The sequence below is a fragment of the Phyllostomus hastatus genome, unplaced genomic scaffold, assembly GCF_019186645.2.
Source record: "Phyllostomus hastatus isolate PE091 unplaced genomic scaffold, TTU_PhHast_1.1 phas_scaffold_501, whole genome shotgun sequence".
In the NCBI taxonomy this organism is placed as follows: Eukaryota; Metazoa; Chordata; class Mammalia; order Chiroptera; family Phyllostomidae; genus Phyllostomus; species Phyllostomus hastatus.
The window spans coordinates 41,002,048-41,220,217 of record NW_025334033.1 but is presented as its reverse complement, the minus strand read 5'-3'; the positions used below and the strand labels follow the sequence as shown (position 1 = coordinate 41,220,217).

At 44.8% G+C, this 218,170-nt stretch overlaps 1 protein-coding gene and 2 pseudogenes across 1 annotated transcript; 2 read left to right on the top strand and 1 right to left on the bottom strand.

Annotated features, from left to right (window-relative positions):
* Window positions 1-10,805: 10,805 nt before the first annotated feature.
* Window positions 10,806-216,049, bottom strand: PRKCH (protein kinase C eta). Its single transcript, XM_045823062.1, has 14 exons — window positions 214,860-216,049; window positions 154,356-154,419; window positions 105,905-106,055; window positions 104,090-104,124; window positions 100,478-100,566; window positions 98,735-98,864; window positions 96,452-96,579; window positions 93,201-93,344; window positions 92,851-93,024; window positions 72,010-72,164; window positions 31,789-31,927; window positions 30,955-31,143; window positions 13,537-13,680; window positions 10,806-12,082 (listed from the first exon to the last, which is right to left on the bottom strand). Exons 1-14 carry the CDS (start codon window positions 215,220-215,222, stop codon window positions 11,936-11,938), a joined length of 2,052 nt encoding a protein of 683 aa, XP_045679018.1. The 5' UTR covers window positions 215,223-216,049; the 3' UTR covers window positions 10,806-11,935.
* Window positions 163,001-163,538, top strand: LOC123808344 (annotated as a pseudogene).
* Window positions 210,085-210,650, top strand: LOC123808418 (annotated as a pseudogene).
* Window positions 216,050-218,170: the final 2,121 nt, after the last annotated feature.

Genomic DNA, 218,170 nt, shown 5'->3' with positions numbered 1-218,170 from the left:
GATTGCATTGATTGTGTAGCTTACTTTGAGTAGTATGGACACTTACACAATATAATTTCTTCCAATTCATGAGCATGGAATATCTTTCCATTCATTTGTGTCATGTTCAATTTCTTCCACCAGTGTCTTAATAGTTTTCACTGTACAGGTCTTTTACCTCCTTGGTTAAATTTATTCCTAGGCATCTTCTTCTTTCTGGTGCATTTGTAAATGGGATTGTTTTCTTCATTTCTCTACCAGATAGTTTGTTATTCATGTACAGAAATGCAATGGACTTTTTTAAAATATTGATTTTGTATCCAGCAAGTTTACTGAATTCACTGATTAGTTCTAAAAGCTTTTGGTGGAATCTTTAGGGTTTTCCATATATAATGTCATGTCATCTGCAATACTGACAGTTTTACTTCCTTTTTAATTTGGATGCCTTTTACTACTTTCTTTTAACTAACTAATCTGGCTGGGACTTCCAATACCATGTTGAATAAAAGTTGCAAGAGTGGACATCCTTGTCTAGTTCCTGATTTTAGGGGAAAACCTTTCAGTTTTTCACCACTGAGTATGAGGCCGACTGTGGCCTTGTCATATATAACCTTTGTTATGTTGAGATGTGTTCCCTCCAAACCCACATTTTTGAGAGTTTTTATAATGAATGAATGTTAAATTTTGTCAAATGTTTTTCTGCATCCATTGAAATCATCATATTACTTTAATCTTTTGTTAATATGATGTATCAGGTTGATTAATTCTTGTTTCTTAATGTAGAAGCTTATCCCTTAGACTATCTCTCTTAAAACTGCTTTTGCTATATCCCATAAATTTTGGTATGTTGTATTTCCATTTTCACTTGTCTCAATGTTTTTTAATTTATTTTTTCTCCTTTGACCCATTGGTTGTTCAGCTGCATGTTGTTTAATCTCCACATATTGTGAATTTTCCAGTTTTCTTCTTAGAATTGATTTTAGTTTCATACCATTGGGGTTGAAATATTAACCATATTTTCCAGTCTTCTTAAATTCATTATGACTTGTTTTGTGGCTTCATTTATGACTTATCCTGGAGACTGTTATATGCATGCTTGAGAAAATGTTTATTTTGTTGCTTTTCAGTGGAATTTTTTGTATCTGTTAAATTCATCTGGTCTAATGTGTAATTTACTGTCAATGTTTTCTTAGTGGTTTTCTGTCTGGAAGAGCTACCCATTGATAAAAGTAGGGCATGGAAGTCTCCTACTATTACACAGTGCTGTCTACCTCTTCCTTTAGGCCTTGTTAATATTAGCTTTATATATTTAGATGCACGTATGTAGGGTGCATAAATATCTACAAATGTTATATCCTCTTGTTGGATTGGCCCCTTTATCATTATATACTGCCCTTCTTTGTTTCTTATTATAGTCTTTGTCTTAAAGTTTATATTGTTTGATATAAGTATATCTACCCCAGCTTTCTTCGGTTTCTATTTGCATGAATATCTTTTACAATTCCTTCACTTTCAGTCTGCGTGTGTCCAAAGCTGAAGTGAACCTCTTGTAGGCAACAAGTTGGGTCTTGTTTTGTTTTTAATCCATTCAGCTACTACCCAGAGAAATTAGTCCACTTATATTTAAAGTAGTTATTGATAGGCATGGACTTATTACTATTTTGTTTGTTGTTTACAGGCTATTTTGTAATTTCTTTGTCCTTTTCTTGCTTCCTTTGTGACTTGACGATTTTCTGAAGTGGTATTCCATTCTATGTTTTCACTGCACAATAATATAGTCATGTCATTGGCTTTAGGTATAGTCATGTTATGCCAAACTGGCCAGTGGGGTATGAGGATGTGAGGCTGGCAAGCTTCTGAGAAGTTTACGCACATTTTTTTAAAGTCATGTTATTTAGGGGTGTTCTTTTTTGTCTCTGGATGTTGTTGTCTGCCTGTGACTCAATTGTTCTGAAAGAGCTTTGTTCAGTTTAGTAATTGCTTTGTTCAGTTTAGTAATTGATCTGTGGACATAGTCTCATTTAATCCTCTTATCCCTTCTGAGGTGGTTTGATTTTCACTATCTCCATTGCAGGGACAAGGAAACTAAAGCTCACAGAAGTTTTAACACTTTCCCTCCAAGGACAATAACTAGCAGGAGCAGAGCCAGAATGACCCCAGCTCAGCCCGGCTCCGAAGACCATGGTTTTCTCGCTATTCCCAGCAGATAAGCCATCAAATAAGTAAGTAATGAAATTTAAAAATAAAAACACCTTGATTTGTAGCAATTTCCATGGTGTAACTGTTCTTACCATGGCCAATTCTAAGCTATCACAGTGAGCTCACTGCACATGGACTTGGGGAGAGATGTGTATGTTTGGTTCTCATGAGCCAGTGTGAGGCAGTTCCAACAAACCACTAGAAACGGGTCAAGGGCTCAAACTCAGCCTTTGGTGCTAAGAACTATGTTTCTCTACATGCTGCCAAACAGAGCTTTCTCTCAACGCATATCCCCAGAGCGTATCTTTACATTGGAGTTCTGTCTTGTTAGGGAGGATGCTTAGCTCTTGTTCCTAGAAGGCAGATAAGCATGGTGAAGAACAAACCAACAGGGGTGAACTTCACAGGTTTCCTACTACCTCCAGGATGCTACTGATGCAGACAGGCATCCCAGAGGACTGTTTATCATTCTGCATGATGGTGGGTCAAGAGAACCTTTCGCATTTGCTGTATCTCTTTGCCATCTGAGCTGCTGCGCATTCTGAGTACACTCGCTGAGCCCCCTGGCAGAGCTGGGCACAGATTCATGACTGTGTGTCACAGTGAGAGCCACAGGGGCCTGGGCTCATGGCCAATGGAAACATCGTGGTGAGCCAACTCCGGGACTGCCCCAGTGGGCCAGGGGAAGCGGCACAGTTACAGTGTGCTTGCTGAGCCCATTCCGGACTGTGGCGTGATATTCTCTCAGGGTTGGAAGGGACCATCTGTGATGATCCAGTCTGACTTCCGTCTGTCTTCCCACCGAGGGCTGTAGACCATTTGAAGATGTCCAGTGATGGCGAACTCCTTCCCTCCCAAGGAAGTTGATTCCACATGAGTACCTTTGTGAAAAAGTTCATTTTCATGCTAAAACAAATTGTGCACACTGCTGCTGCCTGACATCACGCTAGTTCTAACCCCGGCAGCCATATATGACCACGCCGGTCCCTCTCCCTATGGCAGGCACAGGATCACCTGCAGTAACGAGCAGCTGCTATGACCTCAGCAGTGTTAAATAACAGTAACACAAATGATAATTATTTCCTGTTCATGTAAACGTCTATCAAGGGTTGGCTGAGCATATGGCTCATATTAATAACTCAGGAACCCAGGCTGAGAGAGCCCAGTTCGATCTCTCAACATGGCCGTTCCCGGGAGGGAAGAGAATCCCTCCGCAGCTTGCACGAATGGCACAGAATTCTGCTCCTAGCTCATTGGCTAGGACTATTCGAGTGGCCTCAGCCGTACTTAAAAGGACCACGACGAGGCTCAGACTGCACATCCAGAGACCAGAGAGCTGGAAATACGTGGAGTGCAGTCTTAAAGACCATCCCAATAGCTCTTCACTTATTTGAAGGTAGTGAGAATGTTACCCTGACTTTTCTTGTCAGTTCACCGCCTCACTTGCTGTGTTACAGGTTTTCACTCCCCTCATCATGCAGCTCACTCTCGTCTGAGCGTGACGGAGCGTGTTCTCTCTGTGGCGGCGTCTAGAGCTGAGTGCTGTTTTCTGGGCACAGTCTCATTACGGCTCAGTGGGAGGTCGTCATTCCCCGCATCCGAGGCACCAGGGACAGAACTCTGGAGCCTCAGACTGCAATTTAATTTTTATTTTTTTGGCATTCACAGCACCCTGCTGTTATGTATTCATTCACTGGACCCTAGGATTCAGGATGATTGTCTCGTTCCTCATAGTGTCCCTGTCATTTGCAAAAAGTTCTGCTAAAACCTAAGGTTTGTTGGATAGATACATATGTCGAATTTACTCTTTGCCACTGCCTGCTCTTGTTACTCATGCTGTTAAGTCTTGTCACCTGTACCTTGTCCTGACATGATGAGCTTTTTCAGACTTGAGTACAGGTTATATTTATTTCTTAAATTTGTTCCAGCATAGAGCTGTGAAAGAATACTGTTTTTGGAGTCAAAAAGTGTATATTTGACACACCACTTTGACTATATCATTCAATAGCACACATTTCTTAAGCACTTACAATGTGCCAGGTGCTATGGATACAATTATGGGGAAGCAAGACCACGAGGCCACCTGACTCTTGAGTGGGTCAATTTGGGCAAAAAAAATATAACCTCTCTGGATTAGAACATGCATTCCACGAATGCAGGGATCTTTGGGTGTTTTTTTCACTCTAGTGTCCCCAGCAGCAAGAACATGCCTGGTGTCTAGTCAGTGCTCAGCAAATGCTAGTTTAATGAGTGAATGGATCTCTAAGCTACAGTTTGGTTTTTTTCTATCACAGTCTCCTGGGACAGCATGCATAGTTTGAAAACATAGTAGCACTTTTTCCCCATTGTCTCATTTTTAGGTTTAATCATGATGTTGATTGTTTGAAATCTAAAATAAAATTAAAGGCAGGCATGAGATTTGTCTGTTAATTCCAGGGGAGCAGGGATCGCCCGAAGCTGCAGAATGCTATACCAGACGGACACTAATGTATTGGTCACCATACTTTGGTGCCATTGTTCACGGAACCAGCTAGGCCACAAGGAAATGAGACTTTGTCGTGTATGTTGCTGAAACTCAGCTATGGGAAACCTGTCACATCTCCCTGATTCACGACCAGTCTAGTAACCATCTACAAAGAAAACATAGTCAGACTTTCCAGACTTATTTTTATAAATCCCTGCACAGTCCTAACGATCAATCCCCCTTCTGGGGCTCTTAAGTTACTGCTCAGGTAATTCTGTGTTGAAGTTTTGCCCGTATTTACCTGCATGCTTTCTATAATCTATCTAGCATGGGCTAGACCATTCACTGAAACCTTTTGGTCTTGAAAAATCTCTTTCTTTGAGGAAAACCAAAACTGGGAGCAGAGTTTGTTGAGGAATACTGCTTTCTCCTTCATTCACAAGTACTCAATCACAAGTACTGATCACAAGTGATCAGCCGCTAAAAGGGGCTTAGCTCGTGTTCATGATCTTGTGCTGATCCTAACTTTAGAAAGCATTTCTCCTTCCATGTACGCACAGGCCTGGGAAGTACGAAAGGCAGCCAGGTATGAGATTTTAGACAAATGAGTGTGAGCCCACGCAGCATTTGGGATTCAGCGAGCACGCAGAACGGGTGAGTGGGTGTGCTCATGTGTGAAGGACGCACGGAGATGGACAGGGAGGCGATCCGGGTGAGGGAGGTCTTGTGTGCGGCAAGAGTGACAGGGGGTCTGCTGGTGGAGGCTGAAAACCATACCCCTCCACTCCCCTTCAGCCAGGAGAGCACAGGCTGGGAGAACCGGGGCAATTGTCCGGGTTATTCCTGACACTGCCAGACCAAATGACCCCTGGTTTCTAACTTGAAATGTCTCCAGAGAAGATTCCTGTCTTAACCTCTGCAACCCACATGGACATTTGACTACATAATCTTCACTTTGTCTAGCTAAAACTTTTCTGGCTTGGCCCGAGCCCTCAGAAGAATGAAATGCTTGTGAGGTAAGAACTTCCCTGGTGGTAGGAGAGAGATGGCACTGGGTGGTCCGGACGGCTAGTGCGTGAGCACAGGGGTGCTGTGGCCCAGTTTCTGGTAATACTCAGGACTACAGGGGTTCTTGCTTCACCAGAAACCTGCTTCACCTACGTATCTTCATCTGGGAAGAAAGGGCCCTTGGTTCTATTATTGGCTTCAAACCCTTAGGCATGCCAGGACTGGGAGAACCTCTCTTTTCTGAACTGGCCCACAGGCGTGTTGCGTGTCTTACATGGGGGTGTCCAACCTGCACACGTGGGGGCTGTGTGCAGCCCACAATGGCTGTGAATGCAGCCCAATGTAAAACTGTAAATTTACTTAAAACATTATGAGATTTTTTTTGTGATTACATGTCGCAATGTATTTAATGCGTGGCCCAGGACAACTCCTCTTTTCCTGGCGTGGCCCAGAGATGCCTAAGGGCTGGACACCCCATAAGCCACTTAGGAGACAAAGCACCCGCTCCAGGTATTGGTGTTAGATTGTGGTCTCTGTGTCATTTGGTCAGAAGTGAGTTAAATGTACCTTCAAGTCGAGTCTGGCAGGACTAAAGTGTTCCTGAGAGGCTTGAGAGAAGAGCCATTTTAGGGACAACCGTGGGTATTTTTTTTTTTTTAAGGTGAGCAGCACAGTTTTAATACTCCATACAAATTTTGCATTTCAGTCAGGTCAGGATGGGTTCAAAACTTCCTAGAAGTTTCGAAAAGAGTCTCCTGAGCAATCTCTGCAGCCAACCAGTTAGAAAAGAAAGAACCCCTCCAGCTGGAGCTGGCGCTGCATCCCCATCAGGTGAGACAGACAGCTTGAGGGCCAGCGCACTTGGCCCATTTTCTGCTGCTTTCACGTGCAACTTGCCCTTGGTTCTCTGGATAGCTGACAGTAGTGGTCGTTTGTTGGGAACCGCCCTGTCTGGTTTCAGAAACTGTAACCCCTCCTGGCTAAGGCTGGATAAAAAGACCTTGGGACCATAAGCCACTTAGGAGACAAAGCTTATCTTCCTTGTGGGGGCACCACCTCTGCTCCTTTTACTTCACCCTGCCTGGCCCCCAGTGCTTGATTGGTTAGCCAATGACAGGTAAGATTAGTCAAGGGAGGGATGACCTAAGACAGGCATGGCCACAAAGGGGCCCTCATGGAAGAACTTGGGGGTTACAGAAAAAGGGGGTGACGGACCCTCGCCCCTCAGCTTTGACATAACCTGAGTCCTCATTCTGTCTCCAAGTCTCCTAATCTCTTGGCTGCCTTACTTCCCCTGCCTGACTTAAGCCTGAAACAATGCCTTAAGTCTGAAACAATGCTGGAGGTGGGTGCGGCCCTGTTCTGGAAAGGGTAGGTTCCCTGGGGCAATCAGGCCTAAGAAAGAATGTATAAAATCCTATGAAACCTACTTTGCTAATACCCCCAATTTAAATGACAAGGGTCCAAGCATGAAATGAATTTGTTCCCCAAAGTTTTATGGCCATTAAACTAACTGACCCTGACTCAGAATAAGCCCTCAGAGTTCTTTGAATGTTATCTATTGTTTAATCATTTCTGCCTGACAATGATCAATGAGCTTTACATATACACCCTGTATTCCTGTACAAATTGAACCCAATAAAAGCTTGTCAAGGCAAGGGTCGGGGCGCTCTCCTCTTGAGAGAGTGGCTGTGCCATCCCTTTTCCTCCACAGGACTCGGGAGTCCGTGTGAATTTGTCTGCGGGCTGGTGTCTGCATCAGTCGTTGACAGTGACTGAGCATTTTCTACATCCCGGCCCTGGGGAGGTACCTGACCTAGATTATCACAGGTAATGCCTGCCGTAATAACACGGGGTGCACAGGTGCTATCCTCACTTCCATTTCATAGATGAGAATGGTGAGATCTGGGGAAAAGGCTGCCTTTCCCCAAGAACATACAGTAAGTGGCAGACTCAGCACATGGGTCTGTGTCCTACTGAAGTCTGTGCTCTTCACCCTGTGACCTCTTGCCTCCCAGAGCCACGGTGGCCGGGGTCAGCAGGGTTGCTGTGACAGGCAGTCAATGCCAGGCCAAGAGCTGTCACAGGGTGATGCTGAAAGTGCAGGAATACATCAGATAAATACATGGTGGCCGCCCTATCTGGACCCTAGAAGAGACTATAAAATAAATATGCAAATCAGGATTTTGTGTCATCTTGGTGGTTGGAAAACTGGCTCATCTGACAGGTTGAGCTCTGAAAATTAAATAGTAGGGGAAGGGAGAGAGTACAGGGCTGACTTGTGCTAGGAAATAAGGAGTGAGGTCGGGGGAAGAGAGAGAACTGACACGGGAGTGGAGGTGGCGGAAGCAGCTGGGACAGGGTGAAGCTGAGGGGGGCACTCCCAGCTGGTTCTGTGTCGACACGGGAATGAGAGACCACCAAGCTCCATTTATAGCTGTGCCCTGGCTCGCTCTGTTCACACCACAACGCTGTTCCGGAAAGCCTGTGACCACAGGGCTTGTTTCCCCTGCAAATGTCTCAGGCTGTATCTGAGTCTTATCCCCAGATGACGTAAAATTAGAAGTGATAGGACCCAATGTGACTCACAGCCAGGGGCCATCACAGCGGGCTGTCTAGTCATTTTAAAGTCAACACAGCCAGATTAGACAATCAGCACGACCAAACCTGGAAGTAAAGAAGACATAATGCTTATGGCGTTGGCCCGGGATATGGTCAAGGCCAACTTTGTGGCTGGAATATGTTCAAGGCAGCCTGTACCCGATTAAGATCAGTGAATGGTAAATGGGGTGTTTTATTTTTGTACTTTGTTACCAAGTTACATCAGCTCTGTAGTTGTAAACACACAGCTGCCCAGTTAGGCCCCAGGCTACATGTCTTCATCCTGTGACGGTGCCCTTGGAGCCAGCAGGGTGGGTGTTGAGTTAGTAAAACGGGAAGAGGCTCGCTTCTCTAGGAGGGGCGAGGAAAGAACTAGAAACCCCGCTAAAGCTTGGTGGTTACCCAAGGGTTCAGAAGGGTTTACAGGATAAAGCATGACCCAGACTATTTCCTTTTCCTCAGGGAGGCCTGAGTCCCAGCTGAATCACTCCGGCCTGCCCCAGTTCCTTTCATGGGGGTTACTAGTGCCAGGCCTTTGACAGGCAAATCCTATAATCTCACTGCTGATAAATGGTCGCAAAGACAAGATGACTAGTACTGTCCTGCCCAGTTGGCAGTTTACTTAGTGCTCCCTGCCAATCCTGGTGTTCACGGTTTTTATTCTTAAAACCCCCCAAAAGTGGGGGTAGTAGAATTGTCCTTAATGCAAGAACCTCACCAAATTGGGCTATAAAAGTAGGAACTCTGGAGTTAAATCGCCTAGTTGAAATCCTAATTAATGCTTTAGTTGTGTGACGTTGGACACATTGCTTAATCTTGCTGTACCTCAGTTTCCCCATCTGTACAGTGAAAATGAGGGTACCCACCTCTTGGGGTGTTGAACAAGTAAATGCATTTAAAGGGTTTGGGACAGATAGTAAACATGCACTAAATGTTAGTTATTATTATTAAGTGAAAACATCATTTGCAGTCAAAAGCTGATCATCTCAAGTCAAATGCTTTGTAGTTATTTTCCTTCCAAATACTGAGCCTGCATGTCTAGTGCTGTGTGGAATAATTTGGGAGGGTAGGGATGAGAAGTAGCTGGGGAGGACACAGGGTGATAAGACCTGAGGATCTCTAAATATCCCTTATCCAAGAGGAAGGGGAGGGTCAGTGTGAACTCTTGACCTCATGCTGCCAACTGAGCTGGAGGAAGCCAGCAGTTCCAGCAGCAGACTCAGCACCTGCTGATCAGATGGCTTGTGGCCAATCTGCCCAGGAAGTGCAGGCGGGCCGCCAGCCTTGTGATCCTCGGAAGGGATGCAAGGTTTAGGAGAACTGATGAAAGATGTGAAGCCGAGCTCTAACCCTGGAGCAAGAGACTCTGAGTTTTCAGTAAATATCCTGTACCTCTGCTCACACATAAAAGAGAAACGAGGAAGAAGCAACGGAAGTCCTGTCATAGCAAAATGATTGCCTGATAGGTCTGGAATTATCTCAAAAGAATGACAACCCAAACTGAGCAAGTAATGTAGTGGGTTTGAGAATAGATTGTGAAGAGGGAAGCTGCTCAGTGATTACAGGCTCATCAAAGAGGAATGTGGGTCCTTTGCAAGGGCTGAGATAATGGATTCTGTAAACACACAGGAGGCATGCTTTATTCTTCGTGGTTCTTTACCAGCACAGGATAAACCACAGCAGGTTAATCAGCCCCACAGAGCAGCAGAAGACCCTGAACTGCAAAGTAACTATGAGGGCCAAAAAGTCCCTAGGTCAGAACAATCCCTCCCTTTTCAGAAGTCTTTTGGATTAGTACTTCAGAGATTTAGACTCTAGACTAAATTCGCTCCTTACCAAGTCTGAAATCTTTGAGCCTCTCTTTTCCTCTCATCTGTAAAATGCACCATGGTACTTACACTGGAAATAGTGATAGAATGGCCTGCCTTACCTTGCAGAGATATCATGAGGATCTGGTGAAATTCTGTAGGTGAGGGTGCCTAGGAATGGCTAGTGCTGAACAAAAAAGTAACAGGGAGGCTTCCTAGCTATTCTGCTCATTCAAAAGTCACTTTTCACCTTGGAATGAGGCCGTTACTACTAGCCAGACAGCCCTTGCTGCTCTGTAACTCCCCATCCTTTTCATAGTCTGGGGGAGGCCACGTTCTGGCCAATCCAATGTAAGTGAGGTGATGTATGTCCCTTCTCAGAGCACCTCCTCCATCCTTCTCTTCTTTGCCATGACAACCTTGGAAGCTACATTTCAAATGGCACGGTTACAAGACAGGAGAGGGCCACTGAACTTGCACTGAACTTTATGTGAGAAATAAATATTATACCTACTATGGAGAGTTCAAGGGTTAGTCTGTTACAGCCATGCTTAGCAGCCATCACTGTGATTCAGAAGGAGAGTGTGGTCAGCATGGGACAGGCCTTGTTCATTTAAAGGTCACACAGAATCCTCTCAGATTCACTTAAAGTCAAAAATTCTATCCATTCTGCTCCAAGTTATTATTTTCATTGGGTATCTACTCTCCTAGTAGACAAACCCTTCTAGACAATAAATTTTTTTCCCTTTTTGCTACAAAATGCTTTTATTTCAATCCAGACAATGTTCTGCAACTCAGTAGGTTGGGTACATATTATAAGGTCCTTCTTTAATAAATGTCCTGTTTACAAGCACTGTTTCTAATTATTAAAATGCTTATGGAACAAACATCGCTGCCTCTTAAAATGTAATTTAAATAAACTGCTAATGAGTAAGCCATAAGTCCGGTCACTGACGTGAGTGGCGTGCGATTCTTCACTGAGGAGTCCAGAGCAATAATGACACGTTGCCCCACGATGAGATTTCACGAGTCAGCAGGCAGCACCTCTAGTTCACCTGCTGCTCCTGTGGACAGTTGCTTTGGTGGCAGCAAGCCTTGTTTGAGAAAGAATTAAGTGCAGACAACGAAGTGTGACATATACAATGTGGAAAGGCATTTCACAATGCAAACACCATTCGGGTAAACTAACGAACAGTACAGTGAAAGCTTGGTGAATGCAAATCTGTTTACACAATGCCACAGGGCACTCAAGCTCGAGGCACCATCTCTCTGGGCACTCAATAAATATCAGGGTACGGGTAAGAGAATAAGCTGGAATGTTGTCTTGGTGCCCAACATCTGCTTTCAAGATTGGGCTTTAGGTTATACATTTTTTGCATACCGCTTTCTGTTTGGAAAGCCATTCATTTCCTTATCCTTAGATTCTTCATTAGCATTTGGCAACCTCTTGCCGGCATTAGGAGCTCATTGGCTTAAAGAAGAGCACAGACAGGTCCCTACAAAGTCTTGGTTTGTCTCTTGAAGCAAAAAGCTTGTTTACCCCAGAATATTTTCTAGGGTCTAGTTTATTCTTCACACCAACTGTCCTTTTGGTTCCTCTTAATATCCCAAGCCCGAAATAGCCAGGGAAACTCATGGTTCAACAGTACATTTCTTCATGAAATCTCACGTCAGTGGCGGCTCTGTCCATGGCTCCCTCAGGACTGGAAACAGCTGTCTTGAAGTTCCGTCTTCAGAGTTCACCTCCTGCTCCCTGACGTTCATGTTCTTGTTCTAAGGCCTAAGGCTGATGCTGGGGAGCTCCCCGCAAGGACAATCCCTGGAAAATCTGGATCCCCTTGTGATTCTCATGCCGTCCCTCTTGTTCCCCATCAGGCTAAGGTTGTAATTCCGGAGACACAAAGGAAAAGTTTCTAAACTCATCCTGGTTAATCATAGGAAGATGTCCCTCATCAATTGGCGTTAAAACGGGTTCTTCTTTTATGAAGTCGGGGTCAAAATTACTGACGTCTTCTCGGGATTTCTGTCAAAAGGAAACAAGGGTCAGACTATGCGCTTGAGACTCACTCACCTTCCACGGGGCTGAGCCCAGTGCGGTCAGAGAAGTGCTCTGCCACTCACTCTGTAGCATTATTTACAGTTATAACAATTATGATTAAACAGCATTTTATAGTGAACCTACTGCATCGTGTATTATTATGGCATTTGGTAACCACCAATTCACTAACCCCATGAAAATCCTGCTGAGTAAGGCCAGCCTGGGGCTGGGAGGCTAAGGAATTAATCTGGCCACCCGAACCAGCGACTCGCTCACCCTTTGCTCTCCGTTTCACCGAGGCGCCACTTCTCAGCAGGCCTTACTGAGAGGCATACAAGCTCGCATTTGTCAACAGAGGCTGAGTTCACACTTGCCCCCCTTACTGTTTGTACCTAGGTCTACACACTTGAAGAGACTGTTCTTAAAAGACTTCTCGAAAACGCTGAATTTAGGGAACAAACTGCCTCTCACCTACTCACCTGTGAGATTCATTATGCCCAGCTGGCAAAGCTTCGCATGTCCCAGAGAAGCTGGCAGGTGGATGCCCATTAGAAGCAGTGGGTTTGCCTTTGGGTGCCTGGTGTCCACCCTAGCAGGCTATTGTAGATTAAGCTAGTGTGTGTTTGGAAATGTTAGCATCTTACATCTTCATAAGCTATGCTGGAAGATCATTTCTACCACTGCTGGACCTCACGTTTCTTACCTGAGTCCCTGATCCTTTTCTCTCCACCTGAGGGCATGCTCCTCAGCCCCCTAACTCTTGATCTACTGCTCACCGAGTATTGCTGCCCTCCCCAATGTGGAGCTCTTGACCCACAGCTAAAGAAGAGCTTACTTCTCACACCAAGAGCTGGACCACCCTCAGGAAGCCCTCCCCACTCAGCGTGGGGAGACACCTCTCTGGTGCTCCCAGGATTTCTCCGGTCAGAAGGGACTTGGGCTGTCCTGGCTTGAGCTCTTTGCTGTAATAGCTGCTACACACCCAGGCTCTCCAAGCCGAGGAGCGAGGCTTAGAGAGGTGAGTAGCATTTCACACCATCTGTACTTCCCTGGAGACTTGGGGATGATGTCCTGACTAAGGAACATAAAGACATTGGCTTAAAAATGATGACTTTATGAGTTAGCCAAACTCTTTTGGAGCAACCTGGAAAGTTTCAGTCTCCTTAGGCACCAGGAAACTGTAACTTAGGTTAAGCGAGAATGTGGCCAAGGCGAGCAAGTGGAAACTTCGTGAAAAGTAACCTGGGCACGCGGAGCGGTGTTGCCTCGGGCGCGAGGAGCCCAGCCTCCTCCGAGGTGAGGCTGCCCTGCTGAGTGTCAGGCTGGACTTCTGGTTTGGTTATTCCGCGGGGAACCATCCAGTTGCTCGACAGACTGTGGCAGAACACTATGACATTTAAGAAAGAGGAAAGTCTACTGTGATGGTCTTAGATACTTACAATTCGGGGTCTGAAAGGTGGCTCAAGTTGGCGATGGTTCAGCTGGGCCCAGTCTATTTCCTTAAAGAAAGGATGTCTTAAGATGGCATGCTCACCGCCCTGAGTCAGGCTGCCCAAGCGCATGGTAGGGTTCTTGGTCATGAACTGAGCAAGAGGGGGAGAAAGGGTGTCAATCATTCGGTCATATACGACAAGTACATCACAGGGTGGTATGCGTCAGCGCTGGCGGAGGGGCCTGTGGGAGGCTTCAACAGCTGCTCAACTAGCTGAACGCTCCATCACGGGCAGCACAGCCAACAGGAATCACCCCTTACAGCGCCGCTGCCTATGTTTTTATGGCCTCCTCACCTCCATTGCAGATGTGGCCACTAAAATGAAGCTGAAGGGTCCAGTTTTATTTTCTGTAAATACCACGTCTTTTTCTTTCCTTTTTGAAGAAAGGAAACTCTTTATAAAATAGTGAGCCTTTCTCCAGCTCAGCACTTGTAGACAGACTACATCTCATGAATGGGGCTACTTTTAGGAACAGCTGTGCCGTTTTTCTGGGAGACCCAGCGAGCTGGCCGGCCGGCCGGCAGTCCCACTCTCTGACAAGACCGTGGGGAGAAGAATGGGAGCCGTTGTCTGGGAGATCTCTGTGAAGAAGCCGCAAGGGTGAAAAATGTCCTGTGTTCTGGCTCTAGGGTAAACAAAGTCGGCCACTTTTCTTCATGCAACAAAGATATCATAGTTTTAAGTGAAAGGTTGTTGTTTTTTCCCCCCAAGATGCTCCCTTCTGCCCTGTCCTTCCATTCTGAAATGTTTAATGGCGGAGAATCTTGCTACATGGACCAAAAACTGAAACAAGCATTGCAACACATTCAAGCAACGTGTGTGTGTAACTCTTCTGTATTTATATCAGCTGGGAAATTTCCTTGGGGTGGTGCTCCTATCAAGATGTTTTGGGTTAAATCTACTTCCACAAAATGGCCAATAAAAGGTGTTTTGATCATGTCCTGACCAAGGACTCTATGGCCTAATTCACTTTTCCTGGCCAGAATGTGATTTTAGATTTCAAAAACACTGAAGCTAATTTAATTTCCCATTTTTCAAAGAAAACTGCCTTGGATAATATGTTTTGTTTTCGTTTTTAAAGTTAAATCAAGTTATCTTTGAACAACTTCATGACAACTCATGACAGCACCCGAGCACCCCTTCCGAAGTTTGATTTATGACTACAGGACAGAAGTAATTCTGTGTTCACGGAAGTTGCTCTGGAGAGCAGTTTCTAGAGTCAGCAAAAAGGCAAGCCTGTGGAAGGCACAGACATGAAAAGGTGGTGTCCAAGGTGGCTCTCACGCCACGCCAGACGCCCACAGCTACGAAGCCTCCAGCGTCACCTCAGCTGAAAATGATCATGCGGAGGAAGGATGCGGCAGCAGAAGTCCCATGCAAATCTGACAGGCTGGGCCTCATCACAGCTGAAAAAGCTTCAGCGGGAACCAATGACAAAAATGAAGACACGGATGGGGTTTAATGCCTCCCCCCCACTCCGAGTGACAAGCATGGAAGGCCACGGGTGGTGCTGCACTGGAAGCGGAACTCCGAGGTCCAGTCTGAGCGCCGAACCTGCCAGGCACGTCCAGGGGTCAGTGGGGGTTTAGGAAACATGCATCTCATAGCTAACTCAGTCCTGTGAGAGCTGTGAGTTCATGCTACTAGTGCTCTTCCTGGACACGGGGAGCATTAATATTACCAACCCAGAAAGGAAAGGGAAAATACATACGCAGAAGAAATAGGAAGATTCTCTCCTTAGGAAAGTCAGTGGGATACAATCCCTAATGGAAGATCAGTGTCTATTCTAAGAGCTAATTACCATATTCTGCCATGGATAATGTGCACTTTTTGCCTAAATTTTTGGGGGGAAAAATAAGGATGCACATTATACATGGGTATAATGATTGCACACCATGGGTATAATAATTCATGTGTATAATGCACACAAAACTTGGGTGCCCATTATACATGGCAAAATATGGTAACAAAGTACTGTGCTTCAAAAAACTCAAGATACAAGGATGGGAGAACAGATCCAGGTGGGTTGTGGGAAATTCCCAGGCCTGCCAGTGATGCTAGCAGAGGATAGCTTGTGAATGTGTGGGTACGACCTGTTCTGGGCAAGGGGAACAGTGCACAGCTCTCGATGCCAGGGTGGCAGAAATGCCGGTGTCCGAGAGACTTGGCCCATTCTTCCCTGGCCCAGCACAGATGCCAAGCTTCCCCGGGGCACTGGGGAAAGGTATTGCCGAAGGAAAAGTAGGCCAGATCCTGGCTGCTCCTCCTCTAAAAACGGCATCCCTATAAATGGAGACAGGAGAGTAACCCTTTCACTAGCTCGAAACTTGCTCTTCTGGTTTTGATAAATCCTTTTGAGTAAGAAAGCACTACTGTTTTGACTTTTAATATCTTGTTGTAAGCCCTTAGATACAGCCATCCTCCACTTAAAATTTAATTTGGTTCAACCTACAGAAGTTTACAAATGTTCACTGTAGGCAGGGCAGTGCATGAGGCCTCGTGTAGACAGAGATGACAAGGGCAGTGGGGGGTGGCACAAGGATGGAGTTGATCAAGAGAAGGAGCAGAGGCAGGCACACTTTGTCCCCAACACCCAGCTGGATGAAAGGGGGAGAGCAAGGTACTGGGTGAGCTTTGAAGAGGGACTTGGCGAACAGCACTGGTGCTGAGAAGGCAAGCAGTGGCCTCACGGGAGGGGTGGCACCGGACCGAGATGAGGCGGGTGAGCAGAACGAACACAGGCACCACTGCCTTCCTCCTTCATGCCTAACACAGCGCAGGTGCACAGGTGGCTGCAGAAGCCTGCTGTGCTGGCGGAGAAGCGTGCAGCCTGGTGTGGTCGGCACACGGGGATGGTTGAGGAACCAGGGGGCTCATCAAAAGTGTATGAAGAGGTGACTGTGATTAGGAAATGACTCTTGCCCAGGGTGATGAATACGGCCCGAGTGGAAAGGTCGGGCATTGGTGGGGGGTGAACGGCTGAGGAGGTTGAGACAAAATCTGAGAAGACAGAATGGCTTCTGGAACTGGAAGTGTCTGGTTCGTGGGAAGGAAAAGTTGGGAGCAAGGCCTCCAGGGCCCATGGAAGAAGAATAAACACAATCCACATGGCAGGGAGCTGGGGGAAAGAGGGAGTTCAAGGTCACAGGGGCTGTCCTTATGGGCTAGCTGACAGAGCGGTGGTGTTGGGTAGCAGAAATAGGTAACGAGAGGAGCAACAGATTAACTACGGTGGGTAGTATTAATATTAATGGAGGTGGTAGCAGTAGTAACAGTATTTTGTCAGAGAAACAAAACAAAGACATCTCACATGTCTTAAGACCTATGGGGTGCAGATTTGGGAGTCTGATGAGCTCAGCTTTGGATTTCAGGGGCACATACATCCACATGGAGATGACTGGCTGTGCAAATCTGGGGTGCGGCCCAGGGTTGGAGCTCTAACTCTGAGATGTCAACATCTGACGAGACAGCAAGAAGAGCTAAAACTGGAAGGGCAGGCAAGATTACAGAGAGGGAGAGGGAGTCTAAAACTGAGACCGGCCTGAAGCCTCAGACGTAGTGTTTGGCCTATAGAGTGTGTTTTAAAATACTTTTAATTACTTGCCAAACATTTAAAAACTAGGAAATGTCTCATCACATAAAAGTCAAGTTTTCCAATTTCTCTTGGAAAAGGGGATATTCTGGAACACTGAGACCTCTATTTCTTCTTGATAAAAATGGCCTGGAACTGAAGAGAGGTGTCCTCTTTGGAGGGGACACTCAAGCCCTGGTCGGCCACATGTCCCACCGCAGCCGGCTGGCCTTACTCACTGACTGTGTGTGGCTCCTGAGCCCTGGCACGGAGAGACAGGAAAGCCAGGGTGGCAGCGGGAGGGGCTCCTGAAGAAGCAAGAGGAGACCCAGGACCCTGAAACAGACACCAGGACAGGGACCGTGTCGAGGAGGGGGTTGTAGCCCTGCTCTGACTGTCCCCCTTCCAAAGATGCACAGGTAGGGACTTCAGAGGATGGGCACCATGAGTCCCCCGAAGTCTTCCTCGGGACACAGTGCAGGGTTGGGGAGCGAGGAGCCCGCCGCCCCGGGGCCAGGCCCAGGACTCTGCCTCAACACCCGTTCCTGCCGCCGCCGCCGTGAAGGGTGATGACATACACCTTTTACAGAAAACTTTATTTGCTTGTGTCCCTGATGGGACCTAAATGCCAAGCAAGTTAACAATGTTTGAGCAACCACTTGTCTGTGTCTAAGGTCACGCTTAAAATTTGCCTCACCTCAGCTGACCTTCCTGACTGTGGTCCAAAGGAGAAAGTCAGCCAAGGAGGAAAATAAAGTGACCTCATGAAAGATTCTGGTCACATTTACTGAAGGAGGCAGAATGTTTTCTAGGGTCAGTGAGCATTTTACAAGCTGCAAAGAGTGAGGAGGACAGGGTGGAAAATGTGATTCCACCGGGAGTGTAAGTCTTAAACTGCCTGCGGAGCAGAGGGAGGAGAGGGATTAAGAATGCGGGGACCCATTTCACATTCCCCCTCTGGGGGCGGCCCCTCGGCCCTCCTCCTTCAGGTGGAATTTAACCAGAGGCTACAGCAGGAATCAGAGGCACACCCAGCCCGAGAATGAGGAACCTGACAGCAACTCCAGCCACGGGCCTTCCCGAAGGAAGTTCTACAGTGCAATGTGGGCTTTAGGGCAGGTTTATACAAGAATGTCCTGGGAAGCCTACTGTAAACTAGGAAAGATAGGTAAAAGATAAGAGCCCCTCGATTGGGAGGGCGCCGAGGTCAGCGGGTGAGGCTCTGCAGTCCCACCATCTGTGTCTCTGTTCCCCTTCTGTTGCAGATGAACTGTGTGACCTTGTATAAATTTCTTAACTTCTCTGGGCCCCAGACTCCCCAACTATAAAAAGGAGACTTTTCTGTACTTCAGAAGGTTGCTGTGACAAGAAAATGAGATAACCAGTGTAAAACGCCTATCCCACAAGAAGCCCTTGTTAGATGTTCATATCTATAGGCATCTTATTAAGTCCATCCTGTTCTACCCAAAGTCAGGAGCAGGGCCTGAGAGACTGAAACCTGAGGTTGGCCTTGACCCTAGGCTCACCTGGCTCTCCACTGTGCAGCCAGTAGAGACAGAACAAGGCCTGTTTCTGCTTTCACAGCCCTGGGCTCTAACGGCCAGGTGGTAGTCATGGTCTCTGGAAAACCATTTTTCTGAAAGTACAGGTTTCTAAAGACAATCTTAAAACAAGGAGATGAATAGGTGTCAATGTGCAGTTGTATCCACTTTAACGACATAAAGGAGGTCACGAATGTGGGAGGAAGCGTGCAGGGCAGCAGCATCTTTGCAAATCGGGTGCCAAGCGCAGCATGCCCGTGTCTCGGGGGCTCTGCTGCCTGTGACGAGGCTCTGGTTTGGAGTTGTTGGATGTCCCACAGGACAGAGTGTAAACTAACCCTGTGCAATATAATGTATGGAGGTAACAGATCCAAGTCTGCTTTGAAACTCTCTAAAATGTAGGCAATGGCTAAAAGTGTTTTTTCCTCTTTCAAAATCTGTTTGATTGCAGAGGAAGAGGACTAGTTATGTAAATACAGCAATCAGTCTAATAAGATTTTCTTCCAGGATGGAGAACACACTGTATTTTCTATCTAATTGTTGGGCTTGGCTGTTGGGCAAACAAAATGACCTTCTCCTTTCATTCAATTTCAGACAAAAGAGCAGAGAGAGTTAGCGAGCCAGGAGGGAAGGGAACTGTGCCACAGGACATTCCCATCAATATTCCCGGGGACGCTCCGAAACGGGAAGAAGGCACTGTGTGGCTCTGCAGAGAGTCCTGGGGAAGGACAGCCGAGAAAGGGCACAGGACACAGAGCAGAGTACCGTTCGCGGCTGTGATGGCCAGCCTCAACATTGGCGTGCAACACAAGGCTGACCAAGCGCGTGCTTGTGTGTGCATGTTGCAGCCACGCGTGTCTGTCTTTTGCCACCGTCGCAGGTAGTCTGACCTAGTTAGGAAGATCGATCACCAAACTTTTCCTTTCATCCCCCTTCATGCACAGACACAAGAATGACCCGTGCCAGCAGCACCACCAGTCTGGAGCTGTGGTAAGAGGGACAAGGGTAGGAATGTGAGTTAGCTGATAGCATGGGAGGAGACACACCAGGGCTTTGGCTTGGTGCTGGTAAGTCACTTTTCCACAGGGGAAGGCAGAGACACGCGTGTCAACCTAAGGTGAGGCTGACGGTAACCCCTGGGGGCGGGATAGAGCGTGGGGAGGGAGGGACACATAATGGATTTTTAAAATAGCTCTGAGGAAAGAGACTAATCTTCCCAAGGACAGGTTAGTACACAGAACAGTGTTGCTGTGGACTAGTAGAGGAGCAAGAGCAGGAGCGTTGCTCCAGCTTGTTCAGACGGGGTCTGAGTGGTACACCCTCGGCCGACAGCTATGGCAGAGTGCCCTACTGCTCTCGGAGCGCGCAGGGCCCAGATGCGGTTGGTCTGGGCAGGGAGCCGCTGTTGGAGTAGGAAAAGGAATGGTGGTGTTTTTATTTACTTTTTATTTTTCAATTGTGGCTGGCATACAATAAATACTATCAGTTTCAGGTATCCAACATTGCAACTGGACATTTATACGTCCTTACAAAGCGATCGTCCGACGAGTCTAGTGTCTGCCTGACACTGTGCACAGCGGCTGCAGTGCAGGGCCGGGCACAGGAAGGCTGAGAGTCGGGAGCACACAAAACAGTTTATCCTTGTGCTATTATTTATTCGTTATTGTAATATTTCCCATACAGATAACTGTAAGCCTATGTTTGCCTACCCATATTATTCACCATATTCCCTATGCCATACTCTACATCCCCATGACTATTTTGTAGCTGACAACTTGTACTTCTTAATCCCTTCACCTTTTTCATCCAGCCCCCAATGTACCTCCCATCTGTTAACCATCAATTTCTTCTGAGTTTATTACTGTTTTATAAGTTCCACATACAAGTGAAATCATATGGTATCTGTCTTTCTCTAACATATTTCACTTAGCATAATACCCTCTAGGTCCATCCATGTTGTCACAAATGGCAAGATTTCATTCTTTTTTATGGCTGAGTGACATTCCATTGCATGTATGTAATGTATCTTCTTTATCCATTTGTCTTTTGATTGGAACATTTAATCTATTTACATTTAAAGGAATTATTTATAGGTATGTAGCTATTGCTATTATTTTGATTTGTTTTTGTGTTCTCTGTTCATTTCTTATTATCTTGCTCTTGTCTCTTGATGACTTTCTGTACTATTGTGTCTGGATTCCCTCCTCTTTATTTCTTGTATAAATTCTTATAGATTTTTGGTTTGTGGTTACCGTGTGCTTCATATATATCAAACTGTTTATAGCAGTCTATTTTAAGCTGACGGTTGCCTAACTTTGAACATATTGTAAAATCACTTCCATTTCTACTTACCCCCCGATTTATGTTGTCATTTTGTACTTTTGCATGTGTGTTTGTGTGCATCCCTTAATTTACTCTTGTGTTCACACATTATCTTCCTACCATTGCCTTTTAATCTTTGCACTAGCTCTACAGTTGGCCGATCCACTGCTTTCGTTAAGTAATTGCTTTTGTCAGTGAGCATCTCCCCCATAATTTCTTACTCATATTTTTAATCTTTTCTATGTAAAGAAGTCCCTTTAACATGTCTTGTCATACTGGTTTAATGGTGATGAATTCCTTTAGCTTTTTCTTGTCTTGGAAGTTCTTTATCTCTCCTTATATTCTACATGATAGCCTTGCTGGGCAGATTAACCTTGGCTGCAGGTCTTTGCTTTTCATCACTTTGAATATTTCACGCTACTCCTCTCTGGCCTTTACAGTTTCTGTTGAAAAGTCAGCCAACAGTCTTACTTAAGGGACTTCCCTTGTAGGTAACTGCTTTTTTTTTTCTTGCTACTTTTAAGTTTTGCTCTGTCTTTAACTCTCGGTCTTTTAATTATGTTGTGTTTGGGTGTGCACCTTTTCAGGTTCATCTTGTTTGGGACTCTCTGTACTTTCTGAACTTATATGTCATTGCTTTAACCAGGTGAAGGAAGTTTTCAGTTATTTCTTAAATAGGTTTTCAATCCCTTGCTCTCTCTCCTCCTGGTATCCCCAGAATGTGAGTGTTGCTATGCTTGATGTTATCCCAGAGGTCCCTTAAACTATCTTTTTTTTTCTTTTTTCTGTTTGCTGTTCTGATTGGGTGTTTTCCACCACCGTGTCTCCCAGGTTGCTGATTCCACCCTCTGCTTCATCTAATCTGTGTTGATTTCCTGTAATGTTGTCCGTATTTCAGTTACTGTAGTCTTCATTTCTAACTGGTTCTATTTTATGGTTTCTATCTTTTTGCTGAGGTTCTCAATGAGTTTATCTGTTATTCCCTTAAATTCATTGCTCATCCTTATAACCTGTGCTTTGAACTCTGTAACTGGTAGATGGCTTGTCTCCATTTTATTTAGTTCACTTTCTGGAATTTTTGTCCCGTTCTTTCATTTGGGACATGTTTGTCTCATTTCGGCTGACTCCCTGTGTTTGTTTCTGTATATTAGATCTGCTACATCTCCTTAACAGTGTGGCCTTATGTAGTAGGTGTCCTGTGAGGTTCAGTGCCACAGTCTCCCAGGTGACCTGAGCTGGGTGTCCTTTGTGTGGGTTGGTGTGCCCAGCTGCTGTGTTGAGCCTTGACTGCTGTTTGATGTTAGTGGGAAGGATTGACCCTCAGGCTGACTGGCTGTGAGGACTGGCCATGACTCCAACAGTCAGTTGTTGTGCGGGGGCTAACCCCACGGTGCAGGAATCACTTTAGCAGGGCTCTGGCACCAGATAAGTCTGCCCTTCAGGGGTGTCATTTGTGGAACTGTTTGAATGGTACTCTGGTGTGGTTTGAAGCTGGCCACCAGGTATGTTGGTTCTAGAACCTCTTAGAAAAGGTTCCAGGGTAGGTCAAGGTCAGCCACTGTTTGTGCCTGGCTTAAGGCCACCTGATAGGAGGTACATAGTGATATGTGGTTTGTTTCTGTTTGTCCTGGGCTTAAAGGTGCTTGCGGGAGCCTCTGTTGTGAATTGAGGCTGGCTACTACTAGTGCCAGGCTTGGGACCCTTCGGGGGGTACCACCATGTGAGCTGAGTCCAACCATTATTTGTGCCAGGCTCGTGGCCACTTTGTTGAAGTTGATTTTCCAAGCCAACACTGGCCACAGCTTATGGAAGGTTTGGGGCTACCTAGTAGGAGTTATGAGTGGGTACTAGTCTCAGTTTGCATTGTACCAGGCTTGGGGCTTCTTAGCAAGAGATACAAGGCACACTGAGGCCAGCTACTGCTTGTCTGGGGTTTGAGAGATTTTAGGAAAGTCTGCAGCGTGAACTGGGGCAGCCTGCCTGTGAGGAAAAGCCACTGGAGATGGCTTAGGCAGATGTGTGAGTTGTGTGGGGGAGGGTCTCAGGGAATCAGTGTGGTGAACTCATTAGCCAGGTTAATGGAGATCAGAGATTTGGCAACCAACTGCGCCTGCTGTACGAGTGGGGGAGGACTCAGCAAAGAAACAACAGTGCCTGCCAGGGTTTCCATCCTGGGAGAGAGCTGTCCTGGCACTAGTCAGTTCCGTTTCTCCCTCTGTGTCTCTGGCACTTTTTGATCTGCTGCTCCTGGGCTGGAGTTCAGGGCAAGTATTGGATTGGCCAAAAAGTCCATTCAGTTTTTTCTTAAAATGAAAGACGTTTTTCATTTTTACCAATAACTTTATTGATTTGGATATTTTGAGTATGTTGGCTATCTCCTGCTTTTGGCTTCTAGTGGGGAGAGGCCAGGGGTGCTGCTAAACATCTTCCAGTGCATAACACAGCCCCACAGCAAAGAATTATTTGGCCAAAATGCCAATAGTACCAAGAAACTTTGCAAACAACTTTTGACACATTTGATCAGTCACAGAACCTTCTCCATACACCGCACAAAACTTTTTTGTTGTCGTTGCAGTTGAATTTTTACCTTTCTTGAAATAATAAAGCACAGTACTCAGAAAATGTTGCATACCTTCTTCCATTTTCCATATTAAATGGCTACATACAAATTCACCAATTTTGATAAGGTTTTTTAAAAAATGCATGCTGATACGACAGCTGTCACAATATAATCTAACAAAATTATTTTGAATGAAGTTAAAGACAACTAAGCACTACTAGAGCCACCGTACAGAAACAAATTAAATGAACTTTTTGGACAACCCAATAACTTGGTGAATAAGTCCCTCAGAAGGAATGCCTAGGTCCTGGTTGGTGTGGCTCAGTGGACTGAGCACCTGCCTGTGAGCTGAAAGGCCACTGGTTTGATTCCCAGTCAGGACACATGCCTGGGGTGTGGGCCAGGTCCCCAGCTGGGGGCTTGCAAGAGGCCACTGATTGTTTCTCTTGTACATCGATGTTTCCCTCTCTTTCTCCCTCCCTTCCCCTCTTTCTAAAAATAAATAGATAAAATCTTAAAAAAAATAAAAATGTTATCATCATCGGCCCAATAAATGTTTATTTAAAAAAACAAAAAGGAATGCCTGGAACTCCAGAAGCCTCTGTCTCACTCGGACACAATCCCCACTGGTTTCTATAGCCGGATGTTATGTGGAGTCCTCTTCCCACCACTGTTGCCCCAGGCTGGGGAGACTGGCGTGGCGCTGGGACCCCTCGCTCCTCAGGGGGGACCTCCACAGCCTAGATAACCCTCCCAGTTCTTGACTGCCACACCGGGAGTATGGGGCCTGCCTGCCCTGCATCTCTGTTCCTCCTGCCAGTTGCACTGTCGCTTCTTCTTTATATTCTTAGTTCTAGGACTTCTGTTCAGCTAGTCTTCGGGTGCCTCTTTGTGATGTGTGTTCTATAACTTAATTGTAATTTTGATGTGGTTGTGGGAAGAGGTAAGCACAGCCTTTACCTACTCTGCCATCTTGACCAGAAGTCCAATATTACACCACCCCTCTTGTTTAAGGATCTTACAGTAACTTTCTTTCGGATTCTCCCCAAAACAGTGTTTGAAAAGTCAGCTCTAATGGTCCACAGTTGGATTCTATGCACTACTCCAGTCCCAGTTTTTCCTCCACTTCCTCCACCTCCTCCTGGCTGACTACTGTGGTTGCTCCCTTGAGCATTCCAGCCTCTACCAGGAGGGGAGCAGGAAATAGAGGGGCTCAAACTCAATGCTGCTCTGATCAACTGCCTGGTGACAGGTGTAGGACAGCTGTGGCAAAAAGATCTTTGGGGTTCCCTCTGTGTTCACAGAGGCAAACAGAACTCCTGTAGACAATGCACAGATGATGAAATCTGGTATGTGTAATGACAGATAAACCCACACACGTACACACACACTTTAATTTCTATAAAGCTTAGGAACAAAAGCACTCTATAATCTCCTTCTGATGCTAAGTTTACAATGCCTGCCGAACTGACAAAGGTGACTCAGGAGAACATACCAAACTCCTTTCACCAACCTGGCCACCTGTGTGAGCTCAGAAGCAAGGGCATTAGCTTCACCTGAGTCAGCGCTGAGCCTCATGATTTTTTCCAGGAGATGATTTAGCAAAAAGGAACACTTACCTCGGTGGCCCTCGCCCTCCTAAGCTCGCTATAGGCAAAACTCAGTGCAACCACAGAAGCTCTAAGAAAACTATACATTTTCTTCTGTCATGATCATTAGTACTTTGGGATGATTTGGTGCCAGTTTAGGAAACTCAGTCAATAGGAATCATTTATTCCAAAACCAAGTAAAACACCATAAAAATATCATCTTTAAGGTCAGAAATCTGGGAAGCCTATATCTGTTCTTTACACAGTGTATATACCTTTTCTGTGTTAATTTCTGTGGGTGTTGTGGGCCTTTATAATCTATTCTGTAAGGGGGCGTGGGAACTGTTTGCTTTTAGAGCATGCACACATGAGCATTTAACATGTATTGTATGTTTAAAGGAAAGATGAGAAATGAGAGACAAAAGGGTAAGCAAGGAAAGTAGTCTATTGCATTTTTGGGAACACATACTGTCATTATGTTTAGTTGTAAGGCTCACTGATTAATGAGTTGAGGAATTTTTCAAGTAGAAGTCCTGGGCTGAAAACTGTGTGGACTGCTCCTCCTGCCTCTATGTCCCCCGGAGTGTGGTCTCAGAGGCAAGTGCCTGCCCCTTGTCCATGTCTGGATGAAATGTTTGGACACCCGTGCCCAAAGAACTCAAAAGTCCACTGTTGCGGGGTGGCAGCAGAGCTGATGGTGGGCAGGGCCAGGGTAAGGAAGTCATATTGGGTTAGGAGTCACGCTGGACAAGACACTCATGCCCCTCCTGCCCCACCACTCTCTGTGGAATGCTGGGCAAGAGCACCCCTCACCCTGAATTCATGGCACTCACTGACACTGTCATACCCTAAACAGCCCTGAAGCCTTTATATCTCTATGGTGTGTTATTTACTATAAATGGTTATCCAAATAGTTCCTACAGATATGGAATGATACTTTCCATTTAAAAAGGTAGGGAGGAATTCAGAAAGCATTGTTTTTTTTTAAGGAAAAATATAAAAGGCCATGCAAAATACTCAGCAGACACCAATTTCAGCCCTGACCTCATGTTCCAAAGAAAAGATCAGGAAATTTCAGGAAGCCAATCAGGGGTGACCCGTCACAGAGAGGTGGCGGTGAGAGCGGACAGGGAGGGCAGGCCGGGAAACCTCGGCGCTCCTGCCTCTCAGTGGGGAAGGCAGACCGAGCCCAGCAGAGAGAAATCACACAGGGTTGCCAGAGCAGCAGCTTGCGGCCGAGTGCACCGGTGAGAGCTCTCCTTCTCTGTTCCCATTTATTCGTTAACAATCCTTCTTTGGGGTACCCTTAGGTACTCAACTTGGGGGCTAAAGGGACACTTCTTGAGAAGGTATGGAGACTGTTTGTTCATGGGTGGTAAAAAAATAAGTATGCTGAAAGCACTGATTAATTTTGTCTGCAGCATAAAAATGACCAGGGTGACAGAGACACCCAGGCCAGGGCCTGGAGACTCTCTCTGGGAATCAAAGATGTAGCCGGACCCATTGTTACTGAAATACTTCACAATAAACTCAAAATGAAACTTAAAAAATGATGTAGCTAGACTTGTGGCTCACATCATTTTTCCTCTTTGTACAGATTTGCATTGTTAAACCATCTCATTTCATTCATGAAGGCGAAGTTCGTGGTCCTACACAGTCTACACACGTGCACGTGTACGCACACTTTGATTCCTATGCTCATTTTAAAAAATTCACCATTTATGGACACTTTCAAATACACGTTAGTACGTGCCCATCACCCAGCCTTGACAATTACCGACACATGCCCAGTCATGTTTAATCTGTTCCTCCCTGCCACCTCTGGACTATTTCGGAAAAATCCCAGGTATTTCATCTGTGACTGCTTCAGTCTATTGGATCCAGAGTGGCCTTTGAACTATGAAAGAATAGTTTAGTCACTCATGCTTCCTTGCAATCTCTCAATGACGGATGTTGGCACATCAGGTAAAGGCCACACTCCTTCACATGGTCTCTGGTGTCCTTTGAGTCCTCATGTCCCACCCTCACCATTCATTGCCCCACATGTGTGCTGGTTACAGGTCAGCCACAGACTTACTCAGAAGGCCTTCTCCTTCCTCAAGACCGCCGCACACCTGTACACCCGACTAACTCCTCTGCAGCCTCTGTTCTCAGCTGAAAGGTCATCTCCCCAGCATGGCCTTCTGTGACGGCCTAGAGGGGTCTGCCTGTCACTTACTCTCAAAGCAACTGGGACTCTTTTCTCATTGCATTGTAAGTATATATGTAGTTATTTGTAGAATTTCTTTTTTAAACATGTCTTCCCACCCCAACTGGACTGTAAATTCCATGAGGACAGGGATGATGTCTGTCTTGCTCATCTCTGCGCCCCCAGACCCTCACACAGCACGTGAGCACAGCCAACCTGGGCTGCTATGCATTGATAGGTTTCTGTTCGATGAACAGGAGGATCAATACCTATTTGAGTACACACCACATGAGTGTCTTTGGTTTAGATAGAGAGCTCCCAGGAAAACACAAATCCAGTTCTCTCCAGGATAAAAATCTACCCCAGCCTCGTGTACAATTTAGCACTTAATGATCTTGATGATGTTGGCGAATTCTTCAAGGAGAGGAGGAAGATAATGACACCTCTCAGCACGTTGTGAATTCACTAGTCGTGACTCAGCAACATTAGTGACTTACTCCTGCACGGTGCGGGCCACTCCGAAAATGCTTTCATGTGCACCACCCGACTGGAAGTGGGCCCTGCAGGCGCCATCCTCCCGCCTCGCAGAGGGAGAGACCGGGACGCAGTGGCGGGAGCAGAGTGAGGCCTCTCGACTCTCACGTCAGTGTGCTCTCCATGCTGCCACGTGCCCCTGGTTCACTCTCCAGGCCTCAGCTTCACCCACCACCTAGGGGTGTGGACCCGATGTTTTAAGACTCTGCTGTCTCTGAAATTCTGTGTTTGTGTTTCTAATAGTCACTGAGTTCAATGAAATTAAGGGTAAAGGCGAGTGATTACAATCCAAAACTTAGCAACATGACCTCCTGACAGTTTTTAGGACTATGCAAGACACCACTGAATGGAGTCAACTTTCAACTTTAGAAACTCTGGAAGTCACCAAGCTCACGGAATCCCAGAAAAAAGCCCGAGGACTGTATTTTTTAAAGAAAGTGGTGTGCCTTCCTCGATCTAGAACTGTACAACAAAATGAAATCTTGTTCAGAGTCCTTAACTCACCTGATCCCCAGCACAGACAGAGCGTGCAAGCCCTTAGTGGCCTGGCCTGAGACCCCTCGGTCCTAGCCAGCGCTACTCAAGAGTCACTGCAGGCGTCAGTGCAGGGGTCGGTCATGCTGCAAAATCATCGGCCTGTTTCACCAGAAGTAAACTGTGGACACACTGCAGGTGTGGATGTTCACACAACCGGAAGCCAGTCCTTCCTAACCTTCTCACTGAACCCTCTTCCATTGCCTCCCCTTAAACACTGGTGTGTCCTGGGCCCCATCCTCTGTCCCCTCATTCTCATGCCCTCTCCTCCAGGCAATATCTGCTCCCATATTCTCACTACACGCTAGAGTGATCAGCTCCAGCCTCTCCTGAGTTCCAGACCCATGTGATCAATGGCAAGGAGTATACAGTTCCTGTATATCTCCCAGGGCCCTCAGAGTTCACATGTCCTACGCCCCTCTCTCACTGCCCCCTCCCTGCACCTAACACTCCAGGGGTACGGAGCTTGTCACTGCCCATCTGTGACCATGCACACTACTTCCTGCCTCTGGGGCCTTGTACCCTATTGAACCCTTGTTTGTTCCCCAACACCCAGCCTAAGTGCTACTTCCTCTGTCTTGTCCTTGTGTCACCCCTTGGGTTACCTTCCCTGTCTCTGCCTCCAGGGACAGCTCTGATTATTTTTCCTTGGCGGTGAGCTAAGTATTTATTTACACTCTCCCCTTCCTACTGGACTGTGGGCAACATCAGAGGCCACGTCTCTTCACCTTTGGCGTTCCCAGCACAAAGCACAGGCCAAGCCAAGGGAAGGCATCTGATGAGTATTTGCTGAATTGAATTAAACAGGGATCCTAGTTTACTAATATACCACTTTCTTCTTCCAGGGTCACAGACTCATTTCAGGTCAATAGAATAATAATTATTTCTGGTATTACCACATTATTCAAATGCAGAATCTTTAAATAATGCTGTAACATTATTATTATAAACATTATATCCGACCTTTTTGAAAATTAAATAGGTGACAGATGGATGCTATGTGGGTAGTAAGTACACAGCATCCTAGCAGCTTCCTCCAGTGGCTTATGTTTCTGGTGTAACTGGAAAGAATCACACCAGGGAGTGATTTAGGTGCTAAAAACACAGGGCTCTGAGGTTAAAAGATGCCTACTGATGGGAAATAGAATAAAAATAGAGAATGGCCAGATGTAGTCTAGCTTAGAACACTGGACTGGCATCAGGAAAGTCTGGATTCTGATCCCAGGCTTTTTAAAAATTTTTGAATGCCCTGGCTGGCATAGCTCAGTGGATTGAGCGCGGGCTGGGAACCAAAGTGTCCCAGGTTCAATTCCCAGCCAGGGTACATTCCTGGGTTGCAGGCCATAACCCCTAGCAACCGCACACTGATGTTTGTCTCTCTCTCTCTCTCTCTCTCCCCCTGCCTCCCTCCCTTCCCTCTCTAAAAATAAATAAATAAATAAAATCTTAAAAAAATTTTTTTTTAAATTTCTAAAGGACGAACATATGATTCCACTGACACGAGGTGCTGTGCATGGAACAGAAAAATCCATACAGACTAAAAGTGAAATGGTGGTCACCAGGGACTGGGGGGAGGTCGTGTGTAAGGGGTATGAAGTTTCAGTTTTGGAAGATGAAAAAAGTTCTGGAAATGGATGGTGGTGATGGTTGTACAACCATATGAATGTACTTAATGCTACTGAACTGTACATTTAAAAAGTGTGAAGACAGTAAATTTCATTCCAGGACTGGAGTTCCTACACGAGAAAATGTAGCTGCTCCACAGGCCTCTTAACCAAAACTCCCAGCACCATCAACACCTTTTAGAAATGAACCAGCTATCTTCATCTTTACTCTCCTAAGCACACAGTAGGTGGTAATACATGGTTTTTGAACTCAATATTATAGAACAGAGCCAAACTACAATGTGCTTTCTTATTTTCAATGTAAAGGCATCAATCCATGTTTCTTCCTCACTTAAAATAAGGCTTCCAGTATAATGCTTTAAATGCATGCAAAAAAAAGACTTTTTCAACATGGTGCATTACCTCACTGCACCTGAATCCTGGGCCTGGCACCTGGCTTGCGTTAAAGTACCATGGAAGCAAAACAGAACTGCAGAGGTTGGGAAACCTTCCTCCTCGCCTCCCAGCACTAAGGGAAAGGGCCTTTGGTCCTGCTCCTTGGACATCACCGGCAGAAACACAATCAATAGTGCAACACACTGGGAATGGTGGTCATGTGACCCACCACCGTGGTATGTCCTGACTGAAGGGAGCATCACACTAAAGCCACAAGTGTTAGAAATACTGGATAGTTGGCAAGCGACACTGTCAACTGCTATCATAGTTGGCTCAGAAATAACTATTGCATAAGAGAGGAAAACAGCCTGAGAGAACTCTGGTTCTTTGATTCTACAGATGAAATCACATATTTCAGTTAAAGCTCGTAGCTTACTGGCAGGAGGTATTAAAGAGAGACACAAGAATCACATCAGGCAAGCTGGTTTGCTGTAGGTTGAAAACGGCTAGGTAAGCCAAACTTACAGATTTCAGGATCCCTGTGGCATCTTCATGGAGCCAAGTAGGGTAGACCACTTCGTCGTTCAGTATGGCCTCAAAGAGGTCATCTTCATTCTCTGCCTCGAAGGGCGCGTGACCACAGAGCATCTCATAGAGCAACACACCCATTGCCCACCAATCTACTGCGGGCCCATAGAGCATTTCCTGGAGGATCTGTGCAGAGAGGTAGGGCAATGTGAGAAGGGCTTCGCATATCTGATTGACAAATGCATCCTTAACAACTAGAGAAAACAATAGATTAGGAAATATCAAAGTAAAAAAATTGAGTTTCCTGTGTTGACATTCATGTTTCATTCCATCTCTGGAGAGTGGCCAGTTTTCCCTGTGGTCAGCTCAAAGGCCAGCTTCTCATCCAGGCGATCAAACATTTGTGGTCTGCTTAGGCCAACATAATGACATGCATAGATCCAAAACAGAGAGGGTTTGGGACTACACCTATATGAGAGGAAGAGGAGTGGGCTCGCTCACTTGTATGGAAAAGGTTTGAGAGCTTTTCTTTAGTTCTGCTAATGGGTCTGCTAATGGGTCTGGGAGATAAGGAAGAAAGCAAAGATTTGTGAGTCCCCATTCAGGGCTAAAGCCTGAAGCAACCGCAAAGTTGACAAAAACCATTTTTGACTCAAATTCTTATTTAGAGGAACTGAGGACATTTTCAGCCATCATCCAGCCAAGCAAGTACAAAGGAGTGTGGAGGCATCAGCTTTCAACACTGCCCACAAAGCCACAGCGCACAAAAGCAAGCCGGGGCATCATCTCTCATCGGGGTTACTGTAGAGCTCGGATTTCCACAGCACTCACCTCGGGAGCAATGTAGTCGGGCGTGCCACAGAAGGTCGCCGTGGTGACTCCGTTACAGATCCCCTCCTTGCACATTCCGAAGTCTGCCAGCTTACAGTGGCCCTCGTGGTCCAACAGCACATTGTCCAGTTTCAGATCTCTGAAAAAACAAGGGGCAGCAGGTGTTAGGGCCGCCAGGCCCCCAACTGCCCACCTGGGCGAGCTGGCTCATGGGACCGGTGATCAGACCAGAGTCAGGCACGCATGTTTAGAAAAGAACAAACTTTTTGGGGTTATCTAGAGAAAACATTTAGATCAACTCACAAAATTGGCCTCAGGGTTCCCTAGATGATTGTTCCACATGGATGGGCTGACCACATATAGAACGTTGGCTGCCCTTTAGAAAGTGAGGGCAGGATGTGATTTTCCCAGACTTCCCATGTACCTTGTACCCATAGACACCCACCCACCCTGTCCCTCCACTCTGGTATCTATCTCTGCCCACTGGGGTTCACTTAGTGACCATTCATGGAGCAAGTGGCCACTGTGTGCCAGGGACTGTAATAGACAGTCATCAAGAGGACAGATGATCTTTATCCCCAGGGAACTCAGAGTTTGAGGACGAGACCAATATTTACTGAAGTATAAGTCTGTGATGCATGCTTCCAGTTGATTTGGCTCACTACTGTGCCTAGCATAGTGCACGCAGTAAAAACTTGTTCAATATACATGTATGTAAGTGTTTTGTATATTACACATATGACGGGGGAGAAGGAGAGAGGGAGAACAACTATTGCACAATACAAGAGGCATGATGGAAGTATGAGCCAAGCACCGTGAGAGAAACACAAGAGCGAGGACTCCCCAGAAGGGGTGGTCTTCCAGACAGGGAAGGGGTGATGGAAGGTCAGTGTGGGCAGATGGATGGGGCTGGGGCAGCGAGGCAGGCACGGAGCTGTGAGGTGTGGTGAGGCTCAGGAGCTTCATGCGGTACAGTGAGGCTGGAGAGACAGCAAGGGATGCTGAAGCCTTCAAGTCCGGGGCTGGAGAGGAAAGTTAGGTCTGCATGATGGAGGGCCCTGAATGCCACGCTAAGGAATTTTGATATTTAGCCATTAGACAAAAGGGATCCATTGAAGCTCTTTGACTAAGGAAGTAACACGTTCCCAGCTGAATCAGTTCAGGGAAGAGATGTTAAGACCTGAGCTAGGACAGTGACAAATGGATTGGAAAGTGAGGGGTCAGCCAGCAGCGCTTTGGGGAAACCACGGTTAGTAATAAGGCCTGACAACCCCTTGGAGATAGAGGGGGAGGGGACGCAGAAATGAGGACTCCTTGCTTCTCTCTCAGATTCAGGGGGTTAGTGGGCATGTTCCTAAGCAGGAGAAGGAAAAGCAGGAGTAAGAACAGGGTATGTGTGGTTGTACCCCAGGTACACAGGAGCCTCAAGAGGCCTAGTAAATTATGGGGAACCCAGGACAAAGGCACTTTCACCCTTCCTCCAACCTGTAGGAGCCGAGTCCACTTGAGGAAGTCAGTTTCCAGCGGCAGCACTGTTTGGTGAAGGGCCCCACTGGACAGGAGCACGGCTGGGTGCCGAGAAGACTCTGTGCACATAAAAGCCAGCACGGTCCTAAACCAGCCCTGCCCCAGCACGGCTCCCAGCACCAGGCACGTTCTGAGGGAGGGAGGCCCGTCACCCAGGCAGGCTGGAAGGGAGTCCTACGCACTCACACAATTGCCACCCTCCTGGCTCACCTGGGCCAGGACAAGAGAAGCAGCCTGGCCAACTAAGAGACGCCTTTATGCTTTGCTTTTTAAGAACTGAAGCATTTGGAGGCAAACCACATGGGCTTAGCAGTGAAGAGGTGGCTGCGCAGCCAGGAGGGATGCTAGGCGATGTCCCTGACCTGGAGATTTGCAGTCAGCAGCCAGCATGGGGGGCGGCCATGGCCCGACCCCGTGGGGCACTGATGGGGCTCCCTCACTGGCGTGTCTGTAGTAGCCACAGCTGACTGCTGTTCTGTTCCATGGCCACAGCGGGCACTCATGGCTCTGTCCTCCTGTCCCTGCTCTGCTGGCGTGCTTGGCCCAAGGGACGAGGCTGGTGTCTGTCCATCCAGCCTTGGATCACGTTTCAGCTGGAGGAGGTAGGTGACGACAGAACTGGTGGGACTGGTTTCCACAGTGACCTGGGAGTTTGACCACGCAGGCCTTACAATGAGAGGTCACTGTAGACACCTGGGCATGAAAACAAAGCCCTGTTTTCCAGGAACCCTGATAAGGGAGGTTAAAGCAGCAGAGTTTCCTTGGCACAGATCAGCGGGCACACACACCAGACTCCTCTCTGCTCCTGGCCGTGGTCCCCTGGGTGTGAGGGGTGTGAGGGGTGTGAGGGGCGTGAGGTAAAGGTGTGCCAAGCACCTGTGCCTCCACTTCAGAGAGCAAGCCTTCCCCGCCTCAAAACCACACCCAGCGTCCGCCTCCAAAGTTGCCGCCTGCGCCCTTCTGCACGGGTGACTGTTTTCAGTGGGCTGTGACCTGCGGGAAGTCTTTCCTCCCCCACTGTCCCCCACCCCTCAGTAGGAGCAAGACTTATTTAAGCCATATGAAGGTGGGATCACAAGATCCCAGGGTGTGGGGTGCAGGAGGCTGCCACCAGGAGAGCCGTCTCAGTTCTTCACAAGTGGTCTTAGACTCACGGCTCTAGTAGGGCCTGGTTGTCTGGCTCCTCCAGGGCTGAGCACACACGTTACAGGGGCGGGACAAGGGTAGAGATCATATACAGTTCTCGGCCCCAGGACAGAGCAAGGCTGTGGGGGAGCTGAGCCCTGGGCTGGTGTTAGCAGCCACGGACCAGCCCTGTGGTCCAGGCCTGCGTGGACCTGTGCCCAGAGCATTCTGACTCTCTCGCATTGCCAAACTAGGTTACTGAGTTTCTGACTTTGCCCGAAGCCGTTATGCCTGCTAAGAGCCCGTAAAGCCTATGTTCAGGTAACAGAAACAAGTGCTAACAGAAACCCACAATAGCCTAAAAAGCTGACCTGTGATTGCTCAAGAGAGCTTGTGACTAAGCCCAGGTAAGAGGTTCGACTGCTTATTACTCAGCTGCTGTCATGGGTAGCAAGGATTGCTCAGGGAGAGAAAGTGCTTCGCAATCAGTTTTGTCCGGCGCCCTCTGCACAGGCTCGCTGCTCAGGAGACGGAACTGAGCAGGGCAGGGGCCCCAACTCACCCTGGGCCCAGGGTACCCGAGGGCACAGACACGCCTCGACCCTGACTTCTCAGTCTCATCTTAGGCATTCTCAGAACTGCCCGAGCCCCAAGGAAATGCCAGTGCTGGTTTCACACTGGCTACAATCTAACAGGGCAGAATCTTCAAAACGGATTCTAAGGGGGTTTGGTTAAGAACTTGATACAATCCCAGGCTGTATCCTCAGCCCAGATATCTCACATCTCTACTGTGACATCTGTCCTGGTGTCCCCAGACACTGGGCTCCACCCCTGGAGTGCCCAGTTCCTATCTGTGTGACAGCACCCTCTGCACTGTATTCTAGAAGGCTCTGTCTGAGCACCTGCCTTCCCACTTAGCTGGGGCTACACCTTATTCTCCCCTTGTTCCAGCTCGGTCCTGGCTGAAGGTGCTGACCAGAGAGAGAGAGACGCAGTACTTCTGTGAGCTGCCCTGGTCAACTGAGAGCCTGCCTTATTTTTAGGGAAAGGCAAGAAATTCTACAAACCCACTGAGGGCTTTGCTCCAAATTATTGTGCTTAAACTTCTGGAAAGCCATGTGCTTTGCCCCTTACAGATGAGTTTCAGAGGGAAAAGAAGAATTCTGAAATCTAGGTTCAAATTTTTTTGCTTTAGTGAAGCTGCTCTGGGAGAGGCAATGAGAGAGGGGAGCCCAGTACCTGCCCCGGCTTGCATGCAGATGGGAAAGAAGAATGCTGAGAGGATTAGTCAAACGGGCCCAGAGTTTACAGAGCCATGTATGGCCATGGTCAGTGTCCACATGAAGGATAAATGATCTTCATTAAAAAAAAAAAAAAGCAAAAATCACGTCGACACTCATGACTTTTAAATACTCAGAGGTCAGTTTTTTGGCTTTCAGATTCTTCTGCCTCCTATGCCAACACGTAACTCAGCAGCCAAACTTAACAGGGCCACACAATGAAGATTACAAGTTCCACAGGGCAGAGGCTCAGATCCCAAAATGCCTAATACGCGGTTATAGGCTCATTATTCATTAGGTCATTGGGCACCGGTATTTAATAGCTGCTATGCCTTTTGTCATGCGAGTACAGAAGGGCAGAAAGAGTTATTCTATCCTCCTGGCTGCCTGAAAGGCTCATTGTTGTGGCTGGGTAATCAGCGTTACTTCAGATGCCCACAACGGTTTCAGAGAGGGTTCCCAAGTGGCTGAAGACAAAGGAAGTGCAGCAACTGTATTTATTTTGTTTCCACTCTGAGCTGCTCCAGGAGTCACGACACAGAGTGACATGAGTCTCACCGCTCAGCTCACTGGCATCAGTGACTCTTCCAAAAGAAATAAAGGAAACTAAGCTGAGAGCTGGCTCCTTCAACAAACATGAATCTATGAGGCTATTCAGTAACTATTTTTAATGTATTTGTAAACATTTTATAATGGAAAAGTTTACATATACAAAAGCACAGACCCTCATTGTGGTCACACGGCCTGGGCAGCTCTCAGGGCACGCCTGACCTTGTTTCACCTGCACAGTTACTGCCCTCCTGAGCCACTTTTTCCACATTTGGAAGCAAATTCAAGATATAAAATCATCTCATCTGTAAATGTGTCAATATCTGAATCTAAAAGACAACAATGCTTTATTTGTTTTTTTAACAATGCTTTAGTAAAGTATAATTTTCACATTAGTTACATACAGTTAATATACTACGATAAGTATATTGTTTTTGTCTCTGCTCATTTGTGTGTGTGTGTGTGTGTGTGTGTGTGTGTATCCGAGAACTGAGAAAAGCTTCTGTGAATAATAGTGTCATTATTACTACCAAATGCTGATGGCCTTATCCAAATTCTTTTATCCTCAGAACAACCCTATGAAGTAGGATCTATGCCTACATTACTTAGTCAAAGTAAAATGCAGGATTTGAACTCAGTTCTGCTCAATTCTGCTGAGGCCTGGGCTCATAACCTACGACAGCAGGCACACTCTCTCCTGCGCAGTGGTGGTGTGTCGGTGGCTAATCCTCTGAGCAGACTGTTTCCTGAGAGGACCTCACCAGTTGAAACAAAGAACCATCTGAGAATCCACGAATAATCTCAAGAGTGAACGGTGACAAAGGGAACACTTTTGTTCCCATTACTATGAAATGCATAATTAAAATTCTGCAAAAAAAATTTTTTTTCTTGCTTTTGTGCATGGAGAAGAAATTCAACGGATTGTATGTACCCTCAAAGGTACAGGAATGGGTAGTGTTTAGCAGATTTCTCTCTGGTGGTTGTATATTCAGGAGAGAATTCTCTGCCCTCATCTAAGGAGTGGAGGCTGCCACGTAGGCAGATGTTAAGATGCTGCATTTGCTGAGAGAGTGACTTTGAATTATAATCTAAATTTCAAAGCAAAACCATTCAGGGCTGGCTTGTGTTTTGAGAACACCTGAATTTATACAAACGTGAAATTTTTTCAAAGCAAAGATTATCAAACTGGTAAATGGATTTTTAAAAATCACAAAATAGCAAAAGCTTAAAATCTGGTTTTAGCATGTTAGGTGGCAGTGCCAGTCATGTATTACCTACCACAAGGCATTCACCCCTTCACCCACCCAGCAAAGCTCTGAGCAGCATCCGTGAGCCAGGCAGTGTGCAAGGGGCCCAGAACACTGAAGGAGACGGGACAGACGGCAGGAGCCTGGGAACGCATGGGCAGCGAGGATGTCAGTCTTGAGCCCAAGAGGAAAGAGCAACCATGGGAAAATCGTACACGGGAGAGGATGGTGCTAATTTGTGAGTTTATGAGCCTCCAGCTATAACAGGAATAACAGATCAGAGGGGCTCAGATAAGATTCCAGCTGAGAAGCTCTTGGAGCACTCAGAAAAGAAATGATGGTAGCCTGAGCTAGGGTGGGTAAGGTGAAGAACACTGGATGGTTCAGGAACTATTATGGGACAAAAGTAATGGGATTTAGCAACGGAAGGAAATAGGGGGTACAGGGAAGAAGGTATGATGAACTTTTTCTGGCTCACAGAATTGATTTTGGACATACTGAGCTACTTGTTAGACCTCCAAGAGGAGATGTTTAAGAGGCAGCTGGATATACGTGGCTGGAGCTCAGAGGAAAGACTGGACGGAAGATGTACACGTTTAGGAGTCATTAGTGGGCGTGGACGAGCTCACTGGGGAGAGGGGGTAGACGGTGTAGAAAAGGCCTGGAGAGTACCCTGAGGGTAAGACCCCAAGTCTTTTTCGCGCCAAGACCACAGACCCTAGTGGTACATTGCACCCTGAATGGAGAACATAGCCGAGTGCCGGGGGACACAGGGACCCAACTGTTTCACCTCCAGGTGGGCCAGCCACAGTCTTGGAAAGGCTTAAAAGGATCATAAAACGTCAACCTTTTGCATTCAAACTTGTCAAATGGATTGTTTCTAGGTTAAACTCAGAACCTCTGCCACAGGACATGATGCTCTTGCGATTGTCCATCTTAAGTTATTTTATTTTACAAAGATGTTTGTTGCTGCATCACACATGACAGCACAATTTGGAAACAAGCTAAATTATTTATTAATAGGGGAATGGCTAATTAAATTATGGAAAATCCATGGCAGAATTTTATGAAAGCTGCTAAAATTTTAGGGACTAAAGTATAGAAAAATAGTTACAATAGAATTTTTATCTTTTGAAAATTATTTCTCTTCTGATTATAAAAGCTATATTTTTATTGTGTCAAGTTCAATTATTCCTGAAAAAATTATGGAGAAAACAATGACAAGTTCATAGTCCTCCAAACTTTTCAATGGTACATGATATTATGAAGTAACTTGCTTTTATCACTTAACAAATATTTTGGATACATTTCTACATCTTACAGATTTGTTTCATTCTCTGTAATGATTACATAAAATTCCATTATAAAGCTGTACCACAATTTAGGTTGTTCCCAATATTTTGCAACTTCAAACAATGGAGTAGTGAAAATTATTTATACACTTGTAATAGTGTTTTTTTAGGATAAATTTTTAGAAGTGGAAATGCTGTGTCAAAAGGTAGGAATGTTTAAAACTTAAATAGATATTGAACAATTGCCCTCTAAAGAGTTTGTACCAATTTACACTCCCACCAATAGTGTATGAGAGTGTGCTATTTGGTTTTCTTATTCAGGTTAGACAAAATCATCCTTATGTCCCTGCCAATCGGCTAGGGAAAAGTGATCACAGTGCTTTAATTTCATTTCTTGATTATTAATGAAATTAAGCTTTAAAAATATATGTTTAAAGGCCATTTGTATTTGTTCTGTTATCTATTCACATTTTACCCATTTTAAAATGTACCTAAAAAATAAAATCTGAGTTATCTTTTTGATTATTTTTAAGAAGCTCATTACATATTTTTTTTTATTCCTTACATATTATGGATAGTAGAAATTTGTTATATTGGTTGAGAATAGTATTGCCCAGTTTGTTTCAAAGTTTTGCTTATGGTGAGACTTTCATATAATCAATATATTGTTCACCTGGGGAGACTTTCTGAATAGTCAAATCTATCAATCTTTTGGTTTCATGACATTTTTGTTGACTGAGACAATTCTAAGTGAAAAAGCAGGATATGAAGTTGTATTTTCAATATCCTCTTAATTATGTTACAGTTAGGGGCAGAGGAAAGGAAGAGAGATGGGAAGCAAAAGGGACAGGTGGGAAAAAAGAAAAGAAAAATATCAAAAGTCTATTTCTAGGTGGTAGGTTTATGAATGACTTTTCCTTTATTGTATTCCTGTAAATAACTAGGCATCAGAGAAACGCAAATCCAAACCACAATGAGATACCACCGTGCACATGCCAGAATGGCTATCATCAACAAATCAACAAACAAGTGCTGGTGAGGTCGTGGAGAAGAGGGAATCCATGTGCGCTGTTGGTGGGAATGCAGATTGAGGCAACCACTGTGGACAGCGGTAAGGAGTTTCCTCAAAAAATTAAAAATGGAACTGCCTTAGAACCTACTAATTCCACTTCTGGGATTGTATCGGAAAAAACCTGAAACTCTGCTAAAAAAGAGTATGTGTACCCCAATGTTCATTGCAGCGTTATTCACAATAGCCAAGATATAGAAGCAATTCAAATGCCCATCCATAAATGAGTGGATAAAAAAGCTGTGGTACATACACACCATGGAATATTACTCAGCCACAAAAAAGAATGAAATCTTACCATTTGTGACAGCATGGATGGACCTAGAAGATATTATGCTAAGCAAAATAAGTCAGACAGAGAAGGAAAAATACCATATGAATTCGCTTGTATATGGAGTCTAAAGAACAAACTAAAACAAAATAAAAACAGACTCATAGACATGGAGGACAGACTGACAGCTGACAGAGGGCAGGGGAGTTGGGGGACTGGGTGAGAAAGGCGAAGGGATTGAGAAGTGCGGGTTGGTAGTTACAGAACAGGCACAGAGACGTCAAGAATGGCACACAGGGAATGCAGTAAATAATATCCCAGCAAAAATGTGTAGGGCCTGGTGGGTACCTGAAACATCGGAGGACTGCTCTGTAATGATTTTATAACCACTATGCTGTAAATCTGAAACTAATGCAAAATAATATTGAATAGAAGCTGTAATTTAAAAAGAAAAAAAAAAAGAAAGTGAGGTCCCCGCTGAAAGAAGCAACATTCCTAATTATTAAACGAGGTTCCCACGCCATTTCTCTCCATAAAGTGACATTTTATCTGGTGTTTGCTAGGCTGATCTATTGAAACATCTGCTTAAGAACTAATATATGAAACATGAATGTTTATCGTTATGAAGTTGAATGCAAATTAATTCACTTCCTAATCAATGGAGAAATTAAATAAAATAATTTCCAACCCAGGAAGGACTACCAAGCTCTCCTGAGGCTTTCCCCCACCCTTTCATGTTTCTTCCCAACAGCTACTTGAGAGGGAAAAAGGACTGTAAACATGACTGTGTGAGTCTGGCTATTATACCCCCTTTACAATGAGGCCAGGTGCTGCTCTGCACCCAGTCCCGGTGCTGGGTGCCCTGGGAGAGCAGGTAGCATGTTTCCCCTTCACCGCTGGGGACACACAGGACCGACCTAGCTTGAGCAAAGGGAACGAGAGAGCTCCCCTTGCCTTGCCTTACAGCAGGAAAAAAACGTCCAAAGAAAACATCCATTCACTCTCTGAACAAATGCAGGATGCAATGAATATGATTCAGGTCCTCAGTGTGCAGATCATACCTCTCCTAGGACCATCAAATGAATGAGCCATCAGACCAACAGTTGAGCCTTTTATACATATTTTTTCATCCCACTCCCCACTGCTCCCACAGGAGGGGTGAAATTCCCTAGCTGAAGTGGCACAGGTTTATTTAGCAGCTCCTTACAGTACTTTTATTTTGTGGTTGCCAAGAAAACCTCTCTCTCTGACTCTCCTTGCCAGAATGCTTCCTGCCTCATACCTGGCAGCGTTCGGCGTGCAGATGCACTGAGAGAGAGAAATCAAGAGGCGGGATGGAGGGCCTCAGACCAGGACAAGGAGATGACAGATTGTGGTGGCTAGGGGCCTCCTGACCATTGGGCCCGGCTCCAATGGAAGGATGCTGGGGCCAACAGCACACTTCAACTTGATAGTCCAGAGGGGATAAGGTGGTCGACAAGCTAAATCCTGCTTAACTCCTCAGGCTCCCCCAGTGCAGGCAGGAAAACCACCTGCCGGGCCAGCTTTGCTTCTTGGCTGCAGGAATCCAACAAGGAAATGGAGGATCTCCTACAGCAAGACCACAAATAGGATCAGAGAGTCACTGGGGATTCTAAGAGCCTGCAAGCCTGGGACAGGACCGATGTGGAGGAGGTCCTTCACTGGCTGGCTGCTTGCAGGGTATTTGCATGAAGATGAAGGAAGGAAAGATATCCCAGGAGGAAGAATCAGAACATGGTTCCCTCTCAAGCAACACGAGTGCAGTGACAACTGGGGCAGCTGTGGAGTGGGGATGGGCAAGGGCAGATGGATCCCATACCAGGTTTGTATTGGACACACTGCACCAATGACAGGTTCGTCGAGTTGAACTGGGGCTAAACGCTAGCCAGACTGTCCCTGTTAGCGTTGTAGGTAGATAAATGCTGTGGCTCTTGTCCTCAGACAGGTAAGCCAGATGATTGAGTTTATCAATGCAAACAGACCAACATGTGAAGGGACAATGAGACATCTCGCCCTGTCTAGCTACACTGGTTCCCCCCAAGGAGGGCCAGGGACCTTCTGACTCTAGAAGCACTAGACCCCGTTGTCTCTCAGGCTGGTTCCTGGAAGACATTCCATCGGGGGAAATAGCAATGTCCTCATTTTGCCAGGGTCAGAACTTCTCTTGGGCTTGGAGAAAACAAGCAGCAAAAGTTGTTGCAGCCATTAGCCGTCCAAGCGGGCAGCCTTGCATAACATGTGAAAGGGGATGTAGGTACTGCTGGGAAGAGGTGATGAGGAACGACTTACGACAGGAAGAAGTAGAGTTCATAGCATCAACTTCAGGAAGAGATAAGCAGGCTGTTTTTGGCAAATAGCTAAGCACAAACGTTTGCCAGCATTAGTAATGCCTTACACAATATTGGAGGGGAGAGGAGAGGGAAGCAGAGGGAGCCTTCTGACTTGAACCAGAATTTTTGGCCACATCAGCAGGTCTCACCTGGTTACCTGCTATGCCATCGGAGATTACACTGGAACCATGTAAACAAAAGTGTGGAAAACCCAGGAGGACACCTGTACTTCAGAACCACTCCCAGACCTTTGGAATCACCTGCCTCACATTTTAGTTCTGTTTTATACTGGGTGTTGTTTTGTTCTCTGCTTTGCTTCAAAAGGATTGCTTTCCCCAGACAGACTACAAACTCCAAGGACAGGCCTGGCATATTTAGCAGGTCACTTCCAGAGCACCAATCACAGGCTGGACAGAATACAGTGACAAACATCCGAATCTCCTTCCAAGGAACTTAATGCATTTTCTCCTATTGCCGAGCATATCATGGCAAAAAGGGCAAATGCCATAGAATTCTCCCTAAGAATTCCCTTCGGGAGAACTCACTGCCACTTCCTAAGCCCCCACCCACCCTGTCCCTGGCGCTTAGTCTTGCAACCGAAGCGCCCAGGTTTCCTTGTAGCCGTCTAGTCGTTCACTTTTAAAATATTTGAGTAGTTGCATGTGGAGACATTGTCTAAAGACTTTCCAATTCTATGCAGTAGTACTCTTATTAACAAGGGCAATCTGGTAAATGTGTAAGGAAGAGTCATCATAACTTCCTAAGATCTTTAAAAGTCAACAGAATTCTTCACAAATCAGGGGGGAAATCATTTTGTAGCTTAAGTGTCTTATTTTGTGTTTAGAAAGTATCACCACACTTGCAAGCAAGAGTAGCAGATGAACACACCTTTTGGGAGGAGACTAATGTTCTTCTTGCATTAAATGCTATAAAAGCTGTATTATTTCCTCAACAAAAAACTGATAATATCACATGGCCAAGTGCTTAAGATTTTTAGACGAATCAAACCAATAGAAAACACACACAAGCTCTGTAAAGCCTAAATAACTAGTGTAAGCTTTTGAGTTTGGGGTGGGTAGGTCTATTGTTGGGTTGACCAAAAGGTTTGTTTAGTTTATAAACTGCTCTGTGGGAAACAAGGCGAGGAGCCTGAGGGGGTGTGGTCATACAGGGCCACAACCAGCATTGAGCAGAATGTCCCCAGAACTGCGTAAACTCCATCAGTCACAACGTCTTTGTCTCCTCCACTTATTTTTGCTAAGACCAAATTCTGAAGCCTGAAGATATAGGAACTAAAATCTCTACCGACAGCCCTGTTCAGTATAGTGAGAAAAGGTAGGTTTAAGTTGTGGTTCAGGCAGTTCCACCCCGGTCTGTCCAACCCAATGCCAGGCAGTTTATCAGTAACTTATTCTTTCAAGCAGAATAAACTGAATAAGGACAAGAAAAGTCACGAGAAGTTGCTGCTATCGACCCAACACTGTGTTTGGAGAAATTTATTTCTGTTCTGGAGAACTGAAATTCTCCAGAAATGAAACACAGAATTCCCAGGAAGTGGCACGGTAACTGTACTGCCCAACACACTCAAATAAAGTTCAACGGAAACCACCAGTCCTCACTATCTACCCGCTGCTGCCTAATTACTTATTATAAGTACTATAAACCCAGGAGCGAATATCAGTTGTAAACATTCAGTGATGTGATAAAATCCAGATCCTGTAAGCCACTTTTGGGAGGTGTTTCTAATTTTTCCACCATTAAAAAAAATACTATGATAGATGGAGAAGTCTTTTCAATGTGTCCAAACCTATTAATATTGTTTTAATCATGTGTTTTCACAAATGAACAGTCACCTCCAAGTCCATGCTTACATTTAAGAATTTCTATCAATGCCCCCCACACTGGAGTTCGCCCTCCTTTATCACAGGAAGCCAACAAAGGTCGTTAGTATTCAAAGGGAGGGCAGACCCAGAATGTAATTTCCAAACTTTTGGCTCAGGCTGCTGTTACTTTGTGATTCTTATTTTTTCATCTAACAGGTGATCTCCATGAGGAGAGGTGCTTCATTGTTTTCATTTTTATATCTTTATATTTTTGATTTACCTGTGGTGCCGATCACAGTGCATTACACATAGCAGGACCCTAATAAATGTCTGTTAATCCGAACAGCAGGTGTCCCCTGCCATCTGGTGTAGGTCTGGTTCTGACACCCCAGTGAGGTTGGGTTAGGGAAGGCCTGGGGGGTTTCTGACTTGTGCTGGGACCCTGGCACCCACCTGGGACCTCTGGCGCCAACACGAAGCTGGCACTGCCTGCTGTCTTGGGGATGACCTAACATCAAAATGGCTCCCAAGGAAACTGTGGCTGTGAACAAACTCTCGAGTCCACCCCACTTCAGCCACTAGTCCTTCAAGACCAGTCTAGAACCAAACTGATTCCAAGAGATGCCGGAAAGGAAAATTTTTGCCCTGTTTGCTGACTGCCTCTTCATGTTTGGCTAGGGAGTGAGAACAACCTTTGTCCCCATAAAAGGATATGAAAAATTATGTCAACTGCCTAGACAGGATTTACATGAGCTTAACTGGCTATTACAAGACGCCGTGAACCTTGGAGTGGCTTCTGTCATTAAGACAGTGACTGGGAGCAGATGGCACAGGGGGCAGGCAGGCTGGCTGAGTGCAGCTAGGTAGTGTGTGTGGTGGGGTGACAGACTGTGGCATGCAGGCTGGCACCTGGAACCTTCTGATGGACACACATCCTTCCCTCTCTGCAGACGCAGCACAGGGGTCAGGTGGACAAGCTGGAATATTGCTTTTTATCTGGGGCACGGCCTGGTGGGTTAGTCACGGGGCAAGAATACTTGTCCCGAGCCAGAAAGCAGAGCTTCCAGCCTCAGCTCTGCTACCTTGTTTGGCCTCAGTTTTCTCATCTGTAAAAGGATGGGACTGATTGATACCCCTTCCCCACTTTTCACATCTATTCAATGCTGATGACTACTTCTGCTGGTTGAGCTTAAAGCCAGACAACATCTCTCCACCACACTGCTGCAGCCTCCGTTCATCCCCATCGAATCCCACCCGAATCACTGCAATTCCTAACTTGTCGCTCTACCTTTTCACTCTCCATGCTGGACCAGTTGTTTTTTTCTGAAAATTTCAACTCTTGAATGTTTGAACCTTGAAAAGACTCCCTTCTGGCTTCTGCACCTGTAACACTCCACCATGGGGTCTCTGCCTGCCCCTCCAGCCTTATTTCCTTCCCCACTGCTCTCCACCTGCTTCAGGTCCCCCAGTGAGCATCGTGCGTGCGCATGTGCCTCTCTGCCCACACGTATATCCTCCTGTGTCCAGCGCAGTGCTACTCCAAGTGTGGTCCTCAGACTGGCACTTCCCTGCGAACTACTACTGATGTGCCATGAGTAAGTAGAAATAAAGTAAGTAGAAAAGGAATGAATGAACGAAAATGAAGCAAGCAGCAATGAAGTAGAAAAACTGAGAGCAAGAGTTTAGAAACTTTTATAACTACTTCATAGTAATTTTATGTCTGTCGAATCTAATAAAATTTGGGCTTTTATTTTATGTCTTTTTAAAATTTCATTTTTCTAGTAACTCACTTTTATAACATCTTATAAAAGCATGGGTCCTAGGTGGATTGAAAAAGGAGAGAACCCACTGGTTCACCACCATGTACAGTGGGAGGAGCTCTGGCCGGAGCCGTCCTTCCTTCCCCTCTCCTGGGCTGCCAATTTTGGCCTCACTGAAGTCTCTGTCTCAGAAGCCTTCTGCATCCCTTCCTAGGACATGCCTGATATCTCTCCTCTGTGTTCTGATGGCGTCTGGTGCATATTTCTATGTACAACTGTGACTGTTGGTTTCTCTGTAGGTGTTTTCCATGCTTACGTCTGCTCTCCTGACCTCAAACAAGGTGCCCGCCACAGGTCTCCGTGTGCAATTAAGCACTGATTGAACTGAAGAAGTCCCCTCCGGTTTCTTACCTTAAACTCGGGTCATATTTATCTATATACCCCCACAAGTGTAGAATCCTTCTGGCCTGTGCATCTCCTTGGTGTTCTGTACAGAACAGGCATGGAGGAAATGAGGAAGAAATGATAAGAACTGCCTTCTGACCAGGTGGTGAATTCTTTCTGTCACCCATCCAGCTGCACTGTTCCTCTCTAGCCTTCAGTCTGGTCCCAGAGTTAATGTGTAAGAAAGTCAGACTTGTAGGTCCAATGACCAGTGACTAAGGCGAGTGCCCGGTGACCAAGCACCCTTACAGCAGTGTGGGAGTGTAACCAGACGAGGCAAATCACCCCTGTGCAGCTTGCATAAAAATGAAAGGTCAGTCCAGGAAGCAGAGAAATGAGATTCCTAAAGTTTTTGATCAAGTTGAAAAGTTCATTTGATTAAAAACAAAAAAGGCATTTCGTGGAAAACTCCACAGCCAGAAGAGATAGAATATTATATAAGAAACAACTTAAAAGCCCAGAAAATCCTTTAAGCACAAATTAAGAACATGATTCCCATCACACGGAACTAATTTCTCTTTGGAAGTCAGTAAGTCAGACGTTTCACTGGGAAGTGGTTGGTCGGCTCCCTGCATCATCCAGAGAAGGTGGCGCGGGGACACGTTTCCGGAATCGCAGGCCCTTGGGTTCTGATCTTAGAGTTTTCCCTCTGAAGCCGTGGAAAAATCCTGTCTCTTCCTCTCTGCCTTAGAGTCCTTTCTTCACAAAGGGGCCATGTGACCACCTGCCCCCATGCAGGCACAGGGCTTGACATCATCCCAGGGCCTTCTGACGCGCGGAGCGAGGGAGCCTCGGCCGACTTGGAAAAACAAGCCAGCCCCAGAGACAGGACAAGTGATGCCCCCCCACTGGAAAAGAGACTCTACTCCTCATTCAAATTAGGAAGCAGAGAATTAGCTGATGAAAAAAAATAACCAAAATTTAAGATCTAGAAAAAGTGAATTATTTTGAAAACAGAACATGCTGACCGACTGATCTGTACAATGTACAAGCGACTGAGTTCCCCACACTGACACAGACCCCATCTTTCCTCTGAGATTTGGGGCTGCTTCAAACAGCTGTTTGTAGAGGGGCTGGATCCTATTGACAAAGACGAGAACTTGAAATTTTTCCTCTGGGTTACGTGACACATTCTGGGGCAGGAAGGCGGTGTCCTCTGCTCCTGGAGATTTCCACAGAGGCAAACAAAGTTACCAGTGCCAGGAGGCATTGGTGACAGGTCTGTGTGGGCAGAGAATTATGGACGAAGGCAGGGCACATGCTTCCTTTTCTGTGAGCAACATTTATACCATCCTGTTGGCGCACGTCGGGGGAGGCTGTGAGCTTTGTAGTTTGCGCCACAAAGGAGCCGAGACAGCCTCCAAGCCATTGTTTTGGGGACGCCCTTTCTTTCTTGAGCACCTCAGGAGGCAAGACGCTTCCTCTGCCCTGCCAGGCCCTCAAGAGAGCACGACTCAGAGCCATCCGAGAGGTTCTGCCTGTTCTGGGATGAGAACTGCCCCAGCAACTCCTGGCTGGCTGGAGCCAAATGTGGCAGGAGTGAGTGGCCTGAGGGAGTACCCTTTCCTGAGAGAGTGCACGTGGCCTGCCATCCTAGGAACACACAGGGTGGGCTCCGCAGTGGGCCTTTTGGAGGAGGCAGCTACCTGCCCAGGATGCAGGTTCACCTGCCTGGCATTGGCTTTCAGGAACAGAGCTGCAGGTTTGATAATTCTACTTCCTGACCAAAGGGAGACAGCTAAGTATCCCAACTGCTGGGATCAAGAAGAACCCACTGGAAATGTGAAAAGGGAGAGCTGGTAGTTATTATTAGCAGTGGCTCTGAGCCATTAAACCAAAGCTAAGATGAGAGTTCACCGGGTGGCAATGATGATGTCTGCAGGTAAACTCCACGACAACTAAGAACAGTTCTTCTCAAGACTCTCACGACTGCCGGTGTCTCCTTCGTACGCCCACCCTCAAAGGGTAGGCGTGTCCTTAGGCTGTGCTCTTGGCCCTTGCTGAGGCTCATTTCTAGCAGTTCAGGATTTGGCACCACTAAACCATATGGCACCTTTGTGCAAATTAGAAAAAGACACCCCCTCGCAAGACAGCTGCTAGAAGAATTCCTAGTCTTTATGGGAATCTTCAGTGGCCACGATGCAGTGGCACCCTCTCGAGTTGTTCAGTGCTACCTGCCCAGTTGTGAGTTGCTCTGCTTGACTCTCTACCTGCGCAGTTAAATTCCATGGATTCGAATATCACCCTACACAGATGGCTCCCAAATCTAAATCTCTACCCAGACAGCCCTGTCCAGAGATCCAGACCTGCACAGGAAGGCAGGAATGAACTGCTTTGGGGTCATAGCTACTAGGGGTGTTTCAACCCTTCACACACGAGGGATGTAAACTGGACTTGATCCAACTGCCATCTGCCCTCAGTTACAAGCTTTAGCATTCTCCATCCGAAATCGTGGAATCATCGTTAAGGTCCTCTCCTTGGTCTCCACAGGCAATTCATCACAGAGGCCTCTCAGCTTCTCCCCCACCTTATCACTCCTGTTCCTCTTCTTTGTCTTCCCTCCACCCCCCAGCCCCGCCACTGGCTTGCTTCAAGCTCTGACTCTTCCTTGCTTGATTTATTAATATTTGAAGGCCTCCTACCTGAACTGCAGGCTTCGCTGCTTGCTCCTGTGCACTCTGTTTAACACATTACATTTATTTCCTGTTAGTCTCTTTCTCAAAAACCTGTGATGGCTTCTATTGACAGGCAAACAAAGCCAGATGTCCTAGCCCTGCATTTAAAACCATCCACGTTCTCACTCCACCTACCTTAACTGCCACTCCCCTGCCCCCCGCCCAGGTCACACGGAGTCCTCAGGATTCCTAGGCATGGACACTGTCTTGCCTCCCTGCCTCTGTGCCTATTGTTCCATCTACCTGGCCTGTAACTTCCTATTTTGCTATGAACTGAAAACCTGTGGCTCAAACGCCATCTCTTCTTCAAAGCCCCCCTGACCCTCTGCATCAGAATTAAGAACTTCCTTTTCTGTACTCTCTTTGCACTGTTTATATCTGACTTTGGGCATTTATGGTGCCCATCTTAAGTTGATAATTTATGGATGTGTTTGGAGCCCCCAATAGACTAAATCCTCAAGGGCAAGGATCTGAATTATATACATAAATCTTTTTGGTCTTCTGAGCCAAACCCAGCAAGTGCTGGGGACATACTGAATGAGTGACTGGATGGTAGAGAAGTCCCCTCACGGTCAAAGCAAGCCTGTAGACAACTTAACAATGGTCTACTCTGAGCCGGCATGGTTCACAGCACCGGCCACACAAGGGCAAATGAGTGCACTGCAGTATGTCAGGCGGGGGTGAAGGACACTTTCCAAACCAAAAAGTCCACTTAAAACAAAGACACATTTATGCCATAACTCACAAACCACATCAAATGCAATTCCTGGAAACCGTGAGCTCTGGCAGGGGGCCTGGCACTGTGGAGGAGGGTTGGCAGGATTTGGGGCCTCTTTCTGGAGTCCCCTTCTACCCCCTGAGCAGCTCTCCAGACCCTGGACTAGCCCAGCTCCACCAGCCAGGCTGATAATACAGGAATCGAACATTCCTTAGAATAACGTTTACCTTGGGAAGGCAAGAACCTGGGTGGGACTAAAGTGATGACAAAGGAGATGCTTACAAATCTAGTTAGTAGCACTGTCTTGAGAAAATCACAAACTTGCCTGCAAGTTCTGACTGAGTGGAACAGTGCCTTCAATTCTACTCTTGAAGATATATTTACAGAGATGAGAAATCCAGCAAATACTGAGCCTCATTTGCAACACAGCTCAACCGCTTGACCTGCATGTTTCATCTTTGGCTCCATGTAATACCGGGTTATCCAAACCCACACTTATCTGAGACTGGATTCCCCAGTTTCTGGGAAAGAAATGACCAGAAGCACACATCTTCCAAGATGGAAACTAGGAGGGTAGGATGACTTTGCTCTTCTGACACAGTGGAAAATGTGGTTGTCTGCATACACCGCTGTTCTTTGTGTGTCCGCCTCCCTCAGAAGCCCAACTGGCACGTGAGAAAGGGAAGAGCTCTCACGTCCAGCGGATCAGAAGTTTTCCCGACCATCCATGCTTCTGTTTGCCTTCCACTGTCACACGGACGGCCTTAGTACCGTTAACCCAGCCACCCCCCATCATCATGCCAACAGAGGAGAAACAGTCCTCTGCTGCTGCCCGGAGGAGAATGAACCTCCACCCCCCGCACTGCCTTGATCCTCAGAGCTGTGTCTGCTCCCTCCGTCTAACGCTTCTTCTCTCTAAGGCAGGTTCCTTAAAACTGTGGCAAAAATAAATAAATAAATAAATAAAACACACCTTGCCAACTGCCACTACTCTCATTTTCATCAAATCAGAGCTCATTGACACTTTGGGATAAGTGGTTTCTTGGGAATCAAGGAAATACGGTAGTTATTAGTATGCGTTCCCTTTGTCGATTGCTGCGCTACAGGTTGTGGACTGAATACAACAGGGAAATTGAGGGCTTATGCATACAGACTCACCTTCAAAGAAGGGAGAGTCTACGTCATCCCATCTGAAGACACCAATGTCTTATAAGCCGTTTTGTGGAAGGCCGCTCACTACCTGCAGGAACCCTAGTCTATTGGGACCGGACTGTTTCATTAAACGTCTGTTCAGGAAGAGTCACTGTGTGACCAAAGGGAAGAATAGGCCGTCAGGTTCCCCTTTCTACAGGTTTCCCCCTTTCTTTGTCAGCCTGAGGCCAAGGCAGGTGACTGACAGCCTTGCCCATCCTTCACGGATCTCTGGGTAAGGATAGCATCTGGTTCTCCAGAAGACTCACTCTTGGCACTGAAGAGAAACTCTCTGGGAGAGTGGCAGGATGGGCCTTGGCTAAAGAACAAAGGACGAGGGCCTTGTCTGGGTGGCTTCATTGTTTGGAATACTGTTCTGGACACCAAAAGGTTGCAGGTTTGATTCCCAGTCAGCACACAACGCTAGGTTGCAGGTTCAGTCCCCTTCTGTACATACCAAATGCACAGAAGGCAACTGATTGATGTTTCTATCTCCCATTGATGCATTTTTCTTCCTCCCTCCTCTAAAATCGGTTTCCAGAAAGACCTCATCCAAGAACCCAGGGAGTCTGAACTCGGCTTGAAAGGGTCAGTGCTGCACACTGGAAGGAGCCTGCCTCCCGGGCTGGTGTGGTCGCTAACACCGCTGCCCCCTCACCCCAGCGAGCTGAGGCTGGGACAGGCCACAGGCCTGCTGATCCGAGGCCTGAGGCCACAGCGTGGTGAAATTCCTCCTGCTGACTCACAGGCGCACCACAGCAGTGCGGAGGAATTCCACGATGAAAGATGATATTCCTGACATTTCTCCGAGCACTCAGATTTTCCAGGCGGTTTCCTTGAGCACAGTCTTTCTGTGGTCCCAATTGCAGAGGGATGGCTCAATATTTCCAAAGTGAGGTGGAAAGGCTCGTCACGGTTATAAAATTCCAACGCTGTCCTCCTTTTCTCTGAGAGACCCGCGTGGGGAACCTGTGGAAACGGAAGACTGACCAGGCCTGGTGGGCACTGACCTGGAGCAGACAGACACCTGGAGGCCTGGGAGGGAGTGCATTAGTGGTCAGGGCCAAACGGAGCGTGGACACTTCCTGCTGGCCTGGCCTCGGGCTCCCTGATTTTCTTTTTTAACCAACGCCAGCTGGAGAGACACAGGAGTTCTATCTGGTTAAAACTATTGTGACGGGAATGTCTCCGTGGGTCCTCATTCTGAAGGTATTCAAGTTGAGACCTCAGGTAAAATACTTAAGTCATTCAACAATGAAAGTAGATCTCTCTCTCCCCCTCTGTCCCTTATCTTCCCTTTCTTTAGGTCGATAGAGTAAAACTAAAAAATAAAAACCTCTCACACACAAAGATCCCTCACTTACTTCCTTCCAGGTAATTTTCACGACCAGTGATAACTTTTACTTCTTTATATGTTTATACTAAGACACACACTTCCTGCAGGCAGTGTCCTGGCCCCTCGTGGTCGCTATGACACACTCAGGCACAAGGTAGGTCTCAGTGGATATTTGTTGAATGAATAAATAAATGACTAAGTGAACACATGGTTAAATAGATGAATGTGCACCCATAAAGTTGTATCTCATGTAAATATATTAACATATCATGCAAAAAAATAGAACATGGAATGCAAGGAAAAGGTAATTTTCCCCAACATGTCTTTGAAACTATGATAGAGACTCATGCTGAAGAAAAATATTTAAAAAATGGTTAGTGACTAAATTTCCAATTCATGGGCTAAGGGAGAAAAGTCCATGAAAGGAACACGCTTTGAGACTTTCCCTCCTACACCAGGGGACCACTCTCAATTTGTAAAAACATCCTCTTTCCTTTGGCTCTGCCATCTCACAGGAAAAAAACATCGTAGGATGCAGGCACCTCTTCATAGGGTAACTGTGCAAAGCAGCGTTCAACATGGGGCTCCGGGAGCGAGAGGGGGCACTAGTGACGGGAGTCACAGGAGCAAACCGGGACTGCTCGGGGAAGGCTAAGATGCTGGCCCTCTAAGCCTACCCAAACCTTAAGCAATTTCTTGGATTTCTTCTTTGTTGAAAGAGCATGTACTTCACTGAATCCTTCTCATCTGGAATGCTGTGGTGAGTTTTTATCTTGAGAATTAATTCTTAGAAAGTACAGTGTCCTGAGCTGCTCCGGGAGTCGTCCGTTCTAGAGTTAACTCTTTAAACACAAAGTGTGACTGGGCCACACTTCCTGGGTTATGCCTTAAGCGAGACGTTGTGGAAGGGTTCTGCAAGGTGAGTGCTCGACTCTTTTGGTGAAAACAGAATATAAAATATACGCTGGCTGCAGCAAGTCGAACAAAGCACAGCAGCCCCTCCGACGGACTTCAGAGGGCAAGCGCTTTTTAACATATTCGCTTCCTGGGGTGGTGTGTCCACAGCACAGAATCAAACTCAGCTCGCCTGGCTGCAAAAGCTTCAGTTTTCCCATTCTTGCTGCCAAAGCTGAAATGCCAACAAATGCTGGGAACTGCGATTACACACACTTCATATTTTACATTCTGAAACCCCCAAGGAGTAAGCTCCAGAGAACAGAGTCCTATTTCTTCAATGGCAGCTGAACAGATACCGCACTCAAGCTGTGCTGAGCGTGGCTGAGCACTGGCATGGGGAGAGCCAGACAAAGACCTCACAGATCCTGCCGGTCTGTGTGTACCCTCCTGGCATCTGTGGCCGGCCGCGGCCAACTTTTCTCATTCATTTCCTCTTTTTTAACTTTCTGAGTTACTCAACCAGATTCTTACGGGAAAAAAAAAAAGCAAAACCCACCACCACCACCACACATATAACTCAGTCATAAGGAAACGCAGTCACCGCCTCTGACAGGTTGGAACCTGCCTGTCTCAGGCGAGGAAACAAAACCCCAGTGTTCTTCAGGCTGACACTGTCCCCTGCCCCCGTGTGCCAGTCAGGCGGCCAGGCTGACTGCATTCAGATGACAGGTTTGCTTTGCCAGAATTTTCCTCCCCAGCTGTAAATTAAATTGTAAATTCATTTCACTGCCGCGGTGCAGTTTTCTCGGTTCTGTAGGTGTTAAAACGAAAACAAAAAACCCCCAGTCTTCCTTCCTTCCTCCCTCTCTTGCTTCAAGAATTAACACAAGGGTCACGAGGACCTCAGGAAACGCTCACAATGACAGGACCTATGCTCTAAAGGATGACTCTTGTGGCTGTCACCTGCCTTCCTCTACAGGCTCATCATCAAAGGAGTGTTAGAAATCTTCATGAGATGAACTTTGGGAAGGGCAGGCTTCTCATTGCTTGGATTAAATTAAGATTTAATACCCCCTCTTGCATAATTTGCAAGGTTTGGACGCCCACACATGTTCCTCATGTTCTCAGAGGGCAGGAGCTCACTGATGATTTTTCTCCCTTGACAGGGTTGCCTCCTGCGCCTGCAGAGAAGGGGGTTTGAGAAGTGCCCCGGGAACGAGCAAGGCACTTCAGCACGCAGGCCGGCCCCATCCAGCCAGCGTGGACATGTGTGTGATGCCCTGTAATCCAGCTATAAATAATGGCTGATGCAATGCTCTACGTGGAGGGCTGGAAATAAATTCCTCTTTGTAGCTATGTAGCTGCAACAAATTTACAAGCCCTGTTACACCATCTGAACAAATCTACACAGTTTCTCCAACAAGGGCCGGATTCTTGGCTGATTTGCACCCTCGCCCACAAACGCTCTCAGAAAAGAAGGCTCAATTGCTACCTTTTTGTAGGAGCTTAGAGCTGGTCTTTCTAAAGGCTGAGGAAAACCTCTGTTCTACGAGGGCATCCGGTACCCTTTTCAGTGGGAAACACATTCAAACACAGAGCTTGGGTATGCATAAACCATTTCTTGAAGGACAGACAAGAAATGGGTACCTGGTTGCCTTGAGAAAGATTAATTGGGAAGTTGGATTTAGCTTTCACTGCAATATTTTTAGAATAGCTAAACACTTTCCTTTGTATCATAGGGATTGTCATATCATTATGGATCAACTCTTCTCTTTAAATTACATTGACATTGCTCTTTAGTCAATAAACAATACCATGTTCACACCCATCTCTGTACCACTTATCTCTCCCCATGTATTCCCCCGGACACGCACTGGCTCAGTTGCTAGAAATAACACAGGAATGAAGACAAGAATGAGAAATATTGCTCTGCCGTATGCCAGAAATTGAGGAATATAAAATGAAAATGAGTAAGAAACGCAGAGCTCAGGATGACAAGCCCTAATATAGTCCTGACAAATGAGACACAAAGTGTGAGTCTCTGGGCTCTTCATCCTGCACTGCACCCCCCACCCTTGACATTTCTTCCCTCACAACGACTCCCTCTCCCACACCTCCTGACTCCTCCTCCTCTCTGCCCATCCCCCACTCCTTTCCCTTCTTTTTTCAAAATTTGTTCTCAAAAATACAAGAGTATACACTGTTACCACCATCAGTGATACAATACGACACAAAATAAAAAATCAGTGACTGTTTACACCACCCTAAGCTATTTTGTTTTGGCTCTCTCACAACTTTCTCCTTGTACATACCTATGTATGGCTTTTACTACTGTTTTTTTTTTTAAACAGCAACAACAACAACAAAAAATGGGACTAAAGTAAGCATACATACCTCTCTTTAACTTTTTATTTTTTCACTTATTTATCTATCCGGGCAAAAACACCCAGGTCAATAAATGTAGATCTAACTCATTCTTCCTTTGAATGTTTGCATAATATCCCATAGGGGTATGCCATAATTTATTCCACCAGTTCCTTATGGAATCTGTCCACCTTCAAGATGAATTCACTATTCAAGTTTCTTTCCTGGATCACTTTCCTTCTTTATAACTGAAAATGCGTATGGAGCATTAACTGACACCAGACCCCGGGATAAACAAGCCGCATGAATTCAATTTTCACAGTAACCCCACGGGATAGGCAGTACCTACCCCATGTTGTGCATTAGGAAACCAAGACTTAGAGAAATCAAAGAGTTTCTCCAGCATCGCAGAGCTGGTACACTGTGGAGGTAAGTGTTACATCCAAGTTTGATTCCCAAGGCTCTCTTAACTGTAAGCCAATACTGCCCTATTTTCACTGTTGCCATGCAACCAACCCGAGTCTCTGGTCCAAGGTTAGCCAGATACTTACAACTTCAAGACGGATCATTTGACTAGGAGTTCCACAGGTACCTCTAAATGGAGGCGTTCAAGCCTTTACCTCCTCTACCTCCACACCTGTGTTTACCCTGCGCCTCATCATTGGCAAGTCGCCCTGGAGCAAGGCACTGGTTGACTTGAGTGCAAAGCATTCACCTTTCCAGAGAGGACTGTGGTCAGAGATCCCTCGCTCCGGGGTTCACCACCAACGTCTCTATTTTCGTGTGCACACAGAGACTGAAGCTATATTCACAAATGTAAGTAGGGCTTAAGTTTCTCTGAGATCTACACAAAAGGAAACTTTGAATGCCCTGTTTTGAGGTCACACCGATAATTAACTTCTCACCATGCTTGCTACACCTATACTCAGCACCAACCCCTAAATTCAGTGAAAGCTCCAGCCTTATCTGGGAGAGGGAACAGGAGCAACTAACACCACAATTCATACTAGTTGAGTTACTAGCTAAGACAGTTCTAATTTTAAAGAGAAGAAGACTGTAACCAGTCAACTAGAGAAGAATCCAAGAATCTAGAATGAAAAAGTACCCTATGGCTTATGACTGCTCAGAAACCAGTGATTGCAGAAAGACGGCCAGAATGAACAACAGCACGCCGGTAGCATTTCCTTCTTTGATAGGTCAAGTAGATGTCCAGATTGCTTTTAAATATTGGCAAGGCTTTCTTTGTAGTGGATTTGTGTTTTTCAGTCTACTCCTTAAGGGTGTCCAGGACCAGTAAACAGAAGATACTGGGAGACACTGAGTCAGTACAAAGGTGTGATTTCCAATAGTCAGAGGTGCTTCACAGTGGGCATTTTTGCTTGGGGCATTTAAATATGGGGCGAAAATGACCACTCAGCAGCTTGTTAGGTATTCACGCTTTGACTGAAAAGGGTATAAAACTTTGAACTCCCGTCTAACCCTGAGACTCTCGTGGGACAGGTATGTTTTGATGCAATTATCAAACATAGTACAGAGCAGTGATTTTGCACGGCTCAGAACGGGTGGGGATGGGTTTTCTGGAGGGTGGAAGAGCAGTGCCAAGGAAGGAAGGAGGAATGAAAGTCACACTGCCACCTTCCCACGTGTGCACCATGCGCAGACCTCTGGAACCCAACCCCTCAATGACACCACTGTCCAGAATGTGCGGCAGTTTGCCCAGCAGGTTTCGCTCCCTCCTCTTTGCAACCGAACCCAGAAACTCATCCAAGTCTGGTCATTTCTGCCAAACGGTAACAGGGTGTTTGCACCAAGTTATATTTCTCCTTGGGAAGTTCACTGACAAGTAAAATTCGACATTTGTGAGACAGTGGGAAAAAATCCCACCTTCAGGGACATGCTGCAGAGTATGCGTCAAGGGGAAAACTATAGCACCGTGCTCCATGTAGCTGTTTCTCCTCCCACGCTTAAGGACTGGGATCCAGGAGAAGGATTTGGTCTCAGCACCCCTCAAAAACATAGTTCCAAGATTAACATACACGGCCCAGTGAGCTATGAGAATGACGAAGCCCTCATCTAATCCTCAGATATCCTCCCCAGTCAGTCCACTGTGTGTTCGGCTCCAGCAGGTGCCAGTCCCCTTAGAGGTAAAGTCACTTCCAGCTAGACTGTGTACTATAGAGCAAAGTATTATAGTTGCAAAGCACCTTGATGATTGTAAGAGAAAACATTAAAAAACATGTCTTTGAAACATGTTTTCATGTGTCAGATGAATGAGTGTAACAGAATGAATGTTTGCATCCCCCAAATTCTTATGTTAAAGCCCTGACCCCCCACCCCAGGGTGATGGTATTTGGAGAGGGAGCCTTGGGGTTCACATGGGTGGGGCCCCCATGATGGGATTAGTGCTCTTTATTTGAAGAGACACTACAGAGCTTGCTTGTCTCTTTCCAGCCAGCCACGTGAGGACACAGTGAGAAGGCAGCGGCCTGCACGCCAGGAAGGGAGCCCTCACAGAAACTACTTGGCTGGCACCTTGACCTTGGATTCCCAGCCTCCAGAACTGTGAGGGAAAAACTTCTGCTGTTTAAGTCAATCAGTCTATGGCACAGGTGGCAAACACAAGGCCTGAGGGCCAAATCCAGCCCTCCACCTAGTTTCATCCCACCCAGCACCTTGTTATCTGGCCAGGCAACAGTTAACAGCTCGCGTAACAGGTAAGGAGTAGCTACATTTATACAGTCCTCAGATTACATTCGGCCCTTTGAAGGCAACTGCGAGGCTGATGTGGCCCCCAGTGAGAATGAGTTTGACACCCCTGGTCTATGGTATTTGTTAAGCAGCCTGAGCAGACTAACACAATGACTTTAGGACCTCTATAGAACTGGAGTTCACAGATGAGGAGGGATCACAGCCTGAAGGTCAAGGCTTGATAGAATCTAATGGACACAGCAGCAAGTTACCTATTTTTGACATCATTGTGTTGAAAAACTCAATGTGGGGTACTGGGTTATACTTAATATCACGTTTGAGATCCCTTTTGAAAATATTTTAATTATTCGAAAGGCCATATCTGTTCAACAGAGAACATTTAAAAAGGCTTAAAAACATTAACAAGAAAATAAAAGTCACCCACATTACCTCAGACATTCAGACCCTGACCTGCTGGTGTTCACCCTCCTGGAACAAGAGGCAAACCCACTAAGACCACTGGGCCCTCCTCCTGGGTGGTTTCTCCTGACCACGCCCACCACTGTGCGCGTGAGTGGTGCAGTCATCTTAAAGAGCCTCATCCTCTTGACTCATAAGGGTGTCACTGAGAAGCGATTTCACTTTCAGGATGCTAGTGTGGATATGCACATCCTATCATATCCATATAGAATCAGCACTGATTGCCTATGGGGTGGTTAGGGAATAACTGAGAGGAGCACCCGAAATTTCTGTGGGAGGATAGAAATGTTCAATATGGTATTTGAAATGCTGATTATATATTGTCTGCACTTGTCAAAACGCATCAGATCGTACACTTAAGACCTACGGGGGAAAGTGATCTGGAAGGATAATGCCAATACCCATCATTAGAACATGTGCTCTGATGTAGCTTTCCACAGAACGTTCAGAAGGCAAACATCACTGAGCATGCACTCCACAGCGGGCTCCAGGGAAGGGCTTCCCAGGAACCGCTACTCACTTCTGATAACCACCCCCAGGTGTGCATCTCTAGGACCCTCCCTTTATCAGTGAAGAAGATGAGGCTGGGAGGGGTTAAGTAACTGACTCAAAGTTCCACAGCTGGGAAGTGGCGAGCCAAAGCTGGATTCCAAGTCCCTCCGACCCTGGCGGGGGAAAGTTACAACAAACACATGCATGCCTTCTGACTCAGCAGTCATACATCCGGCAATCTGTTCCAGGAAAAGAATAAAAAACTGATCCAAATGGTTGTATACAAGGATATGAACACATCATCATTAAAATAGTAATTCAACTTAAACGTACTATAAATTAAGTAGTTCCATATGATAGACCATTCTGTATCAATTAATATTAGGTGGAAATAGAATGTAAATGACTTTCATGGTAGGGGAACTGGTTTTTTTAAAAAGGTTAAAAATATGTAATACGACCTCAATTCTGTTTTTTAAAAAAACACATTTAAAAACTTCAAGGAGATATATCTGAAGAAAAATTATTATCTTTCAGTGGCAGGGTTATAAGTTATTTCATTTTTACTTTTTATATTTTAAACTGTAACACTTACTGTAGTGTTCCTTTTATAATTAGAGAATAATTTTATTTTAAAAATAAACAAGGGAGGCCCTGGCTGGGTAGCTCAGTTGGTCAGTGTCATCCCAATACATCAAGGTTGTGGGAAGAAGCAACCAATGAATGCGTCAATAGATGGAACAACAAATCTTCCCCCACTCTCAAATTAATAAAAAATAAATAAATATTGGAAATTGCTCTCACTTATGAAAATATACCCAATAAAGACACATTTTTATGAGAATATTTGTGTACAGCCTAGTTTGAAAATGCTGTCCCTGAACAACTTAGGGTGTTAGTGTGATTCAGGAACTTACACGAAACTATAGAAAGTGAAACCTCAGTCACGTGTGCAAATCATACGCAGTAGGTTTGGGGAACTTACAAAGCAATGTCCAGTTTATAAAACGAGCCTGAAGAAGTGACTACCTTAGCTTTTAGCAAAAAGGCATAAAATTGGAATAAAGTACTGTTCAAGTTCTCTGATTATAGCAGATAGATCCAATGTCACTGAGAGGGATCAGCATCACCGTAAGCAAAAATGTACACAACTTAAATTTGCCACAGACACTGTGGAACGACGTTATCCAGAGCAGCGGTGTGGCAGAAGGACTGTGGCTGAGACCACTGTTTCTCAAACCCAAGTACCAGGAGGCTCCTTTTTAGAGAACATTTGAAGAAACATTCACAAGTTGTTTCCTATGAAATGCCTCTCATTGGAGAATTACAATGACAAGAAAGAAAGTGTATCTTTATATTATCAAAATGAAAATCCCAAATTTAAAAATTCCTGAGGAATTAGAACTATCATTTTTTTTAGATTATTTATTTATTTATTTACTTTTTAGAGAGGGAAGGGAGGGAGATAGAGAGAGAGAGAGAGAAACATCAATGTGCGTTTGCTGGGGGTTATGGCCTGCAACCCATGCATGTGCCCTGGCTGGGAATCGAACCTGGGACACTTTGGTTCCCAGCCTGCGCTCAATCCACTGAGCTATGCCAGCCAGGGCTTAGAACTATCATTTGAAAAATATTATGAATGCCCATTTTTTCCCCATAGATTCAGAAAACAATTCTTAAAAGGCTTTCACTGATTTTTTTTTTTTTAAAAAAAGCACTACTTTGAATTTTGAGCCAGTGTGATGCTGGGGCCAGATGGGGGTTACACACGGCCCCTGCCCTCACACAGAGGCCCCAGCTTGGTGAGGACAGGCCAGTACCGGTGCTCTGGAAGACGCGCTACAGGACGCCATGGGAGCAGGGCGGGTGGGCACACCATCTAGATTGAGGCTGGGGGACAGGGGAGTTTAGGATAAGTTCCTCAGAGGAGGTGACGACAAAGCTGAGACAGCACAGATTAGCAGGACTTGGCTTGGCAAAGATGGGGAGAAGTTCCAGGCAAAGAAAAATACAAGTGTGACAACATGTAGGTTGAGGGAGCTTGGCAATCTGCATGCATTCAAAACTGAGGGGGATTGTAGGGATCCCCCACACACTGTGTGATCTTGAACCAGTTGTTTATTTCCCAGAGCTTCAAGATTTTTTATCTGTACAATAAGGATAACAACACTTACCTTGGAGAGCTGTAAAGTAAATAGATAAAAACTCCTCACAGAGGTGTTTATCTATAGAACTTAGATGCTCAGTACGTGTGGCTATTATTCCACATTGCAGAATGAAGGTGAGAGAGCTTGGGTCAGCTCCCTCACGCTGCCCCAGGGCACCTGCTCCAGCCCACTGTTCTCTTTGCCGCACCCTGACCTTGCAGAGCGCGCTCTCCTCCCAAAGGCTTCCTCCCTGCCATTCCCTCTGCAGCCCGGAATTCTGCAGCCAGTTCACCACGTAGGGCCTCTCCCTTACATCCTTAGGTCTCTGCTCATCTGCTCAAATATCCCTCATCAGAGAGGCCTTCCTCAATCCTCTGTGTAAAATATTAAAGCCATTCTCCCCGAACTTTATCTTCCCCTTACACAGCTTTTTCTCCATAGAGTTTATCACTAGGATATTCAGTATATTTACCTTACGTTTGTCTGAATACCTGCAGTAGAACGTAAGCTCCCAGAGGGTAGGGGTCTTGTCTGCCCTATTTCCTGTGTACTTTCCAGAGCTTAGAACAGTGCCTGGCACACAGTAGGTGCTGAGCACACATTTGTTGGAAGGACAAACACACACCCCCAGCTTGAGGGCAGGGCCTTTCTTTACTCCTTCATTCTCTGACAATCTGACACACAGCGTTGCTTTGCATCAAGTAAACATTTCATAAACATTTGTTCAAGCATACAATTAAATTACTTTTTACAAATGGCAGTGTTTATCTGGCACTAAAGCTCAACTGACTGTGTTTTTATTGCCTAGCAAACAAATCCAAGATTGTGTTTAACTATAATGAAGCGATAGGCTGCTTGGTCAATTTGGCGGGGAAAAGAGCAAAACAGGTGGTCTGATTTCATTAGCCAGTGGAATCCATTACCACATTTATCAATTAGTTCCAAATAACCACAGCCCTTGTTGATGCAAAAGGTCAACACTGATGAGATATGCCCAAATCACTCCTCAGATGAATAAGTGAAATAAAGAAAAACAACCCAAGTGTTCCAGAGCTGAAATTTCTTTCTGCCATTAATCTGGGTCCTTTGAGAAATTGCATTGCTGGGACCAAACCACCAGGATATTAACCCTGCCAAATCTGAAAATGCTTCTGACTCTCCCTCAAATGAAAATCAAAAGCTTACTTCAATATCGCAAAAGGTGAACTCAAAATGAGTTTAACCGCTTCCCCCAAACATTCGAGGCACAGCTGAAATGTAAACAAAATGCAAAATACTCTTCAATTCTTACAATCCGTCCCATATGCTGCAAGGCTTTATGGTAATTATATGATAAGTATATTAATTATTTATAATTTCAAGATATTGCTAATAAGCCAAGAAAGTGATTTGATTTGAAAGAAAAGCACCATCAGATTTAGTTTATTACAAACAGATTGGTCTTCAGAGGGGTGGTTTTACAAGCAAGGATTCCAATTTCTGTGAAAGTTTCCTATTCCTGAGGAAGTGTCTTCAGAATAAGTTCAGCTCAAGCCTATGCTGTACAGAAAACCCAAATCAGCTGACAGCATTATGCAAAGAATAGTATCTTATACTGACCTGGCACCATGCACAGGGTTTTCACATTTTCACTTTCCACCAACACCCTGCAGGGAAGCCGTGTCAACAATCTCCCCCATGGACAGATGGACAAACGGGCTCAGAGCATTCCGCAGTCTGCCCACATCCCCACAGCCAGCACGAAGCAGAGCTGCACCTAGCACCCAGGTCAGGGTGTCAGACTCACTTTCACCGGGGGCCACATCAGCCTCGCGGTTGCCTTCAAAGGGCCGAATGTAACTTTAGGACTGTGTAAATGGAACTACTCCTTAACAGTTAAGCGAGAGCTCGGTGCTGCCGCCGGGTAGAAACAAGGAAGGTGCCGGGCTGGATAAAACAAGGTCGAGGGCCAGATTTGGCCAGCAGGCCTTGTGTTTGCCACCTGTGACCTAGGTCTTCTGAAAACCAAGAACAGCATTCTTTTAGTTGAAAGAAAATATAGGCATGGGTGGGCAAAAGTAGATTTACAGTTGTAATACAAATAAATAATACAATAATTAATAAATGATACTATAAGAACAAACTGTTTCACATACTCACAATTGTAAACCTACTTTTGTCCACCCCTGTAGGCTGACTCTCAAACTTAACTTTAAAATGAGCAATCTTTTTCTATTCTTTTATAGCATTATATTTTAAATGGGACTGCACTTTCGGAACACAACTCTCAATGATCCAGTGTAGCAAGTTTTTTTGTATTGTGTTTTTTCTTACCCTGGAGCCAAACGTAGGCAGATTTCTAATGGGCCTGGTTCTTTAGGCTTTTGTCCTTGGTTCGCTGTTCCATTTAATTCACTCTTGTTGGATAATCTCACCCAGTCCCACGATGTGAACCAACAGCTATGTCCTGATGTCTTCCAAATATTTAGTTCCAGCCAATCCTTTTCACTGGGCTTCAGACTCCCTTGTATCCACCTATCCCCGAAGCATCTCCACTGGCATGCATCACAGGTACCTAACACATTACACCTCTGAATCTCATTATATTTCTCTTCTGCCTAGATCTCTTCTTGGGCTCCTAATCTCTATTAGCAAATGGTACTATTATCCACTGAACCCTCTAGCTTAACTCTTGGGAATGATCCCAGGTTTCTTCACTCCCTGGATCCACCCAGTCACCAAGTCCTGTCTGTTCCACTTGCTAGTATCCAGCGTAGGCAAGGTAGCCATTCTCCGTGCTCCTTTAATACACTGGGCATACTTTGAATTTAGAGCCCATCGACCATTACTTACTTATGGGCCATCTCTCCCACCCCACAGAAAGAGCCTCAGAGGGCAGACACCACACCTGCTCATTTTGTGTCCATACCCCCCAACACAAGTGGAAATATGTTCTGAGCTCAATTGCATTTTCTTCATTGAAATGAAGTGAACAGTATCAAACGCCAAATGTCCTAATTAACTCTTCATATCAGTTGAAGATCGAAACAAAATTTTCCAATGCTGATTTTTGTTTTCTGGAGATGGGAAACAAATTTTCAGTGAGCCATCCTAAGAAAACATCCACTCTGAGGAGCAGTTTACTGTCTGGATGTTTCTGACTTGAATTCCCTCATCTGTAGGCAAACTTGACAACAGGTATTCTCAGAGGTCTCATCTGATTCTAATAGTTTATAATTCCATTGTTGAAGATAAATACGCAGAACCGGACACAAGGAACTCATTGTGAACGGATGGCTCCCCCAGTGGTTAGCAATATGACCAACCTTCCCTAACTTTTAAATAAATTATTTACAAGGAGCCTAATAAAACTTGAAACCACCAGATGATAGTGAAAACTCTAGGATAACAAAATGCCAGTCATGGAAAGACAGGACTTCTAGCCTCCAACTACACTAGCCTTCTTTAAAAGCCCTTGTTTTGCCATGCTTCCTCCTGACACTGGGCGCCTGCATTTGCCATTCCTTTTCTTGAATGCTTTTTCCTTCCCTCTTCACAAGTTTCCTCAGCTCAAGAGTCACAGCCAGATCGAATCCCCCTGGTAGAGGCCCTCACCCATTACAATGCATCCCTCCCCTTCACAGGTGGAATTTCCTGTTACTATGTTATTGGATTGACGTCCTTCTCCCTCGCTAGACCATGCTCTCCACAAGGGAGCATTTTTGTTTTTGTTCATCCTCGTATCCATACCCTTTGCTGAGAGTTGATGCTCAATAAATATTTGTAATATATCTCCAAAGGTTGTGTGAGGGAGGAGAAGAGTGGCTAATGAGTTTCATTTGGGGAAAAGGGCTGCTGTTCTAATAGGCTGAAAAGCCTCTGAGCTATTCATCACATTCTTGAAAAAGGATGTTAGGAGTCGAGGATTGAAGTCACCTTCTGGTGACAGTGGAAGAACAGGCACTGAATGAGGCTACCATTTGGCAGAGCAAGCACGACAAGCTAAGAAGAAGGGAGACAGAAATATGACTAAAAATGTTCTGAGTTCCAGGAACAATCTGGGTAAGGGCCCATGGTCAAAATCCAATGTGAAAGTGAGTACGATACTGAGAACCCCATGGCCAGTGCATCATCTGTCAACAAAAATAACAAACGACAACTCGTAGCTGTCTTTGCAGCAAACAACGCAACAAAGAGCAGACCCGCTTCTCAGAGCAGAAGAACTTTGTTCTCAGATGGCAAAGGGAAAACCGAGCTTTTAATCTTGACTTTCGGCTTCATCTAAAAAGAAGACCTTTCTCACTAAAATGAGTAGAATAAATAGAACTGAATTCCAAAGTAGGTGGGGCAACAGTAAGATTCCAAAATTCCAGGTTCAAATGAAAGATGTTTGGGGACTCCGAAAGTCCACTGATAAGAAACAGGAGTAAAAAAGACGCCAGGATAAGGGAATCGAGGAGATGTTGCCAGTGTTCGGGAGGGGAGAGGAACGCGTCAGAGGCAAAGACACAAGCACGTGATACTCATCACTGACCCAACACGCAAACTGTTTTGGAAACAGAAGACTTGTGAATTCTTAGACACCAAAGTGATGCTCACAGAGGCGGCCTCACTGTGGGCTCTCCCAGCAAAGCTGTGCTCAGCTAACTGCAGAACACCAGAGTAACTGGAGTCAGCAGGCACCTGAGGGTCCTGTATGATGCCCAAGAGAAAGAAGAGTCAGATTATATTAGAGATTGGTATATTCATGCAGATCCACCAATTGTGTTCAGAGCCTATCTTAACAGATCTTATCTTGAAGGGATATGGCTAATCTTCCCATATTCTGAATTAAAAAAAAAGTCTAATTAGGTGAAGACTGTTCTCTCGATTTGAGGAGAAATCAAAGGCGATTTTCATTAAAAGTACTGTGCTGCATAAGGACCCAAGTACAAGACAGTGTGTCTGGTCTGGCAGTCAGCCTGTGTGGGCCAGGTTCCACATCTGGAATGTGAGACCCAACTGCCACGGCAAGCACTCGGAGCTTGGGGATGAAAAGGGTCACACGCTAAATCTGACAAGCTCGGGGGGGAGGGGGGGGAGGCTACGTGGCAGGTTGTACGAACTCAGAGACCGAAAGTAAACATAGAGGGTGGACTGAACATGAACATTCCTAATGAAAAGCAGGTCAAGATTACAGTGGGTGTGTACATCCCAGGCCTGTCTGTAGCTTCTTTGACGAAGGTCAATATTTCCCTAAAGCAAGTCTACAATCTTTGTGCATCTAAGATGACATACATTTGTGTTGGAGGCCATCCAACAACCGACCCCTGACACAGTAGGGATGGATGAGATGCGTCTGCACAGCAGAAGCGGCTGAGCCGGGTCTCCTGTCTATCTCTTCCCGTATGCTTGTCCCTATTAGCATCAGGTGGTGAGATTTTTGGACACCTGTGCTTTATAACAAAAAACTCTGCACGATGCCTCTGATTCTGCGTGAAATGACTTGCTGACCACTAACTGGAGACCCCCAGCAACCCTAATGTTGCCTGTTTCCCTCACCTGGGAAGTTAAGGACAAAATTAAATTATGGGCAGACCAACTGCCAGAGTGCTGAAGGAAGCTGTTGCTAGGAATGTTTCGTAGGGAATCACCATTCAAAAGCTCAATATTTATTAGAACCATGGCCTTTCCCATGCCATGGGCAGGAACGGTTATTGATGGGACCAGGTAAACAGAGGAAGAAGAAGTTTTCATTTAAATATAATAATCTCAATACATGGAAATGAATATAAAACATGCCTCCCCCCCAAGGTGTATAAATCAAAAAACCTAGGCAAAGATCCAGTTATCTAATTGAGATAAATTTAATTTCAATGGATAATAGTTGATTTTTATATATCTATAAATCACCCCTTGCATTTTTTAATTTAGACCAATTTCTAGAATTTTAATAGATACCTAGTTATTAATTGGCACCTGAAAGTTTGTGCCTGTATAGCTTCATTGGCTAACTGATTAATGACCCTCTTGGTCAAAATAACCTTTGTTTAATATGGTTGATCTGTGGGACTTCCTGTACTTTTTGGTTATTTCTTTGTTTAATATGATTGAGCTGTAAAATCTGCACTTTTTGAAGTTTTTTCTATGGTAACCGTTTCTGTTTTAATAATCACATTATGCATTCAATGTTGTATAACCTTCCCTATAAAAATAAAGATTGATTTTTCTCGGTGAGTCAGTCAGGTCTAGAGAGCCTGACTGTCCTCCGGCACCTCACCTGGTGTCTCATTTCGCCTGAGCCATTCCTCCTTTAGGGACCCGGAGACCCACCGAGGCTGGACCCTGGCACATTTGGAACGTCAACTCCCTTTCCAGACCCCTCAGTCGACACCCATGCACTACAGCACCAGGCCACAGAGCCCCTCATTGCTACCTCGTTCTCCAAACACCACGTCTGTGTGCTGTCAGTGTTTGTTGCTGACTCTCCTGTGCCCACCAATGTAAAAGAGGTACGTATCTGTCCGTTTTAATCCAATCCCAGAGATTTCCCTGCTTTGCTTTTTCCCGCCTCCCTAGCCCACCAGCAGTGGATTTCAGGTAACTCTCCTTACAATCTTCTCCTTTTATTGTAATGTATACAATAAGCCATACAACTGCCATTTCTGGAGCATTTTCTCAATTCATTGAGATTTTACTTCCCAATAATTGTCAGTTTGGCTCAAATAAACTCATAAAAATTCTCTACAGGTTTTTGGATGTTTGCAAACCTCTGTGTACAAGCTTTAGGACTGAATCTTGACTACTGTGAACCCCAGAACCCAGCATGCAAAGAGCTGCGTGCAGCACAAAGCGGTCACACTTGAGAGTTGAAAACTGTGCTGAAATGCACTGTATTCAAGTATAACGTGGTGAGGAAGAATCAAAACAAACTGTGCGGTTCTATAAATTCTTCTCCACTCCACGTATTTGAGATGCAGCCCACGTTTTGTCAACGATAGCAAATCCAAAGTGTGCTGGCTGGCTTCGGGAGTTTGGGGTTGAAATGTCAGCAGCGGCTGAATCCCCCTGGAGCTCAGCCTGTGGAACATGATAGAGATGGCGCCTGTCATGCCAGGATGGCAGGTAAATGAAATGCATGCTCCTTTGTTTCCCAGATGTGTCTGTAGGGAAACTCTGGAAAAAAGTCAATGCTCCTGTAAAATTATTCATGAGCACTCTCTGTGCTCCCAATCAGCCAACACGCACAGGACAAAGGAAAGAACAGTCTTTTTTTCCCTTAGCAAAATGACTCATTGACTGCTTGCTTCTAGCTTCCTTCAAGTCTCTGGCCCATGGCAGGCTCCAGGCTTTCCAACCAAAGGCAATGGGGCAGGCCCTTCTCCTGTATTTCCCAGGAACTGGGCTTCTGTTTCTTCATGAAATGCAAGTGAAGGCATTGAGAATCAGGGCAGAACACAAGCAGAAAAGCACAGAAATGTGATTGGCCCATCTTTTCTTATGAGAGGCTCAGTGGGCTAAGAGAGGGAAGAAGGTCATGTCAGGGAGAGCTCAAGGTACCACCTTCTAAAGTCCTGTCGGGCAATAGCGTGTGGATGGTAGCATCTTTGTAATTTGCTGGGAAAAAAAATAAAACATCTCCATACAAAACAAAACAAAACCCTCCCAAACAAACAACAACTCTGCTTGGATCGGTTAGAGATCCTCCAGAAAGATCACTGACGCTCTGATGAAGGCCATCCTGGGGCATGAACATCAGTGAGGCTGTCTGATGCTCCCGAGTTTCCCACTGTGCTTTCTGGATCAAGTTCATACCCTCCAAGGCCCAAATGTGCCCTTTACAGAGTGGGAATTCCAAGGACTTGGCTTTCAAAGGCTTATCCTCAAGACTCTGCTCTCAGGCCAGTGCCCTGAGTGGCATGAAACTATCCTGTGAAATGAATCCATGGGATAAAAATAGCACTTGAATCTATCCCAATTAAATATGCTCCCTTCAAAGTCAACCATGGCAGTTAGAACCTGTGCATGGGATTCAAGCCAAGGAGTAAACTAAAATAAATTCTCAGAAATGAACCACAGATACCAAGAACTGAAATAAAACTTCTTAAGATGTGGGCAGACCCTGCTCCACCAGAAACCTCAGCAAGTTAGTGTCCGTCCTTCATCTTTCAAGACACATGAAACAGGCAGACGCAGGGGTGGTCACATCCTGCACAGGAAAGCAGGTTGCTGTCTCACGGCAATGTGACGCGGTGCTCAAGTGAAGCCTCTGCGTATTCAAGAGAATGAATTTAGACCTTTGGGCTTTTCCTTGCTGCTGTGGCCTAAATATGTGTGTCCCTCCAACCCCCGCCCCAAATTTGCATGTTGAAATTCAACCCCCAAAAGATGCTGGTATTAGGCGGTGGGCCTTTGAGAGGCGCTTAGGTCATGAAGGAGGAGCCCTCATAAACAGCATTAGCTCCTTCATAGAAGAGGCCCCAGAGAGATCCCTGGCCCCATTTGCCGTGTGAGGACACAGCAAAAAAGAACCGCTGTCACCAGATACCAAATCAAGGCTGGCACCTCGATCTTAGACTTTCAGCCTCCAGAACTGTGAGAAATAGATTTCTGTTGTTTGTAAGCCACCGGTCTGTGGGTTTTCTTATGGCTGCCCGAACCGGCTAGGATTCCCACTCTGCCCCGTTTTCATGAATGAGAGTTGCCGCAGCAGCGGAGGGATACAAGCAGCCACACTGCAGTGGTGCTCTGAGTACTAAGTCTCTCCCGTGGAGCCCAGTGTTTGAGAACGGGTTTGAGGTCTGGCTTCACCACCCATTCGTGGTCTGGTTACTAAGCCTTTCTCAGACACGGTTACTCATCTCAATGCCACAAATAATGTTATTGTTATACAATAACACTGCTAGGAGGATTCAGGGAGAAAAGCGGGTAAAGTGCTGAGCCTGTAACCAGTGCTCAGTTTAGCTGCTGCTGCCATTGTTATTATTATTTTGATTTACAACAGAAGTCCCTGTCTAGGAGGGAAGTCATTGTTCTTAAAAATTAAATACGGGGAAGGCTCTCTCTGGGGTAAACTGAGCAGAGATGGATGGATAAGCCATGGAGGGGAGAACAGAAAGGAGCTCAGGGCCCAGAGTCTGACACCAGCACCAGGACGGACTCTGGCCTCCCTCCGCCACCAGAGTTTGTGTCAGCAGCCACGTCCAGTGGTGCACTGGGCAGAACGCCGACGCAGGGGAAGTTCCACGGAGATCCTTCGGGAGAACAACGTACCTGGGGAAGGAAGCTCACAGCACAGGCTGGCTCCCCTGGGGCAGCTCCCGGACTTCGGAATGAGCGGAGATTCCTGACTGCCTTCAAGAGGAGGAGGCCCTCTGCCGGTCACACAGCCTGGCGCCAGCGCTGTGCCCCCTTCTCCACCTCCCAGCTGGGCCTGGCCACCTGAGGCTTCAGGGCCCTGCCCTGAGAAAGAACTGGAAGGCATTTCTGCAGAGGGTCTGTTTTCCTCCTCTGCTGTCCCACATCTTTCAGGCATCGTCCGCCAGTCCTCCTCCAGTCTTTACTGGCCTCCTTCCTGTCTTTCTATGTTGACTCTTGGGGTATTTACGAGGATTCACTGCTGTTAAAGCTCCCTTACACTTTGACTATGTCAATTCTGTCATGAGCTCACAAAAGGAATAGCACTTAGCAAGGCTAATAAAGAACAAATTTCGATCAGGACATTCTTTATGTCAACTTTCACACTTCTACTTATAAGAGAGATTTTTTTTCTCAAAGAGCAACAATTGCATCTCAAGAGGAAATAAAGAGTATACACATCAACTAAGTTACAATGTGACTTAAAGAGGAGGAGGAGGGTGTCAACAGGGAAAACGCAAAAATGTAAGAATAACAAATGTTGGACACGCACCATTACGTTTCCCACCTTACCCAGCCTTCTTCTCTCTGACCAGAGTTTCATCTGCTGTTCCTTGGGCTCAAGCCCTCCCAGTGTACGGTGTAATGTGATCAAAGGATTGTGTGCCGTGAAAGGAATAAAATAATATTTGGGAGGAGGCTCCAAATGAGAAATATCATCAAGTCAAGACTGGTGAGCCGCCATTGTATCCAACTGTGATTCTTATTACAGCAATTTAGGGCAACAGTTACTGATACCTGTCTGTTTAGGAATGGGTTTTAAAAATGGAATGAATCATTTCCAACGTTAAAATAGAAAAAACAGGAGAGCAGCAACCATGTGTCCAGCACCTTGCAAGGTTTGGCTATAACAGGCCCTTCGCAAACCCCAGCTGAGCAAACTCACACAGTCTCTTCCCAGCCTCTGAAGCCTACTGTAGATGCCACATCAGGACAAGTTTCATTTGCAGGCAAAGTTGATCACTGCGTTATTCATTCAGTCTCATGGACACTCAAACCTTTGTGAATTAAATTCCCCCAAAGATTTCAATATCATGAGAAACGGAAGGCCGGATTAAGCCAGGAGAACGAGCAGATAGGTTATGAATTATGGGGGGCATTACAAGCAACCAGAACTCACCTGTAGATGATGCCTTTCTCGTGCAGGAACATGAGCGCCGAAATGATTTCTGCAGCATAGAAACGAGCTCGTGCTTCATCAAAACGACGAGACTTCTGAATGTGGAACATCAAGTCGCCCCCATTCACAAACTCCATCACAAAAAACAGACGATCCTGGATACAAGCATAAGAAAGGATCCAATCAACATTGGGTTACCTTGGGCAGTAGCAGGGGAAAGAGGTTGTCAGATGGAGCTACATCCTGACAGGGGGCCTGGGCAAAGCAGGATGGGTCTGGTGGGATGAGATCCCTGGGAGAAGATAGGGAATACGACCTGAATCACCTTTAATTTCTACACTAAGTAAAAAGTAGAGAAGGCACCAGGAGCCTTTGGTTCCAGTTCTAGTTCTGCACCTCAACTGACACATAACCTTGAACTTAAATTCTCTGGCCCTCCAACATTAGTAAAGGGAGGACACTGATGCTATTTCTACACAGGGTTTTATAAGCTAGAAGACAGCAAAATAATTGGAAAGGTGCATGCCTTTTGCCTGGACCACTCAGGTTAATCATAGGAAGTAAGGGACATCTAACAGTGCCTTAGCCATCACACCTGGACAGAGAACAATCATAGAAAAAGGGAGACGCTTTAATCAGCCAAACAGCAGTCTAATGACAGCCTCGGAGTAGCCCCAGAGTTCGAAATCCCATTCGCCCATCGGAAGATTTCCTGAGCCAGGAGTGGGAATGTAAAGGCAAGGAGGTGCCGTCTCTACAGGAAGGATCTTTCAACCTAGCAGATGAAATGGGGTCTTTAAAAAGTGATTGATGCTGCCCTGGCTGGTGTGGCTGTTGGTTGGGCGCTGTCCTGCAAACTGAAAGGTCATCGTTCAGTTCCCAGTCAGGGCACATGCCTTGGTTTTGGGCTCTGTGCTCTGCCCCTGTCGGGGTGCATGCAGAAGGCAGAAGGTAACTGATCAATATTTCTTTCACCCTCTTTCTCCCTCTCTTCCCCTCCCACTAAAATAAAATAAAACAATAGATATGGAAAAACATGTCACTTTAAAAAGTGATTGATAGCCTTGGCTGATGTGGTTCAGTGGACTGAGCGCCAGCCTGAGAATCAAAAGGTCGCTGGTTCGATTCCTAGTAAGGGCACATGCCTGGGTTGCAGGCAAACAAGAGGCAACCAATCAATGTTTCTCTCACACACTGATGTTCCTTTCCCTCTCTTTCTCCCTCCTTTTTCCCCTTGCTGAAAATAAATAAATAAAATCTTTAACAAAAAAAAGGGATTGATACTGTGTACTAAGTTACCGCGCTAGTGATATGAATAAAGTGCTGTGTGAATTAAGACTGCTTGATGAAACAAATGTTCACGCCTCAAGTAAAAAACGATATCCCCAAGACTGACAGTGTCCAATGCTTTGTTTCAATGGTTTGTTCATTCCACTAACATTTATGAGTCCTAGGTTAGCCAGGCATTAAATTAGGTGGTGGGAACCCAGCAGAGTAAAGATGCATACAACGGACACAGCCTCTACCCATACACATAGAGTGTGGTGTGAGAGACACACATTACTTAAAAAAAAACTCATATAAACAAACTACTTTACAAATCCTGGTAAATCCTGTGAAGGACATGTGGAGGAAGCTAGGAGATCCAGCCACCTGCTTGGGGGTCTGGGGTGGTGTCTCCGAGCAAGCGGCCTGTCAGCTAAGGCCTGAAGGATGAGCGGTGACCTGGGCTGGAGGCCGGTCTCTGAGGTAGGAGGGAGGGTGAAATGCTATTTTGTGAAGAAACTGGTACTTTACCCATTCACAGAGGGAGGTACACAAAGAACCCATCTTCATCTGTGGTTTTACGTGCCACTAGCTTTGCTCTGAGTGTTACGGCTGAGCTGTAAACAAAGATTGTGTGTGTTTTTGCTCACAGATCCATCACTAGTTTAATCAGGCCGATTTTGATCAGAAGACACTACAGCTGATCACCTCCCATCCTGATTTTAAGACCGTAATTAGAAAGGGAAAAAAATCCCTTGTACCTAGGAAACGTCTTCCGCTGCTAAGCAGCAGCAAGAATTTAAGAGTGAGAGGGAGTGACAAGATCCACAGCGACAACAAGAAGACCAAACAACACAACAACAACCCTCAAGGTTGGCCAGGCTGGCGGAGCCAATAGACAGCTAAATACAGCAAGCTGTCTGACTAAGCTAACAGCCTTCATTTGGTGTGACAGACAAGAGGGGGAAGCAAAGCAGCGTTGGTGGGACAAGCTTGTATGAGCAATGGTGTTCCATATTTGCTACGAGAAGGACTCAGGTGGACTGAATGGGTGAGCAGTGGGGTGGAGGGTAGGTGTGTGGCTGAGATGGTCGAAGAGCTGCCTCCTCACAGGCATTACACTGATGTTGTGTTCATTTGGAGGGGGCAGTGGGGGCAAGGGTGTGGCTGCAGAGATGACCCAAGCAGTAAAGCCACCCTGAACCACCCCACAGGCAAGGAGGTCGGTCTCACACGTTTTTGTTAACCAGCCTGTTCACTTTCTTCCTGGCTGTGGCTGGCAGTCACGTGAATGCCAATAGTCTGAAATACCTGATTACTGGAATGGGGTCACTAGGTGAGTGGCTATTCTGGGAGTTGGTGGACTTGCTTGGAGTTGCCAAGGCAGTAGGAGTCAAAAAGATGAGGGCATTCCAAGGGAAATTTCATCCACTTCTAGTTCCCCCCAAAATATTGTCCTATCTCAAGTCTGAAAAGCCAGGCCCTGGGCTAAACTCCAGATCTGGAGAGAGAAAACACTGCCTTCTAATCCTGCCCATTCCCCCTGGCCCAGCCCTGGAGGCAGATTCTCAGACAATGGGGAGAGGGCTGTGAGGAGGCACGTGCACCTACGATACCTGGCACAGAGGTCATGTGCTTTAGAACTGAAAATAGGGGAACCTTTTCCTTCAGTCTCAGTTCCAGCCTCCTGTCTAGAGCCACCTAGAACAGTGGGTGTGACTCACAGCCCTCAGGTTACACAGAACAAGCAAGTAGGAAGTAGAAACTAGTCAGCTGAAATATAGTGTTTCACCAAAAGCAATGGTCCATTCTACCAAAGACCTAAAATAATGTCACAAATAAAATAAAAACATGTTTACCACCTAGCCAAATGTTTTCTGCTGTGTGAAAACGCTCTATTTACACACCCTTGTCTTATTGAAAACATCTGCTGCAGAGGTGATTGAACCTGGCAATTCTTCTGACATTTCCTTTGCAGAGGAGATAAATAACAAAGATCTCCCACTTTTTGCAAGGAAGATCCACTCATCATGAGGTGGTGGCAATGGTGTTGAGTGAGGTGAGGGGCCATTATCAGAAACAGAATTTCATTAAACATGTCCACAGGGGAGGCTTCTAGAAAGTGTGTGGTACACAGTAGTGGCTGCTGGTGACTGTGATGAAGAAGATGCATTCAGTTAAAAAAAAAAAAGTCACAAATGTGAATGTTTTCAGTTAAGGCCAAAGATGCAGATATGCGTGGAAAGGACAAAAAGCTACCTAGACAGTGACAGAAGTCAGCTTTCGGTTATGGGATCTGGGATGACATTTATTTCTTCTTTATTCTACCCAGTATCTCTGAAGGTTTGTTTCTAGGCTGAGTATGAATTACTTTTATAATTAGAAATACACCGAAGTCACACAGACTTCCTCCACATTTAAAAAGTTTTCATCTTGAAGATGAAAACAGAGAGTGCAAAGGTACAATTTGAGTATTTTCTAGGCAGGGGACGGAGGGAGGCAGCTCCAGAAAGAGGGGTCTTCACGCCCCTGGCTGCCCACTGTTCAGGGCCGCTGCTAACTGCCTTCTCCCTCAGTGGCCTTTCTGATGCCTGAAGTGACCAGGCCGTCAGGCTTGTTGGAACGGCATCCAGAGTGGGGCTGACTGGCTCTGGCTTGTTCCCAGGGCTCCACTGGGAGCGCAGGGTCTGGGCTCTGGTCTGGGCTCTGGTCTGCGGGCCGGGGCTTTCAGGGAGCTTTTATGCTTCCTCGAAGGTTCTCAACAAGAAGGGACGTTTTCTAAGTCCGCACTGTGCCGGGCCCTGGGTGGGGACCAAGTGTTGTAAAACGAACGGGATCCCACGCCTGCTCCCAGGAAGCTCGCAGACACGTGGACACAGCACGCCACCCGCAGCATGCTAAGTGCACTGGAGGGGCCCAGGGGCTGCCCCGGGGACCCACAGCAGGGGCCTCTGAGCAGCCGGGGAGTGGGATTTGGGGAAGGCTGCAAAGAGGAGCCAAGTGTCCAGCTTGAAGGATGAGGAAGCACAGTCAGGTTGGAGTGGGGACAGAAGGGGGAGGGATCAAGGTGAATGAGCAGGTGAAGTGTCGGGTGTGAGGCAGGCTGTAGTGACTACAAAGGGCGATGTGCCCAAGGGCTGAGGCTGCTGCGTGTGGGGCACCCCTGGAACACAGAATGCTGCTTTCATAACTGAGTGTTGGAAGGAAAAAAGCAGAAGGCAAGTTGGGGTGCTTCCTTTCACCCCACCCCCAGGTCACCCACAAATGAGCACTGCAGGACCCAGTCCTATTAATACACACGGTTGGTCTCTACCATAATTACAGGCCCAGCGCCGGAGCTAAAACAGGTGGCAGCTATGGGGCTTGGCGTGAAAAAGGCTCCAGGAAGTGTTGGAACGTGCCTGCTCACCACATGTAACGAAACAGCATCAGCTACAAAAACAAGTCACTCCAGCTAAGCGTTACTCCTCGGCACGAATTCCATCTACCTGAAGGAAACCTGTCACGTGTGGCGACTGCCCTTTACAGAGCCCAGGCCCGTTTCTGAAGTTGTGAAAGGAGGCAGAAGGCAGCCTCTGCCTTCGGCTGCGCTCTAGGTCCGTGCCTGTTCAAGGCCGGTCTCACCGATTACTTGACAAACACTAGGCCATACTTCACAAGTGCGACTATGAGGCAACCAGAGGAAGCGTTTCCGGGATCCCTGTGTGGAGGGGGCCAGGCAGGATGGATTAAGGTTGCCATGAGCCGCTTCTGGGGCAGGGAAGAGCTTCCAAATCCCACCCTGGGCAGCAATAGCAAAGACGGTCCCTTCTATATCGAAGTCCGTATAGGTAGCTAAGCTTCTGTGGAGAGCCACTCCAGTATTTCTCAAGTCCGATCTCCTAGAACAAGGGTGTGAAACTCATTTTCAAAGGGGCCACATCAGCCTCACAGTTGCCTTCAAAGGCCAAATGTAATTTTAGGACTGTATAAATGTAATTACTCCTTAACTAGGGGCAAGGAGCTCGGCACTGCTGCGGGTAGAAACAAGACGCTGGGCCGGATAAAACAAGGTGGAGGGCCGGAGTCTGCCCACGGGCCTTGTGTTTGCCTCCTAGAATCTGAGCCTGGACATCTGCCCAGCTTTCTCGAGGCCTCTGGTGGCTCCAAGGTCAATTTTGCCCTAACCTGTGTGGTAGAACCAAAGGTCCCAGAGACTGCCTTAACCTTAGTTCTGAAGACAAATGGCCCAGTCCTTTGTCTGTCCCTCCTTCTCTTTTGCCCCCAATTCAACTAACCACAAATGCAAGTCATTCAGACAGGTGAAGAACACCTGGGGGAATAAAAGCAACTCAGACATCCCTTTGTCCCGCACCCTGCTGGTGTGGGTTACAGGAGGCCCGGGAGCTGGTGCCTGGTTAGTGACAGAATTCCTGTCATCACCTACCTGGCTCCACTAACCCTCTGAAGCCTGTGCCAAGTCTGCCCTGGCTGTTATCAGTTCAGGACTGTTACTTTTCCAGGCCAAAGGGGATAAAAATATCCCATGAACAGACAGCATCGGTATAAGCAGTTTACATGCCCCAAAGCCCCTCATAAGGGCTGATGGGTAACTGCATGAAGAAAAGATTCAGGACAGAGCAGTTGGGCTGGTGAAAATGACATGCTAAGATAGTACCTGTGACAAGGTACTATCACAAGGCACATGGAGACCTGTTTCAGGAGGGTGACCGCTGAGCAAGCAGGAGCCAGAGAGGAGTTCCCTTTGGGTCACTGTGGTAGACACCTTGGGAGGTGACTGTTCAGCAACCTGATGCTTTTCTCAGAGAACTGCCCTGGCACAGCCACGTGGACAAGTGCTGGACGTTCTGCAAGCAGCTGGTTAGACCAGGCTGGGCTTCCCACAGTCCCTTTCCCAGAAAACTGAAACTGAGATGATGTTTTAATTTAGGCAGGAAATGAGGAAACACGAGTTAGGGAGCTGAGGCCACCTTTGTGGTGTGAGCATACGAAATGTCTGCATCCATCAGAATGGTGAAATCCTGAGGAACAAATGACCCAACAGACAAGGGAGAAGAATGAAGGAGAAACACAGAGTGAGGCAGAGACCAGAGATCAGGGAGGAGGAGTGAGGCGAGAAGGAGAACCCTCCAGTCAGACCCCTGGAGAGACCCGGCCAGGGCCTGCCCTTGCTGTCCACGAGGCGTCCCCTTTATCTCTGAACCTTCAGTATCACGTCTCCCTCTACTGCGGGACCCTGGTGAAGTTGCTGCCTGTTACTTGCTAGCAGGAGAATGTTAACTGAAACACACGCCAACTTTTAAGGGGCAGGAGGCATCCTTATTTATATTTATAAACCTGGGGCTACAACAGGGATGGTGTGAAGATAAAACCAGAAGTGAAAGTGCCTCACACAGCATGAGACCCAGAAAAGAATCTCAGCAAGCAGGAGCTATTGGTAGCACCACTTCACACAAGGGAACTAAACTAACCCTAGGAGACCTTGCGCCCCCGCGGCTGCGGCCGAGTCCTGGTGTCACCAAGAGGCAGCACAGCCCAGAGGTGAGGGCTCTGGGGCCACTGCCTGAGATGTGAAAGCAGCTCCCACTGTGCTGAGTTTCTTTTCTCTCTCAAAACTCTCATCTGCAAAGTGGGGATAACAAGACACTGAACTGGCAGGTGTGTGAGGAGGGAACGACTCAAGCTGAGAGTTTCACACAGTGCCTGGAACACAGGGAGCACTCAGGAAATGTTAACCATTGTTAACATCACCCTCCTCCTCATCTCCACCTCCGCTGCCACCTGCTCCTGGGGCTCTGGGCCTGTAGCGGCAGCTGCAGCATCCTCAGCGGTGAGCTGCCAGATGTGGAGGCAGAGATGGTGCCTTGTGCAATGGGGCTCTCGGATTGGCCAGTAAAGAGGAACAGAATGACAGCAGAAACAGCAGCTGCAGCAGCCCCGAGACTCAGTGTGAGGCAGGAATCTATAGGGCTCAAAAAGTCAAGAAGACACCTCAGCCAGCAGCTGGGGCAAAGGGGCATTTCCTGATACCACATGATCATGACCTTGACCTGGAGGGCTTTTCTTTCTGAGAAGTGATAACTAAGCAAGGGGTCACAAAACTGGATTTGATAACCAAAATACATTAACCAAAGTTTCAGTTCTGGTAAGTTTGCTGATTTTCTGAGATCAGATGATAATTCATTTCTCTATTTTAGGAGTTTATAATCATACTCATTATGATCACTGCAAAGCAAATGTGCTACCACGGAAGCATGTTATAGCGAGACTTTCTGTAGTAGCTATTCTTCTCTTCTATAAAGCTGACTCATTCTTAACAATAGGATGAGAGATTTTTCTGTTTACACCAAAACTCCACATAGTCCCTACAATCTACACATATAAATTTTGTTTAAAGATGTGAAGATGCAGATTATCTTTTGGAAATAATCCAAAGACTAGAAACAACATTAAAAGTTAATGACTGATTTAAAGATTGCTTCAAAGCAATGTCAAGCTGGGAACCACATCGAGACATATTTACCCAGGTTTTAAGAATTGCTTTGGAACTATTTCTAAATGGATCAACCCTGTACCGAAAGCTGCAGAGTGCTCCTAACTGCTTCGGCCGACTAGGAAAGGGAAACCTCGGGTCACAGCCCCGTGCTGAATTTCTTCTAAGTGCCCCTTGCATTGTGATTTCTTTCCAACAAACTCAGCTGCAGGGTGAAGACAGAGTTCAAATCAACAGGAAACAGTTACTGACGTCAAAGAGGTCACAGTGGAAAAGCACCCTCCTGAGGAAATTTGATTGCGCCATGCCCGAACTAGAAACGACTTGAATTTAACCACATTAAGAACGATTACAAAGGCTTTAAGGGAGAAACAAGGGGAGAGAATGTAATGGCTTCCTTTTATTTTTTTAACGTATTTTGGGCAGCCCAGAAGATAGCAGAAGTTAATCCAATCACCCAGCAGTCCACCCCTGTCGGGACCGTGGGCATGACACATCCTGTCTTAGCTCAGAGCCCCGTCTCCGGGAAGGAGAAACATGTCTCCAATATAATGAGCCCTTAGGAACTTGCATTTCAAACCTGAAGGGACACACAGCCCTCTTTTCAAAGACCAAGTGTTTTCCTTGTACACTACATGCACCATGGCCATCTCTCTTAATGAGACGCGACAAGGGTCCTGGCGTACACACCAGGCGAGGGAAACAACGAGGCAACTTAACTCGCAGTTCAATGCACTGGGAGGCATCTGGGGCAGGATGGTCTCGATGCATAAATAAGCGGTCAGCATATGATCGGGGACACAGCAAAGTTGGAGCGCAAGTCCTCCCTTCCTGGCAGAACCCCTTTGAGATCCCCTGTCCACACACACACACACACCTTCCCCTGTACCACTGGGCAGGGCCAGGCCGGCTTTACATACTTGGTCTTGTTTTCTGTGAAAGACCTGAAAGGGCTGAAGGCAGAGTCAGATGCCAGCAAGCACAGTGCCTAGACCTGGTGAGGGCGAATAAACCCTCTGGATACTAACACAGCAGGGGGCGATTTTTGTTTCCTGATGCAATTTAAACCAGGACATTAGGGCAGCTGGAACACACTACCAGGATGAGTTCTGGCCATGTGCTTTATGTAACCACAGCGCAAATCAGTGAAGCGCCAGGCCTGTGGTTAAAGAGTTTGCGGAAAAGATCAAGAAGAGAGGTGGGTCTGCTTCATGCCACTTCAGTGCCCTTTATGTATGATGCTTTGGGTTTCTTTTTATAAAAGTAATTCTACGTTTATAGTTCAAATGTACTGCTACCAACACATTTTCCTACATTGGCTGAAAAAATGTTTTTTCAAGTTTTGATGATCACAGACAGGCACGCCTGTAAATTCAGGTGGAGATGACGGTTTTTATAACATGCCACTGCTTCAATGCCTTGGGAGTCAATATTAAATGCCCAAACAGGAGAAGCTGCAGTATTTCAGTTGCTATCTTTCAAACATACCCGATTTTACATCTATGTTCCCTGAGCTAACCTTTTGCTTCCTACATGCCCCCCACACCCTCTAATTGTGCCTTGTCACAGCAGGCTTCACGGCCAGAACCCCCTGCAGCCTGCTGACCCTGCTCACATGCCTCGGACCCAGCGCACTTCGGCCGTCACCTCCCTGCCCAGGGCCCCGGTCTCCGCAGGTGCCCCAGCGCCGCAGCACCCACAGCTATTAGGGGCACCCAAACAGGAGCTTTCCCTGTCTACAGCTTGGGGAAAAGACAATGCTTATATTTTATAAGGAAGATCTGACACACTTTGTTTTGGCTTCTAAAGAGTAAAGTGATCTTATAGCCCACTCGATTTCTCATATCTAGGATAGACCACCTGACATTCGTGGAAGGCAGTGATTTTCAACAGGGGAGATTCTTCCACCCAGAGATGCTTCTAACCCTACCGTGCACAGGACAGCCCCCATAGCAAAGGACTATCTCACCCCGAATGTTAGTAGTGAGCAAATGACATCACATGACACAAATGAGTGGTTATTATTATTCTGTGGTTGTTGTTCCTGTTGTTTTTCTAAAAAGGTTGAACATTCACTAGCTATTTGTAGACCTGTTGATGAAGATCAAGGTGGTGGGGATCAAGTTCTGAACCAGGTGGAAGGGAACTTCCTCCTTCAGATCCGTCCTGCAGGCCAAGTAAGGAGGGACAAGCTGATGAACAGGCCTCAATTCCACAGACTTCAGAAGGGAGCCTTAACCGGTCTCTGGGTCAGCTCCCCCTTATCTGCTCCCTACTTTGTTGGCTGTGTCTTATTCAACTGAACCTCCTTTCACCACTGGCCTGGAATGTCTGGGCTCGTTCCCACACCACGTGGAGACCGTGGCTCAGCGTTCCCCCAGAGGGAGGGATGTGGGGGCAAAAGGAAAATCTGGATGCAGATGTGGTCCACAGCACAGAAAGAGAAAACCAGGTGCTAGGGGAGGGGGGAGGGGAGGAGTTTTGCTAGAACAACTTCCCTCTTTTGTTTTGGTTAGGAATTATAGGTGACATCATTTTAATGTTTAAAATATCATATACCATACACCATAAGAATGGAATTAAGAAGCTCTGGGAAGAGCCCCAAGACTCCCTTTTAACATCTAAGCAATAAACCCTTCCAGGCTGTCCAGAAGAAGTTGGGGAAAGTGAGCAGTCTGTGCAGCATGCTGTCATGCTCTACAAATACTCTTAAGAGTCGGACAACTCCATGGAAAGGAGACAGGAGCTCCCTGGGTGGCCCCAGGGGAAGACAGGGCAGGCCGCAGCCCTCCAGCAGAGCGGGGAGGGTCTGTCTGCAAGGTATCAGCTGAGAACAGAGGCAGGAAGAACAGAGTCCATCTTGACTGCACCACAGTTACTGGGAGAGGAGGGTGGAGGGGTGGAGGGAGGTTGCACGGTGCCCTGCAGCCTCGTGCAGGGGCCAGTCAACCCAGCGGGACAAGGAAGGCTGTACAGACAGCGATGGCGAGCAAGGGAAGGAGGCTGGGCTGCTGCTCTTCCCATGACTCCCGCTTTGGGTCCACCAAGCCCAGTGGTGCCAGGGGGCCCGTCCCGGGCAGGGGCAGTGCCAACAGCTTGGGCCTCCTCCCAGTAATCACCATCAGGCTCCAAATTCGCTGTACCCCATGGAAGAGAAAGTGTGCTTCATATGCAAATACAGCCTCAGGACAAGTCCCTTCTAAGCAGATGGCTGCTCTGAGCCTGCCCTAAATAGCAGTCCCCGGACTGCTGTGGTGACCAGCTACACAGCGAGCAGCATGCTCGGGGCCTCGAGGGCCCAGAACACGGGGCCCTCCGGGCAGTGTCTCCACTGTGTCTCATTCCCTGCCGCGTCCCTGAGGGCTCGGACGGAGCCCCACACCTCAAAGGCCCTCACGGCACATCTGCTGATGGGAAGGACAACTTGGGTCCTTACCTATCATGGGTGATTCTCTGTTCTTCCCGGTGGGCTAAGTTGATGGTGCCAGGCACGGCAGATTCCATCGTGAGAGGCCCTGGAAAGTTCCGGGGCCTAGCGGAGATGGACAAAGCTGGGCTTCTACTAGGAATGAAGTAATTATGGAAAACATAAGTATTTCAAAACTAGAATTTACTATGGTCTGTGGTTTCTGCCGGAGCAGTCAGCTTTTTTTAAGGTGCACAATTCTGCTTTCTGGGTCAGGCGGGTGGCCCACTGTGGCCACTTACAGGCGTGGCTTCAGGCCCTATCGGGAAGGTCCCAGTCAGTCAAGGTAGGGATCAACCCGACATCCTAGGGACACACCTCAGGCCACCCCACGATGCTGCCCCAAGCTCAGACGCAAGTTGGTTTGTTAGTCTCATAGCCACTCTCGTTGCACGCCCGATGAAAGACTGGCACATAGGTCAGGCTGTCCCCCAGAGTCCAAGTTCATTTTTGACCACATTCCCTCTTGTACGTGATGACTGCCTCTGCTCTGTGCTGTCTGCTGTCCACTGCTGCTCCGTGCGGAGGAGATGCTCTTCCCAGCTGCACTGAGGGTTAAGAGAACTGTTTCTTTCACCTAGCACTCAGTCAGTGTGATGCTGGCACGATGGACTCCCACTGAACTATTTGGCAGAAAGCCCACTGCATTTTTGTTCCAAGAGCCCGCCCCGGCACTGCAAGCTCAGCGCTTCGATGCAGGGCCCCGTGGAGGCCAGAGTGTCCGTGGTCTGGCAGGCCCCTATCGCAGTCCCAGAAAACCACAGCCAGGATTCCCCACCAGAGAGCTGCGTCAGTCCTGGGAGGCACGGGCCAACCCGGCCCTGGCAAGCCCCAGACATGTCAGCAGAACCCACGGACCTTCTTACCAAACAGGGGTGGCGGGTCCATGCTATCTCTAGGTCATCAGAGATGACAGTGGTGAGTGGCATTGAGGCCAATTACAAGGTAATAACCTCAAAAAGAAGAAACAATGCCAACCTTTCCAAACCCTTTTGTCACATGAGTATCCTGGCAGTCCCACCCAAACTGAGAGCCAAAGGAACAGCACGCACCTCGGCTTCCCTCACTCCTGACTCATTTTCACGGCCCTGTTTGCCCACAGAAAGCTGGAAAGCCTGGGAGCCCGAGAGGACAAGGCAGAGGTCCCAAATAACCCCCTGGAAGCCCAGGGCCTGGAGTTGGCCTGCGTGCATTTCATCCCCAGATGGAACACTATTAATAGTTGGGAACATGCCCAAATGGGAAACACCATGTTCTGGCTCATTTTCTATTTCCATCTGAGCCGCAGGCAAACTGCAGCAGATGACCTGTAAGCGGACCAGCTCGTGTCTGTGGCGGTGACTGCTCAGGGAAAAGAGGACACCTAGTTCCTGACATGCAAGAGAAAACATCCTTAGGGGTTTCATAAAAGGCCCCCCATACACACACTATATATAGTGAAAACCGCCTGATTCCTGCCTAATGTGACTACTGACTATTCTTAGCCGCACGCATGCTGGGGAGAGCACATTTCTATCTGTGGCATGGCAGACATGGCATGGATAATTGAGCCGAATGACCGGTTAAGGGCCCGCGGTCCGACTCTTGCTCGCTGTGTGACCTGGGGCAAGTTATTTGACTCCCCTGGACCTTAGCTCCCAGATCTGTAAAAGGAGGGTAACAGTATCTATACCTCCCTGGATTGTTTTGGGCACTAAGTTAACATTTCATTCAACAGATATTTATGGAATACCATCTTGTGTACCTCTGCAGACATTGGTAATGAACAGAAGCATCGAAAACATACACCAGGGGCTCACAGAACAGCAGCTGCTGTGGTGTCATTCTTCGCCGCCCAGCCACTCCACGCAGCTTGGGCCAGCGAGGCCCCAAGAATCGACCGGCTCTCCGGAGGCCTCGCCCGAGGCCCTGTGGAACCCTCCTCCCCACGAGGGGAAGACTTCTGGCTTTTTCACTGCACTTTGCCTCTCCTCACCAACCCGCCGGCACAGGGCCTCTTCCCCGTACAGGAGATGCCCCCACGACTCCCACAACAAGGGGCACTGCTGCTCCACAGCAGAGTGGGCCTTATCGTCCCCCAGGCCAGGTGCTGGCAGCAGCTCAGCAGACAAAAGGTCTGGCTGCTGCTGCCATACGCTTGCTGGACACTGAGGGAAGAAAAGGAGCTGGAGGGCCGGCCTGCAGGCAGGGCCACACGCAGCCACGCAGGGCTGCAGGGCAGCCTCCCACTCCCCACGTGCACGAAGCCAGCCTGAGGGTCACTTTCTGGAGGTGTTTCTGCCAACAGGTCCCAGCTGGACGAACACTGGATTTAAGAGGAGGCACTTATCTGGGAAAACATCAAAGGCAGGGAGGCTCCCTAAAGACAAGTCAGAATGAGAACCCAGAGCTTGCATACTAAAGGTCACAGTGTAGTCACTGATCTGATAAAATTCTGGAAGGTTCACACCAGGGCCACAGGACTATTTTGCATTTGTTTTGTTTGTCTGTCTGTCCATCTTGCACACACATATACACTCTTTTGCTATGATGTAATATAACAACAAGGGAGAAAATACAGAGAAAAGAATGTTTTTGTAACACAATCGAAGCATGACTTCAGTAGATTGAAATCATTTTGCACACGCAGTGTAAATGGACAGCATTCAGTTCACGGGACTCCTGGGCCTCCGGACCCTCAGAGGCAGGGTTTCTGCTTTGCTGCGTGACACGTGCGCAGTGGATCGGCTTCTTATGGAAAGCAATGCCCCAGGCGCCTCACTTTGTGGACGACCCCTGCAGGCTGACGGCCGATAGACACCTGTTGGTCAGTAGCCCAGGTGTTCTGAGGAAAGAACTAACAGGTAGAGGACCGGGGGCCTGGTCCCTGTGCGGGGAGGGTGGGTGCCCCTGTGGCCACCACCCTGGGCATGCGGTGCATCACAAACATGAGCGTGAGCATCCCCAACGCGGCGAGGGTCCCCCGTGGCTCGCTGTGGGCCCGGCCCCGGCCTGCTGCAGAGAGGCAGTTCTGGGGCGGGCACAGCATGTGGTATATTTTCTAAAGGGAAACCTTTGCTTCAATAAACTGGGTCTCTGAACAAAGACAGAAGCATCTGACCAGTATTTACTCCGCCACTCCCCTTCCTGCCGCAGCCGAGCCTTTGTTCTCCCCTCTGGGCACCAGGCAGAGGGCCGCAGGAGGACAGCCAGAGTGGAAGCCCTGGGGGCTGGGGGTGGGTCGGCCAGATTCCAGATTCCAGGCCCTGAGTGCCAGGGGGCCCAGCCGACACAGCAGTCACTGACTAAGGTGAGAGGAGCGTGAAGGGAGTGCAGCCTGAGAGGGCGGGGAGGGCTGGCATCCGCTAGGCCTGCACCCCTCCCTGATGGGCCCTCCCCAGCTTAATAATGCCTCCCTCCTGCGACCCCCATTGTGAAGGAAATATAACCATGTTATCAAAATTGGTAAATAGAAAACAAACAAAAAATCACCCATAATTTCACTACCTTCTCACAGCCCCTGGTAGATTACTGGCATAATTTCCTTCCAGTCTTCTTTTGGAGAGGGGGCCAGGCCTGGCAGTTCACTGATGCTGACACAGGCCGGTAGTCATCACAAATTCTGCATTATTTCCGGGCTCTAACCTCCTAGTTCCACCCTTCACTGTACTGAATTTTGGGCAACAGCTCAGTGCTTCACCTGACCACTCAGCAGAGTGGAGATGACCACCGTTCCTGTCTCACAGGGCGACGGTGGGAGCTGTGTGCTATAAATTCCGCACATCAGGGGCTTACAGCAGTGGCTGACACGTAACCTTGTAACTGCTTAATATTCAATGGTCTGTTTACTGGCTGAAAAATCTGCATCCAATACTATATGAAGTAAACTTCTATTGCTGAACACTGAAGTTGTTTCTAGTATTTCCCCATTATAAATGATGCCCTGAAAATTAAACTACCTTATGCATAACACTAATTTTATATTCTTCATGCTGTTTTCTTAGGCTAGATTATCAAAAATAAAGTCAACAGATCCAACAGTATAAACATTTTTATGAGTCTTGATTCAGACGATCAAATTACTCACAAACTATTCGGATTAGAAACCTACCAGGGTGCCAGTGAATGATGTACCTGCAAGTAACAAGTATTACTATGCGAAACTCAGAGGCAATAACTTATGGGCTCATGATCCTATGTAGCAAACTCAATAAATAATATATGAAATTTGTTTATTTATTGTTTTTTTTTTTTCCCCAAGAACCAAAGGAGCTCCCGAATTCCTACTTTGGGGGGGTGTTTGCTATCCCCTCCAATGTGGGCTGTGCTGGCCGCTGGGGAAGCCCCAGGTTTTTCTTTGGGGGGGAAGGGGTCACCGCCACCACGCGCCCATGCCCGTTGAAGAGTGTTGCACGCGCACATAGCGGTCTACACCCTGTCCTTTAGTCCTCCCTCCCCACATTCCTCCTCCATTCTAACTAACCGTGAGAGCTGTAAGGCTCAAAGGAATTTAAGGTGGGCTCTAGCCATTTGGACAGAGGAAAACAAAGGTGGAAGACCTCCGGTCTTCTATTGCCAAGGGCAATGTAGCAGGCTGGAGGGCCGCTGGGGCAGACAGGAGGTGCTTAAGCAGATGTTGAAGGAATGACCTAAATGTGGAAAGAGACAGCATGTGACTGACATGTGACCGCTGGGGCTGGGGCCCGAGCGTGCAGTCTGGGCTCCCGAGTCAGCCTGACCCAGAACTGAACTTTGTTTCTGCCACTTGCAGCCTAAGGGAACCTCAGCAAGTTACTTTCCCCCTTTCTCTGGGCCCCACAGGCACTCATTCCACAGGGCTGGATGTGAGATGAGAGCTGTTTCTACAGGGTCTTCATGATGAAATGAGGCTTTGCAGGCAGCTGGGGCGTGACTCCAACACCTCACTTCTAAATTCTTCTGGGTGGCCGGCGGGGACTGTTACTGCTCAGCATTGCACACTGGTTCGCATCTCACGTTAGAGGTCGGGCCTGCTAAACTGGGTAGCTGAAAAGTAATCATCTATCTGCCGTGATTTCTCATAGTAACTAGCATGTTCTGTTCTTTATAGCCGGTTTTTCAACAGCAAATGGGGACAGTCACTGAGGACTTCTGACAGTTGGACAGTCACACAGCAAGCAAATGCCACCTGCATTATGGAGACTGATGCCTTGCACACCTGAGAAGTCACAAACTACAGCGAAATGAAAGTTGTCTGTCTCAGCGTGATAAAGACTCACTTGATTCTTTTCCATTGGTTCCTGCCACTTTATCACCTGGACTTAGGACAGTGGAAAATTCCCTTTATCCTTGCTTTGGAGATCTACTACAAAAGACAAATTCTAAAACCTAGTGTCTTTTTCCCTCTCTGGAGAAATAAAAATCACCTTACAGTAACGACTGCCACCTTGTGGCCACACATGAAACTGCCACCAGGAAAAAGACCGCCAACGCTAATGAAGGCTTAACGTGATGAACACTGGGAATCCCCTGTGGCGACTAATATTTTGGTATATTGTATAATTTATACTCTCCTAAGAAATTCTGCACTATATACATTACTTTCATTGGGCTCCTAATCTGTTCCAAGCCAATTTCTTGTTCTACTTTATCATAACAAAGTCTAACTGTTGGTGACACCTCTGATGGCTTCAGCAGAGCCACGGGGCTCCCTGGAGTTGGGTGTGAGTCCCTCCTTATTTGTTCACTCATGCTGTTCGAACCAACAGCCACTGTGTGACCAGACAAGGTTCACCAAATGCCTGTCCACTGTCTGAGTCAAAGGTCATCACTGATCGAGATCACCCAACCTGGTATCACAGGCAACCGCTGCTCTTTGGCTCAGGCTGTGGGAGGACGACCTGAGTCACAGCCGCCCTGGCATTTGCAGAACCTGGCAGATACCAGGCATCTGCAGAAGGCGTGAGTCGAAATGCAGGCGGCAGCCAGTATCACCCACCCAAAGGTTCCATCCTTCTCCCCAAGGGTGTTTCACACCTGAGCCACCACCCACGAGTCTCAGAGGAAACAGCTGGAGGAGGGGGTGAGGATAGGAAAGGGCTTTATGCAGGCAAAGCGCAAAGCACAGGAACAGGACTTCGAGGACACTCTAGGTGGCAGTGGAGCGTGGCAGAACTGGAATTCCACAGGAACCTTGGACCCCAGGCATAGGGACAGAGCACCAGGGATAAGGCGACAGGGGCAGCCTGGAATCCAGGGCATCTGGAAGAGCCACAGACCATGAGGTGAGGAGGGGGTGGTTTCGAGGAGTCCAGACCATGAGGAGGAAGGAAGGAGTGCAGGGGAAACATGGCCTAAGAAGCTATTAGTGGACACCCCAGCTCCTTCCAATGTTGTTTGCAGAGCATGGGGGTGCACACTGTATACCACCCTTAACATATGCTCCCGGCTCCCGGCTTCCAGTCTTCTCTGTCTCACCTGCTTTCCAGGATGCACCCGTGTCCCTTCCAACAAGGGTTTGAATACAGGTGACCTTTAAACACCTGCTAATGCTCAGCCTCACTCACGGTCAGAGAAATGCAAGTCAGAACTCTGGAGAAGCCATTTTTTAAACCTCTCCCATCACCAAAATGACAGAGAGCAGGCAGCGACAGGAGGGTGGTGTGGGGGTATGAATTCAGAAGTTCGGCAAGCGAGCAGTACAAGCCTGCACTCTGCAGTCTGCCTGCCTGGTAGCAAAACCTGGGCTACTTGGAAGCTACATGCCTTTGTGTCTCAGCTTCCTCACATGTAAAATGGGAGTAATGCTAATAGAAGTTACTTCATAGGGTAACTATAAGCACTAAATGAGATAATACACGTAAAGCACTTAGAACAGTGCCCAGTATACACGTGGTAAAATGTTAGCCATCTTTAACTGCTGTGGGGGAGAAGGCCAATTGGACTCAGGCAGAATTTTAAATGCGTGCATTCTGACCAAAGCGATACAACTTCTCATAGTGTATCATATAGAACTAACAGCACAATATGTGCAGATAAAAGCACACAGAGGCCATTGCAACACCGATTGGAGGAAAAGACAGGGCACGACCTAAATACAGCAATAGGAAACAAGTTAAATAAATTGTGTCGTGGTCTCAAAATGGAATACTATGCAGCCATTAAAAACGAGGCAGCTATGAACATATAAATATGGAACAATCTCTAGGACATATATTATTACATTTTCAACAAAATAAGGTATAGAATGGTGGGCAATGTATACCACCACTTGTGTCTTTTAAAAAATTATGAATGCATATATGTGGTACGCATGTACACTTCCATGTGCAAAACATTCTTTGAAAGGCTACCCATGAAATTAGTAGTAATTGTTTCTTTTAGAGAAAAGACATGAATGTTAGAAGATGCTTACATTACCAATTGCAAAAAATCAGTATTATAGTTGAAACATGCAACGTGATATGTCATAACCTCCGTTTAAACTTCTTCCATATGCTCTTAGGACTAAAATTCATGCTTTTTAATACAGCCCACCAGGCCCTTCACAGCCCAGCTCCGACCCCCTCTGCAGCTTCCACTCTCACCAGGCCCCTCCTCAGCCTCCACACTTGCTCCCCCTGCCTGTACCCATCCCCATGGTCTCTCTCACTCCTACCTCTGTGCAAGTACCGTTACCCTCGGTGGCAGTGATTTTCAACCAGCATGCCATAAGAATTTTTAAAACAGGCAATACCTTATTATTTAGTCAGTGGCACTAACCTCTTTTCACTTAGACTGTCAAATAAAAAAAAACTACAACAGCCAACACAACAATAGCCTTCCAGTGTGAATGCCCTGTCTTGAACCATAAATATATACAGGTCATATAATACAGTTGCATCTTATTGGTCATGTTGCATAATAAGGTTGCATCTGATTGGTTAAATCTTGGTACCAGAAATCTTTATATATAAATATTGGCACCTGATTTTTTAAAAAAGCTTTTGTTTATTTATTTTTAGAGAGGAGGAATTGAGGGAGAGAAATATCAATGTGTAGTTGCCTCTTGCGCGCCCCCCTCTGGGGGTGGAGTGACCTGGCCAGCAACACAGGCATGTGCCCTGACTGGGAATCAAACTGGCAACCCTTCAGTTTGCAGGCCCATGCTCAATCAACTCACTGAGGTGTACCAGGCAGGACGGCACCTGATTTTTGAAAAAGTCACTTTGGAGCAAAAAGGGTAGGATATTACTATTATTTTTTTTTTTTGTAAATCGATCACAATTAAACCTATTTTTTGTTTGGTGTACCACAGAATTTTAGTAATTAGTTTGTGTGTGCCATGAGATAGAAAAGGTCGAAAATCGCTGCTCCCTGGCATAGCTGCCTTCATTCTCTTTTTGTTTAACGAGTTCTAACTCACCCTTTTGGTTCCCTGGAATTGCACCGCACCATCCCTGTATCAGGCGGGATGTCCCTACCCTGCTCCCGCCACCCCCTCTGCTGCCCTGATGGCAGCACAGACAAGGGACATGTCACAATACATGCAGATGAAAGCACATGGGGACTCACTGCAACAGGTTGAAATAAAAGACTGGACACAACCTAAACACAGCAATAGCAAACAGTGCCAGAACGCCTCTGATGACAAAAAGGCTCTGCAATGCCTTGGCAGACCCTCTTGGTGGCTTCTCCAGAGCCATCTCCCCTCCTCATTGACCACCGAAGCCCAGTGCTAACTGGGCAGCACAGTGCCCCGCCCCAGGGAATGAGTCAGGGCTGGCAGGAGTCTATCGTGGGGAACCGGCTTATCCTGGCTACATATTTGCTCCTCCAGCCTCCTTAGCAGCTAAGGGTGAGCAGGCAACTCCAGTCTAGAGAGAATTTCCTCTCACCGGTCAAAGGACAGTGGCCCACGAAGCCCTGCGTCTCTGCCCCTCCATGTCCTCCTCTGGATGCTGCCACCTGAGGTGTGATGTCTAGCACTGTGGCAAATAACTTGAGACCCCAAGGGCAAGAGGTGTCCAATGTCACTGAACAAGTAAGCCAACCCTAACATTGCTGTTACCACGCTTCTCCAGGAAAATTTGTCCTAAAGAACTAAACTCATTCTTCCCATTTATAGTATAAACCACTGTTGTTCAGGTATGCTGTTAACTGCAGCCAAAAGCATTCCTAACTGCACACCATTGGAGGGTAGACAGACTCGAATCCTAGGATCAGTCCACAGAATAAAGGCAAGGGTCCCTGATTGGGACATTACAGACCAAGGTGCCCTCTATGGGCCTACCCTTGCCTGAATGCTTGTTAAGACTTTAGGCATGAAACCAAGGTCAAACTCACCAAGATAAGCAGCCCATGACATTTTCTCTACTGTTAGACTTATGTAACCTTCACTCTGCTAGAGAAGACTTACCTGTAAAGACCTTCACAATCTTAGGACACAACCCTCACAGTGACCCTTCTTCTGGACAGCATGATTGAAGGTGGTTAGTTCAGTTTCCACATTCTCCCACAGGTCGTCGGAAGTCAGTGGGGTACCTCCATATGGCCCTACCCTGGGAGCTTATCCCCCCTGAAACTCCTGAAATTCTACTTGATGAAATCCTCAACATCTGATTGTCTGGACTCTCTAGGAAAGAAGGCCGTGGAGGCGGTGAATGCGGGTGGTACTTACAGGAGTCTGAAAGCAGCAGAACAACTGAGTGAGGAAGGGGTGGTTGCGGGCCAAGGACAGGATCCTTTTCTCCGTCATGGTGCACTCCACGTCGTCATCCTGCAGGATCACGTCCTTCTTCAGCACCTTCACAGCATAGAGGTCTCCCGTTTCTTTTGTTCTTGCAAGCATCACCTGTGGCAAAGAGGGAGGAGGGGGCATGCGCGTGAGAACCCTTGCAGTTCTTAGGGTGCACAGGGCAGAGAAGGCAGGACACATGGGAGATGTGAGTGTGTGTGCATACACACACACCCGAACAACATGCATATAACATGCTCGCTTTAACCCAGACAGTGAAAGCCAAGACGTACCTTCCCAAAGCTCCCCTTCCCCAGCACTCGGATGAACTCAAAGTTGTCGATGCCAAGTCGGTTGGAAGAATTAACCCCGACCCCATTTCCTTCTTTGGTGCTCTCCTTTCCCTGTCGTCTTAGGGTCGATCTGGAAACGAGCTTCTGTAAAGAGGAGAAGGAATGCATCGAGTCAGAACTCACAGTGTGGGCATGAAGCATTTATGGGTGGAGAAGACCTTACTGCAACCTCAGCAACCCAACACATGAGGTAAGATCAATTCAGCTTGACATCAGCTTCTGCTATTCAAAACTACCTTGACATCAGCTCCTGATCTGTGCCTACTATATTTGGGCACAAATCATTTAAAAATATATCGAAGCCACAGAGTTTCAGTTTATGCTTAAGTGGGTGTGTATAGAAACACAGATAGTCTGGTCCCTCTGGTTTCTTGTGGTGGAATTTCTACAGGGTGGTCAGGTTCCAAGAGCGCCACCTGGTGTCCACTTCCTACAAAGAGAGGTGTTTAATATCTGCCCAGGCTCAAGGATGGACTCCATACTGGAACTTGAATGAATGAAGCAAGGCAACATTATTTATACAATATTCTAAATTATGTAAGAGAAAGAAAACCCAATTTAAAAACTTGGACAATGAGCAAAAGTATGAAGGATGAAATTTCAAATACTTATAATCTCATCAACCCCTCAAAAACAATAAAAACAATCACACACACATACACTCATCTTCACTCTTGATTAATTTAAAACTATATAATAAAATCATTTTATAACACATCTTTATTTAACATTTAACATTTTATCTGTAAACATCCTCCAAGAACATAAGTTTTAAGGGCTGTCCAATATTCCACTTTTTGTGGATATATCACAATTTATTTACTAATTCCCCCACCATTAGAAACATGGGCTATCTCCTATTTTCCACTAGTATAACTAATACCACAGTGAACATACTTGCTTTCGAATCTCCAGAGCCAGGTGATTAGGAGTCTAGGCTTTCCAGCAGGCACGGCCTACCTGGGTTCAAACCATAGCTCTGCGACCTAACCCAGCGACCTTGGCAAAGTCACCTACCCTCCTCTCTGTGCCTCAGTTTTCTCTTCCAACAAAGGGGATGTGGCAGCATCTGCTACTTGAGTTATTATAAGGAGCATATGAGTAAATGCTTATAAAGCACTCAGATTGGTGTCTGGCATAGTCAATAAATATAAGTATGGTTGTCACCATCATCATCATCATCATCACCATCAAAATCTGTTTTCTTAAGACAATTTTCTGGCAATGGAATTCTTTAAGCCAAAGTGTTAATTCTGAAGACTTTTGATACACAGTCAGCTTGCCCACTGGTGGGAAAGGCTGCCCACCAGCACCACAAGTGTTCCAGTCTCACCTCACCAAAGCACAGCCATGGCCTCCTTGAGAGGTTCCCCAGACCCCTCCCAGGAGTACAAGCCTGGCTCGGTGAGGGTGCTCCCAAAGTCCAGGCGACTTGCAGACGTCCACCTGGGGACATGTATAATACAAGCTCCCACTAAACGTCAGATCAGAAGTCTAACATCCTGGACTTTTTGACCTATTTAGATTTTTTAAAAAGCTAATCTGGGGCAACTTCTAAACAAGGTTTGCAATCAGCAACTGTGCAATAGCCCAAAACTACAAAGATTTTATCCACTCAACCCACAACACAGTGACAGTAAGATATGAAGTAAATCATCTTAAAAATCCAACTGTTTTAATAGTTTCTCCTCCTGATCTCTGGTCACAAAATTTTCAAAGACCGAAAATTTTTACCAGCTTGAATTTTACCTCCGCCACCTCAATTCTTCCCCTGGTTGGGTTGGCACCGGCAGAAAGCTGTGAGCTGGTGTTTCTCAATCTTTTTTTTTAACCCAATTCTTCTCTTTTTGATAGACTTAAGGTTCTGTCTCTTTTTGATGGTGCCCTGTCAAGTAACAGGTAACTGTGGCTTTCCCGTTATTAAATAGAACATGAAAGACACTTGGTGACATATGACAGGTGTGGCCTTGCCTATTCCTAGAGGTTGTGCCATGTGGCCCACCTTATCCCCCCTGTATCTCAGAAGCCCTGACGTGGGCTGAAATCCGGGAACAGCTGCCTTGTGCATCCTGCCTGTCTATCCACAAGACAGACGGACGTTCCTGGACTTTGCCAATACCTCTCTGAAATATCAAAAAATACAATGCTTAGCAAGTATCCTTTAGTAAAACAGAAATGGGGCAGTTAGCTGACATGTTCTGCATAACCAAGAACCTGACAGTGATGGGACTTCCTTTCCTGAGTACCCAGACACACTCAACAGGTAAGTCTAGAATTTTCCTGAACTGGCTATCATGCTCCACCTTGCAGAAGTCACAGCTTCAGCCTTGGCTGCTTCCCAGCCCTCTGCAGACCCTGGCCAGGAAGACAGCTGCAGGTCATAAGCCTGGAAAGTGGCCGACGCTGTAATAGACAATAGCAGGTGGAGGTCACTCAGGAGGTGGCGAGACAAAGCACATCCAGTGTAACTGACACAACGCCACCCACTGTTGGGAGCTGAGAGGAAGGAACTCCTGCCTGTCACTGAACTAGAGAGATAAATCTGTAACCCGTAATCCTAAACTGTAGAACTGCTGGATCCCAGGGCTGTAGAGAGCACCAGAGCTTCAAGTTCAACCCCTTGAGAGGAGGAAGCTGAGGACTATTGTTACAAGTCAACTGTACTGCCGAGGGCCCAGCCAAGGGCATAACCCGGACTCCTGAAATCCAAGCTTTCTACCAGACCACACTGACAGGAAGCTGATTTTAAAAACAAAAATCTTAGCCTTGGCTGGTGTAGCTCAGTGGATTGAGCATGGGCTGTGAACCAAAATGTCACAGGTTTGATTCCCAGTCAGGCCACATACCTGGGTTGCAGGCCACGGCCCCCAGAAACCACACATTGATGTTTCTCTCTCTCTCTCTTTCTCCCTCCCTTCCCTCCCTAAAAATAAATAAATAAAATATTTAAAAAAATCTTTCCTCTGCTTCTTGATGTATCTGCATGATCACTGTTTTTTTGTCATATAATTTTATATAGACTCTGATTCAAGGAACCAAATGCTCTTTAAAAATGCAATAAAACTGTTTATGGTGTTTGCTGAGATTAGGAACTTTGATGATACCACGTGCACTCATTTGGGCTTACCACATCTAAACAACTTCACCATTACAGCACATGGAAAAAAAAAAAACCCAAAACTGAATCTCACCGAGGTTGGAGAAATGTTTCCAGGTTGGAGGCCCATCCCAGCCAGAGTCTTGGCCAGCTCCGCTGCATTCACCCCACAGTTAGGGGCCACGTTCGCCTGGCACCGAATGTGCACGTTCATTTTGCACACTACAGGGGAGAGAAGGGAATGCACACTCAGAAGGGAGCCGAGTCGACACAGGCGGCAAGAGAGAACTCCAGTAGCCAGCAGGATGATGGCAGGGGGTTGCTCAGGCTGAACAATGCCACCTTCTCATCAAATTGAACTTGCACTCAGAACAACCCCTGACATTTTTATCTGTTTCTGTTCTGTGCAGAAGCAGAAGGCCTGGCAAGAATAATGAATTTCAAATACATTTTTCCCCACTGTGACTTAGAAGACATTCGTCTAAATAAATCATGTGTAACAGTTACTGCCGATTTAACTGTGTGATTCAATGGAGAGATGAAAACATTTGTCAAAGCAAAGGTTCAGTCAATTGAATAACAAGGAATCAGGCCAACTGACTTATGCTTTTCCACCTCTCACTCAAATAAAGGTAGCAGCCTACAGGCCACGTGGGGAAGGCTGTTCAAGCAGGATGGAAATGGTGTTTCTGAGAGAAAAACCTCTAAGTGAAGCTTTCTTTCTGAGTATTGTTGTGGTCGGAGCCTGCACAGCACAGAGCGCGGCATCCTGTGGGGCTGTGGTTCTCGGAGCTTGCAGCCTGTGGTTCTGACTTCTTCATGGGGGGGGCGGGGAGCAAGGTTTCTAAAGGTCACGGCAAATGGCAGTTGGGAGAGGAGAGAGAAGCAAGCCGAACTCCTGTGCACAGGAAACTGACTTGGGACGATGAAGGACCCAAGGTTTAATCAGCAGAAAGTTCTGATGCAGTGTCTTCACAGGGCCTGCCGAGGGGAGGCAGGGCCGAAGCAACAGGAGCAAACTCCTGTTTTTGAGGGCCGTGGGTTGCCACATCTTCAGAAGCATGTATACATTCAGGGTTGGCGGGGCCTGAGTTCGTGTAATTGAGGGTGCCCTCTTTAAGAAAGACAAAGGATCTGCAGTCAAGTGGAATGCTCTGGAAGGTGCCCTGACAAGGGAGAGGCCCTGAGGCTGAAGCATCAATAGCTTCCTGGGAAATGCACTTTTCTCAGGAAAGCTGGTCTGGAGACACACAAGCCTGCAGTGGTGTTTCTAAAGCAGCATGTGACAGTCAAAGCAAAAATGAGAGAAGAGCCAGACCACTGCAGGTGTTCTGCCCTCAGGGCCACCAGGGGCAAAAACGGTGCAGAAGAGCCCCACGCGTGGCTCTGCGTGTCAGCAATGACTGGACGGGAGCAGACTGCGGCTTTCATGATGGAAGTCCACATCCAGGGCAGCCTGCCTCGCTCACGTTCAAGCGGTGCCGCGGCCAAGGTTCTCCAGGGACTGTTCTGACTACGTGGAAAAAGAACTAAGTGGTCTTCTAGACAGAGAAGGGAATTTGCCTCTTTAAAACAAGCAGCTGGCGCCTTTTTGTTGACAGAAGCAGGCTGGTTAAGCCCGGGCAGCCAATGGCAGCTGTGCCAACCCTGCCTCCCCTGGTGACTCAGGCTCCTGGATGAAGTTCATGGGTACTTCAACAGTGCACCCTGTGACAGCCTGTTGCTACAGCAACACCCAGTGGGCGGTGACCGAAGGCCAGGCACTCCCCAACTCCTAACAGGACAGGGGTCAGCCCTCACACCCAGACCCTCGCTGAGGCAAAGTTTCAAACATGGGTTTGGGCACAGTGGGCGGAGCCTCAGTGCACTTCACTGCACCTGCCCTCCGTCTCCGCCACAGTACACATTCCTCAAGCGGACCAGGGCAGCGCGAGGTACCAGTTATGCGTTCACAACTCGGCTCCTGCTCATCTCTGGCGAGGCTGTCGGACCTCCTCTCTGGCCAGTCCTTCCTCACCACCCAAGCGTCTCTTTTGACCACCTCACTTCCCACACTCTTCCATTTTTGACCAAGATCCCTTTTTTCCCCCTCTTTCAAATACCCATTAAAACACACAAGGACAAGTCTACACTCAGCACTAAATGCATGGTGGCCAGCTAGCTAGCTAGAATGCTGAGTTTAATGACTGATTTAATATTCTATGGTTAGGAAAACTGAGAATCAGACGTAGCTCTCTTTGCCCGCCTGACACATAAACAGAGAACTACTAAGATGTTCATTCACGAAGTGTCTAAAACCATCAGTCCGAGGTCAGAGTCTGAACCTACAGAATTCCAAATGCTTGCATCCCAGTGGACTCTTGAAGAAGTGACTCACTTTTACACTGAAGTCCTTGTCGCATTATCCCCCAGAGCAGGGAGCCGCAGTGATCGCAGAACGTTGGCACTTTGTAGTTGTGGATGCTGAATTTGTGCGGGATGTTGATTCCGAACCTCTGTTCAGCGAGCTGTGAAAAAGAAACGGGGAGACCAGAGCTTCAGTTCCACACTGGCATCTTCTGTAAACACCGCAACTGCAGCCCACAACACGCAGAGTGCTGCCAGGTACATTATTGTACCGCGCAGCCCCATTAATTACTTGGGTTTTTTTTTTAATTGTTTATTTATTTTTTAGAGAGAGGGACCCAGGCACATGCCCTGACTGGGAATCGAACCGGCGACCCTTTGGTTCACAGGACAGTGCTCAAGCCACTGAGCCACCCAGCCAGGGCTAATTACTTGGATCTTACTAAGCAGAATAAGCAAACTTTCTAATGAGCAAGACAGGACAGAAAAGTGTGGTGTACATTAGATTGTTCACCATTGGGAGAGATAAATAGAAATGAAAATTTTATTTCAGCTTTTATATCTGAGCTTTATGTCTCTACCAATGCCCTCAAACCCGTATCTATTTCCTAGAACCTTTTAACTTCAGGATTAAACAGGTCTTTTATAGACTATACACTTGCTCTCACCACAAGTCTTCCACAAATTGTGTCACAAGGTATGTGTGTGTTGGGGTGGGACATGGGATGGGGAGAAGGTGGCACCCAGAGGGCGTGGAACCACAGAAGGAATTCATGCCAAAGTGACATTCAAGTGGCTCTCACCCCTTCCAGCCTTTATCTGGCCTTTGCATTCTGACATCTGAGTGCAAAGGTTTAATCTCACACACAAGCACTTCCTGGCTCTTCGGCTGAGATCAAGTGTAATCTCACTGTTTCCAGCAAGTATTGAGACTAGGCATGTGCTCTAAAGCCTACATCACAATTTGAAGCAACAACTACACATTCATACATGACAAAGAATGAGGCAATTATTATTATTCTTGCCATTTTCTGACCTCTTTTTCATGAAAGACAGCACACACACCTCTAGGTGTGCTCTTTAGCCATTCTGTCTGTGGACGGGAATGAGTTCCAGAGTCAGACATTTCAATTCTTCTGTAAATCCACAGCTCTTTGCCAGCAGTAATCCTGCTTTCTACCTCCAGAATTTAGAATAATGCCTACCCCAGCTCAAAGTGATGCAAGTGGCCAGGGTGAGGGCCAAGCACTTATGTACAGATATACATCCTCCCTGAAATGTCTTGAGAGGCTGGTGGAAGCCAACAGTCACTTCAGTTAGGAAGCGCAGTTGACAGTTAACAGCATACGCATCACGTCACTCCATCTGGTTTAACCATTGCAACATTTCAGGGGGGAAGCACTGATCCCATTTTAAGAATGTGGGTGAGAGGGAAGCTAGCTAGCCGGGGATGCTTCTGCATTCAGATCCTCATCCTCTGAGGCCAAATGCAGGGACATTTTCACTCTTCCAAAGCCCTCTCCAAATCAGAACTGCATCCCTATAGCTTATACTCAAGATAGATGATCGCTAACGGGATCATCTCAAGGACCAGCCATGCACAAATGCCATAATATAAAAAGGAAAGACGTTTCAATTCTGACCCCACCATTGGCTTCAAGGAGTGTGGAAAGGGGAGGGAGAAAGAGAGAAAAAGAAAGTGGGAGAGAAAGAAGGAGAGGAACAGGGAGAGAGATCACACAGGCACCTAATTGGCAAACCGCTATCCTCTTACCTTTGCATCCGCTTTGTTAATGTTGTTTTGGCAAGTGCAGGCTGTAACAATGAGATGATGGCAGCGCTTATGGACGACACAGGTGCACACTAGGAAATTAAATCCACAGTTACATATTTATTAGATGCTCTCAGTCCAGCCAGTTACACTAGCGTCAACCAGGGCTCTCCCAAGCCAAGGTGCCTGCCTGGGAAGGCTGGCCCACATGACACATGACAGCAGCCAGTGCTCCCGTCCTATTTTCATCACCACCATTCTAACTCCGGTCTTTTCTCACGCTTAAACTACTCTTATGCAAACCCTGAGCTTCCTTCAACCTCCCTGGCTTTCAGCCTTCCCATACCCCTCCGCAGAGGAATCTCCTGAGAGTACGGTTTAGGTCACCTCACCCCATGAGCGGCACTTTCAATGGTGTCTCACTGTCGATGAACAGAGTTCAAACCTCCCAGCCAGGTTGCAGGCCCTACAGAGCCTACCCCAGGCTTACCTGTCTCCTTTCTTCTGAGCAACTTCTTTGTTCCAATGACAGCTAGACTCTCCCCGAAGCAAGGCTTCACCCTCCCCACCCCACACACTGCCTCTGTCCTTCTCAATCCTATTGTCTCACTAAATCTTAAGTTTATTATTGGACACAATTTAAAAAACCCTCTCTTCCATGAAAATACTACCCCTGGCTACTCTTCTAGACTGAGACCATCTTTGCTTTCTCTGACGTCCTGCCCTGTGCCTGTCCCCCTCATTTCAGATTTCCCAGATAGCCTCTCATGCCCTCAGAACTCCCAGCCAGCATGATGCCCTGAACATGCGTATTCACTAAATATTTGCAGAATGACTCAATCAATTGTTTGAATATTTAGAGCTCTGTGTAACTTTTTCATTTTCATCTAGACCACTGACATAGTGCAGACAAAGTCCAGCTTGCCATTCAAGGATGAACACGTACAATGAAGCAGTATGAAAATATACATCCTTTTTAAGATCTTTCAAGACATGTGGAAGTTTCCAGGATTAAATATATAAAGACAGATGACATGTCAGCAAATAGCACTGTACTTTAAAGCAAACATAGCTTTCATCAGGTTGAATTCTCAGAAGAATCAGAGTAAAAGTTCGTAGGGAACTGATTTTTTTAACATAAGGGGACCTCAAAATCATCATCCACAGAGAAAAGCCTTATATTCTGGGTATTTGAGCTTTTTCTCAGCTAGCTTGGCTAGAGCTTTATTGATTTTATTGACCCATTCAATGAACCAGCTTTTGATTTATAGATTTTTCTGCACTGTTTTACTAATTTGAAATTTACTGATTTCTGCTCTTTTATTTTTTCCCGTTCACTTTAAGCTTAAGTTTCTCTCCTTTTCCTAGTTTCCCATGATGAAACTTACATTATTGATTTATAGCTTTTTCTTCTTTTCTAATGTGAGCATTTGTTACTGTCAATTTTCCTTTAAGCACTGCTTTCACTGAATCCCAAATATTTTGATAAAATGTACAGTTGACCCTTAAATAATCTGGGGGCCAGAGGCACTGACTCCTCATGCAGTTAAAAATCCATGTACAACTTTCAAGTTCCCCCAAACTTAACTTGTTCCTCAGTATCTGTGGGGCATTAGTTTCAGGACTGCCCCCTCCCCTGGTCAACACCAAAACCCATGGCTGCTCAGTCCCCTTTATAACGGGGTGTGAGTCAGTGATTCATTCGGCGTGCCGCATCTGGGTACACCCGACCATGGACAGAAGCAGCCCAGGTGTTTACTGAGAACAATCCGTGTCTCAGGAGACCCATGTGTAAGCGGACCCAATGGTTTTAAAACCATGTTATTTGAGGGTCAACTGTACTTTCATTTCCATTTGGTTCAAAATATTTTTTATTTTCTCTTGAGACTTCTTTTATCCATGTGTTCTTTAGAATGTGTTGTTTAGTCTCCAAATATTTGGGTGATTTCCAGTTACCTTTCTTTTCTTCATTTGTAGTTTAATTCCATTGTGGTTTAAAAAGATACTTTTTATGATTTTTATTCTTTTACATTGATTAAGGTTTGTTTTGTAGTCCCGAATGTGGTCTATGTTGACAAATGTTCCTTGTGAGCTCGAGAAGAACATGTGTTCCACAGTTGTTTTGTGAGAGTGTCCGCACATGTCACTTTGGTGACATCCTCACAGTTAGGGCATCCTCGCTGACTTTCTGCCTGAGCTACTGACGTCTCCGCCTGCAACCGTGGATTTGTCTGCATATCCCTGCACTTTTACCAGTTTTTGCTTCACATGTTTTGATGTCTGTTAGGTGTATATATGTTAAGAATTATGTCTTCTTGAAGAATTGACCTGTTTATTGTTATGTAATGCCTCCCCATATCCCTTATCATTTTCCTTGTTCCTAAGTTTGCTTTGTCTATTTGCTTTTAATTAGTGTAAGCATGGTACACCTTTCTCCAACCAGGTGTTTTTTTTATATCCCTTAGCAAGATACGAGCAAATTTATATCTCCTGACTGATGTTCTTTCCTGGTGTTTTAACAGCAGGTGGCCCACTGAAAATCAGCCCATCAACTACCCTCGCTCTACACATAAGATGGACCAGAGCTGACCGAGGGGCACAGCCCTGGGCTGGAGAAATCCAGGCCAAAAAGTGACATCGACCTGTGACCTATGTTCTTATTTGGGGCTGGGATTAATCACATAAGGTCAATTATTGTTGTGTTGATTATATATTCACTTTTTCTAAATTTCAAAACTCAACAGAATCGTTCATACATATCAGAGTCAAAATTAGATGCAAGAGTATGTCCTATTTCATTTCAAGGGGAAGAATGTTTTACCTGACCTTCTTCACAAGTGAAGATAGGAAGGATTCCTTTGTCTACATGTAGGCTACCGCTCTAGCACACATAGTGCTACTTTACCAGCCAACTGCAGAGTACAGATCACGAGGGCACCATATACGTAAACCACGTGACAATGGACAAGCCAGCAACCAGGGAGGCCCAAGTGAAAGACTAACCCAACCCAGTAGGCCAACTGTCCTGAGTAAGGAGTCTTCCTTCATTTCCCCCTTTTATTTCACTCCAGTTCTGCCCAAACACCAGTAAATTAGATTGATCTTAGAATTGTGAAAATCAAAGTCAATTGAATGAATAATAACAAGAAAGATCATTAATAGCTTAACCTCAGACACTTCTCACATTTTTTAAAAAATCAAAAAAGCCACCGGGACACTAGCCTCTGTTTTTCATCAGGTAAAGAGAAAAAGCACAGTGCCCCTTCTCACCCCTACTGGCAATGGGATTGTGAAAAAAAATTATCTTCAAGATTCAAGGGTACTGCTCACAAAGTGGCATCAGCTTTTAGTGCTTTCATGTTATTGCAGACAAAACTTTCAACAACTAAACTTTATTAAGTATAGTGAATTTAAGAATAAAAACATCCCCTCTACATTGTCTAAAACACATAACCAAAATGTAAATAAAACTAGAGAGCTGTAATTCTACTGGGGTCTCATGTGGCCTGCAAAGAGTTATCACAATATTAATGGAATGCATCCTGTTTCCTCTTGGTATAATCACTTTTTAACATAGGAACAAGATTAAACGCAATTTTCAAAATGTTTTCTTACCTTGGCACTGATAACCCTGTTTCCCAAATACTCCCCTGTTCAAGACAACAGAGACAGAAATTACCATCAGATGAATATTTCAGCAACAATGTTCCTATAATTGCAGTGCGTAAGGAAAACAAATTTTATCCTCTCGTATTTTATGAAAAACACATTTTCAGAGAAGAAGCAAGGATGATGTGCTTTTTGAGCCCTTGTTTGTTACCACAAGACACAGAGGAAACCATCTGAAGGACTAGAAGTCTCCACATGATATAAACAAATGGGTGGGTATTGGCAATTCTCACTCCACCCGCCTCTGCGGCAATCCCCCAGCTCCCCACCAACAATCAACCCTCATTCGTATGTGTGTCTGAGCCGCAGGGGAAGCATCACTCCACCACCTTACAGACGCAAGTACACACATGGACACAAACAGGCAGTGTAGCTGCCTGACCCCAGGCATCCTCCCCTCTCCCTGAGCCTGGTGTCCACGGAAGAGCAGAAGTATGGCCGTGGTGTGCTCGCCATGCCCACAGCTTCCATTCCCATCTCTTCCACTTCGAGGCTCTGGGTGATGGTGATTCTGGGTGAATTCGTATTCCCATTAACAAAGACCACATTTACTGAACCTGTAGGATGTGCTGGCTAAGAGCACAGCCCCTGAAGCCAGATGGCCTGGGTGTGATTTAAAAGCAGGCTGTTGGCTTCTTTGAGCCATAGTTACCTCTATAAAAAGGGGTAATGATCACAGTACCTACTTTATAGTGTTATCATGAAAATAAAAAGAGTTGATAATGTAAAATACTGAGAATAGGGCCTGGCACTTTAAGGGCTATATACAAGTTTATTACATAAACAAAATAAAAGTATTTACTCTATTTTACAAATGAGGAGACATTAATGGGTTATATAACTCATCAGTGTTCACACATCTAGTCGGTGGTGAGACTGAATTTCAGACTTTTAACCGTGTATATGTAGCACACATACCAGTGTGTGTGTGTGTGTGTGTGTGTGTGTGTGTGTGCGTGCGCGAACGTGTGGGCGTGACAGAGACAGAGGGAGACAGAGGGAGAGAGAGTCAAGGGCGAGCAGGGCTGGCTGGGTGGGAGTTAAGGTTTCCTTGGTGGAAAAACTGTAGTGAAATTAACAGATAAGTTTCCATTTAGAACCTGGGTTCAGGTCATAGGTTGTTACCACAAATACCTACAGGGTAGGCGGGTCACATGAAGGAGGGAAGCAGACTGGTGAGACATGAAACAAAGAGCACGGAAGAGTCACCCTCTGGGGCAGGCCAACCGCAGGGGAGGAGGGGCTGCAGCTAACCAGACTGCACGGGCTGCCAGAAAGGAGGGCAGGGGCTCGGAGCTGCACGGCTTCTGACCTTTTCAATAGAACATGCGGTAGGCTGAACAACAATTAAAATAAAATAAAATATTTTAAAAATCCAAAAAAAAGAACATGCAGTAGAAACTTTGTCCTAAAGACTGTGTGTGTGTGTAGAGCTGTGATAGCACATTGGTAGGTTTTCTATCAACACCCAGTTTAGGGCTTTTTAGATAATTTAGACTCTATTCTTGGTTAAAAATGATAGAAACACTAACCCTGGATTCTGACTGCTAAAAGATATAAAATCCCAAGTCATTGCAAAAAGCAAAATACAGAGTAGTTGATCGATATTCAGAAATCACTCTGAACCAGTACCTCTGCCTTAAGCAAAATGACAGAGGTTTGCACAAAAATGTAGATCTCCATTCCTGCTGCAGATACTAAATTGTTCCCTCCGTTTGAGATGGGCACTCTCAGGATGAAAGAAGTCAGGGAACCTCTTACCAGATAAACTCCCTGCAGTGAGAGCAGTAGGTGGGCTGCCTCAGGTAAGTGGCCATGAACTTGTGTCCGTTGATCTGGTGGACTCGCCTTCGCATAGCCCTTTGGCGCTTCCTGGTAAAATGTTTGAAGATTCGGTCTCTCTGGAGAGTAGCTGCACATTAAAAGAAAGTGGGGAAAAGTGTGTAATATATCTACCTGCACCTAATGTTTGAGAAAGTTTGTTAGTTCAAACTACCCCAGCAAATCATCATGCTTTTCTACTGACCTTAAGACTCTTAATTTTTAAGGTTAGACCTACGTGACCCCTGAGGTTCCCACTGCTTGGTTACAATTGGCTTCCTTGGGGTAGTCTTGCTAGCACAGACCAGGGGCTCCCCAAGATTCCCATGCTCCGGTGTGTCAGCAGCAAGGTCTCGCAGCCCCTGTCCAGCTGGTGGGACTCAGGTCCCTGGACTGGTTGCCACTACTAGCTGGTGGAACAGAGTTTCTCATTACTCTGCTTTCATTCTGACGTCCTCACAGACTGAATGAGGGACTTGCCCACAGCTCAGCGAGAGCAGCCCAAAAGCACCAGTCCCAGCGCCACCTCTGTTAACCAGGAACAGGTAGGAAGTAACCTAGAATAGGTGCAAAGTTCCTTCTCTAACATCACATTTTTTCCATGGTGGCTCCTAATCTGAAGACTCTGAACACAATACACCTTCTAAAGACAATAAATGTCTTCCACACAATTATACTAGAACTTTTCCGAAATCTGCAGACTTGTGATCAGTAAAAAGAAAGTGACATCTTCAATACTGCTTTTAAATGAATCACTGAAGAAAATTTAAGGACTCATGTAAGAATAATTTGCTAATAAGTTTTAAAACCTGGAAGAAATAGATTTTCATGAAAATACAAATGACCAAAATTAATTGAAGAAGAGCTAAATAAACCAAATAGACTGACTTTTTTGGAAGAAATTGAGAAAGTTTTCTAAGGACTGCATGTCAAAAACCATCAAGGCCCAGATGGTTCCATGTGTGAATTGTGTTAAGGCTTCAACGACAAGGTAATATTAGTGTTTACACCTGTTTCAGAAAGAAAGAGCCCTGTTTTAAAGGAAACTGGGATACAGTGCTAAGTAGGAATAAAAGATATAACTGATACATTCTAGATATAACAGGAAAAAAAAGCAAATCAGGGTTAATAGTCATTTCTATGTCATGAACCCCCCTATAGAGTCTAGTGTAGCCTATGGATCCCTTAGCAGAATAAAGCTTTCTAATCTAAGAAAATAAGATACATAAGATCACAAAGAAAATCAAGTATCAAAATGTATTGTAAGGGAGATAGAGTAATACATATGCTTCTTCTATAAATTAATTAAATACTTAGCGGCAGACCTAGTCAGTATAATAATTTTGAAGTAGTGATATGCGTAAGTTGCATTTCACAGCATCTGTGAAAAGTGTAACATAATATGAAAAGAATCTGTGATTCCTATTGTTACAACAGAGGTGCTGCTAATACCACTATGGTTTGTTTTTAAATGGAAGAAATTGCTGCATCTACATTATAGGTTACTGAAAATAATGGTGAAAACTTCTTTTCTCATTATTTCTGGACCATCTGAATTCCAATTTTGGACCCCAGGAAAAGTACTCCCGCCTGCTTTTATATCAAGTTCACTCATAAATATTGATGCAGGGGTCTTCAGTACTAAAGTCTGTGTAATTACGCAGTGAATAGGAAAGCAATACAAGAAAATACTGGTGACTATTTTCATGTTATGACGTCTCTGCTTTCCTATTCTTTTACAGAGAGTCGCCAACACAAATACCCCTTTCCACTTAATAACAGCCTCTTTCCCCGGCCATCACGTTGGCTTCTCGGTTTATTGGATGTGGCCGTGTATGTGATGAATGACTTAGTAGGCAATATAAACTAACTGCAAAGTAAAATGAAAAATCTTGCAACATTTGAAGAATTTTCATGCAGTCTAAGAAAAGTGATATTTGAAACTTCACATCCGAAGCCAATGGAAGATAAGGCTCTGGTGGAGTTAGATCAGTTCACAACTGAACAAAAGAAATTTGGTATGAAAATGGCATGATGGTCATTTTAAGGGAGAATGATTTGAACACAACGTATAAGGAAAGACCCGTGAGAAATAGCGCTGCCTCAAGTACTTGTTTAAAATATTGTATTTACAACCCGACTATAGAAAAATCAAAAATAAAATAGTACTCTGAGATAATAAAATTGTCTGAAAAATATCTTGTTCTAAAAATTAGCACCTAGAGAAAAATAACAAAATATGTTCAATATAATATTTTCACAATTTTAGTTTCCTTTTTCGAACTCCTTCTCCCACTTTTTAACTATGAACAAAATGTAGTCCTCATTTTGAAGGGTTCATTTCATGTAGACTTTGCCCAATAGCAATTACACTCAGATAACTGGAAACTTGCAAGCTGTGTAGCATTATCTTAGGAGAAAAAAACCATGGTGACCAAGTGGGAACTTTCCTAGGGACATAACAATGGGTATATTACTAGAAAACATATTATATCTTATTCTAGTAGCAGGTGAAAGAAAGTATGATCACTTCAATAGATGTTGACAATTAAACTTGTATAAAAAAACCTTTTGAGAAGACTAGAAGATAAACCATGAAATGCTTTCCTCATAGGTTTTTTCTAAGGACTGAATGAGGTAATGGGTTCAAAGAGTTCAGCACAGAGTTGGGCACATCACCCTTGAACAGCTTGGTGTTTAGGACACACCCCGACCCGACCCAGGCAGTTAAAAATCCATGTATAACTTTTGACTCCTCCAAAAACTTAACTACTAATAGCCTATCATTGACCATAAGCCTTACCAATAATATTAACAATTAACATATTTTATATGCTCTGTGCTATATGTGTTATATACTGTAGTGTCACAATAAAGTAAGCTAGGGAAAAGATTAAGAAAATCATTAAGAAAGAAAAAATATGTTTGCAATATTTACTTAATTGGAAAAAAATCCATGTATTACTGAACCCATGCAGTTCAAACTTGTATTGTTCAAGGATCAATCATAATTTTTTTAAAAGATTTTATTTATTTATCTTTTAGAAAGAGGAGAAGGGAGGGAGAAAGAGAGGGAGACAAACATCAATGTGTGGCTGCCTCTTATGTGCCCCCACTGGGGAATGCACCCCAAACCCAGGCATGTGCTCCGACTGGGAATCGAACCAGTGACCCTTTGGTTCGAAGGCCAGCACTCAATCCACTGAGCCACACCAGCCAGGGCCATAATTTTTTTTTCACAATGCCTGTCAAAGTTTTAAATACACATTTCTTTTCCTTTAACAATTCAACTTCTGCATATTTTTTCCTATAAAGAATACCAGAGAGTGCCTTGGCCAGGTGGCTCAGTTAGTTGGAGCATCATCCTGTATACCACAAGGCTGTGGGTTCAATCTCCAGTCAGGACACATAGCTAGGTTCTATTCCCCAGTTGGGGAACGTGCTGGAGGCAACCGATCAGTGTTTCTCTCTCCCCACCCCCTTTACTCTCTCTCTAAAATCAATAAATACAATCCTGGGTGAATATTTAAAAAAAAATACCAGAAAGCAAGAATGTGTCCTATATACATATCAACTGCTACATTCTTTTAACAGTAAAAACTAGAGTCCATATCAGAAGTCTCGAAGAATGAAATGCAGAAATAACCAAAATGAATTTGGCTGAGACACCAGCGCCTTCAGAGGCTCTAGCACAGTTAAATGTTTATCCGCTTCAGTTTTTGTTGTGTGTGTGAGTAGAATCTTCATCAAGCAATCTAATTACTTCTATTCTCAGGTTTCACATTTGTCCAAGGAAGATCAAATAAAGCCTTGCCCCCAGCCCCTCAGCCCTGTCGGGGCAGCGTCACAGTCTACATTCCTGGGAGGTTCTCACAATCTGAGATAAAGGTCACAGAAGACAGAGTCACTCTACCACACTGCTTTCTTCCACAACACTCCCAGGAGCCGTCTGGTAACCACCAAAGGCACAGATTTTAATGCTCCCTTGTTGGCGGATGATAAAAATTGGCCTAATGGTATCCCCCCACCTAACCTGTGTTTTCACTAGCCTGCTGCTCGGTGGTGGTCAGTGCGAAACTGGCACTGAACTCCTCCGCACATCACATCTAGACGCAAATGAAATCCTCTCTGGGGGTCTAATTGCCAAGGATTTACTTATTTAACTGCTTAATACTATAGAGACTGGTTAAAAGGTCAGCTCACTTGTGTTTTTAATATTTCACGAGTCAAATCTTTCTCCCCTCTCAATGACTATCACCATAGCAATATCATCACCTATGATTTTCCAGGAGATTCCTTACAGCCAGAAGGATTTAGGAAGAAACTGCTTGTGATTGTGGACAATCCCTTAATGCCTCTGCTAACGCCTTTTACCCCTGCTGGAAATGCCCTTTCCTACTTGCTTTTTAACTAGTGAATTTAAACTTATTTTATCTCCCTCAGAACCCAAGTGGCCCCTCCCAAACCCTGGACTGAGGTGAAATGCTCCCCCCTACTTTGTTCCCACAGCCACCGGGGAGTGCACCTCAATCTTTTCGCTTATCTACACTGGGGGTGGTAGCCCTTTCACCTGTGTCTCAGGCACCTTCACAAGCTCTCCCTATGTGGTCATTGTCATGCTTCCCTTTTCTGTACGTAGTCTTTTGCACGTGTGCCTCTTTTTGTTTAAAAAGCAAGCACGTGCTCACACACACCTGGGAATTTGCAAGATATTTGGTCATTTAAGAGAATGGGCCCCCATTGTCTCAGATGGCTCTCTCTGACACGGTGCTCCTGACTGCCGCCCTGAACAGGAAGACAGAGCTCTCGCTCTGCACATTGTTCACCTGAGCACAGACTCGCCCCTACTTCGCAGAGAGCGGAGGGAGCTTCCTCATTGTTTGTGCCCCTCCTGTTGATTTAGGACTGGGTTAAAAGGACGACTGAGGACTGTTTAATCCTGTTTTGCCCTAAACCAGCCCAGGCTTTGAGAACGCTTTCAGGTCACATGTCAGTTGAACACGTCAGGCAACCCTGACATGCTTCTCAGCCAAAACTCGCATCACAACTTCTGTTTTGCTCCGAAGATGCTCAATGCCCCTGAGTAAACAGGAAGCTGGCCCAGTGCCCCGCGTGGAGACACATTCCAGGCTCTAGAGGCACTTGGGCGGGCCTGCAGCCCCCGTCTGAGTCGGTTTTCACCAGCCAGCCCATCGACAGGGTGGAGAATAATAATGTCAAGTATAATGAAGAGGAACTATTTTGATATAAATTCCGCCTTTTGTAAAATCTGATTGTCACCCCACACACTGTTTTTGGAGAATTTTAGAACACATGCGATGAGGAACCACCAAAAAACCCCAGGGTAAGTTTTTAATTGCAAAAAGTTCTGCTGGACTTGAACCTGTGTTGCTAACACGAGGCTGTGTTGGGGAGGAGGTTCTCTGAAGTCTCTCTAAACTGTTTTAATTTCATCTCAAAAACAGTAATAGCCTCTTAAGTCCTTTGTTCTACTTAGCTGACTTGAAGGTTTTATATCCCAGCAGAAGTCTATATGTGAAAGTACTTCTGAGACATTCTGATGTGAGCCAAAAGCATAGCCCACTGCCCCTCACTTCAAATGATCGTGAGCAAATTAAATCAGAGAAAGAAAAATCTCTGACACGGCACTTTTTAATTTACAGAATTACTGATATAAATGCATAAAGGAAATAACTTTGATGATTCAGTGTCAAATGCGACTTTAATTTGAATTTGCTTAGTTTCAAAGGCACTGAGGTTTACTACCACCTGTGGCACGTCTTTCAGGGGCCGTGCCAAGGAGGCTGTTCAGCCTTCCCACACAGCAGGCTGACTGCGTGGAGGTCAAGGGCACAGGACCGAGAGCCCGGCACTAACCCTGCTTCTCCCCCGTTATAAACTGGGTGACCGTGGGCAAGCGGTTTCATTTCCTATGCTTCAGTTTCCTCATTTGTCCAACACGAAGGGCAAGAGAACCCTCCTCAAAGGGCCATTCTGAGGACTTGCTGAGAAATGTAACCTAATTAGAGAAGTGCCCAGCAGGCAGCAGCAACTACCAATTACAACTGTTGTTGAAACCCTCACTTCAAACTACCACAGAGGTCAAGGAATAGAAAGGATCTTCAATGCCACCACCTAGAAGTTGCCTAGAAGAGAAATCAATACCTGGGAAACCATTACCTAGAGAAGTTAAAGACCACGCCCAAGGTCCCCCCAGCAACTCGGGCCAGGCGGCAAGCACTCCACTCTCGTTTTATCCCAAGGCTCCGGGGACCACCACACTGCACTTTGTCCTTCACTAACATTGCATCTCCTGGAAAGTAATTCATTCTCCTCTGAGGAAACACGAGCTAACAGGAAGGCTAAGGGAGGTCAAGCAGCCAGTGAGAGAGGTGGGGACGCCAGACTCCATTTACTATTGTTGACCAGCCGCGTCACGCTATCGCATGTCTTTCCTTCTTCTTCCTGAGATACTGGTTTTATCATTTGTGCTCGTGGGAGGGGATAACTGTGAGAAAAACAAATAAGAAAACCTTCGAGTTGACTGAAGGTTACTGGTCAAGAAAGAATTAGAAAGTATCGCGTTGTTTATGTCTCTCCGATGTGCCCCTGAAAGATAATGAGATATGGCAGGGACAGAGCTTTGCTCATTATCATCAGACACACACACGAGCAACCATCTCATTACAAAATGTTGTACGTAAGGAGTGATGCAGAGCAGTTTAAACCTAGATGATTCCTGCCTGACACAATAATGACATGGACACGGAAAGATGAGGGCCTGGAATAAGCAAATGTATAACTTAAGTTGAGTTTTTACAGCAGGAACACACAGCCAATGGGTGAGAGCATTTAGTGGGTGCTGAGTGATAAGAGACTCACAGGAGCTGCGTACCCAGTCCTCTAATTAAGAGAGATTTCATAAATGGGCTGAGGTTAGCAGCTGTTTGGAAAAAAGGAAGGGCAGCTTAGTGAGCCGGGACAGGGGCGGGGTCTCGGTGTTTGTGCTGGTACCAGTCACCAAGGCCGCAACAAAGGGTGTCGGTATTTTAAAACAGCCACGCAAAGCCCCCAAATGGCTCTGAGTAGTACTGAATCCTCTCTGGTTTTTGAAAAGAGCTTAACCACATGACTCAGTAATTTCCAAAGTCAGATAGAGTGATTAGACTTGGTGTTTCATGAGGCCTCACTCGACAGGAGCCATACACAGGTGTTTCCCAGGGATCTGTCTCCCTCTGAGGAAGCTCAGCCCACTTAAATACCTGCCATCATGCAAACTTGTGAACACGACCATCGTGGGCACGAGCAGGAGAGAAAAATAACGTTCCTAGACTGACTCTCTTGAGTAAAGCTCATGGCTCGTGGCCCCATGAAGGCTGATCCCATCCTTACACATCACTTCAGCCTTCTCTGTCAGCAGAAAGGTGATCAGAACAGGGCTTGGATGGATCCAATTCCATCAAAAGCCATGGAAAAGACCTCTCACCCCACTGTTACAAGAAGAGAGCCCTGTTCAACGTGCAAACTCTCCCTTTCTAGTCCTTGAACAAAGAGACCTTGGCCCCAACATCTGGGTCTTCTCACTATAATTTCTCCTTCACCAGCTTTTCTCTCCCACCCAACCTTTAAACATCTGTGTATCCTCAGGTTCTTTGTATGTCATTCTCCTGGTTTTTATGGACGCTCATTCATCTCCTGAGACCTCGTCTGTTCTCTTGGCTTCTAAGAACTGGCTGAACACTGAGGACTCTCAAATCTGTGGCTCTAGCTCTGACTTCCAACTATTAAACTTATTTCAGGTAGATTCTCAGCATCTCTGTACGACTTGACATTTATAGGCTGAACCCTCTTCCCACTCTTCAACCTACTCTTTCTCCTAGATAATAGTACCGCTATCACTGGAGTCATCCCAGAAAAAAAGAAGAAAAACAACTTAGTGCTATCTCTGGACCCTTCTTCTCCACCCACAACCAATCAATCATCGAGTTCTACTAAACCTCCCTAGATCCTAGACAGGAGCTCTCCCTCCCTTGCTCACTGGGCACAGTTCATGCCTTCTTCCTCCTCTCATCTGGACTATGTAATAACTTCTAACTAGTTTCCCTGCATAAGTTTGTTCTCCTTTGCAATCCATCCTTAATTAATCTAGATATGCTGATGATATACAATTGGATCATGTCACACTCTTAGTAGGATGATTTCCATGCAACAGCCTATGTGAGCCTCCTGTGTGGAAGTTAGGCTTACTGTAGTTGTCCTGTTTGAACCACAGTAAGGTAATAGGAGTAGCTTTTTCCCAAAGGGTGATGGTGTTTCCACTATCCAACATCTGAGAGAAAGTTGAGTTCTCAGAGAGCAAAATAACTTTCAGGAAGGGCCTTAGTGAGGTGAGAGACTAGTCTCCCCCACCCCCCACCCCCGGCCCTCACTCCCTGTTCTATGGACTTGAGGCCCCAGGAATGGGTTGTCTACATGCTCCACAAAGGCAGACTGAGGTAGGCCAGGAGTGAGCCCAGGAGTGATGGCACACAGAGAAAATGTTAACCAGACATCTCTCTTGTTAGGAGAGACCATCCAGTGCATATTATTCTGTGTACAGTTCAGTTTCTGCCTTTGGTTACATGACCCAGCCAGGCCTAAGCTCTGCTCCAGAGTGCACTGAAGAGGAACCACCACCCTCTGGGCACTGTGGTAGACAGAGAGGGTACTAGTAAAAGGGAGACTCCCAGGGGAAGGTGACCTGGTCTACAAGGTCTAGCCACATTGTCCAGGTGGCAGGTCTCCCTGTTGCCAACTTTGAAGAACCAGTGGTCCTTTTATTAAGAAGTTAGAAGATCTAGCCCTGGCCGGGTAGCTCATTTGGTTAGAGCATTATCCCAATATGCCAAGGCTGTGGATCAGGGCACATACCAGAATCAACCAATGAATGCATAAGTAAGTGGAGCAACAAAAAAAAATCAACCTCTCTCTCTGTTGCTCTCTCCCCTGCCGCCCCTGACCTGTTTCCCCCCTCTCTCTAAATCAATAAATAATTTTTTAAAAAAAGCTAGAAGATCTTGCACTCATCTACTAAGTCTGTTCAGTAGACACCAATGCCAACCTCCCTGACCCAACACCCTTGGCTCTGAGGATCCCACTCCATCTCTTCCCTTTCATCCTGCCACGTGACTAGGCTCCTGTGGGGATCCTCAAGGGACAAGAAAACTGGGACATATATCCTCCAGCTCCCATCTGTCATCACTTGACGGCTGCTTCAGGGGATGAGGGAGTGACCTCTCCCCCGTTTCCAGCCTTTCTTTGTGGTGGGAGAGGAAACGCGAGCAGGGCGCCCATAGAGGGACTCGACGCTCACCCTGCTCCTGAGTTCTTATTTGTACTTCACTGCCATGTGCACTCCCCAACAAGCTGCTTCAAACTCTTTGTGAAAGGAGGTGAAGTAGAAACAGAAAATTCTTATAATAACAGTCTTCAACTAGCATTGTGCCTACTCCTCGCTGCACACATCATTTAGCGACAGAAATTCCCTCTTGTTCCCTAAGGTCAAATGCGAGACTCCTACAATTCCCATCTACCAAACTGGCAAGAATTTCTTCTCTGTTGCCTTGACTCTACAAATACTTCACTTCCCACCACTGATTTCATCCAAGAATAGAATTCGAGCTGCCACTTCCTCGGCCTTCTGTTTTTTGAAATGAACATTTAACATTGCTCAGGGAGTCACAGCCACCGGCTCTCAGGAGGAGGAGGACATGGGTTTCTGTTCCACCAGGCCTGGGGGGGTGGGATTGCTGCTCTCACTGTTGTCCCGACTCTGGAAAACAGCCTAAAATGGCATTATCTTCAACTCCAAGCTTAAGTTAGAGATGGTATCTGGGTTTTAGGTGCTTAAAAATGGAAACATTTTCCAATTATCTGGCCATTTTTCTGTTCTCCTTCATTACTAAATTTAACTGGGGAGAAAATGCCCTGCTCAGGGTATCTCCTGTCCCCTGATAACCTCTGGAACTCGGCATACAAAAACAGTGAAGCCATCGCATGGCTGTAGCTGGCAGGGCAGGGCACAGGCAACACGTGCAATGTCTCGTTTTGCTCTTTGGTTTTTGTTTTGTTTTTTATAAAGATAAATACGATTACTGTAGAAAACTCAAAGGATATAGAAAACTATAAAGCAAAAAAGTTCCCTTTTAAAAATCGTCTTAAATCTCCCCATACTTTGAATCACTCTGAATATTTTGTGAACACGCCAAACGCACACTCTGGAGAGACACACAGTGTTACACAGTAGTGTCCCACTCAATGTGCTGTTTTGCCAACTGCTTTCCACCCAAAACATCTTCCTATAGTTTTAAAACATTTTATTTTTTAGAACCGTTCTAGATTTATGGTGAAATTGAGAGGGAGAAACTGATGCTTCTCCTACACCCACTGCCCTACACACACACAGCCTCCTCCATTATCATCATCTCTCCTCAGGACGGTGCATTTGTTACGAAGGATGAGCCTGCACTGACACCTCATAGCACTCAAGGTCCATAGCTTACCTTATGGTTCGCTCTCGGGCTTGGAAAATGTAAAATGGCATATGTCCATCATTATATCATACAGAGTATTTTCCCTCTGTAAAAATCCTCTGTGCTTTGCCTATTCATCTCTCCCCCTTCCCCACATCCCGAAACCACTGAACCGTTTTTTTTTTAAATAAAGATTTTATTTATTTATTTATAGAGAGAGGGGAAGGGAGGGAGAAAGAGAGAGAGAGAGAGGGATACACTGATGTGTGAGAGATACATTGATTGGCCTGCAACTCAGGCATGTGCCCTAACTGGGAACTGAACCGGCGACCTTTTGGTTCACAGGCTGGCACTCAATCCACTGAGCCATTCCAGTCAGGGATGAAACCACTGAGCATCTTACTGTCTCCGTACTTTTGCCTTTTCCAGAATGTCATATGGTTGGAACCATACAGCAGGTAACCTTCTCAGATTGGCTTCTTTCACTTACTAATATTCATTTAAGATTCATTCTTGTCTTTTCATGGCTTCATCGCTCATTTCTTTTTAGCACTGAGTGATAGCACATTGTCCAGATGTACTACCGTTTGTTTATCTTTTCACCTCTTGACAAATACCTTGGCTGTGTCCAAGTTTTGGCAGTTATGAATGAAGCTCCTATAAACATCTGTTGTGAGGGTTTAGTGTGGATGTAAGTTTTCCACATCTTTTAGAAAGTCACTATTTCTGTTTTATAGCATCTATTACTGAAGTTACCATGTAACCATCATGTCTTACAAAATGCATATACTCATGAAAAACTTAAAAGTAAACTAATAGCATTGGTATATCATTTCTGTGAAAGTAGGGCTTTCCTATTTGAATTTCTGTATTTTTTCTCACTCACTGAAAACTTAGAGTGCGCTCTCCACCCGCACCCCAGGCCCCAGGCTCAGGTTGGTCTTCCTTCCTCACAAAAAAGATTCTTATACAAACAACCTGTCCAACCAAAATCTCTTCCAGATAAACATGTGTTTCCTGCTGAGAACTAAAAGAATCCTGCCCCTGAGTTTGGCTAATTCCATTTCCCTTTCCATTTTTTTTTCTCTTTTCCACTGGTAGATTTCTAAGGCCCCTTCTAAGCTTTCAAGTTCTGATTTTATAATTTTAGAAAAGCCTTGCAGGATATTAGCCACGAGGAGTATGATGCCTCATCATTTCCTTCTCCCACTACAGGGATGGAATGAAAGCAATGCTGCCTCCCTCGTGTTGCTGATTCAACATGATTTTTTAAAACTATGGCACCACTGCTCATTGTAAACAGACTAAGGCAAAACATAGCACTGAAGGTAAAATACCTTTATCACATAACCAAATTTCCTGCAATGCTGATTTGATACAAGGGCTTTGAACCTCAGCCAGCTTTTTAGACTAGTTAAAAAAAGGCAAGGAGACTCTGCTTTAATCAGACATCATTTATGTCCCGTAGCCACTTCCTGTCAGAGGCTGACAATTCAGAAGCATATATCTTGGCTACCAGATGGCTTTTTTTTCTTTTCGACAATTGCATTATGCATTAAACAGGAACAAACTAAAATTTAAAAAAGATGAAGAAATTAAACTTGCTTATTTTTTAAACAATGTAAACAAAGGTTTGGTATTGATTGGGATTGAAAATTCTGATGAAAGTAGAATTTTGGACTAGTCATGAATCTGGTGTCGTTATCCCTGTGCTACCAAAAAGACAAAATCTCACTAGTCAAGGACAAATGGCTTTTTTTCCTTAAAATCCATTCAAAAGGCTTTAACTATTACTATGAATAACCCAGTCTGTATCCTTGAATACGAGTCCGTACTTTTCTGGGGAAAGCAGATGGATATAAGAATACTCCAAACAGCTGCACGGTGAGTGATACATGCCCCATCCTCTGAAGTCTTTAGTACCCGCTCAACACACCCCATTCACAGAAGTCTGGGTATTTTCATTTTAAATTAGAGGTTTATCATAATTTAGTGAACATACAGTCTACACAACAGTTCAGCCAACGGCTAGGGTTCCCACAGAGAAATGAAGAGCAAGAGACCTCTCAACCCTGAGCTATCATTCAATTCACAGATCATTTTGGGGACAAGGTGGTGTTCTGCCCCATTTTGGACACTAAGTAGCAGGTTCTCTTTAGTTGTGGGCCTTGGTCCCCATATTGGCTCCAAGCCACTCAACCTCTCAACACTCAACCTCTTTCTTCCCTCTCCATCATATGCTTATTCAACCAACAGGTTTTGGACATTTATTAAGTGCCGGATGCTGTGATGGGAAGGAAGTAGGGGTTCAATGGAGAAGAAGATACAATCATCTCTCAGCAACTGAAAGTCTAATGTTGGAGAAGGACTGTAAATGGCTTTTACTGTGCAGAGGATCAATTTCCATAGGAGCGTGGAAGGGCATGAGCCTTAACCAGGCATGGGAAACCAGGGCTGGCTTATCTTGAGAAGGACAATAAAGGTACAACTTCCAAAGCAAGTGAAGGGGAGGTGGATCAAGAGAAATGGGAAAGAATGTTGAGAAGAAACTGAATGTCCCAATGTCCAGAGTTAAGAGAATGTAAGGTTCAAGGAACTCCTATATTCGCCTTCTGACCTGGTCACTTTAACATCCCATAGCTGCCCCACCATCATCAAATACGTATCAAATGTCTACTGTGTACTAGGGCCAAGAACACCAAGCAATAGGGTAAGAGTACCCCAGGAAGATTCTCAGATCATTACGCTGAGGTACAGATGAAATGACAGCCTTCTGTTTGTGTCTTTCACTGTTCATTTCACTGCTGAGGATCACTTACAGTGTTTATCACACATATAGTACTACATATGCATAAAATTTATAAGGAAACATACATATATTTAGGGTGCCTGCTCAACCATTGTTCACTGATATCTGCATTACCAAAAAAGTTTGGAGGCCACTAATCTAGATGGGCTTACGTTCCAGTTGGAGAAACAAGCTACACAGAGATGGAGGTGCCAAGCAGCAAAGCGAAGCACCACCTGCAGGTGCTGCAGGAGGAAGGGGCAGGAAAAGATGCCTAGCACCCTGGGGTGGTTGGGGAAGGCTGCACGGCACAGATGGTGTTTAATTTAGGCCTTGATGGAAGAAGTAGACCTTAGACCAAGGAGAAAGTTTAGGGAGGACATTCTATCTGTGAAGTATGACATAAGCAGGTACATGCCATTGGGGGACGATAAGAAAACCAACTTCTCTATAACAAGGGGTTCTCAGAGCAGCAGAACATATGTGGTAAGGATGCTGGAGTGGAGACAATGGGGGCGGAGCAGGGGACAGCTTCAGTATCAGGCTAAGAAATTGTATTTCATCTTGCGGGCAGTGGGGATCCTGGAAAAGTCGTGTACTCCTTCTGTGCAGTGACAGGCTTTCTCTGGAAGTGGAAAAAGCTTCACTAAATGGTCAGTGAGGCTCCTCTAACTCTTAAGAGTCTTTGTTACCAGTGAAACTACCATATTTTCCGTGTATAATGCACACTCTTTTGCCCAAATTTTGAGGGAAAAATAAGAATGTGCATTATACATGGGGATAATGATTACATACCATGGGTAAATAGTATAGTAATGGGTATAGTAATCCCAGGTATAATGCGTATGAAAACATGGGTGCACATGATACATGACAAAAACGGTAGCTTTCAAGAATGAAGGCAAAAGAAAGGTATTTCAGAAAACTGAGATAGTTCACCACCAAATACCTTCATGAAATAAACTTCTAAAGGATGTACGAGATTTCTTGTACTTCGAAAAGAAGGAAAATCGCCCTCAAAGAAGGGTCTGAACTACAGGAGAAAATGGTAAGTAAAAACATTCCCAGCATGTAGGTGAAAAGAAACAAACAATGACGGCATAAGTAAGTACTAATGTCTAGTGAATGGTGGTGGAAGAAAAATAAAAACATTTAAAATGCCAACCAACTGCACATGAGTCACAAGTACGGTGACCAGAGTTATGGACCTTTAAGATCCTTGTTTGCTCAGTAGGAGGGTAAAGCAATGACTAACTTCAGATTCTGGTTCATAGACAGGTTCCAGTTCCATGCATAGCCACTTAAAGGAAGAGAAAATGGTTTTCTCTCCCAAACTGGAAGAGAGAGGAAAATGGGGTTGGTGAGATGGAGATGGGGAGAATCTCAACCAACTTTTAAAAATATATATAACTACTTGCTGTTTATAAGACACAAACCTAAAACATAGACGGAAAAAAGTAGAAGGTCAAAGAATGAAAGAAGATACAAGACAAATACTAACCAAGAGAAATGCACTGTAATGACACCAGTGTCAGATTAAATACACTGTAAGAGAAACTGAATTACCTAAAACAAAAAGAATTGACTGTATAATGATAAAAGGTTTGTTTCACCAGAAGAATATACAGGAACGATGTATACGTCTAATAGCGTGAATGTAAAAGAAACTAATAAGCGGCATTTACTGCATATATACAAAATCAGTGTATATGATATATATTATATATACCATATATAATATATATGTGTACTATATACAATATATTTATAGTTGTGCAGCTGATATATAAATATTGTTCACTGTGGAGCTGAGCAGTACGATAGGGTTGCAATCCTCTTCTTTAGGCATCCACTCTGGAACACTCTAAAGAAACGATTCCCAATGTCAAGTTCAAATACGATCTCTATTCTTTTATTCCATCAGTTGTTCAACGGTTGGCATCTACTTTCTACGTTCTAGTGCTCCACATTTTCATAAACATTTAGTGGTTGTTCTTCTAAATTTTAGCCATTCTAGTGATGTTTTAGTGTGGTTTTGATTTGAATTTCCCTACTGCGTAAACATGTTCAACATGCTTTCATGTGCTTGTTGGCCCTTAATAATTTCTTGAGAAAATATCTATTCAAATCTTCTGACCATTTTAAAAAAATTGAGTTGTCTTTCATTTGTACCATGACATTCTGGTACAGCTATTTATTTTAGGGGAGAAGTCAGCAACTGTTTTTCCTGTTGAGAAAAGAAACACATGCCTCTAGCATCAACTCCATGGAACTCACCTGAGAACTCTCTGCCCCAGACTGTGGCCAGACTGAGGAAGACAGACAAGGTTTCAGAAACATTGGGGCTCATGTTTACTTTTTATAACATCCCAGGGAAGGGTAGAGAAGAATGGGGAGAGAACATCTAGATTTATGTGTCCTAAAATGTTATGTATATAATATTATTCTGGCTAAGAAGCAGAGAAATATCACCTTTTGCCAAGTTTTTTATACCACCTCAAGCTAAGATAATCCAGTTAAATTTTACTATCTTAAAATTTTAATAAAGTAATCCAAATTACACCAATTCTACTCCATCTCCATTTACAATTCCTAGTGCGCACACACAGGCATTTTTTCTGGCCGCTTCAGAATGAGTCTTGTTAACATCACTGTCACATTCTTGATTAACGGAAATACCTCTGGTTTTAGCAACTGTCACACCAACTGGTCAACTGTGGCACAGTGCCTGGGGCGGGCAAGAGTAGATTTACAGTTGTGAGTATGGGAAACACAGTTTATTCTCCTATTATTGTTTATTAATTTGTATTTTTCCATACGAACAACGGTAACCCTCGTTTTGCTCCCCACTGTACTCCAGGATCCCCGAGGCTCTGAAATCATCGGCCATAGGTGTGACGCTCCAGCCTCCTTTCTCGGAAGCAGCATCCTTGGCTATTGCACAGACATAAAAAAAATTTCCGAATCTATTGTTGATCACAAAGGTAAAAAACCATGGATGAGAACATGCCCCCTAACAATAAACCCTAGATCTGCAACACCGGCCCTTGAGAAACAGCTCTGACTCAGTTCTATAGGTTTTCATTTGGGCTTTTGCGCACATTTAAAATGGGTTCCTCGGGGTGACATAGTAACTCTGATGAAAGAGGCCTAAAAACATGTCTGTGTTCCTTCTGGCCTTCAAGGCTACTTTTTTCTCCATTTCAGATTTGTGTGGAATGAAGACACAACAACCAGTTTCACTTGATCTGTAAGGAATGAAGCTTTTCGTGTTTCCCTCTCTTCTCCAGATAACTGGACACTCACTGCAAAACTGCTTAACAGGGAAGAGGTAATTCCCTCTTGCTTTGGTTTTATTTCCTTTATGAACTTACTTTTAACCTTTAGCCTCGAATGTGAAACTCTAGGGTGGGACATGAACTGTGACATTCAGAATTCTTTAAACCATCTTTGCAAAAAGGGAAAAATGATGACTGTTGAAAGTTTGATCCTTCTCTACCTCCCTTCCAAAAAAGGGGCACGTTAGAGAGCCACTTACAAAAGACGCTAACTAGAGGGAAAAATTATTTTTAACTTTTTTTAAAGAATTTTTTTAAAGATTTTATTTATTTCTTTTTAGAGAGGGGAGGGAGGGAGAAAGAGAGAGAGAGAGAAACATCAATGTGTAGTTGCTGGGGGCCATGGCCTGCAACCCAGGCATGTGCCCTGACTGGGAATCGAACCTGCGATGCTTTGGTTCCCAGCCCGCACTCAATCCACTGAGCTACACCAGCCAGAAAATTATTTTTAACTTTTATAGGCAATCATTGAATCTCAAAATCAAGCCAGTGGGGAATATTTTCTGTGATTGACAGACTCAGAATTGTTCAAGTTCCCCAAATAAGAGCTCCCATGAACACACGTAAATCATTTTTTTGCTTACTGTAAGTACCAGGTTAACGTCTACTGATAGAAATAAAGTGGATCAATCCTCAAATGAACTATTTTGGTAAGGGCTTGCAACGAAGAGTTGTGTAGCCTCAAATCAGAGACATAAACAGCCTCAGCGCTTCTTTGCCTCAGGGGTAGCCCAGTAACACAGTGAGGGGTGCAGGGAGAGCCACATGGCTGCTTTTGGGAATGCACACATTTCCCCATGACAGACCTGTCTCTAAACCACTCTGGTAAACTGCATTCCTGAAGCAATAACTCATGAGAGATGAAAGAGTTGGATTTCCTCAAACAAAACTTTCCGCATTTTCTTGTAGTTGTATGAGAACATTCCTCTGTGAACACGAGGATAAGGCACTTCAGCTTCAGACAATGATTATAGGTAAGAGACCCTGAAGAGAAATGATTTTTCAATAAACTATAGCCTTCCACTTAAAACTGTAAATCATAGTAATAATGGAGACCTTCTTCTTTCAGCATTTGTGGCAAACTCTAAACAAAACAAAAATCTTCATGGGAAACCGCTCAGACTTCCTTAGGGCAAAATTACCATCTAAGACTATAAAGAAATTATCCTGGATCAAAGGGTTATTAAGAAGTGACACCCCTAATGAAAATCCTCCTGAGGAGGCTGTGTGCCCAGACTTGTGAATGAGCTGAGAATCCCATCATCTCAGCGATAACAGGGTCAGAGTGAACCAAAACTCCTCCTCTTCTAAAGCCTGTGTCTGCCGGCTTGAGCACTTCATTTTGGAATCGTAAGTTCCAGTTTTTAGAAAATGTTGTCATTGACGGCATTGGCAGACATGGCACAACAGGGACTGAAACAGCTTGGCAGCATGCACAGGGCACAGGCACATGGAAAGGGCAGGGACATGAACACATTCCTCCGCGTGAAAAAGCCAAACAAAACTGTCCCAGGATGCACCTTGGTCTGCCTTCCACTGACCTGGAACTCAAGTGTTGCCAGGGTTCTCTGAAAAGAGGAGTATAGGGGTATTGTCTTACTTTCAGAAACTCAGGACTTTGATGGATAAGGTGATTGAAGTTGTGGACAATGACAACAGACTTCTAAAAAGCCGAAAGACCCCAATCTTTCATTTATGGCCTCCCTGAACCTGGACCAACATCCCCTTCCTGTTGAACAACCATCAACCCACTACACAAATCTGTGCTCCACTGGTGTCCTGGCCACTCGGGGCCCTTCCTCCTGCTGGGCTTTGCCCAGGCCACTCCCCTCACCAGGAACAGCCTCTCACCTGCTCAAAGCCAGTCCTCATATAGGTGCCTCCTCACCGAAAGTATCTGGGGAACCCTCCAGCTCACAGGGCTCCTCCTTTTCTTCCTCGTTATCACTGCACTGGGCTGACGCTGTTCTGTGCACGGTGCTCCACTTAGCCTTCACTGTCTTGCACAGCCATTCAATTGCTTGTGCATTTTTGCTTTTTACCTCAAGTAGACAAAAAACTTCTTGGAGGCCAGAGCTGAATTTTAGTTTTGTGTCCTCCCAGGGTCTGTCACAATCAGTGTCAAACACCCATTAGTGGTATCCTTGAGGATCATAGTAACAAGCAACTGAAAATTTCAAAATACAAGTTCAAGACCCCTGGTTCCCATTTCTGGGTCTCTTGGATGCTGTGGTTCAGGGGGACAGCCTGCTTCTCAAAGCCATCGCAATGTGGCAGCTGTGATGTAGTGATCTGTAAAAGGGCCTGGACTCAGAGTCATGTGGGAGCTTTAATGTAGGCTTCGACACTACTTATGTCTGTAAATTTGGGCAACTTCTTTCATTAAATCAAACATTTGTAGCATAGCAAGTCTGGAGTAGGCACGCTGTTAAAAATATGGTTTCTAAGTACAAATGAGAGTGTGTGGATTCACATGAACGCACGGGTGTTGTACACACGCATGTGTGCACACACAGGCGATGCCTGGGCCCTCATTAATCTCACAGTCTACTGTGGTATTTCTGCTTATTAAAATTGGAGATTCCCAGAGTTTATTCCAAATTAAATCAGAAATCTGGGGTGGGGGCCAAGAATCTGCATATTATACTCCAAGAACCAGGGGTCTTGCAGGAAGAACACACATAGACAGAGAATTAAAATGTGAGAGTTGCATGTCCAGGGTTCTATGAGACCCAAGGAGGGACCTGGGCGGTCAAGGAATCTGCAGCACACGCAGAAGATGCCTGACATGCATCTGAAGCCTGAGCAGCACTGTTTCAGGGGGAGAAGCAGGAAGAACAGGAAATACCCAAGAAAGGCCTTTTTGAACAATCCACACCCTGCCAGGCCCCTATTTAAAAACCATTTAATGCGTGCCTTCAGGCCACAGGGGAAAGTCCTAAACCAGCACACCTGCTGGTTTTCCTGCCCACACCAAACCTTCTCACTCACCCATCCCTGCCTGTCCCGAGGTCCATGCCGGCTCTAATGGCTGCTTCTTTACTGTCCAACTCCACCTCCCACCAAAATGATTTACTTCAGGACTTGCCTTATTGCAACTGCTCAAGCCAGGGTTTGATTGCCCTCCTCATCATGTCCTCAACACCAACACCAAAGCTCCTATCAAAGAGGCAGAGTTTACCTGTGTTAGACTGTAAATGAGGCTTATGCGTGGTAGGGAGATGCACTCCCGGTGCTCTTCATATAACTAACAATGAGTGAATGAATGAATGAACGAACGAACGAACAGAACCATAAAAGAACATGCCACATTCAGACACCTGCAAGTGGTTTGCTGCTGCTGGAACTACAGTAAGAATATAAGGACCAATAGGAGATGAGGTTTAAAAGGAAGGTCAATACCAGAGCCGGACAGGAGGAAGGAACATGAGCCTTCAGAGATCATAGAAAGGCACTGAGGGGTTTCACTGCTATTAGGTTCCCTAAATTCTCTCAAGATAGGGCACAGAGAGAATCTAGGCACAAGGGCTGGTTTGTGATGACTAGATGAGAGAATACAAGTATGAACAAGGCATACATTACAAAGTATACATGTAAGAATATTTTCTATAACTCCTAGCCATTAAATCCATTCAATCTTATGTTTAGTTCTCATATTCCTATCAGCATTACCTGAAACTGGTTGTATATTTTGATGATAAAGAGTGATAAAAGTGTAGAACTCAGGAATGCAGTCACTTATTAGGGCACTATGGGGAACAGAGCATCCTGGGAACTCCATGCCCCTTTCAAAACAAACCAATTATACACCTGGGTCACTTGTAAAACCATCTGCTAGATAATGTCTACTATAAACTTGTATATCAGTGGCAAGTTTTATTGACCCTCTGTCTTCAGCTCAATGGTTTGTGTCCTTATCTTATAACAATAATCCACACTAGAGATTTAAATAAATCAAACTGATTTCACACCTTAAGCATAAAGACAAACTTTTTTCCAAATACTCTTATAGCTAGCTTTCCCATCACCAGCCAAAAGGAGCTTTGGGGTGTCAAGTCCCCTACCCAAGTTGTCCCCCTGAGCTCCTCTCCTCCAGCCCATGGTCGGGGCAACAGGAGGGAGGAGGGTGATGAAGGAGCATCGAAAGTGGCTCTTATCAGCCTCTTCCAGGAATTCTACGCCAACCTCTGCAGGACTCCTGAAGCGTTTCTGGAGGCAGTTATTCTCAGCAGGATTGGAGAACCACAGATGGACATATGGATAAAATGAGTCTGTTCTGTTCACTCCTGTGTTCCCAAAGCCAACTGCAATGGTCATGTGATCTTTGGGATAAACTAAACATTGCTGTAAGTGCCAGAAACTTTTATAAGCAGCCAATCAGATGTTGAGGACAAGGGGCAAGTCCTCTAGCAAGGTATAGGCTCTCCAGTAACTCAGGACCCCAGCTGTGGCCAAGGGTTAGAAGGAATTTGCTGGACAGACAAATTGAAGCCCCCTAGGCAGCCAATTCCCTCTCCCCTGGACCCATGTCTCTTCCCACAGGTGAGAGTGACTTAGTGGTGTTTCTTTATACTGACTGATACCCACATACCTGGGGTACTGTGTGTGCCTGTGGCTTCCACGGTACGTCCATCAGCCCGGGGTGAGGGTGGAAAGGTGGGAGTGGCACATGCCAACTTCCAGAGTCCCTCCGTGGATGCTCAGAGTGACAGGGGAGGGGAGACCCTGGTGAGTTTCCTAAAGGAGAGGTCACTCACACACATACATATGCACAGAAGCACATGTTATTCCCTAAGTACAAAGGACAGAAGTATAATAATCCATCTGATGATTCTGAATGACTGTTCAAACTGGGATCCAGTTGGTATCTGGCTGCAGAAAGCTGTAAGTACTGACCCACCCCGGGAGCCCCCATGAGCAGAGCCAGTTCTACTGAGTCTCATGGAAGCTGGGGTTCATGCAGCAAAGGCAGGCTCTGGGCTGAGAGCCATAAGCCTTCAGGTAGCGTCTCCAGCAAAACAGGGCAAATTGTGATAGCCAAACCCTAATGCATAAGGAGTCAGGTGAACATCACCCTCTCTATTCCCTTATTCCACACACCCAAGTACCTCCAAGGAGTATGCTGTTCAGTGCACATTTGGGTTCAGAATACCTGTGGATTGTCTAATTTTAGCTGCTTTGCTTTATTTCTAACAAGCTCCCCACATTGCAGCTTCTTTAAATGACAACCTGGCCCTCTGGGATGCTGGATCTGTGAAGCTTAGAGCTCCACACCAGCTCCTCAAACACCACCTGTGAGAGGGCCAGGGGTCCCAGGCCGAGCTCTGAAGGAGTTTAATCCCACCTCCAAAGCACTGGCTCTTTTTTTTTCTTTTTTAAATCAGTTTTACACATTGTATTGCATTGATTCTCAATTGGATGTGATTTGCTGCCCTCCCCTCCCTGCCCCCCGCCCCCCGCAGGGGACATCTATCAATTTCTAGAAATATATATTTTTAAGATTTTGTTTATTCATTTTTAGAGAGAGGGGAAGAGAAGGAGAGAGAGAGGGAGAGAGACATCAATGTGTGGTTGCCTCTCATGTGACCCCCACCAGGGACCCGGCCCGCAACCCAGGCATGTGCTTCAACTAGGAATTGAACTGATGACCCCTCAGCTCCCCAGTCGGCACTCAATCCGCTGAGCCACATGAGCCAGGGCTAGAATTATTTTTTTGGTTGTCACAACTGGAGTGAGGAGGATGCTACTGGTATGTAGAGTACAGAGGCCAGGGATGCTGCTAACCATCCTACAATGCACAGAACAGCCCCACAACAAAGAATTACTCATTCTACATATTGAAAGGGTTGAGGCTGAGAAGCACTGTGGTATTTGGATTCTGTAGATTTCATTTGGGGGAAAAAAAGAATATTTTGTTGTTTAAAAATAAGGTTGAAAACATCTGCTCTAAGATACCTGCCTGGACCCAAACTATTCAACAGCATAATAAAGACTCTTGTGCTGAATTTTAAAGTCCTATGACAGTACAGATTTTTAACAATTCCCATAATAGGTCTTTTGGAAAACCTCTAGGTGCTATAAAGACCTAATTTTTTTCCTGTTAAACATGGAGTGGAAATCAAGGCCCTGGGCCACCTAATAGAACATAAAGCAAGTTTTCTACTGAGAATCTAAATAACTTCGAGCAGAGGAGGGAGATCAGGTGGAGGCTGAGGGTTTGTCTTGATGGGAAGCCACGGGTGTTGGCCTTATAGAGATCAACTCTCCATCAGTCAGGCAGAGAGCCAGAAGTTAAATATATTGCTTCTTTTCGGAAGGAAAGTGAACAATGGCCTCTTCATTGGAAGCCACAATGGGAATTTAGGAAGAGGCAGAACACAATTCCCAGCATGGAATATGGCCCGGGCTTCAGCGTTCATGTCCTTGCTCTTCTAGGACAGCCTGCAAGAGATTTCCAATCATTGCTGGTGAGCTCTCTGTTGACAAATTCCAATGCAAAACCCCGGGACTATGTGGCCCTTTTTGAGGCCAAGCAAAGGAATAATTCTGACTCTGGGGCCGAGGGAAGCATACCACTGCCCAGCCTATCATGAAGGCTTCCTGCTACTCTGAGGTCTCTGGGAGGCCTCTCAGCAAAGGAAACCACCACCCCTTGCTCAGGCTGATCCTTCCAGATATAAAGACAGGATCCACATAACACACCACACATCAGTCTCTAAGTCCCATTTCATCCTTCATCCCCATCTTCTCTCCTGAAGCCATCAGACCTTCTTCCAGGATGTGACCCTGGACCCCTGTGCATTGGTCATTATACGTCGTGCTGAACTGCGTTTAGATGGCTGCCTTCCTGTTCAGACTGAGCTGTTTAAAAGCAGGGATACTGTCACTGTCACATTTTAACACCAGGACACAAACTAGAACCTGGTACATGAGGGACTTAACATTGAATGAACGAAGGAATGAGCTTGACCTGCCAAACATCAAACAGGCTTCAAAGTCAGACCAACCCAAACAGTACACAACCAGCCAAACCCTCCCTTACGCTGTACGTGCAGTCTGCAGTGTGTGGACCTAAGTGCAGAACTCGCTTCAGTAAACACAGCCGAGGAACAGGATAGGCCTGTGCAGATGTCAGATCCTTCTCCAGGAACCATTCCACAGGTGAAACAATGGCAGGGAGGAGAAATTCAATAAACAGCTGCCCTTTGAGGTGGCAAAAGGCACACTCTCCCTTTTCAAGTGTAATCAGCAGATCAGCTGACCCTGCTTCTACCCTTTCAGCAGAGAAGCAATCCCGGTGTGGCCTCCTCATCGGGTCCTTAGGAGCACCCACAAAAAAGCCCCCCCACACAAAGAAACTGCAAACACAAACACACTTTCAACCTAGTTGCTTTCTGTTAGACTTACCAAGTTTTGTAAGATAAATGTTCCAGCACTCTATCAGTGTCTTTTCTTTTCTGTTTTCATTTTCTTTTTTTAATGAGAACTGGCTTTTGGGATCTTTCCCAAGCTGTGGGTCCAGAGCTGCTGGGTTGGACTCCTTGTAAGAAAAGATGAACCCACAATGCATCAAGCCCTGCCTCAGACCACAAAATACATCTAACATATATACAATTAGTGTTTAAATAATTTTGTAAGTTAAAAATCCAATGAAAAGCTTTACTGAATTTATTAAATTTTGGCATTAAGTATGTTATTAGTCCAACAAAACATGGAGTCTACTTAGGCAAACTTAGGTGAAATGCTGGAAGATTTAGTAAACACCTTTGATAATCAAAAGGGTCTGAACACACTAAGCCAGCTCCTTTGAAGAGTTTCCTCCACAGAGCTCTACTAACAGCCCTAGGAGTAGGCCCTTTCGGTCAAACTGACAATGAGAGATCAGGAAATATCGTCAAGGATGCAGAACACTAATCAGGGCTCTATTCAGTAAAGAGATCTGGGGTACACACAACTGGGAGAAAGCCCTTTTAAAGAAGTCTGCCCCGACGACCAGTCTTGCCTTCAGAGACTAAAGTAGTTGTCAGTACTTAATAATGAAGGGGCTTCGAGCCCCGCCCTATACTGGACCCAGCCCTTCCTTGCCAGGCATGAAGGCTACCAAAAAGGGGAAGACACAAGGAAATAGAATTTTAGGGCCCCCGTGTCGAGCCCTTATGAATGTCATATAGCAGCAGGTCCCCTTTAATGTTTTAAGTGCAGCAGAATGTTGGGTGAGGACTGTCCTGTTGTCCCAGAATTTTAGCTGAGGAGAAAAGGCACTAAGTACCTGTAATCGGAGTTTGAGAGCCCCCTCCCATTAGGGCTTCCTGCAGACAGGACCCCTAACCTCACCACCAGTCCTGCACCACTCCCCCAAATCTAGGACAAGTCTGAGAAAGGAAGGGGGTGACTGCATGAGAGGGGTGCGAGACTACTTCCTCCCCACCCCAAAGCTGAGGGGGAGAAGCTCCAAGACAATGATTCCTGGGAGGAAAGAGGGAGGCCAGGAAGGAAGAACGGAGATGCTGGGTTTCAGGACAAGTCTTCGCCCTCCTTGAAGGTGGTCCAAAGGCACAAACTGCCAGTTAGGACATAAATAAGTCATGGGCATGTCACATACAGCATGGAGACTATAGTTGAATGACAATACTATATTACATATTTGAAAGGTACTAAGAAAGAAATCTTAAAAGTCTTAGTTGCATCATAAACTAGCTCTAGTTAATGAAGGTAACTGGACCTATAAACACTCCTATATAGGATACCAGAGTAGTCAAATTCATAAAGACAGAAAGTGTTTAGCAGAACAGTGGTTGCCAGAGGCGGGGGCAGGAGGAACTGGAATTTATTATTTAATGGTTAGAGTTTTTGTTTTGCAAGAATTCCGTCATGTTTTCCAGAGTCCTGGTGATAGAAGGTGGTGATGGTTGCACAACAATGCAAACGTAATAAACACCACTGAACTGTACACTTAAAATGGTTCAGATGATAATTTTTGTGATATGTGTTACCAAAATTAAAAATAACTTCATAAAACGGAAGATGGTGATGGATGTATTAGTTACGTAAATAGGGGGAGTCCTTTCACAATATATGGGTAAGGATCGCCACAAGGCACAGTTTAAATATCCTGTGATTTTATTTGCCAACCATACCTCAATAAAGCTGGAAAAAAAAACCCTTAAGGCAATAGGAAAGTTATAAAATCAGCCCAATATGGTTTTTAAAAATCCACCATTCCAAAGGGAAAAAAGATTCCACATAGTCTAAAGTGAGTGCTGTTAAAAGAATTCCTATAAATATTCCCACTGAGAATTCTCATTCAACTGATTCCATCTCCTCAGTCTTTCAAGTGGTTAATTCTCTTCCCTGGTTCTCCTTCTAGCTAGAAATGAAAGTCTGGATGAAACCTCTTCCAGAAATATTACTCTGACATGATTACTTAATGACAAAATTGGAGCGGGTGGAGGCTGTGCAGATGCTCATTGAAACGGGAAACAGTAGGAGCCACTTCTCTCTACCTTCTCTTTGTCTCGCTTGATACCCTTACACGTCAACGTGTTGGGGGCGGGGCATGGAGGTACACACAGAACACTAACTTCAAACTGCTTTTGCTTTTGTTTGCAAGGCAAAACATTCAGATAGGGGAAATGAGTGGGCTGAAGCTTAGGTGTCAGGAGAAGAGAGGTAGCAATGACAGAAATGGAGTAAGCACAGGGGCTGATATGGGAGGAGAAGGATGACCGGGGTCTGAGTGTGAGGCGTTTGAATGATATCATGGAACTGGGGCTCATGGGGGAAAACTGAGGCTGAAGGCAGTAACTGCCAGTCTCCCTGAAGACGAAAGACCCTGCTGGGATGGGTGCATGTTTTTAAGGTGCACAAGGAGGCATGAAGGCCCATGAAGGAAACAGAGGAAGGATAAAGATATGCAAGCAGGATCAGAACACTGTAGTACCCAGTGGGGGTAGGGGGGTGGGGGGCACTTTCTCTCCTCACTGTCAACAGTTCATGTTCAACAGAACATGGGAATAGAAGACACGTGCTAACTGAAAGAATGAGTGGATGCTGGGGTTTGAGTGCTCAGCCTATGACTGGATACAGGAAGCTGGCACTCAGGCCAGAGATGCGGACTGCAGACACAGACGTCGGGGTGGAAACCAGGTAGAGTGAAATTCCCAGACTGACGCAGATCCGAGGGGATGAGAGTGAGAACAGCGGTGGACTGAACGCTGATCCCTGGACAATTACAAACTGAGGGGGAGGGAGAGAAGCCCGAGGTTACAAAGAAGGAAGAGTCAGGGAGGTACCAGGACAATCGGCAGACTTCGGAGTCTTGGGAATCAAAAAGTGTTAGGCCCTGAGGTGGAGGGAGTGATAAGCATTTGCAAATGCAACAGAGATGTCCAGTCTTCCAGTAAGGTGAAGACTGAAAAATTCTGACTGAGTTTGACAATATGTTCTCAGTGATCTTATCAGGAGCTACTTGAGAAGCATGGTGGTGACGGAAGCCAGAGGGCTGGAGGAGAAAACAGAAGGCGAAGAAAGAGAGAGTGTGTACAAAGACTACATTTTCAAGATAATCTGGATGAAAAAGGGGAAACAAATTGGAAAGTAACCAAGGAGGTGCTGAACAGATTTTTAGGATGAGGAGGCTTAGGCATGTTTACAGAATGGAGAAAGAAACCAAGCAACAAGAGAAACTGAGGATTTAGAGCTAGGGGAGCACAGATAGATCTTCGGCAAAAGCAAAGGCAGAAGGCTAAGGAACAAGGATGGGTGGGGCAGTAGGGAAGGTCAGAGCGGGATGTAGTTGTAGGAGGTCACACCTGATGCAGTCTTTCTTAGCACGTAGGAAGTGGGCCACCTACTCAGAATGAAGGCACAGGGTACATGGGGGTCATGAGGAAAATGGTAAAAGTTGAGTCGTCATCACAGGCACAGATCTGTAGCAGAATTTGAAGCTCCCAGAAGAATAGCAAGATCACAGTGGAAGATGGCTGAGAAAGGACTGGCACGTTTCATAATTAAGAGGTGCCTGGACGAGAGGATGAGAGACTGTGGAGAGAGTGGCCTGTGAGGGGCAGATACAGAGTATTTGTCAAGACAGTTGGCCATAGAGGGGGAACAACAGGAGGTAGCTGAGGACTTGGAGAAGAATTATTTTCCATCTACATCCTCAAAGGAGAAGCAACCGGGGGAGAGCAAAGCACCACACAAAGTGTAATCAGACCAGAGGAAGTGAGCAAGCAAAATATGTTAAGATGCCAGAGAGAGTGGATCTGCCCAGGAAAAAAGTGTGTGTAGCCTCTGTGGAAAGAGACATTTCCTTGGCAACTCATAGAAAGGAAGGAAGGAGGTGGCCTTATTGAAGGACAGAGGGTACATGAAGATGGAAGTCACTGCAGGATTTTTCTCAGCAGAGTATTAGAACCAGAATTTGGGTGAGGAAAAAAAAGAGAAAGAGAGAGAGAGGCTCCCAAGTGTGAAGGTTCTGGAACTGCTGAAAAATCAAGAAGAAAGCACGCTCGGAGTTTCGCCGGGTACCTGGTTATACACCAAGAATCCATATGCTGATGGATGCAGCAGCGTTCCCTGTCCAGGGGCAGCACGTGGGGCGACTGCTCAGGTCTGGCACTCGCAGGGCAGGCATGGAGGAAGGTTACGGGGTCAGCTGGCTCCCAGGCAGCACTGAATTAGCACCGAGGTGGTGAACTGGAGTCTGGGTTCAAGAGAGCACTGAGAGGACCAGGAGGGGCTTAGGGATCAGATAACTTCATAGGGGTCAGGTTCAGGTCATGTGGATTTGGTGGAAGTAACATAAGGGTTGAGTAACAACATAAGGAAGTAACATTAGGATTGATTGAAAGGCACAGCATGCTTGAGATCCAATTTGTGTCTTTTTTCCCTTTAATCTTTTATCTCTGGACTTAACATTTTAAACATATGGAATGGTTATCATGACTGTTTTTGTCTTATCTGCTAATTCTAACATCTGTGTTAGTTCTGGAACAGTTTCAATTGATTGATGGATCTCCCATCATAGGTCATGTTTTTTTGTTCCTTTGCATGTCTGGTAATTTTTGACTAGATGCCACACACTGAATTTTACTTGCTGAATATGGGATAGTTTTGTATTCCTGTAAATATTTTTGAGCTTTGTTTGGACACACAGTTAAGTTACCTGAAAGTAGTTTGATCCTATCAGATCTTGCTTTTTAGACTTGTCAGGTGGACCAGGAAAGTGCTCACTCAAGGGCTAGTTAACCCCTTCTGTGCTCAAGATCATTCTGTACTCAACTCAATGATCCACTCATCTTGAGGTTTTCCAGTCTGGCTGGTAGGAACGGGCGCTATTGCCTGTGTGAGTTGCAGGCAAAGTTCTCTCTGCTCCCTTTGGATGGCTTTTTCCCCGAGTGATCAGGACTCTGTTGAAAACTCAAGGTGGGTACTTTACACATCTCTGGAGTTCTCTCTCTGGACAACTGTCCCCTCTATGGTACTCTATCCTATGATTTCCAGCTGCCTTAGTCTCCCTGGATGCTCAGACCCATCTCCTCGATGAAGGAGGTGTGCTGGGATCCATCTGAGAGGGGAAGGGAAAGCCCCCGGGGGTACAGTGGGGCTTGCAGAAGGAGCAAGTTAGCCACAACGGTCCCCACTGTCACACTCTGAGGGCCAGAAATGGTGCTAGAGGCAGAAAGCAGACACTCAGACCTATGCTCTGTTCACCCTCACAGGCAGCAGTACCTACCCCGCCAAGATCCCTAGAGGGGGAGGAGCCCTTAACGTACTTTGATGATGCCTGTCAGATGGCCCAGAAGCAGCCGAGCTTACCCTCAGCCCTTGAGACTCATAACCCCACCTGCAGGCACCACGGAGCAGAGTAAAGAGGCTAACCCAAATCCGCACAAAAGTTAACTTTTTCAGCACATATTTCTCCTTCACATGCAACAAACTTGTAATTTTGCCTCCAAAATACATAACAGATATTTTAATTACTAATTAAATACTGGATTTAAAATGGATTTTCACTTGGAAATAACACCATCGTTAACTTACGAAGGAACTGGGTAATGGTTAACCCCTAAACAAAACAAGCCAGCAAGCAAACAAACCTTGCTTATGGACTCAAACAAGGGACACCATCTGGTAATACAAAGGCAACCAAGCCTGTAAAATTAAAACTGCAAAAGTCAACACACACTTTAACTTACACATGAGAGACCAATTTAATAAATGAAGGAAATACTTGGGAAAGGACCAGGGCTATAAAAAATATCCACATGGAGCAAACCAATGGCAATTTGTGAATAAATAACAAAGCAAACAACCAGAGTGGCTCCAGGTTGACGGATAGCTCTGAGTCGGGTCATCAGACTAGTGACTAGACCCAGTGAAACCCTGGTACTGGGGAAGGTGCGGGATGGGGGCCAATGCTGCTGGACAACTTACAATGTCTGCCCCAGCATTTAAAAGTCGGCCTCTACAGGTAAGAATTTACTGTAAGTTGCCTGTGACCTGCTTGTAGAACACATGTTCTTTCTGGGACTTAGAAATGTCTTATAAACACGAACTAATTAATATTAACATGGCTATAAGGAAGCAGGCACTCAATGTAATTTTAGACCTGTACTAAACGAACCTGCCAACTGTGGGGGCTGGTTCTTAATATGATCCTGAAGAGCAATCCCCTGGACCTACTGCTCCCTGGGGTCTGCTTTCCTGTCTAGGAAACAGGAAAGTAGACCCGAACTCCCTGTTCTCTTGTCCTACCAACATTCCTGAGGAGCGCCTGTAGCAGTGGGGCTGCCCATGAATAGGGCTGGTACATACACACGTACACGTACACACACACACACACACACACACACACACACACACACATGCTGATCCATGGTGCAATCGGCACCCAAAGGAAAGCCAGCAGCACCAACCCAAGCATTAGCCAGATTCTCAAGGAGTGACTTGGGAGAAGGTGTAGCATTGGCCCTGGTGAGCAGATGTAAAAACAGAGGCAACGTGTGTTCCCTGCGGGGCCCCGCAAACAAGAAACTGGCAAAGCAGCACTCCCCTCACAGGTAGTAAATCCTTCCCATGCCTTCTCTCCCACCCACGGCATCACTGATGGTAGCTACTACCAAAAGCACTTAGACCCACAGGCTAGAATGTGCCTTGTCCCCTCCCAGAATGGGACACACAGGTGAACTTCAATTATTGCCCAGGATTTGAAACAATGGCTGAGAAGGGGGTTAATGTCATCATATTTTCCCCAGTGCCTTTCAGATGATTCACCACAAAGTACGTGGAAATAAACTGGGTACGGATTTCCTTCCCAAATGGGTGGGTGCATAATCTGCATCAGGCCTTAACAGAGCACTTTGTAGGTGTGTGCATGTGTATACAATCTCACGTAACCTTCACGACAACCCTGTGGGTAGATACCACTAGCTCCATGTTTTACACATAAGGAAAACACTGTTCAAGGTCACATGGCTAGAGAGTACAGGAAGCAGAGACAGGTCTGTCTGATCTAAAGCCCTCTAGTACCCACCCCACACCTCCAGCACCATAAGAGATTCAAGGGCAATCCCTTGGGGCAGTGTGGAGAGGGGTGGAGGGGGCAATTCTGTTAAGGAAAAAATTAACACTAACACCAGAAATTAATTTTGGTGGGGACATTCAGGAAGCTACAGGCATCACTAAAAATAACCTATTATCTGAAAGCCTGAGTTATTTTCTGGATAAAACAAAAAGCACAAAGAGAGAGTTCCCTCCTAGCCCTCCCCACCAAAGCTCCCCAGGACAGTGAGACTCCGCCTGACCCAGAACCAGAAGTGGGAGTGCTGGTGGGGGAGGCTGGGATGCTGAACAGCGCCGGGGAGGAAGCTTTATGATACTCAGTGAAGGGAAAGTGTTTTCAGTTGACTCCAGCAAAGAAGTGATCCTTCCCGTTAAAAGACAATTAAAAATGCCCCTGTGGCTACTTCACAATGCCAAGTACATACACCAAACAAATACTCAGATTCGGGATTACAAACTGAGAGACAGAGGCATGGAAGTGTGAAGTCACAGGGAACTCAGAAAGCAGGGAGGGCTGGAGAAACGGGTACTCAGGAGAACCCTGCCCTCACTGAAAGGTGCAAGGTGAAGAACTTCCAGAGTGTTGTACTGTGCCTCGTACAAACCAAAACCAGTCTACAAGCCAACTTCAGCCCACAAGCAGTCTGCATTCCCTGGGTGGGGCCAAGGGGGTGCAGACACAGCCAGCACACAGTCAATAATCTGTATATTAGAGACAGCCCTTAAGGACTGGACTTCCAGAGCCCCTCAAGCAGTCGCAGAGGCAAAGAGCAAGAGAGCAGGAATCAGTGGTCTCCTTGAGGACATGGAACACCTGAGGCAGAGGGGCAGGACAAGACAGGGCCGATCACAGGTACACTCAGGCAGGACTCTGAAATGTTCCCTCTGCACCTGTTGGAGTGTTCCCACAAGCCCCCCACAGGAGCTAGCAGGAGAGATCAGAGCCCTATGGAAAAGCCACTTAAAATGGATGATTCCCTCCCAGAGTTCAGCTTGTCTTTGCAGTGAATCCTTCCTGAAGTCCACTGTTAGAAACAACCCCTCCGGGTACTGTTAGGCACTCCTTTGCCTGGGTGGGTTCTAAGTCTGCTAGACAAGACAGCGGTATCCAGATAGGCTGTCCCTTCCACAGAACAGTATCTGAACACTGCCGTTATGTGTAACAGTGACTACACCTCTTCTAAGAAATAAGTGATTCATTTTACTGAGACACCCAAACTCATCTGGATTTTCGTTACCAAAATCCCCATAATAGTGAGATCGATACAGATAAACTAAATGCTGAAAACATAAAAATAGTCACCAAGGAGCAGGCTGACCACTTTTAAATTAGGCCCTTCCTTCCCTGACAGTCCTCCCTGCTTAAAACGACCCGGTTCCTGCCCCCCATGTGAATGGCTGCTGTCCTCACGATCTGAGAATCAGATGTGCCCCACGACACAACTTACACAGCTTACACAATAAAAACTGGGTGCAGGGTCAAAGTGAAATCTTGTCACCGGTGCAGGTCATGAATTGACAAGCTGCTCCAATCACGGCAAAGCCCTGATGCAGTAAATCTGGATCTCAGGTCCATCACCGTGAAATAAAGACCAACACTGATGGAGCCATGTCCAGCTCTGGAAAAACTGATGACGTCTTCAAATATGTTTGCAAAAACAACCCTCTTCATGAGAGTGCTGAGAAAGTCAGAAAAGTACACACCAAGTCATTTGATCTGTTCTTGGTTCTAAGAATTAGCATACAGGTGCCACTGTAACCCAAACACTGATAAATATAAGATGAAAAAACTTACTTTCATAATTTTTGTCATCATTTTTAAAGACAGAGTACCAAATAAATCTTTCAAAACATATTTATTATTTTAAAAAGTTGGCTCCCATTGTAACTAGAATCACATTAAATTGCTTTTCCCAGTTCTAGCTACTCCAAGAGACGGGAAATATTGCGTCCAGCCCAATAGCTGATGGGCAGCGAAGCCAACATTCCTGTCCTGATTACACTATTTTCAAGCCTGGCTCGAGTCTCAGCCTTAGCACGGAGAGTGTGCAGACATTAGTAAGGCCCTGATTTAGCCTCCAAGTCTCCTTTTCTCCTCCTAAAAGTGTAAGAACTGTCACCTGACCTCTCTACATTGAGGTATTTCTAAGGACTCTTAAATGAAGTCATTTGGGATTTTGTCAACTCTTAAAAGACTACACCAAAGTGATACACTCTGCTATGCGGCTTTTTTTCCCTATGCGTTTTCTTCAACTAGCAAACCTCCCAATCGCCACAACTTTCCACTCCTCAAATTAGATACGATTTAGGCTACAACGGGGGTGCCCAAACTTGGCCAACCATTAGAACCGGCCAAGATGCTCATTAGGAATCTGTTTCCCTGGCCACTTCCCTAGAGATTCTGATTTGGCCTAAGTCCTCAGGATTTGCATTTTTAAAAAATATTCAAGTGATTCCACTGTTCTAGAACAGATGCTCTTTTGCCATTTCATAGTTTTTGAAGACCCTGTTTTCAGTAATTGGTAAATTCCCCAATCTAAGGACTCAGAAAATGGAAGTGCCATCATTTACAAGAAACAGAAAGTATTACCAAGACTCAGTAAGAATTAACCTCCTAAGAGTATCTACGAAGTCTCTACCATGGGCCCAGACTGACCACCACCCTGTTTACTCCTCCAGGTGCGTAGCAGCTATGCCACTAACATTTATTAAAACTTCACAACAGTGACAGTTCTCACAAACTTTGAGAACAGAAGACTCCAGCTCAACCTCAACTTTCTGACTGTATTTAAGATGGGTAAGGTGCACAAACAAGAATAATTTAATAACCGGTAACTAGAATGGAATTACAGCTAATTATATTTAGCAGTACATGGCCTTGTTATGTATCTCCAGACAGACAATTTGAACTTTTAATGCTTTTAAGCTGTGTGATAGGTCCTCATTTAGCTTAGAACAGTAAGAAACCACAGTGGAACTTAGGAAAGTCTTCATGATAAACTTAAAATAGTTTCTGCTTTAGCAATTTACATTAAATCATTGTAAAAATGAGTATAATATGTATAACATTGATTATGTCCAATCAGCCAAATGGTAAGGCAGCATCAGATGTAGGTGAACTTCACTTAAGTAACAATAGTGTGTTCCTGAGAAGGAAAGTGACATTGACAGGGTGCCGACCCTGTGCCAATGATGCTGGGCACCTCCCCAGGAGCTCAGGGCTCAGCCACTGTCCTCCCCCTGCTGCAAACTCTCACTCACTAACCATGCTCCCTGCTTTGGGTCTTTTACTTCTTCTTTTCTCTTCCCCCAAACAACCCTGTGGTTCAGCCCCTGCCTCCCTTCCGATCTCTGGCTCAAATGTCACTGATTTGAACAGAACAGCACACACAGCCCTTATATCTGTCCCCTTAGCCTGTCTTATTTTTTTCCAATACATTTACCACTTAGTAAGTTATGTTAATTTGTCTAGTTGCTTGCACCTCCACCCACACACCAAATTTTGAGTGCTGTGGGAATCAACCAGTGCCATTAGTAAGTACACAGATACACACACACACAAACGTACATACATCATTACATAATGTTGCAGGTAAGTACTCTGTGTGTGTATACGTGGGTGGTTCTCTTGATTCCCTGGGCCTTAGTGGTGATAATTTGGAAGTATTGCTCAACCCAGCATATTTTGTAACTCAGTATAAGTTCATGGAGGAAGCATCTGATTTTCTCCAAAACAATGAGAGATGTTGCCACTGACAAAATCCAAGGCAATTTCCAACATATACAAGGAATGTGTCTGCAAACCTAGGATACTATGAATCTCACCACAACACACACACACACACACACACACACACACACACACTCTCTCAACCTCCCGCAGAGGGTCATCCAGCACTGACTTGAGATCCAGAACAGAAATCTCAGACACCAGGATGAAATCACGATGCTAAAGACAAGTTTCAGGGAAGAAGGGAAGAAACAGGTCTTCCTACCTTTCTATGTGCCCAGTGACACAGGGTGTTATTGGGGAAACCTGATAAAAGAGATGTCACTATAACTGGCCTGGAAGACAGAGCCTTGGCCGCCTTGTTCATTTGAAACAAAAGGCAGAGATATCAGGAGTTGCTGGAAGTGAGACTGAAGCATAATGAAAATAGTCTCTGGAGCAATTAACTTTTCCATAAAAAAATTAAATCATTTCTGTTTTACCTAAATCTCAGTTTCACTGGGAGAATACCACACTAGTGTAATTTCAACTATATAAAGAAAATTAAGAAAAGTCAGATTCTGCATTTGTAAGAACCTTGCTTTCAAAGGGACATGCTGGAGCAATTAACTTTTCTATCAAAAAAAATTAAATAATTTGTTTTACCCAAATCTCAGTTTCACTGAGAGAATACTACATTAGCGTAATTTCAACTAAACACACACACACACACACACACATTTAGAGAAAATTAAGATAAGTCAGATTCTGTGTTTGTAAGAACCTTGATTCCACAGGACATGCTGGTTAATCAGTGAGTGCCCCATGAAGTGAATCTGCCAAAGCTCTGTCCATAGATCTCTGACCTATTTTTGAGATTCAGCTTTGAGGGCTCACAGCTCTGACCACTTGCTCAGAAGTAATGCCACCACTTTGTTCTGCTCAAATAGAGCAAAGGCTTAGCATAAAGCAGCCAGTAACAAGCACCTCTAAGTTAGAAACCTCTGTAACTTCTGGGTTGTTTTGGTGCTATTTCCTGACCTTCCTCTTTTTATGAGAAAGGGCTTATAACAAAAACTGGCTGAAACAGTATACTGCACAGTAAAAATAATTAGAAAAAAGGATTAGCATTTCTTTCACCTGTATCACCTGTCACCTATATAAGAATCAGTCCCCAGTAAAACACACACAAATGTTTGTCAGTTCCTTCTCTCTCTCTGGTCAAGAAAATTGGAAGTGCTGGACTTTTGGAAGAAAGGTAAAGGAGAAAGTGAACCTAGAAATTTTAGAAGTAATTTGGTCTTAGGATCCTTTTAGAGTCTTAAAAATTGAAAACTCAAAATTTTGGTTTATTTGGGTTTCCTTTATTGATATTTCCCATCATTTAAAATTAAAATCAAAATATTTAAAGATTTTTTATTTAAAGTAACAAATCCAGCCCTGGCTGGTGTGGCTCAGTGGACTGAGTGCTGGCTTGCAAACCAAAGGGTCACTGGTTAGATTTCCAGTCAGGGCACATGCCTTGATTGCAGGCCAGGTCCCCGGCTGGGGGCATGCAAGAGGCAATCACATATCAATGTTTCTCTTCCTCTCTTTCTCTCTCCTTTTCCCTCTCTCTAAAGATAAATAAAATCTTTAAAAACTAAAACTTTAAAAATAAAATAAAATAACAAATCCACTGCATATTAACATTCATAACATTTTTATGGAGGATAGCTACATTTTCCAAAACAAAAATGCTAATGAGAAGAGTGATTTTTTTTTTAGTTTTGCAATTCTCTTTAATGTCTGACTTAGAGGCCAGCTGGATTCTTAATATCTGCTTCTGTATTCAATCTGTTGCAACTTTATTTTAATTGATGTAAAAGAATAAAATCTAGCTGCACACAGAGAGCAATTGAAAAGGCTCAACTTAAGAGCTTTTTCAGGTAATTGTGAATATTCTTTCATGCTACATTGAAACTCAATGTGGTAGTTTCTTAAAAGTTAGTTGCAATGTGGAATCCAAAACTAATCCATGAACTTTTCATACTCTGTTATATTAAGCCCATCAGTCTATCTTATTCTTTCAGTGGATCCTTGACTCATACATGCTTTTGTAATGTCTTGTATTGGTCATTTTGAAAACACGGGTTCACTGAGTTATGCAGCTCTTCTCCCAAATGGTGACATATTTTATTATGCAATATTAAAACACCACAATTGTTCATTAATACCAACAACAGACTCATGAGAAAAGTCTTTTTAAGGACCCAATTTTATCATGGGCCTCAAACAGTCATAGTTGTTTTCCTTGAAATAACAGGCTTGCTACATTCATTTTTAAGAAAATACCTGATAAGTTGCTGATTCTCCATAACTATCATCTGTCATTTTTTCCAAGTAAAAATGGTGTTGCATGGGAAAAAAATGCCTAGCTCCACTAGCAACTCCATCATACCAACAAGTGTTTTCCCTTGATACACGACAGTATTTCAGTGTGTGAGTGTGCTCTGTGCATACCTCCCATTTTGTTGCACAGAATATTGTAAAGACATAGAGTCAGTGGTTGAGCCCAACATTAAAAATGTTTACTGCTTCATCAAAGACATTCTCAAGTGAGACTGGTTTGTTCATTGTTCTTCCCTGAATTGTACGGCAATGAACTATGCTGGCTACACTGACAGCTGTACGTTGGTGCCTTGATTGGTTCTAAGTTGCCACCAGTTTTATCCACCATTTCTTTTGCACCATTGGTACAATGTCAACACATTTAAATAAGGAAGATGACATCTATTATCTTTTTTAAAAGTTTTGAATTACAGACCTCCTGAAAACATCTCCCAAACCCCCGTAGATCTGCAGAACCATACTTTGAGAACCAATTAAATTCTGAAAAGAAAAAAAAAACCCACAACTTTCAAGTTTTTCATTATTGGTCAGTGAAAGTAAAAGAAGTCGGGATAATAGTTGGGGCATAACTAGGCAAATATAGCTCTCATACCCTAAGCTGAACTCATTTAATTTTTTTAATTTCTTCTGCGTTCTGGCTGAAGCTGTGCTTTAAGAAACACTACTGTCCTTTGCAGAACCTGAGCAAATCTCCAGCCCACTCTTCCCAGAGCTCTCTGACCAATGCTGATCCCTGAGAAGGTGGCTTATTTCCCAGGTGAATGTTAGCCTTTAGGTTTAAGAAGGAGGGACCCAAGGGAAGCCTTGCAAATATACATCCCAAAAGATGACACAACTCTGAGGAGGATGCAATTATACCACTGAGATCAGGGTTTCTTCTGAGGTAGGATAAAAAGAAATCACAAAAATGCCTCCCTGATAGATGGAAGGCCTAGAAAGACCTGGCCCTTAGCATCCCAATCTGAGCAAGTGGCTGGGTCTGGCCGAATGGCAGCAAATCAGTGTCTCTGAGCTGCCTTCACTGTATGCACACTGAGCATCACATAAGCCTCAGGAGTTTGTTGTGGGGAGCAAATGGAATTTGGTATCCCGTAATTTATGGGATTCCATGAATACAAAGAGATAATCAATGACTAGTGCAAGCAGCCATCCTGCCACCAGAAAGAAAATAAAACAAGAACTGCTGTTGTCGTTTGCAAAATTACAGGCCTAGCACAGTCTCTGGTCCTCATTCATAAATGAGCTGGCTGATACGAAGAAGAGGAGTGAGCACACTATGTGTGACATGAGACCATTAGCCTCAATCCTTTAAAAACATCATTCTTTCTTTTTCTAAGCCGCCAAGTCTTCCCCCATTCCCTCAAAGCCTCTTTATCTTTCTCCTCTCCTGTCTTCATCCTGTCACTCATTTCCACTGGTAGCCACAGAACTTCATGGACCAACAGGAGAACTGAAGTAGTCACTCATTCCTCAGGCTGAATATACCAAAGGAATAATTTTTTAAAGCTAAATTAAAAAAAAATTAAGCCAGCAAGCTGTCACCAGGCTTAAAACACAAGGAAGGAATACTGAAAATGAACTGCCATCAGGGACTAATTTTTTTTCTCCTTTCAAAAATGACATGCACTGTGAGTGTTAGATACCGTGAGAAACTGGGTTGCAGCTTTCCAGCAGTAGCACATGCTTTATCTGCCTCAGTGCACGTGGCCGTGGCAATTCAGCAGAGAACATAATCATTTGTACACCAGTGGTTTGACACAGGAAACTTGAGCTAAAAACTGAGGCAATGGTACCAGAACAAACAAAAAAAAGATCAGAATCTTACTGTATGCCATCATGCACTGCCTTGGCAGAAAGAATAAGCAGATACCAAAGTTCAAGTGCACTTTCCATAGTCTCCCTGGAAGACACATGTAAGAAGAGTCTGAAAAAAGGCGGGTAATTCAAAGCTTTAGCAAAGCTTTCTAGACAAGCTGCAAATCCACAAATGGCAGGTGCTTTGTCAAGTTGTGTTTTGGTTTGTTTTTTTTTTTTTGGTAAGTTCTCCACTCCCTACCCGCTACCCCCCAAAAAACCTGGTGTAGAGCACCTTCCAGTTTGCTTTGGGAACTAGGGGAAGCAGCGTGTGCACACAGAACAGCTGTCTCACTCCCTTCATAAAGATAATTCTGGCATGAATGCTTTTGATTTACTTTATTCTTTTTGGAAACTACCTTAAAATTAAACTTTGCCAGTATAAAATGTCACGTAACTGTTAGTAGGAGATGATGGCTTGTCACTGTAAGCATGAACTCCGTGTCAGAGGGAAGGGAATTCTCTTACTCAGCCCTTCCGACCTGTAGTCTTTGACTCACAGCTTAGTACTTACCTGGAACTTTTAAAAATCTTCCCGAAGTATTTCAGTCATTCAACATTTTTAACTTGCCTCTTTGTAATACTTAAATATTGGGTATTAAGGATAAAATATAGACAAACAACCCCCCACGCACCAGATTTAAATTATAAATGAGGATAACTAACATGGGCTCACAGTTTAAGCATCATTTTGATATAGTGGCCACCCAGATTCTGGTTTTTGTTGAGGAAATAGGTATTTTTAAATGTGTAGTTTATTTTCATTTTAACTTCTTGGTAAAGGCCATTTCCAACACACACAAAAGTAAACAGAACAGCACAGTACACCCACCTGTCAACCTGTCTTCAACAATCAACTCACGGCTGATCTGGCTTCATTTGTTCCCCACCCCTCCTCCAACCTCTGAATTCTTCTGGAGTAAATCTCAAATGTCATACCATGTCATCAGTAAATATTTCAAAATGTATCTCTAACAGGTGCTCTTTTTATTTTAAACAACCACTATGCCATGATCACACCTACATAACATTAATAATTCCTTAGCATCAGGGATCCAATCACTGTTCCCATTTCCTCGGCTGTCTCCTGGGAGTAATTGCTGGTTCTACAATTTGTGTTTGAATTGGGATAAAACATGGTTCATATATTGAAACTGGCTATTATGTCTGCCATTTGTTATTTTGTTTTTCCCTCCTCCTCTCTCCTTTTTCTTCTATTTCTCAGTTAAAGAAACCAAGCCTCTTGTCCTATAAACTTTTAATGATTATATCCCATGGTGTCATTTAAAAAGTTCCCCTGGTGCCTGTGTTTCCTCTAAACTGGTGGTAAGATCTAGAAGCCTGACCAGATTTGGGCTCCATCTTTTGGCAAGACAACTTCACAGACAGTGTGGTGTGCTTCTATTCGGAGTCACGTAATGTCTGGTTTTTCCCTCTGTGGGCCAACCACTTAAGTCTGAGGTACTGTGAGTCCCGACAAACTTCACTTATGCAAACTACATTCTCTCCAATCTTAAAATCTTACACCATATTTCTTAACAGCATGACAATGCACCAACGTTATTTTTTATTTGTTCTCACATGAGGAGATGATCATGATTTTAACTTATTTCTGTTGCTTCTCTTCCAATGCATAGCAGTTATGAATTTAGCGTGATACATTTTCATCAGTTTCATTTATTTCAACTCCCCTGCTCTCTGCTACTCTACCCTTCCAGGTAAAAACCAGTCCAACATAGTGACAATAATAAACAGGGCCAGATTCTGACATTCTGACAGCATCAAAAAGTTGCATTAAAACCCAGGTTTGTTTCACTACCATAATAAATTTCAGGTCAGTCAGGTGGTAGGTCCAGTTGTTAGCTCCAGAAAGTCTGAGCCAGAATAAAAGAAATAGTGTCATGAGACAGCTTTCTTAAAAGAATAAATCACTTCAACGGTATCTTCTCTAGCAGCAGGAATTCTGCCTCCAATCAAGAGCACTAACACGTTTTTCACAGCGCACAGTGGTCATGGGTTTCTGATCCAGGTGACAATGGTATATAAACCTTGGGCTCTGCGAGGGACTTCGCAGAGAGTTTTTCTTCTTCTATCTTAATTCAATGAAGAGCCCTCCCTGTGGATTGTTGAGCAAGTCATGGCTGTTCTTCTAATGCTAAACCTGCACACAGTCCACTGTATCATCAAACCTTGAAGGTACGACAGTTAACACCAATCCAAACATTGCTTTTCAAAGCCTTTTATGTTCTGTTCTTTCCTTAAACATCACTACAAAAATGTGATGCCACTTTGGAAGATGTTATACCATCTGGTGAGAAAGTCCCTGGCATACAGTAAGCACTCAAATGTTATTGAATGAATAATAAATATATTAACAAAATGGTTGTTCATTAAGTAAACCTTTCAACATCATTTGGTTGAGTTTGAAAAAGTATAATCTATGACCCAGAACCCATAAATGCTGGTGTTCCACAGAGTTCTGCTATTGATCAGCCTTGGTTTTCTCTCTGTATCTTTTTGCTGGGTGTCTTCATCTATGTGTGTCTCCCACCGACATGCATAGCACTGCAGTAAGCTCAGATTTCTTGCCAAACTCCAGGCATCTATTTCCAATTCCTCCTAGACATGTCCACTTGAGTTTCCATAAGCACCTCAAACTCCACTTGTCTGAAGCTGAATTCATCTTCCATCCCTATGTTTCTACCCTGATAAATGATTCCACAGCATCTACTGAGACTCATCTTTATCCCTAACATCCAATGAATTGACGGTTCTTGTTGATTTCACTGTGTATGCATCTCTCATAGATGTCCCCTCCTCGTCATCCATCCCCACTGATTCCAACTTGATGCAGGCTCTACTAATCTCAACCTAAGACAACTTTAATAGTCTCTTAATGGCTCTCCACACCCTTATCTCCCCTTGTGCTCTGTCAACCAACCTCCCACAGCCCCTTGAACCCACTGCTATCAAATCAGATCTTTCTGTCCCTGCTTAAAACCCCATCACCTCTACCAGCCTCAAAGTAGTGTGGCCATGAAATTGATCATCCAACCTGGGATCCTGCTGAGAGTGAAATGCGGTATTGTTCATCATTACACTTCCACAGCAGACAGACTGTCCTGAGCAAGCCTTCACATAAGACACTCCCATGTCTCTGGCCACAACTCCTCCCCACTCCCCCATCTTCCTCACCTCCCCACTATTTTCAGTTTCTCCTCCCCATGCCCCCATCCTCCTCACCTTCCCACTACTTCTCACTACTTTCAGTGTTACTGCTCTCTCATCTCTGCCCCTTTTTTCAAACTGCCTTCCCCCTCCTGAAACATTCCCATTTATTGTCAAACTTGTTTTAAGCTTCACCTCTCCTGTGAAGCTTTCTCTAAAACCTTCTGGCTGGTCTGATTATATATTCCTGAGGGCCAACGCAGTGCCTTGGACTTATTCCCGCACCAGAACAAGGGCTCTGCACTGCACACGGCTCCCCACTCTGAGCTCCTAGTCTCGTCTTGTTCATCTTATCTCTCCAGCAACTATGATGACTCAAAGGTCTGCACCTAGCAGGCATTTCTTATGTCATTTCTCAGTCATGTCTTATGCTTAGTAAAACTTTTTGCCTTTGCTGCTGCTTAAGCGTCATTAGTAAAAGATACGAATATGAGACAGGATGAAATAAGTATTTGTTAGTAGCTCCTAATACCAGTCCTGTAGATCACAGACCAAAGCCCTGCTTAAGCCATTTCTCTGTAAGGGAGAGCTCTGGCATTGTAAAATCTGAGCTAATGGCAGAACTCCTATCGGAGGCCAGGAGAGGAAAACAGAAATGGAGATGAGCCAACATTATACTAGTGATTGCCCACTTAATTCCTGAGGTGTCTAGTATAAAATTAAGCCAACCTCAAAATAAAATAAACCTGCTGAGTACACATGGGGTCCCAGGCAAGGGTGGGGGTAAGGAAGGAATCTTGCTACCAATACAACAGCAACACATAGATAAGAATAGTGTGGGATCATGGCATACTCTACAGCTTGCAAAGCATTTTCCTACATATTATGTGTATATCACACATCTTCAAAACAACCCCATGAGATAGATTAGATGTATCCTGAGGCTCAGCCAACATTTCCTGAGCTTTTACAGTCCCTCCAGGATGCCAGGCCAGTGTCCCTTTTGTAGCCCGAGACACCCCAGGCAGGACTGACCTCATATGGCTTCTTTATGAAAGCCCTTCAGCATCCAAAATGGAAACCAGAGCTCCAAATGTTCCATCAGCCAACCTGTCACTTTAGGGCTGGGGATAATCTAAAGCGGCTGACAGTGAAACCAAGCCAGGGACATTCTCACAGTGCCGGGCCCAGGCTGCTGCCACAGCTGTGGCAGGCGTGTTAGAGAGGCAGCCATCACGTCCTCTGTACTTGACAAGAAAGCTGTGCTCTAAGGCAGCAGCAATGTGCAACCTCAAGCTGAGCCTCAGCCTAGGAGCCAAACTGACAAGATAAAGCTCCCACAGAGATCTGAGGTTCTAAAATACATCCCCCAGATAAAAGCTCCCACAGATCTGAGGTTACTAAAATATATCCCACAGGTAGATGCTGTTAGCTCTTGAAATTTTAACATTAAAAAATCTATTTCTCATAGATCGAACAGCTCATGTAACATCTTTTAAAATCTGCAGACACACCTCAGACGGGTAGAGTACTAAGATATCAATCACTATTACTTCAGTATGAATTGGCCCATGAATTCACTACTTTCCTTATCAGTAGCTGTTCCTGGAAAGAGGAGATCACTAAGTATCATAGTGAAATAAGAGACAACTAAAGGCAGAGAGCAGAAAAACTGACTCAAAGAGGTGGGGGAATTACCAAAGATAAACTTGGCCTGCCTCATAATTTTATCCAGGGTCACATCTGGAAAAAACACCATTTCAATGGCCTGGTAAGAACTCACCCCTAATAAGATTTGAAATGCATTTCTTCTTATCACTAAAACTAATAAATTAATACACTGAGAAATCCAGGAGTATCCCAGTGCCAGTGTTCTGCTGCTCCTAGTGTCCAGTGAAGGAAGAGAGACCTAAATAAAACTTAGTCCTAGAAAGTTGGCGTGGCTCTGAAAAAAGAAGACGTGTAATAACAATGGCACAACCAGACCCAGTCTACCCTGTGTGGCCTCCCTCCACTGGGGCCTTGGAACGTGACGCAGAAAGATACCTCAGCACACCTAGGATCTTACCCCACCTCACGCCTGTCTCGCCTCTCACTGCTGCTGGGCTTGTCCATGCCACGACTGTGCCCGTGTTCCGTGTGCTGCGAGAATGTTCTATCGACAGTGTTCTGTGCTACTGCATTGCATTTTATTCAATTAAGCTATAAGCAGGCTCATTTTTCTCACAAATTCTGTTACGTACAAGATCGTAAGCAAAACAAAAAGACCTATGTGCAGGCAGAAGACCCCCAGACTCTAATGTGGATAGTTTTTCATGTTCAAGTATCCAGGTTTCTGCTAATTTCATTATTAGGCAATAAGATCATATGCAACAATTGAGACAACAGATAGAAAAATGTTACCATTAAAATGATTCACCTACATGAATAAGAACGTTTGGCTGAGAAGAGAGAAAACCATTTCTCAAAGAAGATGTCACCAATTACAAAAGTCAACACCAAACAGACAAACCATGAAGTCACATGTTTAAAAATCTTCGCAAGGGTTTTAGTAATGGTGGAGTAGCATATAATGGACTAATCTTCCAACAACCACAAAAGACCCTAAAATCTCTAGAAAATGTACTTGAAAACAATTAGTTGAAAATACTAAAGAGCAACCAAAAAAGCAAAAACGAGTGGAAATCTGACACTTGAAGGGAATCGCACTGGGCAAGATATGAATCGTGAGAGTATTTTGCTGGGTGAAATAAGGGAGATGGAAAAGGGGCAACAACCCCATGATTTCACTCACACGTGGAACATAAAACCAAAAGCAACAAACCAACAAACAAAAAAAACAAACTCAAAGATACAGGCAGCACAATGCTGGGGACCAGAGGAGACGAGGGCAGAGGGAGGACCAAGAGGGTGAAAGGATGTCGAGTGTACGGTGATGGGAACGGACGAGGCTTCAGGCACAGTGGAGCGTGCAGACGCTGTGCTCTGGAGCTGCACATCTGGAATCTGCATGTGATTAGCCAAGGTTACCCCAATACACTTAATTCAAAAATCCATATGTATAGGCCACTTCCCAAGATTATTTCAGGCTGTACAGGGCAGGGTGAAGAGACCTCCAACAGAAAGCTACCCCTTCATTGGCTTCAAGAGTAAAACAAGATTCAGGACTGTCAGCTGACTGGAATTGAACAGAGAAATCTTGAAAGGATGGGGCCGCAGAGAAAGCAATTCCCAAGTCCGTGAAGTCCTCCAACATGTGGCTCCTAAACTGCACAGTATAGGGGAGGCTCAGAGAGGTCCAGGGAAGAGCAAGAGCTAGAGCCCTGAAAACTGCTCGAGACGTCAGCTGTTTCCCATGTGCAAGCCCAGCCTTCCACTGAAGCCCCAAAGCGCTGCTGCCTTGTGAGTAAAGACTGTCCCAGGACTATGGAATTTGCCAAAGAACCATGGAAAACATTAAAAATTAAAAATCACACCCTAAAAAGCCTTCACAATTTTAAGGTAACAGCCAGTAATGTGGCTGTCTGCTAGAAATAAAGAACAAAGGAAGAAAACCACAGAATCATCTCAACAGATAAAAGAAAAAGCATTTGCCAAAATTTGTCATTCTTAATTTAAAAACAAAACTCAGAAAACTAGGGCTAGAGAGGAACTTCCTCAACTGTGATAAAGGGCAGCTATAAAATGCACACAGCTGACATCATCAGTGGGAAGAGACTGAATTTTTTCCTCCCAAGATTGGGTGTAAGACAGAAGATCTGTCCTGGAAGCCTCTGACCACAATAAGAAATGAAAAAGGAATAAAAGCCATAAATATTACTGTGATACACTTACACAATGGAATACTACACAGCAGAAAGGAAGAAGGAACTCCTACCCTTTGCAGCAGCATGGATGGAACTGGAGAGCATTATGCTAAGTGAAATAATCCAGGCGGTGAAAGACAAACACCATATGATCTCACCTATAAGTGGAATCTAATCAACAAAACAAACAAGCAAGCAAAATATAACCAGAGACATGGAAATAAAGACCAAACTGACAGCAACCAGAGAGCGGGGAGATAATGGGGCAAAGACGAGGAAGGGTCATCAAGGAACATGTACAAAGGACCCTTGGACAAAGACAGTAGGGGGAGAATGGAAAGATTGAATGTGGGAGGTGGGGGTGGGTAGGACAGGGGAGACTAATTGGGGGAAAATGGGGACAACTGAAATTGAACAACAATAAAAAAAGCCATAAATATTAGAAAAGGAAAACTTTACTTACAGACAAGATAGATTATTTACAGAGACAATCCTAAGATATCTACAAAATAAAAACACTAGAACTAATACATTAATTTATTAAGGTTGCAGAATACAAAGTCAATATACAAAAAATCATTTCTATATATTGTACTGGTAACAAACAATTTCAAAATGAAATTTCCATCACTCTGAAAGTTCTCCTGTGTCCTTTCCCAGTCAGTCCCCTGCTGCCAGAGGTAATAACAGTAATGTTTGGGTTTGTTTTCTCACCACAGATTCTTTTTGTCTGTTCAGAACGGTTATGCAAATGGAGCGACATGGTGCATTCCCTTTTTTGTCTCACTCTTCCCCTCAGCATCATTTCCCTGAGATCCATTCACGTCATTTTGTATATCAGTTTACTGTTTCTTCACATTGCCCAATATTCCTTCCGTTACAAAAATGTAAAACAATTTGTTTACCCATTCTCCTCTCGATGGACACTGGAGTTTCCCTGGTTTTGAGTATTATGAATAATGTCTCTATAAACGTCCCTGTACAGGAATAAGAAGCAGAATAGGTAGGCACAGAATAGACAGGGGGAGGTTAAGGATAATATAGGAAATGGAGAAGCCAGAGAACTTATATGTATGACCCATGAACATGAACCGTGGCAGGGGGGAGGAATGCTGGAGGGTGAAGGCGGCTGGTGCAGGGAGGAGGGGGAGAAAGGGGAGGAAAACAATGCACAACTGTAATAGTATAATCAATAAAATATACTGAAAAAAATCATTCCTGTACATGCATTTTGTGGACATACATTTTTATCTCTATTGGGCAAATACCTAGTAGTAAAATTGTTGGGTAATAGAGTGTGTGTGCACGCGCGCATATAATTGTGTGTGTATTATGTATACATATATATTTAGTACAGTATAGTATATGTATCATTTATTTATTTATGTATTTATTTATTTATTTAACTGTGTAAGAAACTCTCAGATGGTTTTCCAAAGTGGTTGTTTTCTTATACTCCCCCCAGCAACATAGGAGAGTTCCAATCACTCCACAGTCTCACCAACACTTGGTATGGTCAATCTCTTTAAATTTAGGCATTCTGGTGAGTATAAAATGATACCTTGTGGTTTTAATTTGCATTTCCCTGATGTTACACATTTTTTCATGTGCTTATTGGGATGCTGGTTACAAGGTTGTAGCATTTGTCAAAACTCAAACTCTTTACTTCTGATCTGTTCACGTCACTGCAGAGTCAAGTGATATACGAATTTTTTGACAATGGGCAGGAGGGGGTTGATGCCCCTAGCTCCAGTGCTATAAGGGTGAACTCTCTATAAATTTGGCCTCAATTAAAAAAATTGGGGGAGAGTAGGGGGTGATATCGAGGGAAAAGAAATAGAATCACTTGAAGGACAGAATGAGCTATAAGGCTATTAGGGGAAAAAACTCAATCCTTAAATTTTTAACACATTCAGGGGCCAACTGAAAAGTTAGCCCCAAAAGAAAAATCTAAAGAAACTTAATATTCATGAACTAAAACAGGCAAGAACCAATTCAGCTAAGGTGGTGATGTATAAAAACAAAACTCAGTTTGTTACATAAAACATGTGATTGCCAGATTTAGCAAATATTTTTAATCTAGCAACCCAAACCAACAGACCATTAGACAACAAAATACCTGTCAGCCTAATTTAAAACAGTGAGTTTTTTTAAAAGCATCTTTTACAAAATGCTCTTTTTGTACTTTCCATGCTAGAAATTCTAACTGAGTATGAACGAAGATACACAGACACTAGAAACCATCCAAAACTCATTCTTACCTTCAGTGAAACTCCCTGTGAGGGTTATTACTACAAACACTTTCCCTTCTGGCTCCAGATCCACCTAGAAAGAAAGAAAAAAATGTATATTATATTCTAATTTTAAAGTACTTTTTATGTGTGTCAAATATTCTTACAGATAGGGCTAATGCACAAATCACAACCACACATCAAATCTAAGTTTCTCATTAAACAGTGAAGAGGCAAGAAGCAAGTGAAAACATAAGCAACCGTAAGGGCTGACAGACAAATCTGAAAGTAACAGTTCTGTCAATGTTTCTCTTCTCTTGAATTTTGTTTTCTTCCATTTTGGCTCTTCATGATATCAAGAAGCACCCATAAACTTGGTCATTGTTTTTGAGATGTCCCTATTTTCTGCATGCCACTCATAAGAGTAGCATGTTATTAAACTACATGGTAAGTATTTGGAATAGAAATGTAATGGAAACATGTAAGGTAATGAATGAACAAACTCGTGACATGATCAACTGCAAACCTTTAGTTTCTAGGAAGGAAAATGTATAAGGGGAGGAGGGCTATCTCTGTCTATACTATTTCCACCTAAGTGCAGGTAATCCAGGGAAGGCGGCTCAGGACCTTGGCATCCACTACCATTCGCAGGAGTTACCAATGTTGCTATAAGTTCTCATCTATGAGGTGAGACATCCAGACATGCGTTCTGCAAATGTGGCAGCTTGAAGGCCTCTCAGCAGGTCCCATCCTCTGAACATGTGCCAGCTTCCCAAAGACCTTCACTCAGCATGGCCCTAGGATGGGGCAGTGCCCTCCCCATCTGCCTGATCACACGAGACTGCGAAGGCAGGCTCTGCCTTCTTTGTGCTGGTGCTATCCTTGGACTACCCACGAGTCCTCCTAAGGATTGGACTGTAAGATTCTTTTGGATGCAAATATATAAATTTGCAATTGTCTTTAAGTAAAAATCTTAAAGATTTTACTTAATAGCCCATTTCTGCTGTTGGCCTCTCATCTGAGAGAGAGAGGGGTCCGGCATATTAAATTTAAATAAGCTGCTAATCACATGGTATGTCAGACAGAGCCCTGAACTAGACCATGACATAGACTCAAGCCTGACAGCCACAGGTGGCTCTGGGCAAGGTTCTTAACCACCCGGGGCTTCACTATTGTCATCTGAAAGTCCACGATGTCATTATTCAGCATTTCTGACATGGCTGCCATCAGATGATCTCAAAGAGCATTAGCAGTACTATTTACTGTACTTATAGGTGACAAAGACAGAAAAAAAATGCATTGACCTTACCATCACACCCTGATCATATAATAGAAAAATGCCTATTTTGTACTGACTGAGAAAACGTTACCTATATAGCAGCTTATTATAAACCCTCCCTTTTCTCTGCATATAATCTGCATCAATGTGTTTACCACCCTGTAAATCACCCCAGTGTTCAAATCAGCTACTTGCATCACAACTACTGCTAACTTAACTATACCCCCCCCACACACACACCCATAACTGTCTTAATACCATGCGTGAACCTTTATAGAACAGTTCTGAAAATAGAGCTCTCTGGAGAGATGACTAAACAGGATGTCAGCCTCTAATTGTCTCACTCTCTGCCTTGACTTGTTTCAAGTCAAAAATATGTTCTTTTTGAAAGCCACTCCCTCACCTTCAATATAAAGGCCTAGCAGGGCCACATACGTTCGCCTTCACAACATACACTTCTGCTGGCACAGGAGGAGCTGCTGCCAGCCCCCAGACAGACAGACTGCCAGGGCACCTCTGTGATCCCCTGGCCCATGGCCAGCCCATAAACTGTCCCCAACACTGCTGTCAGGACTGGCAAAGGCCACTCCGCCCCGACGGGTCGGGGGCTGCAGTGACAGACAGCAGGGGATTCCACCACTTAGAGTCACGACCTTTCACAAGGAGAACAGGTTTGCTCCCACATTTTTCTTTTTTTTTTTTTTCCCCTATCCTTTTTTTTATTTTTTGGCTTCCACCTTTTTGACCTATGCCACCACTGTGAAGGAAAAGCCAGACTCGAAAGCCATCATCAAGCCTAGCCTGTCTAAGATTTCTGACTTTAGGACAGGGCTGTACAAACTGCAGTGGAGACTTCTTGGTGGGACATGAGAACACAATGGAGTGGGGCTTGCATGCAGCAGGAATTTGTAAGGAGAATAAAATTAAACAGAAAATATGAACCCATCAAGTTGTAAAAAATATATATAAAGTACTACATTAAACTTCCGTTTGCAGTTTTGCATGCAAGTATAAGGGTATTCTGGATTTTAATGTAAAAATGTATTCATCGCTGTCACAGAGAAACAGTCTGAAAAACGTGGCCTTAGAGGTCACCTGTTTCAACCCCGCAGTGCTGATGGGCTGTTGGCATCTATCCCCAGTGGCTGCTCAGACACCCCCCACTAACAGCCAACTCACCACCCCACACCTGGCCTCCTTTATCCCCATATGTCACAGAAAGATCTTTGTCTTGTAGCAGAAATACAGCCATCAACAGCGTCTACTCACTGACCCTAGTTTTATCCTCTGCAGCCATAGTGGGTAATTCTCTCTAGCTAGAATACCCATTCCAGCTTCTGGGAACAGCTCTTCTGCTTTATTTGACAACTAGCACTCCCTCATGTGTAGTCCAAATGGTTCAGCTGGGATGCTACCACTAGCTCCGGACTGGACACGTGACCCAGGCCTTGCCAGTCAAAGCCCTGATTTCCTCCAGAGATGATGACCGGCCTGGAGCTGACACATGCCCTATACCTGACCATCTGAGTGACTCCCTACCTTCCGTTACTGGTTCAGACTTGGGCACAAAATCCAAGGCGGTCCAATTAGGAATCCTGAATGTACAGAGGAGAAATAAGCTCTCCCGTCCAAACACAGCAAACCCTGCATTCTGTGTCCCCACCATCCAAACACATACAGCCTGTATCTCAGTCTCTTTAATAACTTGTAGACTCTCCAGGAAGGCATGTTATTTTACTTAATCTGAGAGATCAAACAAAATGAGTTATGGGTCAGGCAGTGTACTGGGTAATACTCAAAATTGTGAAAAAAAAATACACATCACCTGCCTGAAGTTTACTGCCTAGTGATTGGGGGTATGTAATCTTTCAGGCTGGAAAATCCTTTCCTCTCATTTTTACCTGTCAAACTCCTATTTGTCCATCAAGACTCAACTCAAAACTGACCTTTACAGGGAGGCCGTCCCAGACCTCTTTTGGATAACTGGGCAACTCCACACCATTATGGAAACCATCACTAGAATCCACATCATGTCCTAGTCATTATGCCCTATTCCTTAGGACCCTGCCTTGCACATAAGAAAACTAAAATGATTTGTTGAATGAATGAGTAAATAAACTAACAAACACAGATATCGCAAGTAGCTTCACATAGGAGGTGGTTTTCTCCTCCTTCACCATTCTGTTCCGTTTCCTCCAGGTATGCCCCAGTTTTTCCACTCCCCCATTAAAGAGTGAACATAGTAGGCGGATGTAAACCTGACCCTCATAGGGGAGATCAAGATTATCACCAGCCCCAATCTTGACAGTGGCAGTGGCCGTTATTGATGCAGCTGTGGGCTGCAAGAGCACTTTGAGAAGCCCCAGCGACCCAGCTTTATTTCGTTGAGTTTTCCATCAACTAAAACCTCTGCACCTTTCTACGTGCTATTAGGCTCTGCTTCCCACATCCTATGCAGTGGCCCCAAATCCTAAGAGCTTTGTATTTTTTCCACACACCTTCAGCTTGTTGTTCTAGGCCCCAAGGTTCGCCAGACCCCAACTCCAGTAGGTTCGTTTGTTTTCCTTCTCAGCTTTATAACATCCAATATCAGGGCCTGGGTTAGCTATGTCATCGTCAAAAAAGCATGCATTGCTGATGGGACAGTAAAATGGCACCATCACTTTGGAAAGAGTTTGGTGTATCCTTAAAAAGTTACATACATGTCTCCCATTTGAGCCAGCCATTTCCCTCCTTGATATTTACCCAAGAATAAAAGAGCACATGTCCATACAAAGATATGTACACAAATGATCACAGGAACTTCTTAAAAAGGTGGTATAGTCATACAACGGGATAGAAAATGGAATAAAAGAAGGAACTATTGAAACATGCAACATCATGGAACAACATTGAATGGAAAACACCAAACAAAAAAAAGAATATGTTCTGTTTAGAAAAAGCGAACTAATATACAGAGCAGCAGAAAACACATTAGTGATTGCCAGGGGGTGGGGTAAGGAAAATAAGACAAGTGGTAGAAAGAGATAAAAGGGGGGCATGAGAGTAGAAACATAATTCAATGGAGAAAGAATATTCTTTTTAACAAATGGTGCTAGGACAATGGGATAGCTACCTGCACAAAATTAAAGGTGGCACCCTGCCTCATACTGTGTGTAAACATGGATTCAAAATGGATCACAGATCTAAATGCAAGAGCCAAAAGTATAAAAGTCTCAGGAGAAAACAGGAGTAAATTTTCCTGACTTTGGGTTAAGCGATGGTTTCTTAGATATGATATCAAAAGGACAAATGACAAAAAATGTGGTCAGTTGGACTACATTAAAATGTAAAAGTTCTGTGGTATAAAACAAGCAAGGAAATGGAAAGTGTCCATGTCTCATTGCCCAAATATCTTTGCAAAGAGCCACTCTCATCAATTTTTTTCTATTAAGCCTTCGGTGGCTTCCCAGTGCCTTAATAACCTCCCTACTCCACCTGGCTTTCTGGGTCACCTGGAGACCCCTTTTCTGCCTCCCCACTAATTTATCCAAATCTCTTTTTCAAATTTCCATTCTTTAAGCTTGCCCATATACTCAGGCTTACTATCACACAGCCACACCTTTGCACACACTGTTGTCTCTGCTTGGAAAGACTTTCTTTCTTCACTTTACCTGTCCATTCATTTGAACCTGACTGAATTACTCCAGGGGTCGGGATCACTGCCAAGTGCTCAGGATTCCCAGAGCAGCTCCCTGGGGCAGCAGGTGGGATGGGTAATGATTGCACCTGGTGAAGATGACACAGCTACAGGTGCGGAACGAAGGAGCTTTTGCCAGGGAGATCTTGACATGCACACTGATCCCTCCAGTCTCAGAATTCTTGTCCCAGTTGTTATCTTTGTACTTATCTACGCCCTTTAACAATTAGATAATATTTCATGTAGTCATAAAATTTCATATAACTCATCACTTGCAATAATACGCTCCATTCCAGCGGGATGTGACAATTTTATATTCCCTAAAGGGTCTAGCAGAGTTCCTGGAACCAAGCAAACACTCAACAAATTTGTGTTGATTTGGTCTAACGAGTTGAATTGGAAGGTCATTTGACCACCTCAATTTCATCACCTATAAAATAGGGGTGATAGCATTTTATCACATAATAATACTATGTGACAGCACTTTACAAAATATTAAAGCACGCCAAGACGGCCCCAGGCATACCAGAAGAGTATAAACTACACGGCCTCACTGCCTAGGAATCATACCTGTTTACTTGACCTGCCCAGCAGCTCTCCATCACCCCCTCCCTCCCCACATCCACCCCCTTAGCCAATGTCTGCTTTCCCTTGATATCACTTTGCAGAAGTTGGGCAAATCACTGTATCTCTGATTCAGTCTCTTAGCCCATGAAATAAGAGGGTAGTCTAAAAACCCCTCTGGCTCTAATGCTGCATGATTCTAAACAGGCTTGGATAAAAGCCCGTATATGGGACTCAACGGAAACCCTCATTTAATTAATTCAATTTCCCTTCATAAAAGGCATTAGAATTGATCAGACAGGAAACTTCTGGCTACTTAATATTCATTTCAGCCTGAGATAAGCAGGGGTATCTCTCATATTAAAAGAAAAAAAACCCAATCCTTTATTCAGGCAAAGTTACAAGGTTCACCTAGACTCTGTGGGCTTTGAGCCAGGCATCTGTGATATTCAGATCACATCCCATCTGTGAGGGTGAGGTGGCTCGACTCTACAGCATTTCTCAGTCTTGCTCTAGGGATAAGTAACAGAAGAACCTAAAGCATAATAAAGCATTTCACAATTCTCTTCCAGCTGAAACCACCAGCCTTAAAAATGAGAGTTCAAATACCTAGAGGAAAAACATTCTTACAGGATTGTTCCAATGATCAACGAGGAAGTGTGTGACTGTTGATAACAGAAATAGCAGCTACTATGTCCTGAGCTCATCAACATTCAGGAACCCTACTAGGTGCCTCACCGACAGACATTCTTTCTCACCTTCGCCACCTGCAAGTGAAGTTACACAGACAGCAAGACGGAGGCTTAGCGAGGCTGTGGAATTGACTGAGGCCACCCAGCAGTGAAGGGCGAGCCAAGATCCAGACTCAGGGAAAATCCTTCCGGGCTGCTGTGACCGCACCAGCCTGTGGGTCACTGCAGGTTTGCCTGCTGCCTTCTGCTCCACCCAAAGCCAGCCTGCCTGGGCTTCTGGCATGTTGTGTCATCGCGTCACCTGTCTCCCCTGGGAACTCGGGCAAAACTTGTGCCATCAGCACCTGAGGGTGCTCCCTACCAAATGCCAGCCCTCCATGTTCCAGCTCACCTGCTCACTGCCAAGGCCAGTGGGAGTGGCACGAGGCCGACAGTGTCACCTGATGGCTGTCAACTGAGGCACAGGGCAGGGGTAAGCATGACTAGCAAGTGTGGGCTGGGGCTGGCGAAACCCAGCAGGCAGCTCAGGTCCCATTAATTGTCCGCCTGCAGGACCCAGGTTAGTGTCATACGCTGCAGACACATGACACATGCCCTCACCGTGGGAAGGAATTGAAAGGAAAAGCGGGTAAGTGAGGTAAACCCTACATCTCTGATGATATTTCACTTTCATCTCTATAACATCAGACAAGTTTTATGTGTTAAAAGCCCACTAAGCAGTACAACATATTAAAACCAATCATCAAAAGATGATGAGGCAAAAACTGAACAGAAAAGTGAGGCTTATCAACTCTGACTGAACTTTAAAGTGAAGAAAAACACTCATTATTTTAGTGATTAAATTCTCATTTTGCTAAATCTGGACCTAATGTGTGGTCAGAGAAAAAGGCAGGCAAAGAGGCTATGACCACAGCTCTGGTGGCAGGCCACTTGACTCCTGTACCTAGAAAATGAAGGAGGACTAAGCCTTTAAGTCATTTTCATATATACATTTTATAATTCCAAGTCAGAACCAGTTTGTGCATTCCACAGAGTTAAGTAAGGACATTTGAAGACTACTAAAGAGTCTGTCTCTGAAATGCTCACAATAATTCTTCCACACCCCTAGCTGGACATATCCACAAAACCACTGTAAAATTAAATTTAGAATTATTTCAACTCAGAGCCTCCTATTCCTATGTTCCAGCATTAAAAAGGTATGTCATCTGGCAAAAGTAGAAGTCTTTTGCATTAAAATTAATTTTTCAGTGTTTGCCTGCCCAAAATGAAAAATCAGAAGTAAAGAGTCAAGATTGGATCTCTCTGAGGACTAAAATATATTTTCTCTGCCAAGGAGAGGACTAATGACATACAGTCTACTGCATGTTAAAGTGCTGTGTGCCTCTCAATCTTTGGCACAAATATCCAAGGGGCTGGAAATGTCAATTAAATGAAGGAGACTTTAGTCTCTTCAAAACCCTCCATTACAGTTCCACCTCCTTTACATCCAGAACTAAGACGGCACGTGCATTCTCCAATAAGGTGTCCCCAAGGACCTCATGCCACAGCAACTCTGAAGAGAGGGGACTCACAGGAACCACATTCCCACTTCATACTGTATTACCCCCATACTCAAAACTATGAACATTAAAATGGCAAGAAATTCACAACTATCAACAACTGAAGCTAAAAAACAAAGCAAGCAACAAGGCAGAACAGAAACAAAAGCATAGATACTGAGATCATTGGGATGGTGGCCAGCGGGTAGTGGGGGCTGGGGGTGTGGGGAGAAAGGAGTAGGGATTAAGCACAAATTGGTAGAGAACAGAGAGGGGGATGTTAAGAACAGTATAGGAAAAGGAGAAGGCAAAGGACTATATGCATGACCCATGGACATGAACAAAGGAGGGGGTATCACTGGAGGGAGTGGAGGGCGCTGGGTGGAGGGGAGCAAAAGTAGAAAAATTGGGACAACTATAATAATATAATAAATTTTTTATTTTATTTATGTATTTATTTTTAGACAGAAGGGAAGGGAGGGAGAAAGAGAGGGAGAGAAACATCAATGTGTGGTTGCCTCTCACACGCCCCCCACTAGGGCCCTGGCCCACAACCCAGGCATGTGCCCTGATTGGGAGTAGAGCCAGTGACCCTTCAGTTCGCAGGTCAGCACTCAATCCACTGGGTCACACCAGCCAGGGCTATAATTAATTTTTTTAAAAGAACACTTTAAAAAGGCACTCTCCACATGATCTCATGCCTTCTCTTTTCTGCTCATCAGATCCTTCCATAAAGAAAGCATATTGTCCTTGCTAGGATGGGTATTAAACAACAGGGGCAGGTGGTCACTCGGCCACGGCTGGAGGTCAGGAACGCAGTTCATGGCGCCCTCCTGCTCCGCAGTGTCGCAGCCTCCTTTCTTCTTCACAGCCTCTGTGGGTTGCCTGGTGAGAGCTGTCAGCCCCATAGTGTGCCTCTGAGAATGGTTTGTTACTCACTTGACCCAGAAAACCTCACAAAACCATGCAAATCGAGAAGTTCGGATTTTTGTGTTCACTTTAAGGACACTCATGAGACTGCCCAGACCATCGAGGGTATGCATATCTACAAAGCCACCAAGTCTCTGAAGGATGTCCCGTTCCATTGTTACAATAGTGGAGTTGGTAGGTGAGCCCAGTGGGGCTGGACCCAGGGTCAGTGGCCCCAAAAGAGTGCTGAATTTTTGCTGCATGTGCTTAAAAATGCAGAGAGTAATGCTGAGCTTAAGGGTTTAGGTATAGATTCCCTGGTCACGGAGCACGTCAGGGTAAACAAGGCTCCCAAGATGCAGCGCAGAACTTACAGAGTCATGGCTGCAGTAACCCCTTCTCATGAGCTCTCCCTGCCTCACCCAGAGGATCCTCACTGAAAAAGGGCAGATTGCTCCCAAACCAGAAGACGGGGTTGCACAGAAGAAGATATCCTAGAAGAAACTGAAGAAACAAAACTTATGGCCTGGGAATAAAATCAGCATAAAGTAAATGCTAATAAAAATTTAAAAGGTGGGGATATAAATAACCGCAGAATTATTCTACACCGTTGATTCTCATCATCCACTATAATGGAGAGAGAAGGCAAAAGCTCTAGCAAAATCAAAGCCAGGAAGAAGTCAAAACTGCACATTTAGGCCTTGACTGGTGTGGCTCAGTTGGTTGGAGCATTGTCCCACAGCTGAAGGGTTGCGGGTTTGATTCCTAGTCAGGGCACATACCTAGGTTGTGGGTTTGATCCCCAGTCCCAGCACATGTGGGAGGCAACCAACTGATGCCTTTCTCTTGCATCAATGTTCCTCTCTGTCCCTTCCTCTCTTTCTAAAAAAAAAAGCAATGAGAAAATGTCCTCTGGTGGGGATAAAAAAAAAAAACCAACCCTATCCAGTATACTCAGGCATTCAAGATGTTTTACAGACTTACCTACTTAGTCATTACTCAGGCTCTAGGTTAACTTTAAAACCTAGAGAAACATTAGAAAATACATCTAGGAAAGAGGTAGAAAAGGGTAAAGGAGGTCAAATATATGGAAGGAGACTTGAGTTTGGGTGGTGAACACAGTGCAATACACCGATAATATATTATAGAATTATATACCTGCAACCTACACAATTTTATTAATCAATTCACTCCAGTAACTTTAATAAAATTAAGAAAAATACATCAAACCCATGTGTCTCTCCCACTGGTTATCTTACAGTAACACTTTACTCCTTTTGGCCTTCTGTGGTGAAAAAAAAAAAAGAAGACCTCTGCAGAAGCAAGGACATTAGTGCCCTGCTTAGAAATTCAGGTCGCAGTTTTCCAGGTAGACCAGGGAAAGGGAGACAAAGAGGAAGTAGGTTCAAATGCACAGAGGACCTATTAGGAATTTCATATGGTCAAATGAATGTAGGCTATGTAAATGAGATAGGTCAGAAATGAGCCCGGAGAGAACAGGGTTATCAAGTCAATGATGGCCTCATGGCACACTGGGAGGCTAGCCCTTACCCCAGAGCAATGGGGAGCCATTGAAGAGTTTCAGTCTGAGAAGTTGCAGATCACACCCACATGTCAGATCCCTACAGATAGGATGTTGGGGTCCTAAGGGAGAGAAGCTAATGGTAAGGACACACTTTTGAAGGCTATTCCAATCGTCTCAGTGAAGGATGGAAGTCTCTTGAGCTAAGTCAGCAGCAGAGGGAATGGAGAAGAGGAGGCAGGCAGGGGAAAGACAATGGAGGGAGCAGCATCTGGACTTTGTCATCAGAGGTGGGGTGGAGGGTGAAAGAAAAGTGGCCACAGAGAGACTCCAAGACTGATGATCCCTGGTGCCATTAACTGAGACAGGAACTCTAAAGGGATAATCAGATCTGGAGAAAAGACATATAGTTCAATGTGCTAGTGTTACCCATGTTAACTGAGCATCTACTGGGCTGCCCTTAACAGCTTCACAAAGTGGAGAGAGAAAAGGAGGAACACCATGAAGGTATACATTACAACCCAATGCAGCCTCAACTAAACAAGTAAGTGACATCAAAAACACTATTGAGATCAAGAGGAGTAACCACTGGACGTGGGGAAGAGCTTCACATGGGAATGAGACCTGACTTGAGGCCCAAAGGCAAGTTTCAGTGAGTGGAAGGGGAGGTTATTGTGAGTCAGGAGCACATGGCGAGCAGAGATAGAACCAATATCAGAACACAAACCAGACTAGTGTGGATGGAGGAGGGTTCATACAGAGGAGCGAGAAAAGGTTGGAGGCAAAACTATGGAAAGAGCTGCACCTAGTGAATATATAATGCAGGCAACGGGGAATCGCTAGAGGGTTTTGATTATGTAAATTGATGGAGAGTAACATGCAAAGGGGGCATTTTGTCTACTAGTCCAATGAGTGAAGAACCATAGGCTAATTTCAGCCCACTACCTGTTTTGGAAAGTAGAGTTTTATTGAAACACAGCCGTGCCTATTTTTGTTTACATTTATCTATGGCTGCGCTTGTGCCACAAAGGCAGAGATGAGTAGTTGTGACAGACTTCATGGCCCACAAAACCCAAGACAATTTACAGTCTGGCCCCTTACAGGAAAGAGTCTGCCAACCTTTGTTGCCATTATCAACCAGGGAACTCTCGGGGGAAGGAACATGTTTCAGAAGGAAGGAAATGAGCTCAAATTTGGACACAAAGGTACCCAAATAGAAACATCTGTCAAGAAGTTGGGAGGAAAAAAAAAGACAAACTATGAAGACAAGGCTGGGTTTCTTACTTGGGAATCTTTCTCAAAAGGTGATTGCTAAGAGCCTGAAACTTTTCAAGAAAAAGCACAGGAAAGGGAGAAAAAGACAGGAAATTCATTTAGGAGGTGGAAGAATGAACTAGGGATGCAATCCGAAATGTGGGAGGATGCACCCAAGTGCAGTGTCATGGGACAAGGGAGGAAACAGCTTCAAAAAAGAGAAGTCACGTATTGCAGTGGTGGAGGAAGAGGAGGACTTTAATGGGATCCCCAGGCTTGGGAACTGGGACATAACAGGTGGGCTTCTTCCATGATCCCCATCCCATCTTTAGTCGCCCTGCAGGAAAGGTCCTCTTCATGCTAAGCTAAAGCCAGTCCACATCCCTGTACCTTCCCCTGCAAGTTTAATTGTACCTCTAAAGTTTACCTTGATCAGACAGAGAAAGAGAGCGAGAGAGAACAGCACAGAAGCAAAAAAGGAACATGTAGTTTAGTGAACTATATGTAGTTTATATATACTGAGTTGAAAGGTGAAGCTAGACATGAAAGCTATGCTTCAAATACCAAGTTAAGAGATTAAGTTTAAAAAATTAAGGCTAAAAACAGTAAAGGATAGGTTGGAAGACAAGCTGGAGGGCAGGATGGGTAGACTGGACAGAGGGTAGCAGGCACAGTTAAGAATCTACTCCAGTGGTACAGGCCAGGGGTAGAGGGGACAGGAGGGAAACATTACAAAAGGAGCTGTGGACGACTGGAAGGCCGCAGCTTAGGGACAATGAAAAGCCAAAGGGCCCCAGTACCTGAAAGCCTGGAAGACTTATCCTGGAAAAAGTAAGAGAATCTACACGGTCAGTTGGTTTGAGATGGTGTAATCATTTTTAAACACAATGATTTTGTAGGGAGACATTCAGGTAGAAATGTTTGGCCAAAAGATAGATGGGGTCTAAAACCTAAGACAAAGGCCTAAGCAGAGTTGCAGGAGTTATCCACACAACAAGGACAGCTAAATCACAAGACAGTTGACCCCAGGACAGAGGGTACAGTTCAAAGAGCAGAGTCAAGCACCAAAGCCTTGTTTAGAGAATGGGAGAAAGTAATAGCAGCAGAAGAGAAAGAAGGGAGTGAAGGCACCATGTTCACCGTGGGTACCCCAAGCAGTTTCACACTTGCCCCCAATTTATCTTCACAACCAACTTCTGAGTAAGGAAAGGTATAGAACCATTAAACCCACTATATTATGTAGATCTTTCTGCACTGGAGTTGGAGACATCAGTATGAACTTATATTTGGTTTAATATAGATACACATACAAGTTCTTTCCAGAAAAAGTCCAGCCATTGTTAATATAACGAGAATGGTTTACACAACATGGATGTAACCTGGCAGCCAAGGACAGTGGACTGGAATGCACATGTGTGAACAATGACAACTTCACTGTACTAGTCAGTGGGGGCAGTAGACACCCTTCAGTGGGCATGTGTACTGTGTGGCAAAGGCATCCAAAATGACTGAACAAATAGACCAATGGATCTGCATTAAATTTTGCATTAAGCTTGAACATTCCTCTGTGGAAACTATTCAGATGATTCAGAAGCCCATGGCTATGAGCAACTGGTGATTGGCAGCTTCATCATGACAACACGTTTGCTCATGCCTCATGCAGAGTTTTTGGCAAAAGAGCAAATCATCCAGGTGAATCAGTCCCCACACAGCCCAGATTTGGCATCCTGGATTTGTGGCTTTTCCCAAAACTAAAATCACCTCTGAAAGGGAAGAGATTTCAGATTGTCAATGAGATTCATGAATACAATGGGCAGCTGATGGTGATTCCAACAAAGGATTTTGCAGAGTGTTTTGAATAGTGCAAGAGATGCTGGGAGAACTGTGTGAGGTCCCACGGTGCCTGCTTTGAAAGGGACTGAGACACCATTGTCCTACATAAAATGTTTCTTGAATCTTCTTCAATAAATGTCCCTATTTTTCATGGCACATCGGTGATGTGCTATGTACCCCAAAGGGACATAGGAGGCACTGAAAGAGCTCCCAAAGACCAAAGCAGGAACGGTTTAAGCAACAAAATAATTTGGTGTTAGATTATAACCTGAAGTATAAAATAAATGCCCATGAGTCCATACTAATCTAAATAAATAATTGAATGAATAAATAAATAAATGAGGGAGGGACAAATCTCTCAAGCAGAAGAATACCAAATGATGTATGTATATATTGCCCCTCCCCAGGAGGCAGGGGACATAACCCTCCACCCCTTAAGCGTGGGCTGTGCATAGTGGTTTCCTTCCCTACAGTATGGAAAAGGGGGGGAAAGAGTACTTTAGGGGAGAAACCTAATAAACACTAGGTCAGCCACGTGATCAAGGTTCATATCAACAGTCATAAGTCATGTTGATCGTATGTATGTATGTATATAGTATGTAATGATGTCATGGATGGGATGTCATGAAACATGGCACTTCGCCTCTGTGGTCTTCCTCCCCAAAACCTCATCAGCCATGTCTTAACCACAAGAGAAACAACAGACAAACCCAAATAGGATGGTCTACACAACACCTGACTAGTACCCTAAAGTTTTTAAGTTAAAGCAAAAACAAGGGAAATCTGAGAAACTGTCACAGTCTCAAGGAACCTAGGGAGACATGACAACACGTAGGACCCTGGCTGGGGTCCTGAGACAGCAAAGGAACACCTGGTAAAAACTACAGAAGTCTGCATACACTGCAGGCCTGAGTTAGTGGTGACGTATGATCACCGGTTCATTAGCTGGGACAAACGTACCTTGCTAGGGAACTGCGTGTAAGGTGTATGGGAACTCTCTATACGATCTTCACAATTTTTCAGTAAATCTGAAACTATTCTAAAATTAAACGTCTATTTAAGAAAAAATTCCTTTTAAATAAAAACTGCCTCCACTGAGCTCTAAATCCAGGTAACTTTTAGAGAAATTAAAATCTGAATTAGTTGTAATATGAGGTGATAACTTTGTTTCTTTCACTAAATGGATGGAGGGAGGGCAGCCAGAAGCAGCACTACACAGGAACACTTGACCCTGGTAGATTCTGTGTGTAACTTAGCAGATTAATGTGACGTTATCCAGGTCCCAAGTTCCCCCTCTGGTGCGGTGTTAGCACATCCCAGCCTGAGCCAAATCTCACACTGCAGCATTCAGTGTTTACTCTACACTCCTGGGGAAGGCCCATGGTGAGAACACCACAAATTGTTTATAAAGTATTCCCATTCCCTTTTTCCAGATTGTTTTCAGACAAGCTGTTGGTGAAGTGTCTTTCTCAAAGTTGAAAGTGGAAGATGACAAAGAGGTAAAGAGAGGGGAGAGGGAAGAGGGAAGAGAGGGAATGGAGGGAGGGGAGGGAGAGGGAAGGAGAAAGATAGAGGAAGGAGAGAAGAGAGAGCAGGAGCTACAAACCACTTCCAAATACCATCTAACATAATGAGTATTTTTTTGGAGCTAAGGTTGTGCAATACATATGACATCATGCCCATTACGCTATCTGATTTCACAAAGAGTTGCAGAAAATCTGAACAGTAACTCCTCATCCAAAAAAAAAATGAATAGACTCGGAGCAGGTTTTCAAGACAGCTCAGGTTTCATTTTTCTCCCCAGTGCTAAGGGAGTAAGAACTTCTCAGCCCACTGAGCTGGGATCTCCTGATGCACTCAGCACAGAAGCAGGCCCCAAGCCCAGGCCTAGTAAGCCAGCATCCCATTTAACAAACTCCTAGGCGACTGACTCTGATGCCCCTAAAGTTGGCAACCACTATAACTAGATCTTCCTTCACTGATCTTACCACTTCTTCCCTTCTCTGTTTGTCTGCCAGCCTACCAAACTGCACAGTTTGCTTCTAAACACAGTCATGTACCACTTGATGACAGGGATACATTCTGAGAAATGTGCTGTTAGATGATGTCATCGACGCGCCACATCATAGAGTGCACTTACACAGACCTGGACGGTCTGGCCTACTGTACGCCTAGGCTATATGGTTTAGCCCAGTGCTCCTAGGCTGCAAGCCTGTGCCGCCCATTACTATATAAAACAGTACAAGAGTAAGTCAAGAGCAAGAGAGTGATGTAGTCAAAAGACACAGGGTGTGTGAGGCTGCTGCCAATGGAACACAGTGTACTGTTTTACAGCAAACTTTTTTTAATAAGAAGGAGGGGTACACTCTAAAATAATGATAAAAAGTATAGTAAATAAATAAACCAGTAACACAGTGGTTTGTTATCAAGTATTATGTACTGTACATCATTGTGTGTGCTATACTTTTATACCACTGACAGCACAATAGGTTGTTTACACCAATATCCCCACAAATGGGTGAACCACGCATTGTGCTACAGCTTTACGGTGGTTGTGACATCACTAAACAATGGGAATTTTTCGGCTTCATCATAAACCTATGGGACCACCATCATATATATTTGTGGTGCCTTGTTGACCAAACTGTCGCTATGTGGTACTTGAGTATAGTAGCATTCCCAATGAAAAATAAAAATAAACCATAAATATCTGTTTGCAGATCATATTAGCTATGCATCATCAGTTTTTAAAAGCCATATTTTTAAATGGGGGTTTTAAAGATTTTATTTATTTATTTTTAGGCAGAGAGGAAGGGAGGGAGGAAGAGAGGGAGAGAAGCATCAATGTGTGGTTGCCTCTCACGTGCCCCCTACTGGGGACTTGGTCCACAACCCAGGCATGTGCCCTGACAGGGACTCAAACTGGCAACATTTTGTTTTGCAGGCCTGGGCTCTATCACTGAGCCACGTCAGCTGGGGCTTACCTGGAAATCTGTTAGAAATGCAAGTATCAAGCCCCACTGTTAACCTAGTGAATCAGAAACTCTGGGGTGGGACCCATCCATCAGTGTTTGGAACAGCCCCTCTGGTTATTCTGCTCCAGGCCAGAGTTTGAGAACCACTGCTTGGTGTGTGCTCACATAGGGTGCTTTCAACAGTGGTTACAAACCTGCTCAGAAATGCCGCAACAACAAGTCAATGCTGTATTTCACACAGGGAACTCTAGTAGCATTCTTCAGAGTACAGCAGATCTACAAAACCCAAAACCATGTGCCAAGTACACAGCTTGGGTGTCAAAGGGAAGCATGGGCTGAAGTAAGTTTCCCAGGGCATGGCGCAGAGAAACTTCTACACATTTTCTGAATAAATGGGTAATGAATAAATGCATGCCTGCCTGCACTGTTAAATACCTTTCAAATAATTCCCCATAAGTACCAATTATTATCACCTGTGCTTTGGATGCTTATATCAAATATAGTATTTTTCAAAGCCTACAAAAAATTGTTAATGTGTTTATTTTAGGAGGGAAAATGACCTTTTTTCCTATTAAAAAAGTTTTTTAAGTGCAAAAATGTTCAAACCTCCACAGCACACACCAGTTATCAGCCCACATTCACTCCATAGTCAGGAGACAGTTAACCCTAGTTTTACAGATGGAAAAAACCTACAGGAGAGTTGCATGAGTTGCTAAAGGACCCTTCAGCATTAAGTTGTCTGGCCTCTGGCCTCTGTGGCCTCACTGGTCATTTTTTTGTTATTTCAGAAACATCCACATGTCTGCTGAGCAGTGACTCCGTAAAGTCAGCTGGCTCTTCCTTCAAAGGCTTTTTTCACAAATTGATCTGGAAAAGTCTCCTCATCTTGGACATTCGGCAAAGGATCCTAAGCCCAAGGGGAGCAGAGTGCTGACCTTCTCCCGGTCAGGGTGCACAAGGCTCAAAGCCAAGATCACCTTGGAAGTGTGGCTCTTTTTTCCATGAGGGGCAATTTGGTAACAGCCAGGGAGGAGTGAAGGGAGAGTGGTGTCAGGAACCCAGAGCAGATGCTGAAATTAGGGGGTGATGCCCACAGGAGGATGAGGTGGGGTTTAAGCACTGCTGCTCAGACCACTTGAGTCAGAGACTCCTCTGACCCTCTCCCTAGAAAACCCTAACTTTGCATCCATGAGGCTCTCAGACACCTGCAGGCTCCCCCAAGGGCCCCAGGAGCCTGCCATCCCAAGAAAGTCTCAAACAGGACACAAACCTGCTTAGCTGTCTCATTTCTTCTGGCATGATTCAGGTCATAGTATCTCCAACAGGGGCCATAGCCAGCACCCACTCATTCAGTTTGTCATTAAGCAAACATTTTTTGAGCACTTACTATGTGCCAGCACCTAGCTGGGAGCTGAAAATGGGGAATCATGAGAGGAGAGCAGCACTAATGGGGCAGCTCACTCATGCTGTGCCTCTTGCACACCACCTCACCCACAGTGGCTTCACCCACCATGACCTCGGTGGCAATAACATCAGGTCTAACCTCTGACACACACAGACACACATGTGCAATACTCAAGTCTCACCATCTCATATTGGTTGTCCTGGGTGCACGTCCTCTGAGGACACTGAATCACAGGCAGATGTTTAGACTGACGGGCTGGGGCACACGTCACTTTGAGAATTACGAGCTGACTCTGCCCTGTCTATGCGGATGTAATGTATGCTTTCTTCGCCTTCCTGTCTCTCTCCTCTTTTCCTGTTGTTCTTTGTCACATCTTCCCGTCACACCTTCTGCCTTCTCTTAGCTCTAGGACCCCGCACTGCCAAAGAAGGAAAAGGTTCTGCTTATGACCCTTGAGTCACCAGTTCCAGAAGCAGTGAAGACATGGAGCGATGGCATGTGTAGGGAAGTGGGTGTAGTTGGGAAAACAGAGTTCCCTACTCAAAATATTTGTTTCAGAAATTTCACATTTAGTGCATCTTCCTACTGTTACCTTAGAGAAGGGAAGACCGCAGCAGGAGGAGACACCTCCCCAGGCAGACAGGCACTCCCAGTGGATTTAAGGCTAAAGTTCTAGGGTTCAATTGTCATCATAATGACACGAAGAGCCCCAGGTGCCCTGAATGCTCCAAGTCTTTGGCACCTGAGGTGAGTATAAACACAGAATATAGAGTTGTTGAAGGATGGCTGGTTGTATTAGAAGAATCCACATTAGTTACAGTCTGGGTACAAGTTTCCTTGCCGAATGATGTTCATTTTTCCAAAGTAATTAACAATAAGGCTGAAAGGACTGACACCATGTCCTCATATTCAGGAAATCCATGAACTCAGTGGCGATAGTCTCCAAAATGCCAGGGACCAGGTCAGGTTCACTCAAAGTGGCCACCTGCCAACCTGCAACTTCCACAGAATGGAACGTCCTTAAGCATGCCAAATGAAAAGGTGAATTACAAAATATTTTCCTCCTCACTCGGGATCTGGCCCCTCTCCTGTTTTTGCTTCCTTATTAATCATTATCTTTTCTCAAGGAAATAAAGAGATCAGAAAGAACGTATGGTCATGGAAACAACTTTCTTTCCAAAGCAGTCATTTGTCTAGTAGTTTGCCTAAAATGTCTTCAGGGTTTTCTTGAGTCTTTCCTTACAGGAGGTGGGACAAACTTTTGGCAAAATGCTAATTCTTTGCATCTTGCTTGGTAAATGTAAACAACAGCAACGGATACTCTGGTCTAAAACATCACACACCTTCCAAAGGATGCAATTTGCACCTCCTACTGGAGCACCAGGCCTTCTTTGCAAAGAGCTGTGCAATCACTGCCTCACCCAACAGTCTGTGGGCAACATATCATCACTGCCTTTTACAGATTGGGAAACAGAGGTAAAAAGTAAGGCAGAAGTTGAAGGACAAGGTTTCAGTAACTCCTAAGTTTCAGTCCCTTCCCTTCTTTCCCTTCATTTTTTAAGTCACTGTGTCCTTCCTGTCCTGCCACAGCCTGAAATGACCTTTCTTTGGAACGCCTCTGTGGAATTGCCTGAACAATGCATCTGTCCATCAGTCACGGAATGCCTTCGCTAGTTAAGTCCTGCATAATTACCCAACTTTTCCTTTGTTTATGTCTTGTTTCTTCAACTAACTCTGAAGCTCTGGGGGCGGGGGCAAGAATCAAGTCTTATGCATCTTCATGTCCTCACACCACCAAGCACATAGGCGACCCGAAAATACATGATCATGTGATTTGTTTTTGATGTTTTTGTTTCTCATCTCAGAAGGCAGATGTCTGCAGTTTTTTTTTAATCAAACATGTAAATATCTAAAGTTGAAAATGAAACCTTAGGTGGGAGTGCATAGAAGTGCATATAATTTGGCATCAATCTATTGCCTTTCTTAGCATGAGAAAATACTTAGGTTTACTTTAGAGCTTTCAGTTCTCCTTGTTAATAATGCATTCTCTCACCCAGTGACACACACAGTTAAGTATTTCCTCCTACCCTCTCTGCACAAAGTAACAAATTAAAATTGACTTTTGGTAGATCCCAGAACCACCAAACTAAACTCAAGAGCAAACAATGAAATAATTTTGAAAGGTATAAATATACATAAGTAGTATCATAATCCATGTCCATTGTCAAAGCTTTGTCCTATTTTCCTCCTTAAAGAGAGAACGTTTAAACTCAGCCCTCGTCGGTGGTTCAGTTGGTTGAGCATCATCCTGAACCCCAAAATGTCGTCTGTTTGATTCCCAGTCAGGGCACGTAGCTAAGATGCAGGTTTGATCCCTAATTGGAGCATGCTCAGTGTCTGTCTCTGTCGCTCTCTCCCCGCCTCCCTCCCCCCTTCTCTCCTTCCCTTCCGCTCTCTCTAAAATTAATAAACATATCCTTGGGTAAGGATTAAAAAAAGACACACAAACTCAGGCTTTTTCCCCACATATTAAATAAATGATAAAAAAGCCCCAACAGGATCTTCAGAGATACTGAGGTGAGACAGTCCTGCATTTTGGAAAACTGCTCAAAATATTTAAGACACACGCCTTTCTACCATGTTTTTAAACATCCAAATACAGTTTCTTATTATTCTTCACATTCAGTCTTGTAATTCAGTGTGAACCTACAAGTTCATGCAAGTGGATTCAAAGCCCCTGTTGTATAGTTTTCCTGTGGGCCGTCCTCCACTCGGCTGCCCTTCACCACCCAGTCTCTCCTGTCACCCACGTTCATGGCCACATCCTGGGACTGCTCTGTGTTGACATCTATGCCACCCTGCAGCCTCCTGCCCTTCTCTCACTACACCTGTTCTTTAACAGTAAGTGCCCTCCAAAGTCATGAACGATTTCCTGCCAAAATCTTAGGTCCCTGCCGGCCATATTTCCTTCCCAACTCTTACCAGCACCCCCATGTCCTCACACCTCTCTTTTCTGCAGCATCTGACTGTAACTACTCCATCCACCCCCACTCCCCAGACCAAACTCATCATCTGCCAGCTCTGCTCTTGCAGAGGCCGGGAAGCCACATATGCTGGGGCCACTATATATTCAGTTTCTCCTTTCCACTGGGTCTCAGCCCTTCTTCACATTTCTTTCACTTTTCCTCGATCAGCTCATCTCCCGTATCTTTCAAATATGTCCATTCTCTTCAAGCTCCCAACCCCATTCTACCTAGCCTGCTACTTCATCAAATACTAAGGAGACTTAGGATTAGCTATCTCAACTTTAAACTTCCTAGAAGTCTCCCCTCCTGACTTCTGCAACACCACAGCTTCCACCTCCAGACCCCTTCTCCTCCACCTTCCCTAGGTACGTCATCTTTCGTCCACCCCTCCCCTTCTGCCTGGTGTTTCCCAGGACGCTGCCCTCTGTGCACAGCCTTCTTCATTCTGTGTTCACCTTAGGTATCAGACACTCAGGGTTCTAACTACCCCATCTGTGCTGACCCCCAGATTCATACACCCAACCACTCATCTTCCCAGAGCTTCTGACTCACAGTCAGTTCGCTGATGGACACTGTAAAATCAATATACCCTGTGGGCCACCAGGCCAACTCTTCCTCCTACAGTCCCTTGATCCACAAAGACACCAGAACTATAGGAGTCACTCTTAGTCTCTTCTATCTCATTCATTTCCCATAACCAATGGATCAAAGTTATTAAACTTCGTATCTTAGGCACCTCTCAAACCTATTTTCTCCTCTCTAGCCCTGATTTTTACTGCTTTCTTGCATGTCTGATCCACTCTACTCTGGCCTACCATGATAGCTTCCTGCCATGTAGCCTCAAGTCTATAATCTACCAAGCTGCCATGGCAATCCATCCAAAGGGCAAATCTTATCATTTACCCTTTTTCTTCAACAGCTGCCCATTAGCTACAGGGTATATTCTAAGAAGTCCCCACATAGTATACCTGGCTCCTCACAGCCTGATCCCCTACTATATCACTCTTGACTCTCCACACCATGCTTCATACTGGATTAACAATAAGAGGCTTGGACTTACAAGCATACATGGGTTGTCCAATGTGTTAACACTCGTGCTCTTCCCTTAGCCCGCAACACCCTTCTCCTTCTCTCTTGCCCATTCATCGTCTAAGTCCTACTCATCATTCAGTTCAGGTGGCCTCTGCAAGAAGCCTTTTCCTGACTTCCCCTCTTCTCACATGCCCTAAGAAGTTATTTTCTATGGCCTCCAAGCTTCCTGTTGTGTCATTTATCATTTGATACTGACATCACCTCTGCTCACACCCATATCCCCTTCTAGGTGATAGCATCTCCAAGGTTGGGACTATATTTTAGCCATCCTTGTACTTCTGGAGATTAACCCAGTATCATATCCAAAAAGGGCCATCAACACATGTGGCTTCAACAGAACACACATCTTCAGTAATGCTGGCCCGAGCAGCCCAGGCGTTGCGGAAAAGGGAACTTCATTTCCTTTCCTTCCGTGAGGACCACTGCGCAGTGTTCCAGGGAGGAACACTCAGTTATTCCACCTCCTCTATGTCAGAATCACATGAAATCTGACTTTTATAAAGCTGAAATAATGTATGTGATCAGCCAAAACTGAGTAGTCTGTCCTCAAAAGCTCACTGGAAGATAAGTTGTATTACTTATCTCTCTTAGGCAAGATCAAAATCAATGCACAACAATTGTAGCAAAACAGCAAAAAGTTCAAATAATCAAGGATTTTGTTGTTTTTTAAAATAAATATCCTCTGAATGTCATAGTTGCCTCATTTCCTTTGACCTCCTTATTTTCTTTTAAGTACAGTGATTTGTCTTGAAAAGGAATTTGATATTAAAACAGGTTCTTTTGATTACATCAACTTTATTTTTTTATTAATTCCCTAATAGTAGCACAGACTCTAAGACTGTCTCACTGATTTCGTCAAGAGCCTTCTGTTCTCTTGTTTTAAAACACTTAGTAGAAATGTGTGATAAAACTTAAATAGGTGACCAATGTAATCATTAAAGTGATCAAGGAATATGGCATGTTTATTAATATTTAAAGGTCTTTCCAAAAAGAAGCCAACTGACCTAGATTTTTAATCCACACATGGAAATATCCTTCTCTTGTCTATGAAGTAAGCATTATCATTTCAATCTTATAGGTTATAAAATTAAGGTCCAGAATTTTAAATAACTTGTCTAAGCAGTGACCGTGAGTTTTTATCCCCAGTCTCTCCGGTCCAAAGTCCAAGTTCATAACCCCAGGCTGTACTCTCTTCTCAAAAAAAGGACAGAAAGGGTATAAAATGAGCCTCCTTATGATTAAAGAAGACAGTTACATTTTAGAAAAACTATGAACAAATTCCACAAATAATTACCTCTTTGCAATTCCAACGTTTCACTGGTAACTAAAGGCATCATGGGTAAAATAAACTCATCATGTTGGTCAGGAATGCTTTTTGCCAGCACTGTAACAACCACTGCAATTATTACCTAAGACGCACACCCTTTGCCCTTCACTCTCTTACAAACTTTGCCACACTCCACTCCAACCTACACGTCCTCTATTCTGTGTCTCAATAATGAGGCACCCGGACAGGATAAAGGCACAGGAAGGTAAACATAGGAGTTCAGTCCCCTTGACCCTCAAGCTCACATCCCTCCAACTCAAAAAATGTTAATCTAAGAACGTCCCCTGACAATGTTTGGAACAGGCTGAGGAAAATGCTGCTAATATGAAACCAAACAGCATTCCATAAATCAAATCATCATTGTCATCGTCATCATTATCCCGTCTGCTGTAGCCTGTGAACTGGGTTTCAGAAGCCATCTCGGTGGGTGGGGGAGTCACCTGTGGTCTGGGATCCTGGCATGACTCCTACTTCCCTAGGCAGGCAATGGTGGGTAAATCCAAGTGTGCGTTTGAGACGGGCTGCGCAGGTCTGTCCCCACTGTTCTTTCTGAAATTCGTTCCAGCCCCCTCCTTCCCACTGTAGTTCTGGTATCCGAGGTATTTAGTGTAAACACGTGCTACTCCACAGTGAAATATTCTAGGGAGTTCCATGGTGCTAAAGAAATGGCTGGAGCTTCCAAGCATGGTTCCTTCCAGTTGAACTAAACCATATGCTTACTTCTTAAATTCCTCAGGCCACTGGAGGCCAAGGGGATTAGGCAACCAAAGAGAGAGAGAGAAAAAGTAGATTTTCCCTTTCTTTCACTTTTAAATTTAGAAGTGTATTTATGTTGTCCAACAATACAAATTCTTTGTTTTCCTTTCATAAAAAAAGAACCCCCCCACACACACTTTCATTAAGAACTGTAAATATTTAGTTACAGGATATATTTTAACCTCTGAGTTTTTCTGATAATGTAAAGCAAAGAAAAAAGTAATCCATTTACTCAATCCACATTCTTCCTTTTCCCTTTTGATTTGTATAAGAACACACTTCCAGACAAACAATGTAACATTATTTGGTGTATGAATGTCATTGTCCCCAAATGATAAGGCGATATAATGCTATATACACCACACAAAATGATACAGCAAATTATGTGGTGTTCCCAGTAAGAATTCTGATTTCATAGGTCTGTAAAACTCCCTCTGTGGAAAGGTGGTTTTGATATTACCCATCAAGACTCTTGCATTATTTACAGTAGCAAAGACGTGGAAACAACCTAAGTGTCCTTTGACAATGATTGGAGAAAGATGATGAGTCACATACATACAACAGAACACTGCTCAGTCACAAAAAAAAATGAAGTATTACCATTTGCAGCAACATGGATGGATCTTGAGAGCATGATGCTAAGCAAACTAAGTCAGACGGAAAAAAATAAGAGCCATATTTCACTCACATGTGGGATATAAAACAAAAACCAACAAAGGAACAAATGATACAAACAACAAACTCATACATACAGACAACAAATGGTGACAACAAGACGGGAAGGAGGTGGGGGGAGGATGAAGAGGGTAAAGAGAGTCAAATACAGGGCAGTGGAAGGAAACTAGGCTTCAGGTGCTGAGTGCACAAGAGTCTACAGATACACTGTAATGTGGTACATCTGAAATTATATAATGTCATTAATCAAAGTTAGTCCAATAAGTTTAACAAAGATTTTAAGAAGATAAAAATAAAAATAACTTAGAAAAAAGATTCACCTTCAGAAACAGCACTGTCCAAAAGAAGCCTGTGATGATGGAAATGTTCCACATGTGAGATGCCCTGTATGGTAGCCATTAGCCATATGTGGCAACTATCGAGACCCTGAAATGAGGCTAATGTGTCTGAGGATCTGAATTTTTAATTACACTCAATTTTAATTCAATTGAAACCTAAGTAGCCCCATGAGGCTAGTGGTAGCACGGTTCTAAGATGTCTTAAGCTTTTCATTGTTCAGCCATCATCTTTGTAAAACAGAACATTGGGATATAAGCAGTCTCTGAAGTAGGTCAGTACACTTGACATTTCTAAAGAAGTTCTGTCTCAGAGTATACACGTTCTCTATTTCCATATTGACGGAAAGTAGTTCCACCGTGGTGTAACACTACTCAGAAAACTTTCCACCTGCAGTATCTCCCATCAGGGATGCTCTCATGCAAGAAGAAAGTGTTAACATTACCATATGTTTTAAAATATTAAAGTGTCCTCTCAGGGGGGAAACCCATAAGAATTAAGCCACTAATGTGAAATACTTTATGTTATTCTGTGCAGAAATTATTTTCAGGCTCTCACACTCCTGAGCTGGCAGTCTCACTCTAGGACTGTTATCTAAGACCAGCAACTCAGAAGAAGGGACATTAGAATGTCTACTTCAGTTGTGGCTACGTGGCCATGGTTTGAACTGCTCATACTCAGCCCTGCACTGAAACGTTCATGGTCCACACAAACAGGAAACGAAGGTCATCTGGAGGTTTGCTCATTTTTTAACTCAGCCATTCATTTACCAAACATTTCATGAGCACCTACTAGATGTTAAGCAACAAGCTAAGCACACACAAAAAAGAAGTTGACTGACACATAGTTTCTGCCCTTCAGGACTTAATGTTGGAAGGAAAGACACACAAATAGATCATGATCCAACATGATGAGTGCTTGATGAACACAAAGAATTATAGGATTCAATGGAAGGCTACCTAAACTATCCTGGGAGTCAGGGAAGGTTTCTTGGAGGAGGTGACACTTGCGCTGAGTCCTCAGGACAAAGAGGAGTTCGCAAGGCAAAAGCAGGGAAGGAAGCATTCCAAGCAGTGTGGATAATATAGGTGATATACAGCCGAAACAGCACGGCATGCACAGGGGACATAGCAAGACAGCGTTTCTCAAGTGTAAAGTTGGAGTCAGGGAGTGAAGAGGTAAGAGGCTAAAGTACCACTTAAAGCCAGGGGGAGAGAGCCAGGGTGACCAGGTTAAGGAGCTTGATCTTTGATTTTTATATAATGGGGGTTACCAGAGGACTTCAGCCAGGGGAGAGGTCATTTAGACAAGAGAGAGGCCATCTGGTACCACACTGGATTTACAGGAACAAAAGAAGCAGGAAGACTGTGGCATTATCTTGGAGAGCAACAATGAGAATCTGCATGCAGGTAGTGGTCATGAGGATCAAGACAAGAGGAAACTCAGAAATTTCCAGAACTAGCAAATAAACAGTAATTAGCCATACTGGGTGACTGGTTGAATACAGGAGCTAAACAAAACAGGCATTAAGGGTGACTCAGAGGATACGGGTAACTAGGAGAGACCACACCACCAGTAGCTACCATTTATTGCATTCTTCTTCTGAGCCAGGCACCATACGGATGCATCAGGGTCTATCTCAGAGCAACCTTCTGAGAGCGGTACTTTTTTTTTCTGCCCCTCTTTAAAAAGGAGGACATTGAGGCTTGGGAATTAAATGAGTTGTTCGAGGTCAAACATTAGCAAGTGTCAGAGCCACAATTCCAATCCAAGTCTGTCTGATTCCGAAGCTCAAAACTTCACCTCCATGCAAATATAGTCTCTGAAGAGAGGAGGAAGGGGCGGCTTAGGGGGAAAGGTGGTGTGCTCAGCCCCCTTATATTTCAGGAAGCTTTCAGATACACGTGATAACCAGCATATGCTACAGAGCAAGACAGAAACCTGGGCGGGAGCCAGTGGGGAGGGGGGCATGGCACATACATGGTGATAAAAACCCAGTGAGCACATGAAGCCTGAAGCCAGAGGATGTGAGAAGAGAGAAGCAGTACTCCCTGAACTGAACTCCAACAGCAAGGGGTGAGTAAAAGAAGAGAAGCAGCAAGAAAACCAGAAGCATGACCATCCCTTCTAGAAGCCCAAGACTCTTGGAAAAAAGAGAGAAAAAAAATGCATTGAAAGCAGTAAGTAGGTTCAGAACAATAAGGACTGTAGCATGCACACTGGGTTTGACAGATAGATCATTAGTAAACATGAGAAATGCAAAAATGGGGAACACTGAGGACATTTCACAGCCCAGCAGAAAGAGACAACAAAAACTCAAAGGCTGAAAATTAGAGCCAGAGGAAGGCATGATGATCCAGAGTAAGTAAGGCCTAGGGGGACTTGGGAGGGGATGGGAGACACCTGCCTGGAGCAAAACAGGTAAGGAGGACTGGGACTATACACATGTTTGCAGGCATCAGGACAGGAACCTGGTAGTAATCATTCTAGGAAGTCTCAAGTTTCTTAATGAACTCAGGTCATCTGAGTGAGAAAGGAGAGTGGAGAGAACCTCTGGAGACCGGGAACCGCTCAGAGTAATCAGCAGGGTCAACCTGCCAGGCTGCTAATGTCCCCTGTGTGACTTGGAGGCCCGGGTTCAGATGTGGAGAAGGCAATCCAGACTTCAGCTTGGGCCTGCAGTGCTGCCGGCCTAGGATGGTAGAAGTACAGATACACTGCAGACTTGGGGGTACTGACCTGTGTGTGGATGGCCCATCATTCCCTAGAAAGCCTCCTTACCACTGGCTGTCCCCTGAAGTCTTCATTCTACTCCCAGGTGGGTTCTACCCATAATAATAAACTAAAGAAGATAATCCAATTTCCCCCCCAAAGATCTCCCAAGACAACATTTAATAAATTACCAAAATAACACTCCGGCTGCAGTTAAATCTTTTGAAAACTCTTACTATGTATGCTTATGAATTGTGACAAAAAACCAACTGACAGTCAAAACAGGTCAGTGGCAAAGCCAGAAATGGCCTGTAAAAAGTCTGTTGGCTCTCAAATTTCTCATAAAATTGCCATGGGAGAATCCCAGCTCTCAAGATGCTGCTAGAATTATAACCAGTCGAGTCCAGGGCTCCATGTGAGGGGAATAGCAGGGATCACAAGCAATCTGGATTCGGAAGCAACACAAGAATAAGATAAATACAGGTTCCCCTCCTTGACAAAATGGCACAGTCCACCCAGTTAGGACGGCAACAATAGAAGGACATGATTCCAACCCCTTCCCTCCCCCCAATACCACTGCACTAGAGCTGGCAGCCTCGAAACAATGGAAATGTCAGGTCACCCTCCTGTTCCCTGCCTGCCTTCACTTCCTCTTTCACCCTGCATGAGTTGTCATCTTTCCATGAAAGAATGCCAAGCGTTCAGTCGGTTTGACTGGCAGTTCCTGCTCTTCAGGTTCTCTGGATGCTTCAAAAGGGTGGCGATGTGTTACCGGAAAGACTACCCTCCTCAGCAAGCTGTTTTCCAGGCTTCCACCCCTGGTGAGTCACCTGCCAGTTTCTATCATGTACAAGGAGATCTATGATTAAAGGAGACTTCATTTGAGTCCTGTGGGCCTGAGACTGCCTCTCTTGCAAGTGGCACTTGTTACTTCAGACTGGATTGCACAGCTGTTCTGGTAGAGATCTTTCAGACTCCAGGTCAGCTAGAATGTGGAAGCGGCAACAAATAAAATCATGACATAGTGATGCTCACAACATTGGCCCTGAGTAATAACATTCCAAGAAATAAATTCAGAAGCCAGCCATAAAGCAAATATTAAGTCAAAGCAATAGTTTTCAAGAGACTTCAATATTGAATGTGAGGCTACAAAAATCTTCCTTTAAAATTAGTGTATGTTTTTAGTAAAAAGGTAAGAAAGTAAATATTGGCCCAACACTTAAATACTTATTTCATGATCATCCATTTAAAAAATCCCATTTCACTTAAGGGATACATTGAAGTATACATAAGAAAATGGATCTTCTACAAGTCTCCTACCAAAGTTTTATTAACAAGCCTCATCCACATGAATCTGTATGAGACACCATTGGAGATCAAACCATCCCTTCCCTCAAGGAATTATCACTTTTTAAAAGAGCATAAAGACCAAAATAGGTACAGCTATCAGATCAGACCAGTAAAAGAAGTTCTGAAGAAGCAGAGATGTTTTTAAAAAATGAAAAAACTAAGATGTCAAAATAAATCCAAGCAGTAAACATAAATGGTGTGCAGTGCAATGACAATAAAGGAGGATTTGCACAGAACAGCAACAGTATTAGCAGAAAAGACCTTAAGATGAACCCATTCCCACTGCAGAACACGGGCAAACATCACGTTGTGAGCCACTGAGTAAGACGCTGGCATTGAGGAGTTCTCCAAGAACTTCATTGCAAAAGGGAAAAATGTTTATTTTCTAAAAAGGATTCATACACCATTGAAATGATCAGTCCCCTCACTGTTCATCTCTAATGTTCTAAATTTCTCAAAGCAGCAAACACAGTCAAACATTTGTTTATTTAATTCACTTATTCAAGCATCTGTTTATCAGAGATATTTGAGTGCCTAGTATACACCAGGGAAAATGGACTTGGTATAAAGAATAAGTCAGACGCTCAGACTCGGGGCCTGTCCTCAAGAGTTTATGAGGAGAACATAAATGAAACAATTCCAGAATAACTGTGTATCTACAGCTATGATGAAAGGAGATGGAAAAGTACAGAAAACTTAAGCTACTTTGGGGGACTCCTGGAAAGCTCCTGGTGAAGTGGAATGCAAGTGAAAAATTAACAAGGTGATAGGGAGAGAGCGCCAGGAAATGGACACAGCTCATGCATAGATCCTAAAAATTCATCTTTGTGTCTCCAGGTGCTCAATAAATGTTTATGGAGTAACGCTGAAGTCCTCACTGCATTCCAAAAATCTTTCCTAAGAAAACAATGGCGAAAGAGCTACAAGCACAGAGGTGTTATTGGTAACTAAACAAAATTAGAAATAGCAATAGGAAGAGAGCAACTTATGTAAAGCAGTGACTGAAATGTTATGCAGCAACATACAAAACTAATTATGTAATTAAGTGGAAAAGGATAACAAATGAGTGTATTTTGATCATAAATATGGAAAACTGTAAAAATTCAAAGTAATATAGACCTTTATGATACAATTAAACAATTAGCTAATAATCATCCCATTTCATTCTGTATGTAAAAATGTAAGTTCCTTCTATTTTGAAGGAAACCTCCTAGCCAATTTTCAGACAAAACCCATTCCCAGCAACTCCCTTTATTCCAGGCTCCCTAAGAAATGCAATGTTACTTCAATAACACCTTATATTTCTGTAAAGCCTTACATTTTTATAAAGTGTTTTCCCATGCAATATATCTTGGGTATCATCTTTTACTTACTTCAGGTGATTATTACTATGCAATAGTCACATAATGTGCTTTACAAAGCGGTAAGAAGGAAATGGTTCCTGCCCTGGCCAGGTAGCTCAGTTGGTTAGAGCATCATCCTGATGAACCAAAGTTGTCAGTTTGATCCCTAATCAGGGCACATGCAAGAATCAACCGATGAGTGCATAAATAAGTGGAAGAACAAGTCAATGTTTCTGTCTCTCTCTCTCTAAAAGTCAATCGTTAAAAAACATTTTAAGTGGCCTCTGATCTCCCACATGGGACTATTTTCACCACTGAATGTTTAATTAAGATCACACGTTCTTTTTTACTTTTTCTAACACTATAGTTAAAATTTTAAGTGTATGTGGATTATAATCACATTACAAAAGCATGTAAGATCGAGAAGTCACTCAAATCTCAATGCCCTGACATAAACACTGCTATAGATTTGTTAAATGCTTTTCCAGCTATTCTATGCCTATTTTAAATCTTTTTTTTCTGATTATAAATTATACATGCTTACTGGAAAAAATATATAACTTGGAAAATAAAAGTCTTCCATAACCCCACTCCACTTCTCTACCCAAGAAAACCATTGCTCAGTATTTGGTGCGTAACAGTCCAGATTTTTTCCCTTGTGGCTAAACAGATCTACAATCCCTTATCTATGACCCTGATATTCAAAACGTTCCAAAATCTCCCCAAGGTGTTGTCACATTTTTGTCAAAATCTGGCCTAAACTGACTTAAGGCAATTTGGAACCCTTGCCACACTTAGTGTGACTCTGCATGTTTCACTGTGGAAGCATTAATGGTTTTGATTGCTGGGCCCCGTCCTAGTCCCCAGCAGTGGTGTCATTTACTAGATGATACACGGCCCTATTTAAAATGGAAAAAATTCTGATCTCAGGAACACATCTGGCCCTCACAGTTCAAATAAAAGCTGTGGACTTGTACCAATGTTTCTATCATGATCATTATTATTTTGGAAGTTGGTCATACCATGCATGTTCCTCCGTAGGTAGATTTTCTTAATCAGGGTCATCATCCCACGTTAATGTGCTGTGTTCTGTAAGAGCCACATGGGCATGGGTGAGGAGGTAATAGGACAAGAAAAATGAGGACACCGATTTTAAGGAAAATGTAAATTGAAAAATCAAACTTACAAAAATGCCTAAGAAGGAAGTCTACATACAAGTGAAGAGTAGATATCGCAGACTTCAGAGCTAGAAAAAATCTTAGAGGTAATGGCCTGGTTCCTTTGTCAACCAGATCGCCTCTGTGTGTTAACAGATATGGTTAATTTCCTTGAGTTCACACAGCTAGTTAGTAGCTGACCTGGGTCTGAAACTCGGAGTCCTACTTCCTACTCTTTCCAACCCTCAGTACAGAAAGGTGAGCCTCTGCACTCCAGCTGTGAGGGCCACCTGGTGCCTGGGAAAGCATCGTTCCCTGTGAGGAGACAGACCGCTCACAGGCTGGCCCGAGGGGCTCCTGTTCAAGTCTGCCCACCTGGTATGGGGAGTGGCCATCCAAACTTAACAGCAAATATTTTTATAGTTTTATAGCTGAACAGAAACAGGTAAGAGAAGCCATCTCCAATCAGTAAGAATTCAAGTTGGTTGTACAAATTTGGATCACTCATTCCTCCAGCACAAGCCACAGTGTGCTATAAGCATTTTGTGTTACTAACTTTGATTCCTCTTTTGGGGCCCCAAAGAGCTACACCTGTGTCAGAGAAGCAAGCACTAACACTAGTCTACTAAGTAGAAAACCACCCACACTGAATGGGTCTCCCCCAGAATCTCCCCAACCCTCACGACACCTCCAAACATGACTTGGTTTACTCAGATACGTCCTTCCCAACAAGCAAGTGCGCTTTCATTTACGTAGCGTAAATTTTAAATGTCCACGTGCATCAAAATCCTAAAATTCAGAACACAGAAAAGTAGAGGTGAGAAAAAAGATTAAAGCTACAGAATGTTGGTCTGCCTCTTCTCCTCCTTCCCAACATGCCCGCTCCCCCCTCCACCTGCACACCCCTTTCCCCAGTCCTTCATGCCGGAAAGGCGGCAGAATGCATCTCCACAGGACCTTAGTTAGAAGCACCATCTGTGAGAATGAGGACTTATAATCACATTCTTCCAGAGGCCCGTGGCCCTCCCTCCCCCTACCCACAAGGACAGTGGGTTAAGTCACAGTGATGCCCCTCTCTCTCAATGCACCTGGTGCTTTAGCCCAATCAATTATTTTGGGGACTCAGCAGCTAACTTAAAGCCTTTGGATAGAGAGTATCATTTCATGAAAGCTCTGAAAATCTTAAATGAACACAGATTAAAGTGTGTGAACTGATTGAGAGATTAAAAACACGTGTACGGGACCCATGTACCCTGGGATCCTAACATACAAAGCACAGTGGTGTTGCATTAAAGGCAGAGAGTAATGAGGAAGCACCAGAACCCACCCATTGCCTTGATGGAGCCGATGTGAGACAGACTAGCTTGTACAGGGAGAACAGAAAAATAACCTACAGCCCCTCAACAGAAATGTTTGCCACCCCTGGACACCACATGACCTGTCTCTGAGCACTGTAAGGTCGAAGTCAGCGAGGTTACTTGGGAATTACATGGACTAAGTTACAAGCAGAGGAGGGGTTTTTTTGTTTTTTTGTTTGTTTTTAAAGATTTTATTTATTTATTTTAGAGAGGGAATGGATGGAGAAAGAGAGAGAGAGAGAAACATCAATGTGCAGTTGCTGGGGGCCGTGGCCTGCAATCCAGGCATGTGCCCTGACTGGGAATCAAACCTGCAATGCTTTGGTTCACAGCCCACGCTCAATCCACTGAGCCACACCAGCCAGGGCTTGTTTGTTTGTTTTAAAGATTTTATTTATTTAATTTTAGAGAAAGGGGAAGGGAAAGAGAAAGAGGGAGAGAAACTCAGTATGTGGCTGCCTCTTGCACACCCCTTATGGGGGACCTGGCCCGCAACCCAGGCAGGCACCCTGACTGGGAATCAAACCAGCAACCCTTTGGTTCACAGGCCCGTACTCAATCCACTGAGCTACACCAGCCAGGGCTAAGAGCAGAGGCTTTTAAAGGTTGGCACAGTTGACATCTCTGCCCCATGAAGGAGCACTGACAGTATTTTCTTCTCTCCCTCCACAGAATGCTGGGGAAAGTGTAAGTGCAAAGTGCTTTGGGCTCCCAGGTAGAGATGGATGTGGAGGAAAGGGGACATTCTGTGAGTGTCGTCACCAGGTATGGGACTCTGGTGAAGACGGGAAGAGAGAGAGACTCCACTGCAGTTTCTAGTCCCCATTTCAGAAATGATCCTGAGAGGCAATGAGATGTTCTTAGTCTCTAGAGGAATATGGAGCCCGCAGACAAGGCCTAAAACCCTGACCGGATAAGGGTAAATAATTATGTTCCATAAAAGCCACAGATCTAGATATCTGTCAATTCTTTTATCTCTGTTTTTATACCATTTGTCTACAAAACAGGCCAGGGGAATGCATGTGCAGGCAGTCTCCCAGGGCCCAGTGGCTGACAGGTAGTCTTCGGACGTGACGCTGTCTCCACCCCAGTCCTGACTGGGCAGGGCTGGGGAGGGAGGGACACAATACAAATAGGAGTGGATGTGAAAATTAGAGACCACGTAGAAAGTGCTGTGCAAATGTTGTTTCTCCTCCCAGCTCTACATTTCCACAGCACTTTACATAGATCTTTTGGGGACATTTATAACGTATTTTGATGTAGTTCTGTAACCACCTCATTCTTCTGCATCCCAAGCAGAATCCTACAAATGAACTTATACTTGGCCATCAACCAGAGTTTCTGAAGTGACAAGCATTGCTTCCCATTCCTGACCAAAGGGTCAAAAAGGTTTTGGTTGGCACTTGGCAGGCAACAGCTGTGCCCCCAGCACAGGGAACTGGGTTTGAACCCAGACTCTTCCCAGGTGTGTGCTTCTGGAAGTTCTTGAACCTCTCACAGACCCCATTTCCTCATGTGTAAAATGGAGATGATAAAACCTAGCTCCACAGGATTGATGGGAGATCAAATACGATAGCAAATGTTAAGGACAGGTACACAGCAGGTGCTCAGTAGACATGGGGAAGGCCGCACGAGACAGCAGGAGGAGCAGCGGAGTCAGAGTCAGAAGATCTGCCGCCAAGTCCCAGCCGTGCCCCTGCAGTTACGGGCTGTGCAGCCTCCTGTGTTTCCTCAGCTGAAATCACCATGAGGGTCAAGGTGGAAAAAAACACATCAATAAAAAAGAGAAACAACAAACAAACAAACAAAACACAGGAAAATACTGAAGCCTACACAAGGCTAAGCAAACTGCCATCTAGAAGTCTCAAGAGCAGAATTTTAAGAGTATAAACTGATACCCATCATTGTATCAAATTATCAGAATGATATCACTTTTTAAAATTTTATTTTAATCATTGTTCAAGTACAGTTTTCTCCCTTTTACTCCCATTCCAGCCCATCAGAATGATATCACTTAACAACACTTCCAAAGGCTGCCTCTGTGTCAGTCTGTCCATCAGAAAACCAACACTACTGGGCCCCTACTGTGTGCCAAGCATGTGCTGGGGTCTGAGATGCTGATGGACTGTGGCCCTTGCTTCATGAAGTTTACAGTCCCGGACAGGGGGGTGGGGACGACTAACCAGTTATAAATACAGTTCACCCTTGACCAGCATGGGATTGAACTGCGCAGGTCCACTTATACACAGATTTTTTTCAATACATACTTGTAAATGTGTCAACTTGTGATTGTATTAATAACATTTTCCTTTCTTGAGCTTACTTTTTTAGTAAGAATGCAGTATAAAACACATACAACATACACAATATGTATTGACTGTTTGTTATCACTAAGGCTTCCAGTCAACACAGGCTGTTAGTAGTTAAATTTGGGGTAAGTCAGAGGTTACACACAGATTTTTGACTGTGTAAGAGGGTCAGTGACCCTAACCACTCCCCTCTCATTGTTCAAGGGTCAACTGTAGTTACAAGCAAGGTAACAGTTGCAATGGAAGCATGAAGTGGGGGTGGCGGGTTAACCCTAACTGAGCCTGGAGGACTTACAGAAAAGGTATTAACCAAGGTCTAATGAAAGTAGCTTTTTGGTGACTATGACAGGAAAGAGGAGCAGAAACAAAGGCCAGCCACAGAAACTACATACCAAAGCTCACACATCAGGAGAGGCACAGCTTCTGGTCCCCTCCATCTGCCAACAAACCTTGTCCTACACCTCCCACTTCTCCAGACGCCATGCATGGTCCAGAGAGCCTTGTGTTTTTACCCACCCAGCCCTTTCCTTCTATTCATTCAAAATGCACTTTCTGGTCAATCCCCCCACCTGCCCCTGCACAGAGAATGCTGAAGCAGGGTAAGCCCTGAAGGCTCACTCGGAACAGAGGGACAACCAGCCCTCTGTACAGCGTGCTGGCTGTGACACCTTCCCCCCAAACCCCACCTGGACAGTCTGCCATCCAGGAGGACATAAAAACTAACAAAACTGGAAGGCTGGCCAGCAAGTAAATTGGTTGAAGGTCGAGTCAGAAAGAGGAATGGTAAGGAGCCGGGGAATTCCCCCGAGAGTTTCTACAGCTTTCTTGGCACCTGGATGAATCAGCTCTGAGAACCCGGTGAGACGGTCTGCCTTCCCCAGGCCTATTAACTCCCTCTCCTCACCCCGCTGCCCCAGCCAGGCTCATTGAAGTGTATTTAATCTGGTTCCTTGAAACATCGGGGTCCTCTCATCCTTCCTATTTTGCTAAACAATGGTTGCATCCTCTCCCACCCCAGGACATTTCACTAACTGAATGAAGTTAACACTCATGGTGTAAAAAAAGTTTCAATATCTAACACCTTGGATCTGCCAGTATAAATGACTAATGAGGTTCATTACTACCCATATTAGGCTTCTGGTGTGTAAAACAGAGGGAAGTATTATTAAACAAATTCTGATGAAAAAGGACAAAGCACCTCTCTCTGAGGGGCCTACTTAAGCATCTTACCTCCCATGGCTTCTGGTTAACACTGACCACCTCTTAGGGGAGATTAAATCCAAGCTAAGAGCACAGAGTGGGATTTCAGAATAAACCACAGGTCCTCCAGCTGCAGTAAACCCAGCAGGGAAGAGATACTCCAGTTGATAATCATGTGGGTGTGGGTGCAAATGAGCAGAGCAGGGCAGCTGGAGGGGGTGGAGAGCATGGACAGACCTGTGCTGTCACTCTCCTTGCAGCCTTGAAGAGAATCAGAAAAATATGACCAGCACAAGGGAATCGCTCTAAATCACAACACCCATCCCCATGAATCCAAAGAAAACAATTAAATAAAAGGTAATTGTGTTTTTGAAAGTAATTAATCAGTATTCCCTCCTTTAACTTGGCACAAACCAATCTGCCTTAGATAAGCAGCCATTGGAGTGCCTCCCGAGTTTTCACCAAAATACCACCCAAGTTTTAGAAATACTGCCCATCATTGCTTCCTCTCCCCACAGCCCTCACCTCTCAACCCCCAGCTTCAGAGGGACTGGAAGAAATACGAGAAGGCAGAAAAGAAAGTGAGAGAAATGTTTGCTCGTACTTGCTTTGCTCATGAAACTTTTATTTCTCTACAGAGTTCTGCATCAAGGCCATGCCAGACACAGAAAATAAAATCTGTGGTCCCTAAAAGTACTTATGTGTCTGTTTCCCCTACATATTCTCCCTGAGGACAGAGAATCTTTTTATTTCTGCATATCTCATGTCTAACATAACTCCAGACACATAGTAATTGCTCCAATAAAGTAGTGAACCTATTGGCAAAGTAATGGTTAATTTTTAAATCTCTCAAAACAGGAAAAAAGGCTGTTAGTATAGACTACAGGCTTAAGCACTGGAAATTCCACTGACTACCTCAAGTTACTCTTTGTAGAGTGTGTCTAACACTTAATGCATTGTCTTTGTCCTGATAAACTGAATTATGACTTTACCTAGTCATTCATGGTTCTACTAAGCATAAAGTTGAAAGTAGCAGAAATATATAAATAGGGCAACTCAGCATTTGAAGGGAGGTAAATTCCAGAGACGGCCAATCAAACAGGCACTATGTGACCATTGACGCTAGGACGGGCATGCCATCCGGGGAAAGCACAGTGCTATTCGAGGACCTGTCACCTGCTGCAGAAGCACACAAAGCATGGGGAAGATGTCCCTCCTAAACCAGGGCTCTCTATAAACTCTTCAACAATTAGTACTTATCAAGAATTAAGAAACCGAGCCCTGACTGGCGTGGCTCAGTTGGTTGTGCTTCCTTCCCCAAAGAATTAAGAAACCTATACCCTTAAAAGTCAAATACACAGGAGTTCATCTCCAAGATTTTCATTTTGCCTACTAATCACCTAAAATAAAGCAAGTATACTGCCACCTAACTGCTATCCAATCCACCACTTACCTAGGGCAAGTATCTTCTTCCCCTTTCTGGGCCTCAGTCACCTCATAAAGAGGAGATAATAAGAGAATCTGTCCATCTCAAAGGTATTCAGAGGATTGAATGAGTTAATGCATGTAAAGCACTCAACCTGACATCTAAATAACCCTTTTTGAGTCACCTACTATTATTATGCATTACCCCACCCTGACCCTACTCCATTCACCACTTCTCTGCTGCCTCTGGACGCTGCAGCAGAGCCACGCTAGAAGGAACAAGTTGAAATTCATGGCGGAGGATCATTCGTTCTCTTCAACATGCATAGCACGCATTTGATTTCCACCACCATCAAATTATTCCTTGAGGCTCTGTCAATCTGGTCTCCAGATACCAATATTGAAAGTTTTCGTCTAGGGGTGGGGAAAGAATACAAATGTCACCATACTCTGATGTAGCTGACACTGTTAACCAGAGACCACGGCAGAGCAGACACTGAATGCAGGCCTCTTGAGGATCTAAAACCTGCCTAGTGTGGGGATCGTAAGTAGCAAGTGGAGACTCATACAAAAGATTTAAAACGACCCTACTTATGCTAGCTTCAAAGGGACCACAAGTGACAGAAGATCCCAGAGAGAGACTGTCCTCCATAAATGTGCTCACTAGAAAGGTGTTTGAGAGGAGAGGTCATCTATACGTGAATATCTTAGGACCTGCTACCCTAAAAATAGTAGAAAGAGGAAAATATTTGTGAGGAAATCTACTAGAAAAGGGAACTGAGGGGGAATGAGTATGCAGTCTGCTCTTGTGACATAAACAGAAATGAGCCCTTAGCAGGCCTGAGAAGGTCGTTCCCTCCAGTAGAAACTGAAATACTACCATGAGAAGTGGGACACTTCAGAAGCAATTAGTGTCCGGCCTCCATCTCTCAATTGGGAGTTTGAGGCAGTCAATGGGACTTTAAAAAGGAAAAAAAGAAAACTTGTGCCCTGGCTGGTATGGTTCAGTTAGTTGGAGCAGTGTCCCACAACCAAAAGGCTGCAGGTTCAATTCCCAGCCAGGGCTCTTTCCTAGGCTGCAGAGTCAATCCCCGGTCCAGGCACACATATGATCCCTGGTCCAGGTGTGTATAGGAGGCAACCAATCAATGTTTCTCTCTCCCTTCCTCTCTCTTTAAAAGCAACGGAGAAAAAATGCCCTTGGATGAGGATTAAAAAAAAAAAAACCTGTTGTCTTTGATGATCTGTAAGATTCCTTAAGTTTTAGGGAGCTGGCAATGTGGATGTGGTGAAAACAGAAGGTGACACAGATAGGCCATGAGAAGAACTTCCAGAAGTCACACACACAGAGTCCCCAAAGCAAAGATCAGCAGGGTCAGTTCTTTCATCAGAGCAGACCTGCCAGTGACCACTCCGCCCATCGCATTCATAAGCAAACCTGCTGATTATAGGCCCAGGTGCTGCCCAGCTGTACCTGCAGTTGTCTGTTTGTTTGCCCCACAGCTGGCTGTGCAGGCCTGAAAAGGGACAGGTCTGGTCACATAGCAGCCATCCAGCACTCTCCACCAGCTCCTTTTCTCTCAACTAAGTTACTTACAAACATTAAGCACTTCATTGAACAGATCCACAAAAATGAAAAAAAAAAAGGGTTAAATGTGTTACAAAATCCCAGCTTGCAGCACGCTATACCTGTCACATGACAGCTATTTTCATAGGGGCACCTGACACACTAGGGGCCCTTCACCTGCCTTCATTTACATCACACGACATTTCTGTACTGATGTGGCTGGGAAATGCCAGGCACCCTCTCACCCGACTACTGCTCCACTTCTCACGGGTTCAGGGAGCTGAGTTTCTCATGTTTCTTTCTTTCTTCTTCCGCATCCAAGCTGCAGTCTCAGCAGGTATGAATGACATCAGAATTTCCAAAGCTGGGGGAGCTTCCAGAGATCACCTGGTTCATCAATGGCCTGGACCAAGGCCACACCTCTTCTTTCCCAAGCCCATAGGTGAGCTGTGTGCCTCAAATGACAAGCTTCATGGAGTCCCAAAGGTACAATGACATTTATCAGGATGGTGACAGGAGAGCACTGGAAGGAGGAAGTCACTATCCCAAAGAGCCACTGTTACAAAATACAGGCCCGGCCCAGCATAAAGGTGATGGGGTTCTGGGGATAGAAGACTCACACTGAAGAACTGACTGTCAGGATCCTGGACCTGGGAGAAAGCCAAAAAGTCAGGCTGTGCTTTCACACAGAAGATGGGAACCTAGAAAACACCTGTTCTCAGTGACCCAGACCAGTTTCCTGGTGCTGAATATAATTCCACTCATCTCAGCCTAACAAAGCTATGGACAAAACTCTTTTAAACATCTTCACACTCATAAATATTTTTAAACCAATTTTTATACTTTTACAGTGTGTCACGTGTGGTTACACAATGAATACTACCCAAAATATTGCTTGATTACAAAAAAAAAAAAAGCCAAGTCTTACTTGGCCCATTAGATAAAAAGTTCTACATTTAAGATAAAAGTCTAGCTGGTGTACTTAGTTGGTTGGAGCATCGTCCTGTAAACTGAAAGGTTGTGGGTTCAATTCCCAGTCAGGGCATATACTTAGGTTGTGGATTCAGTCCCGTTGTTGGGGTGCATACAGAGGCAATTGATAGATGTCCCTCTCTCACATTGATGTTTGTCTCCTCTCTCTCCCTCCCTTCCCTTCTCTCCAAAATCAATAAGCATGTCCTCAGGTGAGGATTAAAAAAAAATCTAAAGAAACCTGTCATTCTGCCCTGCATTGTCTAGTCCTTATTCCCTCAGAGCTTCAGAACAAATAAATATCTCACCAATAAAACCGAAGACCTTCTGTTCCTTATAGTCTAGTCTTTTCATACTTTTATAAGCGAGAGCAATGGGTCTGAACACATAAGTCTTCCTCTAGCCAATCCAGCGTCTTATTTTTCAACAAGCTGGTCAGTGTTTTTCTTTTGGAAAATCTCTCACTTGGGGCCGTCACTTAGAATCATAATCATTTAAGATTCGTTCATTTCTTATTTGAAGGTATAGTAAACATTTCTCCAGACAGGACACTACCCTCCAAGCTGTTCCTTTTATTTATCAACCCAAATAACTAGATCTCTTTGGCAACTGTTCCACCACAAATGACAACCAGGCAGTAACATGAAGTCTAGTTGACAGTTGACTACTCCAGGCCACCCTTCAAACACTCAGAAAATAAGTAAAAGCAAGAAGCCCATGTGAGAAGAATCAGTGAAACAAGTAATTCATTTGGAACAATATCTGCTGATCCACGGAGAAGCTGAGAGGGACAAAATTGTTGCAGTCAGAGATAAGCTTCTCTGGCTATCATAACAGTGCTTCTACCCAGTGCTCATATCTTGCCAGCAACTTCTACGTGAAACTGTCTAATGTTAGCTGGCAGGGGTGAACACTAAACAGCCCTCCTGGATGCTAGTCTTCAAGGGATTTAAGACATCTCATTACTAGTTCTTATGTGGTAATCAGTAAAACTGGTTTGAAGACTCCATGGTGGACCAGAACACTCTGGAAAGTTTGCAGTGAGTGATGGAAAGATCTGTTGCATGTTCAATGAGAGCTAAAGCACCTCCGCCCTGTGGGCTCTGCCATTCAGCCACAACAATGACACTGGCAAAGGGCAGTTCCTGTGGAAACACTTACTGTGCATGAGTCTTCTGGTGGAAATGGGCCTCTGAAAAAACAAAGGCTTCACACCATGGTAGGCAGTGACGAAGCCTTACGGAACAGGGTTCTGGGAAGATCACTTGGAGTCCAAACCAAGATGATTGTGAACTCTACATCTATGGAGATAAAAATCTGCTATTTGGAGATCTTCAAGCAGCTGCTCATTGACAAACTCATAATCAAGGGCATCTCTCCAAAGCTCTTCTGCAGTTAGGAAAGGACAACCACAGTAATCTACATTTATGTGAGTTAGGTTGCTCAAATTATATGCTAATAAATGAGTTAGCTCCACCTTCACCATCCCTCTGCTTGAATTTAATTACTAGTTTAGCCTTTAAAAGGGCACTCCCTTCACCTGCAAATGAGTTTGGTACTTGTGTTCAGAACAGAGTTGAGCATCTAGACTATGCTCTGCCCCTCCCATGAGATAGCCCAGTTACACTACAGAGGCAGGGCACTGGCCTTAGAACCTCACAGGGCCACCCCCACACGAGACCAACTATCACACTGACTTTTACCACCTCTGGGGAAGAGAGAAAAACCCCTTCTCACCCCTCACCTCAAGGCACCCAGCTCAACCATTTATTCAGCACCTACCCATGCACGAGGAATAAACAGAGACCAATAAAATTTCTTTGCCTTCATAAAGCAAGTTCCTGCCAATTGTATGAACCAGGCACAGTTCACTTACAAAAGGTACTTAAGTGTTGTTATCCTTCTGTAAAATGACCCATATGGGTAAAATTCCATGGAAGAAAATACAAATCCTCAAGAGGAAAACAGGGAAAGGAGTTTGTGGCACTGTAAACCTGGTTAATACTGACTTCTCCTGAGGCCTGAACTTGAATATCAGCTCCTCCAGCTTGTCCTCCCTAAATTCCCCAGGCTCACAATCCTACCAACCTGCACACATTTCTATTCTATTCTCCCCTATGATGAGAGAGTTGGTTTGTGCCATCTCCTGCACTGCAGGGTGAGCTCCTTCAGCTTTGCACCTAACACGGTCTCTGGTTATAGCAGGTGCTCAGCAAGCGCTGTGAGCTGACACGCGGAAGTGTGTGGGCATGCTCATGTGCATACTCAGGCCTGTTTGTGGTTGCATGGAGAGTGACATAGCCATGCTCTATAACTTCCTTCACCCCTGTATTTTCTAATGTTAACAGCAAGTCTTTTGTACAAAGGACTACTTGCTCTCCTCCCCCAATAGGTTCTGAAAATGAAGGCAAGTAGGCATGAGCAGAAGCAAGAACTGTTTTTGCTCATTGGTACCCAGATCATGAACTGAGACAAGAAGTGACAGATGAAATGGGGAAGGTAGGCAAGGGCGAGACTCCTGAGAATCTTCCCAAGGAGCCTGACCTCTACAGGTGATGAAAAGCCTTTGAAAGATTTCTAGAAGGAAGAAGGGGAGGGTTGAGTTTTAGACAGTTCATCCAGGCCACTGTAGAGGGTGGTTTGAGGGAGTAAGACCAGTTCCAAGGCTATTGTAATAATCCATTTATATGATAAGGGCCTGAACAAGTGTGATGCTGATGGAAAAAACTGACTCAGTAAGGATTCTGCAAGCCAGTTCAGTAGGACTTGGCAATGGACCAAAATGGGGGAGAGGTGTAAGGAGAGAGGAAAGTCCACAGTGATGCCTAGGTGACTGGACGATGGTAAGACTCATTTTGACTGAGAAAATGGGCAGAGGAGATGGAATATTTAATTATGGAATGTTGACTTGGAGATGGCTGAAGGACATCCAAGTAGTCTGTCCAGCAAGCATATAAGACATGAGAACTTGGACATGTTCTTGGACCTCCCTAAGCTACAATTTGCTCAGGTAGGAGGTGCAGGTGCTGTGGCAGCTGCTCACCCCTCACAGGCTATTGTATAGAAGGAGATGGAGTCTAAAGCCCTCTGCCCTGAGCCTGCCCAGGTCCTAGAAGGAAGAACGAGGCTCAGGGACAAAGGTGGGAGACAGAGCTTTGGAAGTCCTTAGCATATGTGCTACATCACAGGTGCCAAACACATGGCCCACGGACCGAATTCGGCCCTCCACCTTGTTTTATCTGGCCCGGCACCTTGTTTTTACCCAGCAGCAGCACTGAGCTCTTGCTTGACTGTTAAGGAGTTAATCTATACAGTCCTCAAATTACATTCGGCCCTTTGAAGGCAACTGTGAGGCTGATAAAAATGAGTTTGAAACCCCTGTATGGTTAAAACCAGGAAAAGACAGAAAACTGTACTTGAACAACAATTAAAATAAAATAAAGATAAAAATAAAAAAAAACAACAACAGGAAAAGAGATGAGGCATCTGGAGTAAGACAAGTTAAGGACAAAAGCCCAGGAAACACCAATATTTAAGGAGATTAGTGGATGAGGTAAAAAAAAAAAATCTCAGAAGGTTGCTAAAGAAACAACAAAGCAGGGCAGCAAACTGTCTCAAAGTGAATGTAAACGCCAACAAGACAAATAAGTGACATGATTATGTGGTCATTCCCGGACTTTGCAGAGCAGTATTCACGCAGTGAGAGAGGCCCACGCCAGCCTGTACTGGGAAGAAGAATGAAGGCGGAGGGGAGGACAGATGCAGACAGCTCTTTGGGGAAGTGTCTGAGAAGGAAGGGGGGACACTGAGTTTCCCTCAAAAGGGAAGCAAGCAAGGCCAAGAAAGGGCCGGGTGGCTTGTTCAGTGGAGTTGGGCCCTCTGCGTTTACGGATGTTTCTGAAGGGAAGGTGTCTGAAGGAAGGGAGAGGCTGAAGGTAGGAGAAAGGGAACCCTGACCCAGGGGGGACACAAAGGGGACCTGAAGGTGGAGGACCTGAAGGTGGAGGACGGGCCTGCACTGGCAGTTCCCCTTATCAGAAGACTGCCTGCAGGATCTGCCACAGGTAGGAGCAGGAAGTTCATTCATACTTGTCAGCTTCTGTTTTCCTGGAAGACTGGTGCGCTTGCCTACAGAGTATAATTTGAGTGCCAGGAAGCAAACAAGTTCTCCCCGATTACAACTCTGATTCTAATCCCAGCTCTTCCAAATAATGGCCCAAGTAGAAAACAAGTAAGGAAGTTTGGGTCCTGCTAAGAGTAAGAGGGGCAGGGAGTAGGGTATTAGAGCAGGAATGGGTTGAAGGGAGGTGAGACCTTTATTTTTTCTTCCAATTCTCTGTTTCTTTTTTTGTTTAATGTAAGCTTCATTGAAGAAGGCTGTCACTAGGCTAATGTGACTGTAAGATATAAATGGAAATAATATTAATGGAGAGACATTTAATATCTTGATGAGAACAATTTTTCAGCATCATTATTTTACCTGCTTTAAAACAAAATTCTACATACACAACTTCAATAGGACCAAACTACAGCAGAAGTCGATAATGAGCCACTAGAAATTCAGTTCAGAGAGAAAAATGCACACCGGAGTCCTAATGAGGCAACTTTAGGAATCACTTGTTTTGTTTTTTTCCCCCCAGAACAGAATATTTTAAGAAAAAATACACTCAAATGCCAACACTTACTTCACAATCACAGTTAAACTATGATCAAGCTTATGCCCCTCACTGCTAGTATCCTGTTCTTACCAAGGGTAGAGTGTCATTATCTACTCCTGACCTCTGGTGCGCCAGAAGATGCAAGTCTCTCCGTTTTCCCCATTTTGAAAACAACCTCTGATCGTCTAAACAAAAGGTTACATCTTATTTGGGATTCAAACAGTCCTTTCACATACCTTTTACACTTATTTAAATAATCAAGGGGATAAAAATCACTCTAGCATATACATTCTCTCTAAGCTACTGCTGAAGCCGCTATTAACTCACACACTATTAACTCACACACACACACACAAACGTGTGTGCGCAAGGTATTAATTAATGTCTATATCCGAAATACAAATTTTATAAAGGAAAACATCTTTTAGCAAAAATGATGACAGTGTCTGAATCCTGAATCAGACTCAAGACATGAGAACAATGAGGAATTTCTTCATTCTACAGATGTTTCCTGGATCCCTACCACTTTTCCAGGGGCTGGGGCAGGCTGAGGGCCCCTGGTGCTGGTACAGTGAGCTCAAAGCAGCAGGTCGGGCTGAGAGGAGGACAGACACCCACAAACTCATTCTCATTCCCCGCCAGACTGTCGCCACACCGGTGCCCCAGCAGATCAATGCAACCAACAGCACAGGTACAGGATGTGCATGACAAGAAAGTGAGGGGGCCCAGCAGGGAGACACAAAGATATACTCTCAGAATAGCCAAAAGAGCTGAGCAAGGCTTCTGCAAGACCCAAACCAAAGCTGCGGTGAACAGTGAGACAGGTGGGCTTTGCTATAGAGCACATGAAACTTTTGTTCTGAAAAACTAAATGTGTACACTTCAGAAAACCTCTGACTTGACAACTGTGAAAGATCTAGAACCCAGAATGAGTACCCAGTCAACAGATAAAATTAGAAGTAACCAATTTCAAGATAAGTCAATATAGAAGGGGAAACTTCATATTTTCTGCAAACCAAATCAAAATTGTTGGTGCCCCTGATTTTATCCATAACTCTACAAGTTCAAATAATGCACTTTTAAAACTTTAGTTTTTCTCTTTGTAAGCATAACAGTAATTCATATTCAGTGATTAGATGTTCAAACTTAAATCAAGGAAACATCTTTTAATACCAATGGAAAAAGGCTAATTACCATCATTTCTCTTAACTGAATAAAGAATGACTAAAACTCAGTAAAAGTGCAACTAAAAGATGGACTCTTTGAAGCCCTTTGCAAGTATGTATTGTAACTTCACTTCTTCCTGGTCTGTTATTCACACTAACTCAGAACCTGCCCAATATCATATGACCAGACCAAGACTCAGTTTCAAGGTTTTCTACAAACTAATTTTGGCCAACACTCTAGCCATAGTAATTCCACAGCTTTATTTCCACGTATTCCTTGCAAGGCCAGAGTGGACATGTGCATAGAATTTACCCTAAATCCCGATGATTCCAGGGTAAGGAGACCATCTCTTCTTCCTCCAGTAGCCATCCTATTGACTTACCCAGTAATTTACACCCCAGAATCTTAAGTAAAAAGCAAAAAACAAGAAGCCTGAACTCAAAATGCCTTAAAAACATTTCTAATATTTGAAAAACTCTAAACTCTAAATTCTCTACAATTAAAAACCCTAAAATTTTATGTCAGTAAGTGTCTTATTGTTTCCCGAGTTCATTTCAGGAAAAGGATGGGCCCATAACTTCATCTTTAAGCCCTAGGGTAGACTGACGATGGTGGGGCCAATGATGATGATTTCCCTGCACTGGTATGGGTCACACACGGTGAGAGACAGTTTACATAACCCCTCGCTATGTCCTCACATGGCCCTGTGAAGTGCGTACTACCTTGCTATGAGAGAGCTGGGGTTTGCAGAAGTCAAATGACCTCTGCTAATAAGAGGCAGACCCACAGTTGAACCCCAGTCTGGCTGACACCTACCTACATTATGATACACTGATAATTATGGTAGTTTTCCAATAAGTATTCTTCAAAGCCTGTATTTGTCTGCTATTACTCTGTAATTGTAGATTCTGCATTCTAATTCACATGGCTTAGGCAAATGCCAATGTGTCTTTTTACATAAAACACAGACAAATGGATATTGAAGAGGAGGTCAGAAATATTCTAGAAATCAGGGAGATGCCAAAATAAACATTATTCAAAATTATTCAAAATATGCAAAATTATCCAGAATTAATCACAAAATTATAGTCCATAAAGTAAATGAGCTTTCAGTAGTAAGCAAGAATCAACTCTATCTAGTCATTCATAATTTGTGAGGTTTTATCTCCTTTATGATTGTTGGCACTATGTTTGTTAATTCTCATTCATAAATTCATAATTTTGTAAAAAAAGAAAAAAGAAACACTTTGAGGCCCTATTATAATTATCCTATCCCTCTAAATATTAAAACTTTCCACTAATACTTATGAGTCTACAGAAAACAAATATATCATTTAAAAATTCAAAAATCTGCAATAAACTTCAGGGTCTTTGTTTCCTTTCCTCTGTTCTCTCTTTAGAAAACACGGTGCTGAAGTGGGTAGAGCATAAACAGATGCTTCTATGTCATTCGAGGGGTACCAGCAAGGCTATCCCCTACCTTATCCCCAGGAAACTTTCACGTCACCACCCCCATTGTCTAAGATGCAACCTTCTGCATGTCTTTCTTTGACCAATGTGATTATTTTCAGAAGGCCCTTGTCAAAATATTAATTTCCTTGTGAGATTAAAAGTAACCCAAGCTACCTCCATTTCTGGAGAGCCTATTTTGTGTTGGTCATGTTTAATGTATTTGATCTAATATTCACTGCAATCCTACGAGGTACTAACAGGAGCGCCATTTTCCGGAGGAGAAAACAGTTGGAGATGAAGGGTCTCACATATTGCAGCAGAGCTGGGGTGATACACCGAAATGGCTAACAAACACCACGTCTACCCTCTTTCCAACACTTCTGTTTGTTTCTCCACATGTTAAGCCTGCTCCCATCATCAGGCCTTTGCCTCAGCTGTTCCCTCTGCTGAAGATGCTCTTTCTCTAACCTTCACATGGCTGGTGGCTACTTGTTTCTCGGGTCTCAGCTGAAATGTCACCCTCTCTGTGAGTCCTTCTCTGTTCACTCTAGGTAAAGGATCCACCTTGTCACACTCTATCACATCACCCTGTTTTAATTCTCCACTTAGCCTCTAACCACCATCTGTTATTCTCATAATAACCTGTTTGCTTGCTTATTAGCTACTTCTGCATGATAGGGTAGAAGCTCTGTGGGACCCATGATTCCCTGTGTTGTGTGCTCTTGCCCTGTCTGTAACACCTAGAATGGAGTCAGGCACACAGCATACATGCAGTTAGACAGAATACTGGACTGGTGTCCAGAGGCTAGATTCTAGCTTCACCTCTAACTAGCTAGGGGGCTGCGCTGTGGACGACCTCCATCAGCTCAATTTCTAGCATCTCAAGTTGTTTTCCAAGGTATTGGTAAGGTGAGCTGGAACTTCAGAGAAGATCAGAAAATCTTACTGGGCGAGAGGGACCCAGGCCATAGGAGACCAGGGGTCACAGGGCAAGAGGAGCAGACCAGCATCACTGATTCCATCATTTTGTCTTGGACTAACACAGTTGTTCACCACAATGCTCAGTACATATCAAACATTTTAAGTATATGGATAAATCCTATCTCTTTTCACAGGGGAAAGTTTATATGAACAAAAGATATCAAGCCAAGGTCACTCACACTGTCCTAGTTTTTTGGTTTTTCTTTTTAACTTTTCATCTACTGCAAACCTCAACAACAAAAAAAATCCTTCAAAAATAGAGGCTTTGAAAATACCTAAATAACAAAACCAAATAGGTCCCAAAATGGGTCATCAACTGGCATAATTCACCAGGAGAGAGAAGTGAGAAGACATTTTTTAAAGCACATCTTTTTCTATAAAATTTATAGCTCCTCATTTTTATTGGTTGTCTTCCATAACTAGCTGAAGTAAGAATGTCCTTAAATACAGAGGGAAGTATTAGAACCATGCACTAGGAATTGAAAATTAACAAAAGCCTTATTTTTGAAACCTTTCCATTGGGGTTTCTTAACCTGGGGCCCTGTGTTCATGCCAGGCCTCAGGAACCACTCAGTCGGTGACACTGTTCCCAGCATATTGTCAACACGCACATAATGTGCACTTTTCTAGAAAGAGCGTCCATAGCTTTCATTGTCACTAATAGGGTCCAGGAGGACTCAAAAATATTTTCCAAGGCACTGCTTCTGCTGAATCTGTTCTTGACTCTTCTGTACTCTGATAGAACAATGAGAACATAAAGCACTTAAGAGGTCCCCAGCTCACAGATTAATAAATGCATTCTGTTTAGGGAATTATGCTAATATATTTGTGACCTTTATGTAGTCTTCCAAAAATAATTTGGAGCCAAGGACAAACCTGAGCATCAGTGGTCCAGAAGATATTTCAGGAGGGAGCAGAATTTCCACTAGCCAAAGGAACCAAAACTACAACCACAGAACTCGGATACTTGGATACCAGAAGGGGCCCCAGAGCTCAGGCTCTGCAGCCCTCTGATATCACAGACAAGAACACCAAAGTCTGGTGTGAGGACAGGGGCAGGGCATCATATTTCAGTACTACAAGAAAGATGTGGGGCCCTGGCTGGTGTAGCTCAGTGGATTGAGCGCGGGCCTGCAAACCAAAGGGTCACTGGTTCAATTCTCAGTCGGGGCACATGCCTGGGTTATGGGCCAGGATCCCAGAAGGGGGCATGCAAGAGGCAACCACACATTCATGTTTCATTCCCTCTCTTTCTCCCTCCCTTCCTCTCTCTAAAAATAAATAAATAAAATCTTTTAAAAAATAAGAAAGAAAGATGTAGGAACAGTACTATGCAAGTACAAGGGCCAAATATGACTTACAAATGAAGGAGTAGCTTTGTGGTTGGGGATTAAGCACTTGGAGAACGGGGGCTGGGTCTAGAACATGCCCACCCTGTCACCATAAGACTTAGTTTAATAATGTAATTATGAGGGGCTCATGGTGGCCATGGTTCTATCCTCTGGCGATTTTCTTAATTTGTGTTTTTACCATGAGCACAAACTAAACATCTTTGTGTCCCTGTAAGGTCAAAAGTATACAAGGATAAAAGTTATATAAAATCAAAGGAACTTTCTAGAAGGCAGCACATCATAAAAGCACTACTAGTGAGTCTTGTCTTAAGTGGTCTTTCTACTAAAAAGTCCTGTGCTTTGACAATCACTATAACTTACTGGTGCTACAGAAATACACTGACATAACAATCTTCATAAACCTCCCTGCATAGTACCATGACTCTTGACAAAAATTTCCCATACATAAAATTCTTCAGCATAGCACTTAAACACCAGATGGCCAATACCCTTAGGCTCATTCCTCCATCTAATTAAAATGTCTGTCCTACAGGTGATGTATAGTATTTGTCATCACCTAGGGTAGATATATAAACTGGTGGCTACAGACACTGAGTGACTACAGACCATTAATTACCATGCTAGTGAGAATGCTTCCAGCAAAAGCTCAAACAGTGGGATTCTCCATCTCTCTCTCACATTAGCTAGAAGGGACATGACTTACAACCAACCATCCTACAGAACAAGGAGCCCATTAGCATAAATCAAGAGATATACATGGTTTAAAATGAGGACCCGCTGTAATTCCTTCGGTCTGATTCTAAGCCAAGGAAATAACATCAACAGCACTATCAATGCTAAATCATTTAAACATGAACTAAGTCGTCTCTAAGCTGGAGCAATTTAGATTTAGAACAATTTAACTCTTACTAGTTACTAACTTTGATAAGATACAATTCATTTTGACTACTCAAAACCAAACCAATTATTTGAAAAGAGAAGGATGTAATTGACTAGTACATGGAGGCCGAGGCTTCAGAGTTGGAAGGTCCTTCAAGATACTCCAGTGTAACCCCTCATTATATAAACCAGGGAACTGAGACCCTGACAAGGGGAGGCTTGCCTTAGGTCACAGCTGACAGGTGGCAAAGCCACACCTTGAACCCCCTCCCATCACTCTCACTATAGCACAGCACTTACATATTGCTAGAAGTTGTATCATGGAAGACGAAGAGAGAATTTTTTTAATTAGTACATAATACAATAGTAATTTGTAGCCAATTCCCCATATATTTACAAATAAGCCAGCTTCCTCTAAAATTGTAGGTATGTAAATATCTCAATAAATATACATCTAATTTAATGCATTTATAAATTAATAAATACATATAAATAAATCTAAGTAAGTGTATCTACATATGTTTGTGGTCAGGAATGTCCAACATGCAGCCCAGGATGGCTGTGAAAGTGGCCCAACGCAAAATCGTATATTCACTTAAAACATTATGAGGTTTTATTGTGATTACATGTCGCAATGTATTTAATGTGTGGTCCAAGACAACTCCTCTCCTTCTGGTGTGGCAGAGAGGCACAAAAAGGTTGGACACGCCCGACTGTAGATATTAAGTGTGTGTGTGTCCATCTGTCACAGATCACATGAGCTAAGACAACAGTACTGCTTCAGCTGTGGCTCTAATTCTTACGTCCCAAAAACCAAGGCTGGAGGTACAGTAGGTGTAAAAAACTCAAAACCTCCCAAGCATGGAATGAATCCAGAGGAATGGTTTATAGCAGGGAGTGGTGGGGTTTGTGGCAAACTGAAGCACCTCTAAGAACTAAATGCCTTCAGATTGAGTGTTAGAAACATCTCTGCCCAATGATTACATCTGCAGGCTGACCATGGGCCTAAGAGTTGTCAGGAGTTTTGGTTGCTTTGAACTAGATGATCCTCCTGCTTCAGTATCTGCAGTTCTTTTATTATCTGTACAAAGCTTAGGGTATGTGATAGTTCAAACACGGCACAAAGCTTAGGGTATGTGATGTGACTGCCTTCTGCCTTTGGGAGTCAAAGTTCTTTCAGTCTATCTGTTTGCAGGCATGGCAACTCAGTCTCCTCCCAAACTTTCCAAAGCTGGAAACATTCTCATGGGCCAGGAACCTTTACCTTTCAAAGGGGCAACTGTGATGTCTCTCTGGAAAAGCATTATCAGAAGCCCCTTTTCTTTTTTTGAGAAATGATTTTTCACAGTCATTTAAATAAAGAAGGCCTGTGGCTACCTACACTGGGGCCCTAAAAATCAGTTATTTTCCCTCCAGGAAAAAGTCTCTGATCTCCTCAAACCAGGTGCTTAGTAGCATCTTGGTACTTACTTCTGTTCTACAATTTCCTGGTTACTGTTTTTCCCCCAATCTAGCTCCCCCTTCATAACAACAAGGTCTATGAAGGAAGGGATCATGTCTGTCTTGTCCACTTGCCTCTCCAGGGTACAGCACAGTGCTCAGTATATAGGACAAGCTCAGTGGTGGGTGACCACTCACCTAGGGCTTGGCATTTCTGCAGAAACATGTCATGGTCTATTAGAGTAGCTACCCCAGGAGCTAAGGGGATGAATCAGCCCATCGCCCACACAATTACATCCTGAACTCCCTCTGACCAGTGTCACACACTTCCATGACAGCCCAATCCATTCATGCATTCATTCTTTCAGGAGGCGGGGTAGGGTGGACCATGGAGATCTCAGGATGCTGAGGGAATGCAGGGAGGAGAACCAAGCCCAGACGACATGTCAGGGGAAGATTTCTGGGTCAGTGATGTTTGCAATGAGACCTAGATCACAGGTAGGAACCAGCAGGTGAGCCTTGAGGAACTGAAAGATGGTCATGGTCCCTGGAGCACAGAGGGTGGGCTGGGAGAAGGCTCCACTGAAAATCAAGGGCCGGATCATGGGGAACATTCTGCACGGTTTTAAAGGGTCGTGCTTTATCTGAAGCAGCGGGGAACCACTGAAGGGTTTTCGGCAAAGGAATGACTCAGCTTGGCCCCTGAGAAAGATCTGACACAGCAATGACGAGAGCGAAAAAGAGGGGATGGGTACTGAGTTTCCACTCAGGCCCCATTGTTACCATCTTGTAATAAAACAGAGCTAAGCAGTCAACACAGAAGGAGAACCTTATCTAGTAGATTGTTTTATAAAATAGAAAAGAGACTACAGAAAATCCAAGGCACCTCTCTTAACCTAAGTACATGCTGCCCATCTCATAAAAGTGCACTGTACTGTTACTGTCATAACCAGTCACCCTTCCAAACACCTGTGAATTATCACAACTGTGCAGAGCTGCAGAAGATGAGTCACACCCTGCCCACCAACTTCATTAGCAATCTGAGGTGGAAGCATACAACCTTTTAATGCTTTTTTCTTGCTTCTGCCCCAAATTGAGCATGTTGGGCTGACAAATTACTAGTGAACAAAGTTACAATATATTAACAGCTTTAAAAACCATAGTCTTTTAAAATAAAACAAGAGCAAGCAGTTTCCCACACACAGAGTTTTCAATCCATTACTGTGTTCAAAAGGCACAAAATCTGGTCCAGTCTTTCAAGCACATTGGTGTATCACTGACTGATTTAAAAGAGGAACACTGCAATAATTGTAATAATAGGTCACTCCCCACATACTTTCATTTATTTCTTTTAGGAAGACAAATAAAATGTTTAAAGAAAGGTGTTCCCAAAGCACTTATACTTTACTGACCCAAAAATCATATTTAAAAAAATTATTATTTCAACAAATATTAAGTGCCTACTATGTACCAGACACAGCTCAACGTGCGGGAGTTAGAACAGTGGCTAAAAGAGGTGAGGGTCCTATTCTAAAGGTCAAAGGTACAATACACAGACAGATCACAGAGAGTGGTGAGTGCAATGAAGATAATAATGTGGTCAGAAAAATGCTCTCTGAGGGGAAACATTTGGGCCACAGCCTGCATGATAAGCAGCAGCCAGCCCCCATTGCAGCAAAATTCTTACAATGAAACTCAAATGATACAACATATCCAATACAATTCATGTCCATTGGAATAAACCTCCCTGGAGATGCTAAAATATGTTCTTCCCCTGAACACTGACTTCATCCATCAGTGCTAGACACGCCTCACCAGTTAACTCAGAGAAAAATAATTGTGAGAATAAATAACCACTACGAAGGGCAAAAGCGAATGAACCACTAGATAATGAATCTAGAAGAATTTTGATGCTATAAATTTATGCACCTGGATTCAGTAATCAAGTGGAAAGACAATCAAAGATCTCCCAGTGGTACCCTGGCTGCTTCACCTGACAAAACTACCAAACAGGTACCTCGCTGAGAAGCTGCGAGAAAGCAGCCCTCCAGAGCTGCAGGGAACAGAATGTCTTCAAAAGGGTTGAACCAGGAAAACAGCCTGGGATTCCGCCAAGCAGGTCCTTCCTTCCTGAGGGGGTGCCAAGGTCTTTCCATGACGCAGCCTCCAGCTCCTCCCGCCTTCCCCCATATCCCCATGCTCTGCATTAAGTATTAGATGCTGGTCCCCATTTGTAAAGCCAAGCAAATCTCGAGCAAATACATGAAAGATAGAAATAAGATTTTATCAATAATGTAGACACAGCTTTGGTTTTCAGATGTCCAAGAAATTATGCAAAATAAACAAGTTCTAGAATAAACAGGAAAAAAACTGACAGGGAGAATTTGGAAACAAGACTGTGTCCAAAAATTAGAAACTATCTTTAATTAATTTATTTTGTATGCTCCTACTTGGATAAATATTATCTGCACTGAAAAGATGATGTAGTTTTTAAGTCAACATTGGCTAAAATCTAGTTCATTTATTTAACATCTTTTTTGTAAAAGAGGGATAATAATTACTCAGTTTCCACACACACAACTTTATTGAGGTACAACTGTTATCTAACAACATGTACACACTTAAAAGTGAACTGTGTGGTGAGCTGGGACGTATGTATGTAACCGTAACGATCTCCTCAACCAAAACAACGGATCTTCTCATATGCCTCAGAAGTCTCCTCATGCCTCCTTTGCAGTCCAGCCCATCCTCTCATTCCCAGACACCTGACTGTGCTTCCTGCCGCCACAAACTAGTTTGCATTTTCTGGAGTTGCACACAAATACAGTGTGTACTGCTTTGGCATCTTTCGCTGACCATAATTATTTTGTAATCCATCAGCATTTTTGCATGTACCAATAGTTCATCATTATTTATTAATTAGCAATCCATTGTATGGATATACAATTTGTTTAAACACTCACCTGTGCACTGACATTTGAGTTGTTCCCAGTTTGGGGGCTATTACAAATGAAGCTGCTATGAACATTCATGCACCTTTCTTTGCATAAACGCTTTCATTTCTCTTGGTAAACACTTAAAGAGTAGCTGGCTCATATGGTAGCTATACGTGTAACATTTTTAAGAAACTGCCAAACCATTTTTCAACATGACTGTACCATTTTATATTGCTCATAGTGGTGTGTGAGAGTTCCAGTTGCTCCATTCCCTCACCAGCATTTGGTAGGGTCAGTCTTTTCAAGTTTAGCCTTTACAGTTGGTTTTGAACTTAATATGTATTTCCCTGACAACTAATGATTTTGAGCATCTTTTAAGTGTTATTTGTCAATGATGGTCCTAATCAAATCTTTGGGTCATTTTTAAATTGGGTATTTTTCCTGGTTATTATTGAGTTGTAGGAGTTCTTTTGCCCCTGATCTGCCACATTATCTGGCTGGGTGAGCCTTGGTCTTTCCCCAAAAAGAAATGGCCCAGGAGCTTCAGGGGACCTAGGCGCCTTGGCCTCGGAAGAGCCCAGGCTGAGGAGGCAGGGCAGCAGGGTAAGTCAGAGCAGTTCTGCATGGGGTGGGGAGGCCATGTCGCCCAGCAGCAACTGTCTGTCAGGGGTGAATGTCGTGCTGGTGCTGGCCTGTAGGAGCCCGGTGTTTGTGCTGTTCTTTATCTTTGTGAAAAGGCAAATCATGCCCTTTGCAATGAAATCCCAAAGGGGACCTCATGTCCCTGTGGGACACAATGCCACCAAGGACTTAAAAGAAGAGACTGATATTCTACTATCCAGGGTTCAGGATACCAAGTATGAACTTCAACTCCTTGAGAATAACGATGCAAAACTGCTACAGCTGGAGACCCAGGGAAATTAGAATTGCTACAACTACTCAGATAGGACGAAAGCTCTGGATGCCATCGTGCCTCTGAGATCCTATTTCATGCTGAAGGCCACATCCCTGTTCCATAGTGGGCAAGAATTTTCACCCCCACCTGCTGTATCTTTGAAACACTAGTACTCCTTTCAAGGGTGTGTGCAAGGCCCTCATGGCTACCTTGCTGAACGGCTATGAGACTGCCCGCTATGGGACGGGGCTTTGGCCGGAGAGAATGCCTGCGTTTTCAGGAGGCTCTGAGGGAGTGGGCCCCAGTGTGAGTTTCGAGGGAAACGTGTCAAAGGGAACTAGCTAGCAAATATAGTAGAGCGGGACTATTCCCACAGCGAGATGGCCTTCACAGAAAACAGGAACAAACTCCATGATGACATAAGAGTTGTCAGTCTTGGACTATGAGAACGGCCTTTCGCTCACTCTGGAAAGCACATGCTGCTCTACAAGCTAATGAGGGAACCTCCTACTTTAACGCACCTCATTTTTTCTTGGTTTTTTGGGGGGCCAGCTCAGTAAAATGTCAGAATTGGTATAAAAAGAATTAAAGTTTTTCAGCACGCACACACACACACAGAGTTCTTTTACATATCAGTATTAACTCCTCTGTCTGATTTACATGCTCTAAATATTTTCTCCTAGTCTGTGGCTTGTGTTTTCATCTTTTGAGTGGCTTTTGAAAAGCAATAATTCTTAATTTTGGTAAAGTCCAATTAATTGATTTTTAATAGATCATTTAAAATATGATTTATTCAGATCATATGAATCTCCATTCTTATTCTGTTAATATAAAGAATTACACTAATTCATTTTTTAATGTTATATCAACCTTCTGGTCCTGGTTATAAACCCAATTAGGTCATGATGTACTACCTATTTGCTATATTGTTGAATTTGATTTGCTAGGATTTAAGAATTTTTATATCTATGACCACAAGGAGCATAGTTTGGTCTATAGTGTTTTCTTTTCTTTCTTTTCTTTTTTTTTTTAGTGTTTTAATCAGGTTTTGGCATAAGGGGAATGTTGGCCTCATGGAATGAGTTGGGATGTGGTTCCTTCTATTTTCTGAAATCGTCTGAGTGGAGTTGGCAACATTTCCTCCTTAAATGTATGACAGAGCTCACCAGTAAAGCCTTCTGGTATCTTAGATTTGCATTATGGAAGATTTTTAAACTACAAATTCATTTACCTTAATAGACAAAGTTATTCAAGTTATTTGAGTGAGTTTTGGTAGTCTACCTTTTAAGGAATTTGTTCATTTCCTCTAAATTGCAGCATTTACTGGCATAAAACTTTTCATAATATTTTTTAATGTCTGTAGGATCTATAGTGATGTTCTCTCAATCCTAAAACTGGAAATTTGTATATCCTCTCTTTTTCCCCTCGATCATTCTGGCTTGATGCTTGATTTTATTAATTTTTTTCAAAGACTCAGCTTTTTGTTTCATTAATTTTTCTCTGTTGTTTCTGTTTTCTACCTCACTAACTTCTGCTATCTTTACAACTCCCTGCTTTCTGCCTACTTTGGGTTCAACTGACTCTTCTTTTCTAGTTTCAGGTAGAAACTTAGGTCTTTTGGGAGCTTTCTAATTAAAGTGTTTAATGCTGTGAATTTACATTTAAGAACTTCTTTACCTATATCTCCATGTCCTTGGGTTTTATTTAGTTTAAATGAAATATGTACAGTCAGTCAAGAAAGAAATATGTGATTATCCAATCCATGTCAGCCACTGTGTTTGGTATTAGGAATATACTGCATAAAAAAGGTATACTCCATTTCTCATCAAGCTTAGAAGGTAATATCAACAAAACTGGTACTAAAATCAATGTAAATTATTATCTTCTTGATACCCAAAAAGTACATTAAATCAGAAAGCATAACTGTTGTTTTACACTAATGATAAAGCTATCTTCTATTTGTCCATTCACATGATCTAGCAAAAACTAAATTGCTAGGTTTTTTAAAGCAGCAACTTATAATTCCAATTGCAACATAACTTTATTGTGGAGTAAATTTCATTATTCCATTTGTAACTATCTAAATAAACTACACATGTCAATTTAATACAGTCAAGATAGCCCTGGCTGGTATGGCTCAGTGGTTGAGTGCCAACATGCAAATCAAAAGGTCATGGGTTCAATTCCCAGTCAGGGCCCATGCCTGGGTTGCGGGCCAGGTCCCCAGTGGAGGAACGTAAGAGACAACCACACTTTGATGTTTCTCTTTCTCCCTCCCTTCCCCTCTCTAAAAAAATAAATAAATAAAATCTTTTAAAAAATAATATAGCCAAGATAAATAAGTATTTTTGTAATTCTAGACTTCAAACTCACCTTTAGAACTATAAAGAACCATAATTTTAAAAGAGTATTCATTAAAATATTTTCCTATGATTATTTTTCTTAAAAGTTATGAGAAGAAAGGAAACACTCTAACCATTCTATCCTATCATCAAGGTTGGTTCAAAATACCCAAAACTTAAAAAATCTCTGCCCCCCCCACTTCAATTAAATGTAAATGCATGACAAACACTGGTTTTAAGGTCATTTAAATGCTGCTCTAGCCCACCAAACACTCGTGTTTTCCAAAACACCACCAGTGGGTTATATTAAATATCTACATATAATTAATTACACTTGTAAATAATTAATTATATAGAAATTTAATTTAAATCTTTGTTAATCGGGTGGAACAATAAGCAGCCCTGCACGCCCACACTTTTGTCAGGTAACCTCAATCTTCCTATACTCATGCTGCTTCTTGTTCTTGTCTCTGGGTCTTCATTTAGGCCACAGGTTCTCAACCTCAGCTGCACATCCGAATCGCCTGGGATGCCCAAAAGTATTGATGCTGGGGTCCCACAGGCAGAGATTCCTATTTCGTCTTTGAAAGCAGGGAGTTTTAAAAGCTCTCCAGGTGATTCAAATGAGCAGACTACGAGTAAAAAGGACCAGTCCCACCTCTCTCTGGGAAGACGTGCCTCTAATGGCCATTGGCCAGTCTGCGCCACCATCCTGCTTAACCTTCCCCAACCTCTCTCCTAGTCAGTCACCCAGTAATTCCATCCACATTCCCAGGCTTATCTCTGTTTCCTACCCAGAAATTCACAGGAGAAACACAGGATAAAATATCAGTCTCTAACTGTATTTTAGTCATTTCTCTCCCATGCACTTTTAAATTCCATAAAGCAAGGGTGGCTGAAGAAAAAGTAATGCAATATAATTTGATGATATGATTAAACAATCATTATGGGTTTTTTCACTTCTATTAAAAAAAAAGAGAGAGAGCACCATAAGCCATTTGTAATTTTAGAGAACCTACCATAAAATTATCAATTCCTCAACGTGTAAAATAAATATCTAAATGTCTTCATTATTATCCACCTGATTCTACCACTTGTTAATTTTAAACAGGTTTTTAATACTGATTCACATCATGGATTCAATACTAACACCTTCCATAACTTAAATCATTAAATTCCTGAGAGTCTTCAAACAGCTTACTCCATTTTGCAAATGAGACCACTTAATAATAATTACCATCTCATCATGTAAAAGTGGGAAGGATAACAACACCACAAAGACAGCATGAGGATTAAGAAGCAAAGTCGTTTCAGCAACGTGGAGAGTGCTTTAGAAATTTTAATTTATTTACAGCACAAGCGTTGCCTCATGGGAACTATGTTGAAAAGCACAGGCCAAGTGGGAGCTGCGGGTAGCTGCTGGTCCGTGCACAGAAACACCAGCCGGTGTGGTGGGGATCCTCAACCCACCCGGGAGCTCTCGCAGCTCTCTCACCAACAGCAGCAGAAACGCACACTGCAGGACTCACACCTCTCAGACCCAGGCGTTACTTGCAAACACCTGTAAATCTCACCTCCTTGGGAAACGGCTCAACAACAAAACTTTGTCAACGTGCAGACCCAGGTACTCCTATCCCTGCCCGTGCAGTTATGTATCTCTGGGATGTAATGGAGCTGCATGCCGAAACACGTGTGCACGTCTGAGCCCGCTGCACCAACATGTATCCATAAACACTATGAATAATACTCGCGAGAATGTATAGCTTTCTCCTAAGAAACTTTTCAAGTACTTTACCCAAATTAGGTCCTTTTCATATCACATGGTCCTTTCTATTCCTGCGTGTTAACCGCGTGCGGGGAGTTGGGGCACCTCAACAAAATTCCGGACAGATAGGGGGTGACTGCCCCCACCCAGACTTCCCGTTAGCCCAAGGTGTCATCCCGAAAGGGGACCACATCCAGGCTGGCTTCCTGGAAACACACCTGCGCCCTCACACACCCACCGCGCCTGCGTCACCAGTGCCACGGCCACCTGGGCAAGGACCAAACTCTGGAGGGAATTCCCTCCGCTGCGGAGCTAGGAAAGACGATGGGAAAGCGGCACCCGGGGAGTTTTGACAAATGGAGGAGATAGGTGGGGGTCAAGTGGACACAGCCGACGATCATAAGCTACTCACCCATCCCTCAAAGGTGTCCGAGGCGCCGGCGGTGCGCAGCAGCTCATGGAATTGCAAGGTGCAGTTGGCCACGAAGTGGTCGTAGCCCAGGGGCGTCTCGTGGAAGACGGCCAGCTCTAGGTGGCCGCCGTCGGTGACGTTGGCGCAGAACTCTTCGTTGTACGTGGGTTTGTTGGTCTTCTGCTTGGTGCTGGTCTGACCCACGCGCACCTGGTCCACACTCACTGTCAGGTAGGGATCCAGCAGTTGGTAGCCCTTCTTGAAGAGCGAGTGGCGCAGGGACCAGCGGGTGGGCTGCAGCCCCACTGCCTCGCCGATGCGGACCCTCAAGTAGCCATTGAACTTCATGGTGTCGGACGACATGCCGGCGCCGCTGTCCCGGCCCCGGGGGGCCGCCCTGGCTGGTGCAGGGAGAGCCTGGAGCCCCTGCTCAGGCCAGCCCTCGCGGCAGCCGTAGGAGTGGGGGCAGCTCCTGGGAAAAGCAGCACCCAAGTCCCCCTCGCCGGGCCATTCTGCCTCCTCTGCGGGACCTTCTCCTCCCCTCCTTCCCTGCCTCCCTCCCTCGCGAGGTGGAAAGGAGGGGAGCCCGGCGCTGAGCTCGCAGCGGGCCGGGGGAGCCGGACCCTCCCTCTCGAGCGCGCGGCGCTTCCCGGGGTCTCGCACAGGACCCACGCCTTCTCCAGAGCCGGGAGGCTCCTCTCCCCGGAGAGCCAGAGCGACCCGTCCGGTTAGCTCCAGCCCCAAGAGTCTCTTGCCTCCGCCTTCTCCTGCTTCTCCTCCTGCCCCCGCCTCCGCGAACTCACGCTCTCCCCCACTCGGCGAGCTTCAAACCAGGAAGCAGCGGCCGCCGCATCCCCGGCAGGAGCTCGCGGCGCCAGTCACCAAGTCCTTCGAAATCCTGCGCGGGCTCCCGCGCCTTTCGAGCCCCGGGGGCGTGGCGCGCGGCCCCGCCAGCCCCGCGAGCCCCGCGAGCCCCGCGGGAGGTCTGTGGCCGGGCACACACAGCCTCGCCGGGAGCCCCGCGCCGGCCCCCTCGCTCGCCCCGCTCTGCGCGCGCTTCCTGCGGTGCGGGTCGGATGGTGCCCTGCCGGCTGGAAGCTGGCCCAGGTGAAGGCCAAAAAGGGAAGAGCCCGGGGCCTAGCGCGAGCAAACACCTGAGGCAAAGGAGAAGGACGCGGGGCCGGCTGGAAGAGGAATAGGGGAACCCGAGCGGCGAGGTCGTCCGTGCCCTCCCTCCCACCCAGAAAGGTGGGCTGGCGACTCTGCCAGGCCACGTGAGAGGCCCTGGCTGGAGGTGGGCTCCCGGCGGGGAGTTTCCTTTTCCTAATCTTTACGGGGATGGCTCATCCTGGGTTCAACTCAGGCCCATCCTGTTTGTGCTCCTTTCCTGCAGAGAGTAATTACACGTTGTGTGTGTGTGTGTGTGTGTGTGTGTGTGTGTGTTAATAGGGCAGTAGTAATGATGGAAATCCTGTCCGCCTCCTTCCTCCGAGAGGTGTGTCTTGTTGCACAAAGATCAGGAAAGGTTGGTTCTGAAGACAGACATGGCCAAGACGTAATACGTCTCTTCCTTTACGAGGCGGTTTCTGTCCACCCGCCCTGCACTAAGGCAGGAGACATTCACACACACTCTATCCCTGATACAGGTGCGCCAAGGAAATCACCTCTTCAAAGAACACCTGGATTATTGGCTGTGTTTGTGAGCCAGAGTGTTCCTTCTCTCTCGAGGCCCCACAGTTTTTGTGTACTCTGCTCTATTGCAAACCTTGCAAATCTTCCTCTCTGAGGGCCAGCCACAACCAATCTGTCTTACCTAAAGCCTCGGCCATTCCTAAGGTGCTTCATTACATTCTGTCTAGCTAATCAAATTCCCTTGGGAATAGACTGGCCTTTCTAGCTCCCCTTCCTCCAGTGCCCTCTTGGGGCTCTCAAACCGAGTCGATTCTCACAATTTCAATGCAGTGAATGGGGAGGCACACTATAGAATGAAAACAAGTTAAGAACAATGGGCCAGTGGGGGAGGGCCTGTCTTAAAATACCAAAACTTCCTTAAGATAACAGGGCAGGGATGCAGCACACCACCCTAATGACACCTTAGCTTTAGGCAGGGCTTGTAAAGCAAGCTCCCAAACATCCAGGGGACTTGGCTCTTTTGCTCCAGGGGAAGAGGTCAAGGAGAGAACTTGGGTCAACTCTGTCACCCTCACCTCCAAAGAGCAGGATTCTAGCTTTAAGAACCACTGAAGGATTTGGTGCTGTTGGGCTTTGGCACTGAAAGAAGACATCCCCCAGACGGTGGGTTGGGAGGTGAGAGACACAGATCTATCAGCACCAGGCACAAGTGGGCAGGCAGTGGTGACACAGCACTGAGCAGGACAGCCGTGGCGCCTGCCCTCCTGGGGCTTGTAGTCCCACGGGAAGGAGAAACAACAAACACATCACACATGTGGAGGGGCAGGGAAAGAAAAGCCTACCGTGTGATGGGACAAAGGATCCTGGAGAGGGTGGGCAGGGAAGGGCCCCTGAAGAAGCACATAGAAGGTTCAACTTATTCAGGGTTCCTGAGGAAAGAAAGGGACAGTTTGACCTGTTGGGGGAACAGGGAGGACCTCGTGGCTGGAGCCAAGAAATGTAACAGGAGAGTGGTTGAAATGAACCTGAAAACGGGGGTCAGGGTCCAAGGCTGACCAGACTGGTACATCATGAAAAAGTCTTTGGACATTATCTATGGGCAACTGAAAGCCTCTGAAGGCTGTGAGGCAGGACCAGGACAGGATGAGATTTATGTTTTAAAATCTCTGTCTAGGGCTGTGAGGAAAATGGATTGGAAAGAACTAGCATGGGTGTGGGGAGACCAGTGAAGGGGCTCCAGAGGAGAGAAGATAGTGACTGGAACTTAGGTGGTGGGGATGGAGATGAAGATAAGGATATGATGCAAGAAGTGTTTGGAAGGTAGAATTGACGGGTCCTGGTGATGGATTGCATGGAGGGAATGAGGAAGAGAAAAGCATCAAGGAAGACTTGCAGGAATCCAGCCTGAGCAACAGTGTGGATTAGGGAGCCATTTGAGATTAGGAAACACTAGAGGATGAGCAGATTTGTGGAGGGAGATGAAGAGTTCACTTCCAAACATGTCAAGTTTGATATATCTTTAATACATTTAAGTGGAAATCTAAAGTGGGCAATTGGCTATGTGGTTATGAAGCTCAGAGGTGCATTCTGAGCTAAAGACATAAACTGAGGAGCCATCAGTATATAGATAGCAATGGAAGCTAGAACAGCGGATGTGATCTGTTACAGGAAAAGATAGG

What these genes read in the sequence shown, in the direction of transcription:
- PRKCH (XM_045823062.1), bottom strand. Translation starts at nt 215,222, where the DNA reads ATGTCGTCCGACACCATGAAGTTCAATGGCTACTTGAGGGTCCGCATC. An exon ending in CACTGCAGGGAGTTTATCTG is followed by an intron (nt 104,125 to 105,904) that starts GTAAGAGGTTCC and finishes TGTCTTGAACAG; the next exon opens with GGGAGTATTTGGGAAACAGG. An exon ending in ACAAGGACTTCAGTGTAAAA is followed by an intron (nt 96,580 to 98,734) that starts GTGAGTCACTTC and finishes TCTCCCCTGTAG; the next exon opens with TGTGCAAAATGAACGTGCAC.